This window comes from Microtus oregoni, unplaced genomic scaffold, assembly GCF_018167655.1.
Source record: "Microtus oregoni isolate MIOR12 unplaced genomic scaffold, Mior012 000042F_ref0000377, whole genome shotgun sequence".
NCBI lineage: Eukaryota > Metazoa > Chordata > Mammalia > Rodentia > Cricetidae > Microtus > Microtus oregoni.
In genome coordinates this window covers 20472702-20751031 of record NW_024543209.1, presented here as the reverse complement: position 1 = coordinate 20751031, position 278330 = coordinate 20472702, and the positions used below count along the sequence as shown (strand labels likewise).

General features: G+C 44.1%; 10 protein-coding genes and 1 non-coding gene across 35 annotated transcripts; 6 read left to right on the top strand and 5 right to left on the bottom strand.

The window, feature by feature from the left end:
* Nucleotides 1-3045: 3045 nt before the first annotated feature.
* On the top strand, nt 3046-4586 carry Armh2 (armadillo like helical domain containing 2). Its single transcript, XM_041632653.1, has 2 exons — nt 3046-3328; nt 4156-4586. Exons 1-2 carry the CDS (start codon nt 3046-3048, stop codon nt 4584-4586), a joined length of 714 nt encoding a protein of 237 aa, XP_041488587.1.
* Nucleotides 4587-13849: 9263 nt separating this feature from the next.
* On the bottom strand, nt 13850-23883 carry Gmnn (geminin DNA replication inhibitor). Of its 6 annotated transcripts, none has more exons than XM_041632880.1 (7): nt 23762-23883; nt 22327-22384; nt 19500-19577; nt 18670-18805; nt 15902-15984; nt 15569-15679; nt 13850-14350 (listed from the first exon to the last, which is right to left on the bottom strand). In XM_041632880.1, the coding sequence occupies exons 2-7, from the start codon at nt 22375-22377 to the stop codon at nt 14189-14191; spliced, it is 621 nt and encodes a 206-aa protein (XP_041488814.1). In that variant the 5' UTR covers nt 22378-22384; nt 23762-23883; the 3' UTR covers nt 13850-14188. The 6 variants fall into 6 exon arrangements, with proteins under 6 accessions (XP_041488814.1, XP_041488819.1, XP_041488815.1 ...); XM_041632885.1 differs by having other exon boundaries at nt 19500-19572; nt 23762-23827; XM_041632881.1 differs by lacking the exon at nt 23762-23883 and adding an exon at nt 23302-23417.
* Nucleotides 23884-34912: 11029 nt separating this feature from the next.
* On the bottom strand, nt 34913-35074 carry LOC121434196. Its single transcript, XR_005972409.1, has one exon. It is a non-coding gene; the product is annotated as a U1 spliceosomal RNA (small nuclear RNA).
* Nucleotides 35075-54165: 19091 nt separating this feature from the next.
* On the top strand, nt 54166-65866 carry CUNH6orf62 (chromosome unknown C6orf62 homolog). Its single transcript, XM_041632745.1, has 5 exons — nt 54166-55679; nt 57045-57221; nt 58080-58202; nt 61842-61976; nt 64532-65866. The coding sequence occupies exons 1-5, from the start codon at nt 55551-55553 to the stop codon at nt 64655-64657; spliced, it is 690 nt and encodes a 229-aa protein (XP_041488679.1). The 5' UTR covers nt 54166-55550; the 3' UTR covers nt 64658-65866.
* Nucleotides 65867-68381: 2515 nt separating this feature from the next.
* Nucleotides 68382-79883, bottom strand: Acot13 (acyl-CoA thioesterase 13). The gene is made up of 3 exons (XM_041632910.1): nt 79609-79883; nt 71257-71441; nt 68382-68611 (listed from the first exon to the last, which is right to left on the bottom strand). Exons 1-3 carry the CDS (start codon nt 79687-79689, stop codon nt 68455-68457), a joined length of 423 nt encoding a protein of 140 aa, XP_041488844.1. The 5' UTR covers nt 79690-79883; the 3' UTR covers nt 68382-68454.
* A 102-nt stretch (nt 79884-79985) lies between these two features.
* LOC121434102 (tyrosyl-DNA phosphodiesterase 2-like) lies at nt 79986-95872 on the top strand. The gene is made up of 7 exons (XM_041632909.1): nt 79986-80298; nt 80378-80463; nt 87239-87409; nt 88054-88145; nt 91272-91390; nt 93457-93627; nt 94811-95872. The coding sequence occupies exons 1-7, from the start codon at nt 79996-79998 to the stop codon at nt 95084-95086; spliced, it is 1218 nt and encodes a 405-aa protein (XP_041488843.1). The 5' UTR covers nt 79986-79995; the 3' UTR covers nt 95087-95872.
* A 2537-nt stretch (nt 95873-98409) lies between these two features.
* On the top strand, nt 98410-128405 carry LOC121434028 (tyrosyl-DNA phosphodiesterase 2-like). Of its 7 annotated transcripts, XM_041632776.1 has the most exons (10): nt 98410-98505; nt 99670-99774; nt 107271-107419; nt 113719-113802; nt 117999-118111; nt 120155-120325; nt 120965-121056; nt 124227-124345; nt 126183-126353; nt 127336-128405. In XM_041632776.1, exons 4-10 carry the CDS (start codon nt 113761-113763, stop codon nt 127609-127611), a joined length of 984 nt encoding a protein of 327 aa, XP_041488710.1. In that variant the 5' UTR covers nt 98410-98505; nt 99670-99774; nt 107271-107419; nt 113719-113760; the 3' UTR covers nt 127612-128405. The 7 variants fall into 7 exon arrangements, with proteins under 7 accessions (XP_041488710.1, XP_041488715.1, XP_041488716.1 ...); XM_041632781.1 differs by lacking the exon at nt 113719-113802; XM_041632782.1 differs by lacking the exons at nt 107271-107419; nt 113719-113802.
* Nucleotides 128406-130915: 2510 nt separating this feature from the next.
* On the top strand, nt 130916-184519 carry Kiaa0319 (KIAA0319 ortholog). Of its 6 annotated transcripts, none has more exons than XM_041632838.1 (22): nt 130916-131063; nt 132008-132112; nt 146619-146753; nt 150010-150788; nt 153598-153790; nt 155934-156032; nt 156728-156825; nt 157825-157912; nt 160236-160328; nt 162362-162494; nt 163905-164133; nt 166035-166158; nt 167822-167954; nt 169325-169473; nt 170471-170622; nt 172094-172232; nt 173082-173241; nt 174089-174231; nt 176550-176672; nt 178551-178641; nt 179590-179681; nt 181989-184519. In XM_041632838.1, the coding sequence occupies exons 3-22, from the start codon at nt 146699-146701 to the stop codon at nt 182165-182167; spliced, it is 3252 nt and encodes a 1083-aa protein (XP_041488772.1). In that variant the 5' UTR covers nt 130916-131063; nt 132008-132112; nt 146619-146698; the 3' UTR covers nt 182168-184519. The 6 variants fall into 6 exon arrangements, with proteins under 6 accessions (XP_041488772.1, XP_041488776.1, XP_041488770.1 ...); XM_041632842.1 differs by having other exon boundaries at nt 146613-146753; nt 170474-170622; XM_041632836.1 differs by having other exon boundaries at nt 146613-146753.
* Nucleotides 184520-189212: 4693 nt separating this feature from the next.
* Aldh5a1 (aldehyde dehydrogenase 5 family member A1) lies at nt 189213-222371 on the bottom strand. Of its 2 annotated transcripts, XM_041632733.1 has the most exons (11): nt 222051-222371; nt 209274-209357; nt 207484-207654; nt 205871-205987; nt 201593-201736; nt 200105-200248; nt 197772-197930; nt 196097-196266; nt 194795-194853; nt 193213-193388; nt 189213-190134 (listed from the first exon to the last, which is right to left on the bottom strand). In XM_041632733.1, the coding sequence occupies exons 1-11, from the start codon at nt 222369-222371 to the stop codon at nt 190090-190092; spliced, it is 1590 nt and encodes a 529-aa protein (XP_041488667.1). In that variant the 3' UTR covers nt 189213-190089. The 2 variants fall into 2 exon arrangements, with proteins under 2 accessions (XP_041488667.1, XP_041488668.1); XM_041632734.1 differs by lacking the exon at nt 189213-190134 and having other exon boundaries at nt 193109-193388.
* On the bottom strand, nt 212081-212433 carry LOC121434005 (40S ribosomal protein S27-like). Its single transcript, XM_041632736.1, has one exon. It carries the CDS (start codon nt 212404-212406, stop codon nt 212152-212154), a length of 255 nt encoding a protein of 84 aa, XP_041488670.1. The 5' UTR covers nt 212407-212433; the 3' UTR covers nt 212081-212151.
* Nucleotides 222266-275294, top strand: Gpld1 (glycosylphosphatidylinositol specific phospholipase D1). Of its 8 annotated transcripts, XM_041632728.1 has the most exons (28): nt 222286-222414; nt 227168-227286; nt 227871-228157; nt 228676-228843; nt 233127-233182; nt 237735-237813; nt 241075-241172; nt 241590-241700; nt 243605-243653; nt 244606-244660; nt 249265-249372; nt 249547-249574; nt 249657-249796; nt 251761-251826; nt 254226-254346; nt 255748-255887; nt 258134-258320; nt 261337-261447; nt 261918-261992; nt 262083-262239; nt 264292-264433; nt 265863-265968; nt 266042-266135; nt 268402-268581; nt 269080-269240; nt 271419-271445; nt 271545-271595; nt 274616-275294. In XM_041632728.1, exons 3-28 carry the CDS (start codon nt 227977-227979, stop codon nt 274700-274702), a joined length of 2778 nt encoding a protein of 925 aa, XP_041488662.1. In that variant the 5' UTR covers nt 222286-222414; nt 227168-227286; nt 227871-227976; the 3' UTR covers nt 274703-275294. The 8 variants fall into 8 exon arrangements, with proteins under 8 accessions (XP_041488661.1, XP_041488659.1, XP_041488658.1 ...); XM_041632727.1 differs by lacking the exon at nt 227168-227286 and having other exon boundaries at nt 222266-222395; XM_041632725.1 differs by lacking the exon at nt 227168-227286 and having other exon boundaries at nt 222273-222406.
* Nucleotides 275295-278330: the final 3036 nt, after the last annotated feature.

Below are 278330 nucleotides of genomic sequence, written 5' to 3'. Positions count from 1 at the left end.
GAGGACATACTGCCTTCCAGAGCGCTTCAGTTCCCAACGCCCATGCCAAGCAGCTCACAAACCCCTGTAAATTCTAGGTCCAGGGGAACACAGTGTCCTCTTCTAGCCTTCCAGAGCACTCGTACTCATACATGGACACACGCACACCCACACACACATCCACTGCACTGCACACACTGTGTCAGGATCACCTGTCACCCGCAGTCACCGTCACTCAACCCCCACCAGTGGATGTATATGTTAGGTTTGGGGTTGTTTGTTTTGTTTCATCTTGTGGTTGGTTTTTTGTTTTTTTGTTTTGGAGACAAGGTTTCCGATAACTCAGTCTGTCTCAGAGTCTCCATTTTTGCAGTCTATACTTCAGAGACTTCGTTTACTTTTAATTATGTGTGTGTGGGTGAGTGTGGGGTGGAATTTATGTTCATGTGCCTGTGGGTGCCTGCAGACTGTTAAACAGACCAAAAACAATCTTTAGGGGCTAGAGAGACGGCTCCGTGGTTAAGAGCATTCATTCTTGCAGAGGACCTGGATTCAATCCAGAAAACCCACATGGCAGCTCCCAATCATTCAAAACTCTGGGTAATCCACTGCCCTCTTCTGACTTCCAAGGGTACGGGGCACACACATGGTGTACAGACACACATACGTGCGAAACAGCTATACACATAAAACAAAGGAAATCCCAACTCTTAAAAAATGTTAGATGGCGTTTAACTGAAGAACAGTCATCATCCTCTGGCCTAGTGCCTCTGGGATCCAATGACTCTGGGCTCTGCAGGCACCTGCACACAACTGGACATAACCCCCACCCCCCATCACACACATACACATAAAAAAAGAAAACTACGTCTTTGAAATATATACTGCAAGCCGGGCGGTGATGGCGCACGCCTTTAACCCCAGCACTCGGGAGGCAGAGGCAGGTGGATCTCTGAGTTCGAGGCCAGCCTGGTCTACAAGAGCTAGTTCCAGGACAGGCTCCAAAGCTACAGAGAAACCCTGTCTCAAAAAAAAAAGGGGGGGGTGGAGGCTGGAGAGATGGCTCAGAGATTGAGAGCACTGGCTGTTCTTCCAGAGGTTCTAGGTTCAATTCCCAGCAACCACATGGTGGCTCACAACCATCTGTGGGGAGATCGGATGCCCTCTTCTGGCCTTCAGGCATTCATACAGGCAGAACACTGTATACATAAAATAAATAAATAAATAGTTCCAGGCCAATCTGGTGATACCCTGTCTCTAAATAAATAAATAAAGACAAAGCTAAATAAACACATAAATATTTAAAAAAAGAAAGAAAAAAGAAAAGAAAGAAAGGAAAAGAAATATATACTGCAAAGACAGTGAATGAGGCAGACTGAGTTATATGAGACCTTATCTCAAAATGTGTGTATAGTGGTATATTATTTGTGTTCTATTAAATAAAGCTTGCCTGAAGATCAGAGGGCAAAGTAGCCATATAGGCCAGGGAGTGGTGGCACACACCTTTAATCCCAGAACTTGGAAGACAGAGGCAGACAGATCTCTGTGAGTTCAAGACCACCCTGGGCTCACAAGATTGAATCTAAGAGAAAGGGAGCTCACACAAAGGTGATCCCAGCCCTAGGGAACAATATGGCTGGGCAGAGAGAGAAATATAAAGACAGGAACTCAGTGAAGTGTGGAGTCTGAGGTTGATGACGAGCATTGCACGATCGCCCCCTTGTGTGTCTGAGCCTTGGTAGAGGTAAGATCTTTCTAATGGCTTGGCTGCTTTGCTTTTCTGATCTTCAGCTTGAACCCCAATATCTGTCTCTGGGTTTTATTATTTGTGCTCTGTGTGTGTGTGTGTTGACTGGGCATGAGGAAGTAAGTATGTCCTTGTCTGATCCCGATGCAGCGGTATGCACTTGTGGGAGGCTGATACTGGGGAATCCCTTGAGCTCAGGAGTTAAGGTGATTCTAGGAAAAGTGGCAATAACCTGTCTGCAAACAACACAAGCACATAAAATTGAGCATGTTCAGGAGATAGAAGTTATTTAAAGCCAAGATATTGACTTAGTCGGTCTATCCCGAGGAAAGACAGAGGAGTGCATAGAATCAAGAGTTATTTGTTTTGGTTTTTTAAAAAAAAATATTTATTTATTTATTTATTTATTTATTATGTATACAATATTCTGTCTGTGTGCATAACTGCAGGCCAGAAGAGGGCAACACCAGACCCTATTATAGATGGTTGTGAGTCACCATGTAGTTGCTGGGAATTGAACTCAGGACCTTTGGAAGAGCAGGCAATGCTCTTAACCTCTGACCCATCTCTCCAGCCCCTTGTTTTGGTTTTTTTAAGACAGGGTTTTGCTATATAGCCCAGCTTAGCTTCAAATTCACAAGTCTCCTGCCTCAGCTTCCCAGATGCTCTAATGATAGGTCTATGTCACCACATTTAGCCGAGAGGTTTTGGTTTTTTGTTGTTTTTTTTTTTTTTAAATGAAGCCTAAGTGCTTGTATCCCGAGATCCAGTTGCCATAGAAAATGTACTAAGACAAGGGAACAATTGGAGAGCAGTATCTTTTAGGGGACTGGGAGACGTTAGTTGAAAGGTACACAAACAGGACACCCACAGGCACAAGAGAAGAGAATACATGAGCACAGACGAATACAGGTAGATACGGTGTGGGGTGACAGATGGCTCCCAACTTTGTCATCAAAACAGGGTAAGTCTACAAAGTAAGGAAAAACGAGCACCACAGCCTTGAGATACCCAGTGCAAGTTCCAGGAGAAGCCACTTAGAAGTTAGGGTGGTAGTCCAAGAAGAGAGTCCCCAGTGAGCCCAGCACAAGACATGGAGCAAAGACTTAGGAGGAGAAAACAGCTTCCCTTGGGCGTTTGTGTCCCCAGAGAAACAAACATCACTTGTTCTTGTTCTAGTCCTAAAGGGCCTTGAATGCCTGGCCCAGGAACCTCAGTGTTTATTGTTGGGTTCTACCGCATTCCGTTCTGTCTTGTTGCCAGGCGGTACATTCCAGCGCTGCTTTCAACTCCAGCCCCGCCTGTGCTCCTGAGCACCAATGGCCTTCTACAGGAAGTTGAGGGTCTTTTCTTTTTGTGGTTGGATTTACAAATGGCTCCGTCGGTTCTTCGGGAAACTGCGTAAGCGCCTCAGGTGGCTCGGGAGAACTGTTAAGAGGTGTTTTACTAAGACCCAGGAGGTAGAGCAGCCAATCTCTGCAGCTGACTGCATTTTTCACAGAGAGAAAATTGTAGAACTTGGTAACACACTGAAGAATACACATCTATCCCTTGAGAAAAGAGCTCTGGCTGCCCAGAAAATTGGACTACTGGCCTTCACAGGTACTGCTTCGCTGTTGTGCTAACATAGCTGCTTCATAATCTCCTTCTGCTTGTTAGAACAGTGCACTTTAGAAGGGATGGTGATGGTGATGGTGATGGTGATGGTGATGGTGATGATGATGATGATGATGATGCCCTGGCTGTCCTGAAACTCTGTAGGCTAAACATAGATTCTGTTTTCAACATCAACCCAAGATCTTTCGAGTTCAATTTTAGATTCCAACAAGGTACTAACTAAAAGGGCATGGGTTAAAGAGTACTTTGGTAGAAATTTCTAGTACCTGGAGCTCTGTTCTTGGACTTCTCTACATCTGTCTGCCTCTGCCTCCTAAGTGCTGGTATGCCATCACTGCCTGGTCTCCATGACTAACTAGTACGGCTAGCTCCGCACTCTGATCTTCAGACAAGCTTTGTTAAAGTACAAACAAAGTATCACCACACTGGTCCTCTTATAATGACTTGGCTTTTCCTCCAGAAAGGGAACATCTAGGGAGCTGAGTCTGCCTCCTGTGATACCCAGCACAAACAGTTCCTTCACAGAGCAGGGGGATAGCTCACATCTTTAATCCCACTGAGGAGGCAGAGACAAGGAGGGGGCCAGCCTGATCTACAAAGTGAGTTCTAGGACAGGCAGGGTTACACAAAGGGATGATGTCTGAGGCTGTCTCCTAACCTCAAGCAGCACATACATACACACAGGCATCCCCATGTATGTACACACACACACACACACACACACACACACAAAGAATAACGTATGGGACCTCTGAAATCTTACCAGCTGTATTTACTACACACTTCTAGAAACGAAAATGCTTGTCTTGCAGGAGGCCTGAGTGCTGCCCAGCACGCCAGCGAGTACATGAAAGAAGTCGCTTCCTTGCTGCAGACTGAAAAAGTGATGTCGTCAAAGACGAAGATCCTGCTGCTGCAGAGCGTGGCGTGCTGGTGCTACTTAAACCCTGCCAGCCAGAAGCGAGCCAAACAACTGCAGTTCATTCCCATCTTTATCACTTTCTTTGAGACTCCCTTCCACTCCACCATCAAGAGTGAAGTAAACAGTCACCGCCTCGTGCAGTTTTGGATATGCTATGCCCTCTCGGCCATGACCTGTAACAACTTAGCCATCATGAAGGAGCTGCGGTCTTACAGCTCTCTAAAGTACCACCTGCAGATATTGGCTATGGAGAACTGGTCTGGGTGGTCTGAAAATTTTGCCGAGGTCTTATATTTCCTAATAGGTTTTCACAGGAATTAATTTATTTTCAATCCAGTTACACGATTCAGCTATCTGTGCCATCGCATTACCCTGGGAACTTGCAATAAAGAATAAAATCCATGTGTTGTTCTGCATTGTTGTCTTCTGCAGTGAAAACGTCCTAGGCTGAGGAGATGGTTCAATGGGGCAGTGATAAGGGAAGACACACTAGGCCAACCTCAGACCTATACGCATGCAGCACACGCGTACAAACATGTACGCACACAGTCTATGTAGACATCCATACAGTGTGTCAACTGTAATCATAAAACCTCTCAACAGTGCCACTGCTTAATATGAATTTATAGGTCTGGGGCTTCTTGAGCTCACACAAGTGTAATCTCTCCCATTAGGAAACAAAGATGTTAAATCACCCAGGCTTGTAATCCCAGCTCAGCTAGGTGGAGGCAGGGGAGTTATGAGTTCACAACTAGCCTGGGTAACACAAGGAGACCCATCTCCTGGGCTTGAGGCCAGCCTGCTCTGCAGAGAGAGTTCCTGGACAGCCAGAGCTACATAAAAAAACCCTATCTCAAAAAACCAAGAGAGAGACCCTATTCTCAAAACATTAATTCATGGTTAGATAAAGGCTGGCTAAGTATGGTAGAGCAAACATTTAATAACAGCACTTAGGAGGCAGACCTCTGTAGTTTGAAGCCAGTCGGTCTTGTCTACATATTGAATAACAGACCAGCCTGAGCTATATAGTGATACCCTGTATTAAAAAAAAAAAAAAGAAAAGAAAAGAAAAAGGTAGGGTGGGGTGTCAGGGAGGGCAGCTGGAACAATGTTTCAGTGTGGATAAAGAGCTTGACACACAAGTATACGGACCTGAGTTTGAATCCCCAGAATCCACCTAAAGCTGAACACAATAGAATGTGCTTGTAAGCCAGCATTGTTATGGCAATATGAGAGGCAGAGACAGGAGAATCTCTGAAGAGAGCCTGTGTCAAACAAGGTAGGTGAGGACTGACCCCTAAGACTGTCCTCTGACCTCCACACGTCCCCTGCAGCACGCACACACCAATACTCACACATACGAACACAAACACACACACACACACACACACACACATCATAGACATACACACAAAAATTACTTTTTTAAATGGAAAACAAAAAGCAATTAGACCTAGTAGCACACTCCTGCAATCCCTGGTTTAAAGCCAAATGCTACAGGTCTTAGGGGATAGAAAGATGGCTTAACAATAAGAGTGCTTCCTACTCTTCCAGAAGACTTGGAAGGTGGAGGCCAGAGGATCAGAGTTCAAGGTCATCCTCGGCTGCTGACTGAGTCTGAGGTCAACCTAAGGTCGACCTGAGGTCAACCCGAACTCCGTGAGATTCTTTCCCACACTCTGCAGCATGCAGCTGCAATTAGATGCAAAGGGCTGCATGCCATCACAGTGTTGAATATTGTTTGTGGGAATATCGGTTTTAGCTTTTACACAAAGGCCAAAGTGCTTGCCTTCAATGTCTACCCTTAAACTACGAACATTATTTTCTAATAACTGCTTGAAGCTGATTTAGAACATTTGCTTCATTACCAATTCCTCATAGGAAAAAAAAAAAAAAAAAAACATGCCCCGGGTTCGCATCGTACCACACATTTACCAGAAATAGCAACACAGGCCTAAACTCTTCGCACTTGGGAAGTAGGATCAGGAGTTCATTGCTTTCCATCTCAACAGGTCAAAGCAATAACAAATACCATACATTTCACATAAGTGTATCAAAGATATTCTAAAAATGAAAATGACTAGTAATAGTGTGTTGTTATTCCTACACCGTCACTTCTTCATTACTGGACTCTAGTTGTGTTGGTGTGGAATTGGCTGTTGGATTTCTTGGAAGGTCAGAGGAAGAAACCAGCAGATAGCTATGTTCAATTTCCATATTTAAATATTTATTTATTTATTTATCATGTATACAACATTCTGTCTGTGTGTGTGTGTGTCTGCCGGCCAGAAGAGGGCACCAAACCCCATCACAGATGGTTGTGAGCCACCATGTGGTTGCCGGGAATTGAACTCAGGACCTTTGGAAGAGCAGGCAATGCTCCCAACCACTGAGCCATCTCTCCAGCCCCCTCAATTTCCATATTTAATCAGAAGTGCCAGAAAGCTCTTCTGACTGTGCTCAGGGAGCCTTTCCTCTACAGAAGAAACTATAAGGCCGTCTGGCAACCAAGCCTACTTAAGCTCCAAAGGAAGCTCATGAGGAAGGAGGTAAAATTCAAGTTAAATCTTGCAGCACTATAATGGTAAGCCCCAAATGCCAAACTGGATAACCAGTTTTCAAGTCCTTTTGTTTTCCTTTACTAACCCTTCTTAAATCATCTCTCCAGCATTTGGGTTTTCCCAGAACAACTTGGAGATATGGATGAGCTGGAATTAGGGGGCACTTGGCAGGTGTAGGTGTGTGTGTGTGTGTGTAAACCTAGTGCAGTGAGAAAATCCTGGAATCTATGAGGGTGACCCTAGTGATGGAGGATACTGAGTCTGAACTGAGCATTTTTTGTAGCCAGGTAAGGTTGCAAGTGGTGAGACTGGGTTATATTTGGTTGAGGCCTAGGAGGTCCTCTGGAGATCCCTAAACCCAGACCGAGGCAAGGACAGAAGGTCACTCTCTGAAAACTGGTGTTGCCAAGGACACCTTCCATTCAGCTTATTGAATGCAGAGAGGTCAAGCTGGTCCAAGTTTGGAGACTTTATCCCTATTACATTCTAGTCTCTTTGGCATGAAAAGGTACCCCACAGGGGATGTGAAGAGAAACCTGGACATCAACCCAGCCACAAAACCCTCCACCTACAATCTGTCCGGCCTGAAAGATGTGTTGGGGCCATGGTGGTCCAGAATTTGTAGGAGTGGTCAACCAAAGATGGCTTAGTGGTTAAGAGTACTGATTCTTCTTCCAGAGGACCCAGGTTCGATTCCCAGCACCCACACAGCTGCTAACAACTGTAACTCCTGGAACTGGGGGTAGGGAACTGAACTCAGGTTCTGTGCAAGGCGCAGCATGTACTCTTAAGCACTGGATTATCTGTCCAGTCTCAACTTCTTAAAATATATAATATTCTCAAAAATGTTTCCGCTGTCGCAAACTGCTTCTTGCGCAGGCAGCAAGTTCACCTGGCTTCTCTCTAGCCTCAGCCAGCATCCTTCCCATCACCATCTGGCTATATGCTCTGCTATGCTGTTATAGCTAGCACACTACTCTGAAGTGCCGGCATCCTGCTTCCGCCTCAACCCTGCTATTGTTCAGTTAACTGTGTGCCATTCCCGTGGGTCACGTGATAGGTTGAGTTTGAGGTACACTGAGTCATCTACTACAAGCCGAAAACTGATGATTCAAACTGCATGAATGGATGAACATGCCCTAGGGAGAAGCAATCGGCCCCAGGAGATGGGCTTCTGGGCATATCGGTGGGGGACTGTGTTGTGGCAGTAAGACAGAAATACTGGGGATGGTATGTTGGACCTCATGAGGTCCAGTGTAACTTCCTAAGACTAACTTCAGTTTGGTGAGGCCCAGTATAACTTCCTGAGCCTAACCTGAGTTTGGAGAGGAGTGACTCAGTACAGCCTGACCTAGGCCTGCCTCTGCCCAGCCACCACTCAGCAGGATATTACTGACCCTTATTCCTCACTCCACCTCACCCCATCCCAAGACTTCCACACACTACCTCAGCCCTATATAAGTTCCTGCCCTGATGCAATAAAGTGAGATCCTGCTTCGACAGACTCCCTGTTCAATGTGTGTTTCTCCTGGTGGCCAGCGGGGAGGTCTAGGTTGTCAGCAATCACCATCCCGCTCAGCCCAAGGGAGAGATTGGCAGGACCAGTTCTGCCTCAGCCCCCCATCTGCTGGAAAACCCGGCAATGGTACCCTTCCCTGAATGAGATCCCCAAGTTAAAGAAAGCATAACAGCAACATGCATTTACCACTCTGCTTTCTGATGTCAGTGAATACATGACCAGCTGCCACAAGCTCCTACAATCTTGACTTCCTTGAACTGTCAGCCAGAATAAACTTCCTTTCTTAAATCATCTGTGCTGTGGTGGAGAGATGGCTCCGCAGTTAAGAGTACTGATTGCCCTTCCAGAGGACCCAGGTTCAATCCCCAGCACCCACATGGAAGCTCACAACTGTCTGTAACCCCTGTTCCAGGGTATATAACACCCTTACACAGATATGTGTGTGTGCGTGTGTGTATATAAACATAAGTTTGTATATATACAAAAACACTGATGCACATAAAGTAAAAATAAAAAATTCTAAAATAGGGCTGGAGAGATGGCTCAGTGGTTAAGAGCATTGCCTGCTCTTCCAAAGGTCCTGAGTTCAATTCCCAGCAACCACATGGTGGCTCACAACCATCTGTAATGAGGTCTGGTGCCCTCTTCTGGCCTGCAGACATACACACAGACAGAATATTGTATACATAATAAATATTTTAAAAAATTCTAAAATAAATTGTTTGCCAGAGAATCTTATTACAGCAACATGCAAAGAAACTGAGCTATCGCTGCTAAAGACAAAGCCTCCATAAGGTGATCTGCCCACACATGACCCAGGAACTTGGACCAATTTCAGATGAGCTGGGAACCCCAGTTCCAGAAGAACCAAGCCTCCCAAAAGTGCAAACACCACAGTAGGTGTCCCTGGCATTTGTGGCCATTGCTATCAAGTTACCTGGAAATGTTAGCAACATTATTTGAACAAATTCCTCTTTGAGTATCAAACCATATAATAGCAACTTGAATTTTAAATCAAATGGAAATAAGTTTAAACTAAAAAAAAACTACTGTGGGGAAAATGGAATTTTTCTTGGCTTTTTGAGACAAGGTTGATGGAGGAAGGTCATTGTTAAATAAAAAGAAACTGCTTGGCCCTCATTGGTTAGAAGATAGGTGGGAGGAGTAAACAGAACAGAACGCTGGGAGAAAGAGGAAGTGAGCTCAGACTCGACAGCTCTCCTCTAGGGAGCAGATGCCTCAGAGAGATGCCATGCTCCGCTCTCCCGGGCAGACGCACGAGATGAAGCAAGCCGCCAGGTTAGACATGCTGAACCTTTCCCGGTAAGACCGGTGCTCACAGATTATTATGGGTTGATCAGGATGCGAGAATTAGCCTGTAAGGGCTAGAGCTAAAGGGCCAAGCAGTGTTTAAATGAATACAGTTTGTGTGTTGTTATTTCGGAGCATAAGCTAGCCAGGCTGCCAGGGTGCTGGGGATGCAGCCCCGCCGCTCATATTACTACACAAGGTTTCTCTGTGTAGTCCTGATTGTCAAGGATTAAAGGTGTGTGCCACCATTGCCCAGCAGGAAATGGAAGCTTTACTCCTGCTGGGTAACTGGGCTGATAAACACACCATAAGGACCCATTATCCTATCCAGAGGACTCTGGTGCTCTTTGATAGTTACAAATGTCTTGCCATTCCTTGACCTGTGATTTATCAGGTAAAACCTTAAGTCCAGAGATCTTTGTGGTTTTTTTCGTTGCTATTGTTTGTTGTTAGGTTGGGGTTTTTTTTGAAGACAAGAGTTACTATGTAACTTTAAAGTGGCTATCGTGGAATTCGCTCTGTACACCAGGCTGACCTCAAACTTGGGAGATTCTCCTGCCTCTGCCTCCTGAGTGCTGGGGTTACAGGCGTGTGCCATTACAGAAGGCTAAGTCCACAGAGCTCTTTTGAAGGGATAGTTTGTTAAACAAAATGAAAGGCCCTATGGCAATGTGGTGCTACACCAGCATGCACTGGAATGTACTTCTGAAAGCACTGCAATTAGCAAATTGTTTGTTGTTGTTGTTGTGATTTTTTTGGTAAAAGAATTTCTCTATGTAGCCCTTGTTGTCTTAGAATTCACTTCGTAGACCAGGTTGCCCTCAAACTCAGAGATCCTCCTGTGTGCCTCTGTCTCCCTAGTGCTGGGATTAAAGATATGCGCCACCATGCCTGGCGAGCAGAATAGCTTTTTAGTGCAAGTGCACCCACTCGCACTCCAAGGCCCACATGTGCAGGTCAAGAACAATTAAGGGTCAGTTTTCTCCTATCACCATGGCCTGCAGGGTCTGAATTCAGGTTGTCAGGCTTTCCCATCTTGTCAGTCCACTGTTCTAAGATTGCCTGCCAGTCAAGCCTCTCCAACAGTGGCGACATAAGCCTGAGTCTTAGAGAATTGTAAATGGAGACTGCTTGTTCATTTCCTGGCCGCCCAGACCCGAAAAATCACAAAGAAACTGTATTAATTACAACACTGTTCAGCCAATCCCTTAGGTGTATTCCTAGCTAGCTTACATCTTAAATTAGCCCATTTCTATTCATCTATGTATTACCACGAGGCTGTGACCTACCGGTAAATTCCAGTGTCTGTCTCCTTCAGCAGCTACAAGATGTCTGCCTTGACTCCACCTACTCTCTCCATATATACCTTTCAGCCTGGCTATACTCTGCCCTATCATAGACCAAAGCAGCTTCTTTATTAACCAATGGTAATAAAACATAGTCCTAGCATACAGAGAGAATCCCACATCAAAAAATCTTATGTAAATGGAGAAAAACATCTCAGAGAAGCTGTGTCCTCTGCCTGTGTTTCAAAGAGAAGTTTCTACTTTTTACAAAGCCTAGTGATGACACAATTTTAGCTCTTTATGTACTGTATGAGAAACCTTTGCAAACCTAAATATTGTTAAGGCTTTTTCATTTTGCTTTAGAAATCTTTCCTGCTCTGACATTTGTCCTAAGAGTTATTATCATGTTATTTAAAAAAAATCTTCTTTATAGCCGGCCAGGCGGTGGTGACACACGCCTTTAATCCCAGCACTCTGGAGGGAAAGGCAGGCAGTTCCAGAACAGCTAGGGCTTTTACACAGATGCACCCTGTCTCGAAAAACAAAAACAAAAAACTCTTTATAACCAGAAGAGGAGGAAAGAGATGAATGGAATACATGCGCATGAAAGCAGAACTATTTGAGAAGATGAGCAGTGGGGGAGTTCAACAAAAAGGGGACAGGAGGAAATGTGGAAAGGGCTAAGACCACAGCACGACATGTACGAAACATTACCCTGAAACCTACTATCTTGTGTAACTAACCTAAGCACACAGCCCCACTTGCCACTCTAATTGTGACATCGGATTCTCCCCCTTGCCCTATCCCAAATATTTATGAAAGTTAATTTGCCGATTCTCTAATGCAATCTTTAAGCTAGTGGCCCAAATCCAAGACATGCATGGTCACCATCTCCTAGTAGCCACTAGTCTCAAGGTTTATAAAACATAAATTGTTGGGAGCAGTGAGATCCCAGATCCTGAATTTCTTGTAAACAACTTGTTTTCCCCTGATCTGAGGGCCTACAGCTGCTCTGAGCACGAGACCTTCAGGAGTTCCTGATGGCAGGAGAGTGGTTCCTGGTGGGTTTGGCTGGGGCGTGGCTATCTCTATATAATCTGCCCCTGAACACAATAAAGGGGGCATTCTTGGGGAATTCAAGGATGACCCGTGTCGCTGTCTCTCTGTCTGTGTGTGTCTTTGTATTAGCCCTTTCCCGAAGCTCGCGAACTGGGTGCCAGCACACAGAGTGCAGACACAGGGGCGCGGTGTGCAGCAATAAACTAAAAATTGTTTCCCATTCACACTATTTCGAATGCTGAACTAGTGGTTCCTGCAATGTACACACAAGTATGTCACCATCATCTGCAAATTCTATTGAACAAAGTTATTAGTAATAGCTTCTATTTTTGTCTTTAAAATAGTTATTATTATAAACCGGGCGGTGGTGGCGCATGCCTTTAATCCCAGTACTCGCCTTTAATCCCAGGCAGAGGCAGGCGGATCTCTTGAGTTCAAGGCCAGCCTGGGCTACAAGAGCCAAGTTCCAGGACAGGCTCCAAAGGTACAGAGAAACCCTGTCTCAAAAAACCAAGAAACAAAACAAAACAAACAAAATAGTTATTATTTGAGTATGGCACATAGGCCAAGGCACATAAATGGTCAGAGGACACCTTTCCTGAGTTGTCATTCCTGCTACTCTGCACCACAGGCTAGATGGCAGCTGAGCTCGTCTCTGCTTCCTCTCTCCACATAGAAGTATGCTGGGACTGCAGAGCATCTAGCTTGTCTTAAAAGCACAAGTTCCATTAACTGGGCACGTTAGCAAACACCTTTTAACCCTAGAACTCCAGTGCTCTGGGGAGGCAGAGGCAAGTGGATCTCCCGAGTCAGTGGCCAGCCTAGTCCACATAGAGTTCTAGGACAGTCAGCTACACAGAGAAACCTGGTCTCAAGAACAAAAACAAACAAACAAAACAAGAGAGAAAAGAGGGGTTGGGGGGTGTCTCAAACTGGGCTCTGACAGCTAGTGTTCCTCTCCACTGAGCCATTTCCCTGGCTTGTTTTGCAACAGGGTCTCATGTATGCAGGTTGGCCTTGAATTCATTATGTAGCAGGACCCGGACCTTCCGTTCCTCCTGTCTCCACCCCCCAAAGCACTGGATTACAAGTGTCCACTACTCTTGGTTTATGCAGCTGGGGATAAGCTAGGGCTTTGTGCATGCTAAGCTCAACATCCCAGCCCAATAGCTTCTTTAAGCACTTACTTCAAACTCAGTAGCCTTTTTCATCACAGTAATACTAAGACAGACTTACCTCAATATTAGAGACAGGAAAACTAAAGTTCTATAAGAAAATGTGCCTAAAAATATCCTTTAAAGGCCAGTATTGGGGTTAGCACATGGCTCAGCAAGCTTTGCAACCCACAAGGTGGAAGAACTGACTGCCACAGTTGACCTCTGACATTCATACACACAAGTAAATGAAGGTAAGAAAAGTAAAGGTCGATAATGTTCTATGTTGTCAATTTACATAAAAGCACATCCATGCCCACCAGAGCATATTCCACCCGTGCTTTCCTAGCAGTGTTCCTTGTCTTCTCATTCCTCCTTTGATATTTACACACTTGTACACAGTTTCCAAATTTCAGCTATGTTGAGTTTCTCACTGCACTTCACCCTCGCCACTTTGCTTCTGAGGACCATCCCGATCACCCAGTACCAACGGCTTGGAAGTTTCAAAACAGGACATTACCAGTTAGCAAGCCTTAACTTGGCTAATCAAGTTCACTTGGAGAAGTTTTAGAAAAGCAGACACTACTCAAATTCTTACTCATATTCCTATGACAGAGTAAGAATATGCAAACATGAAAATCAATAGCGTTCATAGTGATCCTGAGATCAGATAAACAGTTTATCTTAAATCAGATCAGCTCCAGACAAGAGTTTATTTCCCATGTCTACAACAGTGAAATAATAAAATACTATAGAAACAGGTGCATTTTCTACAAATTGGATACACTGAAGTTTCCAAAATATACCATGTTCAACAGGAAATTGAAGTTTATTTAATATACACAAATCACATCTGACACTGAAAAAATGAAAATGCTATTTACATAAAACAACAGATTAAAAATACATACTATCTGTATTTTAATGCTTACTAGCCCCAGGATTCAAACGTGGAGCCCAGTACTTGCATCTTGTAGTTAATTTACCAAGAAGAGCTAGATCGAAGGGCAAGGTTGGCAGTGTATTTCACACTTCATGTACATGGTTTGTCATCCATGGAGGAAGACACAGTCTCTTCAGCACGTGTTCCAGCTTCGGAGTCTTCCACTTCAGAATCCTCAACAATTTCCTCTTCAGAATCAAATTCTTGACTATCCGGTGATTCAAAGCTATCTAGAGGTTCATTACTCAGCCTCTTTTAAGGAAAAACCAGCAATTTATTGTAAAAATCTTGAAACGGAAACCCACTATTAATCAGTATACTGATAGAGCAACCCACCAATGTTATAATACCCCCAATAAATTCACTTACAGTGTTATATCAAAGTCTACACAGTGACACATCACAGTTCAGCAAAGTCCAGTTAGCAATTTGCTGGGGCTTTTTGTTTGTTTAAAGCACTGACTGAGCTGCTTCCAAAGCACAATTAAAACTGGTACTTCTCTGAAATCACAGAACTGTATGTTCTTAATTTCTACCCAGTTGGGGACCATATTTTTAAAGTCAACAGAGAACTAGTTCAGTACTTCAAAGATTGTCAAGGCAGGGCTGGAGAGACGCCTCAAATGGTTAAGATCATGGTCCTCCAGAGGACCAGAGTTGCATTGCTAACACCCATAGCAGGTGTCTATAACTCTCGCTCCAGGCCACACTTACTCCAGAGGACCAGAGTTGCATTCCTAACACCCATAGCAGGTGTCTATAACTCTCGCTCCAGGCCACACTTACTCCAGAGGACCAGAGTTGCATTCCTAACACCCATAGCAGGTGTCTATAACTCTCGCTCCAGGCCACACTTACTCCAGAAGACCAGAGTTGCATTCCTAACACCCATAGCAGGTGTCTATAACTCTCGCTCCAGGCCACACTTACTCCAGAGGACCAGAGTTCTATTCCTAACACCCATAGCAGGTGTCTATAACTCTCGCTCCAGGCCACACTCATAAAAAGCCTTAAAATAACAACATGCCATGGTTCTAAATGTTAAGACAGTAATTTAATGCAAGAAGGTTGATGAAAGCTTTCTTCCCATTGGTAAGATGGGTTTGTTTTGTAAATACAAAAAAAGGCTGAGAGCATTTATCAAGTAAAGCCTGGTAAAGTCAGAGAAACCAGGCTGACTTTGAAAACATTAGCTATTTCCCGACTCTAAAGTCAGATAAAGCCTATTTGTTTTCTAAATGACAGCTGATATGCTTATACGAATTAGAACCTAGAAATGCATCAACTGTGCAACGGAGTAACTTTTCTCATCTTTCTCAGGTGTGGGCTTATCACTTCCATTTTACAGGTAAGGAAAGTAAAATCCTGACAAGAAACTCAGTGGTGCTGGGAATCTCATTACAGGCTGAACACTCACTGACCAAACACTGCCTCCATGACTCTGAGTCCAATGAATATGAAATTACCTACCTCAATTACTTCTGCCATGTATTGTACGTGTTCTGCTACTTCTGCCAAATCTTTATTCTCCTTTTTTAGGCGGGCAATTTCACTGTCCTTTTGTTCAATTGCTTTATGAAGCTATAAAATGAAAATAAAGCTTAGTATTCCATAGATCTGCTCTGATCTCCAGAACCCTCCAATCAGATCACTGACAAAGCCATGCAGTAAACAGGACTCATTCTGCTCATGTAGTCAAACTTACATTGGACCAACACTCAAGCTAGTCTATACCAGTCCAACTATGCTGAAATAAAAAAGAACACTACAGAGCCCTTTAAATGGTACGAATTTAATACGTACTTTCTCATTTTCTTTAAGTGCTTCATAGAGAGCTTTCCTTCGTTGTTCTGCCACTTCTTTCCAATACTGAGAAGATGGATTTTCTGAAATAAATTGGTGTTTTACATAACTTTAAAGCCCTGGCTGTGGTGGAGCACATGTCTCTAATCCTAGCACTCAGGAGTCTGAGGCCAGCCTGGACTGCACAGTAAGACCTTATCTCAAAAACACAAAACTTACTGCTATAAACAACTCAGTCATTTATTTCTATTGAAAAATCCCAACCTAATTTTTATTTTTCCCCCAACATATCAGAGTTTTCAATCCTTGAAAAGAATTGCAGCAGAAGGAAAGTAAGTGCAGATGTATTACCTATACGGTTTAACATTTTACAAAGTTTGTTTTGTGCTTATGCATTTTTGTTTGACCTTTATGGGGGACAGGGACTCTACCACCGAGCTATACTGTCAGTCAGCACCAATAGTGTTACCTTTGAAATGTCTAGACCAGTTAATTTACATAGAGTGCTTAATTTTGAATTTGTTTCAGGCTCAACATTTTTGGCAGGAATACTGCAAAATGCAGTGTCTTCAGTGTATTATCAGGAATATACACTAAAATGTTACAATATTGAATATAAAATATGATCATTTGATTTGGCTGCCATATACCAAATTTCTCCCTTGTAGAGATTGTTTTCCTTGGTAACAAGAGATCTAGGGAGCAAAACTTGAGTTGGTTAATCTGTTCCCCAAGCAACTTTAACTCTACTGGAGAGTCTTGCTTTAATCTTCTATAACTACTGTGGATGTGATTTGGAAAGGAATTCTCCCTATTCCATTTTCTCTTAAGTTACCATTACAGATTCATATCTCTTTTCCCTTCACTGTACCAAGAGCAATGCTGTCATTGTTTTTATTTTGAACTTGATAAATAGCTGAGAATGACTTTGAAGTGATCCTCCTGTCTTTACGTTGGAACAGCATGCATTCGAGTGTTTGGCACCGTGGCCGGTTTAATTAGAAGTCATTCTTGCCACTAGTCATTTTGAGGCTGAAAATTTCACACATTTAATCAAATTGAATCTGTTCCTTAAACATGTCCAACATTTTTCCTTATTTTCTGATATGAGACGTAAGGATCACTCTATATAGTATCCCGGATACTGGAATCCTACAGTCAGCCATTTCCTCAAGAGCTTCAGTGCAGAATAGTGTTTACAAACCAAGAATTGGGTATCTGGTATGTTTCTTGCTTTCAGTAGAAGGATTTGTTTGTTTGTTCGTTTGTTTATTTTACGAGACAGGGTTTCTCTGTAACTTTGGAGCCTGTTGGCCTCAAACTCAGAAATCTGCCTGTCTCTTGACTTCCAAGCGCTGGGATTAAAGACATGCACTACCCCCGACCCGACAAGTGGAAGGGTTTTCAATAATCAATTTATACTAATACTCCCAACCAATTCAACAATTCATCCTTTCCCTTCTCCACACCACATTTGTATTTTCATTCACCCTATTAAGAACCTGCCTCCCAACACCAACATACTCATTTGCTCCATTCTAAAATACATAGGAGATTTTTCTTCGCAAGAGTACACCAATACAGTACCAACAAAAGATTTAACAAAATTCAGGCAGTCTGTGTGGGTCTTTTAATTCTAATGATAGATATACAGTCATAGTTATACTGGTACTTTCTATGATTAATGATCTACAATCACCAATGACTGTGCGAACATTTCTGACGTGTATAAAACTAACCCTTGACTAATTTTAACCTAATTGGGTACAAACATTACAAGTCCTGTTTTGAATGTACTACAAAGCTGCTGTGGTTCTATCCAGTAGACCAATCATTTTCAATTTTGTCCTTCCTGTAAAAAAAAAAAAAGTACTTTGTGCTTCTAAACTTCCTTACAACATCCCAGGAAACTCAGAACAAACCCAAAAGTTGCTGTGACTGACCTTGAACAAGCCAATGAACTTCTCTAGGCTTCAATTTCTTATGACCTCTGACCAATACAGAGGAAAGTCTCCCCAGTGAGCCAGGTGCAGCAGTTCAAGCCTGTACTCTTGAGTGAGGCCACACTGAAGCAAGACTGCCTGAGTTCAAGGCCAGGTCGGGGCTGCACAGTAAGTTCTAGGATAGTCCAGCAGAGTGAGACTGTGTCCCCAAATAAAAAAGCCCACCACATGATTATAACATGTTATCACTTTTCTCTTCTGGTTTCCACTACTCTCCCATTAAATACACTTTTAAGTAAGTGTATTTCAGCCGGGAGGAGGTGGTGCACGACTCTAATCACAGCACTAGGGAGGCAGAGGCAGGCAGATCTCTGACTTCAAGAGCAGCCAGGTCTACAGAGGGAGTTCCAGGACAGCCAGAGCTACACAGAGAAACCCTGTCTCAAAAAATAAACAAGCAATAATGTATATTTCTCCTTCACCTTTATCTCCCCTTCCCCAGTGATGTTCCTATTGGCCCTATTACTTAGTGTCCTCTTGGAATATTCAAATCCTTCCTCTATTATCACTTTTCTTGTAAAAAGCCCATTTCCAGGTCTTGTAAAATCCCAATGCAATTCACTCTCACAGATATCAATTTAGTCACTGTCCTGTTCTTTAATATCTCACCCATATTGGGGTTTTGCCAAACAAATAGTTCATGTGTTCAAATTTGGAGTATTTGCCTATTTACAATACAAAATATTAAATTATCAAACAGTAACCCCACCAAATAATACACCTCCATCGTAACTTTCAGGACAAGGCTATATTCTTTCTTCGTACCTTTAATCATAAGATCAAATGCTTCCTGGGTGACATCTCCAACATCTTTATTTTCACTACTTTCTGAACCAGAGCTTGAAGTCTTGGATGTTAACTGGTCATTCCAAAGCTTCCTTTTGGACAAGCCTTTTGGCAACTGTGATGGAAATGCTAAATTACTTAGATTTGGTAAACAAGAAAGCTACATTGTTCAGTTATTTATGTATTTAAGAATTTTTTTTTTAAGTTATACAATTCAAAACTACCAAAACAGGGCTGGTGAGATGGCTCATCAGATAAAAGTACTTGCTGCCCAGGCTGACATCCTGCATTCAATCCCCGTGACCCACACAGTGACAGAGGAGACTCCTGAACGCTGTCACCTGACTTCAATTGTGTACTATGGCACTCACATGCTCCAAAGCCCAGGTAAACACACATACACATACCCACACACAAATTAATAGTTGTAATATTTTTAGACTGCATTTGCATTTGTAATTACATTTTTATATCTGTGTGCGTTTATGGATTTGAATGCAGTCCTTGGCCAGAAAAGGGTGTCCCACCCCTTTAAAGATGAGTTACAGACAGTTGTGAGCAGCCTGACACTGGGAACTGAACTTAGGTCCTCTGGAAGACCTAATGTGTGCTTTTAACCACAGAGCTGTCTCTTTAGCCCATAAATGTAAATTTTAAAAATCTACCAGGATCTATAATATTATTTTAGAAATTTATTTGCAGTAACTATTTGGACTTTAGCTACAATTAAAACAAATTAGCACTGAAGTAACCTTGGGAACTGTCTAACGCTGACTGACCATCTCCCCACTCTAGCCCTGGACACATACCTCATTTTCTCGGCCAACAAGAGACCCATCTGCAGAAGGCTGAATCATCTTCAGTGTTCTCCTTGGGACAGGACTGTTCTAGAAGTAAGACGATTCATTATCTGGTTAGTGCTATACGATTACTATCCAAGTTTCTATACAGTTAGACTGGGCCTTACTATAATCTCAGAGTTAAAAAAACCCACTAAGAACACAAGATAATATATATCACAATGTTGTATTATAATAAGATGTTGACTTAATCAACCAGCAAACTTATTTCCCAAGATTAAAGTTATTAAAATCATTAATAGGTAGGTCATATCACCCAAGCCGGACACACAGATAACTTTTCTCATTCTAATATGTAGTCTTACTGTAATCATTGTCAACCCATCTTATTTAGTTAAAACACACATTAACACTTTCTGTGGTGGCAGTGACAGTTCAAATGATGTATGACAGAATTTCAATTAAAAACTAACTGTATTCTTTAAAAAAAATCTTCTACACTGGGATTTACAAACATTCTACTTTACAAAAGAGATAAACACTGAGAGAAAAGGTTAGTGATTCCACAAAATATTTTTATTTAATAAAAATAACTCATGTGAGAACTCTAAAATATTCCCAAACATTATGGGCATTTTGTGAAAGAAAAAGAAAAAAAAAGAAAACTGCTGCTTGGTTTGTGTCAAAAAGCAGGATACATCTGGGAAGAGAATCTCAGCTGATGGAAGAATGGCCCGTAGGCAAGCATGGGGGCATTTTCTTGGTTGATGATGGATATGAAGGGCTCAGCTGTTCCAGCGCTATCATCCCTGGGCAGGTGTACTGAGGTGCATAAGAAAGCAAACTGAGCAAGCAAGGGGAAGCAAGCAGGTAAGGAGCGCTCCACCATGGCCTATGCTTCAGTTCCTGCCTCAAGTTCCTGTCCTGACCTCCCTCAACGCTGGACTGTGACCGGAGACCTGAAAGCTGAAATAAACTCTTTCTTCTCTAGGTTGTTTTTGGTCATAGTGGTTTGTGGTGTTGTTTTGTTTTTTTTCGAGACAGTGTTTCTCTGTGTAGCCCTGGATGTCCTGGAACTCATTCTGTAGACCATGCTGGCCTCCAACTAAGAGATTTGCCCCACTCTGCTTCTTCAGTGCTGGCATTAAAGGTGCGCACCACTACCACCTGATTTGGTCAAATACAAACACGTTAATATTGAAATAAAATTAAAAATATTTTGTTATATTTGCTTGTGCGTGCACACACGCACACGCACAGTGATCAGAGGACAACTTGCAAGTCAGTTCTCTCCTTCCACCATATTTATTCCAGGGATCCAACTCAGGTCATCAGGCTTGGCAACAAGTATCTCACAAGCCCAGGAATATAAGTTTTACTTATTTACTTATTAATTAACTGGAGACAGGGTTTTCTGTATAGCCCTGGCTGGCCTTGGTTCACACAGATCCACCTGCTTCTACCTCTCGCGTGCTGGAACTAAAGGCTTGTAGCACTATGCCTGGCACCAGGAATATAACTTCTAGAACACACTGTAGGTGGAAGCAAGCGCATGCGTATATAATGAATAGCCTCCTCAACTATCACCTGACAACAGAAGCCGTTTCTGCTACAAGGCCATGCATTAGGACACGGATAAAATGTCTGTGCTTTAGACAAATCAAAACACTCTTGCAAGAGTAGCACAAGCCTGTAATATCACCCAGCACTTAGTAGGCAGAGGCAGGCGGAGCTCTGAGTTCAAGGCCAGTCTGAGGTTTACGTAGTGAGTGCCACACTAGGCAGGATGGCAGGTGAGACCCTATCTCAAAAGACAAGTAAACAACAAGAAAAACAAGTCATGCATGGTGGCGTGTACATTTAATCCCATTCTTCAGAATACAGAGGTAGAGGCAGGCAGATTTCTGAGTTTCAGAATGGCCAAGGCAACATAGTGAGACCTTGTCTCGAAACAAACCTAGCCCCCACAAAGAACCCTCTAAAATCCTCAAGTTTCTATTCTAAAAATAAAATTTTGTCTTCTTTAAAATATGGAAATAGCCCCAATATATTTCCTGATTTGTAAGTTCTATTTTGAAAAGGAAAAAAAAAAAGAATCATTAGTTCTACTGGCACCATGGGATAGCAAACAACGGTGAATACTCAAACAAGGTTAGCAAGAACATGACACCACACCAGCGTGAGAAAGTTACTGTACTTGACAGCACAGAGTTCACCTTTCCCACGGTAAAGTTTCTACTGCTGATTATTATGTCACTATTTAACTGAGGGACAAATGCCAACTACCATGAGAACAAATATTACAACAACATTTCAGATATAATTTAGATTACAGATTAATCAAGTCTCTAAACAGAAGAAACTAAAACTAAATGTTGGATCTTGATAATGGTCAAAGAAGCCAACTACGTTGCTGACACACACGTACAAGGACTACTTCCAGGATTTCTACTTTATACATGTAAGCTTTATAAACTATAACCCAAGGGATGTATACTACTATAACGTTCATTTCCTTATAATGTGTATAACAATATACACATTATTAAAATAACAATAATAACAGACTTCTAGATTCCACATTCATTCATATGTTTAAACCTTAACCTTTTCAGAAAACAATTTGATACCCTGCACACCCTCTCCCCAAAATATATGCCAGGGTACACTCAGTTTTCCAACTTCTGATAATGAGTCCTGAATTTAAATTCCCTCTAAAGGCTGAGGAAATAGTTTCAGTCCAGGAGTTTGGGGTCAGCCTGGGCAACATGGCAAGACTTTACCTCTTAATTAAAACGAACAAATTCAGGCACATTTAAGGGGCTCCATTACACACCTTCATGTTCTCCTGGGCTCCTTCCTGTTTCTGCTTCATACTGGGATTCATTTTTCAGCTGGCAATACACACATAAAAAAAAAAAAAACAAGCAATTTAAAACCAGTATGGTATGTATCTAAAGGTAGAGTCTAGATTTTTTTAAAAAATTATTTACACCACAAAAATCTTTCTGCTTTATAGCAGAACCACTATCTGATAGAATGGCCTGGTGTCCTGTACAAAATACAGAGATCTCGGGAGAGCTAATCAAGGGGCACCAGAAAAAAATCAAAATAAGTTCTTAAGCAGGCTCAGATCTACCCTAAAAAACACCATCCTGCCTGTCATGGTGGCACCTGACTGCGACCCTGAAATACGGCGGCAGATCAGCCTAGGCTACACAGCCAACATCCTGTCCCCCCCCCCCCCCAAAAAAAGGAAAGAAAATTCCAAGAACTTTTGGCTGGGGATGTCTCTCAGTGGGCAGGAGAGTGCATAACTGCATGGCTTGAAGCTCGGCTCCATTCCTAACACAGCATAAACCAGGCCTAATAGCACAAGCAGCTGGGAAGCCAGAGAAACTGAATTCAAGTTCATCCTCAGCTACATAGCATATTTAACACCTACTCCTCCTCTCTTACTTACATGTAATTAACATTTTACATTGTGTCCCAGCACCCACACATGTATGCAAATACAAACAGCTTATAACCCAGTGTGAAGTTCTTCAATTTTCTATTTTCTACTCTATTTCATGTTAATAAAACCTTATCGGAAACCCACTCAAGAGACTCTCGATCTGTTTCTTCTTTCCTTTCGAGAGGGCTAAGTAGGCCTAGAACCTGCGGCCTCGGCGTCCTGAGTGCTGGAGATTGAGCACTACCACGCCCAGGCTTGGGCAATGTTTCCCAAAACGCAGGCGATGGTCCAAGATCCCGCTATCATTAGTCAGGAGCATAGGACAGGGTCCGAGGAGAACCCTCTGTCACCTACACTGGCATCACTGGAATGGAAGGAGTAGGACTCAATGCCCACGTCCCAGCAACAGCGTCAGCAGCTGCCTACGAGCGGACCGGAGGGACCCACCTCAGGCCCCGGGCAAACCGCAGTCGTGAGACTCAGCGGCAGCAAACCTTCCCGGGAGCGCCAGCCCCGCCCAAAGCGGCGCGCGCCAGCCAATAGGAAGCGCGAACGCCAGAGCGCGCCAAAACCGACCCCAGCAATGGCGCAGCCCCTCCTCTCAGCTCGCCCAGCTTTGCCTTGCTGCCGGGCCGAAACTACGGGCTGAGACTGGGATCCCTTCAGGTCCTCGCCTCTCCCGGCCGGTTCCCCGCGGCTGTCGAGGCAGGCCTGGCTTCGGGCCAGACGGGCGATCCCGCTACCGGAGTTGCTCTCACCACCACCACCACCACCACCACCACCACCATCACCACCCCCGCGCCCTCGGACTCACAGGCCTCGGTGCTCCGTTCCCGACGAGTGAAAGAACGGGACGACCCTCTGGCAGCACGCCGAATGCAACGGCGCCAGAACGACCCGAACCTGCGGACTGACCGGGTAGTGACGTAATGAGGGGTGGGGCCTCGGCAGCCAGCCAATCGCCTCTTGCCGCCGCCCACCGCGCCTATGGACTCCGTGCGCCTGCGCAGTCGGCTACAGCGCAGGTAGTCTTTGGGTGAGGTCACTAGAGTTCCTCTTGGCTAGAGGTCTCTGTCCTCTTTCCTTACCGTCTGACCCTCTGCCGGAAGCTCTTGACTTCAGTCCTCAACAGATACTCTGCTGGGAGGACAAAGGACCTCTTTCACTGGCGGCAAACACAGAATATACATATATTTTTCAAAGGTATTTTATTTGTGTATTATTTATTTAGTTTTTTGTTTGTTTTCGAGACAGGGTTTCTCTGTGTAGCCCTGGCTGCCCTGGAACGATCTTTGTAGACCAGGCTGGCCTCAAGCTCACAGAGATCCACCTGCCTCTGCCTCCTGAGTGCTGGCGTTAAAGACATGTGCCACCACCCCACAGCATATGTTTAGTTTTTAATATACATACATGCAGGGATGCAAGCCTACACCCATGGACAGGTCTGCACACATGAAATGAAGTAAATAAATATATGAAATGTGATGGCTAGAACAGAAAGTCATAGTGTCAATACTGGGAAAAGCATGGCCCCAGTCCAGACTAACAAAAAGTTGAAGCTGAGGAAAATTTTAACCGCATGAATTTTATTGTATTTGAGTTATACCTCAACTGGTTAATGAGGTGGCTCATTGGTTAAGAGTGCTTGTTCTTGCAGAGGACCTAGGTTTGGTTCCCAGCACCGACATGGTGGCGCACAACCATCCATAACTCTAGTTCCAGAGGATCTGATGCCTCCATGGGCATCAGGGTGAACGTGCATCATATAGACAGCACAGTCATATGCAGAAGTTTTTAGAAAGTGGAAATTACATATCAATCTGGAAAACAAAAGGAGAAATGCAATACAGGAAGTCTCTGAAAAGGAGTTCCTGAATACTAAAAAATAAGACAGCCTGAAGATCCTAAGTTCACTGCCAGCCAGCTTACATAGACAGAACGCAGATACGGTTGCTTAAGTCCAGGGCCTGCCTTATGAGCCAATAACGATTTAGAAGGAAACAGAACTTGGGTCTAGGGACTCTCAATGCTCTAGAGGCTGAGAAAAGTCAATGTATTTGTTACTTGTTGCTATGACAAATAATGCCTGACAAGTGCAGCTTCAGGGAGGGTTTGTTCGTGCTCACAATTGGAGGATACGATCCACCGTGGTGGGCAAGGCGTGGCGGCAAGAGTGTGAGGCAGCAGATCCCATGCATGCAAGCAAAACTTTCACATACATGCAACTATCTCACGCATGTCGTTGCCCTTTAACCAGCACAAATCCTGCTAAATGAAAAACATTCCTTTTTCCACATGTAAAGACCTGGGTTCTATGGTCCTGCCAGTTATCTTTGATCACCTCTCAGTCCCAAATCCCCTGGCAAGTTCCAGAGGAGCTGCATGTATGATCTGCCCTTGGAGCACCCATAACTTCCCATCCACTCATGCGCTAATGAGATCTGGACTTCAGGTCTGGGTGAGGAAGGATGCCTGAGAGTGGGGATTCATCAGTCTTGCTACCCAAAGGGGGTTTTGTTTCTTTTTTCCAGACAGGGTTTCTCTGTGTAGTCTTGACTGTCCTAGAACTCACTCTGTAGACTAGGCTAGCCTTGAACTCATAGAAACCCGCCTGCCTCTGCTTCCAGAGTGCTGGGATTAAAGGTGTGTGCCACTAGTGCCTGGCTGCTACTCGGGGGTTTAAAAGAAAATTCTCCTGAAGAATGTAATATGAATCTGGGTGTGATAGCTCGCGCCTTTAATCTCCATAGTAGGCTGAAGCAGGAGAGTCTTGAATTTGAAGTCAGCTTGAGTTATGTAGTTAGACCCTATTTTAAAATGCCAAAAAGAGAATCTAAGAGGACTAAGGAGATGGTTGAGCAAATGGAGTGTTTTCTACCGAGACAGACCATGACCCAGGAGCCACATGGTAGGAGAAAACTGACTCTTGCAAGTTCTCCTCTGACCTGCACACACACACACACACACACACACACCAAATAGGTAAACGTAACAAAGAACAGAAAAGAAAAGACAAAGGAACAACTCCTATCCTTTCCACCTAAATGTGAGATCCAGACCTTGGAGAAACCGCATACCCTGTGGGACCCCACCCATGGAACTTTCTGGAAATATATGCTCTGTGGAACTTGACAGTAACCTTTCAGGGTACCAGAGAAAGCTCTTCACAGGGAAGATCTCAGAGGAAGCATTCTATTACAAAGCTGACCAGGGGTAGGGTGACCGGAAGCTGCTGACTGCTGCCCTCTACTGTCACTGATACCGATTAGTTCTCATCCTTGTGCTCCACCAGCACAGAAATCCGAGTTCTTTGGGTTCCCTCAGTGCTTTGCAGCAGCTGAGGAGGAGGGACTAGCAGCCAGTGATGCCCTATAAAGCTGCACAGTCCTCAGTACCCAGAGCCTTAACCCTACAGGCACTACAGCTCTAGTGAGCCTAGGAACCCAGCTGCGACCCACCTTTGGGGAGTCCTTAGTGGTCAACACTGGCCAATGTTACCAGTTGTTAGTCTAGGGTCTGAGCAGGAGAATCACTGCAAGTTCAAGTCCTGCCTGTTCACATGGCAAGTCTCAAGCTAGATCTGGTCTCAAAGACAAGCAAAGAAAAGGCAGGCATGGTAGCTCATTCCTGTAATCCTAGAACCTAAGAGGGAAAGACAAGAGGATCAATACAAATTTAAGGCCAGCAGTGGCTATATGGTCAAGCCTAAGCTACAGAGGAAGACCTGCCTCAAAAAAAAAAAAAAAGGAGCTACATGCCCAGGCATGTTAGTACACACCTTTGAGGCAGAGGCAGGCTGATCACTGATCTCTGTGAGTTCCAGCCAGGGCTACGTGGAGAGACCCTTTCTCAAAGAAACAAAACAAAGTACCAGCTACAGCTGTACCTGTGACTGCTGCACTTTTAGAAGTCAGGGCTATCAGCCTGGCCGTGGTGGCACACACTCAGGAGGCAGATCTCTGTGGGTTCGAGGCCAACCTGGTCTACAATGCAAGTTCCAGGACAGCCAGGGCTGTTACACGGAGAAACCCCTGTCTCAAACACACACACACACACACACACACACACACACACACACAAAGGAAGTCAGGGCTATCCTCTGTGAAGACTGTTATGTCTCCAGGCTCCAGTGGAGCTTGTGCTGGTATAAGAGCACTACCCATTTGAGTGACAGTCCTTTTGCTGAAGCTGGCCTGTGTGGCCAGGGAGAGATAAATAGCTGCCAATTAGGAAATCAAGTTGCTCTGCCCTCCCCACAACATGAACATGAGGAATGTGTGCAATGAGGTCTTAAGAAGCTGTCATTAACACGAACAATGACTTTAACAGACTTAATGGTGAGTGGGTTACTAGAACTCCAGGCAAGTGCTTTACCAGTGAGCTACATTGCCAGCCCGATGTCTGCGTCTGTCTGTTCCTTGCTATGTAGCGTAGTGTGTAATCGTCCTACTCAGCTTCTTGAGTGCTACCATTACAAGTAGGCATCACCATATCAGGCCTCTCAACAGTGTTTTGCCTGTGCTTACTACCTACCCTGTGCCCAGGAGACACAGGTCCCTTCCATCTGTGTCAACTGTGGAATCCTGGTGCATTTTGAGCAGAAAGAAGCAGGAAGTCATCCCTATCTTCTCCTAAAGTGTCTCACCTCCGCCCTCTACTGGCAACATGTCAGCACTAGCCGCAAAGGGAAAAATAAAGAGTTTGAGGCGCTCTCTCTCTCTCTCTCTCTCTCTCTCTCTCTCTCTCTCTCTGTGTGTGTGTCTGTGTGTGTGGCGGGTGTCAAAGGGCAATCCCACAGGAGTCTGTCCTGTTCTTCTGCCTTGTGATCTCAGGAATCTAACTCGGATGGTGAGATTTGGCGGTGAGACCCACCCAGACCAGTTTTTAAATGGCTAAAGTTAGGACTTTGAGCTGAGAGGCACAGATAGATCATGTAGCAGAGATGTGACTGTTTCCCTAGGTTCATTTTTTCCCCTTTCTTTTTCAATTTTGGTCTTTTGAGATAGGACCTCGTTCTGTAGCCCCAGGTTGACCTCCAGCTCCTGCTCAGCCAGTCTGGGCTGCTTGAGTGCTGGAGTCACGGTCTCTGTCACTCAGCTGCGCGCCTAGCCAGGTTCAGCAAGTAATTACTTGTATCTTCCTGCCCAGTTTGTTAATCACTTCAGTTTCATTTTCTCTACAAATGAACTGAACAAAGCGTCAATAGTTTTTCGAGATGCAAATGGTGACTGAGAGGTGACTCAAGGGTTAAGAACACTTCCAGAGGACATAGGTTCTAGCCCCAGCACCCACCTGGCAGCTCACAGCTGTCTGTCACTCTAGCTCCAGGGGAAATGACACCCTCCTCTGGCCTCCGCAGACACTGCACACACTTCATTCACAGACATACATGAAGATAAATCACCCATACACATAAAATAAAAAAATCAAATCTCAAAAAATGTAAATAAAGTAAAGATGTCTTTTGAGCATATGAGATAGTGTCTCTGGTGGTTTGAATGGAATTGGCTCCCATAAACTCATAGGGAGTGGCACTATTAGGAGGTGTGGCTTTGTTGGAGGAAGTGTGTCACTGTGCAGGTGGGCTTTGAGGAGTCATATATGCTCAAACCATGCCCAGTGTCTCAGTCTACTTCTGTTGCCTTTGGATCAAAGATGTAGACTTCCCAGCTCTTCCAGCACCATGTCTGCCAGCACACTACTATGTCCCAACATGATGATAATGGACTAACCCTCTAAAGCTGTACCCCAATTAAATGTTTTTCTTTATAAGAGTTGCCATGGGAACAATGAGGGCTGATGAGACGCAAAGGACAATGGCACGGGGTTTTGATCCTACGTAATGTGATGGCTTTGTGGGAGCCTAGCCAGTTTGGATGTCCACCTTCCTAGATATGGACGGAGGGGGGAGGTCCTAGGTCTTACCACAGGACAGAAAACCCTGACTGCTCTGTGGACTGGAGAGGGAGGGGGAGGGGAGTGGGGGGAGAGGGAGAAGGGTGGGAGGAGGGGGCGTAGGGTGGGAGGAGGGGGAGGGAAATGGGAGGCTGGGAGGAGGTGGAAACTTGTTTTTTTTTTCTCCTTTTCTCAATTAAAAAAAAAAGAATAAAAGAAATAAAATAACTGTGAAAAAAAAAAGAGTTGCCATGGTCAGATCTTTGTAAGTTTGAGGCCAGCCTGGTCTACAGAGTGAGTTCCAGGACAGACTCCAAAGCTATAGAGAAATCCTGTCTCAAAAAAAAAAAAATTAGCCTGGCGGTAGTGGTGCACACCTTTAATCCCAGCACTCAGGAGACAGAGAGGCAGGCGGATCCCTGTGAGTTTGAGGCCAGCCTGGTCTACAAGACTACAAGAGCTAGTTCCAGGACAAACTCCAAAAGCTACAGAGAAACCCTGTCTCAAAAAATCAAAAGAAAAAAAGTTGCCATGGTAATGGTGTCTCTTCATAGTAATTGAAACACTAACTAGGACAGTATCTAACTAACATCACTTAAGAAAGAAAATTAGTAGCTGGACATAGTTGTGTACACCTTTGGTCTAAGCATCGGGGAGGCAGAGACAGGTGAATCTGTAAGTTGGAAATCAGCCTAGTTTACTCTTTGAGATCCAGGACAGCCAGGGCTATACAGAGTGACCTTGTCTCAGAAAGAAAGAGAAAGAGATGCAAGTGAAGACTGCTCATTCATTTCCCAGCTGCCCAGATCTGGATAATCACACAGAAACTAGATTAATTTTAATAACACTATTTAGCCAATAGCATGGGCATATTCCTAGCTAGCTCTTACATCTTAAATTAACCCATTTCTATTAATCTATGTATCACCGTGAGGCTGTGGCCTACTGGCATGGTTCTGACGTCTTTCTTCTTCCATAGCTACATAGCAGCTGTCTGACTCTGCCTTCTTTCTCCCTGCATTCAGTTTAGTTTTCCCACCTAGCTCTATTCTGCCCTGCCATAGGCCAAATTAGCTTATTTAGTAACCAATGGTAATAAGGCATATTCATAGCATCCAGAGAGGAATCCCACATCAGAGAGGAAGGAAGGAAGGAAGGAAGGAAGGAAGGAAGGAAGGAAGGAAGGAAGGAGAAGAGAACCAATTTCACTAAGTTGTCTTCCACACATATGCCATGATATGCATGCATGTACACACAGCACATACACATACGATAATTAATTTTTGTCACAAAAAAATATGTAGAAATGGTCCTTAACCACAATCATCTCTGCTCAGTCAGAGATATGCAAATTAAAACAAAAACATGTCTCAGCATATCACCACCAGCACAAATTCTTGACACCATACTGTGACAGCCAGACTTCTAAAATGTTCCACATTTTTCCTGGCCTTGTGCCCAAGGTTACATTAGGTTATACAGGAACAGCCATGAGATTTTATGGGTCTAATTAAGGTCTTTCATCAGTAAATTGCTTTTAATCAGCAGGGAGGTTATTCTTGTGATCCTGATTTAATCAATAGGATGCCTGTCAACAGTCTGAACTTGCAGAGGCCAGAGTCACTCTCCTACTGGTCTTGAAGAAGCAAGCTGCTGAGAACCACAGCCCTAAATCAATGAGTTTATGAAGCGAATGAAACAAAAATCTTACAGTGATGCTTCCAGGAGCAACACAGGCTGCAATGCATTTTCAGCCCTGAGACCCTGAGCACTGGCCCAGCTGGAGTGTTCCTCATATTCCTGATACAAAGGATGATAAATGCACTTTCTTTAAGCCTGAAGGATGACGACAGTTTCTACATAGCAACAGAATCGAAAGGACTCCCTCTTGGTGAGGCTGAAACAAAACAGGTGCCTGTGCATCTCTGGTAAGGGGCGAATGATTAGGAGCCCTGTGGAGCCACCTGTCTGGTGCAAGAATCCATTTCTGGCATTACAGTTGCTGGCCTAACAGCTCTATTTCCAGGCATTTGCTCTGAAGAGAGCACACCATTGGCCGAAAGCAGCATGCATCCAGGGCTTTGCGACAGTGTTTGTCAGGTGTGGTGATAGGTTTGTTCAAGGTAGCTGAACTCTTTGGTGAAGTTGGAAGGAGATCACCAGAGAAATAACCAAAGTGCCTCTCCACCAGGGAGAGATCTGCCATAGATAAAGGGATGTGGAGTAGGCAGTTAGGATCCCCACTTCCAGCAGTCCAGGAGTGGGTGTGAGCCACAGGAAGTGCTGTGGAGAGTGCGGCTGACCTGTAAGGGCAGTTGGGGTCAAGTTAGGATGAGGAGAAGGAGCTGGCTGAGAGAGCGCTGAAGGGTGATCCTCTGTATGGAAGCTGGAAAGGATGGGAGCAGAGGGATCCAAGGCCTGGTCAGCTTTGGGAGGGGATTTGGCTTTTGCCAGGAGAACCTGGTGAACATAGCGTGAGTTACAGAGGGAGGGGTGAGATCAGAGAGCTGAGAAAGCCCACACATGCGTGGATTCAGACCTATGTCTGGCAGTGTTTATCAAGATGAATGATGATTTGGGAGTCAAATGTACCAATTTTTGGCACCTGAGACTGACAGTCAAGTTGGTCTTATGGCCAAGCTGTGTTGCAGTAAAATGAGGCAGTGAGACTTAATGACATTGCTAAGTCTGCGAGGAGATAGAGACACAAATAGACAAGCAAGTGGAGGTGAGGGGTTGGGTTTTGAGTGGGAAGAGCCCATGGTCAAGAGAGTAAAAGAGGTAAAGATGGCCAAAAAGGAGATGTCCTGAAAGGGCAGTAGGAGACCTCCAAGAAGGAGGATTAGCGGCAAAGGGAACAAAAAAGGATAAGTGTCATCTTGACAAGAATTTCAATCAGGTCACCCCCAGGGGGACTGAGAGACTTCTCAGAGAGAAATGTCCCAAATCACAGAGGATAGGCATCCCTTTCCTTCTAGTGGAGGCCATGTAGGGCAAGAGAACGTCCTGGCACACAGATGTGACTTTTTAGTTGTCTTACAGAGACAAATCAAGAGGCTCTGGAGTGACAAGAGCAAGCAGAGGTGGAAACAACTTAAGAAGTAGACTGGGAAAAGCTCTTGGGAAAAGGGTCGCAAACAGGGCTTCCACCAGAGGGAGTGTTCTAACAGAAGGAGGGGTAAGTGTCTTAGAAGGGAGATGCCCGCGTGGTGGGCACCCAGGAGAGCGTAGCAGGCTCGAGGGGCCAGAGAGACACTACTGAGTGGGCAAGGATTGTTGAAGGGAAGAAGGGCTAAAGAGGCTGTCTTAGTCAGTGTCCTAGAGCCATGAAGAGACATCATGACCACTGCAACTTTATAAAATAAAATAAATCATTGCCAGGTGGTGGTGGTCCATGCCTTTAATCCCAGCACTTAGGAGGTAGAGGCAGGCAAATCTCAGTGAATCCGAGGCCTGTCTGGTCTGCAGAACAAATGCCAGGGCATCCAGGACTGTTACACAGAGATACCCTGTCTCAAAAAAAATGTAACAACAATAATAACAATAATAAAACAAATAGGGCTGGAGAGATGGCTCAGAGGTTAAGAGCATTGCCTGCTCTTCCAAAGGTCCTGAGTTCAATTCCCAGCAACAACATGGTGGCTCACAACCATCTGTGATGAGGTCTGGTGCCCTCTTCTGGCCTTCACGCATACACGCAGACAGAATATTGTAGACATAATAAATCAATAAATATTTAAAAAAAATAATAAAACAAATAAAACATTTAATTGGGGCTTGCTTAGTTTCAAAGTTTCGGTTCATTATCATCACAGCCAGGAGCATGGTGGCATGCAAGCAGACAGCTACTAGAGAATTGACTGAGATCAGGATCTGTAGGCTGCAGGAAGAGAACCACACTGGGCCTGGAATGGGCTTTTGAAACCTCAAAGCCCCTCCAGTGACACAGACACACCTTCCTCCAACAAGGCCACCTCTACTCCAACAAGGCCTTACCTCCTAATCCTTTTAAATATTGCCACTCCCTGATGACTAAGCATTCAAATATGGAAGCCTGTAGGAGACATTCTTATTCAAATCACAACAGAATTGGAATTTGGTAGGTGGCAGAAGCCAATGTGGGCAAGCATTCTGCACCAAAAGGGCAAAAATCATCAATTTGGTTCAATTAGGAGAGGTAGACCACCTTGGAAGGGGTCTCATACATGCCTTTCCCAGGTTTTGGCACCAGTTGAATGCAAGGGAAGTAGAAATAGCTGCTCCATGGGTGAAAGGGGGAAAGTTTATTTCAGATGCAAAGGCTCTCAGGGAAAGCAGAGAGAAATGCCAGGGGGAAATCTTCAGGGTTCTAAGGGAACGGTTACTGGAAGAAGAGGAGCCTGTGAGCCAGGGCGGGAGGCTTTAAAGTATGTAATGTATATAATGAGTATTTGTGAGTGGGAGCTGAGGGAGCCTAGAGGTTAGTAGAGACTCCAATTATGCTGACAGGCGCCACAGGCATATGCTAATGAGATCCTCGTGCTCCTTTTGTTAAAAATGAGGACGACTCCTTCTAGCAAGAAAGAACTAGCTTGCCAAGTCCCTGAGGGATGGTGGCTTTTGTCAAATTGCAGAATTTGGGGAAAGGAGTTTTGTTGCAGGACATTTGAACACTGTGTGAAGATGTATTGCCGTGGTTGGTGAATAAAAAGCTAACCAGCCAGCAGCTAGGAAGAGGTTAGGCAGACTTCCAGGGACAGAGAGGACTCTGAAAAGAAAAAAGGCAGAGACAAGAGAAACAGAGAGGAAACAGGAGGTGCAAGTTGGAAGAGAGGTAATGCCACATGATAGAATGTAGATTAATATAATGGGTTAATTTAAGTTATAACAGCTAGCTAGGAACAAGCCTAAGATATAGGTCAAACTTTCATAATTAATAAGAAGTCTCTGTGTCATTATTTGGGAGCTAGCTGGCGAGACAGAAAAAGACTCATTATAGAGTTTCTTGGGATCGGACAGTGTTATTTGTTGTCTTGTTGGTTACATATTGTTGTCAAGACTTGATCTCACACTGTAATTCAGGCCTGGCTTATATATTCACTATGTAGCCCATACTATTCTCAAACTCCTACCTCAGCTTCCTGAGTACTTGGATTATGTATATAATCTATCATATCTCATTTGTTATAGTATTATTTATAATGGTTAAATATTGGAACACCTTAGTGATATATAAGATATGGGTTAAATAAACTATCGTATGTCTGAGCAATAAAATATTACAGAGTCATGAAAAGGAATTGAGATCTCTGAGGTAGAGAAATTCCTAAGACCTTAAGTGGAAAAAGTAGAATGGATGCCAGATCTAGTAGTGTACTTCTATAATTCCAGAACTGGAGAGGTAGAGGCAGGAGGATCCGGAGTTCAGGTTATCTTCAGCTATGTAGAAAGTTTGAGGCCAGCTTACATATATGCAGAGAATCATGTATGTATATGTACATGTATGAAAGTAGAAGCGAGACTGTCAAAAGAAACAAAGAGTATTAATGAGAAGGGAAAGAAGATATGGGGATATGTTCAAAAGGCACATTTTATACATACTTGTATAAAAATGATCTAATGTGCCAAATGATGGTAGCTCAAGCCTTTAATCCCAGAACTTGGGAGGCAGAGGCAGGAGGATCTCTGTGAGTTTGAGGCCAACCTGGTCTACGGAGTGAGTTCCAGGACAGGCTCCAAAGCTACAGAGAAACCCTGTCTTGAAAAACAAAACAAAACAAACAAAAAACAGAAAAAAAGAAAAATTTCAGGTTATAAAATCCCTTCTGCTAAAAGGTGTTCGTGTATGATTTTTAAAATTCTTTTATAAGAAACGCATATGAGCCAGTTGGTGGTGGTGAACAACTTTAATCCAAGCCTCAGGAAGCAGAGGCAGGCAGATCTCTGAGTTCAAGGCCAGCCTGGTCTCCAGAGCTACGAGGGCTACACAAGGAAACCCTGTCTCAACAAACCAAAAAGAATAAATAAATAAATAAATAAATAGTAAAAAGAGAATTAAAAGGCATGTGAATATTTATATGTATTTACTCTTGTGGGGAGATTGAATGTGGTCCCCCACTACCACAAATTGTATAGTCAAGTTTCCTGCATTGGGGGAAATCTTGGGGGTCAGCACAACCAGAATGCAATGGATAAACCTCACCCTGGGAAAACCATCTTCATGATCACGGCATCTTCCCTGCCAGGTAAGAGCAAACATCATCAAAAGGAGAAACTGCAGGCTGTGAGATGTCTCCATGGGTAAAGTCTTGGCCAAGAAACCTGATAGCCCGAGTTCCTAACCCAGAAGCCACGGAAAGGTGAAAAGAGAGAACTCACTCCACAGAATTGTCCTCTGACCTCCTTGTGTACACATGCCCCTCTGGAGTAATAGTAAATAAAACTTTTTTATTTTATTTTATTAGTAGTAGTATTTGTTTTTTTGAGACAGGGTTTCTAAAAAAAAAAACCTTCTTAAGAAGTCAAGTTAGAAAATAATAGAACTAAAAAATGTGACTTTTGGAGGTGGAAGCAGATGGTATAGGGGGCTGGGTAAAAATGGAACTGAGAGCCGGGCAGCGGTGGCACACGCCTAATCCCAGCACTCGGGAGGTAGAGGCAGGCAGATCTCTGTGATTTTGAGACAGACAGCTTGGTCTAGAAGAGCTAGTTCCAGGACAGGCTCCAAAGCTAGAGAAACCCACACAATTTTTTTTTTTTAACCTTTTTGTTGTTGTTGTTTTGAGACAGGCTTCACTATATAGCCTGGAACTTAGAACTTGCAATGTGGGCAGACTGGCCTCAAACTAACACAAAACTGCCTATTTCTGCCTCCTGAACTCTGGGGTTAAAGGGCTGCACTACCATGCCTGTAAAAAAGGTAAAATCTCTAAAAAAGTCTTTATAAATTTATTCCTAATTTAATAATATTAATCCCAATACTTTCTCCTGCCCACTAGGTGGCAGTGCTCTCTAAATTAACAGTAGGTCTTGACTCTGAAAGCCTCCTCCGGTTAACAGTCCTTTTGAGTTTTTCTCAAAGGCTGACCAAACTTAGCTTTTGTTCATAGTTATGCAATATTCTTTCAAAAAACAATGTTATGCAGTATCTCACTATGTAGTCCAGGCTGGCTGTGAATTCCCTAGGCAGCCTGTTTTGGCTTTCTCCTCATGTCCTCCTGCTTCTGCCTCCTATGTGCTAGGATTTCAGACATGCACCACCACAACCAGCTTGTTCTTTAGAAGTTTAATAACAAAGATGAATGCATCCTGTCTCCCTCCTCATGAACTATATTAAAATAAACAGGATAACTGGAGTGGAAGGGGCGGACAGAGGCCATCTAGGTTTCTTGTCTCCCTCCAAACAGGTATCTGTAGCATTTTTTTTCTTGGCTTGAAAAACATTAACATTTCTCAGGTATCCCTTTCAATGTTTAACACGAAGTCAAGTGTTTTATTTTATCCCTTTCATAAAGCAAACAAATTCTGAGTAACAATCGTGTGCCAGGTATGTGAGTCGGGAGACAGTTCTGCTGGCTTCCATGGGTAGACTGGGGGTCACCTGGCTGTCACCTTCTGAGGAAGGGAAGATTTGCTGTGGCTCCTGTTGACACAGCAGTGATTGTGATGGTTAACTTTAACTGCCCACTTAACACAGCTTAGAATCATTTGGGAAGAGAGATTCAAAGAGGGATTGCCCAGATGAGGGTGGCCTATGGGCATGTCTAGGGGAGATTAACTGTTGTAAGATTCAGCCTGAAAGTGGGTAGCACCTTTCTGATGTGGGAGTCCCCTCTGTCTGCTGTGAACACGGTTTTTATTGCCATTGGCCTACAGCAATGCACAATAGAGCTGGGTGGGGAAAGCTAAACTAAATGCAGGGAGAAAGAAGGTGGAGTCAGAGAGATACTGTGTAGCTGCTGAAGGTAAAAAAACGGTACCAAGAACCATCAGGAAACTCCTTGAGGGGCCTCTCATAGGTCAAATGTGGTCCAGTCATTCCCATTCACTGTAGAGGACATGCCTCCCCAGGAAAATTCGAAAATCCAGTGCTTGTTGTAAAAAAAAAAAAAAAAAAAAAGAAGGAAGGAAGAAAAAGAAAAAAAAACATACTGCTTCGGATGATAAAATAAACATATAGGAATATAGGATGAATCAAAAATTCCAGTCGAAAAAGGAAATATATATTCTTGGCATAAATGATCAAGGAACAAAACTGAGAGTACTAATTGGAATATTGGACACATTCCCTTTGGTAGACTTCAGTGTATTACAGTTCATGACAAGCATATTTGTCCTTACGCCCCCAGAGGCCATCAGCTTCCAAGCTAATGGTTAAATCATTTTTAACTAAGATTTTTATTATGTTGATCTCTGGCTCATTCCACATCATCTTCAAGCTTTGAGCATTTACAATTCTCTGACTAATGGCTGGAAGCTTGGTCAGAAGCATCTGGAACCCTGGTGGTGGTAGAGCCTGCTGTAACACTCACAGCAGCTCTGAGGCTGTCCACACACAGCGATTGCGTTTGTCAGGTGGTCTACACCATTCTCATAATTACCTTGTGCTAATAACTCTTCATCAAGCTGTATCTCTTCAAGAAAGAATCTCTGAACAGTTTCAGCATCTTTTAACTCAGGCAACTTGGAAGGCCCAGCTCTCTCTTTAGCAAGCTTCTGATTCTTTCAATTTCAAAGCGTGTTCTTGAAGTTGGGGTCTCTCTGCCTTTTGCCGTCAGAGTAGATGCAGTACCCCATGAAGAGGGCACCGCACACACCCGCGTCGATGGCACCCTTCTTTTGGGTACCAGACTGTATAAGAACAGAGATAGATGAGTACAAAGAATGCATGTGTTTATTTGTTTCTGCTTGTGACTGTGGATGTGATGTTACTAGGGACCTGAATTTCCTGTTTTGACATCTCTGCTCTGAGAAACTGTAACCTGGAACTGGGAACTAAAGTAAGCCCTTCCTCCGCTAAGCTGGTTTTTGGGTGTTTACCACAGCGGCAGAAATGCAATGAGAACCATGGTGGCTCTGCTCTTCTCAGCTCAAGTAGAGAGCCTGCTTTGTGACTAAGAAACGAAGGCCTCGCAGACGGTGGTGGCGCATGCCTTTAATCCCAGCACTGGGAGGCAAGGGGAGACAGCGCTCTGTGAGTTCGAGGCCAGTCTGGTCTACAAGAACTAGTTACAGAACAGGCTCCAAAGCTACAGAGAAACCTTGTTTTGAAAAACAAAACAAAAACAAGGAGAGAGAGAGAGAGAGAGAGAGAGAGAGAGAGAGAGAGAGAGAGAGAGAGAGGAAAGTACAGAAAGAAAAGAAAGGACAGCCTCGCGGAAAGAAGAGAACGAAGCATCGCGAGACTGTGGGAAATGAAGGCGACTGGGAAGAGGGTGCCTCGGTTACTTTCCTCACAGTTGTGGCCAAACAGTTGACAAAAACGACTTAAGGAAGGGATGGTTTGCCTCATAGTTTGATGATACAGTCCACCAAGGTGGGAAGGCACCGCAGTGAGAGCAACCTCCTCTATATGTGGCAACGGGTGTGTGAGGAAACTGGTTACATTTTGTCCATGGTCAGAAAACTTAAGAAGGACGAATGCTGGTGTCTGGCTCCCTTGTTCCTTTGCCCTTTTTCGTTCTGTCTGGATTTCCAACCAAAGAATGGTACCACCCACGTTCCAGGTGAGTCGTCTCTTCTCAGTAAACCCCCGTGGACGCACCTTACTGACACACCCAGGGATGTGTCACTCGGGTGATTCTAAGTCCAGTGCAGCCGACCATGAAAACGAATTGTCACAAGGCACAATGGAGAATTCAGGACGGGGAGGAGCCTAGCCAGTCTTAGGCTCAGGAGAACCCTTCTGGATGCTGTGACATGTAAACTGATCATTGGCGCGTGAGGGAGCTGCACAAGCAGGGGCCAGATGAACAGGGAGGGGTGGGGAGGACTAAGAGATTGCAGGAGGCAATAGAGGAAAGACAACATCTTATTGGCCCTGTATCCCCACTGCCCCCCGCAACATCGAGCATACGATGACTGATTTAGATATTCCGCAGAATAAAACTGATTCGGACCCTAATCCAATAGTATCACCCAGTGTAACCTTGTACAAACACACTCCTTTTGGAGTCTTGTCGTTCTTGCTGTGAAAGTGAGTAATTCTGGGGAGATATGACCGAGGACCCTGGACCTACCTGTGAAAACTACCCACACTTAACAAGGGCATGCGAGAGAGGCTGTGTAGCTGTCAAGTCAGGGGAGCATGGCATCTTGAAAGCAATCTAAGCTGCAAGGGTTGGAGAGATGGCTCAGTGGTTAAGGGCACTGGCTGCTCTTCTAGAGGACCAGGGTTCAATTCCCAGCACCCACATGACAGCTCACATCTATCTATAATCCCAGTTCCAGGGCTTCTAACACCCTCACGCTCAAAGCTTCTAATTCTAGCTACCTGGGAGGCTGAGGCAGGAGGACTGCAAGTTCAAGGTGCACCTGGGCTATGGAATGAGTTCAAGACCAACCTGGGCAACCCTGTCTCAAAAACTAAAAAGAGGACTGGGGATATAACTTAATGGAAAAATCTTTACTTAACGGACACTAGGCCCAGTTTTCAATCTCCTGCAAAAATAAAACAAACAAATAAATAGAAAAATAAATACATCCATTCCCTTATCAATAGGAATTTGCCATTGAACTTGATTAAGGAAGTCTTAGCGGTCTGATAGGTCCAGGAGTCTCGCTGACGTAGGTCAGGAAGAGAGTAGCGTGTAAACCTGTACAATCAGAAAACCCTAACTCTGCGGGTCCAGTTACCAGCACTAAAAGATAAAATCTGGCAAACCAAGGAGGAAAAAATGTTTGAATATATTTTAATGATGTAAGAAAGGAGCCAGTAGGGGCTGGACAGATGGTTCAGTGGTCAAGAGTACTGACTGATCTTCCAGAGGTCCTGAGTTCAATTCCCAGCAACCACATGGTGGCTCACAAAGCACCTGTAATGAGATCTGGTGGCCTCTTCTAGCTTGTAAGGACATGCACACCAGGACACTGTAAACATAATGAATATATCTTTTTTTAAAAAAGAAAGGAAGAAAGGATCCAGTAGATGCAAAGTGGTTGAGGGTGGCCAGGGAAAGACAAATAACCTATGAAAAAAGCATGAGCTGAAAACGGGAACCAGAAGAGGTATTCCTGGGCATGTATCATATAGAGAGGGTGGATTATTTTTAGCACATATGCACACACACCATATGACAAAATTATTTTCAGAAATAAGTGTGAAATGAAGCAGGGACTAAATTCTAGGCAGTAAGAAAGAAAGAAATGCAGAAAGAGAAAACATTCTGGGTGCTTCCTGGCCCTCACCAGGTAATGTCCTGCTATGTATACCACCATGGGATGTTGCCAGCAAGAAAAAGAAAAAAAAAGATGCATCCCTTTGACCTTGGGCCAGAACTGTTGGGCTCAAACGAGGTCAACTGTACCAGGAAATCTAGGATCTGTCTATGAAAGTGTCCTTTTATTTCAAGACAGACCCTTGCTATGTAGCTCAGACTGGCCACAAATTCACAATCCTCTGCTCCTTCCTGCTGAGTATTGGATTTACAGGCATGTGCCACCACATCAAGCAGGGCTTCTGTGTTGGCATCACCTTTCCTACAAAACAATCCATTTAATCCCTCTAAGAAAGTTGCCTCTAACAAGACAACCGTCAGAAGACACAGCTTCTCCACTTCCCAGCCTCCAGATCCATGGGCATATCCCTTCCTTTCCTTCATAAAGCTCTTCTCGTAACAACATAAAATGGACTAAGACATTTGGTTGTTCAGTCAAAATTGCAAAAATCTGCTATTGAACTTGTTCCATGGCTACCAAACTGGAATATGACACAGTTTCTAAAATTATGGGTCACCCTATAATTTTAGACCCCTATAATGAGGATCACATTACTGAGGTTGGGAGTGGTCACAAAAATTGGTACTATAAAAAAGTTTTTGACTACACAATGACCAAAATTAATTCAAAATCGAGGATATTGTGAATTTGAGATATGGTGGCAGAGCTCGTCCATGTTGAGCTGTATATGTCTCCGCAGCTGCCTTGTATCAGTTTCTTAAACAGTACCAGCGAGAGACGGAGTGTTCAAAGACCTGAGCCTATGGGGGCATTTCTCATTTACATAACCACAGTTCTAAACATACCTGTGCACTTTGCAATGTGCATGCCGTCATGATATGACACCAAGGAATTCTGCCTCCAACACCTCAACTCAGATGTGAGATTATAGCACACTAGGATATTGTTTTTTGTTGTTGTTGTTTTGTTTTGTTTTTGTTATTTTGGTTTTTCAAGACCTTGTTTCTCTATGTTGCCATGAAACTTGCTTTGTAGACCAGGCTGGCTTTGAACTCAGAGATCTGCCTGCCTCTGCCTCCCGAGTGCTGGGGCTAAAGGCATGCACCACCTCTGTCCAGCAATACTTGCTGTTTTATTTATACAAAGATTTTGCTCTTACAAAAAATAATAGTTTAATTATGGAAAATTTTCAATATTTTTCTACCATCACTTCTCAGTATGTATCAAATTAATGCACCTTTAGATTATATTGTGTTAGAATGCCTGATTTTAAAAAGTTATTATCAATACTGTGTGTGTGTGTGTGCGTGTGCGTGTGCGTGTGCGTGTGTGTGTGTGTGTGCATGCGGAGGTAAGACAGAGGACAACTTTGTGGCGTTGTTTCTCTCCTTATACATTTGCCTGAGTTCGGAATCAAACACAGGTAACCAGCCTTGTGTGGCAAGCATTTTACCCTCCGAGTCATCTCCTTGGGCCATAATGTTTCAGTTTTGACAGTGCCATTTGAGTTTCTGACTTGAGTTTCATTTACATGAAACAGTTTTCTCGGCACTGATAATCATAAAATAAAACATGATGTATTGAAACTGGGCGTGGTAGTGCACTCAGAAGACAGAAATAGGAGGCTCGGGATTTCAAAGTCATCCTTAGCTGCGTGGTGAGTTTAGGCTAGCCAAGGCTAGGGGAGACAAGGAACAAACAAAACGTACAGTTAAGATGATTGCAGGAGGAAACCATTTGAGAGGGCCTGTACACACAGTGATGAGCGCTTTAGAGGTCTGTCTAAAGACCAAACCAGACACAAGCAAACATAAGAGCAAGAAGACTGACTGTGCTCAGTGTCGGAGCACTTGTCTTACATACAAGAGGTCCTTCACTCAATCCCCAGTTCTTTGAAAAGGCAAAAAGCAAAATTATTAAAATGTGAAACTACATTTGAGGGTGCTGAGGCAGAAAGATTTCTAAAATTCAGGGTCACTCAGTGTTATATATTGAACCATAGCCCTCTTAGGGTTACATAGCAAGACCCTGCCTCAAAAAAACAAACGGGGGGGGGGGCTGGAGAGATAGCTTAATGGTTAAGAGCATTGGCTACTGTTCCAGAGGTTCTGAGTTCAATTCCCAACACATGGTGGTTCACAACCATCTTTGATGCCCTCTTCTGGCATAAACTTGTACATGAAGATAGAGTACTCATACACATAAATCTTTGTTAAACAAACAAACAAACAAACAAACAGGGGACTGGAGAGATGACTTAGTGGTTAACAGCACTTGCTGCTCTTCCAGAAGACTCAGGTTCAATTCCTAGCACCCAAGTGGTAGCTCATGATGGTCTATAACTTTAGTTCCAGGCAAAGAAGCACAGGCTGGCCTCTGCAGACATTGTGCATGCAAGCAGTGCACAGACTTACATGCAGGCAAAAACACCCATAGACATAAAATTAAATTGAAACAAAATAAAACAATCAAACAAAACTGCATTTGAGTTTAAGAGGAACAGGACACACAATATACTCCGCCGCTTTGAAAGCATTGCCTTAAATGCTAAAAGAACAAAAAGCAATAATAACCCGTTAGCATTCTTCATCCTCTTTGTCAAGCCATGTGTTTACTAATCTGCAAAATCCTAGCAGCAGTGAGTGAAACTGAAACCCCAAAAGACACTGTGTGCTACAACAGAAGCTGGGCAGGAATTGAAGCAGCTGGCGGTAGACACCTTTGAGGCAATCACCTTGGTTCCTTTTCCTATCGCTCTGATAAAATGCACCGACAAATGTGACTTATGGGAGAACAGTTTATTTGTGGCTGACAATTCAAGGTACAGGCCATCATGGAAGTTCAGGATGCAGGGACCTGGACAGCTGTTTGCATTGCTTCCATAGTCAGAAACAAACACAGGCTGCTGTTCACATCCCCCTCTCTGTTTATATTCCAGATCCCCTGCCCATGGTATGGTGCCACCTCTAATTAAGATAGATCTTCACACATCAGTTCATGAAACCAAGATAATCCCCCCAAACAAGCCCAACAGCCCATCTCCTAGGTGACTGTGGATTCTGTCCAGTTTATGATTGACACTGACCTTCAACACTGCAGGAACTAGGATGTGTCTCCTGTGTTTCTGCAGCAGCTTTTTTTCTTTAGCTTCCTGTTCCTTTAAATTTCCTTTTTGGTTTTATATTAGAGATAAGTCTGAAGAAGTACAGGTTGGCCTTGAAGGCCTGACCCTCTTGTGCGGGGATTACAGGTGTGTGCCATCATACCCTTTTAGTAAATTATTATCCAGAATAAATCTTTATCAGTTCAGGTTTGGGAAATACTGCCCCTCCCCATCAATCCTTCAGTTTATCACATTGTTCTTAACAGGACATAAACTAAATCACCTCCTTATTAGTCCCGCTGCCAAGAAAAAGTAAAAATGCACCTTACCAGCTTAGTGTGGTGGTGCATGCCTTTAATCCCAGCACTCAGGAGGCAGAAACAGGTGAATCTCTGAGTTAAAGTCCAGTCTGGTCTACAATGTGAGTTCCAGGACAGGCAGGGCTACACAAAGAAACCCTTTCTCAAACAAACAAAAGATGCGCCTTTCATCTTGGTGTGAAATTGAGCGCACAGGAGGCCCAGTGTTCTATACTGATGTCCTCTCTTCCTTGTCCTGTGTGTCTTGGAGACCTTTTCAAATGGTATGTATAGCTATTCCTTCCATGCAGTTTAAAGCTGTATGAAACTCTCTTGCGTAGATGTATTAATATAATACTATGATTTTTTCTTGGTAATCAGATTTTTTTAACATGCCATCATGCTATGAACTTACTTTTCGTTCAGACAATGGAGCCAGATTGACTGGGTTTAAATCTCATCTTGGGTTTGGTCTGACTTGGTCTTGCACAGGTTTGGGGTGCTGCAATGATTGTGTGCTCACACGAGTCCAGAAGATGTTTTCTTGTGCTCATCCACAGCCTGTGAGTCTTACATTCTTTGCACCTCCTCTTCCAAAATGATCCTTGAGCCTTGGGAGGGGGTGCATGCAGCATGTGCATTCCCCTTAGGGTTGAGCATTCTGTAGTCTCTTTGCTCTTCAACCAGTTGTAGGTCTGTGTTAATTACCATCTATTGCAAATAGAAGCTCCTCAGGGGGCTGAGAGATGCATTGAGTTCTATGTGTATTCCAAATGAAGCAAACAGATCTTTTTATTTTTAATGTGCTTGTGTTTAATATACTTGCATGCACAGAGGCCAGAGGCCAGTCTTCGGTGTCATATCTCAGGAACCATCCACTTTTTAAAATTTTGAAATTACATTTACTTATTTACTATGGCAGGTGTCGGGTGGGGAAAGGGAATGGGTAGAGAGTCTCCTGTCTCTGCCTTGTGAATACTAGGATTATAGGCATGTGCCACCACACCTGATCTAATAGTTTTTGTTGTTGTTGGTGTTTTAGTTGTTGTTATTCTTGAAGATGTATTGTGTGTCTCCTGTGGGTCTGTGTGTAGGTATGTGCACATGAGTGGCCAGTGCTATGTAGACAGAAGGCTTTCCATGGTGCTTTAGCTGCGGGTGGTTGCGAGCCACCTGAAATGGGTACTAGAAAACAAACCCAGGTCCTCTGCAAATTAAGAGTCATATGTGCTCTCTCTGTCACCAGCAAGCAGTTGTTAAGTGTACTTAGTCCCCAGAAGTCATTGTGAGCTAGCTACAGCTTAGCTAGTCTGTTCACCTACAGGCATATCTCAAACCTAAGAGAAGCCAGCCTCATGTCCAGTAAGCTTTGAGGCAGTGTCTACTGTGAAAGAAAAGTGTCCCCTGAGAAGGACAGCCCCCAAAGGACTCCCGTTTTCTGCCTTTATGCTGTGATGTTAGGGACCGCTGCAACTCTTTCAAAGTCAAGAATCGCCAAGAATAAGAAGTGCCAGAGCAGGAGGAAGGAAGGATGCCAGCTAACGAGTTGCACTGTGACTCATGTTCTCACTTCCGACTTTCATTTCTTCCTGCTGGTGTGCTCTGCGAAGAAGTCATGATTAATCTGGTTTGGCACAGCATGCCTCTGCAAAGCCACTTGCTGTCTTTATAGTTTTGCTATTTCACTTGGGGGCAAAAGGGGCTACTTGATTTTGTGCTAAAAACCTCCCAAGCAGAGAACCATACAGGTTTCCTTCTCATCACATAAATGACCCCACTGTTCGGTTTTTGGCACGGAATTCCAGACTACTGGAAGTGGTGGTACGGTGATACGAAATGGTTCTGGAATCCACAAGGTCGCAGGTACTGCTGCCAACAGTCCTTGATTCTTTGTCCTGTGCATGCTCCAACTTCTATTTGTGGCCCACTGATCGCATTCCTCGGCATCTTTTACTGCTTTCTTATGAACTTCCAGGAACCTTTTTATCTTTTTCTCTCTCTTTCTCCTCAAGCCTCTCTCTACTTCTTTGTCCTAACCTTCATTGCTTTTCTTCCTGTGACACCGACTTATATATTCTAATTTCTTCATCCTGGGGTCCTCTCAGCCATCTTACCTTCTGTTCAGGTTGTCTGACAGCCTTAGCTTCCAGTTTGCTTCCCTTCCCCACCCACTCCCCCACTTTATTTCTTTCCAGGAGTGCTGAGGAACAACCTAGGGACTCAGGCAAGCTAAGTCGCCTAGCAGCTCTTCTATTATGGAGTTGTAACCTCAACTCCACCCCCAACCTCTGCTCTTCCTTTAAAAAATAAACTCACTACTGGGTCTCCCAAGCTCCCTTAGAGGACTTCATATCTGCAAGGTTTCTCTCTTGCCCTGCTCTATTGATTCATTCTCCAATTATTTTCAACTGTGCAAGATGATCGTGAAGGGCAGTCATCCCTGGTCTGCACCTCCCTCCCTCCCTCCCTCCCTTCCTCCCTCCCTCCCTTCCTCCCTTCTTCTAGGGCTAGAATCACTTCAAATGAATGACCTGCATATCCTGGGGTCCCATCCATTCATTCTGTCAATGCTCGTACCTGCTGCATACTTCACATTAAGTTTCTAATCCCATAGCTACTCTAAAACTGTTCTCCAAACAGTCAGTAGTGACTTCTGTTTAGCTGAATCCACTCATCTTTTCCAATGTCTTATTCTCTTTTTAGTAATAGTAATCAGTGGTAGTAATACTGAGATAGGTCTTCTTTAACCCAGACAGGTTTCTAACTCAATATGTAGCTGAAGATGACCTTGAATTTATATCCATCTCCCAAATGCTAGGATTACATGCATGGACCGCCATACTTATCACTTATTTTTCCTTTTCTCTTCTCCTCTCCCTGCTTTTCCTTCTCTGCCACAGGCTCTTAAACCATAGGCCAAGATGGCCTGACACTCACTAAGCTCATCAGGGTTGCCTTGAACTCATGACAATCTTCCTGCCTCAGCCTCCCACACTCTGCTGTTACAGGAGTGGGAACTACTATTCCTGGATCCAACTATTTATATTAAAAAATAAAGTTGTGGCCGGGCATGGTGGCATACACCTATAATCCCAGTACTCAGGAGGCAGAGGCAGGCAGATCTCTGTGAGTTTGAGGTCAGCCTGGTATACAGAGTGAGTGCCAGGACAGGCTCCAAAGCTCCACTGAGAGACCTTGTCTTGAAAAATTAAACCAAACCAAACAAACAAAACAAAACAAAAACAAAAACAAACAAACAAACAAAAAAAACCCCCACAAAGTTGTGAATTGGACAGGTGGTGAAGGAGACAGCTCAGCTCTAATCCCCACAGCCTCAAAGGCAGGGTTGGGTTACATGACAATGGAAGCTGGACTCCTGAGAAAGCTGCTCACACGCATGCCTGGCATTTGTTGTTAGGACTTCATGGATGTTGGGCAGAACACCTTAAAATATACATTCTAAATGCATGCTACCTATCATCCTGGTAGCTGGATTCCAAGAGCAAACATCTTAGAATACAAAAGGGGAAAGTTACCAGTTTCTAAAGACCTGGCCTGAAAGTTGGCAGAGTTGTATCTATGGATTAAGCTTTCTATTGAGTCAACATTCAGGGGCAGGGAATAGGGCCCCCACTAATGAGAGAGAAGTGGTGGCCAAAAATTAGGGGGCTATCTTTAAAACTGCTGAAATCTTTAACTATTGGAGTACAAGAAGGTATTTCTTAGATTCTGGTGTAGAATTCATGATCCTCCTGCCTCTAGCTCTCAAGTTCTGGGCTTTACAAACATGCCCACCACTCCTGATTTTATTTGGTACTGGAGATCCAACCCAAGACTGCATGCATTCTAGGCAACATCCCCAGCCCCATGACAGCATTTTATGTTTCCTTGTTTTAAACTTATTTTTCAGATAAAGTCTTTTGTAGCCTGTTTTGAGTTAGAATTTACCATATAGGCTGGCCTCTAACTTAAATTCTCCAGCCTCGACTTTCTGAATGCTGGAGTTCTAGCCATGAAACGTTGTGGTGGGGCTGGTAGCAGCATTTTGAGTCAAGGGAAGGAATTATATCTGGAATCAAGAACGATATGTGAAGCTAAATGTAGAGACCCTGTCCCTAAGTAAATCAATCAGTCAATTCAACTACCATCCTGCAAGTACTATAAACATTATTTTCTACAGTTTGCGATGGAGAAGTTAGGGTGAAACTGACTTGAGAATAAACTTAGGTTCCCCAAAAGGTCAGTAACGGTCTCATTTCCACCTTCTGTTTGGTAGCTGTGTGGTCATAAGGAGCCGGGGGACATCACTGTGTGTTAAGTGTACTTGCTATGATTCACTCTGTGATTTCATTGAGTCATTTTCCATCACTCTCTCAGATGGAAAAGCTCAGGGTTCAAATCTGGAGACACGCTTTTGTGAGCAAACTTTGGTGCCCGTGAACAAGGCAGTCTGTGCATAGACTGGTTTTGAGTAGACCTTCATTGTGCTTACTTAACGGTTAGTCATAAATAGGTTCGTGTCTGATCAACTTCGGATAAAAATGAAGGGAAAATGTATTTGTGAGTTCCTTAACAACATGGTAACTGTCGATCATAACTATGAAATAGAATGAGAGTATTATGAAATCCAGATTCTGTAACAGGAGACCAAATATATGCAATCTATTTGTTAAAGGAAACAAGCCTGAAAACACTTTATTGGCTTTTCCCTTTTCTCTTTTGATTTCCTTTTGCTGTTGGTCTTTGGCTTTTGCTCCATAGACCAGAGCTTCAGGCAGTTCTCCCCAGGGCTGACTTAGGGCAAGCCACCATGTCTCTGATGGCACTCTCGCTGTCATCTGTTTAGTTGAGGTAAGCACATGCCTGAGTAACCCTTTCTTAATTTGGTATAAAATTAGGAAACTGGGCGATCCAGTACTGGCTTTCTATTGGGGTCAGAGGGGAACCTAGGGGTACTTTTTAAAATTGATCTTGATTCTTCAAAGTAGGGCTGGTGCAGATCTTTACAAGGTGTTATTACGAATGTAACTTCCTGACCCCTGGATGTGATAGTGGATGCTTGTACTGCTAGCACTTGGGAACCTGGAGTTGGAGGACACTTAACCCAGGGGTCCCAGGATCCCTTCTAAAAAGGAATGAGTATTTATGCTATCTGCCCCATTTATGCTATCTGCGTTTCCACCAAGGAAATTTCACTGTGTAGCTGGTGTTAGAAATTAAAACTCCGAGGATGTGGCTACATACTCCTTTAATCCCAGGATTAGGCAGGCTAAGAAAGGAGGATATTCTAGAGTTGGAGGCGGCCGGAGCTTCATAGTAAGACCCTGTTACTTAAAAAAAAAAACAAAACAAAACTTATTTTATGTGTATGTTTGCCTGCATGCATGCATGTGCCCAGACACCAGAAGAAGGTATTGGATCCCCAAGGACTGGAGTTAAAGATGATTGTGAGCCACTCTGCAGAAACTGGCCATAGAGCCCAAAGAAGCCCTCTCTCCAGTCCTGAGACCCTGATTCAAAAAACAAAATACATTATATTCTTTTGTTTGCCATGTCAGTTTCATAAACTTTGTATAGTTAAATACCATGTGACATCTTACCTAAAAAATTCCAGAAGTACAGCTATTTTTTTAAATTGTAGCTTGTTTTGTTTTTCAAGACAGTTTCTCTGTGTGTATTCCTTGGTTGTCCCGGAACTCACTCTGTAGACCAGGCTGGTCTCAAACTCACAGAGATCCACTTGCCTCTGACTCCTGAGTGCTGGGATTAAAGGCATGTGCCACCACTTTGTGGCTAAACAGCTATTTTTAACCAAGGTGTCACCATCTTGGCTCCACCAATCCTTTTGCTTGAAGCATCCTAACTCAAAATAGGTGATTTCTAACATACTGAAGTATTCTTTTTCCATAGTTGGTGAATTTAAGTTTTTGGTGTTTTTTAAGTTTTACTTTGAAGAGGTGTCTCTCATATAGTCCACACTGACTTCAATCTCATGATGAAGCTGAAGAAGACCTTGAACTTCTCAGTCTCCTGTCCTTACCTCTGAAGTGCTGAAGTACAGACTTGAGCCATTCCTACCAAATCTTTCTTTTTCTTTCTCTCCCTCCCTTCCTCCCTCCTTCCCTCCCTCCCTCCTCCCTCTCTCCCTCCTTCCCTCCTTTAATATGTGTGAGTTGTGGGTATATGTAAGGTTGCACATGCTTCAGGTGCCTTAGGGAGGATACTGGGTGTCCTACCCTGTCGGTTTCTGCCATATTCCCTTGAGACAGTGTTTATTTGGAGCTTGGCTGGAGAGCAGCCCAGCAATGCTGTTTCAGACCACCACGCTAGGGTTACAGACACTCAGCCATGCCCACATGCTGCGGATTTGAACTCAGATCCTTCTACTTGGACAGCCATCTTTTCAGCTTCTCCAGAAAACTTTGAGTTCTCAGCCTTTTAATTTCACTGGAGAGCATTATGGTCAGAGATTTAATTTCTTTGCATTTCCCTTGATCACTCTTTCTGTTTTACTCCTTTCCAAGTTTCAGAGAAAATTGAGCCAGAACCATGTTCCCCGTTTGAGGCACATTACTTCTATTTTGTGACTCATTTCACCAAGAGCTGGCCAAGTTGCATAGCACAGATTGGAGGATTTGTTACTTTCAACTCTGAAACTTAAAACTAAAATTTTCCTTAACATCTCTCCATATTGACCTCACTTGACTCAAGCTCCTATGAAGATTGATATGATCCTCCTGGCTCAGGTATCTACCACAGCACTCAGCTGGCCCTCCCTGCCCAGAATTATTACAGCAGCATCAAATTCTTCATTCTTCTTAGATATGACACCAATTTATAAACACAAGAAAAAAGATAAACTACATTTTTGTACCATGAACGATGTCACCGAAAGAAAAAAAATACAGCAGAAAATATTTGCAATGTATTCCTACACTGCAATAAGAAATGTTAAATAGGCAAATCTCTGCATAGACATTTCTTTTTAAAAAAGGCAGAAAAATGACCATTAAACACATGAAAAGTACATGATCCAGGAATTCTACTCCATGGTTGCTAATCAAGAGAATTTGAAGAGTCATCTGTATACAAAACTTTTAAGCAAGCATTACTAATAGCATTATAATAGCAAAAAACAGAAACAATTTTAATGTTCAACAGTTGAAGGGGCCGGCAAAAATAGAACACCTGCCTCATAATGGAGTATTATTCATCAACAAAAATTAAGTATTGGTAAATTATGAATAGATCCTGAAAACATGTTAAGGGGACTCGAAAGGAGGCTCAGGGAAGAGGTGTCCTGTTTTTATCAAAGGACCAGTTTCAATTCCTAGCACCCATGTCTGGGGACTCTCTAAGAGTTAACTCCAGGGAATAGGACATTTCTGGTTTCCATGGGCACTTGTTTTCATGTGCACACACACACACACACGCACATTAAAAAAACATGTTAAGAAACTAATCTCAAAACATCACATCACATACTGCATTTCATTTACATAAAATTCTAGTAAGGACAAACCTAAAGACACAATATAAATTGGTGGTTTCCAAGGGTTGAGAGGGGGAAAGACTAACAAATGGGTACTAGGTCTTTTTGTGGTATGTATTGGTATTCTACTCTGCAAAAATACTAAATACCATTAGAATGTATACATTAAGGAGATTAAGGGTAGCATTTGTGTTCATTCCTATAAAGACCTTTAAATTCTTCCATGAAAATGATCATGTGTATATATTCTCGCTAATATCAACTCTGAAATAGTTGTACTCGTGTGAGCTTTTCAGTTATGTGGTTGCAAGGATAAATCAGCAAAGGAGTATTGCAAGCTTTATCATTTATAATGTAATTGAAAATTACATTTATTGTACGTAGTGGTGGGTGTGCTCATGACGTGACTGGTATGTGGAGGTCATAAGATTCTCATTGTGTAGGACCTGGGATCTAACTCAAGTGGGGTCTTTACCCACGGGGCCATCTCCTCACTCATTCTTTTGTTTTTTTGTTTTTTGTTTTTTTTTTTTTTAAACCGGGTCCTTATATAGCCCTAGTTGTCCTGTAACATGCTGCATATAGACTACGCTGATTTTGAACTTGTAGCAATTCCCTTGTGTGGGCCTCCCCAGCTCTGGAATTACAAACCTTTGCCACCGCACTGGTGTTGTTTTTGTTTGGTTTGGTGGTGGAGACAAGGGTTTCTATATTTCAGGCTGGTCTTGAATTTTTGAAGGAGAATGACCTCGAACTTACAGCAATCCTCCTGCTTCAGCCTCCTGAGTGCTGGGATTACAGCCACTATGGCCAACTCAAGTTTTCTTTTCTTTTTTTTTAAGGTTAGGAGTAATTTGGAAAGATCAGGAATCTCGTCCCTGGTTTTGGACAACTTACACTGAAGGCTGAACCGTAGTAAATTCTTTGGCTTATAAATAAAGGGTGATTATAGCTCGTACATCTTGATTTCACGAAGTGAAAAGCAGCTATTTAGGAGACTGGACTTCTAAATTTTCATCCGAGTAGCCAGGAATAGGACACAGGCATTGCTCCACGTGGAGTATCGACCTTTGCTGATTGATTATATAACAGTTTTGTCGCACAATAGCTCCCAGAAAAACCAGCCAGCGCTCTTTGGGGTCAAGGACGGCGTGATTCAGCGGTAAACGTTCCAGTGTCCTCTTTACTGTTGAGGACAGAGCCAGGAGACGGATGGTTTGTAGGTCTGAGGTCCTCGGGGATCCTTGTTCTCACCGGGGTGGGGAATTGCACGTCGAGTTCGGCTGCCTCTCCGATCCCAGCAGGAGCTCCCACAGGACGTCTCAGACCTCGCTTAAATCCCGGACGCGCAAACTCGAGACTCGCTGGGCTGTAAGCAAGTTCCATTCCAGGCACTCGAAACGGATTCTCCGTTGGTGCAAGTTAACCGACTAACTCCCAAGAATAATAAAGTGAACCTAACACCATCTCCCATAGCACTACCGGGTTTTTTCCTCACCCTGCCCCTTCCAGAGCCCATTTTCCCGCCCACTTCCTCGGTTTTGACCCTTGGCACTAGGGATTCTCTAGAGCAGCGATTCTCAACCTTCCTAATGCTAATACAGTTCCTCATGTTTGGTCACCCCCAACCGTAAAATTAATTCCGTTGCTGTTTCATAACTGTAATTTTGCTGTTAGGACTCGTAGGTATCTGTGTTTTCCGATGGCCTAAAACCCCTGTGAGAAGGTCCTTCGGCCCCAGAGGGGCCCCGACCACACAGGTCGAGAATCTTTGCTCTACAAGGACTTAATCAGGCTCGAAGTCAAACCAGAGCAGCCCAGCAGAGCGCGACGGCAGAGCGACACTTGCCCGGGGCTTCGTCACGAAGGGCGTAGGGGCGTGCTTTTATGACGTAAAAGAGGGCGGGGCAGAGGCCAACGCCGGGGACTCGGGCCGCGGGGCGGAGGGGCGGAGGGAGTGGCGGGAACCCCATTTCACGCCTTAGGACTTTCCATCTTGAGGAAGAGGGGAGTCTGTGTTCTCAAACCCCCTTAAGGAAAGAAATATCACAAGTAAACCTTCACTTAAAAGCCACTCCATATTTATAATGAGTTTTGTATGTATATCTTACTGACGTCCGGCTTTCTATGTCCGTGATTATGAAAACCTCCACACTTCCTTTCCCGTCTCCCCCTTCAATCCTGCACACATGTTAGCGTTCGGCCCGCGCGCAGGCGCAGAGCGCTCGGGGTGGCGCCGCTGAGGGGCGGGTGACGCAGCGGCCGTCGCTGCCATTTTAAGTTGTTTGTTCTTGTTTCTTTTCCTCAAACGCGACTCAGCCCCGGACCCGGGAGGTTCCCGAGGCAGCAGCCGCTTCTGCAGCCCACTCCGGTGCGGGGGAAACGAGGCTGTGGCCCCGTGGACGCTCGCCCTCCTCCACTTCGGCTTCGTTACCCCATTCCTCGGAGCTCTCTCGGACTGTGTGCCCGGCGGGCGAAGCAGGCCTCGGGAGCCGACGCTTGAACTGAGACAACTTTGCCGTGCTCACTCCGCGGACAGGCCGTAGCGCAGGGCTCCCCTCCCCGTCCCTCCCGCGCGCTCTCCTCCGTCCTCGCCGTCTCTTTCCCCCTTCCCCCCCGCGCCGCGTCCTTCCCTCCGTCCGAGCCCGGGGCGCCGAGCCCGACTATGGGGCCCAGGTGGGGGCTGAGCGGCGGCAGCAGTGCGCGCGGCCCGGCCACAGAGCGCAGCGCAGCGGGCATGGAGGGGCTCCGTCGGCCCGTCGTGTTCTCTTGACATGGCTCCCGCCCGCGCTACGAGCAGCGCTCCCGCCGCCGCCGCCGCCTCCTCCTCCGCCGCCGCCGCTCCGCCCGCAGGCTGCGGCTAGACGGCCCTCCGACGGTCGGCCTGCGAGTCCCGCTCTCCTCTCCGCGGGGACCCCGCCCTGCCGCCTCGATCCCGGCCTCTGCCCCCCCCCCCCCTTGGGAAACCACCCAGCCGCCCCCACTCGGGAAACATGGGCTGTTGAACGGGAAAAGCGAATCCAGAACCCGGGAACTTCATTCCTTTCTTTTTTGGGGGTGGGAGGGTGGGCTTCCTTTAAGAAGTAATTCTTATTAACACGATTATTTTTTTTCTTTTCCCCTTCCAACTGATCTTTCCCATTTTATTCTCTTTCCGCCTTTTCTACCCGGGCGGGAATTCTTTCCACGGTGAAATGAGTGAGAACCCGAGTGATCCAGTATCTCCCGTGGTGCGAGTGAGTCGCTGCCGCTGAAGGCGAGGGGTGGGGGTGGGAACTGGGGGTCGACGGCAGGTGATCCCCGGGCCCGGCCTGGGACGTGGGAGAACCCGCCACCTTTGCCTCAGCCATGCTCACACGAAGATAATCGAACTCCCCACCATCCCGAACCTGAACGGGGTCAAATTTATACGGAGGGCTCCCCGGGGAATGTAGAACCCACCTCAGGGCTGAGGGTGCTTGGATCCGGGGCATTAATCAGGGCTAATCACAGAGCCGGAATAACTATTAATATCGTTGAATAGACCCCCCCTTTCCCTTTGCCATCATGGTTCTCCTTGGCAGCAGCGTTCGCAGCCGCCTGAGGGTGAAAACGTGGGTGATGGGGAAGTTGGTAATGACTCCGCTGTTTTTTCTCATGGCTCCTTTGGGCAACAGCTGTCCGCCCCCGGTATACACTGTAGTTGATTGCAGGGAAACCCTGTACCTCTCCCCTTCTTTCTCTGCTGATTTTGCACTTTCCTCTTTGCTCACCACCAAGTGTAATCAATAGCAAAGCACTGACAGTACATAGCAGTAGTGAAATCTGAAATAACTAAGAATTAATCAGGTACTGCAGCCATGGATCTGGCTGGGTAAAATCCAACTGGGGATTTCAGTTTCATTCACCTACCCTGTTTTGGTGGTTTTCGTTTTTTTTCCTCCCCCCCCTTTTTCTATATTTGGGAAGCAACATCATAATTTTCCCTCCTTTTTCCTTTTCCTAATCCCTTTTCTTAAAAGGGGGAAAAACCCGGATGGATTTCAAGGATTGGACTGGTGTCCGCTGTATTTTATTGCACACCTAAATCCTGATGATAGATTTTTCACTTCCCCTTCAAAACCTTTTATCTTGGCAATTTAGCCAAATGCGTTTTCCAGAAAGTTAGTTCGAAGTTTTTTCTCCTCTTTCTTTCCTTTCTTGCCTTCCCCTTTCCCACCTCTCCCCTAAACATTATTGTCCAAACATGACTGGACAGCAACTTTTGTTTCTTGACCCTGTGGTATGACAGTCTGCTAATATTGCCAGAAGGTGCAGTTTGGGGGTTACAGTTGTGATTTTAGCTATTCAATCATATTAGCAGGAAAAATGACTTGTTTCTGTTGTACTTGAGTCTTAAGAAAAAGTGCCCATAGTTAGTGACAGTTTCCAAAGGCTTTAGTACCACCTGTGTTTCACAATGGGGGACCCAAACTCCCGGAAGAAACAAGCTCTGAACAGACTGCGTGCTCAGCTTAGGAAGAAAAAAGAATCTCTAGCTGACCAGTTTGACTTCAAGATGTATATTGCCTTTGTGTTCAAGGAGAAGGTAATTTAAGTTCCTAAGTGATTTTTGCAAGTGCATATTATTTGTTATTTGAGTATTTTATGCATATTAGGTTTGAGAGTGTGGAGAAAGACTACTTTGTGTTTTTGCCCTTAAGGGTAATTCTGTGAAGTGAATTCTTGCAGAAAATGGAGTGCTTTTCTATATTATTTGACTTTGAAAAGTAATCCAGAATACATTTTTAACTGACATGGGACTGAATAACTGTAAAACTTACGTGGAACAAAAGAAGGAACTTTATGAAGTTGTAAGTAGGATGTCTTAAGTGGTACAGCAGAATCAAATGTTTATGTGCTAAATTTAGTCTGTTACTTCAAATCTTAATAGTTTCATTTCTTAGGGGGTATAGTTAACGAAACTACTTTTCAATATTTAGGAGCAATTAAATATTGAAATTGTAAATTTTTGTTTAGAATTGCTTCTTTTTTACAATTAAAAATGATCTGTGTGAGTGTGATCTAGTTCCACAGTTAAATATCAGATGAATTTGAGTTATGAAAGTCAAGGAGAATGCCGTAAAAGAATTCTTTGGCAACTCAAAGTGGACAATTATCAACAGAGCTGTTTGACGTATGATTGGGTTATGACTAAAGGAAGTGCAGCTTTGACTTATGCACTGAAAGTAGTTTGCTGATCAGAAATGTAATCTTAGCCTGATATCTATTTAGTAATTTTTATAAGCTTCCACGTTTATTCCCCAATCTTAAGTTTTTTTCTTCAGCTGTTAAGAGTATTGTAGTGTTCCAGAGTAGTTGTATTGATGAGCCATTTTCACATTTTCTGTTTTTGTCTGTGTGTGCTGTTTTTTTTTTAAATGTGTTGATAGCAAATTTGATAAGATCTGATTATATTTTGGTTGAAGGCTGCAATGTAGGTTCTCTGAATCCAAGCTCTTTTTTTGTTTTGATTGGAGACAGCGTTTCTCTGTGTAACAGTCCTTGCTGTTCTGGAACTCACTCTTGTAGTCCAGGCTGGCCTCAAACTCAGAGATCTCGTCTGCCTCCCAAGTGCTGGGATTAAAAGCATGCACCACCACCCGGCTTGAATCCAGGCTCTTACATGTCAAAATTAGATAGACTTTTGCACATAATTCATAGGGTAATGAGCACTTGATCTTAACTAATTTGAAAACACAATTTATCTTTTCTCCCTTCTTTTAAACATTGATAATTGTAGTCAGATAATATCCAGAAAAGGTAATTGAACTTGATATAATTTCAGGAATAAAATAGTTAATTCTTTTGAATACTTGTGTGTTTTAAACTAGTGAGATTTTAATTCAGTTGCCTGTAGAATCAGTTAAGTGAATTTATGTAAGCACTGTATCACTGAATTTTTTTCTTTTAGAAGAAAAAGTCAGCACTTTTTGAAGTGTCTGAGGTTATACCAGTCATGACAAATAATTATGAAGAAAATATTCTGAAAGGTGTGCGAGATTCCAGCTATTCCTTGGAAAGTTCTATAGAGCTTCTACAGAAGGATGTGGTACAGCTCCATGCTCCCCGATACCAGTCTATGAGAAGGGTAAGTTCTGGAAGTCTTGACTTACTTAGGAAATGAGTTTGTGTGAATTAAAGTTTGCAGTTTCCCCTGAAAGTGGCTAACAATCTTTGTGTTTAGGGACCTCAGATATGTAATGAGTGTATTTTTGACTCAAGATCATTCTTAGCTGGATAAAGCATGTAGAGGTATCCTCCATTCCATTGGGTATTATGCATAAAATTGTTTTAAATACCTTGAAGTACCTTTTTTATCCTAAGTTTAACTTCCAATAAAAGCATGGGTCACTTTGCTTAGATGGGATGATAATGTATGTGATTACTGTGAATAATATGTTAAACAAAATATATTACTGCTAACCTTCAAAACGGCATTACATTGAAGTTAATCTGGTGTATAATCCAAAATTAGTTAAAGCAGAGGAAACCTGGATATAACTGTTGTGGTCTGGAAGGAAGTGCACTGACTTTTGGAAACAGATACATGGAATATGATGCTGGGAACAAGAATGGAGAAAAGTAGCCATTTTAACAGCACATCATAATACTTTATGTGTAATAAGAGTGGTTTGGGAATATTTTTTCCAGATACATTTGATTTTGAAAGATGAAATAAAGGCATAAGCAGTAGTAACATTAGCTCTTCAGTTGGAAGTTAGTCACACTGAGAAAGTTAGATCCTTTTTGTATGAGGGACATTGGACTAAATGACTGGATTCTACAAAATATAAAAATTTTTATTAGAGCAAGAATTATATTGTGTATAGTCTTTAACCCCTGAAGGTAGGTAGGAAATGATTCTGTAGTCAAACCCTATATTTATACCTTTTGTCAAACCACTTTGCTTCTTTAAACCTTAAAAAAATCTTCTGTCGTTTTCTAGGATGTAATTGGCTGTACTCAGGAGATGGATTTCATTCTTTGGCCTCGGAATGATATTGAGAAAATTGTTTGTCTCCTGTTTTCTAGGTGGAAGGAATCTGATGAACCTTTTAGGCCTGTTCAGGTAAATAAAGTAGTGAGCACTTCAGTGACAGCATCTGTAATAGGTTTAACTTAAATTCTGAGGGATGTGGATCCAATAGTTATTTCATAAGTCTTTGCCGTCTTTTTAAATATTATGTCGTATGAGAACAAATTTATAGACTCTCTTAACACCTTTGGTTTTTAATTAACTTTTACTAACATCTTGCAGACTTTTTTCCCCTCCCTGACAAAGTCTCAATGTTGACTAGACTGACCTCTAATTGCCTACGTACCTCAGGATGACCTTGAACTTCCTGAGAGTCTTGGCTCCCTGCTAAGTTTTATGTAGCTGGCTGTAGAACCCAGGCTTCACGTTTCCGAGTCACTCAATCTACGGAGCTGCAACCCCCCCAGTAAAGGGCATTTATCAGCTGGGCAGTGGTGGTACATGACTTTTCATCCTAGCACTTGGAAGATAGGCGGGCAGATTATACCTTAGTTCACGAACTATTACTTGAAATTGTGGCTAAAGGTTATTAAAAGCCAGTGTATTAATCTTTCCCTAAATATTTTATATACACATTTAATCTAAATACTAATTAGTGATAACTAGGTGTGTGTGACCCTGTAGAAAAAGAAATGAGACAGTTTAAAAAAGAGAGCAATAATAAGTTCAGGGTCATTCAGTAAGCCAAAATAAGTCCTCTTAAAAAGCTGGAGACGCGAGCTCCCTCGGATGAAGAGTACTCGGTCTTCACTGGAGCTGGTTCAATTTCTAGCACCCACATGGTGCCTTGCAACCAGGCACACACACAATATATGGACACACATGCAGATAAAACAGCCATATAAAAAATAGTATTTAAGCCGGGTGGTGGTGGCGCACGCCTTCAATCCCAGCACTCTGGAGGTAGAGGGAGGCGGATCTTGTGAGTTCGAGACCAGCCTGGTCTACAAGACCTAGTTCCAGGACAGGTTCCAAAACCACAGAGAGAAACCCTGTCTCGAAAAAAAAAAAGTAATTAAATTAATAAAAGAAGGTAAAAGTAAACAAAGTAAAGCTTATACTCATGACTCACTGCCTTCTATGAAAAGTTCTTTGAACTAATTACAGGTTTCTTGAACCTTCAGGATTGATTATAATATACGTGTAATAACTTTGCTATTAACTTTATAGCTCACTTGCAATAAAATAAGCTAGTAATGTGACGCTAATTTCATTCCCTTAAGAAATTTAAAGCAGCATCTGTATGTTTTATACCTTATTGGGACTGGTTCCAAAATATGGAATGCATATTCTCAGTTTATGTAAAACAGTATAGTGTTAGCATATAAATTTCTGTATACTATTGATCATATCTGGCTTGCTTATAACAGCCACATAATGGTGTTACACATATTGTTTAGGACATAATGGAGATATGGAGTCCATGTTTGTACATTACTGATAGGGTTTTATTTTTCTCACATTTTCAGTCTGGGATATTGAAGATACGTAGTTGGTCTACTCTATCCTAAACAAGGCCATGGAGCTGCTGACCTTCCCAGCTGTGGCCCACTCCTCCCTTGGAAATGTTCTTTAGTAAATGAACCCTGCTTCTCCCATTTAAAAAAAAATAAAAAGAAATTGAGAGGACTTAAATATAAAGGCAAATGAAAAAAGAAATTTTAACTCAGACTATTTTTAAAAACCCAACATTTGAAACTTCTAAATTTGAGTACATTTGTAGTGGTCTTTAGTAGGGAGTAAAGGCTTTGAATGTGTCCTTGTCATGCTTAGTACAGTGAGATGCTGGGAGAGACTAGAGTATTTTCATTATTTCAGAGAATTTCTTTGTGTCTTCCTTATACCAGTTTTATTTGGTGTGGAACATTCCTTCCTCAAGAAGAAATTCAGTAGGATATAATTTAAATGCTATGGGACTATATGGTGAATCTCGGACTATGGACTATTTTCATTTTTTTGTTGTTGCTGTTTTTTTTTTTTTTTTTTTTTTTTTTTTGTTGAGACAAGGTTATTGTTAGCATCCTGGCACATCTGGCCCTACCCCTTGGGGTACCTTGCAGAGTGAGTCACCACTGCATCATGCCTGCCCCAGTGTTTTGTCCCTTTAAAGGGCAAAACTCCACCTATTTCTCTTCCTCTCTCTGTATCTCTCTCAGTCTCTCTTTTCCACCAATCCTGTCCCCAGAGGCTGGTCTCTTTCCTCCCCCCTTTTCCATTCCTTTTCTCTCAATAAAACCGCTCACATACGCTCTGTCTGCATGGCATGTCTGTCCTACCCACTAAGGTCTCTTGCACATAGAATCATATTTGGTGCTGTGAGTACTATGTAGTCCTGGCTCAGCTAGAACTCTCAGAAATCCACCTGCTTCCTGAAATGGTGAGATTAAAGGTGTGTGCCATCACACTCTGGCCTTGAATGCTAGATTTATAGCAAAAGCTATTGAGAGAGCTAGAGTCATGACCTAGTGAGTTAGTGGAACACTTGTGTGCAAGACCTGGGCTTATCCCTAGTGTCACCAAGAGAAAGGGAGAGATGAACAGTATAACTCAGCGAAAGAGCCCAGCATTCACAAGTTACCATGGCAGGGGTGGAGGTGTTAAAATATATTTGATAGTGACACCTAAATAGCAGCCACTCATGATTTTACATCTTAATATTGCCTGCAGTGTTCTTAGTAGCATAATTGCTCAAGGCAAATGAACTGTAACTGTTTACAGTTCTGAATTATCTGAAAGATTTTTTAAAAATATTTATTATGTATACAATATTCTGTCTGTGTGCATGTCTGCAGGCCAGAAGAGGGCACCAGATCTCTTTACAGATGGTTGTGAGCCACTATGTGGTTGCCGGGAATTGAACTCAGGACCTTTAGAAGAGCAGGCAATGCTCTTAACCACTGAGCCATCTCTCCAGCCCTATCTGAAAGATTTTAAAGATTTCTTGAGTTCTCTATTAAGCCTGATCTTTTTGCCTAGTATTTTCTCCCTTCTTTTGCCCTTAGACATGTGAAAGAATGAAGTTGACTTCTTCCATCATAGTAATTTTGTTTTTTTTCTTCCATAGCGTTTTTTTTTTTTTTTCGGAAGCCCATTTGTATAAGTAGGGCTGTGTTGCTCATTGAGGGCTTTGCATTTCATTGGATGCATTAGGTTTGCATTTCCTCTTTAATTGTCTGATGCAGTGGGTTAGAGCCTTAATGTATGGCAAGGAAGCTGAAGTTTTAAAGTTAAAAAGTATTTTAAAATCACCAAATTATGTTGGAGTGTTGTTAGTGGAATTTTCTGTAATGTGTTTCTCAAGAGATGAAACTAGATGTGATTTGGGCATTTGAAATGTGACTGATGTTAACTGAAGTGAGTGTGTGTGTGAGTGATTTTGCTTCTTTGTTTTTGTTGTTTTGAGACAGGTAGTCTATCTTGTCTAGCCTCAGTCTTCTGATTGCTGGAATTACAAGCATGTGTTACTATACCTGCAAGAAGTGCGTTTATTTTAGTTTGATTTGAAATGAACTGAGTTTTACGTTGCCCATAACTTTAATTAAATCTAAGACACCCTGTGTGTCTCTTGTTTTCCATACTGGTCAGCACAAACATACATGTGGAAGCAGTAGATGATGGTTAGTCAGTGCAATGTAATTGTAACTACATAAAATGTTTGTATTTTATAATTAGGCCAAATTTGAATTTCATCACGGTGACTATGAGAAACAGTTTCTGCATGTACTGAGCCGCAAGGACAAGACAGGAATTGTTGTCAACAATCCTAACCAGTCAGTGTTTCTCTTCATTGACAGACAGCATTTGCAGGTAAGGAATTTTTTAGGACTAGTTTGGTGCTCATTTTAAGTTGAGAAACCTGTCTTAGGCCCCTTCAGAGAAGTTCCCAGACTTTTGTTTCTTTTTTTTTTTGTTTTGTTTTGTTTTTCGAGACAGGGTTTCTCTGTGGTTTTGGAGCCTCTCCTGGAACTAGCTCTTGTAGACCAGGCTGGTCTCGAACTCACAGAGATCCGCCTGCCTCTGCCTCCCGAGTGCTGGGATTAAAGGCGTGCGCCACCACCGCCCGGCTTTTTGGTTTTTCGAGACAGGGTTTCTCTGTGGCTTTGGAGCCTGTCCTGGACTAGCTCTGTAGACCAGGCTGGTCTCGAACTCACAGAGATCCGCCTGCCTCTGCCTCCCGAGTGCTGGGATTAAAGGCGTGCGCCACCATTGCCTGGCTCAGACTTTTGTTTCTTATGAGCACTTCCTAAAGAGCAAGCTTTCCAAGTCCCTGGTCAATGGGGTAAATATCGCCTGGGAGCTAATTAGAAATAGACTCAGTTACTGCTCCACTTCCAGTTGATCAAAATACGTATTTTAAATGAAATAACTTGTGGAGGGGAGTGCAAGTGTGCAGGTATGTATGGCTATATGTGGATGCGGTTCCTCATGCAGTGTCCAAGGCCTAGGGTTTCATCTGGTTCTGCTTCATAAGAACTGCGTGCCACTGAGATCCTTATGCTTGCTCTAGCAAGCACTTGGCTGACTCAACTATCCCCAAGACTAGTAGACCACTTAAATGCGAATCTTAAAAAGTAAAGCAAAAAAAAATCTATTACTCACTTGTGGCGATCCAGGTATTTATCAAAACAGACATTCTGCAGTTAAAAAATCAGGCTGAAAAGTGTGAGGATCGGCTAGGGCTGTTATTTATCAAGCATATTCAAGGTAGAGTGTAGTAAAAGGAGCGGTGGGCCGCATCCCAGCTCCCAGCTGCCTGGCTAGCTAGCTTATACACCAAAATAACAACACACAAATTGTATTCATTTAAACACTGCCTGGCTGGCCCATTATTTCTAGCCTTGTATTGGCTGACTCTCACATCTTGATTAACCCATTTCCATTAAATCTGTGTAGCACCATGAGGCTGTGGCTTACCGGGAAAGATCCTAACCTCTGTCCATCTCATGCCGGAGATTCATGGCATCTGCCTGACTCTGCTTTCTTCCTCCCAGAATTCTGTTTTGTCTACTCTACCCACCTAAGGAAGGGCTGGCCTATCAAAAGGCCAAGGCAGCTTCTTTATTTAACCAATGAAAGTAACACAGACAGAAGACTGCTGTAGGGAATGCAGACGTTTAAAGAGACAGTATGTGCTGAAAGGCATTCAGCGCAGCTGTGTGCCATAGGTCTCCCTAGGGTGGGTGGGTAGATGTTCTTAGTACCTCTCAGCTTTAGAGAATGTGTTTCTGCCTGGTGTTAAATTACACAAATCCTGCTCATAAAGTTATTGTGACTTGATTTTTGTGACATTTTCTGTTTTTGAGACAGGTCGCCTCTAAGTAACTCATAGAGATCTGCCTGCCTGCCTCTGCTTCCTGAATGTTATATCCCACCACACTAGTTTCCTTCCTCATGTTTCTGTTTCATTTTAAATGAAACTTGGTCTAGCATGTTTAAGGCCTGTGATTAATTAATGGCATTGAAAGCATATTGTGAGTACCTTTCAGTTTCTCAGTATCTACTATATAGATTTGTTTGTCAGTATCTGCTATATAGAAGAGATTTGTTCAACAAGTTGGTGCATTTCTCAAAGCTCTTAAAAAGTTCAGGACTCTTAATTTCAAAATCAGGGGTTTTAACCTGGGTGGTAGTGGCACATACCTTTAATCCCAGCACTCTGAGGCAGAGATAGGCAGATCTCTATGAGTTCCAAGGCCAGCCTGGTTTACAGAGTGAGTTCCAGGTTCCAAAGCTACAGAGAAACCCTGTGTGGGAAAAAAAAAACAGAGTTAGTGACCATCAAGAATAGAAAGACAAAGCAGCTTTAATAAACTTGGAAGAATATCAAGTTAAAAGTTAGTTGGTTGCCGGGCGGTGGTGGCGCACGCCTTTAATCCCAGCATTTCGGAGGCAGAGGCAGGCGGATCTCTGTGAGTTCGAGGCCAGCCTGGTCTACAAGAGCTAGTTCCAGGACAGGAACCAAAGCTACAGAGAAACCCTGTCTCAAAAAAAAAAAGTTAGTTGGTTTTCTCATAATTTTTAAAAGAAAAAAAAAATTGGTTGTTTGGACCTGCATATTTCCCATCTGAGAGCAGATAGGAAACCCAGATCTTGTTTTACTGCTAAAGGGAACCTGTTTGTTCTTTGTTGCAGGAGCTGGTTCCAGAGCATATTACAGTTCTATTGACTTCCCCAGTGTTTTAATGTATAAATTCTCTATGCATTTATTTCAGGCATCTCCTATTTTCCCCCATATCATGCCTGGATAGAAAATTAGAAATCTCTTGCTATGTACACTTTATAGTAGTGTGCCATAGGCCTTAAATTGTGAGGGGCTGACAGTTTAAAAAACTTAAAATTTCTAAAAATTTATTTCCTTCTAGACTCCAAAAAACAAAGCCACCATCTTCAAGTTATGCAGCATCTGCCTCTACCTGCCACAGGAACAGCTCACCCACTGGGCAGTTGGCACCATAGAGGATCACCTCCGTCCTTATATGCCAGAGTAAATAAGAGCATTGACCAGCAAAATGGAGAAGACCAGAGAATGCAGCAGCGATTTTCTTTTCTTGTTTTCTTACCACTTTTCTTTCAGAGTTTAAAGAAAATGGACTCATGCACAGAACACTATGCATTTTGAAACTTGTTCATCCTGGATTTATTTTAATCATTTGTATCACAGAACTTTAAAAAAAATTAGATGTCTTCTGCACAGACTGTGTGAAAGAAGATGCTTTGCAGATTGCTGCACTGCATCGGCATCTTACTAAAATGTGAAGGAAGGACTATTGTACACTGAAATGCTTAATGTATCTGAAAGCACAGGTGATGCTCAGTGTTGTGGTCTTCATGTTTGTGCTGGTTTTTGCCTCTGACATCTGTCATCAGTATTGAGGGTGAGAGTGAATGTAGCAGGTATAAATAACATTTAAAAACTTAATAGCTTTGCTATAATCACCGTTGTTCCAGAACACTGTCAGATTCATTCTAATGACCAGAATGGTTGTCACAAAAAGAAATTACAACCATGGGAAAGAAATCTTAATGAAAAAAAGCATCTCGTTGAGGTTATTTCTGCCTCGTGTGCACTGGGCCATGTTTGTTTTCTTGGTACTCATTAGTACATGTATTTTTTTCCCAGATCTCTTTCCCCGAGTTGCTGTTAAAGAGTACTCTGCTGTGTGCAGATGCATTTATACACATTAAAGCAGATCTGGAGTCTGGCGTGGCTAAATGCAGCTATAAAACCAAGGAACATTCATAGCTGCAAAAACCATCATAAGTAGAGGACTTTTTGGTTTTTGTTTTGTTTTGGTGTTAGAAAATTTAATTACAAATAAAAATCCAGTGAATTTTGCAGAAATACTGGTTTCTACACCATCCTAAAGAAGTTGAGTGTTTGGAATAGAAAACAGAATTAAAAGTGGGGATCTTATATTGTAAAAATAACCAGAGTGTCAAGAGTTCTGAAAGCAGAACTTGATTGTGCAATGACATAAGGAAAGACTACTGTATAGCTTTTTTATTTTTTTGTTTTTTTTTTTTCTTTTAAATGAAGAAAAGCTTTGCTTAAGGGTTGCATACTTTTATTGGAGTAAATCGGAATGATCCTACTCCGTTGGAGTAAAACTAGTGCTTACTGGTTTCCATTTGTATTTAGCTTCTGGTTGGAATTTGGGGGGGAGGGAAATGAAACCTAAATAAAATAGGTGAAAGCTTCCTGGCTATTCAGATGAATATATAAAACTTGCAGTGTTAACTTTTTTAGCTCATGTCGTTGGTCACTTCAGGTTTGTTTATTCAGAAAAAACTGGCAGTTGTAACTTGAACAAGAACCCAAGACAGATGGTCAGCTTCAGTAGTTCCCTGCCTTTTGCTTTTGTTTCATAGAAAAGGGAGAAATAATCATTCTTAATGTACATGTTAGACAGTTAAGCAGACATTTTTATTTATTTATTTATTTTAGTTTTTCCGAGACAGGGTTTCTCTGTAGCTTTGGAGCCTGTCCTGGCACTAGCTCTTGTAGACCAGGCTGGCCTCGAACTCACAGAGATCCACCTGCCTCTGCCTCCCGAGTGCTGGGATTAAAGGCGTGCGCCACCACGGCCCGGCAAGCAGCCATTTTTATCTCAGAATAATTTCGATAAATTGGCAAAGACCGTATAAGATGTTCTGGTGTAACTCATTAAGATTTTAGCATTTTGGCACTTATTTTTTCTTTGTATATTTGTAAATATTTACCCAACCATTGCATTTTTGCACACAATTTAATTTTTTGCCCTTTCATACTTAGGGCAATGTTACAAGTAAGCACAGGATTTTGTGTGTGGGGGAGATGGTGTTCTTGGTTACAAATATCTTTTTTTGTTTTTTTTTTAAAGAAATACCAATTCCCATTCCCTCACCTCCTCCCATTCCCTCCACACACCCTCTCACCCCATCTCCCTCTAATCCAAAGAGAGGGTAAGGCCCTCCCTTTATTTATTTGGTTGCAATATCTTATAGTACCATTACCAAGCTTCCAACATGACAGTGTATACCATTCATGTTCTTGTCAACTATCTCAAAAAATTCAGTTTTTCCGTGGTTTGACTTTGTACCCTTCGGCTTAATATTCAGAAGCACATGCCATCTGCTCCTTAAAGCTAACTTTGGTTCTGTACTATGTGCTTATTGCTAGTCATTGATGGCAAACAATATGAAAATAACCACTTACCCCCCTTTAGTTACAATGAAGCTTAGTGCCTAACCAAGCCAATCTTTTGAAAAAAATATTTCAGCCTTTTATGTGTATGGGTGTGTGTATCATATCCATGCAATGCCCATGGAGGCCAGTGCTGGGAATCAAACTCAGGTCCTTTGGAAGAGCAGCCAGTGCTCTTAATTGTTATGCTGTTTCCAGCCCCAACTAATCTTGATGGTTGCAAAAGATTTTTCAAATTTCACTCAGTACATTTCAGCATTTTGTGAACCTTGTCACATATAATATGAAAGACTGGTTTCTTGAGCACTTTCATGGATAAATCACAGCACCTCTCTTGAGTATCTGGACCCAGATCCTACAAGGAGTATATAGGTCCCTTTAATAGGAAAGGAGAGAAATCAAGATCTAGGTTTCCTGTTTGTCCACAGCTGAGGAGTCGAGAGATCTATCTAACACAACTATTGACTCAGATGTTTCAAGTCCACTCTAGTTTTGATCCCTGAAAAATGAAGGAAGCAAGCGTCCTCTAGTTTTTGAGACCTTTGAGAAATGTAGTAATTTGCTAACTTTAGTACAGTAGGCTGGGAGACAAAGGGGCTCATGATATGTCCCCTCTATGTAAAAGATAGTAGATCGAGATACACAAAATCAACATAGAAAGGTACTTAGGCTATTTCTAGTGTCGGGCTTCATTTCAAACTTAGGCTACATGTTATAGGCTCTTCATTTCCCTGTATGGTATATCCACTTTGGATATTGGTAATCATGTCTCATAAAGTAAATGGAAATGTGACAGTGTTTTAGAGCTGGGGAAGACCTAAAATTTCATTGATTATTGCTGTGTTGACATGTCTCCTTAAACTGGGTTTTCAGGTAATGGTTTTTGGAGGTGGGAAGCCTTTTTTTGTGTGCTAATTCTTGTCCCCCTTTGCCATGTGAACACGACTATCTGAACTAAGAAGTGGCCCGGAAAAGTGTGGTGGAAATTGAGCTGCAAGTCATTTCTAAGGTTTATATGTTATCCAGTCTATACGACTAACTAATGTCTATCACTTTTCTTTCTCCTTTAATACTAGGCGTCAGTTGTAGAGTAATATTAAAGTGGGTCTTCTAGCTTCTTTGCTTTACCTGTTACAAAAACAGTGAACTAAAACTAGTTAGGCAAGGTGGAACAACATACCTACAATCCCAGCATTTAGGAGGCTGAAGTAGAAAATTGTGAGTTCAAGGTTATCCTGGGTGACAAAAAAGCAAGACCAAAACATTGAGCCAAGAACACCTTCATGCAATGATCATGCACCTGACTTAAAGATGTTTCAAAAGAAAGATACCCCAGCTGGACTTGTGGCACACATTTAATCTTAGCACCAGAGAAAGGAAGGTGGATCTCTTGAGTTCAAGGTTAGCCTGGTCTACACAGTGAGTACCAGGATAGCCAGAGACTGGGAAAGAAAAAAGCAAAAACAACCCCAACCTCCATACTATATTTTCGTTTTAGTTTATGCACCCCAAAGAAAACACTTAACTACTTCTGGTTTTGATATTTATTTCAGAAAGTTACTCATTGTTGGGCTTCATTGGGTCACCCTACTGTTTGTTCCCTCAGTTTCCCAGGTGTTTAGTATGTCTGCCTTGTGCTATTAATTTCCCTGTGGTCTTGTTGGTCAGATCCACCGAGGCAAATGCAAGTGTTTTTCCTTGCTTCAGAATTTGTGCTGTGATCACTACTACTTCTCCAAGTTTAGCAGGTGACATAAACCTTAAAAGAAAACATTGAAATATAGTGGTTAGGTAATTGTTGAAAGATTGCGACAAACTCCTACAGGCTTTCCTGTGTAACCTACAGATTATCTCAGAATACTACTTTGGCAAGCTTTTGGTATCAAATTCAAGTAGTTGGTCTGCAAGATGCTCTTCTTGACCCATCTTTCCTTCATCTATGTGTGTCTTCACATAAGCACGGGATTTCCTTGCCTTTTTTTCTTAAAAGTTTCCTATTTCATATTTATTTGAAACTACTGAAAGATTACCTGTAGCTTGCATTTAATCTCTTTAGCTTCTTAAAAGTGAAGTATCTGAGTGTTTATATCTCAGCAGACTTTATTCAACTCCAAAGTGACAGTATAAGAACTACAAGGAGCCGGGCGGTGGTGGCGCACGCCTTTAATCCCAGCACTTGGGAGGCAGAGGCAGGCGGATCTCTGTGAGTTCGAGACCAGCCTGGTCTTCAAGAGCTAGTTCCAGGACAGGCTCCAAAACCACAGAGAAACCCTGTCTCGAAAAACCACAAAAAAAAAAAACAAAAAAAAAACAAAAAAAAAAAACAAAACTACAAGGAGTAGAAGCAGTTCAGAGCACTGGCTATATAGAAGACCCATGTTCAATTTCCAGCACTCGCATGGCAGCCCACAACCCTCTGTAACTCCAGTTTTAAGAAATCTGATTTCCAACCTCTGGTTCTTGTATTTGTGTGGTGCACATGCATACACTCTGATACATACACATACATTTTAAAAAGAAACAAGAAATGAAGAAAAGTTTTTAGCCATCTTGGTGATAAACTGCATTTTCAGTTGTCCCTCTGTATCCGTGAGGATTAATGTAAATACACCTGTCCACACCAAATCCATAAATGCTCAGGGCCCTTATATAAACATGCAAGTCAAGATCTACTTTACAAGAAATTTTAAGTTTAAATTTGTATTCATTTTGTGTGTGCTTGTACATAGTATATGAGTGAAGGTCAGCAGAAAACTTGGTGTCAGTTCTTCCACTATGTGAGTTCCAGGGATCAGTCTCAAGTCATCAGATTTGGTAGGAAGTTCTCTTACCTACATCTCATGTAAGTTATTTTTGTTGCTTAGCTCTCCAGCTCTCTATCTTACTTTATGTGTATACCTCTGTGTGGATAGATGCATACGAGTGTCCAAGAGGTGAGAGGGGTCAGGTCTCACTGAACTGGAATTAAAGGTGAGTGCTGGGAACCAAACTCAGGTCCTCTACAAGACTGTTGTGTTCTTAAGCCATCTCTCCACCCCTTTTGTCTTCATGTTGGAAAATAGTCATCAATTGGGCTTGCTCACCACACAAGATAAAGACCACCAAATATGGCTCATTAGCATAATGTCTCTTCTGTCCATCTACAATTTGTCCTGTATTTTGATTATTGAACTCTCAATTTATTCCCAGGCTTAAGAGAAACTGACAATGTTCCAGTTTTTTGAAACTGGGTCTTGCTTGTTGACCTTGAACTGAAGATCCTCTTGGTTCAGCCTCCCAAGTGCTGAGATAAAAGACATGAGCCACTATGCCTAGCTTTAGAACTCAAGTTTTCAATTTGGAAAAGTGACGTACATTTTCACAATCGTGAAGGACAGGCTATCTAGGCCATACTGCTCCCTGATCCTGTCATTTAAGCCATACAGGAGAGATTCAGGATCCCTTCCTGGCACCTGTGTTCACTTTGTTGCAAGATTTTGGTAACATATGGGAAATAGCCAACAACTTTTCTCCAAATGTCATTCACACTTTTCTTTGGGAGAAGAGGGTGGGGGTGGGGAACACAGGGTTTCATAAAGTCAAGGCTAGCTTTGAACTCTTCTGATCTTCCAATGTCTACCAAGTGTTGGAATTATATAACATCTGGCTAATTAGTGATAATTTAATTACTGTTTTAGGGTTTTTCTTTTTTGTTTGTTTGTTTTAAAACGGGGTTTCACTATGTGGCCCAGGCTGGCCGGGAACTCACTAAATAGGTCACCCGGCTTCGATGGGCTCCCAGAGGTTTCACTTGCTTCTCCCTCCCAAGATCTGGGGTTAAAGGGATGTCCCAGCATGCCTGGCACAAGTGATTTTTTTTGTTGTTGTTGTTTGTTTTTTGAGATAGGGTTTCTCTGTAGCTTTGGAGGCTGTCCTGGAACTAACTCTGTAAACCAGGCTGGCCTTGAAGTCACAGAGTTCCACCTGCCTCTACCTCCTGAGTGTTAGGATTAAAGACATGCACTACCACCACCGGCACAGATGATACTTTTAAGGATTATATGAAAGTTATAAATCATGAGTTCAGGCCGGGCGGTGGTGGCACACACCTTTAATCCCAGCACTCGGGAGGCAGAGGCAGGCAGATCTCTGGGAGTTCCAGGCCAGCCTGGTCTACAAGAGCTAGTTCCAGGACAGGAACCAGAAAGCTACGGAGAAACCCTGTCTCGAAAAATAAATAAATAAATAAATAAATAAAAATAAATAAATCTTGAGTTCAAACAACTGTGGATTGAAGATATTTGAAAAACAGGCACATATGTCCACAAGATGTAGATTTTGGTCATCACCCCCACACAATATAGTGTTATTTGAAACAAGTATGATTTTTTTAAAAAATTATCTGGATGGCATTTAGATACATACGTTACGTTCAAGTCAACACTGACTCCAGGAAGCCCTCTTTCTGTCCCCATCAGAGCCATGGTTGATATGGAATCTATCAAAGTTGCTGTCAAGCCCCCATGGAGAGTACCAAACTTATTAGTATGCTCTTCTTCCACTTTCATTTCACAAATTACTTTATCAGGAGCAGCAGAGACAAGCGTCACCTAAATATTAAAATGTGAAAAAAATATTTGAACATTAATTCTGTGCTATTTGAATAGCTCAAATACATCATCACAGCAAGAACAATCCTGACGCTGGAAGCTTGGCACAGAGCCACACACCTGTAATTCCAGCATGTGGGGCACAGAAGGATGAGGACATGTATTACTAAGTGACAAGGCTATAATAGTAAAATCTTAAAAAATATGTATTTTTTAAAAATCATGCTTATAAGCATATGCACATGGAATATAATGGAACAGGGTGTAAGGTGTTTTGGAGATAGAATTACAGTTGTAAGCCAGTCACCCATCCTGGGTGCTAGAAACAAAACCCAGGTCCTCTGCAAGACTAGTATGTGGTTTGAAGCACAGAGCCATCTCTCTATCCCCCATAGTAATATTTTGTCTTAAATTAATATGTGTGTGTGTGTGTGTGTGTGCGTGTGTATTTTGTCTGCATATACATGAACAGAGACTGCTCATTTGTTTCCTGGTCACCCTGACTTGAATAATCACACAGAAACCATATTAATTACAACACTGCTTGGTCAATGGCTTAGGCATATTCCAAGATAGCCCTTACATCTTAAATTAACCCATTCTTATTTGTTTGTTTGTTTATTTATTCATTTGGTTTTTTGAAACAGGGTTTCTCTGTACCTTTGGATCCTGTCCTGGAACTAGCTCTTGTAGACCAGGCAGGTCTTGAACTCACAGAGATCCGCCTGCCTCTGCCTCCCGAGTGCTGGGATTAAAGGCATGCACCACGACCGTCAGGCTGAAATAAACACATTTCTATTCATCTGTGTACCATCATGAGGTTGGGTCCTACCAGTAAGGTTCCAAAGGCATCTTTCTCCTTTGGCAGCTACATGGTATCTCTTTGACTCTGCCTACTTTCTCTTTATGTCTCTTCCAGCCTGGCTATATTCTGCCCTGTCATAGGCCAAAGTAGTTTTTTTTTATTAACCAATGGTAATGAACATATTCATAGCACACAGAGGGGAATTCTACATCATATATATGTCTAGTTCCAAGATCCAGTCTTTAAAAAGTCATTTGAACAAACAGAATATGCCTAAAATGTAGACTCAGAGCTGGGCAGTGGTGGCGCATGCCTTTAATCCCAGCATTCAGGAGGCAGAGGCAGGTGGATCTCTGTGAGTTCAAGACCTACCTGGTCTACAAGAGCTAGTTCCAGGACAGGCTCCAAAGCCACAGAGAAACCCTGTCTCGAAAAACCAAAAAAAAAAAAAAAAAAAAAAAAAAAAAGTCAGATACCTGCAATTTGGTTATGGATGGTTGGGAGTCACTGTGTAGGGCTGAGAACTGAACCCTGGTCCTCTAAGAGGTAGTTTTTCAGCCTCCGAAATTACATCATCACAGGCCTGCATCACCAGGCAGGCCTAGCTCTCTTTGGATCTTTTCCATGAACCAACCCCCACAATCTGTCATCTTCTAATCACCAAATCAAAAAAAGAGGTTTTAAATTGGTTGTTTTTTAGTTTTTATACAAGCAGAGTAATTTTCTACATGAATTAATGAATAGTGCAAAACAGCTTAAAAAACAGGCTGGGAGATGTTCAGTCATTCAAGCTACTAGGATTATTAGTAAACTTCAGTCAGAACCCCATTTAAACAAAAGAAGTGGAATAATATAATTCAGCAATGTTTTTGCTTGAAGGTCCCATTCATTTTTAAAGTATAATGAAAAGTATTACATGAACAATACAAACAGAGAAAGCAAGGGTTCCTTCTGAAGTACTTTCGGGCTGTCCATGGTGGGGATGCTGTTTCTCTCCACCCTCTCCAGCTGCAGGGATGGCAAGTATGTGCCACCACTAACAGGCTCTGTCCCCTCCCTTTCCTTCCTCACATCATACATTTGCCTGCAAGCAGGTCACACACTGTGAACACTCCCCATATTAAAATCTTTCACTACTGAGACCTTTCTCGAGACAAAATTTGCAATGACCTCTAACTTTTTTCTGATCTTCCTGCCTCTATCTTCTGAGTGCTGGATTACAGCTGTGCCCACCATCCCCAGTTGCCCAGCTCATACAGTAATGGGGATTAAACCTTGGGTTTTGTGCACAAAAGGCATCCTACCAACTGAGCTATAAATCCCCAGCACCCCCGTATTCTCTTTCTAAGGAGTGTGCTGAGAGCTGTAAAATCCTCAGTCTCTTTAATGTGAATTTTCTTGGGGGTTCTTTTTCTGCAGCTTTATTCTCTTATTTATTCAACTATGTATTCACTGGACTGCAGGAAATTTTTACCTCTGAGATTAAACTCATGCGACCTTCGTAGTATATGTGGCTTGACCAAAACGTCACTACATGATGTATGATAGTGATATGCCACAGATAGCGCCTATTTTGCTGATACATTCAGTGGTTCATTTCAGGGTCACCTCATATGTGACAGAATTGCTCTAGGTCTGTCATTTTAATTGTTGAGACAGCATCTCTCATAGTCCAGGTTGACCCACCTCTGAGAACCCTCTCCCATTCACCCCAGCCTCCACCTGATGGGTGCCAGGATTATAGGCAAACTACTATGTCTGGCAATCTATTCACTGCCATAAGATGGGGAAATTTGTAGAAGCCTTTAGGCTTCTTCCCAAGTCAGTACAGCTTTAGTGCATGTACTAGTTTTTACTCTACAGAAGGCCACGAAGGGGGATAAACTGAAATAATATAAGCTCCCTCAAACAATGCTGTGTTTTAAACAAGAGGTACATCAAAAAGGGGGGGGGGGTAGTGTTATGCCTGTTCCAGCCACAAGATGTCCTCACAAACCAATAGTCTATAGCAGGAAGATGGGCCCAGAATGTAATAACCCTTCTTTTGTGTGCTGAGCAAGTATTCTTTTGTTTTGTTTTTTCGAGACAGGGTTTTTCTGTGTAACATTTCTGGCTATCATGGAACTCACTCTGTAGATCAGGCTGGTTTTGAACTCATAGAGCTATGCCTGCCTCTGCCTCCCAAGTGCTGGAAGTAATGGCATGTGCCACCACAACCCGGCTGAACAAGTATTCTATCACTGAGCCACATTCAACATGTGCCTTTAAATCAAGAATTGGCAAGGCATAAATATTGCTTTTTAAATGCTTTTTGAGGGTTTTTTTTTGGGGGGGATTGTTTGTTTCTTGGTTTTTCTTTTTTTTTAAGATTTATTTTTTATTATGTATACAGTATTCTCAGTATTCTATCTGCATGTCTGCCTGCAGACCAGAAGAGGGCACCAGATCTCACTACAGAGTGTTGTGAGCCACCATGCGGTTGCTGGGAATTGAACTCAGGACCTTTGGAAGAGCAGGCAGTGCTCTTAACCACTGAGCCATCTCTCCAGCCCTCTGTTTCTTGGTTTTTCAAGACAGGGTTTCTCAAAAAGAGGAACATGGGATGTACTCACTCATATTTGGTTTCTAGCCATAAATAAAGGACATTGAGCCTATAATTCATGTTCCTAGAGAACCTAAATAAGGTGAATCCAAAGACAAACACATAGGCATCCTCAGGAATATTAACCTTCATCAGGCGATGAAAGGAGACAGAGACAGAGACCCACATTGGAGCACCGGACAGAAATCTCAAGGTCCAAATCAGGAGCAGAAGGAGACGGAGCACGAGCAAGGAACTCAGGACCACGAGGGGTGCACCCACACACTAAGACAATGGGGATGTTCTATTGGGATCTCACCAAGGCCAGCTGGCCTAGGTCTGAAAAAGCATGGGATAAATCCGGACTAGCTGAACATAGCGGACAATGAGGAATACTGAGAATTCAAGAACAATTGCAGTGGGTTTTTGATCCTACTGCACGTACTGGCTTTGTGGGAGCCTAGGCAGTTTGAATGCTCACCTTACGAGACCTGGATAGAGGTGGGCAGTCCTTGGGCTTCCCACAGGTCAGGGAACCCTGATTGCTCTTCGAGCAGATGAGGGGGGGGGGACTTGATCGGGGGAGGGGGAGGGAAATGGGAAGCGGTTATGGGGACGAGGCAGAAATCCTTAATAAATAAATAAATTAAAAAAAAAAGAATTGGCAAGGCAAAAGGAATGAGTTTCATTTTTGTTTGGAGTTAGTACTCAAGAGCTGAGGATAACCTTGAATTGAACCCATGACCTTATGTGTGCACTTTACCCGGGTGTCACACAATCAGTCCTTAGGTAATAATTGTTAACCAGAGATTTATGGGAAAATTACATTCTCTTGAGACAGCACATGAGCCCTCTCAAGGTGAACGAACAATTCCAAGGACAGGGCAAGGACACAGTATATATCTAGAAAGGACAGTGTGGCAATTTAACTACCTTTGGATGCAAGGCAAAGTATTTCACTAGCAGCACAGTCAAGATTCCTCAAGCCAGGCTTGAGTGATTCTCTGTGATGAGGAGACACCATGGTGAGAAGTTGTGTACTGTAGGGTACTGATTAGCACCCCTACTCTCTACCCATTAGATGCCAGAACATCTGTCTCCTATTCTGTTAACATGTGGTAAAAAAAATGTCTCCAAGTAAACGTGTCTTCCATATAGGACAGAGTCCATACACTCATGAACTCAGGAGCTGTGGTTGCCATAGAATCATAGAATTCCATGACTCTTCATAGAATCAAGCTAGTCAGCATTCCAGCATGGAGAAAAGCGGCTCACGAGTCCCCACTCCAGCGGGAGAGTTATGGATAGCTGACTGCTTGTGGGGTGGGGAACAGTCAGTTTTCTTTAAGGCTATGGCATCTGGTAGGTCAGTTACATCCCAGTAGATGGTCCCATACCTGTAGTCTATGGACAGCACAAGTAGACTCAAGGGGTTATTTAAAAGTGAGCCAAAACTGGGTGTGGTGTTACATACCTTTAATCTCAGCACTTGGGAGACAGAGACAGGAGGATCTCTTGAGTTCAATGCCAGTCTGCCAGCCTGCTATACTCAGGGAGCTCCAGGACAGCCAAGTCTAGAGAGACCTTGTTCCAAAAACAAAAACAAAATGGGGGGGGGCATGAAGTTGGGAGGCAGCAAGGAGTGGATCTAGGAGGACTTAGGGGGAGAACTAGGGAGTGAATAAGATACACACGTAAACATAAATCTATATGCATATATATATAAAGTTCTCAAAAAATAATATACATAAAAAGTTCTCAGAAAACAGTCGGCTTCATAGGATAAATAGCGCTCAATTCTAGAATTGAAAAGGCCAACTACAATCTATGAATTATTATAATTGTGTCCTCGGATAGGTCTGGCAACTAAAGGAGGCATCCAGAGAAGGCTGGCAAAAATACCCAAGCCTCTGGCAGGAACTTAGGAGAGGCACTTCCAGCTCCTTTGAGTGCTCCTATCTTCCTTGTGGAGCCTTGAAAGTTGTAAGCACCTAAAGGTCATTTATTGTAGTACTCTTCATATTTCAAATGTCCCAGTAAAGAGGGTATTTAAAGAAAGTACACTATTCTATACAATGGAATAATCTTCTTAAAAGGAAAGAAAGGCCTAGTTCTGTCCTGTAGCTGGCTGGAAGCTCTTTTGCAGGCTCTGGTATGAATGTATTGTCAAGTTCAGGTTCATTCGCCAAGATGTGGTAGTGTGTTTGAACTCTAAAAATGTGGTATGCCACCTGTGTGCCGAGTGACTGGATTTCCAAAGCTGCCTAGGAGTTTGAGAATTTATAATGAAAAAAAATGGAGATTCCCTTTCGGAAGCAGTCAAAACTTGCAAGGCCAGAGGGAGGACACTCTGCTAGCTGGGTTGTTTGCAAGCATGGAGCTTCAAGGATGCAGCAATTCTGAGCTTCCGCTCATGCCGGGGTGGGCTTTCAGTGACACAGTTGCCTTTGCACCATCTGTGCTCTCGTACACTCACAGATGTAGGCAGGTGTTTGTTCATTTCTCCCCAGGGAAAGTCAAATGATAGGAAAATATGTTTTTTGTGGACATAATTTCTTTTCATCTTTTTGAAACAAGGTCTCATGTAGTTCAGGTTGGCTTTGAAGTAGGTATGAACTTGAGGATGAACTTCTTATCTTTCTGTGTCTACCTCCTTCCTGAGTGCAGCTGGGATCACAGGTATGTACTATCACATCTGGTTTAACATGGTGCTGGAGATGTAAGCCACGGCTTTGTGCATGCTAGGCAAGCGTTCTACCAACTGAGCTATATTCCCAGCCTACTTGAGGATACAGAATTTAAAATGAAGTGTTAAATAGTTTGGTTTTTTTTTTTTTTTTTAATGGGACTAATGTAGTTAGACCTGGCCAGGATGTCAAAGTTTTTGCAAAGCCGGTCACGCGGGAGACTGGGGTTCAATTCCCTGACGGGGAGCCAAAAAAAAAAAAAAAAAGAATCTTTTATGAACCACTAAGCAGAAATACATTGGTGTGAGGATATGCACACAACCACAAGAGTAATACCAGCACTCAGGAGACAGAGGCAAGGAGGATAAATTCAAGTTCCAGAAAAGCCAGGATGCTATCTCAAAAACAAAACAAAGGAAACCATAAAAACCACATATATACACATACAAACTGCTATACAGAAATATATGCTTTAGTCTTAGCTTCTCTGCCTACATAAAACATAACCACTTACCTGTTGTAAATCAAGTTACCAACCACACAATGATTATTATCAACCTGGGTGGCTTAACAGCCATTCACTGCTACCTATAAAATACTGAGTGAGCTCTTGCAGTGTGTCCAGCAATAGTGTAAATGCGAAATCTATATTGATTTCCAAAGAGTAAGCACTGAAAAATCAACTCTTCTTTTTTTTTAAAGAAAGGTTAACTGTTCTTTTTTGCGAAGTGGGATGGTTATGTAACTAGCCTTACAAACTCCCCTGCATCAGCCTCCCCTAAGCTGGAATTAGAGACAGGCACCATCATGCCGGACTAAGTTATGAGAATTTTAACTAATTACTCAAAGGCAATCAAACTAATGTCAAAATTATCTTACACATGAAAGTCAGATGTGGTGGCACATACCGTTAATCCCCGTACTCAAGAGGCAGAGGCAGATGGATCTCTGTGAGTTCCAGGCCAGCCTGGTCTACACATCAAGCTAGAGTGACATAGAGAGACTTGTTTAAATCGAAAAAGAAAGAAAATAAAAAATATATTACAAAATATTATCTAGCCACAAGGCTGATGACAGTTTAAGGAGGAAAAGGCTATAGACCCCACCAATGGAGGACCTCCAACCTGCAAGCACGCTGCGAGCCACATGCCCATTCTCACAGCAGATTTAAAAAATAATTCAAATTTCATCTTAGATAAATACATTTTTTTTCATTTCTTTTTTTCTTTCCTTTCCTTCTTTCTTTCTTTTCTATCTTTCTTTCTTTCTTTCTTTTTTCGAGACAGGGTTTCTCTGTAGCTTTTGGAGCCTGTCCTGGAACTAGCTCTTGTTGACCAGGCTGGTTTCAAAATCACAGATCCACCGGCCTCTGTGGATTAAAGGCGTGCGCCACCACGGCCCGGCCGATAAATACATTCTTTTTTGGATAATATCATCTTTCCAAATGTCATTGTCAAATGATGTCTTTGGACCTTATATATTTATTTGAAAACATTAAATATGCTTACTTAAGTGTTATTTCCTATTTTTGACAAAAGCTCTGATATGTTATGTACAGCGTTTAAATAACCCGCGAGGGGAGTGTTCAAGGAGAAAGATTTCAAATACCTGTAGCTAATCGGTATTTAAATCTCACACCCAAATTCTTTCCAAATTTCCAAGCATTCTTTCTTAATCGTAAAATGCAGACGTTCATGAATCAAAATATTTATCAACCTGTGTTACAGAGTAAGACCCAGTCTCAAAACGCAGAAACACAACATAGGAACAAGTTGTCCGTCCTTCACTTCTGTACCTCAAGCGGACTTCGCTTTCGTGCTTTAAAACAAACAATCCCTACACACTCGTCCTGTACTCCAGTGTCCCTTAAATGACTGTACACAGACTTTTTTCTTGGCTCACTCCAGTGGACCAAACCCGTCTCTACGGGTGTCAAAGTCACGCTTATTTACGGTTAGATGAGAATTCACCCACTCTCGAGCGTTTGAGAGGCCACGAAGGTGGGCTCACAAGACACTCTACCAAATAGACTAAAATCTAACTCGGGTGTTTTATTAGATTCGTCCTCTCTACCAGAGGCTTTGCGGACAATACCTTTTCCAAAACTCTATCAAAACCGGGAACTCTGAACACGACCTTCATGGCGTCCCGTAGATTCTGAGTCAAGCTGCTCATCGTGGACGCAACTCAAGATTCTGGGCTCTGGAGGAATGAACTCTGGAAGAGACCCTTGGAACGCACCAGACCTTGGAAGGTCAAACCGGCAAGCCCGGCCGGAGTTGCGCGCGAGCTGGATGAAGGGTCGCACGCTCCCGCTGCCCAAGTCCTCACAGCCCGGGCGCTTCAGTTTTGTACCCTCTAGGGCTCCAGCGCGCACGCGCAGCCTGACCCCCGCCCCACCGGCCCCGCCCCCAGGAGCACGCGTCCGCGCTTCGCTTGCTGCGCAGACTCGCCCAAGACCTAAGTTCCGCCGGAAGGTTGATGCGGAAGCACGCGCACGCAGCACGCCTGCGCATAGCCCGGCGTTTGTTTTCCCTGTCGCGCGGGAAGCGGCGTGCGGAGCCGATCTTCTCGGGAGATGCTGTGCTGATGGCGTCCGGGAGCGGCTCGGATGCGCGGGAGCCGTCAGAGCCGGCGGCGGCCCCCGCAGCAGCGGAAACCGAGGAGGAGATTGACCAGCGGGTGAAGAGGCGGCGGCTTCAGTGCATGGGGTTTGCGTTGGTGGCGAAATGCGAAACCACGATGGCCCACACCTTTCTGTCGGAGAACGACTGGCAGATGGACGTGGGTTTGCGTTTCTGTTTTCTCCCCTCTTCCCAGGTGGGCGGCGCTTGCCCTCCATCCCTGTGCCTTTGCTTTTCAGAAAGCGCTGAACGCCTACTTCGAACCGGCAGAGAACGACCCTGCGTGGCCACGCCAGCCTCCGACGTCCTTCCAATCCGAGGCCTAGTAAGCGACGGGGGTCGAGGGCGGTTTACTGGGGTTCCGTGTTGGGTATCACAAGACCCTACCTGGAAATGGAAGCCGATGCCCTTGGGCTGGGCATCAGAGGGAAGCCTTTTCCCTCTAGGACACAGTCACTTCCAACGTGACTTGCTTATTTTGGCTTGTTTGTTTATTGTATAGCCCTGGCTGTCCTGAAATTTGCTCTATGGACCAGACAAGCCTCAAACTAAGAGATTCGCCTGCTTCTGCCCCCCTTAGTAGCTGGGTTTAAAGGCTTGTACCACGATTGACTTCTGACGTGATTTTTTTTTTCTTAGTCAATAGAGGAGGGAAAGAAAACTCTGAAATGTAAATTATTTTTATTTATTTAGAGGCAGAGTCCCCACCCCCCTTCCCGTATCTCTGGCTGCTCAGAACTTGGTATTTAGAACAGGCTGACCTCAAACACAGAGATCTACTTACCTCAGATTCGAAAGGACTTGGATTAAAGTGTCTACCATACAGGATGAAATATTTACTTATTGTTTCTGTTATTTGTTCTTTTTTTTTTTTTTTTTTTTTTTTTTTTTTTTTTTTTGGTTTTTCGAGACAGGGTTTCTCTGTGGCTTTGGAGCCTGTCCTGGAACTAGCTCTTGTAGACCAGGCTGGTCTCGAACTCACAGAGATCCGCCTGCCTCTGCCTCCCGAGTGCTGGGATTAAAGGCGTGCGCCACCATCGCCCGGCTATTTGTTCTTTTTTGAGACATTATACCTGACCTCCAGCTCTTGACTCCCCTGTTCCAGCCCCCCTTTTGCTAGCATGACATCTAGTTCCAGCATCCCCCAGCTGAAATGTAATTTATTATTTGAGACACATACCCAGGCTGACTTGGGACTCCTGTGGTCAAGGCTCGACTTCTGCCTGCCGCTTCCCCAGAGTGGGGTTAAAGGTTTGTGAAACACTGCTCAGTATTGAAATACACTTACCTCACCTGAACTATTGTGACAGGTAAACTAGAGATTTAGAAAACAGTTGAGGGGAGCTGGAGAGATGGCTCAGTGGTTAAGAGCATTGCCTGCTCTTCCAAAGGTCCTGAGTTCAATTCCCAGCAACCACATGGTGGCTCACAACCATCTGTAAAGAAGTCTGGCACCCTCTTCTGGCCTTCAGGCATACATGCAGACAGACTATTGTATACATAATAAATAAATATTTAAAAAAGAAAACAGTTGAGGTAGAAAATCTCTAAGAAGAATGGTAACCTGCAGGTCTCTTTGTTTCTGCACTGTTTATCTGCTCTCTTGCCGGCAAGCAGTAGTTCTGTTTATTTCTTTGAGACAGGATCTCACAAGTTCATCTAGAACATAGTGTGTAGTCCAGGCTGGCATTGGGGTTCTGGCAATCCTCCTGCCTCAGCCTCTGGGGTACTAGAAGGATTAGTCACCATACCAGGCTCAGTACTCATTTTCAGTATATGCTGTTCCTATTGTTTCAGTGCTCTGACTCCAGTTTTGTGCTGCTTTCTGAAGACTACAGCTAAAGTCCCTTACAGGGGAATTTACTGTCCATGTCAAAGGAGATGGGAAATCCTCATAAAACAGTTGTGCTGAAATTACTTGGAGAGATTTTTTTTAAAAAATGCTGGGACCCCACTTCCCAGAGATAATAAATGCGTGGAGTCCAGTCATCCATTAGTGACTTTTTGGCCCTTTTCCCCCTCCTTAATTATTTGCGTACATGAGTGAGTGCCACTGTGTGTAAGTTAGAGAACTTCTGGGACTCTGCATCCTATTGTAGGGAGGATTTCTTTTCTTTCTTTCTTTTTTTTTTTTTTGACAGAAAATAGATTTTACTTTTATTTAACTAAAATTTAAGGCCACAATACTTAATCAATGTTTAGATTGTTTTTGAAAGACTCTCAGTATTTTTTCAAGAAAGAAAATTTTTGAGTATATGGACCACACTGGCCTGAAACTAATACAGATTAGTCTAAGTCATTCTAACAAATCTTGAGATCAATGACATTACCACCACAACTCTTCCTTGCTATGAAGACTTTTGGCTTGGACTGGTCCAGGGTGTGGAGGCAGTATGTACTCCACATCTGTGAGTCCTCCCATGTGACTAGATTCTCATGCATCTGTTGCCAGTGCTGCTCAGAAGTTGGATGATATAAGTATTGAACATTGGTCCATGGACTCCCTCTGTGGTGGAAACTGGAGCTTCCATTGAGGCTGCCAATTGAGCCACTGCTGGGTAAAGTTGAGATTCAACCACTGTAGGTTGACCAGGGTTGCGAGCTACAGCAGGGGCTTGACCTTCAAGCAAGTCCTTTTGGGGACTACACCCAGTATCCTCTATGACCTGGTCATCATGGAGAGAAGCTTGCAGGCTGTGGGTGGGTGGGAGAATAAAGCCCACAGTAGATGTGTCTAGAGAGATGGACTCTATATTTGCAAGGGCATCTTTTGAGCTTCCATTTGATTCTGGCAGGACTTGGTGAATTTTCCACAGATTCTCCTGTTTGTGCTTAGCACGCTGGTTCTTGAACCAGATCTTGATAACCAGTCACACTAATCATCAGTGCCAGCTCCACACGTTTCTTCAGGCTTGGTTACATGGCCTGATCAAAATGTCTTTGGAGGAGAGCCTTTTGTTTCTTGGAGTATGTGGCGCATTCTTTCTCTTGCTTCCTTGGAGCTTCAGGGCGAACTTGCTGGTCACATTTATCTCAAGACTCAATAGGGACTTGGGAACCATTACAACCAGAATTTACTGAGGAACTTAAGGGAATCTGGAGTCCAGGGTGCACTGTTCTGGTTTCCAGTTTGAGGTACCTTGATGCATTTGGAGACTTGGTTTTGTTGATTGGTCTGGGGACACCTGAGGTCGTGGAATCCTTTCATGATCCGAGTGCCTCTGGAGACTTGATTGCATTAGCACTCCTGGTGGAGGAGGGAGGATTTCTTAAATTGCCTGTCAGACTTGTGTGGCTCATACTTTTGACACCTGAGCTGTATTCAAACCTTTTCTGTCTTGAAAAGATCTAAAGAGTTAGGAGTAAAAGGTTGTATCCTATAGCCTTATTACTTAGAATGTGGACCCAGAATGAGCTTATACCATTTGGGATTCTGGTGGACATGCAGATTTAGACTCCATTACTAGACCCATTAAATCCGAATCTGCTTTTTGTCAAGATCCCAGGTGGTTTAAAGTTGAGGAGCCCTGAATTGGAGCATAGAGCCCAAGGTATCACTGACGGATACATTTATTCCTGTGTTGAAGAGGTCAACAAATGATACCTGTAAGGCTGACTAGGCCTTTCAGATACTTAAAGGTTTTTAATTCAGCATCACATTTAGAGTTTCTTTTTCCTTTTTGTGTTTCATTTTTGAAATGGAATTAATTTCTCTAGTTTTCCCTTAATATGTTATAGATGCTACATAAATTGCAGGCTCGAAATTGTTACGGTAAAACAGAAGAACAGCATACTGTTTGAATTTTGAAGTGCAGCTTATGAAAGAAATCACACGTGTGTGATCCTGCTTTTAATGCTTTTGTTTTTAAAGGGGTGTGTGTGCGTGCACATGTGCACACTGAACAAGCTTGGTTTTATTCAGGTGCCCACAGGGGCCAAAAGAGGCCATCTCAACCCTTGAAACTGGTTTAGAGACAGTTATGAGTCACCCTTGATTATAGTTCTGTTGTACGATATTTGATTACACTATGACCCCTGATATTTCTTTTGTTTACTGGAAGAACTTGTTTTTAGCTGTGATGTGGCTCAGCCCTAGCACACACCTTTAATCCAAGAGATTTTTCTGCTTGAACGTTAAAACAGGGTTAAATAAAATCAACCATAGGAGCAAGCAATCAGTCGACAGGAAAAAGCCAGTGGGAGGAAGTCAGGAAGTAGTGAGGAAGTAGAAATTGGGGTACTCCTGTTGGAGGAGTTATTTTTTTTCTCTCAGATGGCATAAGAGAAAGTCTGGGAAGACTGGGAGGAAACATCTGGGTGCTTTCTCTGTTTCTCTGAGCTAGCAGGTTTTTCACCCCAGCATCTAGCTCCTGAGTCTTTATTAATAAAGTAAAGCGATAGATACTTAGTTAAAAGCAGCACAGTTCTAGGAACTGAACCCAAGCCCCCTGCAAGAACAAGTGTTCCTAAGTACTGAGCCATCATGTACTTAGGAACACTTCAGTTGCATGTTTTCAATAGAAATGGGGGGCCTAACATCTTTGACAAGGTTCTGAAATGACCTAGCCCTTTCTCTTTGGCAAGGCTACAGAAAAAGTGTAGTATTGAATGTTGAGTGAGAAAGCTTTTTCAGATGGGTAAAACTCCAAATGGAATCTGGCATTAAACACAGTTTTTGGTGCTCTTTAAAATTATTTTTGTCCAGACAAGGCATGGAGATTTTTGTGAGTTCAAGGCCAACCTGGTCTCCAGAACTGAGGTCCAGAAAAGTTAGGACTGTTACATAGAGAAACCCTGTTTCTGAAACCCAAAATTAGTTTTATTAACTAATTAAAATTACTTTAGTGCATACAGAAGTGGTGTGGGAGGTCCTTCCTCTGTGTGTTGCTTTTCTTGTTTAATGAATAAAGAAAATGCCTTGCTCGGTTGATATGGCAGAACTTAGGTAGGCCAGGAGGACTGGACTGAATGCTGGGAAAAAGAAGGGCAGAGTTGGAAAGACACCATGGATCCGCCACCAGAGATAGACATGCTGATACTTTGCTGTTAGGCCACAACCTCGTGGTAATACAAAGATTAATGGAGATGGGTTATATTAATATGTAAGAGTTAGCCAATAAGAAGTTAGAGCTAATAGGCCAAGCAGTGATTTAATTAATACAGTTTCTGTGTCATTATTTCCATTCTGGGCAACCAGGGCGAGCGAACAGTTCCTTGCAATCCAGAGGGTGATTCATACTGGATGTGGTAGCATATGTGACTTGGGAAGCTGAGGCAGGATTAGGATTGCCAAGGGTTTGAGACTAGCTTGGGCTACATGGTGACTCCTAGGGAATAGCCTAGGCATGTACTCAGATGTTGAAGGAGATTTATTAATTTTGAAGTCAGCAGGTATACATTGTGAGACCCTGTCTCAAAGAGGCTGTTGTTACTGTTTATATTGGCATTGAATTATCCTAGCACCAAGACCTTGGCCTCTAATTATTCTTCACTAAAAAGGAGAAGATGACTGATTCTAGAGCAGGAGTAAGTGAGGTAGAGGATGAACTTGGAATAATCTACAGTGCTAAAAAGTAAGGGAGTACCCAGAAAACATTGGAAATATCCCAGAAAAACATAGGAACCAATGTAAAAGCAGAGAGAATGAACAGTGGGGTAATTAGAAACAAGTTGTAGTCTGCACAATAAAATAGGAGTCCATATTTAAGTAAGTCCCAGCTGTTGATAAGACAAATGACTATTGTAGAATTCAAACTGCTAAATGGCCAAGGTTTGAGGAGTTACAAAAAGCCTTTGAGAACTACAAAATAACTTTCACATAAGTACAATCAATGGATAATAAAATGGGGATGAAAGTAGAATCATTTAAACAAGATGCTCAGAGTCAAAACCCACAAAGTACTGAGTAGAAAGTGGGGAGGATCAGTACTTTGCAGTGGGGAAATTTGATTAACACCTTAATCATGCATTGGGACACACGAGTATGCTGTCATTCCTGCCTCAAAGTGCATAACCTTTATAGAGTTGTAAGAAAATATCAAGCTTAACTGGAGGATGTTCTATAGGACAAGTGGCCGGCAATCTTCAAAAATGTCACTCATGAGAGAGACTAAAGAAATGTTCCAGTTAAAAGATATTAAAAGATGATATATTGGTGGTAATGTTCATAGGTTGTAGGGGGTGTATATAAGCAAATCTCAAGCAAAGGATGGAAAGAGACTAACGTAAGAAATTGTTAATAAGAACACAACTTTAGAGAATTTGGGTGCATAGTTGGATAGGGATTCTTTTTTATTGCTTTTCAGTTTTAAAAGTAGATAACTGTTGTAAGAATCAAAAGTTACCCAAGTTCTTGAAGCTGACTGCTTTGAAGAAAGCCGTTACTTGTGGCCATGCGCATGTAGTATGCTTGTAGGTGGATCATTGTGAAACAAGAAGCCAAAGTGATCATGGTCAAGCTTTTGAAACATCTCACTCTGGAAGAAATTGTTCCCTCCAGGGACAGACACACAAGCCAGCACGTGGAGGCAGAGACAACTTGGAGCTGTCCCCATCATGTGGGTTCTGGAGGTTGAACTCAGGCCACTAGGTTGACAGCAAGCACCTTTACCCACTGAGCTCCATCTCCAGCCCAACTGTGTATTTTCAATAGACTCTTAGGATTTGTCAAAGAAAATTAGTTATAGGATAAGTATCCATTATCTCAAGTGCTTGGGGCCAAAATCTGAGCTGAGGTAATTTAGAATATGGATTTTCTAATTAGGAATGATCAGTCTGTTTCTTCAAATTGAGGGCAACAGATACGGCAAGATTCATGTTGAGAGGGCACGTTGGAAGCCAGAAGTCAGATTTGGGTTCTTGAGGAGTAGTGCTCCTTGTTTCTTGAGACAGTCTCCCACTGGGACCATGGACTCATCCTTTAGGGTAAACCAGGTCTCAGGTATCTGTTGTTCTCAGCCTCTTGGTGTTGAGTTATAAGCATGCCACAACTTCCAGTGTTTAATGTGAGTGGGGGTGCCAGCTGAGTTACTGCCATAGCCCCCAATACAATTCGTAATTTGTAGGTTTTTTAAAAAAAACCTTTATTTTGATCTTTCCAGTGTTGATCTAACCAACGAGGATTCAGATGATACCACCATTTTAGAAACCAGTCCATCTGGAACTCCTCTAGAAGACAACAGCATTATCTCTTTCATTACCTGGAATATTGATGGATTAGATGGAAGCAATCTGCCGGAGAGGGCTCGAGGGGTGTGTTCCTCCCTAGCTTTGTAAGTATTGTCACTTCTGTGGTAGTGACTGTGATCAGTGTGCTAATGGCTCTACAAAGCAACACTTGAAATTTGTGTACTTGAAAATTTGACTTTAAGGTCATCTCAGAATAAATACCTGAGAGTTGGGGTGGATTGGAACACCAATTTATGCTAGATGCGTTCTAGAGTTGTGAGCTTTACATAGTAAGTTTTGTCTGTAATTACTGATATGAAATGAAAGGTACCCTAACTATCTGTTTCTGGCCTTGGTAAAGCACTGAAGTTCTCGCTGTACAACTTTTTAAGAGAATCTGAAGAGGGAACTTTGAATACATGTGTTGATGTATATGATCATTGAAAACTCTCAGTGTAGTGTATATAATGCTTTCCATTTTAATTCCACTGGGGTAATATGTAGAGGGGTGCTGGAATTGAACTCAGCCTTGTTAGGCAGGTTCTCTGTCTCTGAGCTACACATCCAGCCCATTTTTAATCGGTCACTATGGTAGTGTGTGGTAAATAACACAGATAAAGGTCAGTATAGCATTGAGTACTAGGGGTCATGTAGGGTAACAGTTGCTTATATGTTTTGTGATTTTTCTCTAGGTAATTAAAAATAAATAATATCCTCGTGTTTTTGTTAAATTGATCTTCTTAATTAGGTACACTCCAGATGTGGTATTTCTACAGGAAGTTATTCCTTCATATTGTGCCTACCTAAAGAAGAGAGCAAGCAGCTACAAAATTATTACAGGTAATGAATGCTTCTCTTGCCATCTGAATTGCCTTTTTTATTTGAAAAATAGATCAATTGAGGAAAATAAGCAAGACACATGATTTATTTTAAAGGTTTATAGATTATTTTATTGTTTAATGTTAATAAATGGAAAAACGATCGAAATGAATATTTCTTTTAAAAAATTTTTTTTTTATTTGAGCTATATATTGTTTTCTGCTTCCCACCTTTCCTCCTCCCTCCTCTTCTGCCCTCTTCCCTGATCCCATTCTCCCTATTTACTCAGGAGATCTTGTCTTTTTCTACTTCCCATGTAGATTAGATGAATATTTTGTTTTTAGGAAAATAAAGTTTTAAAGTTTCATTCTTGTGTATTTAGTAAAATTGAATTGGTGGAAATTCCATTTGTTTCTGTTTCTTCTCAGGGTTTTATATATGGCAAATACAGCTCTGCTGCCTTGCTTTGTAAACATACCCCTCTCAGGTGTTACGAATTTTAAATGTGATAATTATAGTTTGCTTATATTTTCTCAAAAGTCTTTAATTCCTTTTATTTATTTTGTTCCTTTTCCAGTATAATTTTAGTTTTTCTCTCATTTTGGCTTTGCTACTTATGTTTGCTATAGCAGACCACATCTTATAATTGTTAAGCTGAATAGTGTTGACTTTTAAATGTTACATAGCCTTTGGTTTTTAATTTTGATTTATACTTGATTCCTAGGTGCTAAAGAGAGAGCTCTTGGTATTTGTTGCCCCCTCTTCGTTGGATTTCTTGGACGAATGCTCTTTGGGGTTCTTTCTGCCTCTTACTTTGGGTTTTGTATTCTGCATCCTATGCTTCTCCCCTTGTTTTTCTCTATTTCATCACAGCCTTTATTTTTTTCCCTCGAGACAGGGTCTCACTATGTGTAACTCACCAAGCTCTATCTCTCTGTACTGGGATTAAAGGTTAAAGGTGTATGCCACCACACCCACCCAGCTAGAGCCATTTCCTGCTTTTTGATAAGCACAGAGTAGTAGAGTGGGGGTTTTTTTTGTTTGTTTGATTTTATATTTTTAATTTTACCATATTTGAAAATACCTGTATTGTAGCCTCGTAGTTAGTTGAGTGGATATAAGTTTCTAGGTCATAAGCAATGTTTTCTGAATTTGGAAGCATTGATTCAGTGACTTTGGTTTCTGAGAATGGTCAGTCAGCTGCCAGTATGATACTGCCCATTCCTGTCTCCATTCTCAGTAAGTTTGAGGATCTCTGCTTTATCCCTGGTGTTCTTTCTACTGTTTCTTCATTTATTCTACCAGATGATTTGTTGGAGGGTTTGGTTGGAGGTTTGGGAGATCCCCATTTCCCCTTTCCTCAATCTTCATCGAATTTTCCTACCATCCCCTATGCTTCTCTTCCTCCTCCTTTTTTTTTCCCCTTTCACCTTTTTGAAAGTCCCCTTATGTTGTAAAACACCACTAATCCTTTATTTTCCATAATTTTTCATATTTCTTAGGCCACTTATTTACAGGTTATGGCATGTGCACTTGGTTTATGGATGCAGTATCTTCTGTCAATACACTGCTTTGTTTTTCTATTTTAAGTTTTCATGTCTTTGATTTGGTGAGCCACACTTCTTTATTATGTGTATAGATGTTCTTCTCTATATATGTATGCATGCATGTACACCTGTGCACCACATGTATGCCTTGTGTCCATGGAAGGCAGAAGATTTTGTTGGATCCCCTGAACTTGAAATACAGATGGTTGAGAGCTACCATGATCTTCTGTTCCTTTAGAAGAGCAGCCCATACTCCTAACTGTTGAGCATCTCTCCAGCCCCTGCTGTATTTCTTTGATTACAGGAGGAGTTATGAGTGAGTTCCTGAAGACATGATTCTGGTTTGAATCATGTGTGCAGTATTTATGAGGATATTTTGATTTTGGAATCTATCAGAAGGCAGTCCACCGTGTTTTTGTGATGTTCTTTCTTTTCTTCCTTCTGAGAAGCTCCCTGTGTTCCTGAACTTGGAGATCTTCCTGCCTCCTTCCTCCGAGTGCTAGGATTGCATGAGTCCACCGCCACACCCAGCCTCATTTCTCTTTTTTGTTCCCTTTAGTTGTATTACGTAGGTATTTTTATGTCACATAAACCTGCTCCCTTATGTGTACGGATTCTTGCCTCTTGGTTCACATTTGAATTCCTGCTAAGAGAGAGGCTAAACCCTGCATTTTACTAATAGGAAGTAAATTTTTGTATAGTCAAATGGCTTGTTCTGTACTAGAGAGATTTCTAGTTGTGGTGCATCAAATTTGTCTTTAATCTAAGGCCATTCATGTTGCAAAAAAAATACTAAGTTGGGCATGGGGCACTCAACTGAGTACTGCAACTCATTTTTTTTCTCTGTGGGAAACTGCTAAGCAACAGGTCATGGGGTGTATTCAGAGTTTTGGTATTGAAATATGTCATCTACGAATGTATTGTGCAGCATTCATGTTGGCTCTCCTGGGACTCACTTGGCCTGGGGTTGCAGGTTTGATCTAATTGGTAGAGCTTCTAAAACTTAATTTAAGAAAAATGTAGTTACTGGGCTATGAGGAACAAGGGAAGACATTCAAGCATGTTTGTTCTGTATCCAGACCAGGCTCTTGCCTTGGTGGTGATTTTTGTTTCAGTATTTACCAGACATTGGTTGAACTCACCTACCAACTTGCTTTCTGTGATTTAAAAAAAACTTGGACACTTTGATTCAATGGTCTTTTGTTCCTATTCTTTTTGCGAGCTTCTTGATTTTAAATATTCTCAGTTTTCGACAGGTAACAGCTAATTAATTTTGGCACCTATGCCCCTTTCTCGCCACCCCTGCTTCCTTTTTCTCCACCCTTCTTGGTCCCGACTGGGTATATAACTTGTGCTCACACAAAGATTATACTATGGAGACATATGCTATCCTATCTTATTCTTATTTAAATATCATTTGTGTTTCTGGTTAAACTTTGATGAGGGACAGAAAACATTCACTTGGTTCACGTACTTCAAATGGAATCGCAAGGATTTGATCCTATTTAAATAATGTTGCTCCTTGTAACAGTAGGGGAGTTGGTGGTTAAAGTGAAGATACTCCTGACCTTTCCTAAGTTCTTTCCCTAAATATTTGAAGGTAATGAAGAAGGATATTTCACAGCTATACTGTTGAAGAAAGGAAGAGTGAAATTTAAAAGTCAAGAGATTGTTCCATTTCCAAATACTAAGATGATGAGAAACCTTCTGTGTGTGAACGTAAGTTTAAGTTTTAGGAGGTGGGTTTCTTGTTTGTGTTTTTGAAGGAATTGCCCTTACAGTTAAATTTATTCCTTACATAGATAGTCTTTTTAGTATTCGTGTAAGTGTGTCAGTGGTATGTCAGGACTTTGGGGACTCAGGTCTCTCCTACCACAGGTTTCAGGGATCAAACTCAGCCTGCTTAGCCATATCACTGGGACAGTTCTTTAAGTCCTGTTGTGTATGTCTGTCTGTAAGTGTGGGTCTGGAGGTCAGAAGACAGCTTTTGGGAGTCAGTTTTCTCCTCCCACTGTGGTTCTGTGTATCCATCTCAGGCTATCGGTTTTGTGAAGCAAGTGATTTACCAACTGGGCCAGCTCATTAGCCATTTACATACATGTTTTAAATAGTCTTAGAAAACTTAGATTTCTACATAATTTTAGATACAAGGAAATTTAGCAAAGTTAGATTCTGAACTGATCATATGTTTTCTTGAGAGCATTGCAGCATTGCCAAGGAGAACATTTGTCAAATTATTTCTTAGAGCAGTGAGGAAGATGAGCACAGCACATAGCTCTAAGGAACACTAGCACTTTGGCTCATGCTGGAGGGAAGGCCTGCTGGTGGGAGTGTGAAGCAGCTAGTCCTGTTGGTTTGGAGTGAGGAGTTGGAGAAACGTGGTACTCAGCTTGCTTGTTCCCTCACCCCTCTCTTTTTAACCCAGTGTATGAATGCAAACACCGATGACAGACCTTTGCAAGTTTCAGCAAGGGTTAACCTGTGGGTGTGAATGAGCTTTATGTTTCCGTTAGGGTGATGGACACTGCTGTTTTTCTTGTTAATGTGACAATGCTTAAGAAAAGCAGCCTTGAAAAGTAGGCTTAACTTTGGCTCATAGTTTGAGGATACTGATGCCATGTGGAGTGTGCAAGGCAGGAGCGGCTGGTTACGTTGTCCATGGTCAAAAAGCAGAGCAGTGACTGTTAGTGTTCAGCTCGCTTTCCCTTTGTCAGTGTGGGGCCCATCTCATACTGGTGCCCCTTACATTTAGGGTGGTCTTTCCAGTTTAAATAACCTTATCTGGAATATTCCTCACACATTTCCAGAGATTTCCTTCTAGGTGATTTGAGATCCTGCAGAGCTGAGAGTGTTTTCCATCCTGAGTATGAAGAGGTAGTTGAGTACGTGAGGAACTTGAGAAATAGGCAGGATCCAGATTATAGGTTTGGAAGAATTGGATGATTCTGTAGGCATTATAACACAATCTTACTAGTATCTTAATTGCAAATGATTTTGAGTATCTGTGTCAGGCAATTAACAGAGCAATAAATAAGAACTATCTATGCTTGCAAGTAACCAACTCATGGCTTCATGGAAGGGGGAACTCTGTAGCTGTCCTTTTATTTCAGCTTGGGACTTTAGTAATTGGGAGGGGCAGGGCTGAGTCCCCAGTACCCCGGCCGCCTGCCAGCTTATGCCCCTAAATAACAACAAACAAATTGTTTCATTTAAACACTGCTTGGCCCTTTAGCTCTAGCCCTTACTGGCTAATTCTGATATCCCGATCAACCCATCTCTAATAATCTGTGAGCACCGGTCTTCCCGGGAAGATTCTAGCCTATGTCTATCCTGGGTCGGAGCTTCATGGCGTGTGTCTGCCCAGGAGCGGGACATGGAGTCTCACTTCCTCTTCCTCCCAGCATTCTGTTCTCTTTACTCCTCCCACCTATGTTTTAACCTATGAGGGGCAAGCAGTTTCTTTATTGCTTAACCAATGAAATCAACAGATTGATATGTGACACTCCCACATCATGGGACCTTTAGTCTTGTAGTAGCGTTCTGGAGAGGTGTGAGCCATCGATGGCCTGGGTTCCAGGGAAGGGGCTCAGTAGAGGTACTTTATGACTAGTTCTTGCTTCCTAAATAGTTGTCATGGGTAGCGTTGGCACCTTGTACTTCTTTTCATCTAGGATTGTGCTGACTGTATTGTTTCAGTTGAGTAACTAAATCCCAGCAGATTGACTAGTCTGCTGTTAGCAGAGCAGAGGTCGGTGGCCTACTGAATTGTAATTATCCTGTTGTAGGTGAGTGTGGGTGGAAATGAATTCTGCCTGATGACGTCCCATTTGGAGAGCACCAGAGAACATTCTGCTGAACGAATGAATCAATTAAAAACGGTTTTTCAGAAAATGCAAGAAGCTCCAGATTCAACTACTGTTCTATTTGCAGGAGATACAAATTTAAGAGATCAAGAAGTGAGTAAAAGAGTTCGTTCACTGTTTGTGGGGAGAGTGTTGTTGTGGAAACTAACTTGGTTTGCTTTATTAAAGGTATGGATTTGGAAATGCACGGTAGAAGACACTGTTGTAGTTTTTATATAAAAAGAGGCCTTTACACTATTAAGGGAAATCTTACTACATGTGCTACAGGCAATATAAAGCGATAAATATGTTGGATACATATCAATAAAATAATAATTAGAAGAGCTTTAAAAAGATTTAGGGTATTTGTAGCCTCCCTAGGTTCAAGAAGACTTAATTCTATTCTGAGTTGAAACTAACTTTTTTAAAACTTACATTTGTTGATAGAACCTAGGGCCTCCTACATGCTAGGCAACACTGCTGACCTACACCTCTAGTATTTTGTTTTTATTCTGTTTTTTCTGTATAATGAGATTTTTCAGATAAAAATAATTAGAATTTCATTTTGAATGTGTACATGGTAGTCAGAGCAGAACTTTTGAGACTTGGTTCTCTCTTTCCACCATGTGGGTCCCTAGGCTGGAACTGAAGGAATGATTGAAGTGGTCAGGTGTGTGTTCTCTACCACACGTAGAAACTTTTGGTGTTGATGGAGATTGAACCTGATGTGTCACCATGCTAACACTGTAGTTGACTGCTATCCTTCGTACCAGCCATAAAATTGTAAATCGTGTAATGTGCATGGGAAAGAAAAACAGTATTATTAGAGTTTGGTTTGTTTATTTTTTATTATATTTTATTTTTATTTATTTTTTTAAATTTATTTATTTACTTATTATGGATACAATATTCTGTCTGCATGTATGCCTGCAGGCCAGAAGAGGGCACCAGACATTATTACAGATGGTTGTGAGCCACCATGTGGTTGCCGGGAACTGAACTCAGTACCTTTGGAAGAGCAGGCAATGCTCTTAACCGCTGAGCCATCTCACCAGCCCCTTTTTATTATATTTTAAAATGTAATTTTTAGGCATAGTAGTACATGCCTTTAATCCCAGCACTTGGGAAATAGAGTCAGGTGGATCTCTGAGTTCAGTGCCAGTCTGGAGTACATAGTGTGTTCTCAAAAAACCCAAAAATATTAAAAATAAAATAAAAAGTTGTATTATAGTTGATAATACTAAGCATCTTTTAAATTGGGGTATGATTCTTACCTGGTATTCTTTTTCTCTTCCAGGTTATCAAATGTGGTGGTTTACCTGAGAATGTTTTTGATGCCTGGGAATTTTTGGGCAAACCTAAACATTGCCAGTATACATGGGATACAAGAATAAATACTAATCTTGGGATTCCTGCTGCTTATAAGCATCGCTTTGATCGAATATTTTTCAGAGCAGAGGCGGGCCACCTTATTCCCCAAAGTTTAGACCTTATTGGGTTGGAAAAACTGGACTGTGGTAGATTTCCTAGTGATCACTGGGGTCTCCTGTGCAACTTGAATGTAGTATTGTGAAAAGCTTTCCAAATTTGAACTTTATACGTTTGCAGTAGTTCTGGATTCATGTAGATCTCAATCTTTCAGGAAAGCTAGGTATAACACACAAGACTTAGCAAACTGGTTCATTAGTACAGCAAAAGCGGTTACATTTTGCCTTGCAGCTTGTGTCCTGAGAATTAAAAATTGGTGTTTGTAATCAAAGCATGCTTGCGTTCAGAATGTGTGGACCTTTGTTGAAGGAACACAGCCACTCAGCTCGTAATAGTGCTCATGGCTGCCATCAGGCTTTCAAGTAGTGGCCATATTGTCTCAGGGCTAACTATCACAACACTACTGTTAGGATTGTTAGGCTCCAAAATTAAACCATTTTATCAAGAGAAAAAGCAAGGTACTGAATACTTGAGACCGCACTGTGTCTTAGGATTTGTAAGCTCAGAAACTTAAGTGAAAAAGCCATGGCCATGTTCATTAGATGATGTGTTGTCTATCAGACTCAATTCTTGTCAGCTGATAGTATAACTGACTTAGTCATGAGTTAAATTTGCACTTTAATTCCAATAACTTCTGATTAATGTTAATTTTTTTCCTGATAAGTGATACAGTTAAGCTTGGTAATGATTACATGCAGCTTAAGCAACATGGAAATTGTTTCTTAGAAAAGATTCATAAAGAAAAGTAACCTTTTGGTATTATTACTGGTACGACGGAAATACTTTTTAGGAAGTGAATAAAAAATACATTTAAAAAAAATGTTCTGTAAAGAAAAGAAGTACTGTAAATAAAGCGTTGTACTTGTTTGTAGATGAGTACACTTTCTCTGTCCGTGATGGGATTTGTTGTTCTACAGCCTTTCTCCGATGTTGCTCTTCAGTCGGAATCACCAAGAAATCTGTGTGTTTTATTATATTAAATCCCCAGCACTTTGAAGGCTCTGGCAAGAGGATTGCCATGAGTTTAAGTCTGGCCTGGGCTACACAGTAAGACCCAGGCAAAAACAAAAAGTTCACTTGAAAGAGCAGTGTGGTAGTGGAGGGTGGAGCTTTCTCACTTGGTACAGTTAAGTTTAAAAGGTCACAATATGAAATGTGTGATGTATTATACTATTAGACCTTCAGTTTGTTACAAAAACATGAAAGTATAATTTCTGTTATGTAACCAAAATGCTTTCCTTGTTTATTACTTTCGACAAAATATAAGTCAGGAGAGGAGAAACAACCATGTAGTCTTTATTGGGCAATAGTTTTTAAACTAAAACAATAGAGAACCTAGTAATTTGCAATACCCTTAGGTTTGTTGTTGTTGTTGTTTTTTTTTTTTAATTTAAGCAGAAAGCAAAAACTCCTACCTTTAGTGAAATTCCAACTCAAAATTGGTAGCAGACAATTGTTCTGCCACTGAGCCACATCACGAGGCCAGTGATGAGCTGTGCCCCCGCCACCTTTGGTAAGCACAGTTTTTGCCATCCATGTGTGCATTGTATTTTAACCTCATTGAACTTGACTTTGTCCCTTCAAATTAGGATAGTTCCATGATTTTATGTGAAAAATGTCCTAGCATACAATCAGAAAAAAAAACCTATGAATTCCTGAAATTTTCCCTTTGAACCTGCCTGGCAGCTATGGGAGGTCAGTGAATGTCCACTGAATACCAGGAGGCTGGCATTTCCTCCAGTGCCTCCATGATGTGTGTGCAAATGAAAGATAGTGATTTTTTTTTTTTTGCGATACTCCATTTGGTTGTTTTGGAGGGGGAAGAAGTTGAAAGTGGGTCCTTTTGCAGTTGTCATCTGTAAGGATGTACAATTGTCTTCTCTCCATCAGTATGTGTCTTACTCTGTCTCACTCCTAAATCTGTCATGGTGGGGGACTTGTCCACTGTTGTAATGATTTCCATCTTTGTCACAGACTGCCTCCTGAATTTCTTCACTGTCTGCATCATTTCTCTATCATTAAAGATGTATCATGACAGGAGGAGGAAATGTCGTAGATAGGTTTGCTCTTGTCCTTCAAGTCCGTGCAGTGACGGAATTATTTTTTCCTACTTAGTAGTCCATGCTTCCTTTTATCCCTTCTCAGCCTTCCTTTCCTTACTGGTTTTTTGAGTCAGGATTTCCCTGGGTAGCCATGTCTATCCAGGACTCCCTTTGTAGACCATGTTGACTTTAAACAACTTGAGAGCTGAGATTAAAGGTGTGCACCTTCCTCAGTCTTACACACCCACTGTCCCCCACCTCCTAAATGGTTCATTATCTCCATTAGTTCCCACTTTCTTCCTATGTGCGATGTCTTTAAGTATACGTGGAGGCCTGAGGGCAGTTTGTGGAATCATTTCCATTTTTATATAGGTCTCAGGGATCTGACTTAGGTCATCAGGCTTGGTAAAATGAGTGCATTTACTGGCTGAGCCTTCTCACCTCACCTTCCCATTAAAAAGTCTCACTACATAGCCTGGCCTGGCCTAGAACTTGCTAGATGCACCAGGGTAGCTTCAGACTCGGTGATCATCCTGACTGCCTCAGCATGTCTGACTCTTTAATTATTGTTTGAAACAGTGTCATTGTGTAGCCCTTCTCCCACCTCATCCTCATGCGTTCTGGTATTACTCGTGTACTACTGCTCCTGGGTCAATCTCCATTTGGTAACAGAAAACATTGAGCAGGTTTGTAACTTGTCTGAGGTGTCTCCACAAAGGTGCCAATGGAAGCCCCCCCCCCCCCCACGATGATGGAAAGTGTAAGGAATAATCCACCCACCCCTTCTGCTCCTCATTAAGTACCTAGATATTTTGATGTCCTTAATGTCCTTATTATAGTATTAAAATAAAAGGAATAGTTCACCCCGTTTCCTCTGGCTCAGATTCTCACTAGAGGACACATGCCTCAAAATGCACCCGGCATCCTTTTAACCTTGCAAAGTACAGAATTGGTCTGTGTCGACGTGGGCTCAGGTTTTCATCCTTGGTCAGAAAGCAGTACTCAAAACCAGGAAAATAAATTACATTGAGTCTGGGCGGAACTCTCAAAGGCTAGGCAGAAAACAAGGCTTGAATAGCCGGTGACTTGACTTGGAGGAGTCTGCGCTAGGCAGTTGCGTGTTGCCCGGACGGAGCATTTTCCTGGAAGACTTGTCCAAGCCCTCAACATTTTGGAACTATGACCGGGAAGAGGTGGGGAGGGGACCAGAGTAGGGAAACAAACACAAAAGTCCCTCCACTTAGTAATGTAGGCTGCAGTACAGGCCATCCCTAGGGGCGTGTGTGCGTGTGCGTCGCCCTGGTAACCCGGGAGGCGGAAAGGCGCTGAATCACCAGCGTCCAAGCAGGCGCAGGGGGCAGGCAGATGTCGCCTGCAGGTGTGCCTCGCAGGTGTCTCTACTGGACACCAACTGCTGGGCGGTGAGGCTCATCGCGGAGCCTGGAGATTGCTGGGGATGGAGGTAAGAACCGCACTCTGCCATGGGCGTTCCTGTTTTGATTGATGGGTTCTTAGCAGGGTGGAGTCAGGGAGACTTGGGTCTCTAAGGAGTCTCAAACCCAAGAATCGGTTTTTTTTTTATTTTTTTTTAAATTTATTATGTATACAATATTCTGTCTGTGTGTATGTCTGTAGGCCAGAAGAGGGCACCAGACCTCATCACAGATGATTGTGAGCCACCATGTGGTTGCTGGGAATTGAACTCAGGACCTTTGGAAGAGCAGGCAATGCTCTTAACCACTGAGCCATCTCTCCAGCCCCCAGAATCGGTTTTTTTAAAGTTCAATCAGTACTGTTATTTGCTAAATGCATTCCGTATCTGCTCCGTGCAGTAATCAGAGGTTTCTAATCTTGACTCTAAATCCCCTAATTTCTAGCCAGGGTCTAGTTGGGATTCTGCATTACCTCTGCCTAGGGATGCAGGGTGTGAATGTGTTAGTGAGACTGGGCGGTGGGGTGGTGAGTGAAGCTCCAGTGAGCCAGGAGCCAGCAGTCCCAGCTTTAGTGTCCCCAGAGCCACCTCAGGTGCAGAATCCCATCTCCCAACCCAGCTGGCCAAGTGTCAGCAAGGGAAGGCCGCAAGCCGGTGGGTGATTCTGGTGAAAACAACCAAGAGGCAGACTTCCGAGGGTTCCTCCGGACTCCCAGGAAAAGCAGTCCTGGAGAGTCGCATGACTTGGCAGTTTTTCCAATCTTTCTAATCAAATACCTTAGACATTAGACAGTTCTTTAAAATCGTTACCTTTAAATTCGGTTCAGTGCTCTTGACGTGGTCCTTGCCACCATTTGCCAACTGCATTCATTTATTGCCTCTCCTTATTGTCACCTGAAGCTTCATGGTGTTTAAAGGCTTTCTCCCTGCTCTTTGAATTCGCTCCAAGGAACGGCGCAGATTTACCAGGAGCACACAGCTGCAATCGTTAGCATCATTCTCAGCACCATTTGTTCTCATAATTGGATGAAGGGAGAAAGCAGTGCGACCATATTCATGCTCATGTTTATTGCTGGTTTTCCTGATCATTTTCGTTTGTTAGTTAAATGTTGATATGTTTTGCACTGCTTGAACAGAAAGGTTGAGTGATATTTTTGTTAATAATAGGAAAGACTTACAGATCACATTTCCTAGGAAAGTCACGAACTTTTGGAGTGGACGTGTGTCTTACTTTATTCCTGAAACGCAGCATGGTGCCTGGGAGAATTCTTCAGTGAGACTACTGAAGTTAGGGCACATGTAAGTTCTTATTCTGTGCTCGTGATTTTACTTATTCTCTGTTGTTGTTGTTGTTGTTTGAGACAGGGTTTCTCTGTGTAGCTCTGGCTGTCCTGGAACTCCATTTTGTAGACCAGGCTGGCCTCCAATTCACAGAGATCTGCCCTCCTCTGCCTCCTGAGAGCTGAGATTAAAGGCATGCGCCCCCACTGTGCAGCTGATTTTACTTATTTCTAATGCAGATGGGGCAAAGTAGAGAGAGCAGATCGGTTCTAAACTTAGAACTCAGGGGGAAATCTAAATTCTCTGCAGTTTGAAAAAGATATAAAAAACATGTAGCAGGAACTTTTAGAACCAGAGGTAACAGGTACACCATGATGTTTTTGCTGTGTAAAATGCCAACGCAGGGCACACCCTCCCTTTCAGAAACATACAAGTAATCAGCTAACATCCTTACAGTTTAGAAGACTGAAGGAGAGCACCAGCAAGTTCTAAAAGAATGCACATGTTTACATGTTTTTTTTCTTGACTTAACACCACCACCAGCAGCACCCGACCGTCCTACCTGACCGCATCAGGAAACAGATAATCATTCTTTTTAAACAAATCTGGAGAAGTAGGGATGTCTGTTTTGGGGGCTAGAGTTGAGGGACATAGACAGTCTGATGAGGAAGATGGCCTGCGTAGGGCTGTGGCTCAGCTGTTAGTGGCAACCTGACATTACAGAAACTCTATAACCTCCAAGACCGAGCTTCCTCTTCTGTAAAATATAGAAACAGTGGGATTTCTATAAGAATTAAAATAAGATGATAGAACTCTCACAAGCTGAACTGCAAGGATTGCTCAAACCCAAGGGGTGGAGCCTAGCTTGTGAGCACATTGTTTTTTTTTAGTCAGCATTTTTATCTTCTTTGTGTGTGTCTGCCACACATGGAACTTGAACTGCTAGAGTCAGGGTTCCAGGAAGTCGTGAGCTTCCTGGCATATGGGCTGGGATCTGAATTTAGAAGTCCATGTAAAAAATTATTAAAATAATGTGTACACAAATAATTTTTTAATACCCCCTTTAGCTTTTTGTTTTTGTTTCGTTTTGTTTGGAGACAGGGTTTATCTGTGTAGACCTGTCTGTCCTGGAACTTGTTGTGTAGACCATGCTGACCTCAAACTCAAGAGATCTGCATGCTTTGAGTGCTGGGATTAAAGGCCTGAGCCACCACACCACACCAGTTTAATCTCTGCATTCGGGGAGGATGATCCATCTCTCAAGTTCAGGGCTGCTTTCGTCTATTGAGATCCTGTCTCAAAAAGCAATAAACAACCAAACCAAATAAAATTTCTGTTTTTAAATATTTAAAGGCTGTATTATGTGACCATGTACATGTTTCTGGTACCCACAGAGGCCAGAGAGAGTGCAGGGTCCTTTGGAGCTAGAGTTACAGGTGGTTGTGAGCTGCCTGGTGTGAATGTTGGGATCCAAACTGGAGCTCTCTGCAAGAGCAGCAAGTCCTCTTAGGCACCGAGCCACCTCTCCTGTCCAGTAAGGGTTATTTTTGAGATAAAAAGTGTTCAGGAAAAAAATTCTTCAAAATAATGTGGCACTAGAAGTAGAATTATTTTAATGTGGTCAAAAGTTTTTCTGATGTATAGACTCAAGTTCCTTTAAAAACATCAGAAAATTCATACATCTTTTCTTGTAATATCTTTGTAAAAAATAAATATAAGAGATTTAATCTAAATGCATGCCAATTTAATACCCGGTTAATTACATTTAATACTTCAGGAAAGGTGATTTACTTTAATAGGCATGAAATAACTGGTAGGTTATTGTTGTATTTCTCTAAAAATCTATTTTACACGACAGCCAAGACTACATAGACCCTGTGTCAGAAAACCACATAACATGAATCCCAGCCATTAGAGCTCTGCCCTTTCCATTACTCGTCGTGTAAGTTCCAAATGCATTTTCGAAGGATCCAAATTCAGAGTGTGTACCTGCTTAGAGTGTATTAGACTGGAGAAATTTTGTGTTCTACCAATTCTCAGTGGTTTTTGACCCTTGCATTACATTTTTTTTCCATTAGCTTTGTTGAAGTACAATTGACTAATAAAAATTGTACATGATTGATTCACAAGTCTGTAATTCCAGCAATTGGAAGAGGGAGGCTGAAGGAACTGAAATTCAAGGTCATCCTTGGCTACATAGTAAATTTGAAATTCATCTGGGCTGCTTGACACCATGCCTAAAAAAGAAATCTACAAAACAAAACAAACAAAAAATAGCAACAAAAACCACGCAACAACAAAACCCTACCATCAGGGCCAGGGAGATGGCTTAGCAGGTAAAGGCATCTCCCACCAAACTATGACAATCTGAGTCAGAGCCCTGGTGCCTTCATGGCTGAATGAGAACTGGTTCCCTGAAGTTATTCTTTGACTTTAATACATGGACCATGGAATGAATAAACCTACCCACATATACATACACTCCATAAAAGTAAGTGAAAATATTAAAAATTCAAAATTAAATATACATACAATGTGTTATATGATACACACACATACATAGTGATTTCACAATCCATTTAATTAATTTGTCCATCACCTCATATGCATGCCTATATTTGTTTGTAATACAAACAAGTTTTTTTTTTAAAAAAAAGATTTATTTATTATGTACACAGTGTTCAGCCTCCATGTATGCCTGCCGGCCAGAAGAGGACACCAGAACTCATTACAGATGGTTGTGAGCCACCATGTGGTTGCTGGGAATTAAACTCAGGACCTACAGAAGAGCAGCCAGTGCTCTTAACCTCTGAGCCATCTCTCCAGCCCCTACAAACAAGTTTTTATTTCTTAACACATGTACAGTACAGTATAGCATTTTATAGTATAGTAATTACTGTGTGTGTGTGTGTGTGTGTTCACATTTGTGGGTGCACTGAGAGACCAGAAGAGGACATTAGATCCCCTGGAGCTGTGGTTACCTGTGGCTGTGAGCTGCCCAGAGTAGATGCTGGGAACCAAACTTGAGTCATCTGACAGAACAGCAAGCACTCTTAACTCCTAAACTATCTCCACAGCCCTGTAAAAATGCTTACTATCGGCACTGTGCTGCATTTAGTGTGGAGATATTCCAAATCAGTTCTTTCCTGAGCCCCCAAAGCAAAGGCCTCGTAGTGAGCGTCCTTTGGCTGTCCTCTGTTTGTTTTCAATCCTGCAGTCTATGGCTCTTCCCCCTGGCCCCAATTCCTAGCAATAGAACTCATGACCCCTTCTTAGCCTGCAGTGATGTTTATGAGTCTTTCATAGTAGTTCACAGTGTCAGTCAGAGTCTACCCACTTGCCTGCTCTATTAGTTTGATATTGCTGTGGAATAAATTATTACAAAAATAGCTAAAAATACTTAACACATTACACATTTGTTTGAATTATGACAGTCTCATAAAATCAATGTAGTTTTTTTTTTTTGGTTGTTGTTGTTTTACTCTTTCTCTTTGAAGGCATGCCACCCATTTCTCAAATAAATACAAAGAGATTTATTCTTACTTATGAATGCCTGAACTTAGCTTGGCTTGTTTCTAGCCAACTTTTCTTAAGTTAAATTATGCTGTTTACCCTTTGCCTCTGGGCTTTTACCTTCCTCTAGTCTATATACCTTTCTTTCCTTCCTACTCTGTGGCTGATTGTGTGGCTGGGTGACTGGCTCCTGGCACCCTCCTCTCCTTCTCCTTTTCTGGCTCCTCCTCTTCCTCCTCTTCTCTCTGCCTAGCAGCCCCCCTGTTTCTCTCTCCTGACTTGCTATTGGCTGCTCAGCTCTTTATTAGAACAATCAGGTGTTCTAGACAGGCAAAATAACACAGTTTTATAGAATTAAAAAAATAAACATAAAAGAATGCAACACATCTTTGCATACCCAAGAAAATTTTTCACAGCATAACCAAATGTAACACATCTTAAACAAATATTCCACAGCAATTCTATACTCAAATCAAGTTTCCATTGCAGTGTGCAGTGTGTCTATTAGTGAGGGATTTTTTTCATAATTATATAACTTGAAGTGGAAAGAGCTATTTTTAATCCAGTACTTTTGAAGTGGAAGATAAACCTTTAGTCTAGATCTTTTGAGATGGGAAGATCCACTTTTAATCTGGGCTACACCTTCAGCTGGCAGCCCATATAAAGGACACGGAAGAAGGAAGCTTGTTCTCTTAGCCTGCCTGCTTTCTCTTTCATGGGCAATCAATTCTTCCACTGGCTCTAGCACCTGCTTCTTTGGGACTCCAGTCTATCCTGAAGACCAGCTCAGACATCCAGCCCCACAGACTAAAAAACTACCAGATACTTGGATCTTGTGTTGGTACACAGTCATTGTTGGACTAACTGGATCAAAGCCTGTAAGCCATTCTAGTAAATCCCCTTTACACATACACATACACACACACACACACACACACACACAGTACACACTCCCCCACTCTATCACACCTGTTCTTCGAGAGAACCCTGACTAATACAGAAAGTAACTGTCCTATAGAATTTACTGGTAAACTATGACATTTTTGTGTTGGATCTTGCTTATAAACATCTCAGTGTTTTTGTATTTTATTTTATTTAAAAGGAACTTGTTATTGTATGAATGTGTAATGTGTGTTTGTGGGAGACTGAGCCACAGAATGCGTGAGGAGGTCAGCAGACAGCTTTGTGGGGTGGGTTCTCTCCTTCCACCTTTATGTGGGTTCCAGGATATAACTCTGGTCCCTGGGCTAACGCATCTAACACTTTAACCCCTGTACTATCCCCAGGCTAATGCATGGAGCATCTTTACCCATGAACTGTCTCACTGGCACCTTGTTCTCCCTTTAAATGATCCAAGCTGTTACTGTGGTTTTGAATGGCTTTGCCCCTTGACTGGCAGCCGTCAGATCTTTGCCCTGTACCTCTCTGTAGCTGCAGCCACCTCAGATAGAGCAGAGACTGGAGCTGGATTAAGGGCCATTACTGCTGCCAGATGTGTATTTGAATCCCTGGAGCTAGACTCACAGGCATTTGTGATCCACACAGTGTGGGTGCTGGAACCAGAGTTCTACCCTGATAGAGCAGCATGCACTCTTAACTACTAAGCCATCTCTCCAGCTCCCAAACATCTTATTTTCCTGAGCAAGTCTCCAGCTCCCAAACATCTTATTTTCCTGAGCAAGGTCTCTCACTGAGGCTGGAGCTTGATGTTTTGACTATACAGATTAGCTAATGAGATCCTCCTGCCTCCCCATCCCAATGCTGGGTGTTAGGAATGTGCTACCATGCCTAGTTTTTCTGTGGGTTCCAGAGATCCAAACTTGTCCTCATGCTTTCTCAACAAGCACATTTCCCACAGAGCCATATTCTAGCCCCAAGATGCACTCATCTGATGCTCACAAGTTGAAGGTGACCGCAGGCTAATACTAAAAGAGCCTTTATTTTCTGTAACCATGCCATTCTGTTTCCGTAAGAGCAGAGAACTTTGTACAGTTAAGACACTATGATTCATAGCACAGTGTGGCCTCTAATCTGGCCGAGGTGTTTCAGGTGGTATGACCAGAGGTGCAGTACAAAGTTGTGAGTTGTGTGTGCAGAATGAAGGCTTCGGTGAAGCCACATGATACAACCCAGATAACACTGTCAGGCTCATCTTAGAATCAGGTGTTTGATTTTTGATAATGGTCTGGTTATTAAGTGTTCAGAAACCTTTGGTCATCTCCATACATTTTGTGACATTCATTTGTAGTTGAGACCCACAGTTGATGAAGCTTGGGCTTAAGTCTCCCTGTCTGTTTTGGTGGGATGGACAGCACAAGGCAATAGAGTTGTCCTTAGGAAACAATGGAAGAGGGAGTGAGACTCCAAGTGTTGTGGCCTGTCAGTGCAGGACCGGGCATCTTCCTACCTGGGAGGAGAGCAGCTTCCACAGCTGCAGGCCAGGTGACAGGTGACCTTTTAAAGTAGCTCTGGACAGTTTCGCTTGTCTGAATGTTGAGCTCAAGATCCTTGGCTCCATGTTCTCAATCAAATGGTGACCTATGTCCGGAATCAATTGCCAACCTTCTCTCCCTTGTTAGCCATCGGCCCAGGAAGCACAGAACAGGATTTTAATCTCAGGAAGCTGGCAGCTCTGGAAAGGAAATCCACTAAAATGCTCATTATGGTTAGTTGTGGGTCTAGTGGGTAAATTACACACACACACACACACACACACACACACACAGACACACACACACACACACACACACACAGAGAGAGAGAGAGAGAGAGAGAGAGACAGACAGACAGACAGACAGACAGACATATACACACACAATCCATTGTTTTAAAATCAGAAAAATGATATATCTGGCCCTGATGTGAGACAATGGTCTGTATTCTATCAATTTTATTGTAAAGAAATGCTGTTTGGCCAGTAGCTTGGCAGGAAGTATAGGCAGAACAACCAGACAGGAAGTAGAGGCAGGTCAATGAGAACAGGAGAATTCTGGGAAGAAGGAATCCCATTTCTCTGTAGTCCTGTCCCAGCCACAGAAGAAGCAAGATTTGACTGCTACTCCAAATACGGTACTGATCCACATGGTTAACATAGATAAGAATAATGGGCTGATATAAGCTCTAAGCGTCAATAAAATGCCTGAGATACTGGGACAGTCAGTTTATAATTAATGTAGACCTCTGTGTGATTTCTTTGGGACTTAATGATTGTGGGAACTGGGCAGGACAGAAACCCTGATAACATGGCCCAATTTTTTGTTTTGTTTTGTTTTTGTTTTTTTTTGAGACAGGGTTTCCCTGTAGCTTTGGAGCCTGTCCTGGAACTAGCTCTTGTAGACCAGGCTGGCCTCGAACTCACAGAGATCTGCCTGCCTCTGCCTCCCGAGTGCTGGGATTAAAGGCGTGCGCCACCACCGCCCGGCCATGGCCCAATTTTTATTAAGCATAGAGAACTATATTTTGAATAGCTTATTAAATATGAATATTGTCATCCAGAAATTTTCTCAGCCATTATTAGGATTTTGTATTTCTGTTTTTTTATGTGATTACATTTTTTATTGTTTGATAGCTAATACCTAATGCCCATGGATATGCTAGAGCAGCACTTTTCCACCTGTGGGTGTATATAAAATTTTATATAGCCACAAGGCTGATGACAGTTTAAGGAGGTCCTCCAACCTGCCAGCACGCTACTAACCACATCCCCATTGTAATTATTCAGCCACCCATTATGCTGCACTTCCGGGTTGCCCATCATCAGCATGTGACTTAGTCATGCAAACCCGTTGTGCGCATGTGCAAGGCGTGGGTCACTCGTCATCAGCATGTGATGTAATCATGTCTTCCCCCTGTGCGCATGTGCTAGGCAGTCTTTAAAAGCTGGAAGTACCATCTTTGCTCTCTCTCTGTACATCATTCCCAGGCCTGTGTGCACTTTCCCCCTCTAATAAACTCCTTAGTGGGTTTGCTCACCTCTCGTGTTCTCTTCTCGCTCACGCCAGATCATTTCATTGGTGCCGAGACTCGAGAGACTCTTCCGCCCCAGGCCCCTCTCCTGGGGTCGGAACCAAAACCGGGGACCTTCTTGAAAACAACCCACATGTTCCATATGCCTGAGCACAACCTCTCCGAATAACACTGGCTTCGATTGGTGAGTCTTCCCATTCTGGTCAGCTTAACAGTTTCTCCAAACCTGAAGAATTGACCATTGAGCTCCCGGTAACCTTCTGGAGTTCCTAGAGATGGGGAGACCTCCCCAACCACAGTCTTCAAGGCCACAGATGTTCCTTTCGCTGACAATCACCTGCAGTTTGCTTCCCTCAGCTAAAATCATGTTTGGACTGACCCGGCTAGCACTGCACATTCTGTGCAGCGCATTTGACAGATTCTTCTTTCTTTTTTTTTTTCCATTTCTTTTCCTTTTTTCCCTCGCCATAAAATGCCGCTCGGAGTGGCCTCTGGCCTCTTTGGCTTCTGAGTCACCCTGACCAGATCCAGCCAGGCCATAACACCCCACCTGGGGTCAGGAGACACCCAGCCACGGGTCCCTGTGGTGTTTGTGCTGATTCACACCCCACACACAGTCAAGAGACGTCTTACTGTGTGAGCCATGTGGTGTCACTATTTTGCGGGTTTACACGGCTTTGACCATGGAAACCAAACCTTCCAAACCTATCAATCCAGCCTCCCCCCCCCCCCGGGGTGCCTTTTAGATGCCCTAACACCTCAGGCCTTAATGCCCTACCTGCAGATTCCCACATTTGTCCACCTTTGTTAAAAAAAAAATGGCTTCATTACAATTTAGCTGGTAATCTAAAGTTACCACCTAACAGCACCTTTAATCCTGATATTTTACGGAAACTTTCTAACTGTTGTCAGCGCACAGGCAAATGGTTGGAGTTTCCCTATATCCAAGTCTTTTTTTATTTAAGCTCTAAGTCTAAGCCCTCTGTCCTTGCAAACTGTTCACCTGCTCACATGTTCCTGGTTATGCCATCTGTACCTGAAGAACCCCTCGCTTCCACTCTGGATCCAGTTAATGAACCTCTGCCTTTTTGACCTCAGTGGGAAGCTACCCCCCCCCCCCGTTCCCTCAGCTTCTACCCCTGTCTTTCTAGTCCCTTCAGTCCCAGCTTCTACACCTGTCTCTTCAGCTCCTGCAGACCCAGCTTCTATGCCAGTTCCTTTACCTCCTGCTGCCTCGCCACCTCCCTCTGCTTGCTCTTTGCTCTCTTCCCCCCTGACCTGCTCCAACAGCCCCGCTGAATTATTCTTCCTCTCCGGTGCCTGGCCATAGCAGCTGCCCTGCTCTGGCACCCACCTTTACCCCTTTTCTCACACGCTCACGTGCTGCTATGGAACCTAATCCTAACCAAACCAAGCCTGCTACAGTTCTCCTGTTGTGAGAGGTGGCTGGTGTAGATGGATTGATTAGGGTACATGTTCTTTTTTCACTCTCAGAACTTTCCCATATAGAACAAAAACTGGGGTCCTATACATCTAATTCTACCACTTTCATAAAACAATTTCAATATTTTACCCAATCTTATAATCTCACCTTTCATGACATCTATATGATCCTATCCTATAACCTACTTCCTGAAGAGTGCAGGCGAGTTTGGGAGCAGGCCAGGCAACATGCAGACGAGATTCACCAAACTCTTGCCTCCTACTCTCCTGGGGTAGAGGTGGTCCCAGAGCAAGAGCCACACTGGGATTATAATACTCCAGGTGGGATTTTAGCTAGGGACCAGTTTTTGACTTGCCTCCTGGCAGGTTTCCATAAGGCTGCCCACAAGCCAGTAAACTATACTAAGCTCCCAGAGATCATTAAAGATATGAAGGAGGGGCTGGAGAGATGGCTCAGTGGTTAAGAGCACTGACTGCTCTTCCAAAGGTCCTGAGTTCAATTCCCAGCAACCACATGGTAGCTCACAACCATCTATAATGAGGTCTGGTGCCCTCTTCTGGCCTGCAGACATACACATAGACAGAATATTGTATACATAATAAATAAATAAATAAATAAATAAAAAGGATACAAAGGAAAATCCTTCTGCATTTTTGGAACGCCTCACAAAAGCTCTGCTACAGTATACTAACTTAGATCCAGAAACTACAGAAGGCAGACAGTTACTCATGACCCATTTTTTAAATCAGTGCTACTCTGACATTAGGGCTAAGCTTAGATGTTTGGAGAAAGGCCCCTTGACTCCGCAGGCAGAAATCCTAGAGTTGGCTTTTAAGGTGTACCATGTGAGAAATGCCATAATTAACTTAGGTTACATTATGTACCTGTTAAAAGCCTCCCATCTCCCCAAAGCTATAGGAATTATTCACTGTCGGACTCATCAGACTGACAGTTCCATTATTTCCAAGGGAAATAACTGGCCTGACCGAGCAGCTAAAACAGCAGCATTCCAGATCCCAAACCTACCTCAGTCACCTCAGGGGGTGCATATAGTACAGCACACATTCTCACAGACACTCTCTGACACCCAGCAAATTCTGTCCTACCTACATCAGCTCTTTCATCCTAATAGCAAAGCTCTGTTTCATTTTGTTAAAGCTCATCTCCAACCCACCCCTGAGGACTTAAAGTTTTTAAAAGCTATCACTGCCTCTTGTCAAATCTGTCAAAAGTCAGATCCCAAGACCAAATACTGTAGCTACCCTTTACTCACCCACCAGGCCAAAGGCTCCCTTCCAGGAACTGACTGGCAGCTAGATTTTACTCATATGCCCATGGTCAGAAGAGTTAAATATCTCCTGGTCTTGGTGGATACAATGTCTGGGTGGACTGAAGCATTTCCCACCACTAATAAGAAGACCCAGACAGTTTCTGATGGTCTTCTCCGAGAAATCATCCTCTGATTTGGAATTCCAACCTCTCTGCAGTCAGATAATGGCCCTGAGTTCACTTCCCAGATTTCCCAAAACTTGTCCAAGGCTCTTAACATCCCTTGGCATTTTCATATCCCATACCACCCTCAGTCTTCAGGGAAGGTAGAACAAATTAACTGATCCTTAAAAAACGTTCTTGTTAAAATGTCACAGGAACTTCACTTTGACTGGGTAAAACTTTTGCCTCTGGCCCTACTAAGGCTTAGGGCTCTCCCCAAAAGCCCCCTTTTTATCTCGCCCTTTGAACTCATGTATGGGCAACCAGTTTTAACCTCCGGCCTCTCACATAAATCCTCTCCCCTTCCTGATCACCTGCTTACTCCATTGTTATCCCATCTACGCTCCCTATTATGGGATTTCACCGATCACTCATTACCTCAACCATGTTAATTCATGCCCACTACCGATTAAAATAGGGGATCAGGTGTTATTTTCTCCCCCAGACCAATGCCCCTCACCCCTTTCTCCTAAATGGCAGGGCCCCTTTAAAGTAATTCTTGTAACTCCCACAGCTGCCAAAACCTAGGGACTTCCTCATTGAATTCACCTGTCGCATCTTAAACCTTTTACCCTTTCAGCTCAAGATACCCCCTCTTATACAGTAACTCGAACAGGGCCCTGTTCCCTTAAGTTCCAGAGGACACCAGGATCAGCCACTCTTTCTCCAGTTCCAAAAAAAATAAAAGTCTCATCCTTACTCAACTCTCTTGTGCCCAAAACTCCATATACTCTCCCTTTTCTTCTTTCTCCTATATGCGTTCAATGTCATTCTTAAATTTCTAGTTAACCACCCAGCTGTTATTACAGGAACCATCATTAAACATAGAGCCGGAGATACAAGGAGTGTCAAAAGCCCAGGCGGTAAGAAACAATAATGAGTTTATAGCCCGAAACTCCAAAAACTTACAAAACAAACTTTAACATAACAGGTTTTATCATTGACTGCAGCAGTGTTTTCTGGATGTTAAGCTCCAGGGAGCCAATTGGACCCACCTAAACAGACCAGACTCGCCTGGATTAAGTATCATTTAATTCTTTCCTTGTCATTCCTGGTCTCGGGAACCCCTGGGGAAAAAAACCCCTCTATCTTCTATCTTGGGAACTCTCCTCTGTTAATCTCTAGTGTAGATGGAGCTGCGGGCAGGCCTGCTTTTCATCCCGCCCAGCCCCCACATGGTTAGCTTTACACCCGAAATAATAACACACAAACTGTATTCTTTTAAACACTGCCTGGCCCATTAGTTTCAGCCTCTTATTGGCTAATTCTCATATTTTGCTTAGCCCATATTTAGTAATCTGTGTAGCACCAAGAAGTGGTGTATTACCGGGAAAGATTCAGCATGTCTGACCTGGCAGCTGGGTCCATCACATCTGACCCAGAGAGGAGAGGCATGGCGATTGCCTGACTTCCTCCCAGCATTCTGTTCTGTCTACTCCACCCACCTAAGGGCTGGCCTATCAAATAGGCCAAGGCGGTTTCTTTATTAACCAATGAAATTAACTCCTCCATCACTCTAGGATCTAAAATTTTTTCCAAACATAATTTTTGCCTTTCCAGCATTTTATGAGGTCCAAGCTGCCTCATAAAACTGCCGACCAGTTCCTCAGAGCCTGGAAAATACAGCAGTAATCATCACCCAAGGACGTGGTCAAACATCCCGATTCTTCGACACCCACAAAGTCAGCATGAAGCAGTCATGAGAGACCTTACAACGCCCCATTCCCATCCATTGAGATCTTCAAACCACTAAATTTTTTTTAAATATTTATTTATTTACTTATTATGTATACAATATTCTGTCTGTGTTTATGCCTGCAGGCCAGAAGAGGGCACCAGATCTAATTACAGATGGTTGTGAGCCACCATGTGGTTGCTGGGAATTGAACTCAGGACCTTTGGAAGAGCAGGCAATGCTCTTAACCACTGAGCCATCTCTCCAGCCCCCACTAAATTTTTTATAATAAACAAAAGGGTTGAATGTAATTATTGAACCACCCATAAGGCTGCATTTCCAGGTCGCCCATCATCAGTGTGTGACATAGCCATGTCTTCCTCCTGTGCTCATGAACAAGGCGTGGGTCACCCGTCATCAGCGTGTGATCTAGTCACATCTTCCCCCTGTGTGCATGTGCTAGGCAGCCTTTAAAAGCTGGAAGCACCATCTTTGCTCTCTCTCAGTACACCATTCCCAGACTTGTGTGTACTTTCCCCTCTAATAAACTCCCAAGTGGGTTTGTTCATGTTTCATGTTCTCTTCTCGCTTGTGCCAGATCGTTTTACCCATTCTCACAGCAGATTTAAGAAAAAATAATTCAAATTTATTCTTAGATAAATACATTCTTTCTTGGATAATATTATGTTTCCAAAAGTCACTGTCAAATGATGTCTTTGGACTTTAGATATTTCTTATTTGAAAACATTAAATATGCCCACTTAAGTGTTATTTCCTATTTTTGACAAAAGCCTTGATACATTATGTACATCGTTAAAAAAAACCAGCGAGGGGAGTGTTCAAGGAGGAAGATTTCAAATACCTGTAGCTAATCAGTATTTAAATCTCACACCCAAATTCTTTCCAAATTTCCAAGCATTCTTTCTTAATCGTAAAATGCAGACGTTCATGAATCAAAATATTTATCAACCTGTGTTACAGAGTAAGACCCAGTCTCAAAACGCAGAAACACAACATAGGAACAAGTTGTCCGTCCTTCACTTCTGTACCTCAAGCGTACTTCGCTTTTGTGCTTTAAAACAAACAATCCCTACACACTCGTCCTGTACTCCAGTGTCCCTTAAATGACTGTACACAGACTTTTTTCTTGGCTCACTCCAGTGGACCAAACCCGTCTCTACGGTTGTCAAAGTCATGCTTATTTCCGGTTAGATGAGAATCCATGCACTCTTGGGTATTTGAGAGGCCACAAGACACTCCACCAAACAGAATCTAACTCGGTGTTTTATTAGATTCGTCCTCTCCACCAGAGGCTTTGCCAATAATACCTTTTCCATTACTATCGAAACTGGGAGCTCAACATGACCTTCATGACTTCCTGTAGATTCTGGGTCAAGCTGCTCACGTGGATGCAACTCTAGATTCTGGGCTCTGGGATAACAAACTCTGGAAGAGATGCTTGCGAAAGGACAAAGACGTAGAAGGTCAAGCCCGCAAGATCGGCGGTGTGGCGTGCCCTGGTTTAAGAGTCCTCGCAGCCTGGGCACTTGGGCTTTATAACGGCTAGGGCTCCAGCACACACTCACAGTCACCCTGCTCTGCCTGACCCCACCTCCTGCACTCTTGCCTACCCTTGCTTGCTGTGCAGACTCACAAAAGACCCCAGAGGGAGTCAGCCGGGAAGGTAGACAGCTTGCGCTGCAGCTCTCCTGCACTGAGCCCAGCATTTGTTTTCCCCAGTCAAGCAGGAAGCAGTGTGAGGAGCAGATCGCCTGGGGAGATGCTGTGCTGATGGTGTCCAGAAGCATTTGTTTTCTCCCCTCTTCCCAGGTGGGCGGAGCTTGCCCTCAGTCCGTGTGCCTTTGCTTTTCAGAAAGCCTGAGCCCCTACTTCGAGCAGCCAGAGAACGACCAGCATGACCAGACCAGCCTCTGACATCCTTCCTATCAGAGGCCTAGTAAGCAACGGGGGACGTGGGCGGTTTGCTTGGGGCCCGCATTGGCCATCAGAAGACCCTACCTGGAAAAGGAAGCCGATGCCCTTGGGCTGAGCATCACAGGGAAGCCTTTTCTCCCAGGAACTCACTTCCAACGTGACTTGTTTATTTTGGCTTGTTTGTTTATTGTATAGCCCTGACTCTCCTGGAATTTGCTCTATGGCCCAGACAAGCCTCAAACTAAGTGATCCGCCTGCTTCTGCCCCCCTTAGTAGCTGGGTTTAAACGCTTGTACCACGATTGACTTCTGACGTGATTTTTTTTTCTTAGTCAATGGAGGAGGGAAAGAAAACTTTGAAATGTAAATTATTTTTATTTATTTAGAGGCAGAGTCCCCACCCCCCTTCCCGTATCTCTGGCTGCTCAGAACTTGGTATTTAGAACAGGCTGACCTCAAACACAGAGATCTACTTACCTCAGATTTGAAAGGATTGGGATTAAAGTGTCCACCACACAGGATGAAATATTTACTTATTGTTACTGTTATTTGTTCTTTTTTGAGACATTATACCTGACCTCCAGCTCTTGACTCCCCTGTTCCAGCCCCCCTTTTGCTAGCATTACATCTAGTTCCAGCATCCCCCAGCTGAAATGTAATTTATTATTTGAGACACATGCCCAGGCTGACTTGGGACTCCTGTGGTCAAGGCTCGACTTCTGCCTGCCACTTCCCCAGAGTGGGGTTAAAGGTTTGTGAAACACTGATCAGTATTGAAATACACTTAACTCACCTGAACTATTGTGACAGGTAAACTAGAGATTTAGAAAACAGTTGAGGTAGAAAATCTCTAAGAAGAATGGTAACCTGCAGGTCTCTTTGTTTCTGCACTGTTTATCTGCTCTCTTGCCGGCAAGCAGTAGTTCTGTTTATTTCTTTGAGACAGGATCTCACAAGTTCATCTAGAACATAGTGTGTAGTCCAGGCTGGCATTGGGGTTCTGGCAATCCTCCTGCCTCGTCCTCTGGGGTACTAGAAGAATCCATACCAGGCTCAGTACTCATTTTCAGTATATGCTGTTCCTATTGTTTCAGTGCTCTGACTCCAGTTTTGTGCTGCTTTCTGAAGACTACAGCTAAAGTCCCTTACAGGGGAATTTACTGTCCATGTGAAAGGAGATGGGAAATCCTCATAAAACAGTTGTGCTGAAATTATTGGAGAGATTTTTTTTAAAAAATGCTGGGACCCCACTTCCCAGAGATAATAAATGCGTGGAGTCCAGTCATCCATTAGTGACTTTTTGGCCCTTTCCCCTCTCCTTAATTGTTTGTGTGCATGAGTGAGTGCCACTGTGTGTAAGTTAGAGAACTTCTGGGAGTCTGCATCCTATTGGAGGGAGGATTTCTTTTTTTTTTTTTTTTTTGGTTTTTCGAGACAGGGTTTTGCTGTGGCTTTGGAGCCTGTCCTGGAACTAGCTCTGTAGACCAGTCTGGTCTCGAACTCACAGAGATCTGCCTGCCTCTGCCTCCTGAGTGCTGGGATTAAAGGCGTGCGCCACCATTGCCCGGCAGAGGGAGGATTTCTTAAATGGCCTGTCAGACTTGTGTGGCTCACACTTTTGACACCTGAGCCATATTCAAACCTGTGACCTTTTCTGTCTTGAAAAGATCTAAAGAGTTAGGAGTAAAAGGTTGTATCCTATAGCCTTATTACTTAGAATATGGACCCTGAGTGAGCTACATTCCACCATTTGGGATTCTGGTGGACATGCAGATTTAGACTCCAATACTAGATCCATTGAATCTGAATCTGCTTTTTGTCAAGATTTCTGGTTGTTTAAAGTTGAGGAGCCCTGAATTAGAGCATAGAGCCCAAGGTATCAGTGACAGATACATTTATTCCTGTGTTGAAGAGGTCAACAAATGATGCCTGTAAGGCTGACTAGGCCTTTCAGATACTTAAAGGTTTTTAATTCAGCATTCTATTTAGAGTGTTTTTTTCCGTTTTGTGTTTTATTTTTGGAATGGAATTCATTTCTCATAATTTTTACTTACATGTTATAGATGCTGCATAAATTGCAGGCACAAAACTATGTTATAGTAAAATGGAAGAACAGACTTGTAACATGGAGGGCCTGCTTGTTGGGGTTTCTGTCCTGCCCAATACCCCACAGCCGGCAAGCCCCAAAGAAAATCACACAGAGATCTTCATAAGTTATAAAACTGATTGGACCATTAGCTCAGGCTTCTTGTTAACTTTTATAGCTTATATTAACCCATTGTTCTTATCTATGTTAGCCACATGGCTCAGTACCTTTCAGCGGGGCAGATTACATCTTGCTTTTTTGATGTGGGAGTGTCATATATCAATCTGTTGATTTCATTGGTTAATAAACAAACTGCTTGGCCTTATAGCTTAGAACATAGGTGGGTGGGGAAAACAGAACAGAATGCTGGGAGGAAGAGGAAGTGAGCTCAGAGACTCGACAGCTCTTCTCTTGGGGGGCAGATGCCTCAGAGAGTCGCCATGCTCCCGGCTCCTGGCCAGACACAGGCGATGGCTAGGATGGACGTAGGCTAGAATCTTCCCAGTAAGCGCACCTAGCTTGCTACATAGAATATTAGAAATGGGCTAGTCCAGGTGCGAGAGTTAGCCTAGAAGAGGCTAGATAGAAATGGGCCAAGCGGTGTTTAAAAGAATACAGTTTCTGTGTAATTATTTCGGGTAAAGCTAGCCATGGGGGTGGCCGGGTGAGGGGGACACAGCCCCGCCGCTCCTATTTCAACACTTCTTGGTGGTCTGGGTTGGAATGGGAATGGGAGCTTCCTGCTTCCCAGAATACTCCTGTTCTCTTTTTTCCATCTCTACTTCCTGTCTGGTTTTCCTGCCTATACTTCCTGCCTGGCCAATCAGCATTTTATTAAAATAGATGATTGACAGAATACAGATAATTCTCCCACACCACAAACAGCATACTATTTGAATTTTGAAGTGCAGATTATGGAAAAATTGACACGTGTGTGATCCTGCTTTTAATGCTTTTGTTTTTAAAGGGGTGTGTGTGCGTGCACATGTGCACACTGAACAAGCTTGGTTTTATTCAGGTGCCCACAGGGGCCAAAAGAGGCCATCTCAACCCTTGAAACTGGTTTATAGACAGTTATGAGTCACCCTTGATTATAGTTCTGTTGTAGGATATTTGATCACACTATGACCCCTGAGATTTCTTTGTTTACTGGAAGAACTTGTGTTTAGCTATGATGTGGCTCAGCCCTAGCACACACCTTTAATCCAAGAGATTTTCTGCTTGAATATTAAAACAGGGTTAAATAAAATCAACCATAGGAGCAAGCAATCAGTTGCCAGGAAAAAGCCAGTGGGAGGAAGTCAGGAGGTAGTGAGGAAGTAAAAATGGGGATACTCCCATTGGAGGAGTTATTTTTTTTTTCTCTCAGATGGCATAAGAGAAAGTCTGGGAAGACTGGGAGGAAACATCTGGGTGCTTTCTCTGTTTCTCTGAGCTAGCAGGTTTTTCACCCCAGCATCTGGCTCCTGAGTCTTTATTAATAAAGTAGAGCGATAGATACTTAGTTAAAAGCAACACAGTTCTAGGAACTGAACCCAAGCCCTCTGCAAGAACAAGTGTTCCTAAGTACTGAGCCATCATGTACTTAGGAACACTTCAGTCGCATGTATTCAATAGAAATGGGGGGCCTAACATCTTTGACAAGGTTCTGAAATGACCTAGCCCTTTCTCTTTGGCAAGGCTACAGAAAAAGTGTAGTATTGAATGTTGAATGAGAAAGCTTTTTCAGATGGGTAAAACTCCAAATGGAATCTGGCATTAAACACAGTTTTTTGTTGCTCTTTAAAATTATTTTTGACCGGACAAAGCATGCATATCTCTGTGAGTTTAAGGCCAACCTGGTCTCCAGAATTAGGTTTCTGGAAAGTTAGAACTAGTACACAGAGAAACCCTGTCTCAAAAATCCAAAATCAAATTAATTAACTAATTAAAATTATTTTTGTGCATACAGAAGTGGTGTGGGAGGTCTTTCTGTCTGTGTGTTGCTCTTCTTGTTTAATGAATAAAGAAACTGCCTTGGTCTGTTGATAGAGCAAAACTTAGGGAAAAGGGAAAATGGTGTTGGAGGCCCTTCTGTCTGTGTGTTGATTTTCTTGGTTAATGAATAACGAAACTGCCTTGGCCCGTTGATAGGGAAGAACCGAGGTAGGCGTGGAGGACTGGACTGAATGCTGGGAGAAAGAAGGGCAAAGTTGGAGAGACGCCATGGATCCTCAGTCGGAGACAGACCTGTTGAAACTTTCCTGGTAGGCCATGACCTCATGGTGATACAAGATTAATGGAGATGGGTTAAATTAATATGTAAGCATTAGCCAATAAGAAGTTAGAGCTAATGTGCCAAGCAGTGATTTAATTAATGCAATTTCTGTGTCATTATTTTGGTTCTGGGCAGCCAGGACAAGCATGCAGTTCCTTGCAACACAGAAGGTAATTCAATCTGGATGTGATAGTATATGCTACTTGGGAAGCTGAGGCAGGATTAGGATTGCCAAGGGTTTGAGACTAGCTTGGGCTACATGGTGACTTCGGGGTGTAGCCTGGGCATGTACTCAGATGTTGAAGGAGATTTATTAATTTTGAAGTCAGCAGGTATACATTGTGAGACCCTGTCTCAAAGAGGCTGTTGTTACTGTTTATATTGGCATTGAATTATCCTAGCACCAAGACCTTGGCCTCTAATTATTCTTCACTAAAAAGGAGAAGATGACTGATTCTAGAGCAGGAGTAAGTGAGGTAGAGGATGAACTTGGAATAATCTACAGTGCTAAAAAGTAAGGGGGTGCCCAGAAAACATTGGAAATATCCCAGAAAAACATAGGAACCAATGTAAAAGCAGAGAGAATGAACAGTGGGGTAATTAGAAACAAGTTGTAGTCTGCACAATAAAATAGGAGTCCATATTTAAGTAAGTCCCAGCTGTTGATAAGACAAATGACTATTGTAGAATTCAAACTGCTAAATGGCCAAGGTTTGAGGAGTTACAAAAAGCCTTTGAGAACTACAAAATAACTTTCACATAAGTACAATCAATGGATAATAAAATGGGGATGAAAGTAGAATCATTTAAACAAGATGCTCAGAGTCAAAACCCACAAAGTACTGAGTAGAAAGTGGGGAGGATCAGTACTTTGCAGTGGGGAAATTTGATTGACTCCTTAATCATGCATTGGGACACACGATTATGCTGTCATTCCTGCCTCAAAGTGCATAACCTTTATAGAGTTGTAAGAAAATATCAAGCTTAACTGGAGGATGTTCTATAGGATAAGTGGCCGACAATCTTCAAAAATGTCACTCATGAGAGAGACTAAAGAAATGTTCCAGTTAAAAGATATTAAAAGATGATATATTGGTGGTAATGTCCATAGGTTGTAGGGGGTGTATATAAGCAAATCTCAAGCAAAGGATGGAAAGAGACTAACGTAAGAAATTGTTAATAAGAACACAACTTTAGAGAATTTGGGTGCATAGTTGGATAGGGATTCTTTTTTATTGCTTTTCAGTTTTAAAAGTAGATAACTGTTGTAAGAATCAAAAGTTATCCAAGTTCTTGAAGCTGACTGCTTTGAAGAAAGCCGTTACTTGTGGCCATGCGCATGTAGTATGCTTGCAGGTGGATCATTATGAAACAAGAAGCCAAAGTGATCATGGTCAAGCTTTTGAAACATCTCACTCTGGAAGAAATTGTTCCCTCCAGGGACAGACACACAAGCCAGCACGTGGACGCAGAGACAACTTGCAGCTGTCCCCATCATGTGGGTTCTGGAGGTTGAACTCAGGCCACTAGGCTGACAGCAAGCACCTTTACCCACTGAGCTCCATCTCCAGCCCAACTGTGTATTTTCAATAGACTCTTAGGATTTGTCAAAGAAAATTAGTTATAGGATAAGTATCCATTATCTCAAGTGCTTGGGGCCAAAATCTGAGCTGAGGTAATTTAGAATATGGATTTTTCTAATTAGGAATGATCAGTCTGTTTCTTCAAATTGAGGGCAACAGATACAGCAAGATTCATGTTGAGAGGGCACGTTGGAAGCCAGAAGTCAGATTTGGGTTCTTGAGGAGTAGTGCTCCTTGTTTCTTGAGACAGTCTCCCACTGGGACCATGGACTCATCCTTTAGGGTAAACCAGGTCTCAGGTATCTGTTGTTCTCAGCCTCTTGGTGTTGAGTTATAAGCATGCCACAACTTCCAGTGTTTAATGTGAGTGGGGGTGCCAGCTGAGTTACTGCCATAGCCTCTAAGTACAACAATTTGCAATTTGTTTTTTGCAATTTTGTTCTTTCCAGTGTTAATCTAACCAACGAGGATTTTGATGATACCACCATTTTAGAAACCAGTCCATCTGGAACTCCTCTAAAAGACAACAGCATTATCTCTTTCATTACCTGGAATATTGATGGATTAGATAGAAACAATTTGCCAGAGAGGGCTCGAGGGGTGTGTTCCTCCCTAGCTTTGTAAGTATTGTCACTTCTGTGGTAGTGACTGTGATCAGTGTGCTAATGGCTCTACAAAGCAACACTTGAAATTTGTGTACTTGAAAATTTGACTTTAGGGTCATCTCAGAATAAATACCTGAGAGTTGGGGTGGATTGGAACACCAATTTATGTTAGATGCGTTCTAGAGTTGTGAGCTTTACATAGTAAGTTTTGTCTGTAATTACTGATATGAAATGAAAGGTACCCTAACTATCTGTTTCTGGCCTTGGTAAAGCACTGAAGTTCTCGCTGTACAACTTTTTAAGAGAATCTGAAGAGGGAACTTTGAATACATGTGTTGATGTATATGATCATTGAAAACTCTCAGTGTAGTGTATATAATGCTTTCCATTTTAATTCCACTGGGGTAATATGTAGAGGGGTGCTGGAATTGAACTCAGCCTTGTTAGGCAGGTGTTCTGTCCCTGAGCTACACATCCAGCCCATTTTTAAATTGGTCACTATGGTATTGTGTGGTAAATAACACAGATAAAGGTCAGTATAGCATTGAGAACTTCAGGTATTATAGGGTAACTGTTGCTTATATGTTTTGTGATTTTTCTAGGTAACTGAAAATAGGATACTCATATTTTTGTTAAATTGATCTTTTAAATTAGGTACAGTCCAGATGTGGTATTTCTACAGGAACTTATTCTTCCATATTGGGCCTACCTAAAGAAGAGAGCAAGAGGCTACAAAATTATTACAGGTAATGAATGCTTCTCTTGCCATCTGAATTGCCTTTTTTATTTGAAAAATAGATCAATTGAGGAAAATAAGCAAGACACATGATTTATTTTAAAGATTTATAGATTATTTTATAGCTTAATGTTAATAAATGGAAAAACGATAGAAATGAATATTTCTTTTAAGAATTTTTTTTATTTGAGCTATATATTGTTCTCTGCTCCCCACCTTTCTCCCTCCTCTTCTGCCCTCTTCCCTGATCCCATTCTCCCTATTTACTCAGGAGATCTTGTCTTTTTCTACTTCCCATGTAGATTAGATGAATATTTTGTTTTTAGGAAAATAAAGTTTTAAAGTTTCATTCTTGTGTATTTAGTAAAATTGAATTGGTAGAAATTCCATTTGTTTCTGTTTCTTCTCAGGGTTTTATATATGGCAAATACAGCTCTGCTGCCTTGCTACGTAAACATACCCCTCTCAGTTACAAATTTTATATGTGATAATTACATTTTGTTCATATTTTCTCAAAATTCTTCAATTCCTTTTATTTATTTTGTTCCTTTTCCAGTATAATTTTAGTTTTTCTCTCATTTTGGCTTTGCTACTTATGTTTGCTATAGCAGACCACAACTTATAATTTCTAAACTGAATATTATTGACTTTCAATTTTACATAGTCTTTGGTTTTTAATTTTGTTTATACTTGATACCTAGGTGCTAAGGAGAGAGCTCTTGGTATTTGTTGCCCCCTCTTTGTTGGATTTCTTGGACGAATGCTCTTTGGGATTCTTTCTGCCTCTTATTTTGGATTTTGTATTCTGCATCCTACGCTTCTCTCCTCTTTTTTCTCTCATTTCATCACAGCCTTTATTTTTTTCCCTCGAGACAGGGTCTCACTATGTAGACCAAGCAGGTCTGTAACTCACCAAGCATTCCCCCCCCTCTCTGTCTCTCTCTCTCTCTCTCTCTCTCTCTCTCTCTCTCTCTCTGTGCTGGGATTAAAGGTTAAAGGTGTGTACCACCACACCCACCCAGCTAGAGCCATTTCCTGCTTTGATAAGCACATAAGTAGTAGAGTGGTTTTTTGTTTTTTTGTTTGTTTGATTTTATATTTTTAATTTTACCATATTTGAAAATACCTGTATTGTAGCCTCGTAGTTAGTTGAGTGGATATAAGTTTCTAGGTCATAAGCAATGTTTTCTGAATTTGGAAGCATTGATTCAGTGACTTTGGTTTCTGAGAATGGTCAGTCAGCTGCCAGTATGATACTGCCCATTCCTGTCTCCATTCTCAGTAAGTTTGAGGATCTCTGCTTTATCCCTGGTGTTCTTTCTACTGTTTCTTCATTTATTCTACCAGATGATTTGTTGGAGGGTTTGGTTGGAGGTTTGGGAGATCCCCATTTCCCCTTTCCTCAATCTTCATCGAATTTTCCTACCATCCCCTATGCTTCTCTTCCTCCTCCTTTTTTTTTCCCCTTTCACCTTTTTGAAAGTCCCCTTATGTTGTAAAACACCACTAATCCTTTATTTTCCATAATTTTTCATATTTCTTAGGCCACTTATTTACAGGTTATGGCATGTGCACTTGGTTTATGGATGCAGTATCTTCTGTCAATACACTGCTTTGTTTTTCTATTTTAAGTTTTCATGTCTTTGATTTGGTGAGCCACACTTCTTTATTATGTGTATAGATGTTCTTCTCTATATATGTATGCATGCATGTACACCTGTGCACCGCATGTGTGCCTTGTGTCCATGGAAGGCAGAAGAGGTTGTTGGATCCCCTGAACTTGAAATACAGATGGTTGAGAGCTACCATGATCTTCTGTTCCTCTAGAAGAGCAGCCCATACTCCTAACTGTTGAGCATCTCTCCAGCCCCTGCTGTATTTCTTTGATTACAGGAGGAGTTATGAGTGAATTCCTGAAGACATGATTCTGGTTTGACAGTGTGCAGTATTTATGAGGATATTTTGATTTTGGAATCTATCAGAAGGCAGTCCACCGTGTTTTTGTGATGTTCTTTCTTTTCTTCCTTCTGAGAAGCTCCCTGTGTTCCTGAACTTGGAGATCTTCCTGCCTCCTTCCTCCGAGTGCTAGGATTGCATGAGTCCACCACCACACCCAGCCTCATTTCTCTCTTTTGTTCCCTTTAGTTGTATTACGTTGGTATTTTTATGTCACATAAACCTGCTCCTTTATGTGTACGGATTCTTGCCTCTTGGTTCACATTTGAATTCCTGCTAAGAGAGAGGCTAAACCCTGCATTTTACTAATAGGAAGTAAATTTTTGTATAGTCAAATGGCTTGTTCTGTACTGGAGAGATTTCTAGTTGTGGTGCATCAAATTTATGTCTTCAATCTGAGCCATTCTTGTTGCTAAAAAATACTTCCTAAGTCGGGCATGGGGCACTGAACTGAGTACTGCAACTCATTCTTTTTCTCTGTGGGAAACTGCTGAGCAGCAGGTGGTGGGATATATTCAGAGTTTATGTATTGAAATATGTCGTCTACGAATGTATTGGGCGGCATTTATAGCTCTCCTGGGACTCACATGGCCTGGGGTTGCAGGTTTGATACAATTGGTAGAGCCTCTAAAACTTAATTTAAGAAAAATGTAGTTACTGGGCTATGAGGAACAAGGGAAGACATTCAAGCATGTTTGTTCTGTATCCAGACCAGGCTCTTGCCTTGGTGGTGATTTTTGTTTCAGTATTTACCAGACTTTGGTTGAACACTCCTACCAACTTGCTTTCTGTCGTTTAAAAAAAAAGCTGGACACTTTGATTCGCTGGTCTTTTGTTCCTATTCTTTTTGTGAGCTTCTAGATTTTAAATATTCTCAGTTTCAACAGGCAACAGCTAATTAATTTTGGCACCTATACACCTTTTTCCTTACCCATGCTTCCTTTTCTCTACCCTTCTTTGTCCCTAATGGGTATGTAACTTGTGCTCACACAAAGATTATACTATGGAGGCATATGCTATCCTATCTTATTCTTATTTAAATATCATTTGTGTCTCTGGTTAAACTTTGATGAGGGACAGAAAATATTCACTTGGTTCACCTACTTCAAATGGAATCGCAAGGATTTGATCCTATTTAAATAATGTTGCTTCTTGTAACAGTAGGGGTGGTAAAGTGAAGATACTCCTGACCTTTCCTAAATTCTTTTCCCTAAATGTTTGAAGGTAATGAAGAAGGATATTTCACAGCTATACTGTTGAAGAAAGGAAGAGTGAAATTTAAAAGTCAAGAGATTGTTCCATTTCCAAATACTAAGATGATGAGAAACCTTCTGTGTGTGAACGTAAGTTTAAGTTTTAGGAGGTGGGTTTCTTGTTTGTGTTTTTGAAGGAATTGCCCTTACAGTTAAATTTATTCCTTACATAGATAGTCTTTTTAGTATTCGTGTAAGTGTGTCAGTGGTATGTCAGGACTTTGGGGACTCAGGTCTCTCCTACCACAGGTTTCAGGGATCAAACTCAGCCTGCTTAGCCATATCACTGGGACAGTTCTTTAAGTCCTGTTGTGTATGTCTGTCTGTAAGTGTGGGTCTGGAGGTCAGAAGACAGCTTTTGGGAGTCAGTTTTCTCCTCCCACTGTGATTCTGTGTATCCATCTCAGGCTATTGGTTTTGTGAAGCAAGTGATTTACCCACTGGGCCAGCTCATTATATTATATATATTTTAAATAGTCTTAGAAAACTTGGATTCCCACATAATTTTAGATACAAGGAAATTCAACAAAGTTAGATTCTGAACTGATCATATGTTTTCTTAAGAGTATTGCAGCAGGGGCTGGAGAGATGGCTCAGTGGTTAGAGCATTGCCTGGTCTTCCAAAGGTCCTGAGTTCAATTCCTAGCAACCACACGGTGACTCACAACCATCTGTAATGAGGTCTGGTGCTTTCTTCTGGCCTGCAGGCATACACAAGAATTTTGCATACATAATAAATAAATAAATATTTTAAAAAAAGAAAAGAAAACGAGTATTGCAGCATTGGCCAAGGAGAACATTTGTCAAATTATTTCTTAGAGCAGTGAGGAAGATGAGCACAGCACATAGCTCTAAGGAACACTAGCACTTTGGCTCATGCTGGAGGGAAGGCCTGCTGGTGAGAGTGTGAAGCAGCCAGTCCTGTTGGTTTGGAGTGAGGAGTTGGAGAAACGTGGTACTCAGCTTGCTTGTTCCCTCACCCCTCTCTTTTTCACCAGTCTATGAATGCAAACACCCCTGACAGATCTTTGCAAGTTTCAGCAAGGGTTTACCTGTGGGTGTGAATGAGCTTTATGTTTCCGTTAGGGTGATGGACACTGCTGTTTTTCTCGTTAATGTGACAATGCTTGAGAAAAGCAGCCTAGAAAAGTAGGCTTAACTTTGGCTCATAGTTTGAGGATACTGATGCCATGTGGAGTGCGCAAGGCAGGAGCGGCTGGTTACGTTGTCCATGGTCAGAAAGCAGAGCAGTGACTGTTAGTGTTCAGCTCGGTTTCCCCTTTGTCAGTGTGGGGCCCATCTCACACTGGTGCCCCTTACATTTAGGGTGGTCTTTCCAGCTTAAATAACCTAATCTGGAATATTCCTCAGACATTTCCAGAGATTTCCTTCTAGGTGATTTGAGATCCTGCAGAGCTGAGAGTCAATATTAGCCATCCTGAGTATGAAGAGGTAGTTGAGTATGTCAAGAGCTTGGATGATTCTGTAGGCATTGTAACACAATCTTACTAGTATCTTAATTGCAAATGATTTTGAGTATCTGTGTCAGGCGATTAACAGAGCAATAAATAAGAACTATCTGTGCTTGCAGGTAAGCAATTCATGGCTTCATGGAAGGGGGAAATCTATAGCTGTCCTTTTATTTCAGCTTGGGACCTTTTATATTAGTCTTGTAGTAGCGTTCTGGAGAGGTGTGAGCCATCGATGGCCTGGGTTCCAGGGAAGGACTCAGTAGAGGTACTTTGTGACTAGTTCTTGCTTCCTAAATAGTTGTCATGGGTAGGGTTGGCACCTTGTACTTCTTTTCATCTAGGATTGTGCTGACTGTATTGTTTCAGTTGAGTAACTAAATCCCAGCAGATTGACTAGTTTGCTGTTAGCGGAGCAGAGGTCGGTGGCCTACTGAATTGTAATTATCCTGTTGTAGGTGAGTGTGGGTGGAAATGAATTCTGCCTTATGACGTCCCATTTGGAGAGCACCGGAAAATATTCTGCTGAACGAATGAGTCAATTAAAAACGGTTTTTCAGAAAATGCAAGAAGTTCCAGATTCAACTACTGTTCTATTTGCAGGAGATACAAATTTAAGAGATAGAGAAGTGAGTAAAAGAGTTGGTTCACTGTTTGTGGGGAGACTGTTGTTGTGGAAACTAACTTGGTTTGCTTTATCAAAGGTATGGATTTGGAAATACACGGTACAAAACACTGTTGTAGTTTTTATATAAAAAGAGGCCTTTACTCTATTAAGGGAAATCTTACTACATGTGCTACAGGCAATGTAACGCAATAAATATGTTGGAAAAGTATCAATAAAATAATAATTAGAAGAGCTTTAAAAAGATTTAGGGTATTTGTAGCCTCCCTAGATTAAGGAGACCTAATTCTCTTCTGAGTTGAAACTGTTTTGAAACTTGTATTTGTTTATACAACCTAGGGCCTCCTACATGCTAGGCAACACTGCTGACCTATACCTCTAGGATTTTTTTTTATTCTAAGTTGTATACTGTATATTTAGATTTTTTTCAGATAAAAAGTTATTAGAATTTCATTTTGAATGTGTACATGGTAGTCAGAGCAGAACTTTTGAGACTTGGTTCTCTCTTTCCACCATGTGGGTCCCTAGGCTGGAACTGAAAGAATGATTGAAGTGGTCAGGTGTGTGTTCTCTACCACATGTAGAAACTTTTTGTGTTGATGGAGATTGAACCTGATGTGTCACTAATGCTAACACTGTAGTTGACTGCTATCCTTCGTACCAGCCATAAAATTGTAAATCGTGTAATGTGCATGGGAAAGAAAAACAGTATTATTAGAGTTTGGTTTGTTTATGTTTTTTATTATTTTTTAAAATGTAATTTTTAGGCATAGTAGTACATGCCTTTAATCCCAGCACCTGGAAAATAGAGTCAGGTGGATCTCTGAGTTCAGTACCAGTCTGGTGTACATAGTGTGTTCTCAAAAAACCCAAAAATATTAAAAATAAAATAAAAAGTTGCATTATAGTTGATAATATTAAACACATTTTAAAGTGGGGTGTGTGTGAATATATGAATCTTACATGGTGTTCTTTCTCTTTTCCAGGTTATCAAATGTGGTGGTTTACCTGCCAATGTTTTTGATGCCTGGGAATTTTTGGGCAAACCTAAGCATTGCCAGTATACATGGGATACAAGAATAAATACTAATCTTGGGATTCCTTATGCTTGTAAGCATCGCTTTGATCGAATATTTTTCAGAGCAGCGGAGGGCCGCCTTATTCCCCAAAGTTTAGACCTTATTGGGTTGGAAAAACTGGACTGTGGTAGATTTCCTAGTGATCACTGGGGTCTCCTGTGCAACTTGAATGTAGTATTGTGAAAAGCTTTCCAAGTTTGAACTTTATATGTTTGCAGTAGTTCTGGATTCATGTAGATCTCAATCTTTCAGGAAAGCTAGGTATAACACACAAGACTTAGCAAACTGGTTCATTAGTACAGCAAAAGCGGTTACATTTTGCTTTGCAGCTTGTGTCCTGAGAATTAAAAATTGGTGTTTGTAATCAAAGCATGCTTGCGTTCAGAATGTGTGGACCTTTGTTGAAGGAACACAGCCACTCAGCTCGTAATAGTGCTCATGGCTGCCATCAGGCTTTCAAGTAGTGGCCATATTGTCTCAGGGCTAACTATCACAACACTACTGTTAGGATTGTTAGGCTCCAAAATAATATTAAACCATTTTATCAAGAGAAAAAGCAAGGTACTGAATACTTGAGACCGCACTGTGTCTTAGGATTTGTAAGCTCAGAAACTTAAGTGAAAAAGCCATGGCCATGTGCATTAGATGATGTGTTGTCTATCAGACTTAATTCTTGTCTGCTGATAGTATAACTGACTTAGTCATGAGTTAAATTTGCACTTTAATTCCAATAACTTCTGATTAATGTTAATTTTTTTCCTGATAAGTGATACAGTTAAGCTTGGTAATGATTACACGCAGCTTAAGCAACATGGGGATTATTTCTTAGAATAATTCATGAAGAAAAGTAACCTTTTGGAATTGTTACTAGTAAGATGGAAATACTTTTTAGAGGTGAATAAAAAAATGCATTTTAAAAAAGTGTTCTGTAAAGAAAAGATGTACTGTAAATAAAGCGTTGAACCTGTGTGTGACGAGCATGATTTCTCTGTCCGTGATGGGATTTGTTGTTCTACAGCCTTTCTCCGATGTTGCTCTTCAGTCGGAATAACCAAGAAATCTGTGTGTTTTAAAATATTAAATCCCTAGCACTTTGAACGCTCTGGCAAGAGGATTGCCATGAGTTTAAGTCTGGCCTGGGCTACACAGTAAGACCCAGGCAAAAACAAAAAGTTCACTTGAAAGAGCAGTGTGGTAGTGGAGGGTGGAGCTTTCTCACTTGGTACAGTTAAGTTTAAAAGGTCACAATATGAAATGTGTGATGTATTATACTATTAGACCTTCAGTTTGTTACAAAAACATGAAAGTATAATTTCTGTTATGTAACCAAAATGCTTTCCTTGTTTATTACTTTTGACAAAATATAAGTCAGGAGAAGAGAAACAACCCTGTAGTCTTTATTGGGCAATAGTTTTTAAACTAAAACAATAGAGAACCTAGTAATTTGCCATACCCTTTGGTTTGTTGTTTTTTTTTTTAATTTAAGCAGACAACAAAAACTCTTAGTGAAATTCCAACTCAAAATTGGTAGCAGACAATTGTTCTGCCACTGAGCCACATCACGGGGCCAGTGATGAGCTGTGCCCCCGCCACCTTTGGTAAGCACAGTTTTTGCCATCCATGTGTGCATTGTATTTTAACCTTATTGAATTTGACTTTATCCCTTCAAATTAGGATAGTTCCATGATTTTATGTGAAAAATATCCTAGCAAACAATCAGAAAAAAAAAACCTATGAATTCCTGAAATTTTCCCTTTGAACCTGCCTGGCAGCTATGGGAGGTCAGTGAATGTCCACTAAATACCAGGAGGCTGGCATTTCCTCCAGTGCCTCCATGATGTGTGTGCAAATGAAAGATAGTGATTTTTTTTTTTTTGCGATACTCCATTTGGTTGTTTTGGAGGGGGAAGAAGTTGAAAGTGGGTCCTTTTGCAGTTGTCATCTGTAAGGATGTACAATTGTCTTCTCTCCATCAGTATGTGCTCATTACTGTGTCTTACTCTGTCTCGCTCCTAAATCTGTCATGGTGGGGGACTTGTCCACTGTTGTAATGATTTCCATCTTTGTCACAGACTGCCTCCTGAATTTCTTCACTGTCTGCATCATTTCTCTATCATTAAAGATGTATCATGACAGGAGGAGGAAATGTCGTAGATAGGTTTGCTCTTGTCCTTCAAGTCCGTGCAGTGACGGAATTATTTTTTCCTACTTAGTAGTCCATGCTTCCTTTTATCCCTTCTCAGCCGTCCTTTCCTTACTGGTTTTTCGAGTCAGGATTTCCCTGGGTAGCCATGTCTATCCAGGACTCCCTTTGTAGACCATGTTGACTTTAAACAACTTGAGAGCTGAGATTAAAGGTGTGCACCTTCCTCAGTCTTACACACCCACTGTCCCCCACCTCCTAAATGGTTCATTATCTCCATTAGTTCCCACTTTCTTCCTATGTGCGATGTCTTTAAGTATACGTGGAGGCCTGAGGGCAGTTTGTGGAATCATTTCCATTTTTATATAGGTCTCAGGTATCTGACTTAGGTCATCAGGCTTGGTAAAATGAGTGCATTTACTGGCTGAGCCTTCTCACCTCACCTTCCCATTAAAGAGTCTCACTACATAGCCTGGCCTGGCCTAGAACTTGCTAGATGCACCAGGGTAGCATCAGACTCGGTGATCATCCTGACTGCCTCAGCATGTCTGACTCTTTAATTATTGTTTGAAACAGTGTCATTGTGTAGCCCTTCTCCCACCTCATCCTCATGCGTTCTGGTATTACTAGTGTACTACTGCTCCTGGGTCAATCTCCATTTGGTAACAGAAAACATTGAGCAGGTTTGTAACTTGTCTGAGGTGTCTCCACAAAGGTGCCAATGGAAGTCGCCCCCCCCCCCCCCCGCCGGTGTGCAGCTCTGTCTCTAAACCACGATGATGGAAAGTGTAAGGAATAATCCACCCACCCCTTCTGCTCCTCCTTACTAGTACCTAGATATTTTGATGTCCTTATTATAGTATTAAAATAAAAGGAATAGTGCTCCACCCGTTTCCTCTGGCTCAGATTCTCACTAGAGGACACATGCCTCAAAATGCACCCGGCATCCTTTTAACCTTGCAAAGTACAGAATTGGTCTGTGTCGACGTGGGCTCAGGTTTTCATCCTTGGTCAGAAAGCAGTACTCAAAACCAGGAAAATAAAGTACATTGAGTCTGGGCGGAACTCTCAAAGGCTAGGCAGAAAACAAGGCTTGAATAGCTGGTGACTTGACTTGGAGGAGTCTGCGCTAGGCAGTTGCGTGTTGCCCGGACGGAGCATTTTCCTGGAAGACTTGTCCAAGCCCTCAACATTTTGGAACTATGACCGGGAAGAGGTGGGGAGGGGGACCAGAGTAGGGAAACAAACACAAAAGTCCCTCCGCTTAGTAATGTAGGCTGCAGTACAGGCCATCCCTAAGGGCGTGTGTGCGCGTGCGTGTGCGTCGCCCTGGTAACCCGGGAGGCGGAAAGGCGCTGAATCACCAGCGTCCAAGCAGGCGCAGGGGGCAGGCAGGTGTCGCCTGCAGGTGTGCCTCGCAGGTGTCTCTACTGGACACCAACTGCTGGGCGGTGAGGCTCATCGCGGAGCCTGGAGATTGCTGGGGATGGAGGTAAGAACCGCACTCTGCCATGGGCGTTCCTGTTTTGATTGATGGGTTCTCAGCAGGGTGGAGTCAGGGAGACTTGGGTCTCTAAGGAGTCTCAAACCCAAGAATCGGTTTTTTTAAAGTTCATTCAGTACTGTTATTTGCTAAATGCATTCCGTATCTGCTCCGTGCAGTAATCAGAGGTTTCTAATCTTGACTCTAAATCCCCTAATTTCTAGCCAGGGTCTAGTTGGAATTCTGCGTTACCTCTGCCTAGGGATGAGACTGGGCGGTGGGGTGGTGAGTGAAGCTCCAGTGAGCCAGGAGCCAGCAGTGCCCAGCTTTAGTGTCCCCAGAACCACCTCTGGTGCAGAATCCCGTCTCCCAATTCAGCTGGCCAAGTGTCAGCAAGGGAAGGTAGCAAGCCGGTGGGTGATGCTGGTGAAAACAACCAAGAGGCGGACTTCCGAGGGTTCCTCCGGACTCCCAGGAAAAGCAGTTTTGGAGAGTCGCATGACTTGGCAGTCTTTCCAATCTTTCAAATCAAATACCTTAGACATTAGACAGTTCTTTAGAATTGTTACCTTTAAATTCGGTTCAGTGCTCTTGACGTGGTCCTTGCCACCATTTGCCAACTGCATTCATTTATTGCCTCTCCTTATTGTCACCTGAAGCTTCATGGTGTTTAAAGGCTTTCTCCCTGCTCTTTGAATTCGCTCCAAGGAACGGCGCAGATTTACCAGGAGCACACAGCTGCAATCGTTAGCATCATTCTCAGCACCATTTGTTCTCATAATTGGATGAAGGGAGAAAGCAGTTCGACCATATTCATGCTCATGTTTATTGCTGGTTTTCCTGATCATTTTCGTTTGTTAGTTAAATGTTGATATGTTTTGCACTGCTTGAACAGAAAGGTTGAGTGATATTTTTGTTAATAATAGGAAAGACTTACAGATCACATTTCCTAGGAAAGTCACGAACTTTTGGAGTGGACGTGTGTCTTACTTTATTCCTGAAACGCAGCATGGTGCCTGGGAGAATTCTTCAGTGAGACTACTGAAGTTAGGGCACATGTAAGTTCTTATTCTGTGCTCGTGATTTTACATATTCTCTGTTGTTGTTGTTGTTTGAGACAGGGTTTCTCTGTGTAGCTCTGGCTGTCCTGGAACTCCATTTTGTAGACCAGGCTGGCCTCCAATTCACAGAGATCTGCCCTCCTCTGCCTCCTGAGAGCTGAGATTAAAGGCATGCGCCACCACCGCCCAGCTGATTTTACTTATTTCTAATGCAGATGGGGCAAAGTAGAGAGAGCAGATCGGTTCTAAACTTAGAACTCAGGGGGAAATCTAAATTCTCTGCAGTTTGAAAAAGATATAAAAAACATGTAGCAGGAACTTTTAGAACCAGAGGTAACAGGTACACCATGATGTTTTTGCTGTGTAAAATGCCAACGCAGGGCACACCCTCCCTTTCAGAAACATACAAGTAATCAGCTAACACCCTTACAGTTTAGAAGACTGAAGGAGAGCACCAGCAAGTTCTAAAAGAATGCACATGTTTACATGTTTTTTTTCTTGACTTAACACCACCAGCAGCAGCACCCGACCGTCCTACCTGACCGCATGAGGAAACAGATAATCATTCTTTTTAAACAAATCTGGAGAAGTAGGGATGTCTGTTTTGGGGGCTAGAGTTGAGGGACATAGACAGCCTGATGAGGAAGATGGCCTGCGTAGGGCTGTGGCTCAGCTGTTAGTGGCAACCTGACGTTACAGAAACTCTATAACCTCCAAGACCGAGCTTCCTCTTCTGTAAAATATAGAAACAGTGGGATTTCTATAAGAATTAAAATAAGATGATATGCTGCACTGCAAGGATTGCTCAAACCCAAGGGGTGGAGCCTAGCTTGTAAATATTGTTTCTTGTTTAGTCAGCATTTTTATCTTCTTTGTGTGTGTCTGCCACACATGGAACTTGAACTGCTAGAGTCAGGGTTCCAGGAAGTCGTGAGCTTCCTGACATATGGGCTGGGATCTGAATTTAGAAGTCCATTTAAAAAATTAATAATGTGTACACAAATAATTTTTAAGATCCCCCTTTACTTTTTTGTTTTTGTTTTGATTTGTTTGGAGACAGGGTTTATCTATGTAGACCTGTCTGTCCTGGAACTTGTTGTGTAGACCATGCTGACCTCAAACTCAAGAGATCTGCATGCTTCGAGTGCTGGGATTAAAGGCCTGAGCCACCACACCACACCAGTTTAATCTCTGCATTTGGGGAGGATGATCCATCTCTCAAATTCAGGGCTGCTCTTGTCTATTGAGATCCTGTCTCAAAAAGAAATAAACAACCAAACTAAATAAATGTTCTGTTTTTAAATATTTAAAGGCTGTATTATGTGACTATGTACATGTGTCTGGTACCCACAGAGGCCAGAGAGAGTGCAGGGTCCTTTGGAGCTAGAGTTACAGGTGGTTGTGAGCTGCCTGGTGTGAATGTTGGGATCCAAACTGGAGCTCTCTGCAAGAGCAGCAAGTCCTCTTAGGCACCGAGCCACCTCTCCTGTCCAGTAAGGGTTATTTTTAAGATAAAAAGTGTTCAGGGAAAAAATTCTTCAAGATAATGTGGCACTAGAAATAGAATTATTTTAATGTGGTCAAAAGTTTTTCTGATGTATAGACTCAAGTTCCTTTAAAAACATCAGAAAATTCATACATCTTTTCTTGTAATATCTTTGTAAAAACAATAAATATAATAGATTTAATCGAAATGCATGCCAAATTAATACTCGGTTAATTACATTTAATACTTCAAGAAAGGTGATTTACTTTAATAGGTATAGTAATAAGGGCGGCGGGGCTGCCTCCCTGGCACCCCGGCTGCCTGCTCGGCTTATGCCCCGAAATAACAACACACAAACTGTATTCATTTAAACACTGCTTGGCCCTTTAGCTCTAGCACTTACAGGCTAATTCTCACATCCCGATCAACCCATCTCTAATAATCTGTGAGAACCGGTCTTAGCGGGAAGATTCTAGCCTAGTCCATCCTGGGTCAGAGCTTCATGGCGTGTGTCTGCCCAGGAGCGGGGCATGGCGTCTCTCTGAGGCGTCTGCCCCCGAAAGGAGAGCTGTGGAGTTTGAGCTCACTTCCTCTTCCTCCCAGTGTTCTGTTCTGTTTACGCCTCCCACCTATCTTCTAACCAATAAAATGGGCCAAGGCAGTTCCTTTATTAGCCAATGACCTTCCTCCATCAAATAGGCATGAAATAACTGGTAGGTTATTGTTGTATTTCTCTAAAAATCTATTTTACACGACAGCCAAGACTACATAGACCCTGTGTCAGAAAACCACATAACATGAATCCCAGCCATTAGAGCTCTGCCCTTCCCATTACTCGTCGTGTAAGTTCCAAATGCATTTTCGAAGGATCCAAATTCAGAGTGTGTACCTGCTTAGAGTGCATTAGACTGGGGAAATTTTGTTTTCTACCAATCCTCAGAGGTTTTTGACCCTTGCATTACATTTTTTCCATTAGCTTTGTTGAAGTACAGTTGACTAATAAAAATTGTACATGATTGATTCACACGTCTGTGATTCCAGCTCTTGGAAGAGGGAGGCTGAAGGAACTGAAATTCAAGGTCATCCTTGGCTACATAGTAAATTTGAAATTCATCTGGGCTGCTTGACACCCTGACCAAAAAAGAAATCTACAAACAACAAAAAATAGCAACAAAAACCACCCAACAACAAAACCCTACCACCAGGGTCAGGGAGACAACTTTGAAGGTAAAAGCATCTCCCACCAAACATGACAATCTGAGTCAGAGCCCTGGTGCCTTCATGGCTGAATGAGAACTTGTTCCCTGAAGTTATTCTTTAACTTTAACACATGTACCATGGAATGCATAAACCTACCCACATATGCATATACTCCATAAAAGTAAGTGAAAATATTAAAAATTCAAAATTAAATATACAACAATGTCTTATATGATACACACACATACATGGTGATTTCACAATCCATTTAATTAATTTGTCCATCACCTCATATGCGTGCCTATTTTTGTTTGTAATACAAACAAGTTTTTTTAAAAAAAGATTTATTTATTATGTACACAGTGTTCAGCCTCCATGTATGCCTGCCGGCCAGAAGAGGACACCAGTACTCATTACAGATGGTTGTGAGCCACCATGTGGTTGCTGGGAATTAAACTCAGGACCTACAGAAGAGCAGCCAGTGCTCTTAACCTCTGAGCCATCTCTCCAGCCCTACAAACAAGTTTTTATTTCTTAACACATGTACAGTACAGTATAGCATTTTATAGTATAGTAATTACTGTGTGTGTGTGTGTGTGTGTGTGTGTGTGTGTTCACATTTGTGGGTGCCCTGAGAGACCAGAAGAGGACATTAGATCCCCTGGAGCTGTGGTTACCTGTGGCTGTGAGCTGCCCAGAGTAGATGCTGGGAACCAAACTTGAGTCATCTGACAGAACAGCAAGCACTCTTAACTCCTAAACTATCTCCACAGCCCTGTAAAAATGCTTACTATCGGCACTGTGCTGCATTTAGTGTGGAGATATTCCAAATCAGTTCTTTCCTGAGCCCCCAAAGCAAAGGCCTCGTAGTGAGCGTCCTTTGGCTGTCCTCTGTTTGTTTTCAATCCTGCAGTCTATGGCTCTTCCCCCTGGCCCCAATTCCTAGCAATAGAACTCATGACCCCTTCTTAGCCTGCAGTGATGTTTATGAGTCTTTCATAGTAGTTCACAGTGTCAGTCAGAGTCTACCCACTTGCCTGCTCTATTAGTTTGATGTTGTTGTGGAATAAATTATTACAAAAATAGCTAAAAATACTTAACACATTACACATTTGTTTGAATTATGACAGTCTCATAAAATCAATGTAGTTTTTTTTTTTTGGTTGTTGTTGTTTTACTCTTTCTCTTTGAAGGCATGCCACCCATTTCTCAAATAAATACAAAGAGATTTATTCTTACTTATGAATGCCTGAACTTAGCTTGGCTTGTTTCTAGCCAACTATTCTTAAGTTAAATTATGCTGTTTACCCTTTGCCTCTGGGCTTTTACCTTCCTCTAGTCTATATACCTTTCTTTCCTTCCTACTCTGTGGCTGATTGTGTGGCTGGGTGACTGGCTCCTGGCACCCTCCTCTCCTTCTCCTTTTTTGGCTCCTTCTTCTCCTCCTCTCTGCCTAGCAGCCCCCCTGTTTCTCTCTCCTGACTTGCTATTGGCTGCTCAGCTCTTTATTAGAACAATCAGGTGTTTTAGACAGGCAAAATAGTGCAGCTTTACAGAATTAAAGAAATGCAACATAAAAGAATGCAACACATTTTTGCATCCTTAAGAAAATTTTTCACAGCATAACCAAATGTAACACGTCTTAAACAAATATTCCACAGCAATTCTATACTCAAATCAAGTTTCCATTGCAGTGTGCAGTGTGTCTACTAGTGAGGGATTTTTTCATAATTATATAACTTGAAGTGGAAAGAGCTATTTTTAATCCAGCACTTTTGAAGTGGGAAGATAGACCTTTATTCTAGATCTTTTGAGATGGAAGATCCACCTTTAATCTGGGCTATACCTTCAGCTGGCAGCCCATATAAAGGACACGGAAGAAGGAAGCTTGTTCTCTTAGCCTGCCTGCTTTCTCTTTCATGGGCAATCCATTCTTCCACTGGCTCTAGCACCTGCTTCTTTGGGACTCCAGTCTATACTGAAGACCAGCTCAGACATCCAGCCCCACAGACTAAAAAACTACTAGACACTTGGATTTTGTGTTGGTACACAGTCATTTTTGGACTAACTGGATCAAAGCCTGTAAGCCATTCTAGTAAATCCCCTTTACACACACACATACACACACACACACACACACACACACACACACACAGTACACACTCCCCCACTCTATCAGATCTGTTCTTCGAGAGAACCCTGACCAATACAGAAAGTAACTGTCCTATAGAATTTACTGGTAAAGTATGATATTTTTGTGTTGGATCTTGCTTATAAACATCTCAGTGTTTTTGTGTTTTATTTTATTTAAAAGGAACTTGTTATTGTATGAATGTGTAATGTGTGTTTGTGGGAGACTGAGCCACAGAATGCGTGAGGAGGTCAGCAGACAGCGTTGTGGGGTGGGTTCTCTCCTTCCACCTTTATGTAGGTTCCAGGATATAACTCGGGTCCCTGGGCTAACGCATCCAACACTTTAACCCCTGTACTATCCCCAGGCTAATGCATGGAGCATCTTTACCCATGAACTATCTCACTGGCACCTTGTTCTCCCTTTAAATGATCCAAGCTGTTACTGTGGTTTTGAATGGCTTTGCCCCTTGACTGGCAGCCGTCAGATCTTTGCCCTGTACCTCTCTGTAGCTGCAGCCACCTCAGATAGAGCAGAGACTGGAGCTGGATTAAGGGCCATTACTGCTGCCAGAAGGTGGCTTTGGATCCTGGGAGCTGGACTCACAGGCATTTGTGATCCACACAGTGTGGGTGCTGGAACCAGAGTTCTACCCTGATAGAGCAGCATGCACTCTTAACTACTAAGCCATCTCTCCAGCCCCCAAACATCTTATTTTCCTGAGCAAGGTCTCTCACTGAGGCTGGAGCTTGATGTTTTGACTATACAGATCAACTAATGAGATCCTCCTGCCTCCCCATCCCAATGCTGGGTGTTAGGAATGTGCTACCATGCCTAGTTTTTCTGTGGGTTCCAGAGATCCAAACTTGTTCTCCTGCTTGCTCAACAAGTGCATTTCCCACAGAGCCATATTCTAGCCCCAAGATGCACTCATCTGATGCTCACAAGTTGAAGGTGACCGCAGGCTAATACTAAAAGAGCCTTTATTTTCTGTAACCATGCCATTCCGTTTCTGTAAGAGCAGAGAACTTTGTACAGTTAAGACACTGTGATTCATAGCACAGAGTGGCCTCTAATCTGGCCGAGGTGTTTCAGGTAGCATCCGCTGAGGATATGTGGTATGACCAGAGGTGCAGTACAAAGTTGTGAGTTGTGTGTGCAGAATGAAGGCTTCGGTGAAGCCACACGATACAACCCAGATAACACTGTCAGGCTCATCTTAGAATCAGGTGTTTGATTTTTGATAATGGTCTGGTTATTAAGTGTTCAGAAACCTTTGGCTATCTCCATACATTTTGTGACATTCATTTGTAGTTGAGAACCACAGTTGAGAAGTCTGAGTTTAAGTCTCCCTGTCTGTTTTGGTGGGATGGACAGCACAAGGCAGTAGAGTTGTCCTTAGGAAACAATTGAAGAGGGAGTGAGACTCCAAGTGTTGTGGCCTGTCAGTGCAGGACCGGGCATCTTCCTACCTGGGAGGAGAGCAGCTTCCACAGCTGCAGCCCAGGTGACAGGTGACCTTTTAAAGTAGCTGTGGACAGTTTCGCCTGTCTGAATATCGAGCTCAAGACCCTTGGCTCCGTGTTCTCAATCAAATGATGATCTACATCAGGAGTCGATTGCCAACCTTCTCTCCCTTGTTAGTCATTGGCCCAGGAAGCACATAACAGGATTTTAATCTCAGGAAGCTGGCAGCTCTGGAAACAGCAGGAATCTCTGTGGCTGCAGGGTTTGTGTGTGGGTCAGTCAGACTGGAGCTGTCTCTGCTTGGCTCCTGCTGAAGCAGCCAGGAATTGCTGCCTGTGATGTAAACCCCTGCTGCCAGCAAAATGGGACACTCTCAGGATCAGAAGACACCTTGTATGTTGCTCCCCGCCCCATCCTCCCCCACTCCCTCGCTCTCTCCCAATCCCTTGCTCTCCCCTCTCCCCCGCCCCCCAGGTCCTCTGGAAGAGCAGCCAGGGCTCTTAACCACTGAACCATCTCTCCAGCCTCAGACATGCTGTTTTGATGATAGATCACACATCCCCTTTCCCTTCTCCTCCAGTTCATTGCTCAGGCACTTTCCCCTCCTTTCCTTCTCTTTCCTAGTGGTCTTCAGCAGGCTTGTCATCTTGAATTCCACCTCTCTGAGGATGAACCTAGTTTGTCCCTAGTCTCTCTCTGTGCTCTTACCTGGACTAGTAGGTCGTTCTTCAGTGACAGTGTCCTGATGGGGAGGTGCCAGGAGATAAGAGAGAGGGAGAAGACAGGCGATAGAGAATATAAAATCTGGGGTTGGGAGGCCTTGTACAAACTGTGTCTTCTGCCAAGCAAATTTGTTAAGAAGTAGGGCCTCTCATATACTGTTAGCAGGAGGGAAATGGCCACTCTCAGTAGAGAGCTAAATCACACAATGATGGCAAAGAGAACACGGAATACCTCAGTCACAGCTGTCTTCGGGGCGATAATCACAGCACAGGGGGAAGAGTCAGCTCCCAGAAGCTGCAGCTTTGACATCATTGACACCTCCAAGGCACTGGCTCCAGCCTCAGGTGGCCCTTGCCAAGTCTGTTTCTGGACACGGACACAGAAATAAATTTCCCTTTGTCCTTCCATCCAGGCCTCTGAGAAAGTCTCGGGTTGATCTGGCTCCCCACAGTGTCCTGCATAGCAGCTCTGGTACATTTCTCTTGAACTATTTCTGACATTAGGTAATGGCAATCCTGTTCCTTCTGTTTGCTGAGTCTCCCTGGACTTTGTCCTCAGCTCCTACCTTCCATTCTGCACATCGGCAGAACCTGTAGATCACCTGAGCCTTCTCTCCAGCACTTATGATGTGTCTCTTTTGAAACAGAGTTTCTTGTAGCCCAGGCTGGTCTTGAACTTGTGATCATCCTGCTTCTGTCACTTGCGGGCTTGGATTAGCATTGCATTCTGTAAGGGAGCATTTGGTAGTGATCAGATGGATGATTTCAGCATCCAGACTGTGTCTGCCACTTTAAAAAATTAATTAGTAAATGGTTAAAAGGTTTTGGCTTTAATGTATTTGAAATTTTAACAAAGCAACTATTATTCACTCTGTCTACTATGATTTTATGGAAACTTGAACATTTTACAACCCATTAATAAGCAGCAACAATAACATAATAAAGAAAAGGAATTGAGGGAGGGAGGAGGAATAGAGAGGAGGAAAGAAGAGATGAAGAAAGAAAGGGAAGAGGGGAAGGGAGGGAACTGAAGTTTCCAGTGGTTGTGAGTCACCATGTGGGGGCTGGAAGCCCGACCCAGGTCCTCTGCAAGGGCAGCAAGTGCGCTTAACTCCTGCACATACTACTGCATGGGTGGCTACGACCCATGGCCCTGCACATACTACTTCATGGGTGGCTTCAACCCATGCCCCTGCACATACTACTGCATGGGTAACTACGACCCACGCCCAACTTTTTATGTGAATGCTGGGGACCTGAACTTAGGTCACTGTGTTTCTGCAGCAAGCATGCTTACCCACTGAGCCATCTCTTTTACACCTTAGTTTCTTCATGTGTGGGGCAGAAAAAGTAATATTGTCGTGGTGGTTGTTATGACCACACTAAGAAAACTTCTAGGAAAAAAAAAAACACCCTGTACTACATTGCACCAAACCTCAGACACTGGTGACAAAGTGAGTTGTTATTTTAAATAACATTAAAGAAGAAACACTCAAAGAAAGGCACATCCCCATCTTATCCTTTAACACAAGACTTCTTAATCTTTTTTCTACTATGATGCTTTTTTACCCAAGACATTTTGAAAGATTTATTATATGTATGTATGTGTATGTATGTGTATATATATATATATATATATATATATATATATATATAGAGAGAGAGAGAGAGAGAGAGAGAATGTTCTGTTTGCATGCATAGGGCATCAGATCTCATTATAGATAGTTGTCAGCCACTATGTGGTTGCTGGGAATTGAATCCAGGACCTCTGGAAGAACAGCCAGTGCTCTTCTGAACATCACTCCAGCCCCTACCCAAGACGTGTATATGTGACCCTGGACATACAGGTGTATAGAATGGGCATACAAACTCAACACTTACTGACAGTAAATCACAAAGAAACTTATTTTAAAGCAATTCTTTGATATTTCTACCATTAAAAATGAAAGACAATTTTCATATGAATGGGGTGGATGTACTTGTCCATCTTAATACAATTCAATTAAAAAAGACTATCCTAAAAAAAAAAAAAGAAGTTGATGCTGACATGCTGGGCAACGATGGCAGGAAAATACTAAAGTCTTTGTTTTCCTACAATTAAGCCGTTTTATTTTCTACAAGTAGAAAACTTCATACAAAAGTAAAACACTGCAGTTTCCATGCCATAGGTTTCCCACCTACGCTGAGCTACTTAGGCAACATTTGTTTGAATTGCCTGGCGTGGTGGCGTTTGCAGTGCCAAGCATACATGCTGTGTGCTCAGAACCAAGGCTGCAGTGAGGTCCTGTGATGATGCAACACGGGCGAGCTCGGCCAGGGCATCGTGGATTTGTGACACTGCTGGTTGGACCCGGTTTGGGTTTGGGCTGTTGAGAAACTTTCTACTGTCACCAAACTTCTCCCAGACTCCATATTGAGTTACATTGCCTCATATGGGTCATGGGCCACAGTCTAAGCTTCGGTTTAGAATATAGTTGATATGTTTGAAAGAGATTTTAAGAGGGTTTATTTGGGAAGATTTATTATTATTATCCATCCTTGTGAACACATGGAGGAAGATAAAAGAGGCGTAAGTGAAGATTCCCTAGCCAGGCATGGTGACTTGCCTGGGGTTCCAGCTACCAAGGAGGCTGAGGCAGGAATGTTGCTGCTTGATCCTAGGAGTTCAAGGCCAGCACATCCTCCAAATAATAACAATAATAATATTTTATTACCGTTTTAGTTACTTTCTGCTGAAGAATGTTTCTGCTCAGTCTCTGGTGTCTGTGGGCTTTCCATACAATGTTTCTTTGTTATACCACACACTTTGGAGGATGTAGGATTTCTTATGAGTTCTTTATTTCTTTCTTAGTTTGTTTTTAGTATTTGGGGACTGAGCTCAGGGCCTTGTATGTAGTAAGCACATGATGTACCACTGAGCCACTCCAAGCACCTTTCATGTTGTTTGGGAACATTCTTCCCAGCCTCTGACACTTAATTCAGTGTGGCTGGTGCTCACACAGACGCTGTGGCAAGTCCTTCCTCTACCACTTGGCCATGTTTAATTGTAAGAAATCCTGATGTTGTGAGTGAACCTGGGTCCTCTGAGGGAATAGGCAGGAACTAGAGATCTCAGCAGGGCCAGGCCTCTCTCAGTTCAGGCTTTGGTCTGGGACTTCAAAGGGAATAGGCAGGAACCTGGAACCTCTGCAGGTCTCCCAGCATGAGTCTGGGACCTCTGAGGGAGTAGGCAGGTTCTCTGTGGGTCCAGGCGCACAGGAGCCTGGGACCTCTGAGGCAGTAGACCAGAACCAGAAACCTTTCCAGGTCCAACTCCAATCCAGGGACTTCTGCAGGAGGAAATCCAGACCAGGATTTACAGATACAGGTCAAAGCAGGTAACCTAGGCCAAAGTTGCCCTGAGGTAAGGAACTCCACCTTGGGCAACAAATCCCGCAGGAGTGTAACTGAATGAGCCCCTAGGACAGCGAGGGTCTGAGGAAACACGCTCCACTGGGAACAGAAGCCAGGAGCAAATCCAGTCCTGGGACGTGGGCGGAACAGGATTGAGTCAGCGACCAGCTACAGAGTCAACGGTCTCCACCAGAACAGGTACGGGGAGGGGAGTAACCACTGAGTGAGTGAGCCAGAGCTAGAGACTGCTTGGGGGTCCGGACCTTCAAGGGAATAGACCTAAGACAACACCCTGGTGGGTCTGGGCGTCAGTCTAGGACCTCCCAGGAACTAGGCCTGAGCCAGGACCTCTGTCAGTCTGGGCGTGAGTGAACCTGGGTCCTTCTAGGGAATAGGCAGGAACCAGAGATCTCGGTGGGGCCAGGTGTGAGTCTGGGACCTCAGAGAGAGTAGGCCTGAGCCAGGACCTCTGTGGATTTAGGCATTGGTCTGGAACATCAAAGGGAATAGGCAGGAACCTGGAACCTCTGCAGGTCTCCCAGCATGAGTCTGGGACCTCTGAGGAAGTAAGCAGGTCCTCTGTGGGTCCAGGCGCACCCGAGCCTGGGACCTCTGAGGCACTAGACCAGGACCTGAAACCTTTCCAGGTCCAACTCCAATCCAGGGACTTCTGCAGGAGGAAATCCAGACCAGGATTTACAGATACAGGTCAAAGCAGGTAACCTAGGCCAAAGTTGCCCTGAGGTAAGGAACTCCACCTTGGGCAACAAATCCCACTGGAGTGTAACTGAATGAGCCCCTAGGACAGCGAGGGTCTGAGGAAACATGCTCCACTGGGAACAGAAGCCAGGAGCAAATCCAGTCCCAGAAGACAACCCAGTCCCAGGATACTGGGGGATCAGGACTGAGCCAGTGACCAGATTCAGAGTCAGTGATCTCTACCAGAACAGGTTCAACTCCAAGCCAGGGACTTCTACAGGAGGGGATCCAGACCACGATTTACAGAAAGAGATCAAAGCCAGCAGCCTAGGCCAAAGTAGGCCTGAGACAGCAAACTCCAAGGGAGCAGAGCAAAACACAGGAGCGCTGAGCTATCTCCAGGAACAGGAGTAATCAATGGTATAACTAGAACTGTGACACTGACTGTACCACAAGGAACAACCATCTGAGCTTTGGATTCACTGGCACCTAGAAGATTATTCAAGAGAATCTCAGACAGCCCCAACCACACCTATTAGAGGAAAAGATGAATAGAAAAGGTAAGATCACACACTATACCACAAAGAGCAACACCACACCAGTAAAACCTAAAGACCCTACAAAAACAAGAACTGAACAACCCTAAAAACTGACTTCAAGAGAATGTTTGAAACTCTTAAAGATGAAATGAGAAATTCCCTTAAAGAAATGGAGTAAAAGACAAAACAAAAAATTGGAAGATATCAGCAAATCACTTAAAGAAAACCAAGAAAAAGAAATCAAACATATAAAAGAAACTATCCAGGATTTGAAAACTGAAATAGAAACAATAAAGAAAACACAAGCCGAAGGAATTATAGAAACAGAAATCATGAGAAAAAGATCAGGAACCACAGATTCAAGCATGAACAGCAGAATACAAGAGATGAAAGAGAGAATCTCAAGTGCTGAAGATACAATAGAGGAAAAAAACTCATCAGTTAAAGAAAACATTAAATCTAACAAAAGCTTAACCCAAAATATCCATGAAATATGGGACACCATGAAAAGGCCAAAACTTAGAATAATAGGTATAGAAGGAGAAGAAGTTCAACTCAAAGGCACAGAAAATTTATTTAACAAAATCATAGAAGAAAACTTTCCCTACCTAAAGAAAGATATGCCTATGAAGATACAAGAAGCTTACAGAACACCAAATAGATTGGATCAAAAAACAAAAGTCCTCTTGCCACATAATTAATAATCAAAACACTAAACATACAGAGTAAAGAAAGAATACTAAGAGCTGCAAAAGAAAAAGGCCAAGTAACATATAAAGGTAGACCTATCAGAATTACACCTGACTTCTCACTGGAGACAATGAATTTTGCAGGAAAATGAATAGAACTAGAAAACATTATTTTGAGTGAGGTAACCCAGACACAGAAAGACAGTTATCACATGTACTCACTCATAGGTGGTTTTTAAACATAAAGCAAAGAAAACCAGCCTACAAATCACAATCCCAGAGAACTTAGACAACAATGCAGACACTTAGAGAGACTTACATAGATCTAATCTACATGGGGAGTAGAAAGTAGAAAAAGACCAGATCTCCTGAGTAAATTGGAAGCATGGGGACCTTGGGGGAGGGTTGAAGGGGTAAGGGAAAAGGCAGGGAGGGGAGCAGAGAAAAATGTAGAGCTCAATAAATATCAATTAAAAAAAAGAATCCTGATGTCAGAGGTGGTAAACCAAGAACAGATTGACGTGTTCGAAATGCAAACATTGGGCACATGGGCTCTGAGATACTGAGGGTGCCAATGCCAGCAGCTGAACCATATATAAAAGTAGAAACCTGCCCAGGAACCCAACCTTTATCTGTAATAAACAGTTCAGGAAGCCTGCCTGCCTGCCTGCCTGCCTGCCTGCCTGCCTGCCAGCAGACTCCTGGGCAGCTGGATTGCTATCCCTAGTGCTTTATGAGGCTAAATAACAGCTTCTACAGCAGTTAGCAGTAAATAAGAAAATGCTTCCACCAGGTGGAACTCTGTGAGCTGGAGGCCACAAAGGTCTACAAAGCAAGTTCCGGCTAGGCGGTGGTGGCGCAAGCCTTTAATCCCAGCACTCAGGAGGCAGAGACAGGTGAATCTCTGTGAGTTCGAGTCCGACCTGGTCTACAAGAGCTTGTTCTAGGATAGGCTCCAAAGCTACAGCGAACCTTGTCTCGAGGAAAAAAAAGAAAGAAAAGAAAGAAAACAAAGCGAGTTCCAGGAGAGCCTTCCCTTCATCCCACTATACAAAGAAAAAAAAAAGCGAGTTCCAGGAGAGCCTTCCCTTCATCCCACTATACAAAGAAAAAAAAACAAAGCGAGTTCCAGGAGAGCCTTCCCTTCATCCCACTATACAAAGAAAAAAAAACAAAGCGAGTTCCAGGAGAGCCTTCCCTTCATCCCACTATACAAAGAAAAAAAAAACAAAGCGAGTTCCAGGAGAGCCTTCCCTTCATCCCACTATACAAAGAAAAAAAAACAAAGCGAGTTCCAGGAGAGCCTTCCCTTCATCCCACTATACAAAGAAAAAAAACAAAGCGAGTTCCAGGAGAGCCTTCCCTTCATCCCACTATACAAAGAAAAAAAACAAAGCGAGTTCCAGGAGAGCCTTCCCTTCATCCCACTATACAAAGTTTCCTTTCCTCTGCCTTTGAGTCTCCATCGATTGGTGCTGACTGAATTCTTTGCCATAACATTCTGTGAATATAGAGCTTTTTTTGTTTCGTTTTTTTGTCTTTTTTTTTTTTTTCGAGACAGGGTTTCTTTGTAGCTTTGGAGCCTGTCCTGGAACTAGCTCTGTAGACCAGGCTGGCCTCGAACTCACAGAGATACGCCTGCCTCTGCCTCCCGAGTGCTGGGATTAAAGGCGTGCGCCACCACTACCCAGCTAGAGACTTTTTTTTCCTCCCTTGATTGGTCTTTATTTCCACTGTTTGTAGGGTGAGCTGACATAAAATCTTTCATTCTTTCTTTCCTTTTTCCTTTCCTTTTATTTTATTTTTTTCAAGGCAGGGTTTTACTATTTAGCTTTGGCTGTCCTGGCTGGAACTCTCACTGTGTAGAGGCTGGCCTCAAACTCACAGAATCTGCCTGCCTCTGCCTCCCGAGTGTTGGAATTAAAGGTATGTGCCACTATGTCTGGCTGATTGATTGACTGATTTATTTATTTATTTATTTATTTTTATAACTTCTGAGGAACTAACTGTTCAGGCTATTTTAATAAACTTCTCTGGAGAGATGGCTGCTTCAGCTATGACTCCCCTCCGTGAATAGTTTTTCTATTAACATGAATAAATGGTAGGAATATTGTGTTTCCACGTTTACCTACCCCTTTCTTCTTCCTTGTCTCTCTCTGTTTTCTTTGAAGTTCTAGAGGCCACATCTGACTCATCAACCACCAAAGGGAGCCTGTTCCAAATTCTCTGCCTTGGAAGCCTCATCCTGTGAGGCAGAATGGTGTTCCCTACAGGGACCCTGTCCTCCTTGCTGCTGCTGGTTGCCATCACAGGTAGGCAAGCATTGCCTGGAGACATTGTTTCCTGGGAGAGCTGTAAAAGCCGATTCCTGTGGCTCTGGCTCCTGTGGCCAGGGCCAGGCATTAAATATAATTTTGCTTGAATTCACTTGCTGCCAGACAGGACACATGTCCTTCAGGGAAGTATAGCACATCTGATCACGTGGGTGAGGGAGAACCTTCTGGCTCTTCATAGACATTACGGGGGAGGGCTGGAGAGATGGCTCAGAGGTTAAGAACACTGACTGTTTTTCCAGAGGTCCTGAGTTCAATTCCCAGCAACCACATAATGGCTCAATAACCATCTGTAATGAGATCTGGTGCCCTTCTCTGGCATAGAGGTGTACATGCAGGAGGAACATTGTATACATAATAAATAAATCTTAAAAAAAAAGTTACGGGGGAGATGCAATGGTAGCCATTGTGTGTTTGAGAGGTTGGGAGTTGCCTCACCCCTGCTTCACCCCATCCTCTCTTGATCTTCGTAAGAGGGCCGTTTTGTTGTGTTCAGCTATGGTAAATCAGGGTTTTCTCCATGTCTGAGATCTAGCTTTTCTCTAAAAAATAAAAGACCAAAAATATTCTTGTGATTTAAAGGCTAGATTTGTGTTGGAGAAAACACCACCTCAGCTTCATGTGCTGCTTTTTGAATTAGAAAAGGAACACGTGCAGTGTATCTCATTCTCAATCCATCAGATGAAAGAGTCTTTCCATAAGAGCTGATGTTTGGCATTGTGTTGTATTTAACACTCATTTATCGTGCACAAGTATCATGGCATGTGTAGGGAGGCAAGTTTGTAGGGGTCAGTTTTCTTCTCCTACCATGTGGGTTCAGGTTATCAGTCTTGGCAGCACGTGCTCTTACCCACTGAGCAATCTTCTTGGCTCTGGCATTGTGTGATGAGACTCCCAAGCTATCTACCATGCTAACATTGTACTACTGACATTGCTCTAGTAAAAATCTATTCCCAGTGATCTGTGTACAGATAGCATAAAGGTGGTTCCCGTGCATTATTTATTTCCATATGTTCCCTGTTAGAAACAATGTCTGACAGTCCTCTTGTAACTAAACATTTATTAAAATAAATTTCAATGATGAGCCCTTGCTAGAAAGGAAATCCCGTGCTGCTAAGGTTTGCTTCTATTGTTTTGTCATGGAAACTAACCGACCACACACACCATGCAGTACATGCCAGTACATGCTTGCTGTAGTGACTCTGTAGAGAGACTGAGAGTTTCTTTTTGAAAGTCTGACTAGTAGAATAAAACAAGGCATCGTGGCTCACGCCTTTAATCCCAGCACTTGGGGAGCAGAGGCAGATGGATCTCTGTGAGTTCCAGGTTAGCTAGGACTATATAATGAGATCCTTCTCAAAACAAACAAACAAAAACTTGATTTTAGGCTGAGTTTTCCTGTCCCAACTGTTGCCAAATAACTGGCAGCTGCTTCCCGACTAACTGACTCAGAGACTTAATATTAATTGTAAATGTTCAGCCAATAGCCCAGGCTTATTACTAGCTAACTCTTACATTTAAATTAACCCATATTTCTTATCTATGCTTTATCACATGGATCATGGCTGGTTACCTCATTTTCTACAAGTCCTGTTTCCTCGGTGGCTGGCTGGCGTCTCTTCTGACTCTGTCTTTCTTCCTCCCATAATTCTCCTAGTTTGACTTTCCCAAATATAATTCTTACCTGGCTACTGGCCAATCAGCTCTTTATTAAAGCAACCTGAGTGACAAGTCTTCACATGGTGTAAAGGACTATTCCAAAGTACTTGATTATAGATATGTACTGAGGAGAAATGACATTTATCTGATCTATCATCAGATAGCTTGTGAGATTAAAAAATAATTAACAACACCAACAAAACAAAGATGCAGTACTTTTCTGTTACTTCTGTGATGATTTTTTATACAAGGCCTATTGTGAGTTACAGAAACAGGAGACACAAGCAGAGAAGAACGGAATCATATGAAGAGGCAGAATGCACAGGTGAAAAGGCACATGAATAGTTGGAACAATATATGTGGATAGAAAGGTAGAGGAACAGAGGGATGGGTGGATAAGAGAAAGAACAGAGGACTACATGGCAAGTGGGTAGGTGGGTGAGTGAGTGAAAAATGGATGAACCAGTGGAAAGACAGTGACTGTGTGGATGAGAAGTGTGGCGGATGGTTGCATAGCCAGGGTTGGAGGAGCCTCTGGGTTTTAGAGTGGTTTCCCTGGAATGTGCATATACATATATACATACATACTTACATACATACACCCACGTGTGTGTGATTTTATACGTATATATTATATATACACATTACGTTTTTAATGCAAAACAATAGGCTTTGGACCAGCAAGATGGCTCAGCAGGTTGAGGGGGAACTTGCTGTCAAACCCAATAACCTAGTCAGTTTATTCCCTGAGACCTACATGGTAGAAAGAAAGAGCCAACTCCCATAAGTTGTCTTCTGACCTTCATGGTCCATGTGTGTGCATGCACACACAAAAGCAAATAAATATAAAGCCTTTTTAAAGAAAGGCTTCACTGTGGCATTCCATACCCGTGCCTCATTGTTGTAGCCCTGTTTCCTCTCCCTCCCTCCTCCCTCCAAGTTGTGCTTTTCCTTTTTCATAAACAATTTATTTTATTTGTATGTGCATTGGTGTTTTGTCTGGATGTACGTCTTGTTAGGGTGTTAGATCTTGGAGTTACAGACAGTTGTTAGCTGCCGTGTGGATGCTGGAATTGGACCCGGCTCCTCTGGAAGAGCAGTGCCACCTCTCCAGCCCACGCTTTTCCTTTCATGTCACATATATGTTTATACATGTGAACCTAGGGGAAGCATGATGGCCTGCCAGCCTTCCCTGCATTATCCTCTGCTGCCCCTCCTTTCAGAACCTTCCTCTTCCTCTAGTTTCCCTTCTACTTTCATGGTATGCGTGTGTGCAAATATGTACATGCATGTCATAGGTCCTTAAATCTAGATTCTGCATATGAACTCCGGTTCTGCTTGGTTTCTTGAGACCAGGTCCCATGTAGTTTACCCATCCTGGCCTCTAGCTCTCAAGAATGACCTCGAACTCCTGAACCTCCTGTCTCCATCTCCAAAGTGCTGGCATTACAGGTGTACTATACAGCTTGGATATTTTCTCCAACATTTATTGGCCATTTGTGTTTCTTCTTTTGAAGTTTGTCTGCTTATTAATCTGCCTTTTGGTGTTGAGTGTTGGCCCCTCTCTGGTCTTCAGGTGGCAGGTGCCAGCAGTGCAGTGCGGGGAGGACTTATTCCAACGCCATCATTTCACCTAACCTGGAAACTATTAGAATCATGCGGGCGTCTCAAACCTTCTCCACGGGAGACTGCACGGCTGCTTGCTGTGACCTGCCCAGCTGTGACCTGGCCTGGTGGTTTGAGGGCAGCTGCTACCTGGTGAACTGCGTGCACCCGGAGAACTGCGAGCCCAGGACGACAGGCCCCATCCGGTCTTACCTCACTTTTGTTCACAGACCTGTCCAGAAGCCCGAGCAGCTGCTGGACTACGGAGACATGATGCTGGGCAGGGGTTCCCCCTCCGGAGCTTGGGGAGACTCCCTTGAAGATCTCAGGAAGGACTTGCCCTTTCTAGGCAAAGACGGGGGTCCGGGTCCGGAGGAGACTGCCGAGTACCCAGATGACTACAAAGAACTGGAGCGGGGCCTCCTGCAATCCTCCAGCCAACAGGACCCCAGAGGCAGCATCGAGTACCCCGACTGGAGCCTGCTGCCCGGCAGCGAAGGAGGTTTCAATGTCTCATCTGTAGGAGACAGCTCAGCTACTTCCTCAGAGAGGCTGCAGGACCCCACACCCCAGTCACTGGACCAGCAGCAGCTGGAGGCCCTGAATGAGTCCACTTGGCCCCCTACCCCGGGGTACTCGGCAGTGAGCAGCGTGTGGCCCCCCTCTGTAACCACTTTACCTGCAGGAGAGGAGATGGAGAGAGAGCCTTTACAGCTCCAAATACAACCGAGTAATAGCTCTGGAAAAGAGGTGGGTGTGCTCGAGACGTGCTGGGGTGGGCAAGGGAAGAAACACAAGGCTAAGTAAGCTCTGCCAGACTCCTTTAGGCTAGAGGAAGCCGAGGATGAACGCCAGAGGCTAACGGGAAACAAATCAGCACTCTTTTGCGGTGCTTTCTTTCCTAAGTAGGCAGTTTGAAAAGAACAAAGATTCCCTTTCTACCTAAAAGCCCGTCTCCCTACAGATCCTCTATGGCTGGTTAATGTTAGTGACGACTTAGGCCCTGGAACCAGCATGTATGTGTACACACACACACACACACACACACACACACACACACACACACAGGCTTTAAAATTTTCCCATAGTAGACAGATGTGAAGTTTTACTCCACCATAGTTAGCCCCACCAGTCAGGTGACTAGGAAGGTGCTGGACACAGTGAAGCTGGTGGGTAGAAAGAGACCATACACCTTCCATGAAAACCCCTGGTGGTAGGAGAACGAGGGTCCCATCCCAAGTAGTCTCCACTACCCAGGAGGAGAAGGCAAGAGGCCCAGGAGTGAAGGGGTCAAGGCCCCTTTATGTACTAAGATCCAATGTCAGAAAAGAAAGACAAATGGGGGTATGACTGGGGCGGGGGGTGGGGGGACATTTGTTCACAGGACCCTGGGATGAATCTCCACCACTTTAACAAGTGCCTAGGGAGGGAGTAGGGGAGGGGCAAGAATTGCTGGGAGTGAAGAGATGGAATGAAATCCTGTGAGGTCAGAACTGATGGAGAACTCAGTGGCCGCATGGTTGAGAGAGAGAATGTAAGAATCTGGGCGTTTGATGGAGATCTGAAGGTAGTTAGAAGGAAGGGATTGGAGGACGTGGAACACTTTCAGGATTCCTATTTTTATTTACCTGATTATTTTCAGGCAGGGGCTCTGGCTGTGAACTCACAAAGATTTACCTGCCTCTGCCTCCTGAGCCCTGGGATCGCCAGGTTCTACTGTTCTATGCTGTGTTTAGCTACAACTTAGGGGCTTGACCATGCTAGGCAAGCTCTCTACCTCTCTAGCTCCTTTAAGACTTTAAAAGGAAAGTAGTATGTAAGATTCTTGACATACTTGGGAAAAGGACTTGTAGCTTCTGCGGATAATAAGATACAGGCACAGGAGAAGGCAAGAGAGAAACTTGGCTTTTGAAGCATCTGTTTTGGGGTTTCGTTTTCAAAGCCCCAATAAATGCAAAAGACTGAGATGTAGCTTTCTTATATAAAAAAAGAAAGAACTCAAGATGTACTAAAGACCTAAATGAAAAGAGTTAAAACAGTGGTAACCTTGGTAACAAGGTTTAGATAATTTTGGGGGGGGGGCAATAATGATGCTGTGCATCTTTAATCCCAGCACTCGGGAAACAGAGGCAGGAGGATTGCTTGGGTTTGAGACCAACCTAGTTGTAAATTTCAGGACAGCTAGAGCTACATAGAGAACCCTGTCTCAAAACAAAGAAACAAAAAACTTAATAAAAATTACAAAAGATAGCCGGGTGGTGGTGGCGCACGCCTTTAATCCCAGCACTTGGGAGGCAGAGGCAGGTGGATCTCTGTGAGTTCGAGACCAGCCTGGTCTACAAGAGCTAGTTCCAGGACAGGCTCCAAAACCACAGAGAAAGCCTGTCTCGAAAAAGCAAAAAAAAAAAAAAAAAAAAAAAAAAAATTACAAAAGATAAATTGACTTCATCAGAATTAAATACTTTTGCATCCTGAATAAGAACATCAAGAAAGAGAAGACAACCCATAGAATAGAGTAAAATATTTGTAAATCATGTATCATAACTTAACATGCAGAAATGTAAGTTTTACAACTCAGTAATAAGAAAACAACCTGACTTAAAAATTGGTGAAGGGTGAGTGGTGGTGCCTGCCTGTAACCCCACCACTCAGGATAAATAAAATGTGTAAAAGAAGTTGAATCCAAAATGTAATAATACCACCTCATGCCTATTAGTACGGCTAGAATAAAATACTAGAAAAATAAAAACAAGACTGGGTGGGGTGTCACCCAAGGTCCATAGCCCTGAGTTTTAGCAGCAGCAGCAGCAAAGCCTGACCTAGGGAGGTGTTAGCAGAGAAGCTGCAGGGCTCACTCGTGGCTGGTGGAGTGCACAGCAATGCGGATGCCTTGGGAAACTGGCTTGCTGCTCCTGAGCTCTTAAACAGTAACACATCCCATCTCCCCAGCACGTGACCAGCAGCTGCTCCTCTAGTGTGCACTTGAGAGGGATGAACGCATCTCCCCATGCAAAGACTGTCACATAGCAGCATTATTCATGCCACAGCACTGCTGAAGAGAGTATCTATAGAAAACCAATCAAGATCAGCCTTGAGGAGGGTGAAGGGCAGGTCAGCCATTCCTTCCTCTCACCCTTCCCCTTCCCCCTTGCCTTTTCTTTCTGTTTCCTTCTCTTCCTTCTCCTTTCTCCTTCTCCCTCTTCTCTTCTCCTTTCCTCTCTTCATTTTCTCTTTCTTTGAACCAAGGCCTTGCTATATAGCCAAAGTTCACCTCAAAATCAGCAATCTTGTTGCCTCAGCCTGTTGATGGTCTAATTAGGCCATTACCACCACAGAGCTCTGCCTCCTTATAACAAAGGCACTGATTCTATTCACGAAGGTTCTCACTCCCTTGACCTGACCACCTACTCTGCCTCCCCTCACCTAAAAACCATCTCATGGCACCAATCATCATGAATTTGGAGGGGGTGAGCACAAACCACCCACTGCCTATATTTGTGTTGTCCAACCCAAATGAATGTTTTTTCATAACAATACCCTTTGTTAATTTATCCCGCAGGTTATAACACCTTCCCATAATCCTCCCCGTGCCAGCCTGGAGTCCAGCCCAGCCACGGTAGAGAAAAGCTCTGTTCCCACAGTCCCGCCATGGGACACAGAAAGCAGCATCCCAACATTTCCCACCAGTACAGTCCTTTCTGGGCTGACCCCGTCTTCGACGACTGTGTCACCTACTACTTCTTCCAGGACAGGTAACTTTTTAAGAATACAGTTAGAAGACATTTACCACAGAGGCAGGATCTTGCAGGGACAGTGTTTAAGGCTTACTCCTCCCTTCTGTTCCAGTCTCGAGACAGACACATAACCGACACCATGCTGTGTAACCAGAGTAAAAGGTGACTGGTGTGCTGTCTTTTTCCTCTGCGGCTCTCTGAGGGAGGGGAGGAGACAGGCAGGTTAGGGCGAGCCAGTTCACATGGGAGAGTGGGAGCAACACGTGTTCTAATAGTAGTGAGGGCTGTGTATTTCTGGTTGTGTATTCTGTTGTGTACTTCAGCAAGAAAGTGTGTTCTTTGGGCGTGACTTTGAGGGGGAGACAGGGAACTGCAGAAAGCCCGTACCGATGCTGGGAGCAGAAGACACATAGTGAGTGGGTCAGAAGGGCCTGCAATGGTCTCCAGCTTCTGAGGCTTCTCTCCAAGGGAAGTCACTAGTCTTGAGAATGTTGTCTCTAAACCTCAGCACCATGAGCGATCTCTTCCATCCTGTATGGAAGAGAAGAAAAGACTTACATAATATTTTGGAAGAACCAGAAGGAGATCAATTGGCTAGAGCTGGCTTTGTGGGTGGGGAAGGCAAGCTAGGAAGGAGTCTAGGATGGGAAGGGTTACCTGGTTCACCCAGGTGGGAAGACCTGAGCTGTGAGCAGCCCCTTTCCCTGGGGTAGGGACTGGACAGCACACAAAGGAAAAAGTGAGCTGAGCACCAGGGCTCATCTCTCTCTGCTTCCTGACTGTGGATATTATGTGATCGGCTGCCTCGCGCTCCCACTGCCTTGCCTTCCCTGCCTTGACAGTCTGTGTCCTCATGCTGTAAGCCAAAATAAAGCCTCCTTCCTCAAGTCACTTCTATTAGGGATTTTGTTACAGCAACGGGAAAATTAAATAAAAACTAAAATAAGGTCTATTGTCCAGAGGGTGATCAGGGGCTAACATTTCCAATGTCAACCAGAAGATGAGGGTGGCTGTAGCTACAGCCTGGCTCAAAGGCTGAACTCTAAGTGTGTGTGGAGGTGTAAGTTGATCATCCCAGCACTTGGAAAGTGGAGGCAGGCAGGTCAGGAGTTCAAGATCATCTCTGGCTGCATAGGAAGAAAGAGACCAGCCTGGGCTATATACGATTCTGATAATAATAATAATAATAATAATAATAGCAACAACAACAACAATAATAATAGCACCACTACAAACATAAAGGTTCAGCTACATTTGAGAACTGATTGGTATCCCAGATGCTGCCCTGAGCCAGTGCTATTCTGTTCTGATTCCCTGATGCTTTTTAACCTTCACTCTCACTGACTTTGATTCTGAACTTCAGTGAGGAGAGGACTGTAGTGAAGGAGAAGCTGTGAGAGGAAGAGAAGCTGCCCTGGGATTGGCTCCCTGGGTGCTAATGGTGATATGGGAATATTGGGGTGTCTTTGAGAATGACACAGTCTTTCTCGGCTCTTAGTAAGCTTGGTTTGGGGGGTTAAGGTCATAGAAAACTCAACTCAAATAGTTTATTCTGAACCAAACACGAAGGACTTGAAACTAGTGCCCGGTTGAGACAAACTATAGCAGGACTGTGTCGATGCCATTCAGATTGTGCAGTAAATGAGCTTCGGTGCTTTAGCAGGTAAGTGCTTTGAGGGGAGTTAATGCCTCTGCCGCTGGAGTGAAATTACCTTTTCATACTGAGCTTGCCTGGATTTCCTGCTGGAAAGGCTCCAAGAGCAAAGCCATTAGCCGTCACTTAGGAGGAACTCCCGGATCTGAGCATGTGGCTGATGACGCTGAGACACTTATCAACACTCTTGAGCTATTTGTAAGTAAGAACCACTCCTCAGGGAGTCAGGAAAAGCTGGTTGCAACAGAGATAACAAACTCAATCAGTAGTCCTCCACCTATTGGTAAACTACCGCCTGACACATAGCTCATTTTGAATGATTATTTTCATCACAGTGCCAACTCATGTAGAAAGTTTGAAATTGGCAAAGTCTATCTTGCAACATAACAGAGGGCACTAGACCAGGGTGGAGTGCTTTAGATAAAATTATATAAGGAATGATAATTCAAAAAACAGGTATTTTTTTGTATTACATAATGGCATGTACTGTTTCTAATTAATTTTTAGTAAAGGCACTTGCAGTGTCTGCTGGAGATAACCTTGTGATAACCTTACCAGACAGTGAAGCAGAACTGAAGGCCTCTGTTGAGCCAGCACCCTCTGCAGGTAAGAGTTTGACATTCTTGGGTGACTGGGCCTCAGGTAGAACGGGGGTGTTTTCACCCAGGTCTCCACAGACCATAGACTTGATACATCCTTTCCATATCCCATAACAGGAGATGGCTGAAGTTTACTGCTTTAGCATAAATGCAGTAGGTGTCTAGGAAGTTCAAGATAGGGTATAAGCTTTAACCGATCACATAGTGAGAGCCTGTCTTATTTTTTTTTTAAGGCATTGGAAACAACTTAGAAGGAAGGTTTTCAAATGGTTTTTTTTTTTTTTTTTTAAATTTCGAGACAGGGTTTCTCCGTAACTTTTGGTTCCTGTTCTGGAACTAGCTCTTCTAGACCAGGCTGGCCTCAAACTCACAGAGATCCACCTGCCTCTGCCTCCCGAGTGCTAAGATTAAAGGCGTGCACCACCAACGCCCAGCAAGGTTTTCAAATGTTAACAGTGACATTGGGGAGGCTTAATCTTTAGATTCTATTTTCTATGATTTGTATACTTTCATGATAAATTTGTTTTTGTGCTTGTTTTTCTTTATTTGCAAAGACACAGAAGCCTTGTGATTTCTCACTGGGATGAGGGTTGAAAGCCGAGTTCCGTGTTCCTAAGGCAGTTGGTACTATTGGTTTAAGGCTCTCTCTTCCTTGGGTTGTCTCAGGATTGATAAGCATTCATGTTTCCGATTTGTTCTCAGACACAACTTACAGCTATGAATGGGAATTAATGGACCACCCTATAGACTTTCAAGGTGAAATCAAACAAGAAAACAAGCCGATTCTCCACCTCCCTCAAGTAAGTAACACGGCAGGTTGTGCACCCCAGAATTCAGCTAGCAACACCTTTACTGTTGACCCCAGAATCCTCTCTTAGGATTAAAAACAAATGAACAAACCTGGCATGATGGCATGTGCCTGCAGTCTCAGCTACTTGGGAAACTGAGGCAAGAAGATTGCTTGATCCTAGATGTTCAGGCCAGCCTAGGACACATAATCAGATCTCCTGTCTCAAAAAAAAAAGTTATAATTAAATTGACATATCATCAGCTCAGAAGAAAGAGGTTCGGAAGCCCATTCTGTGTGCTGGATTCAAAGCCTCGGTCCTCATTCTTGCCATCTTTACAATGTTAAGGGTGTCTCCGATGTCTACCAGGCATGTTCTATGAGTTTCCCGCAGTTCCAGTCTAGTTGCTGGAACAGGTTGCTTAGTTGCTTAGATTGTCGAATACTGTTCCACATGCAACAAGACACACACACATACAAGTAGACACACACTTCCTTGTCTCCATGGAGAGCACATGTCTTAATAGCTAGGGGTTTGTTTTCTTGGGAGACAAATGTCTTCCTGTAACGCTGTTACAGCCTTACCAGCTCACATCACTGCCGTGTGACTAAGCTGTTCGTCAAAGCGTGGTACCCAGACTTCCGCCAGGAACTTTGTGAACTTGTGTGCTAGAAAAGTGTGATTCCAGACTGAGGTACAGATTAGTGTAGGGTCCTTGCTGAGCACATGGGAGGCCCTGGGTTCACTTTCAGCACTGAGCACTGCCCCCCAAACCCAAAATACAGCACAATTCCATTCACACTCACCCGAGAGCTGCGGTCCGTGGCTGACACATGGCCTGTGACATCTGTGACTAAGCAAAGGGCCTATGTAGGTGACCTAGTCTCTCACATTAGTAGTAGTCCTAGAGAGACTGAAATGAGCCTTCTTTTCAACCTTTGGGATGCTGTTCGAGAAAGGTGATTCCCGTGTCTTCAGATGTTCGCCTGTGTGTCTGCTTTTACATTGCAGTTGTCTGTGGGACTCTACACCTTCAGAGTGGCTGTTTCTAGTGAGAACGCATTTGGGGAAGGGTACGTCAACGTCACTGTCCTGCCAGGTGAGTCGGTGGGAGAATGGCCTCTCGGCTGTGCTAGTCTCGTGTTCTGGCACCTGATGTCATGGTTGTATAAACTATTGACATGTCTGCTCCGTGGTGTGGTTAAGGGGGAGGTTTTTGTTGTAGAGGAGATGGGGGAGGAGGGGAACAGTTAGAGGTGTCTGGAAGAACCCAGAGCAGAGAGAGAAAGAAGCAGACTGGTCATGGTCAGTGCTATTTGTGAGAGAGGGGAGAATAGCAAGGGAAAGAGAACAGAAAAAAAAAAAAAACAGAGAAGCAGGAACAGAGCAGAGAGAAAACATAGCAAGAATACCAAGGCTATACGGAGACTGAGTAACTGGGGTGAGGGAAGCCAGTGAGCTGAATGGCGTTTAGGGTAGAGAGGAAGCGAGAAGGGCTGGATGCCAGCATGGACTTTGTAACAGGTACTTGCGGTCCAGAGGGAGCCTGGAAGCCAGCATAGACTTTGATATGCCGAAAGGTGACACAGGGTAGACATATGTCCCTTCTGCCAGGGGTAAGGGAAATGACCCCTTGTGATAGAGGGAGCTGACTTCACAAGTTCCTGAGGAATATTGGCTTTTCTCTAACTGCCAGAAATCCTCCTATAGTCCAGGTTGAACTCTTCTCTGGATATTTGGACTGCCCTTTGGAGTTTGGACCCCTTTTATTTTTACCTTAGGCACTGTCTCAGTTAGAGTTCTGTTACCATGAAGAGACACCATGACCAAGCAACTCTTACAAAGGAAAGCATTTAACTGGGGGCTTGCGTACAGTTTCAGAGGCTCAGGCCGTTATTATGACAGGGAGCATGGCAGCATGCAGGCAGACATGTGCTGAAGGAGAAGCAAAAAGCTTTCCATCCTGATCCACAGGCAGAGAGAGAGAGAGAGAGAGAGAGAGAGAGAGAGAGAGAGAGAGAGAGAGCCTGGGCCTGTGTGGCCTTTTGAAACCTCAAAGCCCAGCCTAGTGACACAAATCCTCCAGCAAGGCCACACTTTCTCCAACAAGGTCGGGTCTCCTATCCCCTCTTAGCTGGTCCACCCCCTGGTGACTAAACCTTCAAATCTATGAGCCTTTGGGAGCCGCTCTCATTCAGACCCACCTCACCTCAGGCACCTCTGTAGAGAAAACATGCAAGGATTCTGCTTAGTCTTTCTGTTTTCTTTTGTTTTCTCTGGTACTCTAGCATTTGTTTGCCATGCAACTCAAGTCCACAAGGTAACGGCTTGCTGTTCTTGAATGATGACAAACTGTACCTTGGCCCTCCCTGTCCAACCCTCACACTATCCACCTTCTTTCCTCCTGACCTAACTTTCAGGTAGGACCATGGAGATTTCAAATGCATCTGTGTCCCTAAAGGTTCAGGGGCACACATGTGTCATGGTCTATCAAGTCCATCCCTGGACCACAGTGCAGTGCATTCCTCTGAATTAGAGGAGGTGACCTGGGGTCCTGCTGGGCACACCCTGCTTTATGCCCCAGCCTGCAGCTTCCACTTACCCATCAGCTCAGCTGAGCCATTGGCCTGCATCAAATTCTAGCAACACCACTTCCCAGCCATCTCTCCTGGGGTCAGCAGCTCTCCCTTTCCCACAGTCTACTTACTATTACAGCTGAGGTCTAGTGAAAGTGGTGGGCACCTTCGCTCAAAGATTTAAGATCCAGTTCATGGCCTGGTGATGTTGTCAGCTGGTAGAGTGCTTGCCCAGCATTGGCTATGCCTGTATTCACCATGTAATCCTAGCACTTGAAAGGCACAGGCAGGGGAGCAGGAGTTCAAGGTCATCTATAGAAAATTGGAGGCTACCCTGGGATAAATAAGGCCCACCAATCTAGTCTTTCTTTTCTTTTTCTTTTTCTTTTTATATTTATTTATTATGTATACAATATTCTGTCTGTGTGTATGCCTTCAGGCCAGAAGAGGGCACCAGACCCCCTTATAGATGGTTGTGAGCCACCATGTGTTTGCTGGGAATTGAACTCAGGACCTTTGGAAGAGCAGGCAATGCTCTTAACTTCTGAGCCATCTCTCCAGCCCCCTAGTCTTTCTTTTCTGTAATCACTGTACACATTCCATGACTCTCCTCTTGCATCTAGGATTATCTAGAGATATATGAATTGAAAGACAAGCTCAAAATCCCCAGGAGGAGTTTAAAAGTTTGGTTTTCCACAGTTGAGACCCAGGGGGATGAAGACCTCTGTAGGATGTTCAGAAGCAGCTTTTATAAAGGATGCCTTTGTTTGTGTGTGGCTGGTGTGCGCGAAGTTGGCTTAGTTGATATCTGTTTTTTTTTTTTTTTTTTTTTTTTTCTGTCCACAGCTGCAAGAGTCAACCAGCCACCCGTAGCAGTTGTCTCTCCTCAGATCCAGGAACTCACTGTGCCTTTGACCTCAGCCCTCATCGATGGCAGCCGTGTGTATCCTCCATGTTTGGGTGTTTTCTGTCTGTCTGTGCTGTCAGACTGAGCACTCTGTGTGAAGACTTGTTCTACCACGATAAACCAGTGTCTGTTTTAACTGCTTGTCCTGGGCTCTTCAGCTTTCATCTGGGAGTAGTAGCATATCTGTAATCCTAGCATTTGGGTGGCAAGGGCAGGAGGATGGGGAATTCAAGGCCATCTTCTGCTACTTTGGGAGTTCCAGGCCAGCCTGGGGTACGTGAGACACAAACAAACAATAGACAACAAACAAACAAAAAAAATAGACAACAAACAATGTTCTTTAGGGTCCGATATTTGACTCACAATTCAGAGAATTACTAAGGATTCTTTTGTGACTCACATAGAATTTGTAATATTAGCAATTGAACAGAACCTTTAAAGAAGAGTGGGACTGGCTGCAGTGAGAGTGGGTAGCATTTCGCTTACTAATTTATTCAGAGTTTATTCTTTAACCAGAGGGTGAGATAGGGTAACTTTGGGTGTCCACACGAACGAGAATAGACTGTAAACACGCTCAGTGCTGAATTGGTTGAACAAGGTGATGTGCTCTGCATCTGCCTTCACGTTCACTCAGTCACAGAGTTAACCCATGGCCTGCCAAGAGTGCAAAGCAGCCTGCACTCGTGGCTCTTGCTCTGTCGGCTAGCCTGCAGACTGTGGACGTCACAGCAATGTGACTGCTCGCATCTATTCCGCACCACGTCCACATCCTCCACCCACTGCAACATGAAAGTACAGCGCATTTGTTTGCTTGCTTGCTTTCTCAGGCAGCTCAGGTTGGCCCACACTTGCAATGCGATGTACTTAAGGTTGGCCTTGGCCCCCTAATGCTCTCAACCCCTTCCCGAATGCTAGAATTATAGGGTTGTGAGTCTCTATGCCTAGCAGGCAGAGAACACTTTAAATGAAACTAATTATCTGAAAAAAGGCCTGCATTTTTTTAATTGTTTGATTCAGAATAGCTTAGTTATGAAAACCATACAAGATTTCTAGTTGGCCACATAAACTTATTTTCTTAAATGAATTTGACAAAAAGCCCAACTTCCTTCTAGGTCTAGAAGTCCATGGTTCTACATGACACATATTATTGTTCTCTTTTATTATTTATTTGTTTATTTTTGTGACATGGAGATTGAACCCAGGGTTTTGTGGATGATGGGCAAACATTCTGTCACTGAGCTACATCCTCCAGCCCTGCTTGTTCTTTGTTTGTTTGAGACGAGGTCCCACTACGTAGCTCAGTCTGGCCTTGAACTCATGGAGATACATCTGACTTTGTTTCCTGAATGCTTGTGAACTCCCATGCCAAGACCACCCTTCCCCACTTCTCACTACTGGGGATCAAGCCCAGGGCTTCACAGTCATAGTAGTTAAGTACTGTACCACTGAGCTACAGTCCTAGACTGCTGTTTGCTCATACGTGTGTGTGTGTGTGTGTGTGTGTGTGTGTGTGTGTGTGTGTGTGTGATTAAACTCAGGTCGCCAACCATAGTGGCAGGTGTCTTTAACTGCTGTGCTGCCTTCTCAGTCCCACCCTGGTTTGCCTTTTAAGTGGGGAAATTTTCATGCATGATGCAGTCTTTTTTTTTTACTTATATCTTAATCATTAATATGCTAAAGGGGTTTTTGTGAATTGTAGATAATCAACTCTTAACATGTTCAAGAACTTGTTGGTTCTATATGAAGCTGTCGGTAGTATGTCATCAGTCACCAAGATGAGTAGCAGCTGAATGTCAAGGCACTACATTCTGGGCTACCATGCCTGTCACTCTGCTTTTTAAATATTCAGTGAGTTAGAACAGCCCTGCTCAAACCTGTGCAAGTCTAGAAAAATAGCAATGACAATTTAGGGACTGGGGGGATGGCAGAATGCACAGCGCACATCATGGGGATCTGGGCAGATGTGTATTTCTACAAAACACACTGAAGTTCTCAGTAAGTGGCTACGCTTTCATCTCACTATTCCCGTAACCCATTCTGGATACTGTTTTCTTGTTCTTTGTAGAAAGCACAGATGACGCTAAGATAGTGAGTTACCACTGGGAAGAAGTCAACGGGCCCATCCTAGGAGAGGTGTTTCCGGCTGATGGCCCAGTCTTACGCTTGTTGAACCTAGATCCTGGTAACTACACTTTTAGGCAAGTGGGTTCCACCTGTATTGTGTTTTCCCAGGACTTCTCTTTTGATTGTTTTTTGAAACTGATACTTTCATAAAAATAAAAATAATATATCACCAAGCAGAGGAAATGAAATATTTCTCCTGTGTCCATGACCTGAAAATGAGGGACAATATGGTGTTTAAGCACTTTTTCTATTCACGTGATACTTTAAACCTTTTTCTGCTTTCCTTACTTGGGTTAAAGTTCTGATGGGAGAGACCCCAGGGGTTTGTTTGTGATCAGAGATGAGCTGAGTTTGGCCCTTGTCTGTGTGGGGTTTGTGGGCAGTGTGAAAGGAACCCAGAAGATGCCGATGGCCTCTGATATACCATTTACCCTGGGCTGTTCTCTATTCCTATTTATACAGCTTTTCTCCCGGACACCCCACCCCCAACCAAGGGTGAAATGAGTTAGCAGATGGAGAGTGCACTGTTGTTGGGAGCACAGGAGGGACCATTTCAGTACAGGAGGGCCTGGGCAGTTCTCTCTCTCTCTCTCTCTCTCTCTTTCTTTTTCCTTCCTTCCTTCTTTCCTTCCTTCCCTCCTTCTTTCCCTCCATCCCCCCTTCTTTATTTGGTGTGTGTATGTTGAGCATTTGTGTATATCTGAAAATGTTTAACCCTAAAATGCTTTGCAGAATGTTCTGGAAGCATACTTGTAGAAAATCCCCTGAGATGAATTTAGAAATTGAGTGTTTTGTCACTGAAATTCACAAGCGGTTGTTCAGTCAGTAAATGGAAGGCAGAAGTGGCTCTGTAACATTCTTAGCATGAGTTATCAGAGAGGGGTATGTAGCGATGCTCTCCTTAGGATGAGTTGTTGGAGATGGACATCTAGTGATGCTCTTAGGATGAGTTGTTGGAGATGGACGTCTAGTGATGCTCTTAGGATGAGTTGTTGGAGATGGATGTCTAGTGATGCTCTTAGGATGAGTTGTTGGAGATGGACGTCTAGTGATGCTCTTAGGATGAGTTGTTGGAGATGGATGTCTAGTGATGCTCTTAGGATGAGTTGTTGGAGATGGACATCTAGTGGTGCTCTTAGGGTGAGTTGCTGAGAGTGCCTAGTAACACACTTAGGATGAGTTGAGTTGACTAGAGAATCTTCTGAGCTGCATGGAGGGGGCACATTCTCCACTTAGCATCTCAAAGACTAGTAAATTTGAAAAAGCTAAGCCTTAATGTGGGAACATATTATGACTCAAAAATAAAATGAATCCATGACAACAGAAGCAATGAAAAATATGACCTGTATGCATTTCCTAGCCTCGTCCTCAAGTTTCTATTCTGACCTTTTCCTGAGAATGTTTAGTCTGAGCAGGCTAAGGTGACCACTTACTTTCAGGTATGTCCCAATTGTGGATTTAAGAACTTCCTTTTCTTGTTATAGGTTGACCATCACAGACTCAGATGGCGCTACTAACTCCACCACAGCAACCCTCATCATCCATGATGCTGTGGACTACCCACCTGTTGCTAATGCAGGACCAAATCAGACCATAACTTTGCCCCAAAACACCATCACTCTGAATGGAAGCCAGAGCAGCGACGATCACCAGATTGTCCTCTATGAGTGGTCTCCAGGCCCTGGCGGTGAGAACCAAGAGGTGGTCATGCAGGCAAGTCCTCGATCCTGCCTGCAGACTTTTATCCTATCTATCTATCTATCTATCTATCCGTCCGTCTATCATCTATGTATCATTCATTCACCTATTCTTGGTTTAGGGAGGTTGTTAAATCAGAAAATCTATTTTATAAATTTCTCAAACTATGAAATGTTGGAAGAGCATGTAACCTCACAAATCTCCTCCAGGTTTACACCCCCGACTGTCACATACCTAGGTAAGCACAGAACAGCAACCAAGCAATCAGTCCCGTTGTTTCAACTAGCTCTTGAGGTCAGCTGGGAAAAAAGCTGACTCAGTGTTTGTTAGAGCAATATGTCATTTAGTCTTGGGAGAGACATTAGAAGCAACAAACCTAACTACATTATCTGAAAAGCAGTTGTTATTCTGAGTGCCCCATTTACTGAAACACCATAGCAGATACTGCTGTGTTTACCATTCCAGAAGTGGTGGACTTGGGAGAATGGAGCCTATGAATGAGGCTGACTAAAGTCTCATGCAACAGCCAATTATTCAGCACATCAAACAGTTTGTACCCCGAGGGTTAGCTGGGTTAACATGCGTAAAGTGTCTAATCACATGGCAAGCCACATGTGGTGAACAGCTGCTCATGGTAAAAACATGTTTGCCCATGAACATGAACAAATAACACTCGCTGGTTGTAATGAATTATCTGAAGTGAACTCACTCCCATTCACTACACCGGGGAGGGGCACTAAAGCATAACCCAAGAACAATTCTGTGTTTTTGAAGAAACTGAGGTCACAAGATTCTCGTCTTGGTGTCTTGGAGTTTTCTCACAAGCACTCAGAAATCTCCTTATACCGCCATTCTTGGACCCTGTTCCAACACTGCGGTCCTGAGTTCCAGGTTTTATTAATTTACATTCCTTCAGTGCTGTGAGAGTACACAACAGACTCAAGATTGCATTTTCTTGGGTTCACACCTGCTTTTATCTTTCTCCTTCTACTCTCCCCCTTTCCCCTACCCCCTTTTTGAGACAGGCTCTCACTATGTAGTCCTGGCTGACCTGGAACTTGCTATGTAGACTAGGCTGATTCCAAAATCACAGAGATCTGCCTACCTCTGTCTCCCCTGTACTGGAATTAAAGGCATGCACCTCACAGCCTGCTCCTTCCTTCTTTCTTTTAATTTTTGCATGCACTACCTAGCACCTCACATATCCTAGGCAAGCAAGGAATATCCTTCTTCCTTTTTATGTTTTTAAGGCTGAGCAAGGTCTTGCTAAATTATGCAGATTGGCCTTGAACTTGCTCTGTATCCCTGGCAGGCACTGAATTTGCCACCTTCTTGCTTCAGCTTCCCAAGAGTCTTTGTTTGCTTTCTGTTGCTGGGATAAAGACCATGACTGAAGGTAACACTGGGGCAGAAAAGTTTATTTCACCTTGCAGGTTGCAACCCATTGTCAAGGGAAGTCAGGGCAGAAACTCAAGTCAGGAACCTGGAGGCATGAACTAAAGCAGAGGCCGAGGAGGGGCACTGCTCACTGGCTGGCTCCTTATGGCTTCCTCATACAACCCAGTACCTCCTGCCTAGGGGCAGCACCACTCACAGTAGGCTGGGTTCTCTGAAATCTGTCATTAATCAAGAAAATACTTCCGCAGACTTGCCTACAGGCCAATCTGATAGAGGCATTTTCTACACTGAAGTTCCCTCTTCCCAAATGGCCCTGGCTTGGGTCAAGTTGAAACAAAAAATCTAATTAGGACAGCGCATAGCTGGTGTGTGAGGCCTGCACGGTTGCACCCAGTTTGTTTTCATGTAGGTTCTCTGCGTTAGGTGAAACCATTAGCACCTGCCGTGCCACGCTGCTCTCTCGACTTCTGTACTGATAGTCTTCCTCTTGTTTCCTTCTCACGTTTGCTACTGTGTAGGGAGTGCGGACCCCATACCTCCACTTGTCTGAGATGCAGGAAGGAGAGTACATATTTCAGCTGACGGTGACGGATTCCTCAGGACAGCAATCCACTGCTTCGGTCGCTGTGATTGTCCAGGCTGGTAGGTGAGACACAGATGAGATTTGACCCCAGAGATGAAGGCAGAAATGATAAACTAGACCCTTGAGCTTCAGATGTGTCTAACTAACTGGGCGGTAGTGTCCTGAGATTCCTGAGCTGACAGGAAATCAGCCATGAGAGCTGATGTGGCATGAGAAACTGATTTCCTTTCGAGGTTCTGAATCTTGCCACACGCTCTAAACCGCAGTTCAGGAGACAACATGAGAGTCACTGTCAGCACCACCCGTGGCTCTGATTTATCACGTGGTAACTCCTGTGCCTGTCATACTCAGCTTGGGAAAGTTCCAGGGCGTGTTGGGGAGACTGGCTGACTGTGTGACCTGACACCCAGATGCAGCAGACACTTGGGCATTGACCCAGGCTCCACTCTCTTATTAGTCTCAAAAAACCCAGGACTCTGCTACCTGTAGCTTTCAGGAGAGTCATAGGTAGCCAGCTAGACCTTGTTTTACAACCATCTTGGCTCCAAAACTTCTCTAGCAAAGGCCTGCTGTCTCCACATCCGTCACCTGATAGACTGACAATGGGGACAGTCTCAGCTGAAAGACAACTAATGAATTTTCTAACTAATATGTAAAAGGCGCTCTGAGCCAGACCCTAGGGATATGGAATCAAAGAGGATGAACCTGCCTCTGCCCTTCCAAGGCTGTGGCAAGTACATGTGAAGTGACATGGACTTATTCAGGTGCTTTCCTCAGTCAGGAAGGGTGCCCGTATAAAGAGCACCTACAGAGCACTTGGGCCCATAGATAGCTTTTGCTGGGGTCCCAGTTAACACACCCATGGCAGGTGGTCAGGAGGAGAAGGATGGGGAATGGAGGGCAAGAAGAAAGATGTTTAGAAAAAGGAACCTAGATTCCCAGAAGCCATAGGATGAAAGGGGCCTGGGTACATTGAAGAGCTAAAAATGAAATAAAATGAAATGAAATAAAAATGAAAATAACGGTATGACTGGAGACAAAAGCTTGGGTCTAGGCCTGGAATGAGATATCCATAGAGGAGCAGGGCTCTCATGAGGGCTTTGTAGATGTTTGCCCTTAGGAAATTAGGGAGCCACTATTCATTTTAAGGAGGACAGTGGGGGAAAGAGACTGTATCTCCATGGTAGTGGCTGTGGCTATGTGACTCTTGGCTTGGAAGCAGAAACGGTAGGAGTGATGTTTTACTTCATTTCCTTTCTTCCCACTTTCCACTGAAATATTTTCCTTTTAAAAATATTTATTTTTATGTACATGGGTGTTTGGCTTGTGTGAGTGTCTGTGAAGGCCAGAAGGAGGCGTCAGAACTGGGGTCACAGACTGTTGTGAGCCACCATGTAGGTATGGGGAATTGAAACCAGGTCTTTCCAGCCCACAACTGAGATATTGTCAGCATTTGCTGTTTAGCAGGTACTGTGCTAGACAGCGGAGCTGCAGACAAGAGAGCGCAAGCCTATGCACCCTGATTTTGGCTCCCTTTCCTCCCCTGCATTCTTTCTTCCCTCTTTCCTCCTTTTGCTTTCCCCATAATCCTTTCCTCCCTCTCACCTTTTTTTCTTTCTTCTTCTCTCCTTCCCTTCCTCCTCTTCTTCCTTCTCTTTCTGCCTCCTTCCTGCTTTCCTTCCTCCTTCTCTTCTTTCCTCTCTTGAATGTCTGCAATTCCAGAGAACAACCAGGCTCCAGTGGCGGTGACAGGCCCTGATAAGGAGCTGTTCTTCCCGGTACAGAGTGCCACACTGGATGGGAGCAGGAGCAGCGATGACCACGGCATTGTCTGCTACCACTGGGAGCACATCAGGTAGTGTACCCACCCAGGTCTGAAGCCGTGTCACCGCCGAGTGACAGCATCCCTTCCCTGGAGGACTGTACTAAACAGCAGCTCAGGCTTGTTGAGGAGTCAAGATTTGAGCAAAGAGTAACTAGTCCTTATTGATAAAAGTGGTTCTGCATGCTTGTAATCCTTGCACTTGGGAGGTTGAGGCAGGAAACTCTCGAGTTCAAGGCTAGCCTAAGCGCCATAGCAAGATCCCCCATCTCAAACAGGCAAACAAAAAAAGGAGAGTGTTTTGAGGGAGCTGGACACTGGTGGGCAGTAGAGGGAAGCGGAGCCCAGAACAGGTAGACAGGGCTGGCTTGGTGAACCATGAGCTTCCTGGCAAAAAAAGACGCAGGGAAAGCCACGGGTGGTCTGTCTACACTCAACCAGCCCCAGTGACTGGGTAGAGCAGGTGTGCAGAGTCCGGGGTGAAATTCATATCGTAACATTTCCTGTTTTACCTACTGGATCTCAGTACTCTACATGGCTTCTGGGGAGGGAATTGCATTGTTCCCATTTTGTTTGTTTGCTTGTTCTGAGACAGAGTTTCCTCTGTGGTCCTGGCTGGTCTAGAACTCTCTACGCAGACCAGACTGGCCTTCAACTCACCGAGATCCACTTATCGTCCTCCTCCCAAGTGCTGGGACTGAAGGCATGTGCCACCACGCTGGGCTGCATCATCCCATTTTAAAGTTGAAAAACGCAGGCTTACGGAAATAAGCAAGGGCTAGTAGTTTAGGGTAACTAGACTAAAAGAGGCTGCTTGGAGACACAAAACTGCACCTGTGTGCCAGCCAGTCCTAGGGTCTCAATGACTAGACAGAATTCCTCTCTCCAATGGCAGACCATTTGCCTCCTGCCTTCCTCTTCTACACATGCCCTGGAGCTCGATGAGGGCTTAACCGAGTTTCATTCAAAGAAGAAATAGGAGGTTGAGTATGGTAGTGCATGCCTTTAATCTCAGCACTTAGGAGGATGAAGCAGAAAGCTTGTCATGAGTTCAAGACTAAATGGGCTGCATAGTGAGACTCAATCTAAAAAAAAAAAACAAAGAAAATGAAAAGAAAAAGAAAGGTGTGAGCAATTTCTAAGATTCCATTTTCTAAAGGGAGAATATTTCAGTGGCATCTCAATTAAAAGAGAAAAAGGATGAAAATCCTTTCCCCAGAACCCAGCACATTTGGTTTGAAAAAGGCTTCAGCTTTGACCCTCATGCCAAGCCAGAGAACATGTGTACAGTTACCTCAGACCTCTGTAGAAACGCAGATGGCCACTGCAGCCAGAAGTAGAAGCTTTTGCTAGGGCTCAGATCTCACGCCCCACCTTTTGTCTGCAACAACCCCATTTTACAGGGGTCCCAGTGCCGTGGAGATGGAGAATGTGGACAAAGCCATAGCCACTGTCACTGGGCTTCAGGTGGGTACCTATGACTTCCGTCTAACCGTGAGAGACCAGCAGGGACTGAGCAGCACATCCACACTCACCGTGGCTGTGAAGCAGGGTAAGTGGATCTGGTGACAGGACCTGAACCTGCCTTGCCTTCCAGTCTCCCAGGTCCCCAAGTCAGATGATGATTACCCAGCCCTGTTAGTGTTTGCTCATGAGTTCACAGCTTACTGAGCTCTGTCCGGGGGGGGGGCGCCAACCTTCTCCCTGGCAGCTGAGTTCATTTAAGTCCTCTCTGGCTCCAGGGAGTGTGGAGAGCAGGAAGCCATGAGCCTGCTCCGTGAGTGTAGAGCAAGAAGCCATGGGCCTACATTTTTTACAGGGAAAAGATCTGGTTCAGGCCTGTGGTTTGCTTTCTTCTCTCTTGGAAACCCAAGAGCAGAAAGACGTTCAAGTTATGTACTTTGTTTTTTAAAACAGAAGTTCACAATTTTTTATTGTTTTTATTTATTGTGCCTGTGTATGTATGGAACGGGAGTGTGCTTGCCACAGTGTGAACATGCATGCATGTGTGTTTGTGTGTGTGTGTGTGTGTAGGTCAGAAGACAACTTTCAGCTAGTCAGTTCTCTCTGACTACCATGTGGGTCCATCAGCCTTGATGACAATCACTGTTACCCTCTAAGCCATCTAGTTGGCCCATATACCCCTCCCACCAATTTTTTAAAGACAAGTTTTTGAATTTCTGATCCTCTTGCTTGCTGGGATTACAAGCATGCAGGACCTCGCCTGGTTTATTTGATGACGGACTGGACGGAGGGCTTCAGGCATACTAGGCAAGCACTTTACCACTGTAGATCCCTAGCTGTCTATATTGGTTTTTATTGTAAAATTTTCAGTAAAATTTCTTGCTTTTGTTTGTCTTCCCATTGGACTGAGAGCTGCTCGATGTCTAGCTATATCTTATCTTACAGGTTGGGGCAGAAAATAATGCCTTGGGGTATCTAAAACAACCTTGGCTACAAGATGGAGCGGTTGTGGGTGTTTTATGCCACGCTGTCGGTGGTGTTTTAAGTCAATTTCTTGCCTTTTGTTTTTGTGGTGTCTGACTTAGAAGATAACAGTCCTCCGAGAGCCCAGGCCGGTGGCCGACATGTTCTTACACTTCCCAATAATTCCATTACTTTGGATGGTTCAAGGTCTACTGATGACCGAGGAATTGTGTCCTATCTGTGGATCCGGGACGGCCAGAGTCCAGCTGCTGGCGTGAGTACTTGAGGGTTACTGTCCCCTCAGCCATGTACTGTACAGATTAGTCGGTGTGGTCTGTTGTGACAAAAGGCCGCAGGCAGGGCAACTGAAACCACAGGACCAAGGTGGTGAGTGATCTCTTTCTGCATCTGGGGTAGCCACCCACTTACTATGTCTGTTTGTGGCCATGTGAGAAAGGAGGACAGAGGTGGGAGAACTGTTCTCAGGTTTCTTATTTAAGGACCCCAATCCTCATTCACCCCATAACCTCATTCAAATTTAATTACCTTCTTCTAAATTCTAACTTTAGGTCATATTGCAGATTAGGGCTTGAACACGTGACTTCCCTCTTACCATGTCATCTCCCCAATAAGATTCGGGGACCTCTGGGTTTTAATATTCTGAGGGCTGGAGACATCAGGGTGCCGATAGGTTTAAGCAAAGCTGAAGTCCTCTTCCTGATCTGATTTTGTGTAGGCTAGCACATCATACAGGTGTGTCCCACTCATGGTAACAGGTCTCTTGTGTCCTAGAACAGCTGTGAATCCAGCCAACACATTTGTAGATGACAACATTATGTCACAATATCGAAAGGCTGGGCATCACGAAGTACATGGAAGCCAAGTTTCCTATTTTAGTTTTCTTCCTCCGTGTATCAAGTATGTCAGATGCATGGGGATTTCCACTTCCACTTCACAGTGGCAGTGAGTAAAATATAGAGATGGAACGTGACTTGGCCAAGACCAAAGAGCTCAGTCTTAAACCAAGCCCAGATCTTTAGCTTTTGGAAGCTGTTGGATCACTCTGCCTCTGATTGTACATTTCCCTGCGTCTTCCTTTATTTCATGACTAAGGACTTGATGTCTACAAAAGATTTCTTGTAGATACCAAAAGTGTGGGCACAGGGAAGGGACTGAAAACACCTTGTACATCTGATGGTAGATTAGCTCCTAACTGTAGCTGCAGTATTGCAGTTCAGATTCTTAACTTTTCATTGCTGTTCATTCTGGTCAACAAGGACAGACAAAAGTAGAGCCCAAAAGATTTCTCTCTCATTCTTCGGGACTTGGGCCTGTTGAATGAGTGACCTGTGTGCAAGGCTCTGGGTCACTTGAGAAGGTGGATAGGATATACCATGAGGCGATACGAGGGGACAGCATTATATAACTATGTTAGACGAGGAGACCATAAAACTCCATGCGTTGTCCTGGGACTTTCAAACTAAGCTCTTTTCCTCTGTTAATTAATCATTTGGAAATTCCTGAAAGTTGTTTGTCACATCTTGTTTGGTCCTTGTTCCCACTGGTTATGTTCCACATAAGGAGGAAGTGAAGATTTAAAACCTTACCCCTTTCCCTTCCTCCCTCCCCCAGCCAAATAAGTCATATACGTCTGAAAATAAGAAACTCAGAGCTCTGAGCTCCAGAGAGGCTCAGAGACTGGGTACAAAACTGACAGCTGGCCTGTGCCTCTCCTCACTTCTCAGGATGTCATCGGAGGCTCTGACAACGGGGTGGCTCTGCAGCTCACCAACCTGGTGGAAGGAGTCTACACTTTCCATCTGCTAGTCACGGACAGTCAGGGGGCGTCGGACTCAGACACTGCCACCGTGGAGGTGCTACCAGGTGTGTGCCGAGCTGATGTCACCCTGGTAGGAGTTCCTCAGTATCCAGCTTCTCCTCTCGGCCAGTCTCATCGTAGGAGTTTATATCTGAAAGGAAGATTTTGCTTTCCTGATTTAACATGAAGTGAACACGGTCAGGCTGAGGGAGGGCAGCCTCAGTGAGGTGGGCATGGTGACGCTACATGAACTGGACTAGGTAGCACCACCCATGAGCAGGAAAACAATGTTTCAGGTGCTGGGGAAGGGAGGTGTCAGAGTTTCAATGTAGCCCAAAGCTATAGTTGATTATCTTTTGAGAGAAAAGCTACTAGATAACAAAGTGGAATGAAATTTATAAAATACTCCAGAGTGGCTTCTGTGGTGTTCTCCCTGCCTTTCCTTCCTTCCTTCCTTCCTTCCTCCCTCCCTCCCTCCCTCCCTTTCCTTCCTTTCCTTCTTTCTTCCTCTGTCTCTCTCATTCTTTTTAAGATAGGGTTTTAATGTGGCCCAGGTTGGCCTAGACTTCCTGTGCAGGAAGGATGACATTGAACTTCTGATCCTCTTGCCCCCAGGGCCAAGTGCTGATGTTGTAGGCGCATGCTACCACAATCCATGCCTCTGCTGTTTTAGGATAATCTGAGTCCTAAAGCTAAATATGATAGACAGACAAGAGTTCTTTTAAGTTTATTTGCTTATTTTGACCTTCCTTTTGCTTTGCGGGGCATGGAACCCAGGACCTGTGGGTACTGAGCCAGCATCTGTCTCCTGACCCAACATGCCCAGTCTGGCTTTGAACCTTTCTACAGCCTCTGCTCCTTGCCTTACCAAGGCTGTGGTCTCGTGGTGAAAATCCTATCTTCTCTCTCCTCAGACCCCAAGAAGGACGGCCTGGTGGAGCTGATCCTGCAGGTTGGTGTGGAGCAGCTGACAGAGCAGCAGAAGGAAACCCTTGTGAGGCAGCTGGCTGTGCTTCTGAATGTGCTGGACTCGGACGTGAAGGTGCTCAGGATTCAGGCACACACGGATGTCAGGTATGGAGCTGCATGCCCAGCACGTGGCATTCCGATGCCAGATATGATAACTACTGTCTCAAGCAAGAAGGTAGGCATGCATAGCTGGTATGACAAGAGTTACATTTTATTATGCTGAGGGGCATCATGCAAGGTTTGTGCTGAATTCCTAAGTATAATCCTAAGCCTGTCTCTGAAAGGCTGCTCATTATGTGATATGTCTTAGCTGGAGGTCAGATGCAGCCTCTAACAGGAGTCTCTGATCTGAGGGTCAGGATCCTGGTGGAGACTCTCCAGCCACAGGGCAGGTGGTGTCTCTTCAGGAGTGTAGAACATGTTATTGCAGGCATTATATGATTCATTTTCTGCTAGCTGTATAGTGGTGGTGCACACCTTTATTCCCAGCACTTGGTAGGCAGAGGGCAGGCAGATCTCTGTAAGTTTGAGGCCAGCCTCATCACAGACTAAGTTTCAGGACAGCTAGTGCTTCACAGATAAACCCTGTCTCAAAAAACAAAATGAAAAAGACCCTGTTTCAGAAAACAAGCTGGATGGCTTCTGAGGAATGACCCCCATAGTTGACCCTTGACCTTCACATCTACACCCAAATACAAACAAATTTACACACACACACACACACACACACACACACACACACAGGAATATACATAGATACAATGAATATTAACTGGCAGTTAAAATGAATCCTATAATGCCTGCAACAACATGGATGTACATTAAAACATGCTAAGGGAAAGAACAAGCCACAGAGCTGTACTGCTCCCTTTCTAGGTCAGATGGCTGAGGTGGCACATCTTGCTAGCCACTGTCTCATCATGTGACCGTCCTCTTGTTGTCTTTTCTACAGCACCGTGATTGTATTTTATGTACAGAGCGGGCCACCTTTCAAGGTTCTCAGAGCTGCTGACGTGGCCCGGAATCTGCACAGGCGGCTTTCAAAGGAAAAGGCAGCCTTCCTACTTTTCAAGGTCTTGAGGGTAGACACAGCAGGTATGTCTCCCATGGAAATATTCTAATAAAATAAACCAGATCTGCCAATTACAGGAGTTTTATTGGCGCAACATGGACACTGTTGTGGCTGAATGTAAAATGTTCCCCATAGTGTCTCTGAACACTGTTTGGAATATTATGGAACTCTTAGGAGGTGGAGCTTTACTGAAGGAGGTGAACCCCTGGGGTTGGTCTTGGGGTTTTCTAGCCACTCACCCCATCCCCCTATCTACTATTCCTGCTTCCTGACTGTAGAAGACTGTGACCAGCTAGCTGCCTTTCCTTATCATGACTGCATCTTCTCTGCCATGATGAACTGTATTCCTCTGAATTATGAGCCCTTCCCTTTTAAATTCAGGAATTTGGCCACAGAAACAGATATTTTCCCTTCAAGGCCCCCACTCCAGGGACTCTACATTTATTTCTCCAGTAGGTTTTCTGTGACACATTTGCCACTACTCTTGTCTTGGACAGAAACCGGAGAACAGCAGTGTCATATGTCATTATTTCAAAAATCTCTCCTGCCAGTTTAAGATAGCGTATACATGTCTTCCTGTGGTGACTGTATGTCCTAGTTCTGCTTGTTCCTGTAAGATACCAAACTGATTTATAGTTCCATGGTCCCTGTCCTCATCTTATGAGTAAATGTTAATGGAGCAGTCATCTCAATGAGTTACCCCATTGAGATGTTTGCCCCAGGATAATTTGTTTCAGAGATGCACTAGCCTACCATTGACTCTCTTATTTGTAACATGCGCAACTTGATAACTTGATTTTTTTGAAGTAGAATCTTTTGTTTTTCTAAGAGCCCAAAGTAGTGATTTATTTATTAGAAAATTTGAACTATCCCAAAATGGACAAAGAAGAAAACAATCCTCTAGTTTGTAGAGTTTCGACTTCCCATCACCCAAATATAACTTTTGTTACTATTCTGAGGTATTCCTTCTAAGTTGCTCCATCTTTAGGAAATAAAATACAACCAAGATGATTTGATTTTTCAGTATGCTTGTGTGTGTGAGTGTGTATCTGTATGTTGCTGGGCACTCAATCTAGTGTCTTACACATGTTAGGCAAAGTGCTCTAGCGCTGAGCTACATCAAGGTATTCTCATGTGTCTTTAAACTTTAAGTCATACCATTATTATTTCCCCAAATCCTTTAGAATTTCATTTCCATGAGACATTCGTGGCTCCCTGGTTTTCCTCCCTGGGTGTGTTCTGTAATCACACAACTACTCTTCTACCCGTGAGCTGTCGAGATGATTTTTTTTTTTTTTTTTTTTTTGGTTTTTCGAGACAGGGTTTCTCTGTGGTTTTGGAGCCTGTCCTGGAACTAGCTCTTGTAGACCAGGCTGGTCTCGAACTCCCAGAGATCCGCCTGCCTCTGCCTCCCGAGTGCTGGGATTAAAGGCCTGCACCACCACCGCCCGGCTCGAGATGATTTAAATAGTGTTACGATGAGACAAACCACTGTGCAGTCCCGATTGCTTCCATTGCACACGTTCTCAGAGGCTATTGTTTTGGTTAAGGTTCTCTCTATGGTAGGAATTGGCTTTTCCCTCAATTTGCTTCCTGTTGAGCCATGAGATGGTGAGAGTTTATGCTACTGTTGTGGAGGTAATGGTGAGGGTTGAGACAGGGTCTCACCATGGTGTCCTGTTTGGCCTCGTGATTGCTGTGTAGACGAGGCTGGCTTCACACCTGTTGCAGTCTTCCTACTTCAGCCTCCTGAGTCCTAGGATTTTAGATGTGTGCTATCATGCTGGGCTCATAAGAGATTTTAGGTTTTGCTTGTTTTTTTTTTTCTCAAGACAGGCCTTCTCTGTGTAGCTCTGGCCATGCTGGAACTAATTTTGTAGACCAGGTATCTTAGTTAGTGTTTCTACTGCTTTGAAGAGACATTATGACCATGGCAACTCATATAAAGACAAACATTTAACTGAGGTGTAAAGTTCTAATATCTTGACTCACAGGCAACAGGAAGTGGTCTGAGACACTGGACTTGGCTTGAGCATATATGAGATCTCAAAGTCCGCCTCCACAGTAGCATACTTCCTCTAAGACCACACCTACTCCAACAAGGTCACACCTCCTAGTAGTGGTTTGTTTCTTTCAAACCACCATAGCAGGCTAATCTCACCCTCAGAGATCTACCTATCTCTGCCTCCTGAGAATGGAGATTAAAGGCATGAACCACCATGTTCAACTTCTTAAGAAATTTTTTTAATTCACCCATTTGTTCTGGGCTTCCACTATGGAAGTGGAACACTGGAGACCTCCTTTTGCCCATGTAACCTCATTTCTGCACCCCTTTTCACAGGATGCCTTCTCAAATGTTCAGGTCACGGTCACTGTGACCCCATCACAAAACGTTGCATTTGCTCCCAGCTGTGGATGGAGAACCTCATACAGCATTATATGTGGGATGGCGAGAGCAACTGTGGTAAGTGTAGTGTGTGTGTGTGTGTGTGTGTGTGTGTGTGTGTGTATGTAAAATGATGGCTTCTGGTGTGGTTCTTGAAGACACTCAATCTTTTCCTGGCTTAGCTTCTAGAGAATCATCCAATCCCATTCTTACCTGAAGTCAAGTGAACCAGTTCACTTGATTGCACAGAGAGAGAGATTTGGCAAGGCCATTCTGCTCTCCATGATGGGCAGTGCTAAGAAACAACTGCGTTGAGACTTTTCTCCCGAATGTGTCTGCTGTGGCTTAGGATGTTGGGACCTTATGATAGCACACCCCATACTTGGATAATGCAAAATGGGAAATGTGGCCCACACTGCTAGGAGTCAGCCCAGGCAGGTACCGGTCACAAGAATCACAGTCTTGCGCCACAGCCCAGGCTGGTGTCTGTCAGTCTCTTTGGAGAGAAAACCACATGCAAACACATACATACACACATTTACACACACACTCACGTATTTATAGTATATATAATATATAATGAATAAATATACAACTCCAAAACAAGACATATAAGACATATATATGTATACACACACACACACACACACACACACACACACATTCATATAGCCTGATCTTACTCTGAATTCTCTACACAGCAGATCACCTTGAAGATTCTTGACCTTGAATTCTCTATACAGACCTTGAATTCTCTACACAGCAGAAGATGATCTTTCTGCTTCCACCTTCTGAGTCTTAGGATTACATATCCGAGTCACCATACTCAGCTAAAAAGCTACATTTTAATGGCAGTTTACTCTTAAGAATGAATTTGCTAGCCTGAGGACCCAGGTGGACATAAATGGCAGAAAAATGTTAAGTGCTGCCTGCCAAGCTGTGTTCTTGAACTCCCCACAAACATCAGAGTTGAGCCAGCTTCAAACTGCTATGCTACGGAGATGATATGATATTTATTCAGGTCAAGCACGAGTCTGTCTCATTGGTGGTTTTGTTTTTTTCATTTTTTCTTTTTCAGACATGGTCTCTCTATATTGTTCTTGCTGTCCTGGAACTCTTTATGTTAGCCAAGCTGGCCTCAAACTGATGTAGATCTGCCTGTCTCTTGCTTTCCAAATGCTGGGATTAAAAGCATGTGCCACTGTCTTGGGCACACATTGGCATTTTTGCCCCTAAGTTATTACTTCAAAGCTTAGGATGTAGAAGGAATGAGGAGTAGTTTCCAGATTTACCTCTGGCGCTGATATCTTCATGTCACAGGCAGACATAGAGACCCTTGACTTGCTCTATGAAGACCATGGCATGGGTCTGGGGATCCAGCTTAGTAGGTAGACTGCTTGCCTAGCACACACAGAACTCTGTCTCCAGCACCACATAAAACCAGGTGTTGAGTGTATATCCATAATCCCAGCACTGGGGATTAGAGGAGGAAGGTCAGAAGTTCAAGACCATCCTTGGCTATGTAGTGAGTTCAAGACCAGCTTAGTTTATGTGAGAACTTGTCTCAAAAAGAAGATGGAGGAGGAGGAAAAAAAAATATCATATAGACTTTTTTGGGGGAAGGTTATGATTCTTGGGATCTAGAATGAACATTCTAATAATTCATATTCTTATATATAAGATACATAGTTGCTTCACTGACTCATTTCAGTTACTTTGGATTTCCTGCTCTCAAGTTAGCCTGAACTGTGTGCCTGAGGTCCCTGAGTTCTGTCCCTCCACCAAGTAGACAAAGCCAATTAGTCTGTTGCCCTGGCTAGGCTCTGTTGCGTGCCCCACATAGTGGTCCCAGCACCACAGCTGGCTTCTGCCCAGACAGACTCACCGTGAGGCGTCAGAACAGAGCTGGTGAGCAAACAGTGTATCATTGTGCACTCCGGCCTTCTTGTTCTGCAGAGTGGAGTGTGTTCTACGTGGCAGCACTGGCACTGACCCTGACAGCGGTAACGGGAGCTGTGGCTTGGCTGTGCATCTGCTGCTGCAGGAGGTACCTAATGTGCTTGCTCACTGGGAGAGAAGGAGACCCTTAGCTGGTGTGATGGACGGCTTTGGGCTTGTGTACCTGCATGTGTCTCACTGTTTAAAGGACTACCTGACAGCCAGGATGAAAACATACCGGACTTCATGGGCCCGACATGATGCACTTTATACTCTAGGGCATCTGCATCTAAGTAAATGATCAATACTGGAGACATCTACTGAGCATTTACTGTTTTGATTCAGTGATGGCTCTAACTGTCTTGTTGTATTTGGCCCTCCCAGCAACCACAAGAGATAGGGATTCTTCTGGAGGTGAGGGCATGGGACACAGAAGTCTTAAATAATATTCTCAAAGTCCCCAGCTAGCAAGCATTAAAGTGAGAGGAAGAAGCCCTTGCTTTTGGTGACATGATCAGACCAAGCTGACAGATTGCCTTAGTGTTGTGACTTGTCTGTTTTGAGACAGTGTCTCACCATTATTGCTCTTTCTGGGAATGGCTATGTAGACCAGGCAGGCTTCACGGAGATCTGTCTGCCTCTGCTTCCTGAGTTTAGTGTATTTTAATGAGTGCTTTTGAGTCATGTTTTCCAGCTTAGCATGAGACACTAATGATCAGCCCTGTTTTTATGTCTTGTGGGAAAAAGACAAGTTATTTCTGAGGTCATTGTGGGGCTTTGCTGTCTTATCACTTCTTCCAGGTGCTCCTCCCTCCTGTTGCTGGTTTCAGTCCTGTGTCTCTGAATATTCTTGGTTAGCACTGATTTGGGGGAAACTTACTTACCCACATCTTTCTGAGTGAGGTATTACTCATAGGGGAAAGCAGCCGTGGCTGTATACAGGTGTTGAGCATTGCTTGAAGGGGCCCCAGCGCCAGAGCTGCAGGTGAACCCTTTAGTTAGGTGGGCAAAAATCCCATGCTGAGTGTTTGAGCTGAGTATTTCGTTGTTTCTTTAGACGGAAAAGGACTAAGATAAGGAAGAAAACAAAGTATACCATCCTGGACAACATGGATGAACAGGAAAGAATGGAACTGAGGCCCAAATACGGTAAGGCTATTTCCTGATACCTTGGAACACCTTATGTAGGCATTGGCCAGAACATTACATTGGGTGAAACGGAGACTAAGGTGGAATCAACCAACCATTTAATTAGTCTGGAAGAGCAAGCCTGGGAATCTGCAAGCAAAGACAAACACCTTCAACCCCGTGTGCCGGCAGGTGCCTGAGAGCAGCTGATGGTATGGTAATAGAAATGTAACAACAAATCAAGTACTCGGAGACGTTAATGGGTGAGGGATTGCAAGAGCTTACTGAAGGTTGAACCTCTGCCAAGTGACCCCAGGACCAAGACTTCTCTTCCCTCGAGGTGTCCCCAGTGCCTGGGTCTTCTCTGCTCTGGGTTAGAGGGGGATGGGGCACACAACCCACCCCTGGCGTATTTCTGTTAGCTGCTTCCTTTACATCCACTCAGTCCGCTGAGGTGTTTACAGAAAGTTGTCTTCTCAAAGTGTGTTGACCCTTATGCTCAGGACACCTCCACCCACTTCAGTTAACCTTTGGATGCTCACGTATTAACCACCACTGAATGTGCTTTCTCTGCCCCTCTGAGGCTGCTCAGTGCTGATTCTGGGTTTGTAGGTAACTTAACTCTGTTTCTTTTCTTTTTGTGTTTTTATTGTTGTTTGTTTTTGTTTGTTTGTTTGCTTGGTTGGTTGTTTTTTTGAGACAGGGTTTCTCTGTGTAACAGTCCTAGCTATCTGGGAACTCACTCTGTAGAACAGACTGGCCTCAAAGTCACCAAGCTCTACCTGCCTCTACCTCTCTAGTGCTGGGATTAAAGCGTGCCTGGCCGGTAACTTAATTCTTATAGAGAGGTGTGATCACTTTCAAAGTTGTGAGGCTCAACATGTTGTCAACAGGGATGATGTTTATCTGATCCCAGCCTGAGGAAGAAGCCTTGTCATGAAGAACAAGGACAACATCTTGGGAGGTGGGGAGTGTGTGGAATGACTGTGTGTGCGGAGTACCATTAAGTTGTTATAACCAAATACCTGGCAAGCAGCAGCTTAAGAGAGGAAGTGACTTTAGCAGCAGGTCATTCTTCAGCGACAGGGCACTAAGGGGATGATCAGAGGATGAGATGACAAAGAAGGCAGGAGATTTGCACAAGCTTTGTCTTATGCCAACAAAGTTTGCTAAGAAATATAATATAGTATCTTACATTTTTCCTGGAAGGAAAATGTGACGGTGTCAGCCCAAACTATCCTACAAAGGGCCAAAGTCGGCAGGAAGCTAATCAAACAATGTTGCATGAAGGGGACATAGGTGTCTCAAGTGCATCACAGACCGAGCATACAGTGGCCTTGGGACTAACAACCAGAGCCTTAGTGTAGGGAGAGTCCAGTTCTCAGAATGAAGCCATGACTTCCTCAAGGCCCTGGTCTCAGGCCATTATAGGCTCTGCCAAGCAAGTTTCAGACAAGGAATCACAGTCCTTCTCCATACACTGGGGCCTCGGGGAAAGCCTTGGGTTGGCCTGGCCCCCAGCTAGGAAGGGCTCATCTTTGTTCATTGAGCATACAGTCCATTTTGATGGAAAAGACCTGACTGTAGGAGCAAGGGTTGGCTATAGCAATGGGAGCCTAGGGCTCCTCACTCACATCTGTGTGGGTCTAGGGATGCCAGCCCTGAGCTGGTTTTTCCTTCTTCACTTTCATTCATCCCAAGACCACAGAGCATATGATGGTGCAGCCCATGTTCAGGACAGATCATCCCCAGCTGACCCTGTCTGTGATGGTGCAGCCCATGTTCAGGGCAGATCATCCCCAGCCAATTGACTCTGTCTGTGATGGTGCAGCCCACGTTCAGGGCAGATCATCCCCAGCCAATTGACTCTGTCTGGAAGAGTTCTCACAGTCACACACAGAGGTATACCTCACTAAGTAGTAAACACTGTCTTAAGCAGTGTTTACTTGACAATAAAACATCACTGTGATAGGGCCTTTTCCCCTCAGAGGTTGAGGTACTTGGGGTTGGTTATCTCACCAACCGTCTCGATTCCTGCCTACATTCTGACAAACCCTTCCTCTTCACAGAAGCGGTTTCTTTCAGTCTTACCACAAACCAGTGGCTGAGAGCTTGGTTGCCAATAGATGCGGAGAGGTTAGGTACCTTGTCCAGGGTCATGAAGCTGGTGTAAAAGCTGGAGCTCAAGTTCAAGGGTAACAGCCAAAGCTTCTGGTATGATAACCCACCTGCCATGTAGGTAACAAGCCACAGTCCTCCCAGGAACACAGCCTAAAGGACAGTGAGGGGACGTGGTCCTGTCTTCATGCTCTTCCTGCTTCTCCCCAGGTATCAAGCACCGGAGCACCGAGCACAACTCTAGCCTGATGGTATCAGAGTCTGAGTTCGAAAGCGACCAGGACACACTGTTCAGCCGAGAGAGGATGGAGAGAGGGATCCCGAAGGGTTCCCTGAATGGTTCCGCCAGAAATGGAGCTTCCTTCGGTTACTGTGCAAAGGACAGATAATGGGCCGTGTGTGGAGGGACCTCTTGGGCCTGTGACTCGGTACCAGACAGTGGGAGCTGAAACACAAAACTGACTCCTGCTTGGCACAGCACTTTATCAGCCCTTCCCAGGGGCCTTGTTCTGTGCTCTACATGTTTATTAAAAGACCCGGGTTCTTAGACGTTTCAAGACAAAACAAAACATTGCTTTTTCAACTGAGGCTCAGTAATAGAGAAGGAGGCACATAAAACTTCGGCGGAGCGTACTGAAAAGAGTTTTGTGTCTCTGTGCTGGACACTTATTATATTTATTGCCCACAGTGAAATAAGGCTAGCACTTGTTTCTATTTATAGCCGCTTAGGAAAAACAAGGGGGGTTGATTTCTCTGCAGAAGCTGTGACAGGAAACCTTCCAGGAGTGGCCTCTCAGAGGACCTGCTGGATCAGCTTGCTGTTCATCTAGAAGGCAGCAGCCATCGGCATGCAGCAGGCTGCCTGTGTTGACCATGGTGGTCGGTCAGGAGTTAAGGAAGAATCAGCATCTAAGGCCAGGAGGCACTGAGGTAGGGAGGGGCTAAGGACTTGCAGGTTGAATGTTGAAGGTAGCCTTTACTATTCTTTTCTTCCTGTCTTTCTCATTTCTTCTCGTTCTTTAAGAAAAAGAGGCCACGGTGGGGCTTTTTTCAGCTCTGGTGGACATTAAACTGACTGCTTGTTCCCCTGACTTTTATTGAGTATGCACCTTAGCACTGCCGTAGAAAAGGGAAGGATCCAGTGACCGCGGACATATTCCAAAACTCTGAAACATGTTCTTAATGAGGGGAGTGTGGTCACCATGCTCCTACAAAGACTTCCCATAGAAGTAACTGGATAGAAAGTTCACTACTTATGCTTAAAAATGTATGTAAGGCGCTAGAGAAATGGCTATATTTAAGATCACTCGCTGCTCTGGCAGAGGACCGTGGTTCAGTCCCTAGTACTCACATGATGGCATACAACTGTCCATAACTCCAGTTTTGGGGGGCAGGGGATTCAGTGCCCTCTTCTGGTCTCCACTAGCAACAGCAATGTACAGAGTTTATGCATGTAGGCAAAATACTCATGCACATAAAATAAAATCCTAAAGACATACTTCAAATTTAAAGAACTAAATCTTGTTTTAGTTCTTTACACAAAGAGGAATGGAAGCACATCCTCCCACAAAGCGGCACCCGAGCAATGAACTGCAGCTAGCTGAGATGTTGACAGACTTGTGCAGTTGTCCAGCTGCCCAGAGCCCTAGGGCTGGGAGCCTTGGCAATGGCCTAGGCATTCAAAGAGTAGGAGAGCCCACTACTGTAGTCCCAGCACCTGGGAAAGGAGAGCAAGGAGGAGCAGGAGTTCAATGCTAGCCTTGGCTACGCAGTCAGTTTGATGATAGCCTGAACTACACGAGACCCTATGTTAAAAAACGAAGAAAAAAAGTAGGAGAATTAGGACCACAACTTAAATTTTAGTAGTTGTTTGTTTCTGGAATTTTCTATTTCTGAGCTAGAGGTAACAGAAAGCTCAAAACAAAACAAAACCCATGAACAAGAGTGCATTGTATCATACTTTACTGGGAAAATGGTCAAATTAAAATGTGTAGGAATGTACTTTTATTTTAAAAGTAATTTCTCGGTTTATGCCTATACACCCTAGTTCAGTATTATCTATGTTGTTAGAGGAAAAGTGATTTTTTTAAACGCTAGTATTTAGTTTTATGAACAGAATCTTCCCAATCCTCAGACCAGTGTGATGCTACCTTTTGTAGGGAACTGGACATTTCTGGCATAGAGAATGTGGTCCACTTGGACCAACAGAGCACAACTGTGAATACCCACGGCTTCATGTATGCACACATATGCATAATGTATGCATTGCTCATAATTAATCGACCTTTAGGATTCATCTCGAAAGGGGACATGCCTATGTCATAGACGCTCACTGAAGGTCCATGGAGCATAAGTGCTTCTTCCAGGGTCACAGTCAGCAGTGAATCTGGGAGTGCCAAGACCTGCTGTGCAGTGCATGAATAAGTCCAGCCTTCAATGCTGGTGGGGGGTGGGGTGGGGGCAGATCCTGGTGAGCCTTCCAACCCCTGGAAGTTCTGCTGCTGGGGCAAAGAGGAAACCTTGGAGTGTGTCTGAGAGCGGAAGAGAAAGTGGGAATTCATGGACCTCGTCTCCCCACTGGAACAAACTGAGCTAGCCTTCCCTCTAGGTTTGTGGCCTGTATGTGTGCCAGTTCTGTCCTTGGCTATCTCCGCCTGGCCTCGCTGCTCCACCCATCACAAAACAACCTTGAGTCTATGGCAAAGCAGAAATAAACATCACACTGACTACTGGAAAATGGATTCCATCTTGTGACCCACTTGTTTCCTGGGGGAACAAAAGAGGGAGTAGCTTGGTCACTCAGCGTTCATTTTGTGCTGTTTATAACTACAGATCTTGGGACCTGAAGGTTCTAAGCCCTGTTAGTAAACAGAAGAGCAAGTCTCTAGTGCAGTGGTCTCAAAATGCTGCCGCCCTTTATACAGCTCCTCATGCTGTAGTGTCCCTCTACCATAAAATTGTTCTGTTGGTACTTCAGAACTGTAATTTCGCTACTGTTATGAAACCCTTGTGAAAGGGTCGACTCCCAGGTTGAGAATCACTGCTCTAGAGTATGGGAGAGAACATCCATAGGGCTCAGAGGCTGAGAGCACAGCTAATTACTGTTTTAGACAAAAGTCCAACCCAGCATTCCCCCAGCTGAGCCTATTTACAACACCTTAAAGACAGGTAGCAGGCAGCAGCAGTCACCTGAGATTCTAGCACTGGGAAAGTAGGGGCAGGAAGATCAGGAGTTCAAATCACCATCCATGGCTGCAGACCTGTCCCAAGCAAGCAAGTAAACACCTAGTGAAGTAAGAAAATGGTCACCAAGTTACCATGGATTCCGAGTCTTGATCTTTATTCTTTTCAATGTATTATTTTCCACACGTTCTGACAAAGTGTTGATTCTTGTGTAATACTATGAAATACAAGTGCTGATCTAAAGAGAAATGTCCCGTGGAGTACTGGGGTAATTTAAGGCAGAGACTACATACAGCTCAGGAAGAGGGCTTACCTATTGTGTGTGGGACCTTAAGTTCAATCCATGGCACTGGAGAAAAGCCAAATTTTAAAAAGCATATTGAGGGGGCTGGAGAGATGGCTCAGAGGGTAAGAGCATTGCCTGCTCTTCCAAAGGCCCTGAGTTCAATTCCCGGCAACCACATGGTGGCTCACAACCATCTGTAATGAGGTCTGGTGCCCTCTTCTGGCCTGCAGGCATACACACAGAAAGAATATTGTATACATAATAAATAAATAAAAAATATTTAAAAAAAAAAAAAAAAAAAGCATATTGAGGTATAATTCACTTACTATAAACTGCATACACAAAATATAATTTGATGGATAGATTTTAGGTACGGCCACCTCCGTAATCAAGCTAATAGGTCGATTAAAAAGTCTCTGTGTGTCCCTTTATAGGCAATGCCTTTCCTAAAATCTCACCACCAGATGCCCTTGAATTTTCTAGTTTTGTAGAATTATGCTGTATGGGTTAATTTTTTAAACTTTCGTCTTCAATAAGCTGTCTCCAAGGTGTTCGCATCAATCAGTCCGTTAGCAATTTTGTTGGGGTAAACTGAGGCAGTCCTGTCCTGAGACTAGACTACTACTCCTTAGGATGGAAGTCTCTTTCATCATCATCATCTTGCAAGAATTCTGTATTTTTCTGAGATTTTTAAGTAAACGAAGCAAACATGCATCAGCTCAACAACAATGATCTTCGGCCAGTGTTGGGATCTAAAATGTCCCTGGAAGGTTAGTGCGGGGAAGACTTGATTCCCCAGACCCTACTACTGGCACTGGAAGCTTTAAGAAGTGGGTCCCAGTGGAAGGAAGTGACCTCATATGTGTGCGTGCCTTCCTCGCTCCGCTCTGCTTCTCCACCCGCCCTGGGAACCATTTTCCTCTGCTCAACCTGGCCCCGCTCCCAGAGCAAGCGGCTCACAGTGGTGGACTGGACCGGTGAGTCAGAATAGACCCTTTCTTTTTTGTAAATTCATTATCTCAGGTATTGTGGCCAGCGACAGAAAGCTGGTGAACACATTTTTTCCTCATGAAAAATGGAAAACGATTTTTAAAATGTTTCTCGCCGGGCGATGGTGGCACACGCCTTTAATCCCAGCACTCGGGAGGCAGAGGCAGGCGGATCTCTGTGAGTTCGAGACCAGCCTGGTCTACAGAGCTAGTTCCAGGACAGGCTCCAAAACCACAGAGAAACCCTGTCTCGAAAAACCAATAAATAAATAAATAAATAAATAAATAAATAAATAAATAAATAAATAAATAAAATGTTTCTCAAAAATATAACTGAGTGTCCCCCACCCTCTTTTCTCTAGGTCGGCTTCCTCCCTTGCCCCAGAACACACTTCGTTTTTTTCTTAAAGGAAGAGGCTTTCAGCTCTCCTGCCTTCTGCTTTCCTATGACTGAAGTGACCTCCGGGCTTCTGAAAGAAATTGCCCCTGGTGTGGACATGCCAGTGTCTGGCTGCGTCTCCAGTTCCTTGGGATTTGGCTTGGCCTCTATCCTTGGGGCTCACCCTATTCTCAAAAACTATTTTCTCCTTAATTCGTTTGCAAGCCAGGAGTTGAAGGAGACCCTCTGAGCAGTCTTGGGGTTTATTCGAAGTCCTTCTTCATTGCTGAGCCCTGGGGAGAAAGCCAATGGTGGGGGGGTGGGCGCTGTCTGTGCCTCTGCTAGTTGTCACTCAGGGAGAGGCCGTTCCCTGTGCACTCTGCGGAGAAGGGGAAGACATCAGGTCTGTGAGCTGCAGGCCCGATACTGAGATGGGAAGTCCACTGCCAACCCTTTCTGTCTTGATGATTTGTGAAGCAGTACGGCCCTCCTGCCTTCATCACGTCCAGCTGGGATCTGAGGGGAACTCTGCTCCTGGAGGCAGCCTGGGAGCTTGCCCTTTTCTGGTTCAACCCTGATCAAGGCTCTGCCTGGAGTTCCCGCTGCTGTTGCTCCTTAAATGGACTCAACGGGGCCTTGGACTTGGGGAGGGGAAATGCCAACATTTCAAGTCCCAACTTGAGGGAAGACGGTTGCCCTGGCACAGGGACCCTGCGACCACAGTTCATACGTTGAACTCCTAACCCCCAAATTCTAGAATGTATGAAGAGATGAATTTCAAGAGCAACTCAAAATGAGACTGTAAGGGTGGGCCCTAATCCAATTTTAGTGTTATCACTGGGTGACTAGACCCCATAGAGGGTTCCCAGGGGCACATGGGCCCAGTGAGGAAACACGGAGAGGGCCTTCTGTAGGCCCAAGAGGCGGGGGGGTCATATGGGACCTTTCCAGAGCTGACTAGGGGTTTGCCTTCACGGATGCAACCGCCCACAAGCTCCATGGGTTATATTTGGTCAGGCCTTTTACGTGGAAGGCCCTACTCTGCCTAGGGACTCTGCTAGCAAGGCCATTGCCAAAAGCTTTGGCCTTGTACCAGAGCCGTGCGCCGAAACAAAACAAGTACACACGCTGTGGTATTGTGTTATTAGCAACGGAAAATGCACTCAGACAAGTGTTCATATTCGAGGATCGTACCTGGATACCAGGGACTCAGAAAATGCCTTTTTCATGCTTTCTCTGTAAAATAAAAGACTGGAAAAGTGGCTAACAGAGTGTGGAGAAGAGATTGAAGGCTGGAGCTGCCCTTAGGCAGCTGCACAAGCAGAGACGTTGTTTCGAATACTTGGTGTTGCTAAGGTCCTAGTCCCAGCACAAGGTACTCGTTGATCTGGGGCTCGTTGGTGAGAAAGTACAAATTCGTTTGTTTGTTCTTTAGTGGTTTTTCTTTATTTCTCTTTTGATAATTCATTTTACACACCAACCACAGTTCCTGCTCCCTCCCCTCCTCCCACTTCCCCTGCTCCCCCCCCCCATCTACTCTTTAGCATAAGGCCTTCCATGACTCCATGGGTAGTCAACTGAGCCTGGCATATATCAAGTTGGGGCAGGACCAAGACCCTTCCCACTGCATCAAGCCTGAGCAAGGTATCCCACCATAGTGAATGGGCTCCAAATGCCAGTTTATGCAGCAGGGATAAATCCTGGTCCCACAAACTGCCCAAGCCACACACTGTCATTCACATTCAGAGGACTTCCTAGTTGTCGGTCCAGAGTCCATGAGCTCCTACTAGCACAGGTCAGCTGTCTCTGTGGGTTTCCCCATCATGATCGTGCCCCCACTTCTTGCTTCTATGAATCCCTCCTTTGTAGAAAGGAGCAGCAGGCTGCATTCCTGCCACCCGGCTCCTGGCCGCGTGGCTAGCTTATGCCCCAAAATAACAACACACAAATTGTATTCTTTTAAACACTGCCTGGCCCATTATATCTAGCCTCTTCTTGGCTAACTCTCACATCTTGACTAACCCATTTCCAATAATCTGTGTAGCACCACGAGGAAGTAGCTTACCGGGAAGGATTCTAGCCTACGTCCATCTTGGGCCGGAGCTTCATTGTGTCTGTCTCACTTCCCTTCTTCCCAGCATTCTGTTCTGTCTACTCTACCCAGCTAAGGGCTGGCCTATCAAATGGGCCAAGGCAGTTTCTTTATCAACCAATGAAATCAACAGACATATGACCTTCCCACATCACTCCTTCCTCTCTTTGACTGGACACCGGGAGCTCAGTCAAGATGTTTCTTCCATTTCTCTTCCTCTCTGTCCCTCTCCCAACACTACCACCCTGTTCCCTCATGTTCTCACTCCATTACTGCCCCCTCCCCAGGAGATCTTGCCATCCATGCAGGTCCCTCTTAGGGTCCTCCTAGATCCTAGCTTCTCTGGGGCGGTGGATTGTGGCCTGGTTAGAGGAAGTACAAGTTACATCTCCACTGGTCTAACACTATCCAGTTAAACTCAAATGATTAAAAAAAGTTCCTCAACAATGATCTGGTGTAGAAAAAAAGCAAAAACAACACAGCCACTGCAACGCAGAGACAAAAGTCCTGTTAGTTCAACATTTATTAAGAGATTCAACTCTGTTGACCAATGTCAAACACTAGAAAAAAAGAGTCATCATATGCATGTTTACAGAGCAAAATATTTCTCATCAATTTCTAAGGTTTTTCTCACAAAGTATGGCATAAAACAATCACAGTATTAAGTATTATTCAAGTAAAATTCTGTTTTTAAATAGCTGCATATGGGGGTAATTAAAACACTGGGACCCAGCCTCCAGAGAGGCAAGCTCAAGGGACCCATTTTGAAGGTTATGACATCATCAAATAGGCTTGTTTACATTGTGCGTCTGATCTTTATTTTCTCCGAGTCCCAAAGAACAAAGATACAGAAGAGAAACAAGCGCTTTCTATGGGGTTGTGTTGAAAAGCCCCTTGAATGGACAAAGACACAGATGGACTTTGGCACTTTCAGTAGGCCCCACGAGCCGGAGGAAGTAAGTGCTTTTCAAGGGCACAGGATTATCAGGCGAATGTCCTTTGAGTTATCTGATGATTACTGCCAAGAACTGGTAACAGATGCCCAGGAAATGTGCCTTCGTCACAGGAGGCGTTCAACAGAATGGAATAATGTCTCTCAAACACAGAGGCCAGTGTCTCCCTCTTGGTAGAGATGAGGGTTGTAAATGTTTTCGCAGCTTTGCAGTAAATCCTTCTGGTTCCGCAGGCCACACTGTCTCAGCAAAGCTGCTCAGGCACAGGGCACTGTGGCTGTGTTCATCCACAGACACTGGAATTCCATGAACTAGCTCTCACCCACCCCAGTCCATCTGGATATATCAAATACTTTAAACTCCCGAGTTACACAGAAGCAGGTGGCGGTAGGATTCGGCTCACAGGTTGTGCTTCATCAACACTTGTCCTTACATGCCTGTAGATACATCTTCAAAATTCCACCTATCACATATCTTAGTGAACAATGACAAAGGTTCATTCAGAAACACTTCCTAGCAGGCTAGTATATATATATGTGTGTGTGTGTGTGTGTGTGTGTAATTCCAGCACAAGAAGTAGGGGGCAAGCGTTTCAAGGAGAGCTTGCACTGTGTGAACCCAAACTCAATGGAAACCACTAAAAATTAAAAAAAACAAAAACAAAAACTGACTGATTTGGTGACATGCCTATAGTCACAGCTATTTGGGAGACTAAGGCAGAAGGATCATTTGGGCCCAGGCCAATAGCTCCTGATTTTATATATATATCCAAAATATTGTCTTCCCGCAACCCCAAACCATTCTAAGAACTTCTTTACTTAATTTTCAGTGGTGATGATTAGTTCCATAGCCTCCAGCATGCTAATACAGACTTTACCACCAGTCCCCGCTCCCAATATTTTAATTACAAAAATTGATTACATTTGTTGTAACACATGTGCATGCCAGTGATATACCCATTGAGTCATATATGCACAAAAACATAAAAATTTGCCACACAGCCCCCAAACCAACGGCTGACACTGTTTACAGTGTGTTTGAAGTTACTCCCTATTCCTAGCTCAGCATGTGGGCCCATCATCTACAAAATAGCAGCTAGCATTTGGATTAACTGAAAAACAGTGGACACGAACCTTAAGAAATTAGAAATGTTAGGACTGTTCTTTCAGAGGGCCGGGGTTCACTTCCCAGTACCCACATGGTGGCTTACACCCATCTGCAACTCCAGTTCTAGGTGATCCGACCTCTGAGGGCACCAGCACGCATGTGCACAGACGTCCAATGCAGGCAAAACACCCACATCCATTAAAAATTTTTAGTCAGGAAATGCGATAGAAAGCAACTACACTCTACACAAGAGGAGGACAGACAGACTGAACATGCTGAGCTGTGTGACTCTCGCCACTTGTGTGGGCTCCTAAGAGGCAGATTTCTACTTCCTGAGCACGGGGAAGCTCCCAGTGGCTTGGGACTTGGTGTGTTTAGGAGTCACTGCAGCTAGCTCTGCTATCATCCACGTCAGCATCTCAGAGCATCCACAGAGTGTGAGTGGGCTCTCTACACAGAGAGGGGCAAGGAGCAGGGAGCTCCATTACTGCCTATTGGGAATAAACAGGTTTTAGATGGATGTCTACAAGAACCTAGACTTTTTCTTGTTTAAATCATTTCAAAGAGAGACCAACCCCAGTTACAGGGAGTTTTGGTGTGTTGGTGTGTGTGTGTGGTTAATTTATGTGTGTGCATGCCTCTGATGTACTTGTTGAGGTCAGAGGACAACTGTGTGGAGTTGGTTCTCTCTTCCCATCTTTACACAGGCTTCAGAGATGGAACTCAGGTAGGTAGGCTTGTCTAGCAAAGCCTTTACCCACTAAGCTATCTTGCAGGTCCGTGTGTGTGTGTGTGTGTGTGTGTGTGTGTGTGTGTGTTGTTTTTGAATCATGAACCACAAATGCTTTTACTAGGGCAAAGGTGCATGGGATTCATGGCTTCAGCTCTCTTCTACAGGAGACTGACAATTGTGGGCATCGTTTTTCACAGTGATGAAAGTGCTTTGCTCTTCTGGAAGTTTAGCAGCAGCTGTATCCAGGCACAGAAAACCTGGCGCAGATGTAGGCAGGTCATCAGGTGGGCAACTGGTTTCCTCCCTCGACAAAGCCACCACCCAAGCTCAAGGTGGGCGGTGCTGCTCATAATCCAAAGGGTTCCTGTGCTTAAACTGCATGTTCAGGTTCACAATGCCCTTTAAGCCGAACATGGTGTCCTACACAGCACGCCCAGGCAGCAGAACTGCACAGTGCAGGCCTGTCAGGAAACTGAGGCAGTTCAATAAAAAGCTCAAGGCTAGCCTGGGTAACAAACTAAGACCCTGTCTCAAATATTAAAATGAAAACAAAATAAAAACAAACAAACAAAAAACCCCACTGGGGACAAGAGTTCAGTGCTGGCTTGCATGAGGCCGTTGCTTCAACACCCAGCACTGGAGAAGAAACAAAAGCCATGCTTTTCATCCCACCAAACCACCTCTGATGATTTTTTTCCCACAGCTCGGTTTCATTTTCTAAGACAAATAAAATGAAGCATAAGCTGTAAGTTTAGGGCAATGGAGACTTCCATTTACCCAGGGGTGGTAGAGCAAGCCTGAAACCCCAGCACTTGGGAGGCTAAAACAGGAGAATTGTGAGTGTGAAGCCAGCCGAGGCTACTTAGCAAGACCCTGTCTCGTCAAACCAAACCAAATGAAGATGAACCAAAACGGAACAAAACCAAACAAATCCTGCTCCCAGCAACTGAAAACAAAAACAAAAATAAAACAGTCCAGAGCTGGGTGGTGGTGGTTAATGCCTTAAATCTCAGCACTCAGGAAGCAGAGGCAGGTGGATCTCTGAGTTCAGGGCCAGCTTGGTCTACAGAGCAAGTTCCAGGATAGCCAGGGCTACACAGAGAAACCCTATCTCACAAAAAAAAAAAAAAAAGAAAAGAAAAAAAAAGAAAAAGAAGAAAGAAAAGCTGCCCAGAAACAAAGAGAAACACCCCCTCATTCCATATAGTACAGACAATCGTGTGCCATTTAGAAAGAAGTCTTAGGAAATCAAAGCCTTTGTCACAGCTGTTCATTACCAAGCTGACAGATGCCCAGGCCCGGATGTGAACCACCCCTGTCCAAATGTCTATCACCCCAGCACTTCCTTCCCAGCCTTCTGGGCCCAAGCTGGGCAGTCGCCTGGGGACGGCGGAGTCACTGTCCACACAGTGACTACACTTTGTGAGGGGCAGGGACACGTGAGCACTCACACTGTACCTTGTCCCGAGGCAGTGGGGTTGTGCTGTGGGCACAGGTATATGGCATCTATTGGTCCCTAGTTATATACGGGCAGGATGAGAATTTACAACTAAGATGATGAAGACTGGCTGAATTTTTTTAAAATTCATAACTCTGATAACCTACTTGTTTATTTTAAAAAGTGGATGGCAGGTCCCTACAGATCTAGGTGGTTTTATTATTTTTTGGAGAAGCGAAGAGCCCTACAAGCCTCCATAGCACACATACTTGACCTCTAGATACTCGTCAATGCCGTACTTGGACCCTTCTCGCCCAAGGCCAGACTGCTTCACCCCACCGAAGGGACACTCCACTGAAGAGATCAGTCCGTCATTCACACCAACCATGCCCACCTCCAGCTGCTCCGCCACTCTCCAGATCTGGGCTGGGTCTTGAGAGTAAAAGTACCCTAGCAGAAGAACAAGAACACATACAACATGAAGAATTCTTGTGACAGTCGCATGTGCTTGCCTTTGAGGCTGCCCAGTCACATGTGCCTGGGTTCTCCTGCTTGCAAGTAAAGCCTCAGGCTATTTTGCCCACATTTTCATCCTAGGAACCTTGGGCACCATGTTGAGCTTCTGTTTCTCTCTTGCTGGGGTTCTCCCCACTCCCACCAGGACTTTGTAACCAGGAACGTCTGTGCTCTTCAATCCATCCTCCTCTAGATATCTGGACAACATGTCTGTTCAGACCTTGAGATCAGTCCTAGCTGTCTATAAAAGAGACACGTTTCTTAGTGGACAGTCAACCCTGCCCCCTAGAGTGGCTTCAGTCAGCAGCCTACTCCCGACTCTGTCTCCAAACTCATCCATCTAGTTCAGGGACATCTCACTTATTACCAGGCTGCACCTGAACTTGCTTGGGCTCCTCTGCCTCAACCTCCTTAATCTCTGCAAAGTCAGCATCTTACTTATCACTTAGGACCCAAGGCAAGGCAGAACTTCCTGCACATCACTCCACTGAAAAAGGAAGAAGGAAGTGTTGATCTTGAACTCGCAGAAGCCATGGGCTACGCGTTGCTCCAGCATTAGGACAACTATGTGATAGCGCATATTCAGCTCCCTAGCACGCTTGTCCTCCTCTCCTTCTAAACAGCTTGCATTATACCCACGAGAGTCTCTAGAAGGCTACAGCTGTGTCTTACTTGTGTCTCTATACTTGATTTTAGCCAAAAGGCCAGAAGATTATATATTATAGCTCTGTACCCCACAGTTCTGTATTTGTACCCAGGGCCAACATGTATAGTTTCTCAGTATCATCTCCAAACTGCTAACACAGCAGCGACCTAGTGACCACACACACACACACACACACACATTCTCATCTCTAGATACTGCTGATTAGGTTTCTTCAGAATACCAAGGCCAGGCAAATGTGAGAAAAAGCATTGAGCATTCGTTATGCCTCTGGGAAACTAACTACATGGGACTCTCCACCAAGAACAAGCTGCACCCTCCCCATTGTCTCCCACTCTCAGCTCTAGCCAGAACACTCTACATGTGTGTCATGAGACACAGGAGAAAGAAACGTGTTGGCACATGGCCACACTTGCCACTTGTAAAGAAATAAAGCATACACATTGTGTAAGTTTGCTAGGCAAGGTGGTGAATGCCTTTAACCCCAGCACTCTGAGACAGAAGCAGGTAGATTTCTGAAGTTCAAAGTCAATCTGGTCTATATAAAGTCCAGGCAACCCAGGGTTACATAGCGAGGCCTTGTCTCAACGACAGAAGAAAACACACACAAACTCGAGAGTAATACTTAAAAGGCAGAACCTGACATTTACTGTGGTGGCTGGAGACAGACACCCACCTGCTAATCCAACATCAGCTGCATTTGCGATGGCAACGGCCTCTTCTTCTTTGTCAAACCTGCCAGAGTTAAGGTAGGTCATAAGCAAGACTGTAAGGTGGAGAATAAAGACAGCCAGCATTATTTTCTTGCATTCATTTCCTAAATAACGACGAGAAGGAGATCAGAGCTGCAAAGGGATCCAAGGGGGAGATTGCATGAATGGAGTTCAAATGCAGACATGGCAACTTAGTCTCCTCAAAGGCACGGTTAGTCAACATGGCCCATTTTTACTAAGAGAATGGGAAAGACAGACCAACTTGGTAGAGGCACTGTTAAAATCTTTTAAGAAAAGGACTAAGGACTACTGGGTAGTAGTGTACACACACACACACACACACACACACACACACACACAGACGCAAATATGAAAGACTACTGGGTGCTGGAGTGCTGGCTCGTAAGTGTACTTGTTACTCTCGCAGAGGACCTGGGTTTGATTCCCAGTATCCACATGGTGGCTCACAATTGGTAACTCCAGTCCCAGAGATCTGATGCTCTCTTCTGAGCCCTTCCAGGCCCTGGATCCAAATAGATAGAGAAGTATTTTCAGAGCAATGACCTGAGAATTATCCAGGGAAACTATTATTTACTTGGTAAGGTGGGATAAAAGATCACACGAGCTCAGAGTTCATTTCCCTCAGACTGCTATGAGAGAACCTGGAAGGTACGCTCCATCAGGGGAAAAAAGTACATTTAGAGGTAGCAAGAAACTAAATGAAGGAGTCTGATGAATTTTGTGCTTGAAATTGGGTATGGTGTACGCCTATTATCTCAACACTCAGGAGGCTAAGGCAAAAAGGTTGAGAGCCTAAGGCAAGCTGGGTTACAAAGACAAAACTCAAACACCTAAACTGGGACTAGGGACTTGGGAGGTATCTGGCTCTGTTGGTGAAGTGCTGAGTTTGACCCCCAAATCAATGTGAAAACCCAGTTGTGGTGGCCAGTGCTTATAATCCCAGGTTTGGGGAGACAGACACAGAAGGATCCCCGGAATTGCTAGCTAACCAGTCTGCTCTAACTGGGGAGCCCCAGGTTCCAGTGAGGGACCCTAACTAAATATCTAAGCTCCCAAGAAACAGCTCCCAGGGCTGACCCACAACCACAAAAATCAAATCCAAAATGTTATAAACTCAACTGATACAGCGCAGCTCCGACTGCGTGGCTCAGTCCTCCCACCCCACCCTTCAAACGGCAGAAACTGCTCTTAGATCGGCTCCCCCTTTCCAGTCTCCTCCTCCCTTCCACTATGAAGGACCGTACTTGAGAACCGGCGCCAGCGGCCCAAAGGTCTCTTCAGTGATGCAGAGCATGTCCCTGGTGACATTGCTGAGCAAGGTGGGCTCGAAGAAATTTCCCCCGCTTTGGTGTCGCTTCCCGCCTGTCACAACGGTGGCCCCTTTGCCAACCGCGTCTTTCACATGCTTCTCTACCTGTGAGATGAGAGGGGCACTAGGTAAGGCGGCATGAGGACATTTTCTAAACTGTACAATCTCTTCAAATGTTAAACAGCAAAAACTATATACATATTAGCTTTGCCTTTGCTGCAAGCTGGGCTACTTGCACTTCCTTAGGTTCACTTGTCCACTTTTATCTGGGTTGAAGGGATGTTTAGATACATTGCCAATACAAAGGCATTGCTTACCTACGACAGATGTTCTGTCTCAGAAATGTGCCCTTAGCTAATTTCACTATTGAACAAACATCATACAGTGCTTTGATACAAACCCAGATGGCCTAGCACACTGCATACCTAGTCTATACGCTGTGTGTACAGGCTAGATATGGTACAGCCTACCGCTCCAAAGGCAAGGATGAACAGAGCAACTCACGATCAAATCACACCTAAGAGAAAGCCCACAATCAAAAGACATTAGCGAGAATCTGTAGAGATAGCTCAGTGGTTAAGAGCACTTGCTTCTCTTTCAGAAGGCTCTAGTTTGGTTCCTTGCACCTATTTTGAGTAGTTTATAACTGCCTGTGAGCTCGCAAAAGTGGTGAGAGCTCTTGACCTCTAAGCCACCCCTCTGGCTCCTTCACTTTCTGGCTCTTAGAAAGATTAAAAAAAAAAAAAAAACAAGAGAAGAAAACATGGGACATATGTGATATAAAAGCAGAGTGGGGACTACTTGGGGGAAAGGAATGAATAAGGAGGGAGCTGGGAGGAGGGGAGCCAGGGAGGAGGTAAGAATGAAGTATAATGAAATATATGTACGAAAACACCAGTATGAATTAATGAATTAATTTTAATGATAACTTAAGCAAACCAAAATAGCTAAAACCAGGGCTGGTAAGGTGGCTTGACAGGTAATTGTGCTCCCTGCCGATCCTGAGAACCCAAGTTCTGTCCCTGAGACCCACACGGTAGAAGAGAGGACTCCAGCAATTTGTCCTTTGACATCTACAGCTGTGCTGTGGCATCCATGTGCCCTGCTCCCCCATACTCACGCTCAGACACACAGAGTCAATAAACGTAATAAGAATGAAGCTAAAGCCAAACTAACTCTAGTGTAACAAAGAGAAACCTCACCCTGCTGGTCACCCAAACTGTGATGTTCCACAAACAATTCCTTCCTAAAAGTGACTTCCCTCTGTCATCACTTAGCGGGACGCCCGGGACTCTCTGTGCCTCTTCTGGGTGCCTTCGTTAGAATTCTTCTGGAAGGACATCAGGGGAAAAACTTTCTATGACAGAAAACTTAGGGAGGGCAGAAGACCTGATGTCAGGTAGAGGTGGGAAGTGCATGTCCAGACACCACCATCCAATCCTACACATTGGTAGTGGTAAAAAAAAAATTTTTTAATCTTTTTTATTTTTCCCATTATTTTCAAAACAGCCTTGCCAGGGACCTTATGAAAACACCTTTATTTAACTTTTGATACTGACATCTTTTGATATTGACATCACAAAAAAAAGCAGGTAATAAGACCAACTCACCTTTTCTACTGCTTTCTCATTAATTAATGGGCCCTGAGTTATTCCTTCCTCGAATCCGTTACCCACACGCAGGCTTTCCTGCATGGCTTCTGCAAACTTCTTCACAAAGGAATCATAGATGCCCCGTTGTACCAAGAATCTGTTTGCGCAAACACAAGTCTAGACAGAAGACAAAACAAACCCACAGTTTTTCAGAATCGACTGATCCAAGAAACGTAAGTTAACCCTTCCCAAATGGTTCTCACGAGTCTTGTCTTCTACGTTGTCCCCAGGTGGAGAATACATGCACCGAGTGAACATACCTGTCCAGGTCTTCCCATAGCTACCACCATCTAGAGCTAAACATATCAGCGAGAATAAACAGCTGTGTGAACAAAACCCAGGTAACCAGAAAACGAGCCATTCACTACACTCTCAGAGAGCAGATGGGGTCAAAGGACAAAGGTCGTAACGTTCCTGATGGACAGGGATGCAGCAGCGGCAAGCACAGGCTAGAAGGAATGGGGTCAAACAATAACACATACCCTCCAGCTCAATCCTTCCAAGTGTTCTGCTGAAACTGTGATTTCAAAAATTGATACGAAGCCTTTCTTTTGGGGCAGGGGAGATGGCTCCACAGTTATTACTGCTCTTGTAGGAGGACCTCCCAGCGCCCATGCTGGCAGATTCACCTGCCTGTAATTCAGAGGCTACAGGATCTGATGCCCTCTTCTGGTCACACGTGGACACACATTTATACACATAATTAAAAATAATCATAATAAAAAAAGACTGGGGATAAATTTTTGTGGTAGATTGCTTGTCCGGTATATGTAGGCCATGGGTTCTATTCCTAGCACCGCCAAAACAAAACAAAACAAAAGAGACAAACAAACAAACAAACAAACTGAACCCGGAAAGGTGATTCAGAGGTTAGGAGTATTCGATAGGACCCAGGTTCAGTTCCTGGCACCCACATGGAAGCTCACAACAGTTCTAGGGCTCAGATATTCTCTTCTGGCCTCTGGGACACTGGGCACACACATAGTGTACATACATGCATGCAAGTAAACATTTACACTTATAAAACAAAATATTAATCTTTTTTGGAAGCTCATAAATTTGCAACTTTAGAAAGTTTATTGGCTGAATATTTGTGAATAAAAAATAAAATCTCTTTTTTTTAAAGGCTATCTTAAATTATTGAGATTGGCTTATTATTTGTTCAAGTAGACTTCATATTTTAAAATGATAAAACATAACTATACTATAGAAAATGTAGTTATCATTGATAAATTGGTTTTTCCTTATTGTGTTTTCCTAGAAGAAATAAGTACACCTATAACTGTATTATTTGCATTTTTATTGGTTTAGCACAGTTTACACCATTGCTCTGTAGTAAAACTCTGCTGACATTTTGTGTTTACTTTAAAAAATTTCTAATTCTGTAAAATAAACAACAACAAAAACTATTTAGGTTATGTGAAAAGGGAAAATGAATTCCCAAAGGAAGAAAAGCTATACAGAATAGTTTGCACCACTAACCTCCCTTTTCACACATAACCCTTTGAGGCTATTTATCTCAGGAAAGCATTTAAACAGCTCACTGGGCTGGACATAGCAGCACAAGCCTTTTAATTCCAGGAGGGTTGAGTTCCCCAGATGCCCTGTGCTACAGAGCAAGCTCAGTGTCAGGCTGGGCTACACAGGGAGTTCCTGTCTGTTCAAAAAATAAAAGCCAGTGATCTTCGACTTGTTGGTTGTACTTTGGTTTAAGAATATGGTTGGCTGTCTAAGAGTATGTCTTAAGCAGCCAGCTTCTGGCAGTGGCTAGAGCAACATCATGGAAATGGGACCCTTGGCTCCCACCTCTGGGACTCTGAGGATGATCCAAGTCACTCATTCTTTTTGCTTTCAGCTCCTAGGTTTATACCAGAAGTCTTGAAGGTGCCTGTCAAATCTGACATCTAGGATTTCCTAGGAAAGCGTAAGCTCCCCCATTCCCTCAAGACAACTAAGTAGGGTACCAGGCATCCTCCTCTGGCTTCTGCACATGCTCAGAATGGTCATGGGCCTACACACATGTGTATTCATACACATACATCACACACATGTACATAAATAAAGATATGCAATTCTCGAAACTCTCTGAAGCAACAGACTATCTCTTACATCTCTTTGGACAATAGAAGCCTAACTAGTACCTGAGAGAAACTACTCGTTAAATGTTTGCTCACAGAATGAGTGCATGAACTAACAAAGGAACCCGGGAGAGAGGCAAGGCCATGGTGGTGCTAGGGTCTTTGTAAAACACACACCCTAATTCCAGCCCTGGAACATTCTGCATGACTCACCTGGCCAGCATTCCTAAACTTAGATGCCATGGCTCCCGCGACAGCCTGGTCCACGTTGGCACTGTCGAAGACAATGAATGGGGCGAGGCCGCCCAGCTCCATGGAGACACGTTTCACAGAATTTGCTGCATGATGCAGCAGGACCTGCATGGGGTGCAGCGGGAGAACACTGTGAGCATCCAGATCAACTTACAGGGTGTGACTGTTTGCCTAGAAAGTACCTTTCTCCCTGCTGTTTAAAACTTGGTCACCAGCTGATGGTCCCATTGATAGCTGATTAGACAGGAGGAGTTCATAGCTGTGTGCGCTATTCCTGGGGGCTGGGGTCTAGCTCAGGAAGGAGGTCATGGGCAAACAAACGTGTTTGGAGGCTGTATCTGGTCCTGGACCTTTCTTCTCTCTTTGCATCCTGGTCACCATAAGGTGAGTAGCTCTTCTTCATCAATGCCTCCTGCCATGATGCTTCTGCCTCATTGTAGGGCTAAGAGCAACAGAGCCAATTGACCATGGCCTGAAACCTCCAAAACATCCCACAAATCATTCCCTCCTCCTTTAAGTTATCTTTCTCATGTATTTTGTAACAACAGAAAACTAAGGCTGCTAAACCTTTTTAAAAACAAAACAAAAAGCCAGGCGATGGTGGCGCACGCCTTTAATCCCAGCACTCGGGAGGCAGAGGCAGGTGGATCTCTGTGAGTTCAAGACCAGCCTGGTCTATAGAGCTAGTTTCAGGACAGGCTCCAAAGCCACAGAGAAACCCTGTCTCGAAAAACCAAAAAAAAAAAAAAAAAAAAAACCCAAAAAACAAACAAACAAACAAAAAAACAAATTGCTTAAAAAAATTGTAAAACAAATTAACCAATTTGTTTTACAATTTTTTAAACCAATTTGTTTTACAAAATTACCCCAATAATAAAAAATTTAAGGTGTATGCAAGGTCACCTTACTTTATATATCATTTTATATAAGAAAGGGGAGACATGAGAATATATTTCTTTATAATTTATAATGAATATATATATATATATATATTCTTTGAGAGTTCCATACATGAGTAAAATGTATTCTGGAGAATACAGACTCTTATCTCATTAGATTCAATTAAAAAAGACTCCACCAGGACGGTAGTAGGAAACTAAAAGCAATTATTTACTGACGGCGAGGAAGGAGTCAGTAATGCTATGAGCTGGGACACTGCCAAAGGTAACAACGCCAACACTGTCTTGAGTTTTGAACCCTAATACCAATTCTAAACTTACATGACAGTTCAGGTGTGGTGGTACATTCCTGTAGTACCAGCCCTTGGGGGACAGAGACAAGTGGGTTTCTGTGAGTTCAAGGCCACTATGGTCTTCATAGCAAGTACCTGGGCAGCCAGGGCTATGTAGACCTTGTTTCAATTAAAACAAAACCAAAACATAAAATAGTAATTTCATACTCTGTACATAGAAAGCATTACAACACTTGTCTGACTCTGACATCACATACCTTTCCTGTTGCTGTTGAGCCAGTAAAAGAAATTTTGGACACTAGCGGATCGGTACATAGCGCCTCTCCCACTTCCTTGGCCTTGGTTCTAGAGCAGGGAAGGACATTATAGACACCTGGAGGAATTCCTGCCTGGTTTGCAAGCTTTAAAGAGAAATAGCAAACACACTATAACATGGATTGAACTGGAAAGCAAAACAAACAGAATCAGAAATAAACATGGTTAGTCCAGAACACACTGTAAAATATAAGCTTGCCTTTGAATAGAATAAAAACATACCGAGGTGAACCAGATATGGGTGCGTGTCTATAACCCCTACTCTTCAGAGGTAGAGGCAAGAGGATCACAAACTTAAGGTCATTCTCAGTTACATAGTGAGTTCAAGGCCAGCCTGGGCTATAGGAGACCCTATGCTCCCCAAAATATATATTATGGACCAGATAGACAGCTCAGTGATTATAACATGTACAGCTCTTCCAGAGAACCTGAGTTTAGTTCCAATCACCCACAACTTATCATTCTCCAGCTCCAGGGTATCCAATGCCTTTTCTTATTTGGATATAGACTTCCACACATACTCGGGTGCACACATACACACACACACCACAGAGAGAGACAAATAAATGTAATAAAATTAATATATATTAATATCAGCACCAATAAAACCTTATTGCAGGTCCACATATACACGTATGTATATGAATGACTTGTATATACGTATACATACACATACATATGCTAAGGAATAAATCCACAGTCTCATCCTACTAAGCACGACTCTACCCTAAGCTACACTCCTAACCCCCTGAATACACACGTATAAGCTAAGTATCTCAATTAGGTATCCCTAAATACAGCATTTTGGGTAAGAGTTTTAGCGCCACCTCCTGTTCAGTCCACCAACAGACCTGGGCTTTTCATGAAGTTTCTGAGACTAACTAACCTCAAGGAACTCTGACTGACTGTAGACTTCAGGGTAGACTTGCTAGTTCCTTGTGGGGCAGAGTTGAAGAAAGGGAGGCATAGACAAGAGGAACTCAGCAGAGATGAGGGCGGGGGGTGGGTGTGGGTGAAGCAACCCCCTCCAACCACCTGACCTGGGAACCTGGGCCTTTCCGAGGAAGGACCCTGGATGGAGTACGTCCTGAATCTGCTGTACCTCTGACTCAGAGTCTCTATTTGTAGCCCTCATTGACCTCAAACCGGTGGTCATCCTCCTGCCTCACCCTCACCAGTGCTGAGATTACTGGAGTAGCTTCCCAGGTTTTTAACCTTACTAGTCTCATAAAAACAATACCCATAAGCCAATATTGTTATGGTTTTCTGTCTCTTTTAAGAGACAAGCCAATACTATACTATGTGTTTCTGCATTTTATTATTTTTGTTCGCATCTTTGCATTCTTTACTATATTTCTAAATTCCCACGCCTCCACTCTAGAAGAAAGGTATTTTGTCGAGGCTGGCCCCCAGCCTCTTTCCAATTTTTTGTAAGACATTTGGTTACAGCAATGAGAAAAGTAGTGCAGACACCACCAAAGGGCATTGAGGAACCAAACCTTTCCACTTTATCTCGCTTCCTGGCTGGGAGGTGGGACAGTCTGCCTGGCCACACTGCTCCTACCGTGATGTGGCGCCTTACCATAGGCACAAAGGAGCAGGGATCATCAACTGGAGCTTCCAAAACCTAGCAATGAAACAGGCCTTTCCTCTTCATAAGCAGTTACCTCAGGCATTTCATCATAGTGACAGAAAGCTGGCTAACACAAAGGCTCAAGAACAAAACAAGCAGAGAGGTGTCATCCGAGTATTAGTGCTGTGCCAAGCACCGCTCCTAGCAGAACTAAGTCTGAAGAAGGAGGGAGAAGGAGAAGGCAGAGCAAGCGCGTTCCTGTTGTACCGGGAATTGAACCCATGGCCTCATGCTTGCTAAGCAAGCACTCTACCACTGGGCTATATCTCCAGCTTCACATTTTATTTCGAGATTTGGCCATCACTATCACTAATTGCTTTTCCCAACAAGAAGTGGTTTGAGGGGGGTAGGTTTATCTTGGCTATGGTTGAAGATGAGATGCAGACCATCACGGCAGGGAGGGCATGGGTGCAAAAGCTCGGGTAACACTGTGTCCACAGAAGCAGAACAGCAGACAGGAAGTGGGGCCAGGCTAAAAAACCTTGAGGACCACGCCCAGCGACACATTTCCTCCATTGGGGGCCTCCTTCCTCAAGTCCCCACAACCTTCTAAAGTAGCTCCATCAGTTTGGGACCATACATTCAAACACACGAACCTGTTGGGGATCCTTCCATCCAAATAACCACAGTATTTCTCTAAGTTGCCCAGGCTAGCCCTAACCTTTGGAATCTCCTGCCCCAGCCTCCTGAGTAGCTGGCATACGAGGCTCGTACCACCAGACCAGTGAAATCTAGTTCTTATGTGAATTCTTTGGCTGGATGTAGAATCCCAGTAAATACAAAAGTTGGCTGACAAAAGAAAAGCATAGAAGTTATAGCAAATTTATATGCGTACAGCGACTGTCAGAAGCCAGTAACTTCTGAAAAAGTTATGTGCATGCTCTTCAGACAAAGAACAGTAGATGTGTGAGGGAATGCAGGACGTGTGGATCTCTGGGTAGGACAGAGTGCTTTAGGAATGTTATAGAGAGACAACTGGGGGCTGGAGGGCCACAGAAACTCATACAGTTATTTCACCGTCTGACTACTCTGGCTCGCTACAGTCTCATGCTTCAGTCTCCTGCGACCCTGAGGTTTCCCAGGGTGAAGCGCTCCTTCCAAATAGCACCTTCCTGGCTTGTTACATGTACAAAAGTCAGGCTGGGTGGCTCTTCGTGAAAGAACATTTTCTGCATCTCAAAGTACCTGATATGCTAAGGGGATCCCTTTCGGGTGACATGTCCCTTCATTTCTTCAGTAACAGCAGGGGAGGCTGAGTACATGCTAGATTCTTTCCCCATTTCTGTAAGTGTGGAGCAGAAGGACACGAAGTGGGCTGGCACGGTGCTCAGAGGGTAAAGTGCTGCTGTGAAGCCTGCAGATCTACGTTGGAGCCCACGTAAAGGTGGAAGGAGAGGATGGACCCCACAGAGCTGTCCTCTGACCTCCACATGAGTGCCGTAGCATGTGTGTCTGTCCCCTCATCATGTATGTATACACAGTAATAGTGCATAATGTCAAGGGAACATCTGGGGAAGAGTGTTCCGGAAGAAAATGTTTGTTCGATAACTCAGTTGAGGGTGAGGTTGGCAGGATATGAGGAGTAGCAGGAGCCAGGGGGACTTAAACAGAAGAACAAGGGGCGCTCAAGGGAAGCCAAGTTTGGAAGGTGGCAGAGACCCCTGCAGCCAATCTGTATTTCACTCCAAGTGACATGTGAAGCCACCTGAGAGGCTTAAGCAGAAAAATAAAGATTCGACTTAATACAGACAGAACTAGGACCAGGAGTAATGAATAAGGAAGCTTGGCGCTGGAGAGATGGCTCAGAGGCTCAGAGCACCGGCTGCTTCCCCTGAGGATCTGGAGTAGGTTTTTAGCACCCACATCAGGGAGCTCGCAAGCACCTGTAGCTCCAGCTCCAGGGATGCCAACACCCTCTTCTGGCCTCTGCAGGCACTGCGTGAACATGGTATACACTCACACAGAACACAAACATACACATAAAAAGATTTTAAAAATAGTAAAAAACCAAAGAATATTTTAAAGATATATATATGTATATATATATACACACACACACACATATATATATATATATATATATATATATATATATGTACACACACACACACAGAGAGGGAGGGAGGGAGAGAGAGAAAGTTGAGTGATGGTGGTGGTACATGCCTTTCATCCAGCAGAGGCAGGTGAATCTCTGAGTTCAAGGCTAGCCTGCTCAACAGAGTAAGTTCCAAAAACCCTGCGTCAAAAAAAAAAAAAATCCCCCAAAAATAAATAAATAAAATAAAATTTAAAAAGTACAAGAAAGCTCCTAAATGTGAGAAACACCCACATTTGAAGTGCAATGAAAATGATGATGTATCAACATCACCTTTAGGGTATCGAGACAGGAAGCTGACAATCTCCCCTCCTTTCCCCTTTTCTACTAAAGAAAGCAGTGTGAGCTGTGGAGCAGCTGCTGGTGGGCCCAGACAGACGCTCTGTGCGCAGCAGGAGACACGGGCAGAGGAGGAAATGCCAAAAAGGCTCCTTCCTGTCCCTGAGAAGCATGCACCTGAGCCTGGTTGGTGCTGCACCGAGGGAAACTCACCTGCGCCAAGGCCAGGGCAGAGTAGGGCGTGTCTTCGGCAGGTTTCACCACCACAGTGCAGCCAGCTGCCAGGGCGGCCCCCACTTTCCGGGTGATCATGGCACTAGGAAAATTCCACTGGAAGAACAAAGGGAGGATGTGAGACTGCTCCAGGATTCAATAGGAGGCTCACCAGGGGCAGCCATGACTCCATTGCATAACTGACTGGCAAGCCTGTTTGCTGCTGTGCTTCAGAACACCTGACCCTGGACAGTTGGAGGGACTCAGGGAGGTCAAAGTTCACAGAAGCAGGGTACAGTCTGGGAGTTTGATACAGTACAAATCTAGACCAATGTGTTCTGTGGGAGCCACATTTTGTAGGATGTAGAGTTTCTGTCACAACTTTGCATCTCTGCAGTTGCTCATAAAGATTGGCTCAGAAATGGACCCCATGTGCACTAATAAAACTTTATTTATAAACAGAGGAGCTGAGTTAGATTTGGTTTGAGGCTCTTTAAGTATTCATGATGTGACTTTGAAAATGGCTGGTGACTTCCTTTCACACACATATTTATAGGAAATAGATATATACAGACCTTTAATAATTTCACTTATTTATGTGTATGCATGTATATGTATGTTATATGTCTGTACATGCCTAAGGAAGCCAGAAAAAGGCACAGGATTCCCTGGAGCTGGAATTACAGGTAGTTGTGAGCTATCTGGTATGGGCGCTGGGAAGGAAACATATCCTCTGGAAGAGAAGCCATCTCTCCAGCTCTGCAGAAACTTATTTTAACAAACTCTCAGGTAGCGTGTATTCTGTCTCAGGTATTGCTGTAAGTCCTTTGAAATGCCAGTGACCTAAATCCTTCTGAAACCTCAATGAGCTCATTGTTATTATTATTCCCATTTGCAGATTTGGGGAAACTGAGGCAGCAATATGATCACATGACCAGCAATCGTGAACTTCAAGGAAGGCTTCATCAGTCCAGGAAGCAAGGAGAACTCTATCTAAAACTGTTCTGAACAGGAGAGGCCAGCAGCCTTGATACTAGCTGGCGAACCCTGGAGAGAAGTTGGCACCAAGCCCCTCCAGGAAGGGCTGGTGAGAGGAAGCTGGTGCGCAGCCGTGTACTGCAAACCCACCTGGGCAGAGGCAGCAGCTTAATTCACAGTTCTTGGAGCTCTACAACCTGCCCCTGTGATTGCCCACAGAAGCACAAATGTTTTGCTATTGATGATAATCACAGGGTAAACGTATTTAATAATGGTACAAATAAAAAAGAGAAAATGTCCCCTTTGAAGTCCATTAAAAATAACACAATTTCAAAGGTCTTTTCAGAGGAGCTCGGCAATACCAGGATGGAGTCTCTATGCCAAGTCAGAAAAGCCTCCGCAGGTCACCCTGCTTTTGAAGGCATCAGAAAACATGCACGGCCACTTAGGCCAGTACATCCGGCACTGTCACAGAGAATGTGGAAACACACTCTACATCCAGGAAAGGAATCAGGAAACCACGGACAGGTGGCAAAGCTAGCCAGATGGCCACACCTGCTCACCAGGAAGAGGACACTGCTTCCCTCCGCTCTACCCAGGCTCCCACCCTGGATCGTGCTGGTCTCACTACATACCGGAGTGATGATTGCGGCCACACCAATGGGCTGCTTGAGGACCAGCGCCCGTTTATCCTTGGCAGAGGTGTAGATGATGTCCCCGTAAACACGACGGGCTTCCTCTGAGAACCATTCCAGGAAACTGGCAGAATACAGAATTTCTCCCTGGGCCTCTTTCAGCGGCTTTCCCTAAATCAAACCAGAAAAGGTCATGCGTATTGCCTTCTAAAAAAGAAAAGGGAAAAGAGAAAAGAACAGCTCTTTGTTGTTGTTGTTGTTGTTGTTATTCAAAGATGCAAGAAGAGGAAAAGTTTCCTGTATCAAAGCTCAGAGGCTGCTGGGAAATGATTCCCACTGGTGCAGTCCTAGGCTTGAAAAGATGCCGTAAGAACAGCCATCGGCATATGCTCTCAGTAGGGGTGGATATGGAGCACTGCATAGTCTAAGGCTTCCCAAACACTAAATTGTGGTGTGAAATCTCTTATTCTGTGAACAAACTAATGGTGCAATTTACAAACTTAAAAATAATGAGAAAAGACTTGCCAGGCAGTGGTGGCAAACACCTTTAATCCCAGCACTTGGGAGGCAGAGGCAGGCGGATCTCTGTGAGTTCGAGGCCAGCCTGGTCGACAAGAGCTAGTTCCAGGACAGGCTCCAAAGCTACAGAGAAACCCTGTCTCAAAAAATCAAAACCAAACAAATAAATAATAATGAGAAAATAAAAAACGGGCAAATAGAAGAAAATAATTGGGTCACAGCAGCTGAAGTTAACAACACAAGATCAAGCCACTCGAAATTCCAACACCCCTAGTGCTAGCTGAGGAGATATAAGTAGTTGATGGCTGGTGGGGGAGGGGCAGTAATTTTTATTGGAAGGGAGAGCCTCCAGTAGTTTATCTGAAGGGCTGGCCACTTGTAGGTTGCCCATACCCCAGGGCATGGCCTCACACCCATGACTAGTACTAGCTGGACTAAAGTTACCAAAAGTAAAATTAAGAGGACATGGAATTGGCAGAGGAAACGCTGAAGGGGTCAAAGGGAAGTTGGAGTTGGGGAAAAGGAAAACTGATAGAATACAAATATATTGTATACATGTATGAAATTATCAATAAATAAAAAATATTATATAAAAAATGGCTCAGAGGCTAAGTGTACTGGCTACTACTCTTCCAGGTGACCTGGGTTTGATTCCTAGCACCATTATGGTGGCTCACAACCATCTGTAACTCGAGTTCTAGGAAATTTAAAGCCCTAGTCCAGTCTTGTCTGCACTTACATGTACATATATACATATACATGAATTAATAATAGCATACATCTTAAAAAATAAAAAAACTGGAGTGATTAAAAATCATTGTTCATATAGCTCTAAATAAACCTATTTCATAAATATTTATTGTTGTTATTTTTAATTGTGTGTGTCTGTGGGCTGTGTGTGCACACAAGTGCAGGTGTCCATAGAGGTCAGAGGCAATGGATCCCCTGGAGCTGGAATTATAGGCAGTTGTGAGCTGCGTGATGCAAGCTTGGAGCACTGAACTTGGGTCTTCTGCAAGAGTAGTTCACGGTCTCAATTGCTGAGCCATTTCTCCAGCCCCCAAATCTATTTTTTGCAAATTAGCAACAAATACACTAGAGCACATAAATTTTGTTTCCGCAAATGTGTTTTCTGAGCACCATGATGACCCAGTCCCTTTGTCATCAAAGGACCGCGTGGCAGGACACCAGTCGGGGAAGCCAGGCGCTTCCCCAAGCTCTGGCCTCACCACTCCAGGACTCCGCCTCATGCAGCAAGCTGGTGAACTCACACTCTCAGCTGTTATGATCTTGGCAAGGTCGTCCTTATTTTGCATCATTAAGTCGTACCATTTACGAAGTAGCAAACTCCTCTCCTGGAAAAGAAATGAGCCGGAGAAACAATGAGCTGGGAAGTGGAAAAAGACGACTCAACAACTCAACAACCGTCCCTCCCAAAGCACCAGCGATGTGTGGAGTCTCACATTCAGTGGAACGGTTCACTCTGAGTGTCAGCTTCACCAGGCTGCGGGCTGTCTCAATAGCTTGTAAAACGTTTTTGGGTTTGTTTGTGGGCGCTTCTCCCGGAAGAGATGCGCATCCGGCAGGGAAAGGTAGTGATGGAAGAGGACAAATTGGAGAAGGTTATAATGACACACATGTATGAAAAGTCACCATAAAACCAAGGAGGAAACTGAGGTAGGCAGGAGGATTGCTTTAACTCAGAATTTTGGGGCAAGCGTGTATCAATTCAATGGTAAATATATATCCAAGGATGGTGTCATTCTAAAAACAAGATGTGGTGTAGGTGCGGTGATCTATGTCTCTAATTCCAGTGCTCAGAAGGTAGAGATCTCTGTGAATTCAAGGCCAGCCTGGTCTACAGTCTGGGTTTGAGGGCAGTCAGGAATACATAGTGAGAAAAAAGTGTGCTTGCGTGTGTGTGTGTGTGTGTGTGTGTGTGTGTGTGTGTGTGTTTGGGCACTGACATCCCAAAACATCCAGAAAACACCACCTAAACAGATACAGGGAAAAAGTCATCTATAAACCATGCAGAAAGATTTGAAATAAATCTTGCCTTCACAGTCTTTAGAAGGAGCCACTACTAGAACACTTTGGCTCTAGACTTTAGCTCTAAGAGGAATATTTTTGTTTGTTAAGCTCCTAGTTGGCAGCATCTTGTTATAGCATTAATATAATATAATGTAATATAACATAATATTCTTTTGTCAACAATAGAATGCTGACAAAGATACCCCTCCATTTATGATGAAGTGATGTCCTAATAGCCCAATGGTAGCCAACAACATCCTAGTGAAAATGCTTCTAACACAAGTGTGCGGCTGAGCAGCCTAGCTCAGCAGCATAGTAGAAAGTCAAGAACTGGCTGCTTCAGCCCATAGCACAGTCATCTGGAAGCCATGGCTTGTTACTGTGGCCAATCATCAAAGGGGAGGCCCCACTGCACACCGCTCATTCAAGAAAAGATCGAAAGTCTCAATTCCACTAAATAAGCACTGCTCTTAAACTATCATAAAGCAGAAAATTCCTAACTTGACTAATAATTCAAGGATTGCCTGCTCACCCTAAACTATGGGGCTGTGTGGACCCGCAAAACTCAAATAGGGTTTTGGCAAGGCAGAAGAGCAGATGTCACACATGGTTCCCAGCCCGAATCCTTCACTAGAGCCACCTAGTCTCTTCATCCACAACACGACTCACATGTCCACATCAGAGGATCTTCAAAAGACTAAACACATCACTTAGGAAGCACCAGGAACAGCACGTAACCTTCAGTTAGCCACAGTCTCAGTCCCTCAACTTGTGACAAGTACCTGAGATGGCAAAGGGACTTGCCTAATGTGATCATGGATTGACTGCCAGGTGGGCGCAGTGCAGCCGTGAGAGAGATGCTAACAGGACAGAGTGCCAGAGTCAGGAGATGGCATGCAACCGGAAAATCAAATGGCAGAGGAACAACAGGCCATAGCCAAGGCACATGGGAAACTTCTAGAACCTGGAAAAGACAGGGGAGCAAATTGTGCCCTAGAGCTCCTAGGAGGAGCGAAAATATGCTAACTAAGTTAGATCTTTGACTTTCAAAACTCTGAGAGAAAACTCACATTGCCACTATATATATTTATATATATATATATTTATATATATATATAGTGGCAATGTGAGTTTTTTCACACACACACACACACACACACATATATATGTATGTATGTATACATATTTGCAGCACTCTGGGAAACAATAAATATCAGTTCCCTCCCTCTCATGCTGTTCTAGCTTGAATCGGAAGTGCTCCCAGCAAACTCATGTCTGTTCACCTGGTGAATAGATGGTGGCGCTGTCTTGGAACCTTGTGGACCTTTTAAGAGGTGCAGATGTGCTGGAAGAGGTGAGTCACAGTGGAGTGGAGGGGGCTTGAGGGCTACTGCCTGGTCCCACTTCCGGTGCTGTTTTCTGCTTCCTGGTCTAGTGGCCACATGTGGAGATCCACCATGTGGTCCAGCCATCATGGAGTGTGTCACCGTGCCTTTCCCACCACAATAACCCGAATCCCCTGAATGGTGAGCTGATGGAGGAGGGTCATCTTTCTATCTGTTGTTTCATTGGTTAAATAAAGAAACTGCCTTGGCCCTTTAATAGGACATAAAATTAGGTAGGCGGAGTAAACAGAACAGAATGCTGGGAGAAAGAAGCTGAGTGAAGGAGTCGCCATGATTCTCCTACTGGACACAGACGCAGGTTAAGATCTTCCCTGGTAAGACACCTCGTGGTGTTACAGGGATATTAGAAATGGGTTAGATCGATATGTAAGAGCTAGCCAATAAGAGGCTGGAACTAATGGGCCAGGCAGTGTTTAAAAGAATACAGTTTCCGTGTAATTATTTCAGGTATAAAGCTAGCCGTGCAGGACACAGCCCCGCTGCTCCTATTTCAACAGTGAGCCAAATTCAATTCTTCCTCCCTTAATCGCTTGCTGATGACAAGGTGTGTGGACCAGTTCTACTGCTTCGGAGAAGGGAGGATAATGGAAGGCTGAGTGACAGACAGGCCCAAAGACAGAAGTTACACATGTAACGTGTACTTTTTTTTTTTTTTTATATACCAAAATGTGTTTATTGGGATGGTTCCCACTCATCTCGAATCCGGTGCTTTTCAGTGCTGCTTCCTCCTGAAGGAGCATCCTTCTGTCAGTCTTGCTTTCCCGCATGTAGGCTGACAGAGGACAGGGGAGCAGCCGACACACAGGACTACCGTCTGCGCATGACTAAAGACCGTGGTGATTTTATAGCATCCTGGGCACTTCACATCCATAAAGTAGGAATTGGGGCTCTGCACCAGGCGCTTTTTCTTGTGTTTCCTTTTTTCCTCCTCTGGTGAGGGATGAAGGAGATCCTTTGCGAGAGGCATGTTCTCGTAGGGAGGTCGTCACCGCCGGAAAGGGCTGTAACGTGTACTTTTAAGGATACGTTATGGTGGTGGGAGGTGAGTGGGCTTTGGGAAGAGAAGTGAGTTCAGACTCGGAGAGACAGCTAGTACAGACTCAGGAAAGGAGGGCGAGTCTCATTCCCTGTTTCGTCCTCCACTGCTTCCTCCGGGGAATCTACAGAAGTTCTCCCTCTGTATTGTTCCAGCACCCAGAAATACCTTCTTCAAGAACGAAGTTCCCCTAAGAGGTCCCAGGCTCTTGTAATCTTGGAGCTGAAGTTTGGAAGATGAAGGCTACAGTTGGATGACAGGATGATGTTGCTGAATCAGAGGGGCCCCAACACCAGGTCACTGGTTGCCAAGCTGCCTACAGGACTAGAAAAGTTCCCTGTACTCTGAGCAGTGACACCACTCTGTGGTGCCCTTGATCTTCAAGAGCCACTGTGAGTCCAGGGATCAGGTCTGCCCCTGCTCCTCTCCCATCACTCCTGTAGCAGATTGCACACGCAGCACCTGAGTGTGTGACTTTAATACTTGCCCCTCTAGCCCAGGCTCACTTTCAAACTCTAGCTCACCTATCCAGTTCCCTGCCTGGGGTGTCTACAGGACCGTTCACCATCTCAGAGGCAAGGGTCCTGAGCTGACCCCCAGCATCTCACCCAGCAGTGCTCCACTTACATTCTTCCCCAGCAGCGGGTGGGGACTTCACCCTTAATAGTTGCCCAGACCCAAAACTGCTGGGGTCATCATTGATTAATTTCACACACATCCCTTAATAATACACCAGTGAAGATGGTCAGCTCTATGTTAAACTACACCCTTCACGGGACCATTTGACACTACCTCTGCCTTGTTTGAGTCATCATGACCTCCCACTTACGTCAATCAATGTTCTCCACCATGGTTTGAGTGTGTTGCTAACGCCCCAATTCCCAGTTCCCATGCTGGAGGCTCAGTCTTCAGTGGGATGCTGCTAAAGTCAGCACCTCCTCAGCGGTCTGAGTGGCCTTAGAAGGGAGTAAAGTCGTACTCACGGAACATGAACTAGATATGTTTTCAATATTTGGTTATTACCATTCTTAAAGGGTGCGTATGTGCCACTTAGCACATGGAGGCCAGAGGACAACTCTGTGGAGTTGCTCCTCTTCTTCTCCTTTTCTGTGACTTCTGAGGGGCTGAACTCTGGTCACCAGATGTGTCTGGCAACTGCCTTTACTTACTGACCTATCCTGACAGCCCTGGAGTTAGTTTTCCTACCGTGAGTTGCTATAGAGGAGAGCTCTGCCACCGAATCTTTGTCTCCAGACTTTTGTCTCAAGATATCATCAGGCATGTCCCTACCATGATGTCATCCATCATTAGGGTCTTTACACAGAGGCCAAATCCATGAGGACAAGCTGATATTGGACTTTATGTGTGAATCAACAACTGGTTCAGCCTGTTATTCTAACTTCTTTAATTAATTATAATTATAGATTCAAATGGTAAACTTATTTTTAAAATATTTTACCTATTTTTATTAATTCTTTGAGGATCTCCTATAGTATATTTTGATCATATTGTCCCAGACACACCAACTTTGTGTTCTCTATTTTTGTTTCTTCACCTATTGAGTCCAATTTGTTCTTTCCGTATATTCTTGGATGTGTGACCTTCCGCGGGGTGTGGCTGCCTCACCAGCAGTAAAACTCTCAAAGAAACCTGACTCACCCTCTTCCAGCAGTTATCCAGTGCAATAGCTTCTGGGTAGGGGGCTGGAGAGATGGCTCAGTGGTTAAGAGCATTGCCTGCTCTTCCAAAGGTCATGAGTTCAATTCCCGGCAACCACATGGTGGCTCACAACCATCTGTAATGAGGTCTGCTGCCCTCTTCTGGTCTGCAGACATACAGACAGAATATTGTATACTGTATACATAATAAATAAATAAATAAATAAATATTAAAAAAAAATAAAACTTTAAAAAAAAAAATAGCTTCTGGGTGAGGGCTGGACATGAAAGCGCCATCCCCGCTCTCTGCTGGGATGCAGTCTACATTGCACTTGCACAGGGCTTCTTGTGTATGTGCTCACAACTGCTCTAAGTTTATCTGTATAGCTGTCCTGCTGCACGCATCCTCCAGCTATGACTCTTACAGTCTTTCTGCTGCCTCTGCTGAAATGGTATCCAAGTTTTGGGAGGAGGGGGTTGCAATACAGGGATACAATGTAGATGTCCCAGTTAGGGCTGAGCATCCCGTAGTCTTTTATTCTCTGTGCCTTGGCCACTCATTGGCATCTGTATTAATCACCATCTACTGAAAAGAGAAGCTTCTCTGATTAGTGTTGAAAGACTCATTAATCTATGGGTATCACACGAAGTCGTTAGGAATCAGTTTAATACTATGTCCTTTTAGCAGGATAACAGAAGTCGGTTCTCCCAGAGGTTCTTGGCCTGACAATGGCGCCAGGTATGAGGTTCATCTTGCAGTGTGGGACTTAAATTCAATCAGAAAGTGGTTGGCTATGCCCATGATATTCTTGCCACTACTTGTACATGGGCATGTCTTGTCAGACCAGTTGTTATTGAAGCTTATAGGGTTGTGTAGCTCAGTTCTAATTGGTCTTAATAATAAAAACTTGGAGTCAGCTATCAAGGGGGTGAAAGCGGAAGGATCAGAGCAGAGTAGCCAGCAACTAGAGAGTTCTTTCCTCTACTAATGCACAGACCAAAGGTGTGATCCTGTCCTCAGACTGCCTCTTCAGACTGACTGCCTCAGACTGCACGGCTTCTCAGGATGCACTGAGCTCCTGTCTCCTCCCGCCTTATATTCCTCTCTCTGCCCAGCCGCTATATCACTCCTGTCTCTACCTCCCTAGTGCTGGGATTAGAGGCCTGTGATCCTATGTGCTGATATCACCTTTGTGTGAGCTCTGTTTCTCTTGCAGACTGGATCAGTTTTGAGCAGCCCAGGGTGCCCTTGAACGTAAAGAGATCCGTCTGCCCCGAGTTCTGAGATAAAAGATGTACGCCACCACTCCCTGGCCTCTGGTGACTTTTAGCTCTGCACTCTGAACTTCAGGCAAACTTTATCTGCTAAGACACAAACAAAATATCATGACAGGTTCAAGGCCGGGTAAGACTGAGAATTACTTTACTCTTATGGTGGAGTGCTGTCTTAGAATTTCTACTGTCCAGCTGAAACAACATGACCGAAACAATCTGGGGAGGAAGGGTTTATTCCATCTCACAGTCCACGTCAAAAGAAGTTATGGCCTGACCTGTGCCGTGAGCCACAAGTAAAAGGACAGCTGACAAGTCACTAGGCAAATTCACAGGAGCAGTGAGGAACCTGGTTTGCAGAGCTTCGGGAACACCTTGTCAGGTTGGGAGCTTAGGCCCCAGCCCCTCGCATCTATCCCAGCCCCCAGGCCTGGTCTGGACTCCAAATCCCAGCAGGCCAGATCCTGACCCCTTCCTGGGGGTGGGGTCAGGACCATTCCCCAGGGTATTTAAGTGATCCCCCCCCCCCAAAGAGGAACACGTGGTCTCCCTTTCTTCCTCCCAGGGGTTGCATTTGTGGGGCTTCCTGGTTTCCCCCTCGGGACCACCCGAGAGCGCAGAACTCCCATTAAACCTGGATATTTCTTAATTTGGCTTGTTTTGATTTGGCTTGATTGGGAATTTTGCGTTGGCAGGGAGCTCGTGTTAGGAAATATTCCTAACACACCTGTCTTTTGAATAGTGCCCGTCAGTTCTGCAGAAATCTTGTGAAGTCATAGCCTTCCTCCCTTCCACAGTGGGATTCACCCCAAAATATCCCAGCAGTGTATAAATCATTCTTTAAATTTGACTTTTCCTGTACTGGCAACAGTGGGGCCCAGGTGTGAAAGTACTCACTCAGGCAAACCTTTGTTCTAATAGTCAAATTTACACAAAACTAGACCCCCACAGTTATCATTATTGACAAGAAAGGAGCCCTGAGCAGGAGGCCCCTAGCAGAGAGACAGTATGTCTGCTCTTTGATAAGCAGGTCTGGGTTGCCCTGAATTTTCTCACAGCCAACTCAGGAAAGTATAACCTACTGGCCTTTGCTCTACCCTAACAAGCTATTAATATTCTGTACTCACCTTCACCTTTCATTTGACACAAGGTCTTAGTCTAGGAAATTAGCTGTTTACCCCAAAAATAAACAGGGAAAAAAAAAAAAAAAAGCTTGGGTCGCTAAACCAGCCCCAGAGAAAGGAATTCCTTCTCACCCGGGTGCCAGCGGATACAGCCCAGGGGTCAAGCACCATTCTAATCCTCCCAGCATCTACAGGGGAGCCTCACAGCCACGCCCCTTCTGAGTCATAAGGTGCCTACTTTGTTAGTCTCCGTCCATCTTGTTAGCCCTAAGAAAAGCATGCTTGGTACCATTGCTATCGCCTATGCAATTGCTAGCTATGTCTGTGTGAGTATATAAACTGTAAACCTGTGGAATTGGGAGAAACATCAAGAGGGAAGGACAAAAAGGGAACATCGAAGAGGAGCATCAAAAAGGAACAGCAAGAGGGAAAGATTGAGAGAGCAGTGGAGAGAGCATAGAAAGAATAAATAGAACACGAAGAAAATATTTATGTGCGTTAATTTATTTCATTCACCCTCAGATATCTTTCATCAGTTTTTGTTTGTATAGCGATCCTTCTGCATCCTGAGAAGTTTAGGGGGCTGGCTAACCCCAGCATAAACCTCGATAGACCTGGAGGTAGAAACCTGGACACAGGAGCTGATGCAGAGGCCATGAGGGAGTGCTACTCACTGGCTTGCTCCTTGTGCTTTGCTCAGCCTACTCTCTTGTATATCCTAGAACCACATGCCCAGGGTGACACCATCTACAGTGGGTTAGGCCCTTCCAAATCCATCATCAGTCATAAAAATGTCCTACAGGCCAGTCTTACGGACGTATTTCTTGATTAGGATTCCTTCTTCCCAGATGACTCACCTTGTGTCAAGTTGACATAACAACTGACAGCTTGTCAACCTCACACACAAACACACCACTTAGGCCACATCTTCTTCTCGTTGCTCTCTGGATATCACGGTCATATAAATCTCACAACGTAAAAGCATTTCTACTTTTAAGAGTTTCGTGGTCTTTACAAATTCAACACGTTGAAAGTTCAGTTTCTTTAAAACATCAAATCTCTCTAAAACATCAAAATTCTCTCTAAAATACCCCCAATCTCTCTAAATATCCAAATATTTGTAAAATTCCAAAATCTCTTAACTGTTAGCTCCTATAAACTGAAAATAAGTTCAATGCTTTTTATTATAAGAGGAAAGAAACCAGGCATAGTTCCAATCAGATTAGAGCAAAACCAAAGTCCAGCTGTGCTGAGCTCGGTGTCAGACATCTGGAGCTTATGATCTTGGGCTTGGCAGCGGCCATTCTCCAGCTCCGTCAGCCACAGCACATACAGCTTATGTCACAGGCTCAAGTTGGCTCTACACCACAGCTGCTACTGTCCCTGGTGGCCATCCCATCATCGTATTGGCATCTCCAATCGCTGAGTTGTCCTGATGTGAATGGACTGCACCTTCACCAATAGCCTCTCCTAGGCTCTCCTTGGGGACTCTGACCCTGCCACATGGTGCCATGACTCAACTTTTCTTTACGACCCCTTCAATCCTCGGACTTCTCATGCAACTAAGGCTGTACCTTCTTTACCAGTGGCTCTCCTGGTCTTTCTTTAGGGACTCCAGTCCTGCCATACAGCATCAAGCCTCCACTCTCAATGATCCTTCATGACTTCAAAACAGTACCACAAACTCTTATACATTACCAAAGTTGGCTTTCAGTGTAAGATGCAGCCCCATCCAATTCTGGGCCACTGTCACTGTATGCTAACCTCAAGGAAATACTCACCAGAAGATTGCATCTACTGTTGTTGCTCTCTCTCTCTCTCTCTCTCTCTCTCTCCCTCCCTCCCTCCCTCTCTCTCTATCTCTCTTTTGATTGTTCAAGACAGGGTTTCTTTGTGTAGCCTTGGTTGTCCTGAAACTCACTCTGTAGAGCTTCAAACTCACAGAGATCCACCTGCCTCTACATGGGATTAAAGGTGTGCACCACTATGCCCAACTTGCTGGGCTCTTTTTAACCACCACTAATTTCTCAGCTCCTGTTGACCAGCATTGATTGCTGCAGAAAAGCAAAAACTTTGCTTTAGTAGTTCTTAATTCAAAATACCACCTAAAAGGCATTGATAGAGTCGTTAAGGAACTTTGAAACTTCCCTCTGCAATTTCACATTCTAGGCCCCCATCATCTTTATTGCTTTCAACATTATTTTCCAGACTCCTACAGAGCAGCCCAGTGAGTTCTGAGCACTCAACAGCTTTTCCAGCCAAAGTTCCAATGGTACCACAATCCTCCCCCAAACGCAGGGCCAGGTCTGTCACAGCAATATATGTTTCTATTGCTATGCTAAAACACCATGACCAAACGCAGTTTGGGGAAGAGCTTATTTCATCCTACACTTCTGCCTCACAGGCAGTCATCGAAGGAAGTCAGGGCAAGAACTGGAGGCAGAAGCCTGGAGGCAGAGACGGCGGAGGAGTGCTGCTGACTAGCTTGCCCTTCATGGCTTGCTCAGTCTACTTTCTTACATACCCGAGGGCCACCTACTCAGGGGCAGTACTACCCACATCTCGTATCAATCAAGACAATGCCCTACAGGCTTGCCTACACGCCAATCATACTCTTATTAAGATTCCCTTTTCCTAGATAACCCTACTTGTGTCAAGTGGACAAAAAGTCCATCAGTGTACACTGCCCAGCACTGTGACAGATATATCCAGTAGAGATGAAGCTTCTAGATCAGAACCAGCTTGATACCTCCATGTGCTATGACTCAAATACATGGTATGTACTTAACCTCCTCAGTGCTGGGAATGGGTCTTACCATCAAGGTCTAGGAGATCACCAATAGCACTGGCCATAGCCTTAAATGACACTAAAATCCTTTTTAAAGAAGTCATTGGAAGCTTATCTTCTACTGTAGAAGTCCCATAGACAGACAGACAGACAGACTGACTGACTGAAATGAAGTTACTCTCTAACAGTGCCCTTACTGGGTACCACAGGCTAACAAATAAGGAGCTCAGTGCCAGGAATGGGTTAAATCTTCTGGAGCTGTTAGCCCACAGACCTCCAAACAGTACAGGCTGTTATTCATCTTCGTTTTCTACCAGCTAAATCCATAGGAAGAGCAAAATTATTTTCCTTATAAAGTTAGCCTGCCCCAGGAATTTCCTTATTAATAAAAACAAACAAACAAAAGACAAAGGCAGGTCAATAGCGCCTCTTAACAGGCCTGTTTCTACCAGGGCCCTCTTACAGCCTCTCATCAGCATCAGGGTTGGGGTATTCCTGTCCACGCACTCTGTCAAAGTAAAGCTGGAAGTCCTTGGATGGTCCACAGGTCCTGACGGAAGCAGCCCCTTCTCCGCCGCCTCTATGACAGCTTCCTGCATTCCTTCCTAGTTCTTGGTCCACTATGGGCCACAAGGACCTCCTTGCTGTTCTGGAAACCAAGTAGCCATGTTTCTGCGTAGTTCAGGATTCCCCCTTACCTCTCTTAGTCCTTACATCCTAAGGAAGGCTGACCTTGAAGTTATATGAGGAAATGTGTCCCCTTCTAGAGTTAGGTGTTGACGTCTAGATCCTCCTCATTAGTGCCTCAGAATGAGACCATGCTTGGGGATAAAGTTTAAAGAGGTGATTAAGTTTAGCTAGGTACCCAGCACGCAGGAGGCAGAGGCAGGCAGATCTCTGTAAGTTCGAGGCCAGCCTGGTCTACAGAGCTAGTACCAGGACAGCCAGGGCTACACAGAGAAACCCTGTATGGAAACCGCTCCCCTCCCCCGCAAAATAAAGTTCAGCTAGGCCCTAAATCAGCAACTGGTCCCAGAAGAAGGTGATGGTGACAGAACCAAGAACAAAGTCTACAAGCGAAGGAAAGAGGCCTCAGGAAGAAGCCAGGCCTGCCGCCATTTTGTCCTGTCTTAGGGTTTCTGTTGTTGCAACAAACAACCACGACCTAAAAGCAAGTTGGGAGGAAAGGGTTTATTTGGTTTACTCTTTCACATCATAGTTCATCATCAAAGGAAATCGGGCCAGAACTCAAAAAGGACAGGACCTGGAGACAGGGGCTGATGTAGAGGCTATGGAGGGGTGCTGCTTCCTGGCTTGTTCCCCATGGCTTGCTCAGCCTGCTTTCTTACAGAACCCAGGACCTCTAGCCTAGGGAAGGCACCACCCACCATGGGCTGGGTCCTCCCCTTTCAACTACTAATTAAGAAAATGCTTTACAGATTTCCCTACAACCTGATCTTATGGAGGCATTTTCTCAATTGAAGTTCCTTCCCCTTAGATGACTTTAATTTGTGTCAAGTTGACATAACCCTAGCCAGCACAACCTCTGACTTCTAACCTCCAGAATAGCAGGGAGACACAATTCTGTCACTTTTTAAGCCACCCAAACAGTACTTTGCTGTGACATCCTCACAGACCTGTATTCTGTTCTGCTCCTGGTCCTTCTTCCTGACCTCTGACCTCTGGGCCTGCCTGTGTCTTTGCTCCCCATATTATCCATCACCTTCAACACACTTTCTTGCTGAGGAAGGTGTTTATTGTTTGTAGTTTGGATCCCAAGAACACAATGCATCACAAGAGCTCTACAAGAGGCTGGATCTCTGCCTGCATGTATGTATGTGCACCTTCTGAGTCCCTGCCATTCCCTGGAACAGGCTGTTAAAGGGTCACCATGGGAGGGCTGAGAACTGAACCCAGTTCTCTCAAAGCAGCAAGTGCCTCTTCAGGGCTGGACTCCAGCTCCCCTGCCCATCCTGCTTTTCTTTGGCTCAGCATTCCAAGCACCCCAGAAATATGTGACAGGTAGCCAGCGCTCAGTAACTCCCCCTTGAGTGGGTGGATGTTAAGACTCTGGGGTTTCTGCCCTTATCAGTAGGCACCTATTTTCAGGGAGGTTGTGAATGATAGGGAAGCCATGATTTCAGTGTTGACTGCAGGGGTAACATCATACATGAAGGAGGAAGAAAATTTCTAAACTAGTTTTCTGTCTTACCGTCTATCCCCTCATTGTCCACCCAAGTGACAGCCCTTCCCATTAAGACTGAAAATCAGAGACTGCACCTGGGCTTTTCTCTCCCCTGAACAAAGCTCACACAGCCTTTCTCAGTGTCCTTGACACAACCCCTACACAAACAGCTCCACGTGCAGCCTACACGTACAGATATACAGCCTCTACCTATAGCTCCCATATATAGTGCTCTCTCTCCTGCCCCTTCTACACACACACACACACACACACACACACACACACACTCACTCACAGGAGAGGTAGAGAGAGCTAACAGTATTCAGCTCACTTTTATTATGCACCCCTATTCTTCTCTCTTATTTGAGATTTGAAAACGGGGGATCTGACAACATGGTGGGCACCGATCCCAAGCTCCAAACTTATTTGTGTCTTTTTGTTGTTGCTCTGTGTACCCCGGGGAACTGGGCTGGGGGTGTCACGCGCTGGGTTCACTTTGGGTATCTGCTTCCCCCAGAGGCCGAGCCTGCACCTGACAGCGCTCTCACCTTGACAGAGACCCCTTTCCAGCCGCAGAAGGCATCGTAGGCGGCGCGCACGGCTGCGCGGGCCTCGGGCACCCCGCAGTCGGCCACGGTGCCCAGTGTGGCGCCGTTGGCCGGGTCGTGTACCGGGAAGGTGGCGGGGGCCGGGAGCCAGCGGCCTCCCACGAAGCTGTCCCCGCGGAGTAGGTCGGCGGGGAGGCCAGCGGGGCCGCGGGCGTAGCTGCGACGCTGGGTTCCCGCGGGCTCCGGGCGGCGGCAGCGGCCGGAAGGCGGTAGCGCCGGACGAGCGGCCCAGAAACTCCGCAGCAGAAAGCGGGTCGCCATGGCCCCGCAGTGGCGGCGACAGAGGCAAGGGACAGGCAAGCGAGTGAGCAGGAGCTCAGGGGTCGCGGGAAAGCGGGAGCGCGGCGACGGGGACGCGCAGGGTGGCGGGGCTGGCGACGGGGACGGCCGCTGAGGGTGGCGGGGACGCCGAGAGCGCCCCCTCCCTGTGCTCCAGGAGCTGCATGGTTCTAAACCGGCCTGTGCTCCCCGCGGGCCTGCTAGTAAAATGAACTTGCGCACATAAAGCCACCTTTCCCGGGGTCGGGTGCTCACTTGGCATTTCTTAGGTCTTAACGGTGACAGGAGCCCCGGCAATATGTTAACCAAGGCTAATATAGAGGTTCTGCATGCTGCAGCTCTTGAACACTGGGACTGGGGACCACTATTCGATGAGGGGCGAAGTGCAGCTCGGTAATCTGTCCTTTGCATGCTTTTCTTCATATCCTTCTTCATGAATTCGAAGCAGGGTGCTCCTGAGTACTGAGATATGGGGTAAACCATTCAACCAGGGTCGGGTCGAAGTGAGGCTCAGGCATTCCCCTTGCATGCTTTTTTGCATATTTCCTCTGGTGGATCTTTGCAAGTAGATTCGTATGCTGCATGTCCTAGCTGCTGTAGGTCAAGCAACTTGCAAGGCTGAAGTCTGGCCAACTAGTAAATGGAAACAATCAAGGCCCAGACCTTTAACCCCAGGCTTTGGGGGGCAGAGGTGGGAGGTTCTCTGTGAGTTCAAGGTCAACCAGGGCTACGTAGTGAGACATTATTATTATTATTATTATTATTATTATTATTATTATTATTATTATTATTATTAGCAATAGGATGTGAGGATTGAACATAGCAAATCACCCCAAACAGCATCTTCATTCTCTGGATACATCTCAAACTTTACAGCAACAAGGAACCCCAAGTTAATTTGGATAAAAGAAATAGCAGGTCCGTGCTCAGAATTTGGGGGTCAAATGCAACTCAATATTTTTTTTTAAATATTTATTTTATTTATTTATTATGTATACAATATTCTGTCTGTGTGTATGCCTGCAGGCCGGAAGAGGGCACCAGACCTCTTTACAGATGGTTGTGAGTCACCATGTGGTTGCTGGGAATTGAACTCAGGACCTTTGGAAGAGCAGGCAATGCTCTTAACCACTGAGCCATCTCTCCAGCCCCCCCCCCTTTAATAAGTATTTCTTTTTTTTTAATTTTTTTCGAGACAGGGTTTCTCTGTAGCTTTGGAGCCTGTCCTGGAACTAGCTCTTGTAGACCAGGCTGGCCTCGAACTCACAGAGATCCACCTGCCTCTGCCTCCCGAGTGCTGGGATTAAAGGCGTGCGCCACCATCGCCCCTATGCATTATTTTAAGATGCCACGACTTAACATTTTCTCGTGTTCATTTTCAATTACTGTAGATTGTGTGAAAGTGTCTTGCTGGCCTTTCTAAAGCACGTATGGTTTTCTCTTATTAATAAAAGGATAATAATTATTGAGAAAACGTGACTATGTACCCTAGTAGAAGGAAGACCTACATCTCGCAGCCTTCCTTCCTAGAGTTCTGGGGTTACAGGCAAGAGCTGCATGTCCCAGTTAGGGTACTGTATTTGCAAAATGCCTACGATGACCTTTTAACCATGGACTTTGTCTTTTGCTGAGTCAGAGCCTTCTAGCTTTGTGCCAGTCATATCTGGCAGAAGTTGTAACAACAGCATTTAATTATGTGTGCAGATGGTGTGCACACACATGTGCCTGTGTTTGTTTACTATTTTTGTCCTCTATTTTGTTGAGGGGATTGGGAAGAGGAGTCAAGATATGAAGGGCCTCTGTGGCTATCCCAATCTGGCGTTTTCTCCTGCTGCCTATAGGGGGAGCTCTACTAACAGTCCATTCTACCTAGTCTGGGCTTTCCTTCAGAACAGGTCTTAATCGCTGTAGGCCCCAAACTTGAAATCAGCTGTGAATCTCACTTTCCAGTCCAGAATTTATTCTCTCTGTGTGTCTTTCTGTCTCTTTATCTCTCTCTCCCCCCCCCTCCTGCTTTCCCTTACCCTCTCCCCTACTACCCACCTTTCTAACTTAAAAACAAAACAAAACAAAGCAAAACCAGGATTTCATTCTGCAGCCAGAGTTGACCTCAAAGGCACCATGTAGCTCAGGCTGGCCTTGAACTTAGCAAATCCAAGTGCTGGGGTTCCAGGCATGTGTCACCACCCCTAACTTGAGAAGATGTCTGAAGCCCTTCCTATTCCCCTTCTCAGCTGGCTGGCCCTCCAGGCACCGCAGGAGTGATACCTAGGAGCCTACCACTCAGCGTTTCTCTCTTTTAAAGTGAGAAGGGAAAGGAATCTTGCTGTATTAATCTTCACACCAATGTTGCAGTAAAACTGCCATTTATTTACTTATTTGATGAAGGACGGAGTTCACCAAGATAACAGTCCCTATAGTCTGAGAAGTGGCACGCCCCACGTCCCATACTGTTTTGTGCCCTCCCCCTTCCTCTCCTCCCCCCCCCCCCCCCCAAGCTCCCTTTAGAGTGGGAACAATTCCTGCCAGCCTTCTGGTGTCTCCCAGACCTTGGGTAGGTATGCTCACTAGGACCTTTAGGAGAAATTCACTGGGAAAGGGAGGATGGCTTCCCTTTTCTCCATATGCTCCTGGGAACCATTAGTTTTCAGTTCCTGGCCTTTAAAACATATTTATTTCTGTGGAGAGGGGGAGGGTTGCCAGATTGGCTCTCTCCTTCTACCATGTGGGTCTCAGGACTTGAACTTAGGTCATCAGGCTTGGCAGCAGGTACCTTTACCTGCTGAGCAGTTCCTAAGGCCTCAGTCCCTGGCTTTGTCCACTTCCCCAGCTGCTGTCCTGGTCCTGTAATGTCAGTGATATATTAGACTACGGGAGAAATGAGCTGCTCTAGTCGAAATTACATCTAAAGCTGGGTCTGGTGGCTCACACCTGCATCACGTGTAGAGGCAAGGAGACCGAGAATTCAAGGAAGGCCTGGGAAGATGGCCCATGGGTAAAAGTGCTTGCCTCCCAAGCCGAAGGACCCAAGTTCAATCTCCAGGACCACATAAAGAGGTGGATACAGTGCAGATATCTGCCAATCCCACCACTCCTGTGGCAAGACAGGAGGTGAAGATAGGAAGCACCAGTTAGCCTGGACCACTCAGAGAAGCAGACCCTGCCTCGAGGGACCCTACCTCAACAAGGGACGTCTCTCTCTCTCTCTCTCTCTCTCTCTCTCTCTCTCTCTCTGTCTGTGTGTGTATGTGTGTGTGTGTGTGTGTGTGTGTGTGAGAGAGAGAGAGAGAGAGAGAGAGAGAGAGAGATTCCTGAAACTTGTTGTCTGACCTCCACAGATATGCCTGCATTCACCCTCATTGGTACGCATGTGTGTGCACACACACTTAAAAAAACAAAAGAAATCAAGGCATAACTCTGCTCCATAGGGGGTTTGAAATAGCCTATACTATATGTGTGCCTTATGAAAAAATATTGTACCTCATTTATCTGCACATAGAGACCTGTTTTTATTTCAAAGGCTTCATCAAATTTTGCTTTATATCTGTATTTAAGTGTTTAGAAACAATCTTACACTGACTACCCGAGTCTTACACTGCATACCTAAGTGGGCTTGTGTTGTAGCTCAGTGGTAGGATATTTGCCCAGAACAAAGGAAGCTCCGGATTTGATCCCCTGTACTACAAAAAAACAAACAAAACAGAAATCAACAAAGAAAAATAATAGAAATCCATGGTGAATTTGAGGGGGAATTTTTTTCTGGATAATAGTTGTGGACATATATTGCCCTTACTGTATACTAATCTCCATTAAACATGAATTGTATATTTCCCCATCCAATGCCCATGATGGTCTAATAAGGTGGAAACTCTCCTTGTCTCTGAATCACAGAGAAGCAGAAACATGTTTTGATAACTTGCACATGGTCTCTCACTGAGCCTATAACTCACTGATTTAATTAGACTAGCTGACTAATGAACTTCTGGGATCTGCCTGCCTCTGCCTCCCCCGCACTGGGGTTACAGATGTGTATCACTGTGCCTGGCTTTTACAGGATGGTGAGGATGAAAACTCGGGTCCTCGTGCTTGTGATTGAGTGACTAACCATCTCCCAGCGTATCAGATTGTTCTCTGGACACAGAACTATAGCTTAGCTTTCTCTTAAAGTCATAGCTTGAAGAGAAACATGCAATCCTGTTTTCATGGCTACAACGTAACGCAAACTTCATAAAAACTCCAAAAAAGATTCTCGCATAACCATTACATTGTACTAAGTGAAGATTTCCTTTCCTTTTTATTGCATTAATAAATAAAGTCATTCTAAACTTTAAATGTACAAAATACACAAGAAATTTGATATTAGTGTTGGTTAGTAATGGAAGCTACTTCTTTCTCTGGTGCTTTTGTATGGCTTGGTTTTCTGGTATCTGCTTAGCCCTTTTAGAAAGGATTTTTCCCCCCCTGGTATCCTTGGCAGTCCTCTTTCTGCTTTCTTTTCTGTTGTTTTAAGATTTTTACTGCATTTATTTACTTGTGTTTGTGAGTGGGGAATAGATTCTCACTTGGGGATTGAACTCAGGTCATCAGGCTTGGCAGCAAATGCCTTCACACACCGCCATCTTGACAGCCCTTTGCTTTTCAGAGAGGGTCTCGGTGTAGTCCAGGTTAACCTCGAATTTCTCTAAATCCCCGTTCTGCCTTTAGAGTGCTGGGATTACAGTGTGAGCAGCCACGCCGGATTTTCTGTGGTTGACGGGCTACTCTTGGGTGTTCTACAGTTTACTCAAGTCCTGCTTTGCCATCACTGCCACCTCACCTGAAGGAGGCTCAGAGTGAGAGGGGCGCCAACTCAGACTCCTGCAGGCAGAGTGGTCTGGGGGACATGCTCGTGTGGATGGTTAGTACAAGAGGACACTGAGGAGGGCATATTCATTGAAGGGACAACTGGCTTCCACTTCACTTGACTGTAATATCATGGAGGAATGTTGGTTCAGGAAGTCAGTTCTTTGAAGGTTTTAGTTTGTTTTGTGTAGAGAACTAAAATTCTAGATTTATATGTGAATTCACTCACTTAAAAAAGTTAATCTGGCTAGGTATCCTGGCTCATACCTACAGTTCGAACACTGGGAGGTACAAGCAGGAGAATCTGGAATTTAAGGTCATCCCTGGCGACATAATAAGGTCAGAGCTATTCTGGCATACATGAAATCCCATTGACAAAGCTAAAAATAAACAAAGTGGTGTAAGTTTATAAACACCCTGCTAGCCAAATTAAACAAAACAAAACAAGAAAATGACTTTTAGCCTGTGGCTTAAAAGTAGTTAGAAGCAGTGAAGCCCCGTGTCCCTAGGTGTAGGAGAACTACAGAATTCATTTCCTGGGGTTTGAATGGGGACGAGTTAAGATTACAAACTCTGCCTGGCAGCCAGCCAACTTAAATTATCCTGCCTTTTGTTTATTCATCTCTTCCCCTTGCTTAGCCCGAGAATGAACGCTGCCTCCTCCAGTCCTTTGGGAGCACTCCCTGCCTCCAGCACATACAATGCATTGTCTGCGAGTTAAGATCAGCGTCATTTACGTCCATGAATGACCCGAATTGCTTCCCTTGCTCTGCCTGTTGCTGATTGGCTGCTTCGTGATGAGTATATTCTGAGCCCAGCATTGTCCAGACCCTTGTCTCTTCACCCTAATCTGCTTCCTGCCTCCACCTCCCAGGTGCAGTCAGTATCTTTGGGCTGCAGGAATCCTTCCTTGCAACACATCTCAGGTAAGTCCTGTTGGAAGAACCGGAGTAGAAGGCCAGGAGTGGCTGGGGTTGTGCAACACAGAGAGGTGTCAGTATCTGTTGCCAAATACAAAAAGAGAAGCCGGTTCTAGGTGATCACCATAAAAGCTTTCCCAGCATGCACTTGGGGCTTGGGAGGATGAGGAAACTCTGTTAAGTGTGAGCAGAGGATGCCCAAGATGCTGCCCATGGAGGAGGAGGCGGCAGTCTAATGGAGTGGCCATCAACCAGCACAGGCAAGTATCTTGTTTAGAAAACAACTTGAAGGCAAGTTTGGGTTGCCGTGCCAGTGGTGTGTGGAGGGGAAATCTGGTGGCTGGGATGGTAAAGAGGCTTTGTTGATCCCAGCAGATTGCTTTCTCTCACCTCTTAGGCGTCTGTTTGCTGTTCTGGAAAAGCTAAACAGTGGTTGATCTGTTGATTTTATTGGAAAACAGTACTATTTTGAAACGAGGCCTGGTTTCCTGTGTAGAGGGAACACACCGAGTCTCTGCCTGCAGCTTGGAGTCACAGTTTGGCTACAGCCTGGATTGTCCCCACATTAGCAGAGCAGCTGGGGAGAGATGACAACATGTCTACTGGCAAGCTGTGGTCGGGCCTGCTGCTCCTGCTGTCTTGTTTCTGCTCTAGAATTTCATCCTGTGGCCTCTCAACACACGTAGAAATAGGTAAGTACTGGGCCTTATTTGTCTATCTGTCTTTCTGTTTTAGAGACAGGATCTCCTGATGTAGCTCTGACTGACTTGGCGCTCACTACGTAGAACATGCTAGTCTCAAGGTTGAGGTGTTTGTCCCACCTCTCTTGAGTGCTGGGCTTATGGGTGCTCTACACCATTCCTGTCCCTTTGGGCTAGTTTTTCAAGATTATTAGTTTTAATTTTTTGTGTGTAGGTGTGTGCACGTGAGTGTAAGTGACTGGGGGTCAGAGGCATCAGATCCCTTTGGAGCTGGAGTTATAGGCAGTTATGAGCTACCCAACATGGGTGCTGGTGACTAAATTATGTCCCCATCAAGAACATTAGTAACACCTGAGTTATCTTTCTATCCCTCTTGGTGTGTTAAAAGGACAAGAATCTATCAGTAAGCTTAAGAAAGAGATTGGAAATCTATTTCTCATATTGATACAATTCTCCCTGCTGTGGGAAGTGGCCTAGACAGTGGAGAAGGCAGAGAAGACAGAGACAAGGTTGGAAGTGTTCAGGGCTGGGAACGGCAGGTGGGTTTGATGGAGGGATAGGGAGGAGAGAGAGCTGAGGCCCTTTATGTTTGGCCCCTGGGTGTTCCTGGCAGGGGACAGTAAGGAACTGAAGAAAGTCTTAGGAGAGCAGGAAGGTGGACGCCTATGACAGGGCTGTGAGATTATTTTCGTTGCGTTTATACAGGCATTTCCAGGCAGATGTGAAGAGTCATGTGTGGCCATGGGAATGGATCTCTGAGTCAAGTGACTGTTTATGGCTCTTATGTGTATGACACATCATTTGAGCTTTAAGGTCACCCTAATTTCCATCACTGACCTAGATTATTTCCTATGGGTTAAGTGCTACCCATTGGCCTTAAGGGGCTTGGCTTCGGGGGAGTTACGGCAACTGGTGAAGCTGAGTGGTGAAGCTGAGTGGTGGCTAGTATTCCAGGAGAGCAGCTTAGCATTGGGAGCTCTGCAGAAGAGGGCCACGTGCTAAAGTGTGCCTGGCCTTGGGGACAGAGGTGGCTATCTGGCATCTACTAGTTATCTAATTCTGACTAGTTATTGCCACCTAGACAGTTCTGGGAAGAGGGAATTTCAACTGAGGAATTGCCTCCATCAGATTAGACTGTCGATAAGTCTGTGGGACATTTTCCTGATTCCTGATTGATGGGGGAGGTTCAGTTCACTGTGGGCAGATGTCTGGGCATATAAACAAAGCAGGCCAAGCAAGCTAGTAAGTACTGTTCCTCCATGGTCTCTCCTTCAGTTCCTGCCTGCAGGCTCCTGATTTGTATTTCTGCCCTGATTTCCCCATGATTGGGGTGTGCAAGCCAATAAAATCTTTCCTCCTCAAGTCACTTTTGGCCATGGTGTTTATTTCAGCAATAGAATCAGACCAGGATAGACTGGATTTGAATAAGTGAAAACAGGAGGGCTTTTTTTTTTTCAGACTTCCCTTTTTCTAGCTTTGCTAAGGAATAATTGACCAAAAATAAACTGTATATATTTAAGGTATGAGATCTGATATGTTGATAAGCTAATTGAAATACTCATCACATTACATAGCTACCATCCTAAGCATGTGTTCGGGTCTCTCCTGACAAATGGATCTCGATCTTATGAAACGTATTTGTGAAATTTTTTAACATATGGAAAGTGTAAGGTAATTCATAATATGAGCAAAGTAAGAGTGCATTCTACAGCAATTTTAAGACTAATTTAAGGTAGATTTAATGTTATGGGCTTTCTTCTATTTCAATAAAGATGATATTATTTCATACTTATGCCACCTCTATCAGTTACAAAGAGTGACAAGGTTACAGATATGACAGGAAAATTTACCAGTGCAAAGTAGATGTAGACTCTGAGCCGTGGCAGGCAGGACCCTCAGATTGCAGTTCCCAGTGTAAAGAGACACAGAGGGCTGTGTTTGCAGATGAGGAAATGGAAATACCATTTCAGGCTCGCTTGTGTCTTGACAACGAGCCTGATCTTTCTATCAAACATCACTACTGAAAGGGAGTCGGGAAACAACGGGAAAGGACACAGATCTCAGCTATTAGACAGTCCTGCTGTAAACTGGATGTGTGGTTCTGAGCAGCCTGTGGCAGTGGAGTGTCCCACAAGGCTGGGAGGGGGCAAACTCCTGAATTCTGACGGCTCTTCCAACTCTAAAGTGACAGACACTCTAAGGGAGCATAGGTAAATGAAAATGACTATTTAAATCCTGGAGTAAAACAAACAAAAAAAACCCTTGGAGTTTCTGTGTTGATGCCTAATGGACACGAAAGTCCTAATGGGTATTTAAACATATCCAGTCAGGTAGTGGTTTATACTTGTAGTTCCAGCAATGGAGAGGCATAGGCAGGAGGATCATTGTGAGTTCCAGGCCAGCTTGGGTTACAAGGTGAAGCCCTTTTTCAAAAAAAAAAGATCGATGTCCACAGACATACAAGAAATAGAACCTGCACAAAGTCTAAGGTTTTTCATATAAAAGGCAATTGAAATTTCACCTTATATTTACCAACAACTTAGATGATATAGCTAGTTCGTTTTTTTATTTTTTTTTTCATTTTTATGTGAGGCCTGAGTGGAAGATTGGCATTTATGTCAATTTGTTATTAGAATTATCCTTGTTCAGTGGTTTGTGTTGGGAAACACTGGAATCTTACATCCATATTATTTGTATGTTTTATAACTTGACTGTTAGGGTATCAATGAATACAGTACAGGGGTGGTTTTGTTTTTTAAATTGGTATGTGAATTAAAAAAAATGCCATTCAGGGCTTGAGCCATGGCTCAGCAATTAAGAAAACTGATTGCCTTTTCAGAGGACCTGGGTTTGCTTTGTAGCGCCCATATGAGCTCTAATTACTGTCTACACTCTAGGGATCCATCACCCTCGTCTGGCCTATGAAGGCACCAGATGCATGTGGTGCATAGACATGTATGTAGGCAGAACCTCATACGCATAAAAATAAATCTTTTAAAAAGTGAATGTAATTCACAATAGAAATTAGCTGTTGCCATTGCCATTGCATGTGTTCCCAGGAACGTCAGCCCTTCCACTGATGCTCAGATTCAGTTTGAATCTCTTTATGTGTGTGTGTGGGGGGGGGGGGGGTAGTAGACTAAGGCGGTTTTCTGTGGTAACCTTGTCCTTTCAAAGTATTTCAATCATGAAATACACTTGGGGGTCAGGCATGCTTTGAGCTTTTCTTGTATTTTGTGTTTATATTTATTTCCTCAGTTCTGAGGCAAATACCATGAGAGTTTCTGTTTTCCCAGTTCCTCCCAAATGGCTGCTACTGTCCTCACTCAGTATGTACTTTCTGTGGTTCCCTCAGCCAACCTGTAAGGTAGCATTTTGTTTTCATTTCACATAGAGGGAACTGAGGCCTACAATGTTGGGTAACTTGTCCAAGGTCATAGTTAATTAAGCAGAAATTTTAAATTTCCATATAAATTTGATTTGTATTCTGATGATATAAATATTTTTGAAACAATTATACCTTAGCCAGGCATGGGGAAGGATGCTTTTAATCCTAGCACATGGAAGGAGGCAGGTGGATCTCTGAGAGCTCAGGGCCAGTGTAGTCTACAGAGTTCCATGCCTGTCAGGGCTGCACAGAGAGGCCCTGTCTCAAACAGACAGACAGACAGACAAACAAAACAGTTATGTGTAAAGAAAACCTCAAGGGAATACAAACTTACTTTTTGTTTCCAGTTCTCTCTATAGTTTGCAACTCTGAAATTCTGTTTCCCTCAAAACTGATCTCTATGGAGCTAGAGAGGTGGTTTGTCAAGTGAAAGTGCTTCTTTTTTTTAATATTTATTTATTTATTTATTTATTATGTATACAATATTCTGTCTGTGTGTATGCCTGTAGGCCAGAAGAGGGCACCAGACCTCATTACAGATGGTTGTGAGCCACCATGTGGTTGCTGGGAAGTGAACTCAGGACCTTTGGAAGAGCAGGCAATGCTCTTAACCTCTGAGCCATCTCTCCAGCCCCTGAAAGTGCTTCTTGCTCTTGCACAGGACCCAAGCTCACTTCTAAGCCTCCATGCTGGGGGGCTCACAACCGTGTATAACTCCAGCTCCAGGGGATCCTATGCCCTCTTCTAGCTTCCATGGGTAACTGCACTCATGTGTGTATAACCATACCCCCCCCCCACACACACACATAATTTAAAAGAAATCTTTTAAAAATGATCTCTGGTAAGTACAGTTGAACTTAGCTTGTATGATATTCATTTCTTTCAGGACACCGGGCTCTGGAGTTTCTTCAGCTTCAAAATGGACACATTAACTACAAAGAGGTAGGGAGCTGGATTTCTGTTGACTGTACATACGTTTCCCTCTGTGGGTGTCAAACAAAAGTCTAAACATCTTTAATCCTAAGAGTTGTCCTTATGTCTTTATAAAGCTAATGTTGTGGTTAAAAGGTACACATCTCCTCCAGTGCCACTCAGTCACTATGTATGTATACAAATAAATATGTCTATCAATTTTAAACATTTTAATATACTACATATATTAATATTTAAAATTTAAATATGTAGGTAATATAATTTATAATTTAAAAACATGTTTCTTTGCTTTTTGTAATAGTTGGTATAGAATCTAGGGTCTTGTGCATGCTAGGCAATAGCTTTACTAGTGAGCTATATGCCTGGTCCTTGAAATATTTTTTATATAATTTTTTTCTTATAAAGAGAGGTCACACTTGAGAGAAACCACTCGTTCATTTTCTACTTTTCATCACTATATGTTGTCCACATCTTTATCATCAGGAGGAGCAGAATCTCTCTCTCTCTCTCTCTCTCTCTCTCTCTCTCTCTCTCTGGGGTGTGTGTGTGTGTGTGTGTTTAGAATATATTGCTGGAAATTGAACCCAGGGCCATGCATGTTCTAGATAAGAGTTGTCGCCTCAGCTTGAACTCAGAAGCCAGAGAGCTTTATGAAGAAGCGTGCTATTTCTGTGTCTCCTTTCACCTATAGGACTATATGATGGGTCACCTGTGCCCATCCTAAAGTCAGTTTAACCCATTGTGTTCCTATGCACTACTTCTAGTTGAATAATAATAATAATGATAATACATAACATTCTACGGCAAAGACGAGTCTTAAAGACCGACACTGGTAACAGTGGTTGGCAGTCTCTTGTGACATCAGAACTAACTCAGACCACTGGTCTGAGGAGATGGCTCAGCAGGTAAAGGTGCTTGCTGCTGAGCCTGCCAACCTGAGTCTGATCCAGACAGTGGAAGGAAAAACCTACTTCTGAACGTTGCTCTCTGACCTCTACATATGGCCTATGGCACACATGCATACATAACTAAATGTAAAAAGAAAGGCAGGTGGATAGCCAGGCATTGCTAATCCCACGAATTGAGAATAAGACCACTACCACAGTTGAAAGCCAAATTTGGAGCAAACTTTAATTAAATACTGGTCAGGTCCATCTCTGAATTCCTGGGTGGGGGGCAGCATGGTCCCGAATCAAGTTTTGTAGCAGCTTAAGTATTTCCCTTCAGGTCCAATCAGGGACAAGCATAAATCGTGCTGTACCTCCAGCCTACATCCAATCAGGGACAAGTGTCCATCCTGACTTCCTTCCTTCCTGTGAACGTCCTGCCTATATATGATCAAGCACATCAAGTGCAGATGGGTCTAACAGACTTGTTTTGGGGAGTGAGAAACGTGTGGGTCATTATCTCCCCTAAAGAGTAGCTTCCAGCGTGTCAGGGACTATCTGCCCTTGGGTAAGGGGCTTGCAGATCAGAGGCATCTTTTTGTTTCGTGGATCTCCAAGGCATATTAATTAAAACTTAAAATGTAACTTTGGCTCTCACAGCTTGCGGCAAGTTCAAACACCAGCTTGAATTCAGAAGAACTCAGAATGCATCCTCCCCAATGAGCTGGGGCTGCACCACTTCCTAGTTCCATAATGAGATCCTTAGATAAGTTTGGCTTATTCTGTTTATTTATCTATCTTGTGTGTGTTTTGAGAGGAGGTGCGTGCTATCTCTCTGGCTCAGGATAAGCTATTGTTAGGAGTCCTTCAAGCTTCCTTGAGCCCAGCTGTCCTCTGGAATTCTATGGAGGTGTCATCGCGTGGGCGGAAGCTGGACAGCATCATCAAGGAGTCTGATTTAACATTCCCTGCTCTGGTGGAGAAGCCCAGCAATCGTTGCTCAGGTTGCTCAACTGTACTTCCTTATCAGACAGGATAAGGCGAGCATTTCTTTAGGGCCAGACTCAGGCCAAAATGTTGCCACCTTTAAGTTAGAGTTTCTGGGAGCTGCTGGGGGCAGGGGAATTTTTTACATTCCACTTTCGGTGGAAGGCATGTGACAGAAAGCATGCGCAAAAACCACATTCATGGATGTGTACTTCATAGTGCACAAAACCAGCCTTAGTCCTTCTTCTGTTTTACTGGAAAAATTTGATAAATATTCAGATTTGATAGAGGTTTTGCTTTTATGGTTTACTTTGTATTCTTTTCTCCCTTGCCAGTTTGGTAGATAAACAAAGTTGGGCTGGGCAGGGTAGTGAACACCTGCCATTCCCGGAAGTGGGAAGTTGAGGCAGAAGGGTCAGTTCAAGATCTCCCTTGACTGCACAGCACTTTCAAAGCAAGCCTAGGTTGTGAGTGACCCTGTCTCACAAAAGGGTACTTCACTCTAGGTTTAACCTGGCCTTTTAGCCATTAACTTATTAATAAGTTTCAATGTATTTCCTGAGAGTCAAAACTTTTCTATGACCTCATCTGTAATAGCCTATGCCTGATAATGGATTATTGTAATGGTTACCTTTCCCTTGATGTGTCAGAAAGCTCCTAAACATCAAGCTCCTAAAACAGAGCTGCTAAGATTATTTTATGCTTTTTGAAAATTTATGTTATATGTGTATGTGCATGCGTGCCTACATGCGCTCATCTCTCTGTGTGTGTGTGTGTATGCCACATGTGAACATGTGCCTGTGGAGGCCATAAGAGGGTGTCAGATCTCTTGGAGCTGGAGTTACAGGCAACTGTGATCTTCCTGATGGGAGTACTGGAAATTGAACTCTGGTCTTTGGAACAGCAGCCAGAGCCTTTAACCACTTAACTGTCTCTAAAACTTGTTACCTATGATTTTTAAGTGACAGAAGTCCAGTCATCTAGGTGAGATGTCTCAGTGGGTAGAGGTACTCTGTACCAAGGCTAATGACCGGGGGTTTGAGCCCTAGAACCCATGGGGATGGAGGGAACTTCCTCCTGGAAGCTGCCCTCTGACCTCCACATGTGTGCTGTAGCACACATTCATCCACACAGGTGAATGCACACACACACACACACACACACACACACACACACACACACTAAATAAATAAATTTTTAAAAAAGAAAAACAAAACAATTATACCTCCAAACTTAACTATGGATTGTGTCCTTCACTGTCCCTTTGCAGAAACCCCTTGATCCAGCTTAGCCAGAAAGGGATTAAAGACCAGGAACAAAGGAACTGGCTGTCACACCTGCGTGAGAGTCAGAGGAACAGCTCCAGTGGTGTCTAGAAACATCTAGAAAGGCCTCTGGGAACAACATGCAAAACGGTGGTCCTGAAAACTGCCTTTGTGCCTTTTGCCATAGCTACTGTCCTGCTGGCTCACTGAGATTCAACAGATTTCAACACATTCTTGTTTGGAAAATGCAGAACCATCTTGAGCACTAGTTACAGGGCCTTGTAACCTCAGCCCATGCTCCCGGCCAACCTGATGTCCCCTGCTCTGCCTGTGAGCAACTAACCGGCTGCTGGTGCTCCACCAGGAGCCTCTGCATCTCTGCTGCAAAAAACATGCAGGCTTCCAAGCTAGTGGGAAAAGCAGGAGGGCTCTATGGCAGATCTGGGGTCATGCCAAGCACTCTGGAGACTCAGTCTCCATTTTTTGACCTCTGGGCTGAGCTTGCCCCACCATAAGAGTCAACAGAACTGAGTGAGCGAGTTCAACAAAGACAATCTAGAAAAAACCCTGCTATCCACTCTCATTGCTTTCAAAGGGCAAGAATATTTTTCTAACTCTCTAATGCACAGGGAAAAAAGGAAGAAAGAAAGAGAGGGAGGGAGGAAGGAAGCATGGACTAAAGCCTATGGGATATAACAGACAGGGTTTCTCTGTGTAGCTCTGGCTGTCCTGGATCTCACTCTGTAGACCAGGCTGGCCTCAAACTTACAGAGATCCACCTGCCTCTACCTCCCAAGTGTTAGGGTTAAAAGTGGGTATCATCAACCACTTGGCGGGTGTGTATGTGTTTGTGTGTGTGTGTATCTATATTTTTCTTATTTCACTGTAGATCATTGAAAGTCTTGTCCTAAACCAATTTTGGAACAGCTGAATAGTCTTAGGGAAGGCCAGGTATGGTGTTTGGTACAGGCTGTAACCCCAGAACTCTGGAGGTGAAGGCAAGAGGCTTAGGGAGATCGAGGTCACCTTTGGCTGCAGGTAGCAAGTTCAGGCTAGCTGGGCTACATTTTTTCAGAAAACCAAAACACTTAAAGAAATAAAAATTTAAAATAGTTTTAGGGGAATTTTACTCCATTAGAGAAACGAAAGTAGAAAACAAAAGATGGTAAAATTTAAACAGGCAGCTTTTGCTACTTTCTAAACTGTTATGCAGGAAAGGCCCTGAGGTTATATATGATATGTACTGCATTCTGGTGAAATAAACATGGGTTTTTAACATTTTAATCACTCCTGTCCACCTGTTTTCTTCATTTTGCCCGTATCCAGTGTAGCTTTAGTCTCTCATAGCTAGAAAGGCACCGGGCTGACTTCTCCCAGTCTGCTAGTTCCTCCCTCTAATTTCTGCGTTCTCTTGTTCCTCAGTTGCTTTTAGAACACCAGGATGCATACCAGGCTGGGACGGTGTTTCCTGATGCCTTTTACCCTAGCATCTGCAAACGAGGTAAGGGAGGGTTTTCAGAGGAATGATGCCACATTTACTGGTTAACAGGATTGACTTTAAAATATGTACATTCCATGGGCTGGGGAGACGACTCAGTGGTTAAAAGCGTACTTTGCTCTTGCAGAAGATGGGGTTTTGGTTCTCAGCACCCATGTTAGGTGGCTCATAACTACCTGTAACTTGGGCTCTAAGGGATCTGACACCTTTTTCTGGCCTCTACAGGTACCTGCACCCACATGTACATCAGATACAGACAAACGCATGTACATAAATGAAAATGAAATACAACTTTATATGTAAACACACATTTGTGAAATGATTGTTCATCAGTGACATCTCTGCTTCATGCCTGGTCTAGATGTCTCTGCTTGCTTTGGTGCTCAGTGGCAGTCCCTCTGTGTCTGTCAGCGTGCAACCTACAGCCTCACTTCTGTGTCTGCTCTACAGTAACCCTCTCTCTGGGCTGTTCTTGGTATTAACGATATCACTGGCCAGTGTTGTGAGGATCTAAGCTTGCTGAGTACATTGAGGGGAATTTGAGGCTTGGACAGTGTAAGGAGTCACCATAGATAGTGCAGGGGCGTGGTTACTGCTTCCTGGTGGGAGATCTTCCTGGAGAGGGCCACTTGACAGGAGTGGAATTTGTAGCTAAAGGTCATAGCCAGCCCACTTCGACCCTACAGCTGAGGAGCTGAGAATGTAAATAACCAGACTTTCCATCTCCTCCTTTTCTCTCATCTCCTAATTCATTCTGTCCATTGCCAATCCCAACCCAACCCAACCAAACCAAGCCAGGGCACAAAGAAATTGGCTGAAATAGGTACTGTTGGAGTTACCCTGCCCGGTGGAAGTTGGTAGAGATCTGAAGGGTTGATCTTCCACTTCACTGGGTCATCAGATCACCATGAAAACCATTTATGGTGCCTCAGGATTATTTATTGTTTTAAATCCCATTTCTCAACAATCTAGGGGTGGCATTTAGTCGGGAGCCTAGCACAAAAGTGTTTGAGCCCACGGATCTCCACAGAAACCAGAAATGTTAAGCATACAGGATTGTCTTTTCAATTGAAAAGATGAAAAACCTGTTCTTCCATCCAGAAAGCTGAGACTTGGAAATGATTAACAGCCTAGTGATTTGTGTTATCTGTTAGGCCAGGCCATATTAAGTTCTTATAACCAAAACTGGAATTGGCTAGTTATCTAAATGACCCTGATAGCCAGAGGCTCTCCCAAGCTTCCACAATCAGGACCAGAGGTAGCTAATAGCCCAAATGACCTTTATACTATCTGTATGACCAAGACCAAGTCAGACCCTTAGGCCCTTAAGCTAGTATAGCTAGCTAGCTATAGAACCCATCTTCATGGACGAAACAACATGTACTCTGAGTTGAGTTTCAATATAATTATGCTTCCTTGTGCAAGAGGGATAGTGTTACACCAGGACACTTTTTTTTTTCCCAAATTGTGCTGAGCTTAAATACATAGGGAATACATTACCTGTTATTAGACTCCCCAAAGTCTGGTCCAGGTTGATTAATTCAGTCTGCATGGGGTTTTCACTCTTATCTCCTCGTGGTGTTCGCTTTCCTGTAAGACACCGGTAAGGACCGCCCTCAGTTTAACATCGTGAAATGCTAAGGTGCTACTGTCTCTGTACTCAGGATTCCAGACCGCTAAGCTTGGCATTTCTTGTATTTATAAATACTTCTTTCTGTTTTCCTCTGTCTTAGTTAGGATTTTTATTGTTGTAAAGAGACACTATGATCACAGCAACCCTTATAAATGAAAGCATTTAATTGCTCGCTTACAGTTTCAGAGGTTCAGTCCATTACCATAACTGGGAGCATGGCGGAGTGCAGGCAGGTGTAACTGAGAGTCTTACAACCTGCAGGCAACAGGAAGTCAACTGAGACACTGGACTGGTGTCCTGAGCATAGGAAACCACAAAGGCGCCCCAACAGTGACACTCTTCCTCTAACAGGGTCATACCCATGTCAGCAAAGCCACACCTCCTAATAGTGCCACTCCCTGTTAGACAGTGGGGACCAATTATATTCAGACTTTCACATCCTCTCAGTCTGTCATTCTGCAATTCCATCGTTTTTGCCTGAGGGTCGTAGCTCTTATTTTTAACCTACTGTTTCTCACTTGACATTTCTTAAGTAGCATTCAGGGAGTGCCATTGTCCCTTGATTTTCTAACAGTCCCTTGAAAGATTACACATGAGAAAGAGAAAAGGATATTTTGATCACTAAATTTAAGAAGCAGTATTCAATGCGTACTGGCCTACACAAACATGGTTCTGAAAAGTGTGGACAAGGCCATCAAACCTATCGTCTGTCTATCTATCTATCTATCTATCTATCTATCTATCTATCTATCATCTATCTATCCATCCATTGATCTATCTATCTATCTATCTATCTATCTACCTATCTATCTATCATCTATGTATCTATGTATCATCTACCTACCTACCTATCAATCATTTATCTTTCCTTCCCTCTCTTCCTTCCTTTTTTTTATTCCATGATAGAGTCTTATGTAGCCCAGTTATGGCCTCAAACTCACCATGTAATTGAAAATGACCTTGAACTTCTGATCCTCCTCTATCTGCCTCTGCCTTCTGAGTGTTGGGATTGCAAGTGTGCTGTCACCATGCTTGGCTTTCCATGTTTTCGTAAGTCAGTTTATACTTTCCTATGTGATATAAAGATTAGGACCATATGGCAGAGAAAAGTAACTTCCAGTGAATAATTGGGGAGGGTGTGTGTGAGATGGCTCAGTGAGTAGAGGTGCTTGCTAGCATGGCTGCTTTGCCCCCCTGATCTTCGGGCAAGCCTTATTTATTAAAATACAAATAATATACCACCATATGCTTCCAGGTCTGATGACCATATAGTGGAAGAAGAAAAGTGACTCTTGGAAATTATTCTCTAATGTCTATATGAGGGCTGTGATATAGTGTGCATGTATATACAAACAGACACACAAATACAACAACAAACAAATATAACAACAACAATAATAAAAATAGATTAAAAGAGAGTAAAGGGGATGAGATGTTGGAATATGGGTACATCCTTGTGGAAATATCCTCTGAGTGACTCTTCTGGCCTGTCTGCTCACGAGGTGTCCTGGGAGGAAGAACAGAGGGAAAGAATATTGGAGGGAAAGTGAAGAGATCCAGCAATCCATTGAGTGGTCATGGGGAACTTGAGGAGACTCAATTTTTTAGGCTCCACTTTTTTGTTTTGTCAGGAAAATACCACGATGTATCTGAGAGGACTCACTGGACTCCATTTCTCAATGCCAGCATTCATTACATTCGGGAGAATTACCCTCTGCCCTGGGAGAAGGTGGGTGTGCCCTCTTCCGCTCACCCCTGCACTGACAAGCACTGTTGGATTCACTCCACCTGGCATCTCTGATCCCCAGCCTGGGATAGCTAACTATCACGTGACCTGCAGTGCCATGCACACTAATGGGGACACAGCGGATGTCTCGTCAATACTTAACTAAAGTTACCAAAGAAAAGTTCAGAGGTTGTCACTTGGTCATTTTTCTCCAACGCCAATGAATCTGAAACTCTTCCAAGACACTACACAGCATTCCAGAATATCCTATGTGCTTTCCTGTAACTAGAAGCTATGTAGTTCGTCTGCTTCTGATTCCTTATTAAGTCTCAATAACGGGAATCAGTTCATGTTTGTAAAGGCCTTTCAGGGACTTGACATAACCCAACACCTAAGACTTGAATTTCCTTTTTTTGTCAGGACACAGAGAAGTTGGTAGCTTTCTTATTTGGAATCACCTCGCACATGGTTGCTGATGTCAGCTGGCACAGCCTGGGTATTGAACAAGGATTCCTCAGGACAATGGGAGCCGTGAGTGTATATGGCCACGAGGGTGCTACCGCCATCACACCCAGATCAAAAGTGGACTCAGGCGGGTTGCGGGGTGCTCAGAGGTAGAATGCTTGCTTAGCACGCAAAGCCCTGGGTTTGATCCCCAGCTCTACAAACAAGACTGGATTCCTTTAAAGAAAAGGAGCACTTTAGGATATTCACACATCCTGTGGAGATAAGCCTTCCATATCCCAAGTGGCTTCTTGTCAGAATTTTGTCTTTTTCTTTTTTTATTCACTTTTTTAAAAACAATCTTTTCTCATTTTACATTCCAATCCCAGTTCCCTTTCCCTTCTCCTGCTCCCTCCACCTTCTCCCCCACCTCACTCCCCATCCACTCCTTAGAGAGGGTAAGGCTTAGAGAGGGTAAGTCAACAAAGTCTGGCACATCACTTTGAGGAAGGACCAAGATGCTCCTCCCTATATCTAGGGTGAGCAAGGTATCCCTCCAAAAAGAATGGGCTCCAAAAGGCAGTTCAAGTACTTGGGATAAATCCTGGTCCCATTGCCAGTGGCTACACAGACTGTCCCTGCCATACAACTGTCACCCACATTCAGAGGGCCTAGCTTGGACCTATGTAGGTTCCCCCACTGTCGGTCTGGAGTCAGCGAGCTCCCACTAGCTCAGGTCAGCTGTTTCTGTGGGAAACACTATCATGGTCTTTTCTCATATTATCACTCCTCCTCCCCCTCTTCGACTGGGCTCGGCCCAGTTCTAGCTGTGAATCTCTGCATCTGTTTCTATCAGTTGCTGGATGAAGTTTCTATGATGACAATTAATGTAGTAAGCAATCTGATTATAGGGGAAGGGCCAGTTCAGGCACCCTCTTTACTGTTGCTTAGGGTCTTAGCTGGGGTCATCCTTGTGGATTCCTGGGAATTTCCCTAGTGCCAGGTTTCTTGCTAACCCCCATAATGTCTCCCTCAATCAGGATATCTTTTCCTTGCTCTCCTTCTCTGTCCTTCCCCCATCTTGGTCATCCTGTTCCCTCAAGTTCTCTTCCACTCTCTTCTTTTCATTGTTCCCACCTCTGAAGACTCATTCACAAAACAAAGAGGACTACTGTGCTACAAACAGGGACAGAGGTGTCTTGCAGTGTCTTTGAGGCTGTGTCTATACAAGGAGGGGAATAGCTGCCACTTGGCTCTGTTCAGAATTGCAGTCTCTCCTGATAGTTTAACTGAAAGGCTCTACTCTTAGTTGTTTTATTTGACTTTTGACATTTTTAAATTAATATTTTAAACTTTATTTTATGTGGATGGGTGTTTTGCCTGCATATTGTGTGTCTGGGCACCACATATATTCAATGCCTGCTGAGATCTGAAGAGGTAGTTGGGTTCCTGTGCATCTGGAGTCACAGACAGTTGTTGAGCCACCATGTGGTTGTTGAGGGTCAAACTTGGGTCCTCTGGAAGTGCTCTCAACCACTGAACCATCACTCCAGCCTGTTTTCTTTCCATTTTATTGTAAGTTAGCATATAAGATAATGAGTTTCATTATGACAAGTTCATATATATATATATATATATATATATATATATATATATATATATCAGTGTACCTTGCTCAGATTTGTCCCTCCTTACCCTCCTCCACCCACTTTAGTCTCTTTTAATTCCAGTCTCTTGGACCTATAATCTTGGACTCCACTGGAGACATTGTCCACCCACGGGTGGTACAATCGTCTGCAGTCATCTTGTTTCCAAACTCAAGGGCCAACACAGGCAACAAGGAGAATGTTAGTGTGAAGACCGAGTCCACCAAGATTCACTTCTGCGGTCCCCTGGGTCAGGCTGTCACCTCCCCTCAGCTGGTTGGACTTGGGGTGACATTCTAGGTCACAGTTTGTGACATTCATCATGTGCTTCTCTTTGTTCCTCAGATTGATTTTCACGACTCCTATTCTGAGGCTCATTCAGCTGGTGACTTTGGTACTGTTTACTCGCTTTCCTCATATGCCAATGACTTTATTTATTCGTGGGATGCATGTGTGTGTGAGAGAGCATGTGTGCTCGCATGTGCACGATGTGTGTGTGTGTGCTGAGCCACAATGTGCGTGTGTGAAGGCCAAAGGGCCACTTTGTGGAGTTGTTCCATCCACCTTTCCGTGGGTTCTGGGAATAGAACTCAGGTCACCAGGCTTATACAGCAAGCAAGTGCCTCTACCTATCAAGTCACCCTGACAACCTTATACATTGTTAAGTATTTTTCTAAACTGGAATGCTAAAGTTCATTTAGAATACATCACAGCTCGTGTAACACAGACATGCATTTCTAAATTGGCATGCTAATATATTTTTTGTTTAAAAATATGTCTTTGGTTGTTGATGTATAATTTTACTAAAGAAATTTCACTTATGTGTTGAAATAAACTCCACTGGCTAGATTAGTCTTAGTCAGCTGTACTTTAGCTTTCGACTGATAAACTCCATCTTCTGTCCTGTAGCAATTCTCTTTAAATATACAAGTTAATATTTATTGAAAAGGTCGTCTATGGTCTATCTTTCCTTAAAGTAAAATAAATTCAAAGCTGGGTATTGCGGCACACACCCCTAAGCTCTTGGAAGGCTGAGACAGGAGGATTACTGCAAGTTGAAGGCCAACATTAAGCACACAGTGAGAACCAGGCAAGGTAGGGCTACACAGTGAGACCCTGTTAAAACAAACAAACATATAGAAAATAGAATTGTCTTATTATATAAGTGATTCTTAATTCATTTCTGCATTTCATTAGTTAAGTTTTTATTTTTTAAAGTTAGCTTTTTCTTCAGGACATATCTAAGACAGAGGAAGAGTAACTGTGGGAAAGGTCTGTGTGTGAGAATGTGTAAGAAGTGTCTCGTCATTAGCCCACAGATTGTAAATATGTTTCTCTTGCTGTAGGAGGAGATGTGTTGAGCCAGTTTGAATTTAATTTTAATTACCTCTCACGGCGCTGGTAAGACCAATGTTCTTTTAATTATGGGATGCCAAAATGACATTTGTGTCTTGGGCTCTTGCTGTGTTTGTTTTTTCCCCCATTAGTTTGTATTTTTTTTTTATTTTATTATTTTATTTATTTCACTCTTGTTTCTAGGTATTGAACCCAGAACCTTCTGAATGCTAGGCAGTCACTTTATTGTGAGCTAGATTGAAGAATGCCTGTCTGAAATATATCTATGCATATCTAGAAAATCTAACTAACATGACTACAAGCTTGATTATTATTAATGATTATCCATTAACAACCTATATACATTACATTTTAAATGAACTACACAATCACAATACCTTAATCAAGATCAAAAATACATATACATATAACAAAATTGACCTTAAACTTGTATCAATAAACCAAGATTCATACCAATGTAAATTATTTATATCTATATCATCTCTCCCTTTAAATTTAAAAAGAACATTTATAAACACTATTTGGGAATATGGGCGCAGTTATTTTTCTCCAAACTGCTTTCTGCTGAATGGGGGCGCTGTTATTTAGATTTTTTATGGTGTAACCTGTGTGCTAGTTTTATCTCAGTTGGCAGTTGAGCAAAGCAATTTTTTGAGGGTGTTTACAGCAACCTTTCAGGAGGATGTGGTCTATCATACCATATTGGGATAGATGCAATCCATAGGATCACATCCTCTGTGAAAACAAAAGAAGGCCCTTTTCAAAGCATCATATCCTTAGACCCAAATTCTGAAATCATACCCTCATGATATCCGTTCTGGTTCCACTTGGCAGCCCATATAATGAAACGTCTCTCTGTACTTAGCTCCTTCACAGTCAAAATTTTTAAAGAAAACACAATAATACAAAGAATCCAGACTCTTTTAATCTCAGGGTCGTGGGTTCGTGCCCCACGTTGGGCACCACTCTGTTGTAGTACGAGCGGCAGGCTACGTTCCCTGGCACCCGGCCGCCCGCATGGCTAGCTTTACCCAAAATAATTACACGAAAACTGTATTTTTTTAAACACTGCTTGGCCCATTAGTTTTAACCTCTTATTGGCTAGCTCTTACATAGTGATCTAACCCATTTCTAATAATCTGTGTAGCCCATGAAGTGGCTTACCAGGGAAGAACTTAACCTGCGTCTGTCTGGAGTGGGAGAATCATGGCGACCAACTGACTCAGCTTTTTTCTCCCAGCATTCTGTTCTGTCTACTACCGCCTACCTAATTTTCTGTTCTATCAGAGGCCAAGCAGTTTCTTTATTACTTAACCAATGAAACAACAGATAGAAAGATGACCCTCCTCCATCACTAGATCCTTTGTAGCATGATTAATAAAAACTCAGAGACAGAAACTGGAGTTCAACCTGAAGGTCAGAATAACAAAACAGCCAGCCACTGGCTCTTACCTCAACCTCAGTCTGAAAATGATGATTCTGCCTCCTGGAAACCTCAGAATGAGACTGACTGAGAGCTGTCTTCTCCCATTTTATAATCCTCTCTAGTGCTGGGATTAAGGGATGCACCACCACTGCCTGGTTCCTATGGCAACCTAGTATGGCTACTGGGATAAAAGATAGGTGTCATTTTGGCTACTGTGTCATGGCTGCCTGGTCTGTAAAGCTGGCCCATGAGGCTGGTTTACTTTTCTGATCTTCAGGCAAGCTTTATTTATTAAAATATAAATGAAATGCCACCACAGTTGTTGGCTTCTATTTTCTTTTTTACACTTTTTAAAACTTGAGAGAGGGTCTAACTGAGTCTCTGAGGTTAGCCTTGAACTCACCCACAGCCTAGGCAGGCTTTAACCTGGTGACCTCCTGCCTCTGCCTCTCGAGCAGCCTAGGTTATCGGCCTGTGCTACTAGCTCTGATTTTTGTTAGTGTTTTTTACTAGTGTTTTGAATATATAGCTTCTCATTTCTCATCATTTGGTTAAATTATTTCCTAAGTTATCTTTGTGAAGTTTGTAGTATGTATTTTCACACAGGGTGTGCTCTGACACATGGACCTTGTTCATCCACAACAGTTGACTGAATCTCTTCTCCCGAGATGGGTGCACTTCCGATGTCTTTCAAAAGAGATATTGTACCTAAAAGGCGTGAGAGTACTCTCCTAAAACATTTGTGGTTTTAAAAATATTTGTTTTTATTTATGTGTGTGTGCCTGCTTGTCTATATGCGTAAAACACATACATGCAGGTGTTTTGGAGACCATAAGAGAACTGGATCCCCTGGAACCTGGGGTTGTAGTTGTGTGGTGTGGGTGCTGGGAACCAAACCTGGGTCTCCTGGAAGAGCATACAGATGTTTACATTTAATTTATCAGGGAATTTTTGTATAAGATGAAGTATAAACTTATTATGATTTTTTTCCATAGAGATGGCTGAGTGTTCCCATAGTCTACTCTTTCTCACTGCTCTGCAGCACCGCCTATGTGCTTTCCTTTCTCTTCTGGTCTTGTGACTGTCCCTTAGGAACTCTGATTCTTTCTGTCCCACGGCTTTGCTGTATGTCTGCTTCTGTAAGGGCAGAGTTTCCTGTTTGTCTTCTGTCTTAGTGATCACAGTGAATTGCTGTGAGGAGATACCATGATCAAGCTAACTTATAAAAGAAAGTATTTAATGGGGGGCTTGCTTACAGTTTCAGAGTCCATGACCACCATGGCAGGGAGTGTAGCGGAGGGTAGGCATGGTGCTGGAGCCGGAGCTGAGAGCTTGCATCTTATCCACAAGCAGTAGATAAGATGTAGAAACAAAGAAAGACAGAGACAGAGACACACAGAGACAGAGAGATATACACACAGAGAGACACAGACAGATGGAGACAGACAGAAGAAGAGAGACAGAACAGCAGATAGACACTGGGCGTGGTGTGGACTTTTGCCCTACAACTAGAAGCCAGACACTCAAGTATATGAGCCTATGGGGGCCATTTTCATTCAAACTATCTTTCTTCTTCAAAGATCTTTGTCTTTGCTCTTTCAGACAAAACTTAGCATCAGGATGATGTGTTTTGGGAAAAACTTGTTGGGAGTTTGATGAAAGGTTATTGATTCTACAGTATACCTCTGTCCTCATCAGAGAAGCTGCGTTAAGCAGTGGATGAAAGTTAACACACAAACTCACAGCTGGTCTAAGTATAGAGAGTAAGGGCCTGTGGAAGGACCAGCTGTACATGGGACATTTGTATCACCTGACTCCAAGATGCAGGGGACCTCTCAGAAGATGGAGTGGAAAGATTGTAAGAGCCAGAGGTTAGGGAGGACTGCTCAGGATGCATGGACTCACGGACCCATAGCGTCTGTGGGAGGACCACTTAGGACTAATGGACTCACGGACTCACAGAATCCGTGGGAGGACCACTCAGGATGATAGACTCATGCACCCATAGTGCCTGCACAGATCAAGCCAGTCAGCATTCCAGCCTGGAGGAGGGAGGAGGGAGGAGGGAGGAGGGACTCATGAGCCCTACTCCTAGCTGAGGAGTCACTGACAGCTGATGGCTGCTAGGGGAGTTTTCTTTAGGGGTGTGGTCCCTAACAGGTTGAACGTGCTCCAGTGGATGGCTCCATATCCGTGGTCATCTCCCTTCTTCCCTCCCTGTAGTTTCCAGGGTTCGGTAGATGCCGACAGAGTAAAACTGGCTTTCCTTGCTTGCCTTCCAAAGGTTCTACTTTTTAGTTGGGTTTGAACTTTGAAATTATTTTATTTTTACTTTCTTGCTAGCTTAGTGATTCATCAAAACAAATATTTTTGTTATTTTCTTTTGCCTGTTAAGTCATTTTTATTGAGGCGGTCCTAGGTGCTCTTAAAAGCTAAAAATGGGCTTCTTAATCCCTTCTTTCTTGTAAACACACATAAATCAATTTTTAAATATCCCTTTTCTTTCATTTTTGTTTTTGTTTCATCTTATTATAAAAATTGGATTTTATTGGTTGTTGTACTCTTCTTTATTTTGAAATTGAGATAAAATGACTATATAAAGCTTATTTTAAGATACTGCTGTCCTTTCAACTAAAATAATTAATGCCTGTGAACCAAAGGCTGGGCCTAGAGCTCTGTTGCTTCCTCCTGTGCATTTAAGGTGATCACATTAAGTGAGAAGCCAGATCTGGTGCTCTTGCCTGAGTCCGACTCTTAGGAGTTTGAGGACAACCTGGGATATATAGTGAGTTCTAGTCCAGGCTTGGTTACAGAGTAAGATACTTTCAAAAGCCAAAATACACACACACACACACACACACACACACACACACACCCTCTGAATTCACAAAATCAAGCACTCTTTACACTTGGTAATTTCTGGTATTTAATGTCTTTTCATAAATATTTGGTTAAGGCACCAGTTTTTTGTTCTGCATCACTGAGAAAACTACTTACTGTCCTTCTGACTCAGTTTCCTTTTATGTAAAATGGGAATATAATGGTATTACTCAGCAAGTGTCATTGGCAGAGTTAAATAACCAACACTGGTAAAGACTATCAACTATCTGATATATACAGTCAATCACGGGACACTGGGAACTTGAAGAGCTCCTACAATTGTTACTATTACCTTCAATTTCCGAACCTAAGAATCTTTCTTTCATTTTAATGCATCTTCCAGGTATGTGCCCATCAAAGATCTACTGAGAATTTATGATAATCTCTATGGTCGCAAAGTCATCACCGAAAACGTCATCGTTGACTGCACATATCTTCAGTTCTTGGAGATGTAAGTGTGAGCCGGGGGGAAGTTAGCTGACTTTATGGGGCTTTCCTGAGCATCCCTGATCACACGTCGGTTCCAGGGGAGCACTGGGAGTCCATGGCTGGAATGGTCTCTTCATTATCTGCCTCACTTTGCTCTAGAAAGCGCAGCTCATGAAGACTCTTGTTTGTGTTGTAGGCATGGAGAGATGTTAGCTGTTTCCAAGGTAATGACCTGCTTTTTCTGAGTCTTGGCTAAAGGATTGTGCAGACAGTGCCGTGCCTTACCCCTCCTGCCTCCCCCTGCAGCTCTATTCCACATACTCTACCAAGTCCCCCTTTCTGGTGGAACAGTTCCAAGAGTACTTCCTCGGAGGACTAGATGACATGGCATTCTGGTCCACGAACATCTACCGTCTGACCAGCTTTATGCTGGAGAACGGGACCAGGTGAGTTTTGCCTTGCCACGTTTCCCACGTAATGCTCAGCATTTTCAGCTGATGAGGCCAAAACTCAAAAGAAAACAGCTCAGAAGTGTTTTTTGAACCAGTTCACAGAGAAAAATAATGGAAACTCTGCTCTCTCTAAAGCCTGATTGGGGTGTGGGCATCTGTTTAGCTGTTGTTTTTTGTTTTCCTTTTTGGCTCTTTGGGGGGCCCACCACCCAGCTCCCAGATAATCACACATGGAGATTTATTCTTTCTTATGATTGCCTGGCCTTAGCTTAACTTGGCTTATTTCTAACCAGATTTTCTTAGATTATCCCATCTATATTTTGCCTTTGGGCTTTTACCTTTCTATATACCCTTCTTTCCTTCTTACTCTGCTGCTTGCTGTGTGGCTGGGTGACTGGCCCTGGAGTCCTCCTCTCCTCCTTTTGTTCTCCATCTTCTCTTCCCAGATTCCTCCTCCTATTTATTCTCTCTGCCTGACAGTCCCACCTATCCTTTCTCCTGCCTAACTACTGGCCTTTCAGCTCTTTATTAGGCCAATCGGGTGTTTTAGACAGGCAAAGAAACACAGCTTCACAGAGCTAAACAAATGCAACATAAAAGAATGCAGCTCTCACCCTCACACTTACCCAGCAAGTGCTCTACTTTCTGAGTGATCTCCCCAGCTCCAAAATCTTATTTTAATAATTAGCACAATCTCAAGTCAGATCTCTAAGCCCTTGCAGTGGAGTTTGGTCTCTCTCTCTCTCTCTCTCTCTCTCTCTCTCTCTCTCTCTGTACATGCATAGGACTGCCATTCTTCAAGTGCTCTCTACTTTGCTTTTTGAGACAGGGTCTGTAATTGGTCTGGAACTTGCTGATGAGACTAAACAGCTAGACAGGCTAGCTACTGAGCTCCAGAGGTCGGCCTGACTGCAGGCCACCATGCCAGGCCATGGGTGCTGGGAATCAAATACAGGTTCTCATGCTTGCAAGGACTGACTGACTGAGCTTCCCAGCCGGGCTAAGAGTTTTTAGGTGCATGCAAGCCTAGATGTAGAAAGGGTAGGGTTTGGAATTGGAGGCACCTTCTCACCACTGAGTTTTGTGCTACCAGTTGCTAAACCTCCCTAAGCCTTCATTTCCTCTTAAATGGGGACACTCACCATTCCATCTTTATGAGAGCGTGAGCAGTCAATGAGAGCCCTCGTGCAGAGGGTTTAATATGCATCAAGCACCTAATAAGTGCTGGCTCCAGTATCATGATTGCGCTTAGGTAGAAGTTAAGTTTATGTTGGCAGAACTCAGAATGCCCAGTCACAGTAGAGTGAGTAACCTCCATTCCCTCCACCCGCGCCCTGCCATATGTGACAGTCCTCAAGCCCAGTCCCATTTTCAGGATTTTGAACTAGTTCTGTACATAGCTTCAGGAAGCCTACTCTGGATTTCAAATAAAATGAATGTATTTTAAAAGGTAAGTATATTCTCTCTCTTTCTCTCTCTGCAATCACTTTGGGAGTTTCATGTGTTGGTAAATTAAAACAGAGACAAGAACTGTGCTCCTCCTAATAGTGTATGGTGTGTGTGTTATCTCGGTCTTACATGTGAGAGAAAACTTGATATTTTGGGTATGGCTTATTTTGGTTGATATGATCATCTTCAACTCCATTTCCCTAGAGATGATTTAATTCCATTCTTGCTGCTGAATAAAACTCTTTGCATGTGTACACACATTTTCCCTAGCCATTGTGCTAGGAGGACAAAGGGAGGCTTGGCAAGAAAGACTTGGGCTGTCTATCCGAATGGCCAGGCAATGAATTCTTTGAGCTTTGAGAGTGGTTTAAAGGTGTCTCTGTGGCACCATGGATACTGCACTGGACTTCTAGAGACAAGACTGATTTAAAGTGCATCACTGATTCCTGGTCAAAATGATGCTTGGAGGGGAGGGAGACAGATGCCTGACTCCTCCCACTGTTTCCCAGTGACTGCCACCTGCCTGAGAATCCTCTGTTCATCTCCTGTGACGGCCGGAGGAACCACACCCTTGGGTAAGTGGGGCGGCCCCAGAGAGGGTGGAGCAAGGGGCCTTCAGACAGACAGACAAGGTTCTGATTCTAGCTGAGCCTTTTACAATTGGGTGACTTTTAAATACATTGGTATTTTTTTAAACTACAATTCGTCCTTCTGACAGAAACAAACAAACCAGAAAACAAAAAATCAGCAAACCACATCGCGAGTCCTGGAATGGTGGCACAGGCTACAGATGACAGGGGGTGCAAGGCAGATGCATACAGCCAGTTGTTCACTAAATAAATGGTCATCAGTAGTCTTAATAAATATCACCATTATTGTGACTCAAGGACATTCCTCAAACTCCATCCTGAAAAAGCATTTTGTTCACAAGGTGGGAAGAAGGGCTCTGTGGAAATTTCTGAGGAATAAGCCAGAATGTCTGGTTTACATTGTTAGAGCTGGTGTCTCCTGCTGGAGCCAGGAGCCAGCCTCCAATTCATGATGTTATCTACAGAAAGGAATACCATCTGTTAATCAAATAAAGCAATAACATAAATAGTAAAAGTACTTGGAGGTAGTCATTGTACCAGGAACTCAGCATGTGACCCGACAGCCAGCTTGGCACTGGACATGTCATTGTAAATATTGCTGACCCTTGGAGAGAGAAGGGCCAGAAGCTCTGGGAATGTAGTATGGTGGCCCAACCAGGGCCCACTAGAGTTCCCTTGAAGACCCAATAAGATATTTAAGAGCAGAAACTTTAAATATTCTAGATATTAAAGTGAGGATTGCACCGTGAAAGATCCTAAGGAGATTTTAGTGCATGGAGAGAATTAAAAGATGAAGGAGGGGTTCCAGTCAGCCTTTGTTGTTTACTTCATTTAAAGTAAGTCTGGGTCGGGCGCTGGTGGTGCACTCAGGGGCAGAGGCGCATGGAGCTCTGTGAGTTCAGGTCAGCCTGGGCTACACAGAGTGGGCTCCAAAGCTATAGAGAAACAAACAAACAAACAAACAAAAAAACAAAAAAAAGAAGTCTGGTTGTTGATTTTTTTCTTTCTTTTTTTGCATCTTTAGGTGGCTAAGCTTGCCGTCTGTGTCTTCCCTTGGGCTCTTGTCTGTCTATTGTTCCCTTGCTCTTAAGCATTCTAAAGCCTGGGTGGCTCTTCTAGACACCTGTGGTTTAGGCTGGCTGCAACGTGTGTTTGTTTGTTGTTTTGTTTTAAGACTGCATCACCTGTAGTTCAGGCTGGCCTTTAACTCATTGTATAGCTCAGGCTGACTTTAAACTCCTGATTTTCCTATCTCTAGCCCCCAAGTGCCACTATACCCAGTTCAAGATCTCTGCACTGGGAAATGTATTTTATTTAGATAACTGATTCTAGCGCTTGTCTTTCTGGATGAGGCAGTCTGCGTACGTGCTACCGTCCTCAGTAGGTAAAGAGCCGTCTTGAGCTCTTTGGTGAAGTCCTGCAGTACATTTGTAGGCTGGTATTCTAGAAGTACTTTTACTCCTACTGTGAGCTCCGAGACCACAGAAAATCCTACATTTCTTTTTCTTCTTTCTTGTGCTGGGGTTTGAACCCAGGTCCTGTGCACATGCAAAGCACACATTCTGCTATACCCATGGCCTCAGAAACACCAGGTTTTGTAAAAGCTGGCTTCTCAGCCTTAGAAATACCCTCACCACAAGATTTTTTACAGTAAAGGGCGGCTCTTCCTAGGCGTCTGTAGTTTGGGCTGGTGTTGGAGCCTGTGAGGGTCCAACACAAATTCCCTAACCCGGCTGGAACGGAGTCGCGAGGAATAAAACTGACACAGCTTACACCGTCATCATGGAAAAAACCAGCTCACCCTTTATTCTCCAAACATCTTATATACCCCCACCAAAAGAGCGGGAACACACAAAGGCTGTTACCTAGGTAACCAGGTGCCTGGGCCCAGGTCCTGTCCGCATCTGGCAGTCAGGTAGGCCCTGAATTAGCATCTCTATAAGACATCCTCCAAATTACAAAAGGAAGGAAGCACCAAACATCTAAACTCTTAAGGCATCAGCTTCAGTCAAACATCTCTTCTCAGGTAATCCACATTTTAACAAAAGAAGCTAGGAGCAGGCATCCTGGCTTTTGTTAAGGGCACAAACAGCTCGTCTGCAGAGCTACGGGATCCGCTCGGACCAGGGTAATGGCTTTTGTGCCATATCGAAATATGGGCTCACAGGCTGGCTAAGATATGTGATATTTTTAAAAAGTAATTTTTAAAAGTTATGTTTGCTGTGCTTTCAACTTCTAGATGTTAAAATTCCAGTATCTCAGGCAGTATGAATGTGTGTGTATCTTCATCGGCCAGTATTAACGTGTGTACCTTCAGCTCAGTAACTCAAGGGCCTGGTAGTCTTCTTGGGTTTGATTATTTTATTCATCTCTCTTCTCAACAGCTCAAAAGTGCAGAAAAGTGATTTTCATAGGAATCTGACCGTGTCCATAAGAAAAGATATCAGGAAAAACTTGAACTACACAGAAAGAGGCGTGTTCTACAGCGCAGGCTCCTGGGCTCCGGTGAGAACTTCCTGTCCTGAGGGTTGATACCTTACAACAGCTGATGTAATGTCTTCTGCATGACTGTGGAGCCAGAGCTGGGCATCAGTTTGTGTACAGCCTCCTGGCAGGATGATAGCAGGGAAGACAGAAGACATGTTGCTTGCCTGCAGGTTCTTACATAAGTACTTCTCAGCCTGGGCTGGCTGTCTGGCTTCCATTTTCTCGGCTGGATCTGCTTTGCTGTCTTCTGCTGGTGCCTAGGAAGTCTTCTTGGGTCTTATGTCACCCTTTGGCGAATTTAGAATTGTTTTCCTTTAACTAGGATGGATCAAGTGTTTCTTCATCTTGTTAAGGACTACCCCAGTTTGTGTTTGTGTCTTTGCAGTCAGAACTTCAAGACAATTTGGTACTCTATATGGTGCCCCACACTGGTGATCCTACGGCTTAGGATACTGAGGCAGGAGGATTGTTGTGACTTGGGACCAGCCTAGGCTATAGAATAAGATGCTGTGCCAGACATATGCACAACTAAATACATGAAAAAAGGACAGCTTAGAATTTCAAGCTTGGTGGCCAATTGTCCCCAGGTCCTCTGGCGCAAACCTACAGCCCTGTGAAGGGTGTTTCCTGTTCCCTAGGCACCTTGAGAGTCAAAGCAAATAGTGAGCATCTCACTGTGGGTGTGGCCCAGAGCAGTGGTTCTCAGCCTTCCTAGTGCTGCGACCCTTTAATACAGTTCCTCCAGTGTGGTGACCCCTCCCCCAACCACATTTACTTGCTATTTCCTAACTGTAATTTTGCTACTGTTATGAATCATAATGCAAATATTTTTTGGAAATAGAGGTTTGTTGATGGGATTTTGGCCCACAGTTTGAGAACCTATAGCTTAGAGGTTAAGAATTTTTAGAATCCAATTGCTCATTTATTTGAGAAAAATGAACCAACTATTTACGGTCATAATTCTGGTTCTAGATGAGACAGGCTTGTCTTTCCTAAAATTATGGTCTGTAAAAATTCTATTTTTTCCCCCGGCACACCATTAGTCCCAGCACTTGGGAAGCTGAACCAGGCAGCTCTCTGTGAGTTCAAGGACAGCATGGTCTATGCAGTGAGTTCTAGGCCAGCAAAGCTGTACAGCGAGGTGATGTCCAAAGAGGAAAAAATGTTTCATTGCATTTGAGTCTTCAAATCAATGCAGACCGCTGGCTTTGAGGAAATCCCAGCTGACTCTCCCCGCATCGCCTCAGGCTATACCCTATCATCATCCGTCAGCCCCTCTCCGTGTGACTCTGCTGTCCTGTTGCCTGGCCTAAGCTAGGATGCTGAGAAATGAATAGTAGTTTTATTTGTCAGCCATTCCCATGGTTCCTGTTGACAATGCCGTGAACTTCGCACATCTAAAATGACCTCCCATTTCAGGAATCTGTAACCTTCATGTACCAGGCTCTGGAAAGGAACCTGAGGACCATGTTTGATGGCAGCTCTCAGACTCCGCTAAAGCATGTCTCCAGCCCCTCTGCCACCTACTTCCTGTCTGTTCCCTATGCCAGGCTTGGCTGGTAAGGATGAGTTCATTAGATCGGGGGTGTTGTATGCCACCCAGTACCCTTCATCCACTTTTGAGTGGCTCCATTTGTGTTAACTGGTGAAGCCTTGCTTTCCCTATATTTTAGAAGAAATTAGGAAACAGAAAAATGGATTCGTTTAAAGTTTGAATGAACTGGGGACAGAAAGAAATCTAATTTCCTCCGTACTGAGCTGTGGCTATCTCACAGTGACAGAAGGTTGGGGACAAAGGCTGGAACCTGAGTCAGTTTAACTCAGAGACATGTTCCCTACTCCTCTCCTGGGAAAGTGGATCTGGGCTGCAAGCTCCCTCCATTTTGGTAGAGAGATTTTGTGCAAGTTCAGACTAAGGAAAATGTCTGTCTTGGCTTGCTTTCTGCTGCTGTGATAAAACACCTTGGCCAAAAGCAACCCGGGAAGGAAAGGGTGTGCCTGGCTCACATGTTCAGATCACAATCCATCGTCAAGAAAACTAAGGCAGGCACTCTAACAGGGTAGGGACCTGGAGGTAGGAACTGAATCAGAAGTCATGGAGGAAGTCACTTACTGGCCTTTTCCTCATGGCTTGCTCAGCCTGCTTTCTTATACACCCCAGCAGCACCTGCCCAGGAGTGGCACTACCCAAAGTAGTTGGACCCTCCCACATCCACCATTAACCAAGAAAATGCCCCATAGACTTGTCTATAGGCCAATCTGATGGAAACATTTTCTCAGATGAAGTCTCTTTCCAGATGTCTCCAACTTATGTCAACTCGACAGAAAAACAACAGCACAAGGACTTTGGAAAATGTTTTTAAGATGTTTATTTAATATGTACCATGTATATGTTTGGTGCCCCTGAGGCCCAGAAGAGGGTTTCATATGCCCTATAAATATCGTTACAAACAGTTATGAGTCACCAAGTGGGTGCCCGGTGCAAATTCTCTTAGCCATCTTTCCAGTCCCAGAAAATAGGTTTGTATACACCATCATTTTTGAAAGAGAAAAGAATTATTTGTTTGTTTGGTGCAGTGAAGTGTAAGGTCCCTGATTCATTTCCGGGCTGGCAGCCGAGTCCCGTTCTTTACATAGGTGTAGAGTTGGAAACCTTTCATGTCATTTCTTTGGAAGCCAGACTCCTTTCCTGAGAGCCTGTTAGACACAACAATACTACAAGTGAAAAGGGGTGACTTGGATAGCTCAAGAGAGAGGCATATGGTGACTCAAAAATGTCTCTCCTTCGGCAGGGCTCCAGCACAGAACCCTCGTAGAACCCATTTTTTTTTCTTTAATCCAGTCACTCAGAAAGGCAGAGGCAGACATTTCTCTGAGTTTGAGGCCAACCTGATCTGCACAGTGAGTTCCTAGACACCAAGGGCTACATAGAAAGACCCTATCTCAAAACAAACAAAAGAAAAAAAAAATCATCCCAAAACAAGGAAACAATGGAGAACCTCACTTTCTAATTAATCATCAAAAAAGCAATAATTTAATGTGTCAAGTATATGTTTCAATAGCTCTTTATAGTTGGCCAAATGTATTTTAGCATGAGACTCTTTTATTTTGTTAAGTAATTGCAACAGTGAAGTGCTGTTTTGTAGAATATCTTCAGGGCCCCAGTGTTCTTGGGCATTTATCATGGCGGACTTTCCCCTGTAGTGTAATGATCCTCCAAGAATCCAAGCACGACGTGAGGTCAGACACAGGTGGGCAGTTAATGGCCACTGAGATGCCAAAGATGATCCAAGACAATCTGGCTCTGCGTTTGCAACATTGCAGCTCTCCCCCATCAGGGACTTCCAATAAACCTTGTAAAATCTTTAACACTGGTGTGACGTTTTTCCCCTTTAGGAATATCAGTTCAGTTCACATATTAAATATGTTGGCTACCCAACTGAATGCCACAAAAGCTGGACTGTGTCGGTAGGATAGAAATAAGCCATGTGTTTGATTAAGTAACAACGGACCAAACAGACCAACCCAGTATCTCAGTGGCTGCTGAGGACACACACCTTTATGAGGCTGCTCTTCCCCTACTCTGCTTCTGTGGTCCAGAAAGGCCCAGATGCCTCTAGTTGTCCATTTTTGTTTTGTTTCCCCCATGGAGAGCGACTCTGAATCCCATAAATGATATAGCCCCCAAATGAATGTCCCCAGCAGTCACGCAGAACATGGGGTCGTCTGGGAAAGCTGGATTGCTGAGTTCTGGAGAGGAGAGCAGGCAGTGTTGCCTGAGCCCTCGATTCTCTTCTTCCCGAAGGGTCATGGCCTCAGCCGACCTCAACCAGGATGGGCACAATGACCTCGTGGTAGGTGCGCCAGGCTACAGCCACCCTGGCCGCTTCCAGGTTGGGCGGGTGTACATCGTCTATGGCAACGATCTGGGCCTGCCCCCGGTTGACCTAGACCTAGACAAGGAGGCCCATGGGATCCTGCAGGGCTTCCAGGTGAGAACTGTCACGTCTTTCCTCTCTTGGGGTGAGTAAGCCATTGTTGGCATTTTGGTATGTTTTCATTGTCTTTGTTTTCCTGGTACTGGGGGTTAAAGCCAGGGCTTCACACATGTCAGGCAACTGCTCTACCACAGAGCCCTACTGCAGCCCCTCACTCAGGCGCTAGACAAGTGCTCTTGCTGAGTCCTCTCCCTAGCTCCTCAGAGTGTACCAAGCAAGCACTCTACCATGGAGCCACGTTTCCTGAGTTGGAGGATTCTGGGACGGCATTCTACCACTGAGCTATGCTCCCAGCCCTTCTTTGGGGGGAATCTAGGCAGGTATTCTATTACTGAGCCATGAACCAGCCCCTCATTGGAGGGGCTCTAGGTAGCACCCTACTGCTGAGTCACTGCCCACCCGGTCTTACAGAGCACATTCCAGATGAGTCATCTAGATGAGGAGAACAATTCTGGGGCCTCCTACACAGATGCAGCGCCTCTCACTGTTACCATCACCTTCGCTTCATTTATCTCAATCTGTTACCAAGCTCTGAGCAGGAAATACAGTGCTCCCCAAATACGTGTGCTGTTTATAACAGCTCAAGCAGACATGGGGAATTTGATTTCTTTTCTATTTTAAGAGATGGGCTCTCACACTGGATCCCAGACCTCCTTGGAATTCACTGTGTAGCCCAGGCAGATCTCGAACACCTCAGTGCCTATTCCTCCTGGTTCGGAGGTGGGTAGCGTGAAGAGCTGCAGTTTCTTGATGATGCAGCACAGTGGTGGAAGACAGAATCGCCTATGCTCTCCACCATTTCCCCTATGTAACCGTTGTCTTCTATAATTGCGGAGTGTGGATCAAAGTCAAATCGGCCATGGGCACATCTCTGAACTCCAGGCTTTACGTAGATACCATTGCTTTGCTCTGGTCAGTTTTTTATCACCAGAGGAAACCCACAGTCACTGTGTATGTTTGTCACCAAATCAGAGTGTTCAGTCCTCTTGGGAACACTCAGGGCCCTGGAGGGCTTTGCAGACACAGAAGGCATTAGCCATTTTAGTAGCATGGAGGAACACCAGAGCCTCGCTGCTGCTCACAGAAGAGGCTTTGGTGGCACCGGCCTGACCCTGAATCTCTGAGTGTCAAGTGCCAGGGATTAGGAACCTAACTTTGGGGATCGATGGTGGCTGTGTGATTGTGCAAATCATTTCTCCATTGCTAGTTGTTAATGCTGTGGGGAGAAAAGATGCTATCCCACCTGTCTGTAAGGACAAAGGAATCAAAAGCGCTAGGGATTTGTGCACTGGTATAGGCTCCGAGGAAAGCAGTCAGGCCCTGCCATGTGGAACTGAGTTGCCTACCCCGTGAATGAGGTCACACTGTAAAGGCCGTTCCATTTTCTGGAGCCTTCTGATTCCACATGAAGTATTTCCAAAATAAATCAAATCACGCCTGTCTGCTTTACCACTGCATGGTCACTACTGTTAGGCTGGTGGGTAAAGGTCACAATTCCGGGCAGTGGCTTCCTGCACGGTACATTCTCTAAGCCCACATGGGATGGGGGGAGGTGGCTCCACAATACCCTCCTCCTCTGTGACCTTTGGCAGTTTGGAAGGTAGCCTGCAGAAGGCATAGACTAGACTTTGGAAGCCTGAGCCCAGCCCTGTGTCATCAGGAGCCTCCCTTTGTCCTTGGCTACCGTGGTGTTTTAGGGCCACTGTCTCACAGCTTCCCTGTGCTTTGCTGTGAATGAGTGGCTGAATCTCAACAGGGCTTTAACAGCACAGCTGTTGGGATGACACAGGCCATCTGCAGAGGGCAAGGCTTTAGCTCATCACTGGTCCCCGCCCACCCCTAGCACACATTTGATCCTGGACTAGTTCCCTGTCCTTTGTTATGATCCTGGATCATTTCATAAGGCCAGATGCCACAGATACCATTGTGCACACCATAGGAATTAGTCAATGGATAATATAGGGGGCACTGGGCCATGTGTGATGTGGCAACATTGCCATCCCCATCACCAGACAATTCCCTGTGGTATAAGCTGCGAAGGCATAGGGAAGCAGCTGATGAGTTAGGCTTAGGCTGATTTTAGACAGGAGCAGGAAAAATATCCATAGAGGAAAATCTATGTTGGGAACAAATTGTGTTGGAATGGAGCCAGTTTTCCTCTCATGAAAGGGATGTGAGGTTGGTAACAACAGCACTAAGTTTGGTAGACTTTTCCGCCACAGTGGGGAGGTCTGACAGCTGTGCTCTACAATATAAAAACCATCAACAATGCGGGTTTGTGTATGTGAAATGGGGCCATTGAAGCTGGAGACTGGTTCTGTTGTAACTGCTTTAAATTGAAATGTATAGCCATCTTAGGCTGGCAGCTACCATGCCAGGCAGTGTGGCTCTGCCACTGCATCGTGAGTGTTGGACAGAAATCAGCTGCTGTTCCTTTGTGGTTATTTCTTTAGTAACTTTCAGCGGGGCCTGGTGATGTAGGCCTGCCAGCCTAGCTACTTAGGAGTCTGAGACAGAAGGAAGGGTCATACGTACAAGGCCTGCCTAAGTTACAAAGTGAGTTCAAGGCTAACTTGGGCAATTTAGTGAGACCCTATCTCAAAAATGAAAAAAAAAAATACAAAAAGGGCTGGAGATATAGTTCAATGGTAGAGTACTTGCCTAGCACGTGTGAGACATTCAGTTCAACACCTAGCACCACACGTACGCACGCGCACACAAACACACAAACACACACAAACATACACACACATACTGTAGTGTGGGTTGAAGTGTACACATCCAGAGCTCCTCAGGACTGTCCGCTTTCTTGTACTTCAGCTTTTTCTCAAGACAGACAGACTTGCCCAAGTTCCACCTAAGACGGAGCTACCCAGAGGTGTCCCAAACGTGCTACCGAGCCGTGAGGATTCGGGCCTCAGCCTGTGGGCGATAGGTTGGGGCCCAGGCTGTCCACACTGGGAGTCTGAAGGCCACACCTAGCCCAGAGAAGTAACTTGTGTTTCTTCAGCCTTCAGGTCGCTTTGGCTCAGCTTTGGCCGTGCTGGACTTCAACAAGGATGGGCTGCCTGACTTGGCTGTGGGGGCCCCCTCTGTGGGATCCGGGCAGCTCACCTACAATGTAAGGCTGGGAAGAAGGCAGAGGTGGGGAAGGGGTCAGAAAGCAGTGTGTCTGGCAGGGAGGAGACAAAAACTGAGAGAAGTGTGTTCTGGGGAAAAGCCAGCTTTGGTCCTTTGTCCCACACAGCAGTGACTACAGACTCGGAGGCAGGGATAAAATGGCCTCTCCCCTACCCCTGCTTTGGGGTTCTCTTAAGTATCATGGAAAAGAAGCATAATTAGGTGTGATGATACATGACTGTTATCCCTGCCAGGAGGCTGAAGCAGGAGGATAGCCTCGAGTTCAATGCCAGCCTGGTCTGCATAGTTACAGGCCAGTATGGGAGATATATTCGTGCTAAACAAACAGTAATAAACTCCAATGTCCAGACTGCGTTTCTGCGGATAGTGGGTCTTCTCTGTTTTGCTGTCTGTTTAGGGTTCTCTACACCACGAAAGCATTATGGCTTGTTGCTGTTTGTGCTTGTCCAGGGTGCAGTGTATGTCTACTATGGGTCCGAGCAGGGGAAGCTGTCTTCTGCCCCCAACATCACCATCTCCTGCAAGGTACGTCTCTGCCTGTGTCAGGGCCTCACTCAGCTGCTGCCCCACGGCCTCTGGGGCTGACGGATTGTGCTTTCCTGTTTCTCTCTGAAGGACACCTACTGCAACCTGGGCTGGACCCTCCTGGCGGCAGATGTGGATGGAGATGGCCAGCCCGACCTGGTGATCAGCTCACCTTTCGCACCCAGTGGAGGGAAGCAGAGAGGGATTGTGGCTGCCTTCTACTCACACCCCAGATGGAGTAACAGAGGTAGAAGCTGGTGGGGCAGGGGCAGAGATCACAGCTTGGCTGTGACTGTGATATCTCTTACACGTGGGTCTGTGTCCTTTTCCTGAATGTGCTGTGATGTCACTCGCTAGGAGACAGGCTCTCATGCTGACAGGTACTGGCAAGAAATGGCGAAAGAATCGCCAGTGAAGACAGGCAGATGGCTCAGCAGGTGAGGGGCTTGCTGCTAAGCCTGACAACCTGAGTTTGATCTCCAGAATCCATATGGTGGAAGGAGAGAGTTAACTCCCCATGGCATGGCATATGGGTACTCCAACACACACACACACACACACACACACACGCACGCACGCACGCACACACACACACACACACACTGTAAACAAATGCTTAAAAATAATTCTCCCTGAGTGTACACAAAGGCCCAAAGGAGACAAGAGGTTATTCTTTTCGTTTTTTAACATAATTTTTTAAATTGATTCTTTGGGACTTTCACATCATGCATTGCCCCAATCCTGCTCAGTTCCCATTCTCTCCATATCTGCCTCTCACTTTGTAGCGCTCCCCCAAAAGAAAATTTTTAAAAAGTTAATTAAAAACAAAATAAAGCAAGCAAGCAAACAAACAGAAAACCCTCTTCACGCCTCATCTTTCCTGCCTGCCCAGCACCTCTTCGCTCATCTTGGTGGCCTTGGGAGCTGCGCTGTTCTGTTTCGAGAAGAGTCCCTTTCTTTCCACTTGGCTTTTCTTGCAAATGTTCATTGTGTAATGTGTTGTTGGCCTGGTCCAAGGCCTCTGGCTTCTGGTGAACCCTTAATACTGAACCCTCACCAAGACTCCTCTCAGATATCCTGCTCTTGCCCCAAGTCATGAAGATGCCACGGCTGGGCCAGCAGGGCCAATCCTTTCACGCACTCCTGCATGTCATGGATGGGGTAGATGTTGGGGTGTGCCAACTCAAAGCCTGTGGGTCTGTGTGATAGCCGATTTGGTCAGTCCTGGCTGCTGGGACTGGCCCCCTCAGGTGAAGGGTGGAGGCAGCTTTTCTATGCCCATATCATCAGGGCCAGCTCTCTCATGCCTGTGGTGAGGGGCGGGACATTTCTACCAAGTGTGGACCTTGGCCACTCTTGTGGCCACAGACATCAACAGAGCCCCCAGCTGTGGTAGGACCACAGACCCAGACGCCGTCCTTGGCTGCAGCTTGGGCCTGGATGTCACCATAGCCCTGTGAGGCAGTGCAGACCACTAAGGTCTGTATGGCCCTGGCTACTGCATGACCCTCAAATACCAATATGGCCTCAGATAGTACCTTAACCCCGGACATCCATATGGCCTTCAAGGGTAACAGGAGTCACGGACATCAACACAGATGGCTGCATTAGGGCCACAAACCCAGACAGGGCCCTTGGCCACAGTTTGGGTCCGGATGACATCATGGCCCAGAGTGGCAGCACAGGCCACTCTGATCATTATGGCCTTGGTGAAAGAGATTATTCTTACAGCTTCAAAGAGTGAAATTGAAATGCTATGAAGGCCAAGGCCAAAGTCATCCCAGTCGTTCCAACTGCCCCGAGAAAGGCCTTTCTAAACAGTGTCTTTACCCTTTGGGAATGAGCTCCAGCAACACGCTTCTTGTCTGGAGTGCCATCTACTGCTGATGCCGGGGTCCTGGGATCCATATATGACAAAGAGGCTCTGATGAAATCTCAGAAGCTGCCTGGTTCTCATATGTTCATAAACAGGATGCTTCCTTTCAATTCCACGTCCTCCCTCATAAAGGGAATGGGGGCCATTTATTCATTCGCATAGGGGTTTGTTTTAGACAGGGTCGCATGCTACCCAGGCTAGTCTCAAATTACATAGAGCCAAGGATGACCTTGAACTCTTGACCCTTCTGCTTCCACATCCCAAGTTCTGAGATTGTACATGTGCATCACCATGCCCGTAACACACCTTTCTCTGTTTCTTTCATGTTCTTCATGTTCATTTACTGGGACTGGGTGTCACTGATAGGTGATTGGTTAGTTGGTTGATGGAGACTGTTTAATTTTTTTTTTTTTTTTTTTTTAGAAACACTGACTGCAGAGGAAGCTGACTGGAAGGTGAGCGGTGAGGAGGACTTCTCTTGGTTTGGATACTCCCTCCATGGGGTCACAGTGATGAACAGAACTCTGCTGCTGGTTGGGAGCCCAACCTGGAAGAACGTCAGCAGGTCAGTGTTGACACGGGTCTGGGGAAACCATGCACACGGGGCCGGTGCCAGCTATTTGTGGGGCCTTATAAGTGTAGGTGCGAAGAAAGGGGTGAGTGGCTATTGCCCTAAAAGGAACAGCCTGAGCTCTGGAAGGAGGTCACAGATGTCTCGTTTTAGAAACTGCAGTATGTGCACTGGCTTGTGAGAACCACAGCAACAAATTCCTTAGCCCGGGAGTTTAAACACAGAAAGATTTCATTCTACTGTCCTGAAAGACGGAAATCCAAGATCAAAGTGTGGGCAGGGTTCTTCTGAAGCCTATTTGGCTTCCGTCTGTTGCCTTCCTTCTGGCTGCTTTCCTGCTGCCTGCACAGGGCCATCTGCGAGACACAACTCTCACCTCAAAGGACATGAGATACAGCTTAATTCTTTAAAAAAAAAAAAAATCTGTGTCCCTCAGCGGCCAGGAGAGAGTGTTGGATCTCCTGAACTGGGTTACAGCAATTGTGAACCACCATGTGGGTGCTGGGAATCGAACCCCAGTTCTCTGGAAGAGCAGCCCATGCTCTTAGCTACTGAGCTGTATCTGCAGCCCCAGGAACAGATTATTCTTGAGTCAAGCAGGTGTGACTGAGGCACAGGGACACAGATTCAGGTTGCTCAATAGCATGTTTCAATGCGGAAATGGTTTCATGAAATTAGTTCAGTTATAGAACAAAAGAAAATAAGAAATAAAAGTATTTCCCCCAAATAAATTGGTGGAAACAACAGTTAGGTGGGTTAGAGACCCACAAGGACTCCATGCTATGGTCTCTGAGTCCCTGAGCTGGGGGGAGACCGTTGACTACGGCTCTCAAAGGGTTTGACCTGAAAGTCACAGACATGCTAGGTCAGATGGAGAAGTGTGCAGTGACCGGCAGCTATGAAGGGAACCAAAGATAGCCAAAGGCAACTTGGCTCTGGATCTGCAGCGTTACAGAACTCAGGAAGCAAATGGATCATCTCCGCCCTGGGAAGGTCAGCTGCCTCTGGTTTGTCTGTGTGCTCATCTGTTTTTATGAGAGCTAAGTCATCTTTGATTTTGGCTCTCCCCAGCGTTCTCTTCACTTGGTGACCCTTTTAAAGATACTGTCTCCAATACAGTCTGATTCTGAAGTACTGACAGTCAGGACACCAGCAGTGGGGTGGGTGTGGGGTGGAGAGTGTGATTCGGCCCCTGGCAGTAGGCATCACTGCTTTGCTGGAGTGTTGGGGCAGAGGGTGGATGTGAGACCCGGAAGCCTCCATGTTGGTGAGATTAACTTCATAGGTGCCAATGTTGGTGAACAGGATCACAGGACAGAGTCCCAGGGATGCAGGCTGGGGTGAGGCTCAGCTTCTTCCACGGACACTTCATCCTCAGGGCTCTGCATCCTGCATCTGACACTGACCACTGTGTTCTCCCCAGGTTGGCACGCTCGAGCCACAGGATCCATGAGAAAAACAGCCTGGGAAGGGTGTATGGCTACTTTCTGCCAAACTGTCAGAGTGAAATCACTATCTCAGGCGATAAGGTACCCCAGCCTCTTTCTCAATGACGTGCTTGCTTAGCTTAGTCGATCAGTAATAATCAATGGTTCTTTGCAGGCAATGGGAAAGCTGGGCACCTCCCTGTCAAGTGGCCATGTGAGGCTGAATGGGACCCTAACACAAGTGTTATTGGTTGGAGCCCCTACTCATGGTAGGTCACCTACATGATATATATAGTTGTTCTATTACCATTAAAGACTCAGGAGTCAGATATTGGGGTGAAAACTTGATAGATCAAAGATGTGGTGTGGAGGGGGGCTGGAGAGATTACATGGAGGCAAAATACTAATGCAAATGAAATAAAAGTAAATAAAGTATTAAGAAAAAGATGTGGTGGAGGAGCAACCAGCTGACCATCTCTCCACACTTCTAAGACCTAAGGGAAAGGACAAAAAGCCCAAGAACCTCCAAGTCCCTCTCTACTCCTTCCCGTCTCTCTCTGTCCATATCCTGGGTCCTCTGTATTCTCTGTGATTAATTCTTATCAACTGGTCAGTGGCTCCGTCCCCTGACTCGAGGTTTACTTTATAAACACAGTCTTGGGGTGTTACAGTGAGATCAAATATCCCGTGGCAACAAGCCATAAGGTTCTTTGACCATATTGTCTTAGGAGAAAGTCAAGGGAACTTGCCAAACTCAAGCGAACTTATATATTTCCTTTTAAAAAATCTTGAGTACCAAGTTGTGTACCTTTGGGGTAGTTATTTAACCTTTCTGAACTTCGATATCATCATCTATAAAATAGATAGGCATTTATTTCAAAAGTTGTTGAAAACGATGCATGAAAGTGTGTCTAAAGCTCCGACACCACTGACGCCAGAGCTAGAGAAGAGCTGTTTTGTTTTGTTATTGAGACTCTGTTTAGCCCAGGCTCACCAAAAAGCTGGAGTGGACTCTGCTGGTTCCCATTCCTGCAGGCCAAGTGGAGGCAGGAGGTCAGGAGTTCAAGGCAAGCCTGGGCTGTATGACACTGTCTCAACAAACAAGCACACCTAAAACTCGTGGGACAGACAGCTAGATAGACAGATGCAGCGGTTAAGAGCCCTGGGTGCTCTCCTGGTTCCCATGCCATGTGGCTCAGAATTGCCACCTTCTGGCTCTTGTCGGCACACGCGACACACATGTGCAGAATAAACACCTAAAAAGCTCGTGTTTAAAGTTTTTAAAATTATTTTTATTCTTTTATTTTAGTTTTAATCAAGCCCTTTAACCATGCTGGCCACCTGAAGTGTGTGTGGGTTAGGGGTTGAGCTAGAAGGCCCACCCGCAACTTCCTTATGTAATCGTCACTCTTAGTTAAAAGTGCATTTATATCTCATCATGAGCATGTTCTTTGTCAATGTTCTTCAAAAATATGATTGTCCTTCCTGCCACTGTCCCTTTGAGGGAAACAATCAGGTGTCACTTTGACACTGTTCTGAGGGAGGGCGAGGCCGTAGGCATAGAAACCAGAGCTGGGGAAATTATGGACTACATTTCTGATGCCATGGGCACCTCAGGGAGATTCCCAGACTAGAGAAGCCTTTCTTCCCTGAGACCTTCCCTGCATAGTGCCAGACAATCATTTCTGAATGATTGCCTACTCTGCGAGGGGAAGAGACTTGTGTCTGGCAAAGGCTTGGCTGCACGGACACTGCATGTTTGGGGACAGGACAGGGTGAGGACATGCTGCAGAGAGCACTACAAATGCACCTCTCGGTTCGTTTTCTAGGAAGTCATTTCCAAACTCGCCAGACACACATCACTCATTTATTTTTCTTTCTTTTCTTTTAAAACAATAATTTATTTAACTTCATTTTATGTGCATTTGTGTGAAGGTGTTAGATTCTCTGAAACTGCAGTTGTAGACTGCACAGTTGTTAGCTGCCACGTGGCTGCTGGGAATTGAACGAACTTGAGTCCTCGGGAGGAGCAGCCAGTGTTCTTGATAGTGGAGTCATCTTTCCAGTCCTTCATTTTATTTTTCTTATGACTCTATTGGATGCTGAGATAAGGTTCCCAGACTTTACTGGTAAATTGGTCTTCGTAATAAATCTAATAGACAGCATACTTTTCATTATAGGCGAAGCACATCTATAATCCCAGACTTTAGCATGATCAGGAGTTCAATGTCAAGGTCATCCTCAGCTAGATACTGAGTTTGAGGCTGGCCTGTCTCAAAGCAAAAAAAAGGAAGGTAGGGAAAGATGGCAGGATGGTCTGGTAGACGATAATGTACTGGGGTGGAGTGAACCACAGGAGCTACGCGATGGGGTCACCAAGGCGTCGTTAGTTTTCCCACCCGCTGGAGCAAACCACCTCAGAACCACACTGTCCTGTGTGTCCACTCTCAGTGCACATGCCCGAGGGACAAAGGGGTATTGGTGGGATCCCAGCTTCACTTTCCCGACACTCGGAGATCCTGTGGCTTCTTTCAGATGATGTATCTAAAATGGCATTCCTAACCATGACCCTGCACCAGGGTGGAGCCACTCGCATGTACGAGGTGGCTCTGGACAAAACACAGCCAGCCCTGCTCAGCAGCTTCAGCGGAGACCGGCGTTTTTCTCGATTTGGTAGCGTTCTACACCTGACTGATTTGGATGATGATGGTTTAGGTAAGGTGGAAACAGCCTTAGCTAAAGTTAACTCCCTATATATCCAATGGACCTGTGTCCAGCTTAGATGGCCAAGGTTCTGCCCTCTGATTGACAGTCCACTGGTCCAAGGGACATTTTGTTGTTGTTTAAATACAAAGTCTCACATAGTTCAGGTTTGCTTCCCACTCCTCATGTACTCAGCCGCTTTTCACTACTGATCCTCCTGCCTTCCTCTCCTAAGTGCTGGCACCGCATGTGTGTCACGTTCAAGGGCTCCCATAGATCTGAACTCAGATGCCTGAGAACAATCTGCACTTCCTACAGACTTGGTGGGCGAGTCACCAGGTCCATTAATGATGGATGACAAGGGGAAACAAAGGCCTTTCAATGACTTTGGAGGAAGCCAGGGCAGACTGAAGGGCACGCTGATCCCTTGTGGGCGGGAGGCTCAGGATCCAGAGGTGCGGGAAGAAGGCTGACAGCAGTCTAATGCCTCCGCCCACTTGTGGCTTACAGATGAAATCATCATGGCTGCCCCTCTGAGGATAACAGACATGACTTCTGGACTGCTAGGGGGAGAAGACGGGCGAGTTTACATTTATAATGGCAAGCACACCACCCTGGGTGACATGACAGGAAAATGCAAATCCTGGCTGACTCCATGTCCAGAGGAGAAGGTAAGATGGTCTGTGGATTCCATTCCATGAGGGAGGCCCAGAGATGGCTGGGGGGTCCCCTGCTTAAGTCACCTGCTGGGCTGTGCTGTCTAGCTGTCCAGGTGCTTACAGCTGTGCCGGTTGCCTCTGGAGCTGGAGCCCAGCTGGACTTGGTCTTGTTCACAGCTGGCCATGACCTGAGCAGGGTCTAGCCCCTGTAACGTCACCAAACCTTGTAGCCTTTTGTTTTGCATTTATTGCTCTGTGTTACTCCTTTCTCTGATGGCTTTCCTTATGTTTCCAAGCATTCAGCTTGGCTATTATTATTATTAATTTAAATTTTAAAATTAAGGTGTAATGGCGCATGCCTTTGATCCCAGCACCCAGGAGGGAGAGGCAGTTGGATCTCTGTGCATTTGAGGCCAGCCTACATAGTGTAGTTCTACATAGTGAGTTTCCTGTCAGGGCCACAAAGTGAAACCCTGTCTCCAAAACAAAACAAACAAAATTATTTTTTTAAATTGCAAAATGAGTGGAAGTTTGGTGTGGAAATTGTAGAAAACAGAGAAACACAAAGAAGAGCATTAAAATTAACCTTAGACTTCCAGTCTAACGAGCTTTCCCGTCAGCTGGAGTATTATTCTTCTAGTGTCTTCCACACTTTGAAATGTTACTGCGGTGGGGGCTGTGGGTGACATTAAATAGCAGGGTCTTGCTATGTAGACCTATCTGGCTTGGAACTTGTGGTAGTCCCCCTGCCTCTTTTCACTAGTGCAGGGATTACAGGCTAGTAGCATTGTCCTACTTAGCGCGCACACAATAATCACCCTGTGTAGCTGAATGCACCTCAAAGCTGTGAAGCTATTTTGGTGCCAGTGACAAAGAGCCTGCAGGACAGAGGGCTTCTGTTCAAGTCACAGCACAAATGGCAGCTGGGAACCTGAGCTAAGACTGTTTCTCAAACTTGTTAACCAATGTGATATCATGTGTGATTTTGTTCAGTTTTTAACCTGATTTATTTTTAAAGGTAGAGTCCAGGCTGGCCTCAAACTCCTGATCTTCCTACCCCTACCTCCTAAGTGCTGGGTTTAATCAAACAGTATACATACATGTTGAGCATTCCCAGTCTGAAATCTGAGAGGCTGCAAAAGCTTAGGCTTCCCTAGAGCTGACAGGTCTGGAGTGGATATCCTATAGTAGCGGGCTGGTCTCATGTATAAAGTCATTAGCATAGTGCACAGAATTGTCAGGCTATGGGCGTAAGCTGTGTCCTCTGTATAGCCTCGGGCCTATCCCCATGAGATCTCACTATGTATCTATAGATACTCCAGAATCAGAAAGATCCCAGATCCAAACGTCTGGAGCCAGGCATTCTGGATAAGGACTATTCATTCTATATTGAGAACATTGTTGGGTCAGTGAGGTGGCTCAATGGGTAAAGGAGCCTGCTGCTAAGCCGGAGAGCCTAGGGTCCACATGACAGGAGGGGATCTACTCTCCCGAGCTGTCTCTGACCTCCACACGCATGCCTTGGCACATGTGGATGCACACACAACCCAAATAAAATAAAAACCAGATAGCACTCTATGGGGAAAAAGTACACATTGTGGCTGGGCAGTGGTGGATACATCTTTAATCCCAGTGCTTCAGAGGCAGAGGCAGGCGGATCTGTGAGTTCAAAGCTAGCCTAGTCTACAAAGTTTCAGGATAGGCTCCAAAGCTACACAGAGAAACCCTGTCTTGAAAAACCAAATAATAAATAAATAAACAAATCTTTTTTTTTTAAAGTACACATAGTTCTAGAGGGGTATAGGATATGGTGGTAATACTGTAATCCTAGCACCCAAAATCAGGAAGCCTGGATTACACAGGAGCCTGCTGGGAGGGGGTGGGGCTGGGGTTCTAACATCTGCCAACTACGTTATCTTGGAATAAATCTGTTTAACTGAACTTCCTGAAGTATTGATCATTAGTCACTTTGATTCTATTATAATCCACAGGGCAAACATTCTCACGTAAATGATTTCATACAACAGATTATGATTTAGGATCTGAGATCCTGTAAGTGGAATGTCTAGGGTTAAAGGGCGCACATCCTCGTGAAGAGACTGTGGAAGTGTTGGAATGTGAGCACGGGCAGTCAGAGCGCTTCGTCAATAGTAATTACACTGACATTTCCTCCTTCATCTCTTTCTGCAGGCACAGTATGTACTAATTTCTCCTGAGGTAAGTAGCCACCGTCCCCCAAAGCCTGACCCCCCCCCCCCCCCAACTCCTAATATTTACTTCACCATGCTGAACAACCATGGCGTGTGTGTTTTACAGGCAAGTTCGAGGTTTGGGAGCTCACTGGTGTCTGTAAGGTCTAAGGGAAGGGTGAGTAATGGATTGTGCTTGAACCGGATCTGACAATCTCACCTCTTCAGTTTTACAAAAAGAATAACAAATGAACTTACCCCCACTTTTTAGGTAGCCCCCATTCCTACTCTACAACAGGGCTTAGCAGAGTATAGCCTGTGGGCCAACTATATTTTACTTCTAAAAAAGTGGCTGTCATATTTAGACAGTGGAGAAATTTTTTTTTTCCTGACATGAAATTTTTATGAAGTTCTAATTTCAGGACCCATGACTCAAGGGTGTTCGTGAAGTGGTGCTGAGGACCCAGCCTGGCACTTCACAGTGCTCACCCATTCCTGATCTGTCTGTGGGTGTCCACACATTGCAACAGCAGCTTCTGAGACCAACTTCTCATACAGCCTAAGATGGCATCTGGACCTTTATGATGTTTGCTGATTGCCACACTCCATGACAGCCACAGCTAGGATTTTGCTGTTTTTGTCCAGTCTGCTGGTTCTTAAACGTTTGTTCACGTGCCACAGCGCACTTGTGCTGAGAGTACTGTGTGAGAACTTGCTTCTCTTCTCCCACCATGCGGGTCCCAGAGACTGAACTCAGGGTGGCAGCTTGCTGGGCAGCAAGCACCTTTAGCTGGGAAGCAACATCCTGGCTGCCCTGTCCAGCAGTCTTTAGATGAGTCCAGACAGATATACGTGCCATTTCTGCACCTTCACTTTTTATCAAGTAGGCACACAGCACCATTTAATCCTTCTCAATAGTTACACAATACTTTATTCTCTGGACATTACATAACTCAGTTCAATTACAGCCATGTTATTTCCATTCTTAAACTATTACAGATAATGCTGTACTGAGCATTCTTACACCTATTTTTTTTTTACATAATTGTGCAAATGTCCTTGCACGCGAGAAACACGGCAGTGGGACTGCTAGAGGATACATACATTTAATATTACATTTGAATAAATACACAACTAAGAAATGTAATATATAACTACTGAAGAGCCAGGTGTGGTAGCTCAGGCCTGTAATTCCAGCGCACAAAGCTGAGGTAGGAGTTTGAAGCCAATCCGGGACTCAAAGAGTTCAAGGCTAGCCTGGATTAGAATGAGTCCCTGCCTCAAAACAAAGGAAACCAAACTAAACCACTAAACCGTTCATTCACTTCTGGATCTGGTATCATAAAATTGTGCTAGATTATAAAATACAAAGTCACTGCTCTTGAAGACACATGGGGAAGGCAGGTGCATAGCCTAGCATAGACTAAGGGATAAAGAGCAGAGTGTGCAGGAGTCTTAGTGGGGGGTCCTAAGTGCAGAAGACAGCAGCTTGATGAAGCTCGGGAGGTGCTGGGGACACAGGGCCTGCTGTGAGACTCACGGTGAAATTGCCCTCTGGTGGCCAATAGTTCTGACACAGACAAGCTTGACACCATAGGACTATCACTAGAATCAGCAATTTCATCATGAAAAGATTCCCCAAAGGATACACTGGGCTTTTATTTACAATTTTATGCATCTTTAAAAAAACCGAGATGTTATCAAGAACACCGACCATGGGCAGTGGTGATAAAGGCCAGTTGGAGGCACTTCACAGTTAGTTCTGGTCTGTGCAACTCCACGGTGAGTCTTTCTAGTGCAGTTCCCTCGTGTCGGTATAAACACACCTCACTTCCCCGCTCACACAGACAGGGCATTAAGGCTCAGTGAGCATAAACCAGCAGGGTGGCCTTTCCCTGAGACCTGAATCAGAACTCTCAAGACAGGTTTCCTTCCCAGGACACATGAACCTTGTGGCATTGACAGCCTGGCAACACACCTAAGGAACACTGCCACCGTCCATGTCCTGTGGTGACCTCAGACAGTTCAGAGGTAGATGGAACAGTGAGACACGGCCTTGTCTCCCACTCACAGCTCACGCGTTAGGATAAAATGCAGCCAAGGCCTTTGACATCAGTGTACAATGACCCAGGGCGGCCTTGAGGGGACATCTGAGATAGACCCGGGAGATGGTGGGCAGCCAGGAAGGGTTAACGTTAGTGAGGCGCATGCTTTGCCTAGGAAATGAAGACTCAGAATAGAGCTAAAATAAAAGTACATTTAGTAAATTAGTAATTACACAAATAAGGGAAGAGAAAAAGAAATTACCATTTGTTACTGAAAAGATTTTCTCTTTTGCCAACACTGGGCTATTAGGAGGAGCCAGAAGGGCTCCACATAGAATCTGACACAGGGTACATACATTGCCGCCACTATCAGCATTTTGTGATTGTTAATTGTGTTAAAATGAAGCCAACAAGATAAACGGCAAAGCCTGCTCTGTTTAAAATGTTAGCAGTCAGTATGACCAGCCACACTTCACTTACCAGTAGTGATTTAAAATAACTTTTGGTAACTCCTCCAAATCAAATTTAACTGTAAATTGTGAAGATTTTGCCATTACAAAAATGTTTCACATAGCCGGGCGGTGGTGGCGCACGCCTTTAATCCCAGCACTCGGGAGGCAGAGGCAGGCAGATCTCTATGAGTTCGAGACCAGCCTGGTCTACAAGAGCTATTTCCAAAACCACAGAGAAACACTGTCTCGAAAAACCAAAAAAAAAAAAAAAAAAAACAAAACAAAAAAAAACAAAACAAAAACAAAAATGTTTCACAACTGGCAGCAGATTTTGAAGACAATTCTGGAAGATGGGCAAGGATGCTGTCTGACGGTCGCCCTATCAGTCCTTTCCACTCCAGATGCATTCCAGATCCATTCCAGAACCTCAGTGTAGCACACTACACTGAGGTTCTGGAATAAGCACACACTGTGTTTCCCATCTAAAAAAAAAATTTTTTTTAAATGTCCAAGAGGCAGGGGCCGAGGTCAGCTTCACAACTGTGGTTTTTACAACTTACAGATCAAGAAAGTAGTATATGAGCAAAGGGAAAGACGTAAGTTCTAGCTATGGGGTCTGGCCACCATGGCTTTCCTATGCATCCCCAGTGCACAGTGGGAGGAATTTGTCATCAATGCTGTCTATATTGTGTCCTCTACAGAACCAAGTGGTTGTCGCTGCTGGAAGAAGTTCTTGGGGCGCCCGGCTCTCTGGGGCACTTCACGTCTACAGCCTCAGCTCAGACTGAAGACGGTTACTCCATTCTCCTGTTCAGCTCCTCCCTCTTGGGCCAAGTCCATCTCCAGGGTGGACAAAGCATTCCTCTAGTGGTGCCATGGTGAAGCCTGGCAGAGGTGGGGCTCCTGGGACAGACACACTGACAGCCAGGTGACCTGGAAATGCGGTCAGCTATGTGTGGGTACCAGATGATGGGGAACGGCAGGCACTCTGTATCTCCTCTTCTGGTTTAATACCTGTCTGTCTCTTGCCTAGAAAGGGAACAGTTACCTCGTAACACATTCTATCATTGCTCCTTAAAAAAAATCCTTAAGCGGCGGCTGGTCCTATTTGGATCTTAAATGTGCCCCCAAATTCCCATGCTGAAGTCTTGGTCTCCAGCTGAAGGAGGGTAGAAATTTTGGAGTGGGATCTTGTTGGAGGAAGTTACGTCACTAGGGTGTACCAGGACCACTTGCCGCTTTGCTTCCCAGCTGCCATGTAAATGAACAGCTCTCCTCAGCCGTGCTGGCTTCTTCCCCAGCTCCAAAGCAACAGGGTCAAGCGCTCTACAACTGACATGGCTGAAACTGTGAGCCAAAATAAATGCTTCTTCTTTTGAAGCTGCTCATCTTGGGCCTTTTGTCATGCTGACGGTGCAGGATACAGGGAAAACATGGTGGGAAGAGAGAAAAGCATGGGGGAAGGTGCCCACACACTGCTCCTTCCTCAATGAGGGCTTAGAAGGACAACCTCAGAAACTAAAGTTGGCTGAGCTATCTCGTGCTTCACACGTCCGTGACGACAAGTGATCAACCTCACCATTGTGGTTTTAAGTCTCACGGGGCGGTGGGGCTTTGCTGTGCTCGGCTGCCAGCTCCACCAACAGAGCAGGAGGGAGTGGGATGGCCTTGAGCCCAGGCTGACCGTAAGGGATGAGTGGGCTGTGGCTTCACTTGCTCTTGGCCTATTCTTTAGGGTAGATCCTGGTCTCCATTTTCAACTTATAACAGTGACTGGCTGGTCCCCTGTCAGTCAAAGGAGATACTGTTCTTTCTGATCCTGGAAAGTGATATCAAAAGGAGAAGGAAAAGGGGTGACAAGTCCCACTGAGAGAAAGAGAAACCTCTGCAATGGGAATGTGGAATACACAAAAGATGACGGCTCATAGGTGAGAAAGAGGGGCAGTTCACAAACACTCACCCCAGAAGGCACTGCTCACCCTCCAGACTAGCTGTTGAGTGTGCCCTATACAGCCCCCTAAGACACAGAAGGAAGCAAACAGGGACATTTGGTTTTGCTTGGGTAGTAACTCGCAGTTCAAGCTATCTGAAGAACACTATCAGCAGAAGGGTGGCAGGGCCAAACCCATGGCCTTGTGCACATCAGGTATGAACTTTCCCAACCCTGGGCTGATGCTCTAGCCCTAAAGTGCCAGTGCTTCTGCTCTGATAACTGTCGGGAGCTTGTCTAAATATGGCCACGGCTGACCACAGGATTTGTCTTTGTCTTTGGCTCAGTGTCTGAACACAGCAAGTAGTAGGCACTACTACATTAAAAAAAAAAAAAAGCTGAAATGTTATAGAGATGGAAACATCTTCAAGTTGACAGGATCGTCATTTGACAACTGTAACACTGTACATTGTAAAATTGTCATACTGACAATTACAACATACTGACTTCTCTGTGAGAAATAAAGTGCTACCCCACTTTTGAAGGTCGACCTATAGAGAATATTGACCTGATACAGAGAAAAAAATTAGCACATGACAGTCTATTATTCTCAACAGGTGGGTTAACATTTCCTTCCACCAAGTGTTAAATGAGGTTCTAAGAACCAGTCCCACAATGCTTAGATACTCAAGAACAACACTAACTGAGCAACTGCTTAGCTTAGTCATCTTTACCTCAAGATACCAACAGACATTTACATATTACTTTTCTAGCTTTCTCTCTGTACATTTTTAAGGCTTCAAGACAGGAATTGCTTTATGCTTTACTGTCCCAGACTATAAAGTTAGAATGACTGGAGGTGGGCTTTTGGTGGAGAGCTCAAGTCTCTGGACTCATTCCAATCCCTCCATGAAATCACCTCTGTGGCCATTACTGAAGTTATCATACTAAAGTTCAAATGTGGCTTCATTGATGCCCCAGAAATAAAGTCTAGCGCAGCTCCTGGAGCCTGCCACACAAAGTGCCTGCGCCTATTCCAGTCTGTTGTCAAGAAGGGCATGCAGAGGGATCGTTTCATAGGGTGACCTCTGCTCTTCTCACATCGGCTCAGAGGCTCTGAACATAATAAGGACAGACTGAAAAAGGATCACACCCCCTTGCTTTGCTAGATGTGGGATGTGTGACTGCTTGTTCAATCATAAAACTCAGTATGTGATATTTCACAACATTTCCTTTAAGTAGCAGTTACATTCGAGAACCCTCAATGACCTAACCACTTTTAAAATTTTTACAAACTCTCTGTTCTGTCTTTTTATCTGACTGCAGAAATAGTTATCAATAGAAGGTACATGACTAATTGAGACAATTACTTTACTTAAGGTCATAAACTAACAACACAAGGAAAAATGCTATTTCATTGTGTCTGACCTGGGATCAAATGACTTCAATTCTTCAGGTATCTCAGTTGAGCAAAAACCTGAGACAATGTTAAGACTGATCATTGGGTCTGCCGAAGAAGGGTACCGTGGATCCTAGGCATCATCAAAGATGATCCTGGACACTATCAAAGGCTGCAGCGGCTATAATTTCCATAGGGTCACATTCCAGCTTCTCACGATTGTGACACCAGGCTAGCTCAGCTGCTCGGGACCAGCTCTCACAGTCCCATAGGAGGGGAGCTCACCTGGAACTTTCTGTTTTCTACTGGAATAACATTCTTATTCCCATTGCTAAATCACCCAGTAAATGAACCTGAAATTCTTGTGGGACACATTAGGGTCACTGCAGGGTAAAAAGTAAAAAATTGCCAAAGAAATCCACCTTGGCCCTGAAACCAGAGTCAGTGAAAGGAACACAGCCTAGACCTGAACCCAGAGCCAGTGAACAAAACACACTTTGGCCCTGAAACTGGAACCAAAGAAACACACCTTGACCCTGGAACAAGACCCAATGAAAGAAACATACCCTGGCCCTGAAACTAGAGGTAAAAGACTAAAAAGGACCAGGAAAGAAACACACTTTGGCTCTGAAACCAGAGCCAAATCTGCCCCTGACCAACTGAACACGAAACTAACCAATCCCTGAGCAGAAAATCTAGCCAATCTGAGTTTGTGTCCAAGCTCAAGGGGATCAAAATCTGACCAATTCCCTCCCTTCCCTGAAATCTTCACCCTGGAATAACTCAAGCCCTATGTAAGCCCTCTGCCTGTTTAGTTGGCAACTGTCCTTCTCCACCCTGACGGAGGCAGCCACTCTCCGGGACTCCTTTCCAAATAAATCTCTTCAAAGAGTTCTGGGTGAAGATCGTTCACTGGTGCAGAGCAGAATCTCTACTGGGAATCTCCCTGAGGAAACCAGAGCGGAAGGAGCAACTGACACCTCTGCTGAAGCAATGACTTTTAGCTAGAGCTGGAGCAGATTGCTACGTTCTGCAGGGCAGAATGAAGCAGAAGAAGCAGCAACTTGGGCCTGAGCTGAGAAGAAAC

Coding starts and splice junctions, on each gene's coding strand:
- LOC121434102 (XM_041632909.1), top strand. CDS start 79,996: ATGCGGAAGCACGCGCACGCAGCACGCCTGCGCATAGCCCGGCGTTTG. Junction 80,464..87,238: donor TCCTTCCAATCCGAGGCCTA/GTAAGCGACGGG, acceptor TGATCTTTCCAG/TGTTGATCTAACCAACGAGG. Junction 93,628..94,810: donor CAAATTTAAGAGATCAAGAA/GTGAGTAAAAGA, acceptor TTTCTCTTCCAG/GTTATCAAATGTGGTGGTTT.
- Acot13 (XM_041632910.1), bottom strand. CDS start 79,689: ATGAGCAGCTTGACTCAGAATCTACGGGACGCCATGAAGGTCGTGTTC. Junction 71,442..79,608: donor TTGATAGAGTTTTGGAAAAG/GTATTGTCCGCA, acceptor TTTAATATTTAG/GTGACGCTTGTCTCTGCTGC. Junction 68,612..71,256: donor AGTGTTGACTTGAACGTAAC/GTATGTATCTAA, acceptor TTTTCTTTTAAG/GTTTATGTCACCTGCTAAAC.
- Gpld1 (XM_041632727.1), top strand. CDS start 227,977: ATGACCCGAATTGCTTCCCTTGCTCTGCCTGTTGCTGATTGGCTGCTT. Junction 264,434..265,862: donor ACCTGGAAGAACGTCAGCAG/GTCAGTGTTGAC, acceptor TGTTCTCCCCAG/GTTGGCACGCTCGAGCCACA. Junction 269,241..271,418: donor CTCCATGTCCAGAGGAGAAG/GTAAGATGGTCT, acceptor CTCTTTCTGCAG/GCACAGTATGTACTAATTTC.
- CUNH6orf62 (XM_041632745.1), top strand. CDS start 55,551: ATGGGGGACCCAAACTCCCGGAAGAAACAAGCTCTGAACAGACTGCGT. Junction 55,680..57,044: donor CCTTTGTGTTCAAGGAGAAG/GTAATTTAAGTT, acceptor TTTTTCTTTTAG/AAGAAAAAGTCAGCACTTTT. Junction 57,222..58,079: donor GATACCAGTCTATGAGAAGG/GTAAGTTCTGGA, acceptor GTCGTTTTCTAG/GATGTAATTGGCTGTACTCA.
- Gmnn (XM_041632880.1), bottom strand. CDS start 22,377: ATGAATCCCAGTATGAAGCAGAAACAGGAAGGAGCCCAGGAGAACATG. Junction 18,806..19,499: donor TTGTTGGCCGAGAAAATGAG/GTATGTGTCCAG, acceptor TTTCCATCACAG/TTGCCAAAAGGCTTGTCCAA. Junction 15,680..15,901: donor CACTTAAAGAAAATGAGAAA/GTACGTATTAAA, acceptor TTCATTTTATAG/CTTCATAAAGCAATTGAACA.
- Kiaa0319 (XM_041632841.1), top strand. CDS start 146,699: ATGGTGTTCCCTACAGGGACCCTGTCCTCCTTGCTGCTGCTGGTTGCC. Junction 156,033..156,727: donor TGAGCCAGCACCCTCTGCAG/GTAAGAGTTTGA, acceptor ATTTGTTCTCAG/ACACAACTTACAGCTATGAA. Junction 160,329..162,361: donor AGCCCTCATCGATGGCAGCC/GTGTGTATCCTC, acceptor TGTTCTTTGTAG/AAAGCACAGATGACGCTAAG.
- LOC121434028 (XM_041632775.1), top strand. CDS start 114,456: ATGCCCAGGCTGACTTGGGACTCCTGTGGTCAAGGCTCGACTTCTGCC. Junction 118,112..120,154: donor GACCTGTTGAAACTTTCCTG/GTAGGCCATGAC, acceptor TGTTCTTTCCAG/TGTTAATCTAACCAACGAGG. Junction 124,346..126,182: donor GAAACCTTCTGTGTGTGAAC/GTAAGTTTAAGT, acceptor ATCCTGTTGTAG/GTGAGTGTGGGTGGAAATGA.
- Armh2 (XM_041632653.1), top strand. CDS start 3,046: ATGGCCTTCTACAGGAAGTTGAGGGTCTTTTCTTTTTGTGGTTGGATT. Junction 3,329..4,155: donor TGGACTACTGGCCTTCACAG/GTACTGCTTCGC, acceptor CTTGTCTTGCAG/GAGGCCTGAGTGCTGCCCAG.
- Aldh5a1 (XM_041632733.1), bottom strand. CDS start 222,371: ATGGCGACCCGCTTTCTGCTGCGGAGTTTCTGGGCCGCTCGTCCGGCG. Junction 200,249..201,592: donor GCTCAACAGCAACAGGAAAG/GTATGTGATGTC, acceptor CACCCCATGCAG/GTCCTGCTGCATCATGCAGC. Junction 193,389..194,794: donor AGCTGATGTTGGATTAGCAG/GTGGGTGTCTGT, acceptor TTCTTCTGCTAG/GGTACTTTTACTCTCAAGAC.
- LOC121434005 (XM_041632736.1), bottom strand. CDS start 212,406: ATGCCTCTCGCAAAGGATCTCCTTCATCCCTCACCAGAGGAGGAAAAA.